Raw genomic sequence first — 288073 nt, 5'->3', positions numbered from 1 at the left:
GTATAGTAGAAAAAAATGCAGAAGCAGCACAGCATACAAACTGGGTGCAAAGCCAAACTAGAAGATGGCTAATCTTCAACTTTACATAAGAAGTGGAAAAAATGGCAGCACTCCAACATTTAGAAAAAGTGTGGGTTTATACCTGTATAGGTATCTGCAGAGTATCACTACTCTACCTGTATAGGTATTTGCAGAGTATCACTGCTCTACCTGTATAGGTATCTGCAGAATATCACTACTCTACCTGTATAGGTATCTGCGGAGTATCACTACTATACCTGTATAGATATCTGCAGAATATCACTGCTCTACCTGTATAGGTATCTGCAGAGTATCACTACTCTACCTATATAGATATCTGCATGGTATCATGTGACCTTTTTTCAGTGGCCACAATGAACGTGAAAAACGACATAGGGATGAAAGAGGAAACATGGAACGTGGATGAAACCGCACAGTAGTAAAATGGAGACGGGTGATTGACCGAGGCCCGGTATTGAGGTAGGGGATGTAGGCTCTGAGAGTGGTGGGTCCGGTTGCCCAGGTAATTGTACGATGACTATGTTTTGGAAAGGGAAATGATATGTGAGTGGCCATTGTCTGATTCCATCTTCCTGGACTGATACATGCAGAGTATCACTTCTTGGACAGGTACATGCAGAGTATCACCTCTTGGACAGGTACATGCAGAGTATCACTTCTTGGGCAGGTACATGCAGAGTATCACTTCTTGGACAGGTACATGCAGAGTATCACTTCTCTTCTTGGACAGGTACATGCAGAGTATCACTTCTCTTCTTGGACAGGTACATGCAGAGTATCACTTCTCTTCTTGGACAGGTACATGCAGAGTATCACTTCTCTTCTTGGGCAGGTACATGCAGAGTATCACTTCTCTTCTTGGACAGGTACATGCAGAGTATCACTTCTTGGACAGGTACATGCAGGGTATCACTTCTCTTCTTGGACAGGACCATGTTTTTAGCTCACCCTTCATCTGCCCTAATTCATATTTATTACATGTGGAGGAGTTTTCCAAAGAATTGTATTTCTATAGAACTTCTAGGCCGCCTCTGCTCTAGGAAGGGCCAGAGCTGAAATCTGACCTGGAGTTCCCAGAAGCCATAGAGTAAGAGTTTCAAGAATGATGTGACACCTGATGGTTCCTGTAGGACAGATTTGGGGTCAGCGCCTAATATTGTGGTCTGTTAAGGGTAGGAGATAAGAAGTGCTCGGCCATGTTCTGCGCCCCCCATAGTAATTGCATTGTTGGGGACCTTGAGAATAGTGGGGTCCCAGTGCCCATTTTCACATGCGTAGTCCTCTCTTGGTTTAATTTTTTAGAGTTTCAGAAGCCCCTCGAGTGAGAGGAAGAAACCCCCTTTAATATCCCTAATATCCCTTCTCCGCTGCAGTCCTGGTAGCTAGTGCTTGAGTGACATGTCAAGATAACATAGCCTGCAGTTTCGGCAGCTTGGCCTCTCCCCCTATAAGGTGTCAGTGCCCGAGGTGCAGATTCTTGAACTAAATAAACCCAGGTGTGTGCCAGAATCTCATCTGTGAACAGACTGAACGGGGTCATACCGTGTGATGTGCGGGAAACCCTACATCTCAATGCACAAACAAGTACCGTAACTGGGCATGACTGGCATATGAACCCTTTCCAGCCTGTTCGGGCAGGCGGTTTGGCATTCTTTGCCCACACACAACTGTAGGCTGTGGAAAAGCTCCAGAGACGGTGGCTCACTTCATTATTAGGGGGTGTTCACACATCGGAACCCTCCTGAAGGTATATTTACACGTTGCGGATTCTGTCCCTGATTCTGCAACAGATTCCGCCCCAAATCTGCTTCCCTTTATTTTCAATGGGAGGCAGAGATTGCAGGAGGATACAGAAAAAAATAAGCGTCCTGCTTCATCTTACCGCTGGCAGACGCAACCGGCTACGGCGCTGGAATTTGAGGGCAAGATAGGCAAAATACAGTGGCACGCTTCTCCAAATTCAGCGTCGAATTCTGCTTCAAATTCCGCATCAAAATCCTCGTCTGTTTTTGACAAGCACTAAAAATCTGCTTCAAGTTCCTAAAGCAGAAATTTTCTGCTTCTCAAATTCGATGTCAGATTCCTACATGTGAACATACCCTTAAAGGGATCAACCACTATTTGGACAAATTTCTGTATCTGTCCCAGCTGAGTATATACCTTTAACAGAGGGAGAATAGAGCGCAGCTATAAAGAGAGTTTATTGCACTGGAGGACCTGGACAACCCATTTGGGGAGATGGATGAACATTTCCTACAAAAGTTTTGGCATTTTGTGGCATAAAAGGATTACTAAATCTCCACCATTGATTTAAATAACTGTGTAATACTTTATTTCTCCTGTGGAGGTGCTGCAGGAAAACTGAGCAATGGCTGATAAACTTCCTTACAGGTAGCATTTGCTTATTGGCTCCCTTTTGGACAGTACCATGCCCCCTTTCTTGTGACTTCGCAATGAAATGTGCTCTTTTTTTGGACATGACTGGGATATAAAATGGCTGCTAGCCCGATACGTGGGGGAGTATACAGTTATGGTCAGGAAACTTACCTGCTTTTCCTAGAGTCTGGGAGGTCACCCCTTTTTTTGGGACATTAAGTAAGAGTTGGCAAACATAGAAAGGGAGCTAAGATGAAGCAACCTGGGTCCCAATACAGTGGCTGATAGGTCTGGGTGCTGGTTATCCCCTTTAAGCAGGGGTGGGACGAGGGGGTAGGCACGGTAGGCAATTGCCTATGGCTCTAGTAAGAGGGGTACCATTTTTTTTTTATTTCAAAATTTAAGAGTGGTGATGGATGGAGCTGGGATTCGGCCTCAGGCACATGACGGTGTGTGCAGGCCGAGGAAGGAGTTAAAACATAGCTGCTTACTTCCAGCAACAGCGCTACTTTTGTCCACAGGTGACGTCCGGTATTGCAGCTCAGCTCTATAGAAATGCATATGGCTCAGCTGTAATACCACACACGACCTGTAGACAGGAGTGGCACTATTCCTTGGAAGGAAGCAGGCCTGGTTTTCAGACGACTCACACCATATTGACAACCTCTTGCAATCCCGTAAATGGATCTTTGGTGATTTCATCATGGAATGGGTGTATCCTGATCATATGCCCTGTTCACACTGACAGGATTGTGACAGGACTGAGCATGTGATGATGATGATCAGGATTTGTAAATCCCCTGGGGGATGGTAGATCTCACATATACATTGCTCGGATTCAGACGCCGATACCTCCGGGGCAGGTAATATTAACCTCTGTTATCCAGGGCTGGCTGCGAATCAGTATTGTAAGCCGCCATTACGGAGTATTCACATGATTCTCTGACATACCGCACAGATCTGAAATCCGCAGCATGTCTATATATGTTGCAGGTTTTACCCTTTGCTCAGTAAGGTTACGTTCACACCTGCGACGGTATCTCCAGTGCCTCGTTCTTTTCCGCAGAATTTTTCGTCTGCGGCTCGCTACGTGGGGACTTATCATATCAAAGCATATCCGAAGGATATTGGATAAATAGCTGAACAGTTGGGTCTACCGGCTGAGTCCCCCACTGATCCCGTTGTGTGGGACCCCCACAGATAAGATACTGATGACCTATCCTGAGAACAGGTGATCGGTAGGAAAAATCAATTTGGGGCCGTAAAACCCCCTTTCCTGTCCCCCATTTTACCTACTATGATTGGTGTCTAGGGTTGAGCCGATCTTGACTTTTCAGGATCGATTTTGAAATTCGATCCCGATCTCGATCCCAATTCCGATCCAAATGCAAGTCAATGGAATTTTTTAGGATTGGATTTTAAAAACAATCCTATTCACTATACAGCATGGAATCTAAGAATTGAACGCTTTAATTGTTGTAATCCACGCTGTGTAGTGATTTTTTTTTTAATCCTCTGGCTACTTAGTCCCCCCCTGGTGTCCACTTACCTGCAGAGATGGCTGCTCCGGTGCCCGGTGTTCTCGTTCTTCTTCGCCTCGCTGCCCCCGCCTCCCAGGTTAGGAGACATCACATCTCCCTGCCCTGTACCCGCCCACACTCTCCTAAGCCACAAGCCCCGCCTTCTTCCTAGCTCTTTAACACTAACCTGGGAGGTGGGGGCAGCAAGGCAAAGAAGAACGAGAACACCGGGCACCGGACCAGCCATCTCTGCAGGTAAGTAGCTGCTAGAGATGTTAGCTAGTCTCCCCTGTGCAGCCGGCACACAGGGGGTTAAGGCTGTGTGCTGGCTGCTTCCATTCATTCCTATGGAACCGCAGCGGAGCCTTCACACTGAGTATACAGTCTGAGCGGGGCATATACTCAGTGTGAAGGCTAACATTGTTAGCTTTTCCTACAATGTTTGGCCAGCAAGTAGCAAAGCATTATGGGAAATAATCACCGATCTCGATCCCACCTAAAAAGATCGTGTTCGGAATTCCGATCGCGAAATATTCTCGATCGCCAATCGGAATCCGATCTTTTCCGAACACGATCGCTCAACCTTATTGGTGTCCCAACCCTCTCCAGCTCTGCTTTGCTTTTAGCTGGTGCGCACGATTGACTATCCTAGTTACATTAGTTTTCTGCCGTAGATGTCGCACATTTTTGGGACGAGGCCCTTTATTGGTTCTGCGCCCCACTGACCAGTTTTGATTAAAGTTAGCGGCGTCACCTCGGCTTGACAATTTATTATAACTCACGTCAAAAAAACCCTGTGCGTTATATCAAAAGCCTTTGCCAGCCCCTTACTGGCTTAAGTTTCAACTCGGGCACATATGGCTTCCCGTGGCTCGCCTGTATTATTAAGCCGCTATGTGCAGTCTGCCATGTGTAGAGGTAAAATCGTGTTCCCATCTTATCAGTCTAGACCCTTTGATGCTTCCCACAATTGTATTGGCCTTGGCAGCAGCTGCCTGGCGCTGAGTGCTAGATTCACTTTACCTTCTATTCTTTTCTATGCCCATTTTGCCCAGTGTTTCACCATTAAATCTACAGTAGGGAAATGTATTCGCTCTTACATTACGTTGCCGCTTCGCTGCCCAAGCTTTCAACTTTTCCAAGTCCCTCTGTAATATAATCTCTTCTGTGTCAGTTACCATACACAAGTTTCATTTGCAGATATGGAAAATTTACTGGACGAGACGCCACGGTTTTGTCAGCTGGCAGTGCATGCTGCTGGCACTAGAAGAGCTGGCAGGGATGTGACTATAGAAGGTGCAGAGGGTCGCCACTTATTATAGAGGGGCAGTGATATCTCTAAGGCTGCGGTCACATCTGCATTGGTGTTTCTGCGCCTAATCCGTCAAAAGATCCTAAAAACGGATTACAGCGGGTCATTTATAAAACCCATTGATTTCATCCCCCGTGCGCGTCTGGAGCATTTCCGCCACGTATCCGCTCTTTTGGATGGTGACTTGCAGCACTTTTGCTCCATCCAAAAAATACCCCCATTGCAGAGGTGAACATAGACTTCGTATATTCCCTAATGCTTATAGATCCTGGTATTGTCTCTGTATTTCATGCACATAGATGGGTACATTTTGGGGTGCAGCAGGGGCAAATTTTTTTTAAAGGGGTTTTCCAGCCCCTACGTGGTAATTCATATCCACAGGATAGATCATCAGTAAGTGATCGATGGAGATCCGATACCCAGGACCGGTACTGGTCAGCTGATCCGGGTGCCTGAAACTTCTGCACTGGTCTGACAAGCTGATCTGACTCCTTCCAGGGGCTGGAAACTTCTAGGGTCCATTCACGCTGAGTTTTCAGGCGAGGATTTTAGCGAGGAAAAAGTCCGCTTCAGGAATTAGGAAATTGTTTTTTGAAGCGTTTTTTTGAGCGTTTTTTGAGGCTTTTTTAGTTTGGATTTTTTTCCTCCAGCACAGTGTATGGACCTTGAAAAAACCGCTAGCGGTTTTTGCCAATTTCGCGCCCAAATCCACGACATGGATTTTCCGCCTCCATTGACTGTGTTGGTTTTTGCAGGTGGGATCCACCTGAAGGCCGGTGCCCCACGGGACAGAAATGCCGTGATCAGGGCAACATGGCGGCTCAGTGGTTAGTACTGTAGCCTTGCAGCGCTGGAGTCCTGGGTTCGAATCTAGCCAGGAACAACATCTGCAAGGAGTTTGTATGTTCTCCCCGTGTTTGCATGGATTTCCTCCCATTCTACAAAGACACTGATAGGGAAAAAAATGTACATTGTGATCCCAGCCGTGATTTGCCCGCGGCGGAAACACTGCGGGAAAGATTGCAGCGTTTTACGGTACTTGCAAAGTGGATGGGATTCTTTGCAGAAAAAATCGCAGCGTGGACAGGCTGCGATTTCCAAACCCGTCGCGGAAACATCAGCGGCTTCCCCATAGATATAATTGTAACAGAAAGTCTGCGGAGGAAAACTCAGTGAACTTTCTGTGTTTCCGGCCCGTGGGGCCTGAGCCCAAGGAAGCTTTTTTAGAGCGTGCAGAACCCATAGAACTCTATGGGAGGTGATTTTTCCACGTGGATTCCGACACGCATTCAGCGTCAAAATCAGCGGCAAAAAAACTCAGTGTGAATGGACCTCTACATTAGATGGAGCCAGAAACAAGTAGTAGGTGCAGAGCTGCAGCCCCTTTCACTGCATAGTGGCGGCGCCAGAGCATTGCATCTCTGCTCCTATTGCTCCTTCCAGCCCCATGCATTGGGGTAGCTTCCAGATGATTTGTGAAGAGTCCGGGTGTCGGACCCCCACCGATCATAAGTTCCCTATAAGTTGAAATTCCCGACTCTGTTTTCAACAAGTCATATATCAGGTTGTGTTATATCTTTTCAGCCTTCGCTTTCTTGTGATACCAGAACCATTTTTCTATGTGGCATACAACCGGAGATACAACCCTTCAAAGTGACCATTCCCCCATTTGGGTAAATGCATCAGCTCTGCCTATTTACATTACAAATATGCACTTTCCTAGTTAGACGGTGGCTAAGGAGAATATTACAGCCTGTTTTATAATAAGAAGAAAGTTAGATAGGTTAATAATAGATATAATAGCAAAAAATAAATAAAAATGGGCGTTACCTCTTAATTCAGCATGTGTATATATATTTCTATAAATGCGATATGTTCAGAGAAGCAACCTAAAGCTCCCGGACCCTGGTGGAGAACCTGGAACAGGACCCTCATCTATTACATGTCATTTATAACCCTAGTCTCCTTGTATAGGATGTATCGTCCTTGTGGGCCCCTTTAAGCTCCAGGGCCCAGTTGCAAACACAACCTCTGAATCCTTAAAGCTACGCCCCTGGATATCTCCATAGACATAACTAAACATTCCTCTCCCCCAAACACGGAGAGCTGCGGTCCTTGAGATCAAAGCCCAGGAACAAATTGTAAAACAGAGTATATTTGGACATTGAGGTTGTCTCGCTCTGTTATTTATGGCGAACTGTCCTAGGCCGGGGTACACGCAGACAATTCATAGGAGAATAGTCACCCAGTAGGCGCAGTCACCACAAATACGCTGACATGTCTATTCAGACACAATCACGACAAAGTATAATAAAAACCATGAAATTGCTATGAAAGCAGCTGCCAAATTCAACTTGTAGTTCCGTTCTTAAAGGGAAACCCTGACCATAGCGGATAACAATCCGAAACTAATCGAAAATTCTGTCCTCACAAAGTCTAAGCCTGGGTAATGTAGAAGTCATGATGTGACTGTATCCGCAGGCATCGAAATTTTCTACCCATAGAAAGATCTTAGATGTTGGAACTTGTGAAGAGGGCGACACCAAGTGGTCTTTCGCGGAAGTACATGGTCTCACATAAGGTATCTATTCTGGGGGTTTTGTAGGACTTACATATTGATCACTATGTGATCGTGGGGGTCAGAGCTGGTTGTAAAGGTTGCAGTGAGTTCTTCAGCCTCTTTACTGAATACCAAGCACAGTGCTGTACACATATGTCACAACCGTCCCAGATTCAGTGGAACAGTCCCCAATTCCAGGTCATGTCCCGCGGTCCTGGTCGGCAGGAGGTATGTCCCAGAAAACGCAGATGAGAGGAATACGGTGGTGAAGCAGGAGCGGACAGCCTCTGCCTCATCACTGTGCCCCCTATGTGCTCCGGCGCGATGTGATGACATCACTTACATCGCTCCTGTAGCTCCATCAACACTCCGGGACAACAGACTGTGACTGGGCAGCAGGGGAGCAAGAGAGGTGAGTATCAAATTTTTATGTTAAACTTTAGCAGATGGAGAGGGACATTAAACTGTGGGGGCAGATGGAGGGGGGACAATAAACTGGGGGGGCATATGAAGGGGACATTAAATTGGGGGGCATATGAAGAGGGATATCAAACTGGGGGACAAATGAGGGGGGGCGTTAAACTTCAGGGAAGATAGAGGAGGACATTAAACTCAAATAGAGGGGCATTAAAACTGTGGGGGCAGATGAAGAAGGAGATTAAATTGGGGGCAGATGGAGGGGGACACTAAACTGGGGGAAGGGTAGCTAGAGGGGCAACTAGAGGGGACATTAAACTGGGGGCAACTGTAGTAGGACATTAAACTGGGATCAGCAAAGTGGATGGGACTTTGTGTTAAAATATGTACCGCAGACACGTAGCGATTTACAAAACCGTCGCAGCATGTCAATTATACCTATGGAAACGCCAGCAGTTTCCCTTTAGGGTCAGTTCACATGTGAACCGTGCGCGTGGGTTTTGACACAGAGAGAGACGCGGCGGTCGTGGCTTTCCCCTCCAATGTCGGCTCAAATGAATGAGCCGACATAGGAGGGTGCTGCCGCTAGGCAGAAGCCGCGGCCCAGCGCGCTGCGGCTTCCGCCTTAAGAAAGGGCATGTCGCTTCTTTTCTCCGCTAGCAGCAGCCCACCGCTCGCGGAAAAAAGAAACCCAGCGGTCTGCATAGACCACCATTGTAAAGGGGCGGATTTTGAAGCGAAATTCGCTGTCAAAATCTGCCCCTTTGCCCATGTGTGAATGAGCCCTTAGATATAATTGAAGCAGAATGTCAGCAGAGGAAAACTTTCTGTCAGAAGCACTGTGGGAAGAACCACGATGCGTTGTCACCATATTTTTCCTGCTGTGGGACGCCACGTGGGGCCTAAGGCTGAGGCCCGATGTTGCAGAAATTCAGCCTTTTTTGTTGCAGATTTTGCTGCGGATTTTTTGAGCCAAAGCCAGTGTTGAGCAGAAGGGAGACGTATAAGAACTTCCTATATATTCTCCATTCCCTCCGTAGCCTTTCTTGGTTCTGGTTCAAAAAAATGTAGCAAAATCAGAAGCAAAAAAAGCTGCGTTTCTGCAACGTGGGGCCTCCTCCTAAAATAGTTCTGGGTGTCAAAATTTTTTGTATATTTGAAAGTTTTACATTTTGTAAAGGTGTTAACATATGAAAGAAAAGGATATAAGTCTCGTATGACTGTGAATATAGGATATGTCATTTGTACTGTACGAGACTGCAGGAGAACCTAAACCTATAAGACAGCGGCACAATCGCAGGCTCTTTCCATATGTTTTTCCAGCTTCTCAGTAGATTGTACAGAATAGTAAATTGTGCCAATATGAAGTTCTAGAATCTGATTTTACATAATTTTACTTGCTGCTATTATCGTCTGTGTGAATAGCGCCTAGACACCAATGTGCGAAAACATGATGGAGAAGACATCTGGTCTGATCTGAGGATGGATGAGCAGAAGATGATTCATGTACATTGTGTAATGAGGGTCTCTAGACCCCCAGCAGAGCCTGAGTCATGGCCAGAACACCATGGAAAGTATTTATGGCCAGCTATGGGAACAGATCGGTGACACATAACCACTTTTACACGTAAAACGTGAACTATATAGTTTATATGGTTCCTAGTATACGTGCTGGCGGAGCCTATAAAACGTATTCAGCTGCTACTCTGGACATTGTATTAGTAAAAATATTGAATGTACTGGAGGTGCAGAGTGTACTATAACTTTACCCCCTTGCCGAATGTCCCAAATTTTGTTTAGACTGATGCATATTTTCAGAGACTGTCCCAGCAAATATTTGTCCGGGGCCAATTAGATAATAATGAGGTTATTGCGGTCCCATTGGTGAGCATGGATATTGACGCCATCGATATACATGGCTGCTGCTGCTATTCTGTTTTATAATTTTTATTTTACACCCTTAGGCCCCATGTAGCGTCCCACAGCAAAAAAGAGCCCTACAGTAAAAACCATTGTGGCAACAGTTTCTTCTGCGGACTTTCTGCTTCCATTATACCTATAGGGAACCTGACAGTCTGTGAGGAACGCCCCTCCTGACAGTAGAGTCCATAGCGCTGTACTGTCAGAGGGGGCGTTCCTTACCGCCTAGCTATGACGCTGAGCAGTGAGAAACCAGCATTAGTCTATGGACCAGTACTATCAGAGGGGGTGTTCCTCACTGCTCAGCATCATCGCTGGCCGGTAAGGAATGCCCCCTCTGACAGTACAGCGCTATATACACTACTGTCAGGAGGGACGTTCCTAACAGACTGTCAGAAACGTCCTTCTGAAACTGAGGAACTACGGTAATGGCACCTGGGGCACATAACGTGAAAGCCAATAGTGCGCTGAATTCAGCGCACTGTCAGCTTTCTAGCGGTATATAGATGCCGAGGACCTGAAAGCATATAATATGCTGACATATAGAGACCTCTCTATATACCAATACATTGTGTAGGGCCAGTACCATACTATTACAGCTTGGTATTCCAAAAAATTCTCTATGAAAACTAATAGAGCTTGTGGCTTAGTCATGGGAATCTTGGGTTCAAATTCGGCCAAGGAAATCTGGAAGGAGTTTAAACGTTCTCCCCGTGCTTTCATGGGGTTTCCTCCCAGAATACAAAGACATACTGATAGGGAGTGTAGATTGTGACAGTGACTGACAATGTCTATGGAATAGTAGAGCAGACTACACTATTTCATATAGTATATTTCAAACCCTGCAGATAGGGACGAACACCTTGGAGGCCTCAAAAACACATTCTTGAGGCAGGGTTACCATCCAAGAACAATTGATAACCAAATCACCAGGGCCACCAGAATACCAAGATCTGATTTATTAAAATAAATTACCAAAAAGGAAAACAATCGAGTGCCCCTGGTTGTCACATATAACCCTCACCTGGAGACGCTGAGAGGAATCACACGCAAACTACATCCACTACTGCAAAAAGACAACCGTCTAACATCCATATTTCCGGACCCCCCTCTCCTGTGCTACAGACAGCCACCAAACCTCAGGAATATGATTATTAGCAGCTCACTATCACCTCCAACTAACACAGGAACATTTCCATGTGGACAGAAGAGGTGCAAAACATGCCCTCACATACTGACCACTGACAGGATAGAGATACCAAATTCTAACAGGAAATATCAAATCCGAGGTACGTTCACCTGTAACACACCCAATGTAGTGTATTTAATCATGTGCACCAAATGTCCCACTGAAAATCTGTATGTTGGAGAGACCGGACAGCAGCTTAGAATGCGGATGAATTCACATCGCCATACAATTAGAGAACGAAGAATGGACCTCCCCGTATCAAAACATTTCTTCAATGAGGATCATAATATCACCGATGACATGAAAATTTTGGTTTTAAGAGGGAATTTTAAATCAAAGAAAGAGCGACGGATTTATGAGTATAAACTTATGACCCTGCTTCAAACACTGGAGAAGGGGTTAAATCTGTCACATGGTTTTATGGCATCCTACAGAAATCACTGACCTGAGACCCTGAGAACTGATAAGAACCTGAGAACCTGGAAGTGTTTACATTGTTTCTACCAATAACTAATAACCCTCTACCCCCCTTCCTCCTGGAATTCTATCCCTATGTGTCCTTTTGTACATAAATATGCTCCTTCAGAAATGGTTTTTAAATTTACTTGAGAAAGGAGCCGAGAGTTCCGAAACGTTGTAATCTGTCTTCATTATTAGTTAGCCATTAAAAAGGTATCAACTACTGAAGACTATCAAGTTTTTTTTTTTTTTGCATTGAGATACACATTCTGCTTTATAATGGCGACAATGGCAGCCCCGGTACATTAAATATGTTTGCACAGATTGAACTTTGGATCCCTCTAAACAAAGCAAAAAAAACAAACAAAACCACAACACAATACCTATATACACAACACATAGAGTATTGGCTTAAAGAAGGGCAATTTCCTTTATAACTACAGTCCTATGAAAAAGTTTGGGCACCCCTATTAATCTTAATCATTTTTAGTTCTAAATATTTTGGTGTTTGCAACAGCCATTTCAGTTTGATATATCTAATAACTGATGGACACAGTAATATTTCAGGATTGAAATGAGGTTTATTGTACTAACAGAAAATGTGCAATATGCATTAAACCAAAATTTGACCGGTGCAAAAGTATGGGCACCTCAACAGAAAAGTGACATTAATATTTAGTAGATCCTCCTTTTGCAAAGATAACAGCCTCTAGTCGCTTCCTGTAGCTTTTAATCAGTTCCTGGATCCTGGATAAAGGTATTTTGGACAAACAATTCAAGTTCAGTTAAGTTAGATGGTCGCCGAGCATGGACAGCCCGCTTCAAATCATCCCACAGATGTTCAATGATATTCAGGTCTGGGGACTGGGATGGCCATTCCAGAACATTGTAATTGTTCCTCTGCATGAATGCCTGAGGATTTGGAGCAGTGTTTTGGATCATTGTCTTGCTGAAATATCCATCCCCGGCGTAACTTCAACTTCATCACCGATTCTTGAACATTATTCTCAAGAATCTGCTGATACTGAGTGGAATCCATGCGACTCTCAACTTTAACAAGATTCCCGATGCCGGCATTGGCCACACAGCCCCAAAGCATGATGGAACCTCCACCAAATTTTACAGTGGGTAGCATGTGTTTTTCTTGGAATGCTGTTTCTTTTTGGATGCCATGCATAACGCCTTTTTTTTATAACCAAACAACTCAATTTTTGTTTCCAAAATGAAGCTGCCTTGTCCAAATGTGCTTTTTCATACCTCAGGCAACTCTATTTGTGGCGTACGTGCAGAAACGGCTTCTTTCTCATCACTCTCCCATACAGCTTCTATTTGTGCAAAGTGCGCTGTATAGTTGACCGATGCACAGTGACACCATCTGCAGCAAGATGATGCTGCAGCTCTTTGGAGGTGGTCTGTGGATTGTCCTTGACTGTTCTCACCATTCTTCTTCTCTGCCTTTCTGATATTTTTCTTGGCCTGCCACTTCTGGGCTTAACAAGAACTGTCCCTGTGGTCTTCCATTTCCTTACTATGTTCCTCACAGTGGAAACTGACAGGTTAAATCTCTGAGACAACTTTTTGTATCCTTCCCCTGAACAACTATGTTGAACAATCTTTGTTTTCAGATCATTTGAGAGTTGTTTTGAGTAGCCCATGATGCCACTCTTCAGAGGAGATTCAAATAGGAGAACAACTTGCAATTGGCCACCTTAAATACCTTTTCTTATGATTGGATACATCTGGTTATGAAGGTCAAAGCTCACTGAGGTTACAAAACCAATTTTGTGCTTCAGTAAGTCAGTAAAAAGTAGTTAGGGGAATTCAAATCAATAAAATGATAAGGGTGCCCATACTTTTGCACCGGTCAAATTTTGGTTTAATGCATATTGCACATTTTCTGTTAGTACAATAAACCTCATTTCAATCCTGAAATATTACTTTGTCCATCAGTTATTAGATATATCAAACTGAAATGGCTGTTGCAAACACCAAAATATTTAGAACAAAAAATGATTAAGATTAATAGGGGTGCCCAAACTTTTTCATAGGACTGTATATGAATTCCATGGTGCTGGACATTATTATATGAATTCCATGGTGCTGGACATTATTATATTAATGCCATGGTGCTGTACATTATTATATTAATTCCATGGTGCTGTACATTATTATACTAATTCCATGGTGCTTTACATTATTATACTAATTCCATGGTGCTGTACATTATTATATTAATTCCATGGTGTTGTACATTATTATATTAATTCCATGGTGCTGTACATTATTATACTAATTCCATGGTGCTGTACATTATTATATTAATTTCATGGTGCTGTACATTATTATATTAATGTCTTTGTGCTTTACATTATTATATGAATTCCATGGTGCTGGACATTATTATATTACTTCCATGATGCTGTACATTATTATACTAATTCCATGGTGCTGTACATTATTATATTAATTCCATGGTGCTGTACATTATTATATTAACTCCATGATGCTGTACATTATTATATTAATTCCATGGTGCTGTACATTATTATATTAATTCCATGGTGCTGTACATTATTATATTAACTCCATGATGCTGTACATTATTATATTAATTCCATGGTGCTGTACATTATTATATTAATTCCATGATGCTGTACATTATTATACTAATTCCATGGTGCTGTACATTATTATATTGATTCCATGGTGCTGTACATTATTATATTAACTCCATGATGCTGTACATTATTATATTAATTCCATGGTGCTGTACATTATTATATTAATTCCATGGTGCTGTACATTATTATACTAATTCCATGGTGCTTTACATTATTATACTAATTCCATGGTGCTGTACATTATTATATTAATTCCATGGTGTTGTACATTATTATATTAATTCCATGGTGCTGTACATTATTATATTAATTCCATGGTGCTGTACATTATTATATTAATTCCATGGTGCTGTACATTATTATATTAACTCCATGATGCTGTACATTATTATATTAATTCCATGGTGTTGTACATTATTATATTAATTCCATGGTGCTGTACATTATTATATTAATTCCATGGTGCTGTACATTATTATATTAATTCCATGGTGCTGTACATTATTATATTAACTCCATGATGCTGTACATTATTATATTAATTCCATGGTGCTGTACATTATTATATTAATTCCATGGTGCTGTACATTATTATATTAACTCCATGATGCTGTACATTATTATATTAATTCCATGGTGCTGTACATTATTATATTAATTCCATGATGCTGTACATTATTATACTAATTCCATGGTGCTGTACATTATTATATTAATTCCATGGTGCTGTACATTATTATATTAACTCCATGATGCTGTACATTATTATATTAATTCCATGGTGCTGTACATTATTATATTAATTCCATGGTGATGTACATTATTATATTAACTCCATGATGCTGTACATTAGTATATTAATTCCATGGTGCTGTACATTATTATATTAATTCCATGGTGCTGGACATTATTATATAATTCCATGGTGCTGGACATTATTATATTAATGCCGTGGTGCTGTACATTATTATATTAATGCTAAGGTGCTGTACATTATTATATTAATTCCATGGTGCTGGACATTATTATATTAACTCCATGCCACTGTACATTATTATACTAATTCCATGGTGCTGTACATTATTATATTAATGCCATGGTGCTGTACATTATTATACTAATTCCATGGTGCTGTACATTATTATATTAAATCCATGGTGCTGTACATTATTATACTAATTCCATGCTGCTGTACATTATTATATTAATTCCATGGTGCTGTACATTATTATACTAATCCCATGGTGCTGTATATTATTATATTAATGCCAAGGTGCTGTACATTATTCTATTAATTCCATGGTGCTGGACATTATTATATTAACTCCATGCCGCTGTACATTATTAAATTAATTCCATGGTGCTGTACATTATAATATTAATTCCATGGTGCTGTACATTATTATATTAATTCCATGGTGCTGTACATTATTATATTAACTCCATGATGCTGTACATTATTATATTAATTCCATGGTGCTGTACATTATTATATTAATTCCATGGTGCTGTACATTATTATATTAACTCCATGATGCTGTACATTATTATATTAATTCCATGGTGCTGTACATTATTATATTAATTCCATGATGCTGTACATTATTATACTAATTCCATGGTGCTGTACATTATTATATTAATTCCATGGTGCTGTACATTATTATATTAACTCCATGATGCTGTACATTATTATATTAATTCCATGGTGCTGTACATTATTATATTAATTCCATGGTGATGTACATTATTATATTAACTCCATGATGCTGTACATTAGTATATTAATTCCATGGTGCTGTACATTATTATATTAATTCCATGGTGCTGGACATTATTATATAATTCCATGGTGCTGGACATTATTATATTAATGCCGTGGTGCTGTACATTATTATATTAATGCTAAGGTGCTGTACATTATTATATTAATTCCATGGTGCTGGACATTATTATATTAACTCCATGCCACTGTACATTATTATACTAATTCCATGGTGCTGTACATTATTATATTAATGCCATGGTGCTGTACATTATTATACTAATTCCATGGTGCTGTACATTATTATATTAATTCCATGGTGCTGTACATTATTATACTAATTCCATGCTGCTGTACATTATTATATTAATTCCATGGTGCTGTACATTATTATACTAATCCCATGGTGCTGTATATTATTATATTAATGCCAAGGTGCTGTACATTATTCTATTAATTCCATGGTGCTGGACATTATTATATTAACTCCATGCCGCTGTACATTATTAAATTAATTCCATGGTGCTGTACATTATAATATTAATTCCATGGTGCTGTACATTATTATATTAATACCACAGCGGGAAGTCACAAGACAATCTGAACAACCATTATGCCCCGGATCTACAAATAGCTAAATTGCTTTCTGAAGCTTTTGTTCTTCTTCTGTCTCTGAACCTGATGAAACTTCCTTATCATTAGTTGTTTAAAGAAGTACCGTAGTTGGTGAAAGTATGCCGTCTGCAAACACTTTTATACTCCACAGGGACGATCACTTCTCAGTCACTGCTGACAGCCATGTACATCTATGTATGTAATGAGATGCCGATATTGGCAAATGATACAAGTCTCCAACTACACAAGTGCTATGAGAAGAGAAGACCTGGAAATGATCATTTCACTTAGTTTTCCTAGTCACAGTTCGGTGTTGTTTGCACCGGTTACGAGCTCTTCGCTGATCCTCTCTCCAGATTCCTGGATGAATGAAGAGCTGACATATGTGAAGTACAATAGTAAGTGTCTTCCATCTTATACACTTTATTAATATAGAGCATTTACTTCTAGTAAGCGGCCATTTTCTTGTGGCCTGTGGGCATGCGCATTCGGCTCTGCCCGAGGCCTAGAAGTTTGACCACCAGCGCCAGAGGAAGACGCGTGAAGAGGCCATTCCTGAAGAAGATGAAGGCGGCGCTGGAGAGTTCTCTCGCAGCATTGGGGACACCTCCAGTGCTGTTTCAGTGCTGGGGCCCTGCATAACTTATTTGCATACCGACGAAAACCGAGATTTATAATGAATGGCGGCGCGGAGAGGAAATCTAAAGGTAGGAGAAGAATAGCCTTTCTTAAGGCTATTCCTATGTGTCAACCAGAAAAAATTAGATTTTAATGGTAGAATCATTTTAAGAAAGGCTATTCTTCCCCTACCTTTAGATGTCTTCTCCGCACCATGTTTTGGTAGAAGTCCCAGTTTTCTTCTGTATGCAAATGAGTTCTCTCGCAGCACTGGGGGCGGGCCCCTGCACTCAAACAGCACTGCGAGAGAAAGCTCCAGTGCCGCATCTATCTTTGCCTGAAATAGCCTCTCACCGCGACTTCTTCCGTCCTGGGTTTCAAACGTCTAGGCATGCGCAGTCAGCTCTTCCATCGGGCCTCGGGCAGAACCCTGCTGCAGGACAGTCTGTGTTCAGTTTATTGTCAAGATATTATCCAACTGTTGCCCATACTGTACACTACGATATTAGAATGGAGTCTGTGATAGCAGTGCTATGGAAACCTGATATTGTGACCCATTACCTTCACCATATCGCACTACATAATGTGGTGTGGAAGTCTGTGACAAGTGTGACATCTATAAATACACCACTGTTACCTGCCCTCGCCTACATGACTAGATTAGTATATGTCACACTTTAATATCCATTCTTAGTACTTTACAAGTGTTTTTTGTATGTTTTTTTCCATAGCTATTTCTCCTGCTGTCATGGAAACTGGATCGTTCTGCTCTGTGCATTAGCCCCGTCCTCCATTACTGGTAGCGACCACATATGTATACACTCAGTATCTAGTATAACATATGGCAAGAGAACCAGACGGGAAGGATGTTACATAAGAAGTGTTATACAATGTCACAGTCATCCATAATGGAGCTACTCGGGAAGAATTGTCAAGGATTTACAGTAACATTTCTACAATATTAAAGAATGAGTCTATCCATCCATCCAATATCTATCTATCTATCTATCTATCTATCTATCTATCTATCTATCTATCTATCCATCCATCCATCCAATATCTATCTATATCTATCTATCTCCTATCTATCTATCTATCTATCTATCTATCTATCTATCTATCTATCTATCTATCTATCTATCTATCTATCTATCTATCCATCCATCCATCCATCCATCCAATATCTATCTATATCTATCTATCTATCTATCTATCTATCTATCTATCTATCTATCTCCTATCTATCTATCTCCTATCTATCTATCTATCTATCTATCTATCTATCTATCTATCTATCTATCCATCCATCCATCCATCCATCCAATATCTATCTATATCTATCTATCTATATCTATCTATCTATCTATCTATCTATCTATCTATCTATCTATTATCTATCTATCTATCTCCTATCTATCTAAATATCTATCTATCTATCTATCTATCTATCTATCTATCTCCTATCTATCTATCTATCTATCTATTATCTATCTATCTATCTATCTATCTATCTCATATCTATCTATTTCATATTTTTATCTGCCCAGATTGTGGAGAGGTAAGTAACAGTGTTTTTTATGTTTCTTACCTCTCCCGGGCTGCTGATCATTATACTCAGGGGGCCCAAAAGACCCCCGTGTATAATGATAGCAGCGGTAGCGGCTGTGACCGGGCCCCTAATGTCCCGGGCCCTGTGGCAGCTGCCTCCGCTGCTATGACGGTAGTTACACCACTGTGTGGCAGATTCCAATGTGTGAACCTAGCCCAATAGCTCATTGATATGTGCAGGGTATTCTGCGGCCACATGTGTTGCCTCTCATGGCAGGGCTTCCAGCTGGCATGTTTCAGCAGGATAAGGGCCCCTTCACACGGCGTATACGCTCACTGCTTTGGAGCGTGTAAACGTTCCGTAGCAGCGGCGTCTAAAAGCAGATCGCATTGTTTTCTATGGGAGCCGGCAGACGCGCGCTCGCCATAGAAATGAATGGGCTGCTTTTTCCATTCATTTCTATGGGGAGCGCGCGTCTGCCGGCTCCCATAGAAAACAATAGGAACTGCTTTAGACGCCGCTGCTACGGAACGTTTACACGCTCCAAAGCAGTGAGCGTATACGCCGTGTGAAGGGGCCCTAATGCTCGCCCATAAGGGTTTCCCAGGAATGTGTCCGCCAGATTACATTTCCATGGCCTACCAAATTTATTGCCAAAGGAGTATTCAAGGATGAGATGGGCCGCAGCTTCACAATCTACAAGTGTGCAGAGTCTACAGGCCCGCTGTATCAACTGGGGCAAATATGTCACAAGACACCATATATACACCAGGTGTATATGTCATATGTCCATGCTCATATATATGGGATTTTGTTTCTAGTGCCAGACTCCCTTTTCCTCCTTGTAAAAATGGGACACCATTGCCAGCTAGCTGGTCCATGTGGTCACCTTGAGGCCACCAGAGGGTCCTCAATGTTACAGAAAGGGTTCCTGAGTGGAGAACACCTCTATGACGTCCATATGCCCTAATAGGTTATAAGCACATAGATTTTCCTTATAAGACAACCCCTTTAAGTGTTGTACAACTATTACCAGACTTTTGCTACTAGTGTCTCCTGGAATTTACAAGGCAGCAGGTTCACGGATCCAGTCTGCGGAGTGCAAAGTGTTTATACCCAGTGATGGGAACTTGGACCCCTCTTGATATAGGACAGATGTGAGATCAGCCTTCCCAGTAATACTATGCGCTGCTACTCATTGTCTCTGCCAAGCTTTGAAATGTTTTAACATTCGCCTCAAGCGCCCACCTTCTGGTGACTTCATCTTCTTGGCGTCCGCATGTCCTCATACAACTCCGGGATATTGCACAGACCTGGTTGTCTTCAATGGCTGGTGATGTGCAGGCAGCGCGCCGCTCCATGTCAAACAGACAACCCCTGTCTCCTATATACAAACACAATAGAGAAGGAACACGGCAAAATAAACTATTCTCAAATAAACACATGCAAATATGGACCATAAAAGTAGTCTGATGGCTTCTGTTGGGGCCTAAAAAGGGGAGCACCAGCTAACGTTGGCCTTGCATCCTTTTCATATAAAGGAACTCCCTTGCTGACTTAGACTTAGAAACTTAGAAAGGTGCAAACCGGGCACATAAGCCACTCCAGGGGTGCCAGCAATGGGACCTGTGACCACCATAGCTGTAATTGTACAGCAGTATTAGGGCGCGTTCTGGGCACATCCATCGGGGGTTAATTGCCAGGACAAGTCTTTACTAAATTAGATTGCCCTTAGACACCCTTGTCCTCTGCAATTACCTATAGGTGCTCTCGGCCAAGAAAATTGCCAAACTGCATCATGTGAGCGCCATGACAGCTTGAAGAATACGAAATGCCATTCAAAAGCCAAGTGCTGGACAAGGAGATGAAAGTCAATAGACTGGGCTCTGATGGGTGCAAATGGGTTTGGAATGGAAAAGGGGGCTAACGGATCGAGAAATTGAAGGAAATGTCAAGTTTGGTGGAGGAAGCCTGATGATATGGGGTTGTTTCACTGCAAAAGGTGTTAGATACTTGACCAGGATCGATGGTGGTCTCTATGCTGAGCTATACAAGATGAGTTACTTCGTACACTCAAGTACTATGGATATGAAAAGGACAACATAGTGTTCCAGCAGGGCAACGACCCAAAGCAGATGGGAAGATTATAATTTATCATATGCTAAATAGTTACAAGTCACATTTATGTATGAGATAGTCAACATGATTGTCTATAAGATGATGGTAGTCTCACGTTCTAAGCTGTAGTGGATGGTGAGATATGGAGCCTTAGTTTGCTTACCTGCTAAGCTTCCTTCCGCCTATCCCAGTCTCTAGCCACACCCTTCCTGAGCAATGTTCAGTTGTGTGTTTCATGATCTTCTGTTTGGATGCATGCTGTCCTTCTGTCTGATGCCCAAGTCAAGACTGTAATCCTTTTGACACATTTGTCCTTCTGTCTGGTATCCTGTGTGGATGACTATGTCTATCTACTACAGATGTTTGGCTTATGGGTTTATGCTATGTTTGTATCTCTGCTATCGGTGGGTTTTGGACCTTCTGCTATGAATGTTTGGCCTACGGACTTCTCCTATGTTTGTACAACTGTGGCTTCCAGACCTTCTGTTATATCCGCTACCTGTCCTGATATCCTGCTTTGGATTGTGTTAGACCCGGCCTCTCTTATCTGTATGTTCCATACGCCTTGCAGCGAAGTCCAGACCCCTATACAGGGTGTAACGTATTGTATGGTACTGTTACGTGGGCACCACTCTATAATATGCCTATGAGCACTGTATGGCAATTTGTATATTTTCCGATACCATTGAATGGTGCCCGGCTTGTTTTATGACACAGCTACCATATATAACCTCCTGTATATAGATTTCCCATCTGGACGCCCCAAGTCCACAGATCACAGTCAAAGTTGAATGCTGAATATTTTATTTTGCAAAAATTTCATTTGTTTCCATAATGGCAAGAGAAAAGGCACATTGAATGTACAAGTGTATACAGGGTCCAAGGTTGGAGCTTCACATAGAAGAAGGCAGGCACATGCAGGCACACAGTGTGTACAATATGGCGGTATTTTATGATGATGTTGCATCGGTCTGTGGCTATAGGTTACAATGTTGGCATTTTGAAAACATGGTCGTCTATACTTGGACAGTAAGGATGTATAAGTATAGCGGGACTATATGAACTATAGTCTGCAACATGCAGGTAGACGGCAGTACATGGACACGTGTGAACATTTGTACATGGACAAGGCAAACAGAGGTGTGTGGAGGACACAGGCGGTCACACAATGTTAGGTCCAGTAGACTGGCAGGTCTCCGCACAGCACTCGGATGGTCGTGCCCAGGATGGAAGGATCCGTCACCTGCTTAAGGGGGTCATTCAGCTTGACAGTCTCAGTGCCCATCTAAATGAAAAAATATATATATATACATATATATAGAATATATATAATGTTGAGGTTTAGTAATCAGATTTCTTCTAGAAAGTGATCCTTAGCTATAAAGTATAGAAGGTTAAGCATTGAACAACTGCGGAGGAGGGGGAGGGGGGGATCAGCAAAGTGACTACTGACAACCAGTTACTTCTCACATATCCAGACTTGAATGCAATTGTTTCCAGGAGCTCACCACCCACAGCCAGGACCCCTGCAGATCAGCTGTACCGAGACAAGTAATAACATGTTGGACGCCATGCTACTCTCCGGCCATACAATGTGCACTACATAAACCCACAACGACACACTGTATGGCAAGAGAGCAGCACAGCCCCTGGAATTGTTAGCATTACTTGTAGCCGCGCTATTCTGGAAAAGCTGATCTGCAGAGGTCCTGGCTGTCAGATCCCTGCAGATGTAATATTGATGGGTTATCCTAAGGGCAGGCCATTAATATTAGAAATTGTTTTAGGAATACTGCCCTTTGATTCCTATCATATAGGATTTTACCTTGCTCATGAATTTCTCGGCAATGCTCTGAAGAGTCTGTACGCGTTCTGACTCCATATGTGTAATGTAGCATGCGTTTCCAGGGTGGGGGCGAGTGCAGATCAACAGCTGGAAAAAGAGACACAGTTTATAAAATCTATCTAGATTACTGTCAGCTTTCCAGCAGTATATAGAACTGCCTGTGCCCAAATCGATGAAAGGTCCTCTTTAAGGTTCTGACTATAGTGCAAATGCTATACCTGGTCCCACCGCTGGGGACAAGTAACGTTGTTGTGTCCCATCATATTTATTATATCAATGTATATACAAGCTATATAGGAGAAAACACAGATTTTTCTGCCACAGAATCCGCCATAGAATCTTCCATGAAATTTGAAAATTCTGTATCGGTCAGGCGGTATTTTTTTATATTGCTTCTTTTCAATGGGAGTTCTCAGGCAGAATCCACCTAAAGATTGACCATGACGCTTATTGTATCTGCTCCATTACCTTGACCCCACTGGAGTAGGTGCCCAATTCTACGCCCTCTAGGGATACCCCAGTATTGAACCCGGTACCTTGCTGTAGTCATACACAACATTGGCAGAAGTGTTGATCCCGGGGTTAAGATGAAAGGTTGCCACTCCGGCACTTCTCAGCTTGGCATCCGCTCCATCATGGAGAGACATCTGGAAAATCTAAAATCATAGACAAACGGTTAGAAACATGTCGAAGAGTTTTCTCTGTATTGTCAATGGAGAAAAAAAAAGATGCAGCCCCTTGTCTGGGTTGGTCCCCCTCCTGGCACCCCTGACCCCTGGCACACAGCTGGTTTATGGCGCGGCTGCTGTAGATAGTAGGAGTATTACTCCGCTACAGTCAAAGGTCTCCATGTGATAGGAAAGTAATCCGGTAGTGAACACCTCAGATAAGGACACATTAGACCAGATTACATAGCGGATTAGCAATGGCTGGGAGGAGATAACACCACTGTAGTATCGCTGGATTATGTGGCGCTGACTGTATACAAGTTATTATAGGTCATTCACTAAGTCATTGAGTGATAATGTTATAAGTCATTGAGCTATTATATATACACTCAAACATGACCCATTCAGCTCTGCTACATCTATGGCGACTTGTTCCGTTCTTACCGTCTCTGTGTGTTTCTGGCTCATGTGCAGACCCATCAAGAGGACCCCAAGAAGAACCACAACCAGGACCACCACCACCAGGACCACACACAGGAGCTTCTTAAAACCACCGAGGCATGGGATACGGGGGAGCGGGAGCAGCTCTGAGTATACCTGGGGATGACAGATCAGCAACTGATTTTATAATCTTATACTGATATCTATAGATTATTCTCCGCTATGAGCTAAAATGAGCACTCGGAACCGTATTACTAGGTTATTATACACTGTATACTAATAGAGCATACTATATCATATTAGAAGATTACTATACAATGAGCGCTCTAAACCATATTACTAGGTTATTATACACTGTATACTAATAGAGTTATACTATATCATATTAGAAGATTACTATGAGCGCTGTAAACCATATTATTAGGTTATTATACACTATATACTAACACGAGCACTCTAACCATATTAGTGGAGTATATACTAGGTGCTAAGTGACCACTCTAAACCATGATATTAGTAGATAATACGCTATTTCCTACAATAATAATTTTAGAAGAGCCTTGTCTACTATGAGATTATTAGATTAGGACTGACCCATATCACATACACCCATAGAAGTTTTCCTCCTAATCTGGACATGACATAGTGACGGTCTCGCTGGCTCACTCACCGGTGGTGTGTCCAACAACACAGACTTGCTTTGCTCCATGGTTGCCTGTTTCTTCTGCTACCTGCAAGCTGAATGCTTTCTCCAGGTCTTGGTCCCGAATATATAGCTGGGCCCGTATTAGCGTCATGGCCATGAAGTGCTCCTCAGCCTCCTTTAAGGGTCCTTACTTCTACATGAAATATTTAAGGACAGACGCACTTCTAATATTTCAAGAGGTTTCTCTAAAACATTTTCTAGCAGATGCCGTTGGTTAATGGTTATCTTCCTGCGGCCAGTGCTCAATTCTTAACCCCATATTCTATTGTGCAATGGCAACCTGAGTTTTTGGCAGAGCAGTTACGGATGGTAGAATCCCGGTCACAGCAATTTATCTACAGGGCATGGGGCACAATTCGGGAATCATGTGGCGTGATACTCGGAGCTAGAGCTGGAACCTATATGTGTGTATGTATGTATGGCAGAGGAGGACACAGACAGCTGAGGGCCCCTGTGCAAGGACAGTTCTTGGCCCCCTGTTTTCCAATATTTCAGCATAGTCACCTCTATTTATCTTAATCTAATAGATGGTAGAAAGCAGCTGTCAAAGTAAAAGGGCCCCCTGACAATATGGGCCCCTGTGCAGCTGCACATGTCATATCAGTGTCATGTCCACCCCTGCTGTATGGTCCCTGATGTATGGTCGAATGGTCCCTGTATCTGGAGCTAAAGGGCCTCATAGCAAAACCTGTAATAAGGCCCCATTGTTCCTATATCTTAGAATATATTGTAAAACCTCATATGGTTATTATGGTCTCCCTAATTCAAAAGGATAAGGTAATATGTGATGTCACAGCAGAGGGATAATGCACACGGTGATGTCACAGTACAGAGATAATACACACAGTGATGTCACAGTACAAGTATAATACACACAGTGATGTCACAGTACAGGATAATACACACAGTGATGTCACAGTACAGGGATAATACACACAGTGATGTCACAGTACAGGGATGATGTCACAGTACAGGGATAATACACACAGTGATGTCACAGTACAGAGATAATACACACAGTGATGTCACAGTACAGGGATAATACACACAGTGATGTCACAGTACAGGGATGATGTCACAGTACAGGGATAATACACACAGTGATGTCACAGTACAGAGATAATACACACAGTGATGTCACAGTACAGGATAATACAGTGATGTCACAGTACAGGGATAATACACACAGTGATGTCACAGTACAGGGATAATACACACAGTGATGTCACAGTACAGGGATAATACACACAGTGATGTCACAGTACAGGGATAATACACACAGTGATGTCACAGTACAGAGATAATACACACAGTGATGTCACAGTACAGGGATAATACACACAGTGATGTCACAGTACAGGATAATACACACAGTGATGTCACAGTACAGAGATAATACACACAGTGATGTCACAGTACAGAGATAATACACACAGTGATGTCACAGTACAGGGATAATACACACAGTGATGTCACAGTACAGGATAATACACACAGTGATGTCACAGTACAGGGATAATATACACAGTGATGTCACAGTACAGGGACAATACACACAGTGATGTCACAGTACAGGATAATACAGTGATGTCACAGTACAGGGATAATACACACAGTGATGTCACAGTACAGGGATAATACACACAGTGATGTCACAGTACAGAGATAATACACACAGTGATGTCACAGTACAGGGATAATACACACAGTGATGTCACAGTACAGAGATAATACACACAGTGATGTCACAGTACAGGATAATACACACAGTGATGTCACAGTACAGAGATAATACACACAGTGATGTCACAGTACAGGATAATACACACAGTGATGTCACAGTACAGAGATAATACACACAGTGATGTCACAGTACAGAGATAATACACACAGTGATGTCACAGTACAGAGATAATACACACAGTGATGTCACAGTACAGGGATAATACACACAGTGATGTCACAGTACAGAGATAATACACACAGTGATGTCACAGTACAGGATAATACACACAGTGATGTCACAGTACAGAGATAATACACACAGTGATGTCACAGTACAGAGATAATACACACAGTGATGTCACAGTACAGGGATAATACACACAGTGATGTCACAGTACAGGGATGATGTCACAGTACAGGGATAATACACACAGTGATGTCACAGTACAGGGATAATACACACAGTGATGTCACAGTACAGGGATAATACACACAGTGATGTCACAGTACAGGGATAATACACACAGTGATGTCACAGTACAGGGATAATACACACAGTGATGTCACAGTACAGGGATAATACACACAGTGATGTCACAGTACAGGGATAATACACACAGTGATGTCACAGTACAGGGATAATACACACAGTGATGTCACAGTACAGAGATAATACACACAGTGATGTCACAGTACAGAGATAATACACACAGTGATGTCACAGTACAGAGATAATACACACAGTGATGTCACAGTACAGGGATAATACACACAGTGATGTCACAGTACAGGGATAATACACACAGTGATGTCACAGTACAGGGATAATACACACAGTGATGTCACAGTACAGGGATAATACACACAGTGATGTCACAGTACAGGGATAATACACACAGTGATGTCACAGTACAGAGATAATACACACAGTGATGTCACAGTACAGGATAATACACACAGTGATGTCACAGTACAGAGATAATACACACAGTGATGTCACAGTACAGAGATAATACACACAGTGATGTCACAGTACAGGGATAATACACACAGTGATGTCACAGTACAGGATAATACACACAGTGATGTCACAGTACAGGGATAATATACACAGTGATGTCACAGTACAGGGACAATACACACAGTGATGTCACAGTACAGGATAATACACACAGTGATGTCACAGTACAGGATAATACAGTGATGTCACAGTACAGGGATAATACACACAGTGATGTCACAGTACAGGGATAATACACACAGTGATGTCACAGTACAGGGATAATACACACAGTGATGTCACAGTACAGGGATAATACACACAGTGATGTCACAGTACAGGGATAATACACACAGTGATGTCACAGTACAGAGATAATACACACAGTGATGTCACAGTACAGGATAATACACACAGTGATGTCACAGTACAGAGATAATACACACAGTGATGTCACAGTACAGAGATAATACACACAGTGATGTCACAGTACAGGGATAATACAGTGATGTCACAGTACAGAGATAATACACACAGTGATGTCACAGTACAGGGATAATACACACAGTGATGTCACAGTACAGGGATAATACACACAGTGATGTCACAGTACAGAGATAATACACACAGTGATGTCACAGTACAGAGATAATACACACAGTGATGTCACAGTACAGGGATAATACAGTGATGTCACAGTACAGAGATAATACACACAGTGATGTCACAGTACAGGGATAATACACACAGTGATGTCACAGTACAGGGATAATACACACAGTGATGTCACAGTACAGGATAATACACAGTGATTTCACAGTACAGGGATAATACACACAGTGATGTCACAGTACATGGATAATACACACAGTGATGTCACAGTACAGGGATAATACACACAGTGATGTCACAGTACAGAGATAATACACACAGTGATGTCACAGTACAGGATAATACACACAGTGATGTCACAGTACAGAGATAATACACACAGTGATGTCACAGTACAGAGATAATACACACAGTGATGTCACAGTACAGGGATAATACAGTGATGTCACAGTACAGAGATAATACACACAGTGATGTCACAGTACAGGGATAATACACACAGTGATGTCATAGTACAGGGATAATACACACAGTGATGTCACAGTACAGAGATAATACACACAGTGATGTCACAGTACAGAGATAATACACACAGTGATGTCACAGTACAGGGATAATACAGTGATGTCACAGTACAGAGATAATACACACAGTGATGTCACAGTACAGGGATAATACACACAGTGATGTCACAGTACAGGGATAATACACACAGTGATGTCACAGTACAGGATAATACACAGTGATTTCACAGTACAGGGATAATACACACAGTGATGTCACAGTACATGGATAATACACACAGTGATGTCACAGTACAGGGATAATACACACAGTGATGTCACAGTACAGGGATAATACAGTGATGTCACAGTACAGAGATAATACACACAGTGATGTCACAGTACAGGGATAATACACACAGTGATGTCACAGTACAGGGATAATACACACAGTGATGTCACAGTACAGAGATAATACACACAGTGATGTCACAGTACAGAGATAATACACACAGTGATGTCACAGTACAGAGATAATACACATAGTGATGTCACAGTACAGGGATAATACACACAGTGATGTCACAGTACAGAGATAATACACACAGTGATGTCACAGTACAGTATAATACACACAGTGATGTCACAGTACAGAGATAATACACACAGTGATGTCATAGTACAGGGATAATACACACAGTGATGTCACAGTACAGAGATAATACACATAGTGATGTCACAGTACAGGGATAATACACACAGTGATGTCACAGTACAGGGATAATACACACAGTGATGTCACAGTACAGGATAATACACAGTGATTTCACAGTACAGGGATAATACACACAGTGATGTCACAGTACATGGATAATACACACAGTGATGTCACAGTACAGGATAATACACACAGTGATGTCACAGTACAGGATAATACACACAGTGATGTCACAGTACAGGGATAATACACACAGTGATGTCACAGTACAGGGATAATACACACAGTGATGTCACAGTACAGGGATAATACACACAGTGATGTCACAGTACAGGGATAATACACACAGTGATGTCACAGTACAGAGATAATTTTAGATTGCAGTCCAATAGGCCTAGGACTGGTGTGAGTGATTACAGTGTCTGTTCAGTTCTAGTTCTATGGACTTTGTTGGTGTTATGTGCCATAAGGGAGTACTCTCAGTAGATACCTCCTGGGTCCGAGGAACCAGATGACTAGTCCTGTCCGGCAGATCATGGTCATGTCCGTAGCCATTTTGATGGCTGAAGCTCTAGCATTCCTCTGATGATTTGGCCATGGTTGATGGAGATGGAGTGCAACCTGTTGCCTAAGCCTTCTGTAAAGTGTCAAACACTTTCACCATTGTTCCTCATTACAGAACACACAAGAGCTACACAAACAACACACAAGTGTTTAATGCACCTGAGAGCAGAGCAAACACACAAAAAGACCTGAGAGAGGTTTACTGACTTCTAGGACTCTTCACAGCGACAATTCCCCCTTCCCATTCTAGTCTGCTTCTTCTTACCTTGTATACCCCAGGATGCCAAAACCATCGCACACAATGACGACAATGCACTTACATTATATTTATATACATTTATTTTATACTCTTTACAGGAATGGCCTGTAGGATTAGCCAAATTGTGTGATCGGTGGGGGGTCCGAACATTGGGACCCCAATCAATCAGAAGTGAATAGCGATGAGCTGCAGTACCAGGAGCAGGCATATGCACAGATGTCCCACTGCTCATGCAAAGGTTGTTGCTTCCTCATTCTGTTAACCAGTGGGGATCCCTGGGACCCCCCAATCACACATTGATGGCCTAGCAGCCCAAGGATCAATATATATGCCTTAAAAATCCCTATCACATCAGTTGTTTAGCACTGCTTTCTCTAAGGACTGATGGTGCCAAATATCTGGACTTATGGGACTGGTGGCACCAAACAAATGTTCTTCAGGGACTGGTGGCATCAAACAACTGGTCTTTAGGGACTGGTGGCATCAAACAACTGGTGTTCAGGGACTGGCGGCATCAAACAACTGGACTTTAGGAACTGGTGGCATCAAACAACTGGTCTCAGGGACTGGTGAACAACTGGTCTTCAGGGGGTGGTGACACCAACCAGACCTCAGGGACTGATGGCACCAAACAGCTGGACTGCAAGGAATGGTGGTACCAAACAACTGGACTTCTAAAGCTGTTGGCACTGATCAACTGGACCATCTGATATAGCTGCCTATAGTGAAGGATGATTCACAGAGCTGCAGGTTTGGTCCACTGTATAGTGGTGGAGGTAGCAGGATCAGGTGGTCTGGGAGTCAGATCCTCAATGCTTAGGTCATCAGCATGAAAAACGACTGAGGGACTGGAAAACACCTTTAGGCTAAGGCTCCACGGAGCGCTCCACAGCAAAAAAGCACTGTGGGAAAAACTGCAATGACAACACATCAAAGTTCTTACTGCAGCACTTTAGACAGAAAGTTCACAGAGGTTGGAATGGCAAACATATAGGCGGTATATATACTGTATATATGTCTCCCTCCTGTGAAATCCCCTCAGGGATTTGGCTCTAAAAACAGCAGCAAAATCTGCAACAAAAAAAATCTGTGTTTTTGCACCCTAAGGCTAAAGCGCCACGGGATGCCCCCCAGCATAAAAAGCGCTGCAGGAGAAAAAACCTGTGGCAACACATTGCAGTTCTTCCCGCAGCATGTTGCTGTTTACAAAACCGCACCAGTTTTAGAAATTGTGGTGTGTCCGCAATGTTTTTACCGCAAATTGGGCATGGGATTCACTAGAATCCATCCACTTTGCCCTGAGTGTAAAAATGCCACAATTTTTCCCATAGCGTTTCCGCCCTGTGAGGCGCCACATTGCAGAAAAGCTGCTTTTTTGTTGCAGATTTTGCTGTGTTTTTTGACCCAAAGCCAAGAATGTCTACAGTAGGAATGGGAAATGTATAGTAAGCTCATAGGGCCACATGAGGATTTTTGCAGGTGAAAAATCTGCTTCAGGAATTAGGAAACAGTATTTTGACGCAGTTTTCGTCACGCTTTTTTTGCTCCAGCACACAGTATGGACCTGGAAACCTCTTTTTAAAAAATCACTAGTGTTTTTTAAGTGTTTTTTTTGTAAAACCGCGTTGTATTTTTTCCACCTCCCATTGACTTCAATGGGTTTTTCCACCTGAGGCTAAGGCCCCATGGGATGATCAGCAGCGCTAAAGCTCTGTGGGAAAAACCATGGTGGGAACGCATTGTGGTTCTTACTGCAGCACTTTAAACAGAAAGTATGTGGAGTTTTCCTCCACGGACTTTGTTTTACAATTATATCTACTCGGAAGCCGCTGGCGTTTCTGTAGATATAATTGACATGCTGCGATTTCCATAACCATGCCGGTTTAGGAAATCGCAGCGTGTCCGCGCTGCGGTTTTCACCGCAAAGTGGGCATGGGATTCACAAGAATCCCATCCACTTTGCAGTTACTGTATAATGCCGCAATTTTTCTTGTGAAATCGAGGGGTTTCTGGCCCATGGGTTCCCGGCCTGAAGATAGGTGATGTCGCTTTTTTTCCCTGCTAGCTGAAAAAATACGCTAATGGAAAAAACTGCTAGTGACCCCCATTGAAATGACTAGGAGGTGGTTTTTCAAGCAGATTTTGAGGCAGATTCTGCGTTAAAATCCACCTTCAAAAAACCCTGTATGAACTGATCCTTTGGGTAAGTTCACACTGGGTTTTTTGGTCAGGATTTTGAGGCCATTATTCGCCTCAAAATCCTGACCAAAAAGACGACTCCCGGAAAAAGAAGCGAGGTGCTCATTCTTCAGGCCGTTTCTCCTTGCGATTTGGCCTGAAGACACTCCCTCCTCCTAAGTAGGCCCATTCATTGGGCCTAATCCGTAGCGGAGCACGTGACTGGATACTGGTGCAGTGCATCGGCCTTCAGTCGCGGCTACCCATCTTTTTGGACCGGAACCTGAGGCGGCCTCCACCTCAGGTTCTGGTCCAAAAAAAACCCGTGTGAACTTACCCTTAGAGTTAGGCTAATTTCACATGATCAGTGTTTGGTCAGTAATATTGGTTAGTGATTGTGTGCCAAAATGGAGTGGAGACTACACAACAATTTGTGTTTTTAACCCACTCCTAGTTTAGGTACACAATCACTGACCAAACACTGACCGTGTGATAGCAGCCTAAGGCCCAAAATAGCAAAAGGTAGTTAAAAATACTGCGAAAACCCCCACAATGAAAACACGTATTTATTAAGTACATTACACAAGTATGCTATTACATAGCACCATCATATTCCGCAGCGCTTTACAGATATTGTGAGTCACTGTCCCATATAGGGCTCACAATCTACAGTCCCTATCAGTATGTCTTTGTAGCATGGGAGGATACTGGAGTCCCCGGAGGAAACTCACCAAATACGGGGAGAACATACAAACTCCTAACTGCTAACCACTGAGCCATAGTGTGGTTTATTTGCAATGCTTTTCAATGCGTTTTTGGTGTGTGGTTTTTTTCCGCCCATTAAATCTATTTTGAGATTTTGAGAGCGGTTACCCATAGCAGTTAGATTATAGTGGGGTCTGCTGGGTGTCCTCCATGCATTAGGTTGAGGCTCCACGTTGCGGAACAGCAGCTTTTTTTTGTTGCAGATTTTGGTACTTTTTTTTTTTTTCCTGTTTAGCCAAAGCCAACAGGAATAGGAAATATCTAGAGACCTTCTTATACATCTCCCTTCTGTTCAATCCACTCCTGGCCTTGGCTCAAAAAAAATGCAGCAAAATCTGTAACAAAAAAAGCTGCGTTTCTGCCAGGTGGGGTCTCAGCCTTAGGGCTAGTTCACACGGGGACAAGGAGGCGGTTTTTGACAGTGAATTTCGCCTGAAAATCCACCTCCATATTACGGTGGTCTATGTTTTTTTTTACTATAGTGTTTAGCAATAGAAGTGAATGGGAAGTGAAAAATGCGCATTTTTTGCGGCCCATTCACTTTACAGGAGGGGAAAACCGCATACCTCCCAACTTTTGAAGAACTGAAAGAGGGATAAAATGTGCAGCGCACATAGCGCGCCGCGGCAAATTTATCCCCGCCCACTTTTGTGTTGACTCCGCCCACTCGTTAATTTTCCATGTGCCCGCACACAGTATAATCCTCCTACAGTCACCCGTAAATTACATGTCCCCTCTCTATCTCTCCCCCAGTTTCATATACACCCTTCATCTGCCCCAGTTTCATGTCCCCCCTCCATCTCTGCCCCCAGATTCATGTCCCTCCATCTCTGCCCCCAGATTCATGTCCCCACATCTCTTCCCCCAGATTCATGTCCCCTCCATCTCTGCCCCCAGATTCATGTCCCCTCATATCTGCCCCCAGATTCATGTCCCCTCCATCTCTGCCCCCAGATTCATGTCCCCTCCATCTCTGCCCCCAGATTCATGTCCCCCCATCTCTGCCCCCAGATTCATGTCCCCCCATCTCTTCCCCCAGATTCATGTCCCCCCATCTCTTCCCCCAGATTCATGTCCCCCCATCTCTGCCCCCAGATTCATGTCCCCTCCATCTCTGCCCCCAGATTCATGTCCCTCCATCTCTGCCCCCAGATTCATGTCCTCTCCATCTCTGCCCCCATATTCATGTCCCCCCCATCTCTGCCCCCATATTCATGTCCCCCCCATCTCTGCCCCCAGATTCATGTCCCCCCATCTCTGCCCCCATATTCATGTCCCCTCCATCTCTGCCCCCAGATTAAGGTCCCCTCCATCTCTGCCCCCAGATTCATGTCCCCCCATCTCTTCCCCCAGATTCATGTCCCCCCATCTCTGCCCCCAGATTCATGTCCCCTCCATCTCTGCCCCCAGATTCCTCTGGACGCAGATCTGAGTTGAAATCGGGACATACCTCCCTCCAACCGGGACCACGGACATGTCACCCAAATCGTGAATGTCCTGCGGAAATCGGGACGGTTGGGAGGTATGAAACCGCCTGGCGTTTTTGGAAGCAGTTTTTTTCAGGACCAAAATAAGCCACACCCACACGTAAGTTACGTGTGAACTAGCCCTAGAGCCACACAACTTTTTAAGGTGGCCAAAGCCTGAGCGGACCAAATCAATGACTATCAGTGATGGGGGTGGGTATTTGACCAGTGCCAAGAGCAGGACTGAGGGGACGAAACCAATGAACCTCAAGATAGGGAGCAACAGTGTCAGATCAATATACGGTGGCAAAAATGAGGACGGAGTGGACGAAACCAAAACACTGTAAAATGTGGGGGAGGTCCAAACGCCCCGAACTACTTGTCCATGTGCCGGTGGTGCAGTCCCGTGTATAGACAGCTCTGCCAGACATAACCGACACTCTGTCAATCAGTAACCCACGATGCGTGTCCATGGCGACCCCAGTGTGGGCGGGACGGACACGCCCCCTCAGCTTCCTGATTGGCTAAGCCTTGTTTTCTTCCAAGTTTGAGTTGCCGAGGCCACACCTAGCGGAAGCGGAAGTGCCGGAGAGCTCCGGGGAGAGTGACAACGAGGAGGATGGTGTCCTGGATTATCTCCCGGGCTGTGGTGTGAGTATCACGGAGCTGCTGTGTCCGTACACCGCCATAGGCTGCTGTCACTCCCTACACTGCCCCCCTCCGCTCCATGGCCTACCTGTGGAACTACAAGTCCCTGTCTCCTGGGGCTTATAGCTGAGTGTCCGGTCAGATACGTGTCATGGACCCCCAGCCCTATACTTTACCCATAGGACATTAGTCCCGTAAACCTGAGGTGGGAAAGTTGGGTGCCAACGGGTAAGTCCCCCCTTTCTGTCTCTTATAGGGGTGACCACCCAGCTTTCCTGCCCATCTGAATGGCATATATGATGTCAGATGGGAGCAGAAGCTACGTATGCTGGCAGAGCTGTCATTCAGGAGTCTGGGAAAGCTGGGTGATCACTCCCCTAAGGCGGAGGAAAGGACTGCCCTCTGTAGGACTACCCTCTGTAGGACTGGGCGCACCTGCTAAGGACCCAATGCCTATATATATCTATATACATTACAGGATCACCTGGTGTCTTCACTCTGACTGATTCCTCAGTGTTAACAGCTGAGCAGCCAGACCCCAGGAGGAGACCGTCCCTTTAATGTCCTTACTGCCTGTAAGGAGATCTATGGCCATATACAGTGATCAGCCAGACCCCCAGGAGGAGACCGTCCCTTTAACGTCCTTACTGCCTGTAAGGAGATCTATGGCCATACACATAACAGTGATCAGCCAGACCCCCAGGAGGAGACCGTCCCTTTAATGTCCTTCTTACTGCCTGTAAGGAGATCTATGGCCATACACATAACAGTGATCAGCCAGACCCCCAGGAGGAGACCGTCCCTTTAATGTCCTTCTTACTGCCTGTAAGGAGATCTATGGCCATACGCAGTGATCAGCCTGACCCCAGGAGGAGACCGTCCCTTTAATGTCCTTCTTACCGCCTGTAAGGAGATCTATGGCCATACACATAACAGTGATCAGCCAGACCCCCAGGAGGAGACCGTCCCTTTAATGTCCTTCTTACTGGCCGTAAGGAGATCTATGGCCATACACAGTGATCAGCCAGACCACTGGGGGAGACCGTCCCTTTAATGTCCTTCTTACTGGCCGTAAGGAGATCTATGGCCATACACAGTGATCAGCCAGACCACTGGGGGAGACCGTCCCTTTAATGTCCTTCTTACTGCCTGTAAGGAGTTCAGTGACCATACATATAACAGTGATCAGTCAGATCCCCAGGAGGAGACCGTCCCTTTAATGTCCTTCTTACTGCCTGTAAGCAGATCTATGGCCATACACATAACAGTGATCAGACAGACCACTGGGGGAGACCGTCCCCTTAATGTTCCATAGACTTCCTGCAAGCAGGTCTATGGCCAAAGTCATCAGCCACAATGCAGCCCATCATTCGTCCACCACACCAGCAAAACTAGCATTCAGGTTTCCATTCTTTGGGTCCACTGAAAAACAGAAACCTATTCCACTTATAAAGTGGTTATCCACAGGATCCCATAGACTATAATGGAGTCCTACAGGTTTCCGCCTGCAAAATGTGGAGAAAAAAGTCCTGCTTGCAAAACTTTTTTCTTCACATCTTTAAAGTGGAATGGAGGACGGAAACCCCAAACTGAGACTGAGCGCCAGTGTGAACCTAGTGTGGAAATGGCCAAGGCTCAGGAACATGTGCATACTTGGTACTGCAGCTCGGTTGTACTTGTCCAGTGATGGGGGTCCGGCCCCAGGCTTCCCTGGATAGTCCACCAAGAAAACCCCCTCTTACTAAAATGATGCAGTGCCTGAGAGTTGACATGCTGAATGTATGTTCTAGGTAACCAGCACTGCCTAAAATGGTATTCCAGTAATTGTAAGTTATCCCCTATTCTACATAGTGGGACAACTACTAGAGTGTTGGGGTGCAGCTACTGGGGCACCCACTAATCATAAGGCCTGGGGTCCCTTGTACCCCTGTATGAATGGAGCAGCTGGTGCACATGCATTGCTCTGTCCTGTCCAGCACGTCACTGACTCCAGCGAGCATGCTTGACTTGTTGCTACGTTCCCACAAAGGGACGGGACCGCCAATCTCATGATCCATGGAGGTCCCCACAGTTGGACTCGCACGCACCCCCTAGTTATTCCCTATCCAGTATATAGAGGTTAACTTAAAAATAGTGGAATTCCCCTTTAAAGCAGAATAAAGCCAGTGATGGCGGAGGATCTGCACGCTGGACCCCCTCTACAGCCCAGAATGGGGGTCTTTGAGTTGAGGACTATATATAGGACTCCATTACAGCACCTTGTACAGTCATCTATTGTGTGTCTAGTAAATGCTTCGTTATGGCGGTAACTGGTTCCTAATGAAGGATAACCTTTCTAATTATACATTAAGGAATTTTAATTAACTTTGATGTCCTGATTGTTGCCTTGTAACCAACAGTGCCGTCGGTAGATAACCACCCAGGATCTCTTGGCGCTTATTGTTACGCCTCCTCCGCCATCATTTTGTCTCCTCTCCTCCCCCCCTGTTTTTTCTATCATTTCCCCCAAATAATTATTAGTATTATGACTTATCACAGCGTCTTATGATGCCAGCGAGGAGTGATTCATCTGAAAGGCGTGCACCCTGACGTGATGTTACCTGCGCTGTAAGCCGCGTCCAGAGCCTGTAAAGTCACATGGGCGCAGAGCCGTCTCACCACTAACAAAGTGTCTCGCTTTACTGCTTCAGCCCTGACTTTTCATCTTGTGTGCCTGGCCCGGTGTGTACACAGTCTGAGTAATGCTGGCACGTGGATAATGACTATTTTGGATCTTTCGCTGCGCGTTGTTCTGGGCGTGTGCGGTGGCTTGTAAACTGGTTCTGTTTGTACTATATACAGTGCGGTTTTAGTGTTGGCTCCGCCTCCCCACTGATGAGGTCATCTGTGTATTACATGTGGCCCCCTATTATTTATGGGACGTGCTAAGTTCTAGTTTTGCTTTCTTCTCCCCATAGGCTCACTTTTGGTTTGCTGTATCCTGCCTATTCGTCATATAAAGCAGTGAAAACCAAGAATGTTCGAGAATATGTGAGTATAACATTTTGGTGATCCTTGTGTCTCACCTCTCCCGTACACATTAGTTTCAATAGACTTCTGGCGGCCGCTGAGCGTCTTTCACTTCCCAATTAAAGGATTTGTCTCAGATTTAGCAGAAATGAGTACTGGTCAGGGCCCAACACCCGGACCAATGTTGATCAGCTCTGTTGTCCATAAGAAGCTGTATACTGGGTGTACAGCCGAAAGCAGCCCTGCTCCTATCCAAAGTAATGGGAGCGGGTTGCAGTTCAACAACGTCGCCACTATAGTGTATTAACCAGAGAAGCTGTATACCGTGTACATTATCGGAGAAAATGCTTCTTTCTCCACTTACCTGACTCTTCCTGCTTTCTTCTCCCTCCTAAACTGACACTCACTCTGCAATCTTTCATTTATCTGTCTTGCTAATGCACAAATCAAGCAGAGATTTCAGCTTACATTCAAGTCTATGGAAAGTAGAGACACAGACAAAGGTTTCTGGAGATAAATAATAAGTTTCTGTTCCACCCCAAGTGCTTTATTAACGGCAATACAGGTTGGTACTTCTCGGTAATAGCTGGTATGATCCTGAGAGAAACATTTATGGAGAAGATTCTTCTACCCTCACTATGTGGAAGACGTATCAGTCTGTCGCTGCAGCTGAAGAAAAGTAAACCCTTGTGAAAAAAAAGACACAAAACAAGAATATCTGGTCTGGCCTGGAATCCCTCATACACTAATAAGTGCTTAATTATTCCTGATCATTATCGGGGGATTGTCTAGGCTTGAATCCAAAAGCAGTCATCTAATTTTTCCCTTCCAGTTTTTGGTGGACGTGACGGTAGTCCACATATGGAGCCAGTGGCAGATATCTAATGTCCATAGTCAGGGCTGTGGAGTCGGTAGGACAAATCACCGACTCTGACTCTATTTTTTTTTTTTCCAAAGCCCAGCTCTGATTCCTTAAAGGGATCCTATCATTCAGGTGACATTTTTTTTTCTAAGTACCATGTCAGCATAGCCTTAAGAAAGGCTATCCTTCTCCTACCTTTCATTGTCTTCTCCGGGCCGCCGTTCGTCTACAATCCTGGTTCTTGTCGGTACGTAAATTAGCTCTCTTGCAGCACTGGGGGCGGGCCTCAGCGCTCAGACAGTACTGGGGGTGTCCCCAATGCTGCGAGAGAACTCTCTCCAGCACTGCCTCCATCTTCGTCAGGAACGACCTCTTCATTCTCTTCTTCCAGCCGTGTCTTCTTACTTCTAGGCCTCGGGCAGAGCAGACTGCCCACAGGCCCCGAGAAAATGGCCGTTTACAATACTGTGCAAGTGGCTATTTTCTCGTGGCCTATGGGCATGCGCAGTCTGCTCTGCCCAAGGCCGGAGGCCTTAGAAGTTACAAGCCACCACTGGAAGAAGAGACTGAAGATGGCACTGCTGAAGAAGAGGAGGTGGCGCTGGAGAGAGTTCTCTCGCAGCATTGGGGACGCCCCCAGTGCTGTCTGAGCACTGGGGCCCGCCCCCAGTGCTGTGAGAGAGCTAATTTACATACCGACAAGAACTGGGATTGTAGGCGAACGGCGGCGCGGAGAAGACAACGAAAGGTAGGAGAAGAATAGCCTTTCTTAAGGCTATTCTGAGAAAAAATGACGTCTGAATGATAGGATCCCTTTAATAAATGTCTGACAGTCATGGTCAGTGGCCCAGAGTCCCAGAACCTCCCATATATCTATCTTCCTTGGTATCTGACTGCCATATAGTGTTGTGACCGCCATTGCACATCTTCTTGTCTTCTCAGGTACGCTGGATGATGTACTGGATCGTCTTTGCCCTCTTCATGACAGTAGAAACGTTCACGGACATCTTCCTCTCCTGGTAAGATCCTTAGGCTTTAAAGGAAGTTTCCATCTGAAAGGGGTCTTTTGGGACTTGTATATTGATGATCTGTCCTTAAGTTAGGTCATTGATATGTGATTGGTGGGGGTCTGACTCCAAGGACCCTTACCAATCAGCGGTTTGATGAGACTGTGGCTTCTTCCCTGTGCGATGATGTCTTATTGTACAGTAGCATTAAAATGAATGGGCTGAACTGCAATACCAAACACATCGCCTACAATAGGTGCGGCACTGTACTAGACACTTCATGAAGAGGCTGCAGCACCCATCCAAAAGCAGAAGCTTCTTCAAAAAGCTGATTTGTGGGGGCCATATGTGTCAGACCCCCACACATCACTTGACTATCCTTAAGTGATTAGCATGAGTAGCACAGATAGAAGGAAGCTATGAGGAGCCCTCCCCACCACATATATAATAATCTATTTACCCCTCCCCCACTGTCCCTGAAATGTTTTGTCCTTTTCACTCATAGATTTCTTTTTCTGGACAGGTTCCCATTCTACTATGAGATTAAGATGGCCTTTGTGGTCTGGCTGCTGTCGCCGTACACACGAGGAGCCAGCTTACTGTACAGGAAGTGTGTGCATCCTGCCCTGTCCCTGCGCGAAAAGGTACTGTACTCCTTATCATTCCTGAGACAGCCTGGGTGGGCCAGGGGGGTCAGACTACATATCAGGAACATACAAGACATAAACCTATGATGTGATCTGTACAAGGGTGCAGTGTCTAGCGGTGAGGACTGGCCATTGGTACGGTCTGCTACATGGGCTTTACCTAGATTACCCAGACTGCAGCATTATGGGAGTGGGCTATATGTCACAGTGACCATTACCTAGATTTCTCTGAAGTGCTGGCTACATGGGGAGGAAACTGTGGAGAAGTAACGGGTACATGGGAGGAGATTGGGTGCAGTGCTGGTTACATGGGGGGAGTGCAAATGGATTGGTCACCAGTATGTGATCTGTGGGGTTTGACACCTAGATCCCACATTGATCATGTATTTTGGCCGCCTCTAGGTACTGTAATCTGGGTCATTGGACAGGGAGCACATGCAGGCTGCTTCTATACAAGTGAGGGCGGCTTTCAGGTTTCCGTCTTCTTCCTGAGAAACTGGACAGGAGACGGAAACCCGACGGTCAGTTTTCAACTCAATTCACTTGAATGGGTTTGCAAACTGACCACCCGTGAGCGTCTCTTGCCTCTCCATGGCGAATTTATTTTTTTAACCGGACACAAAGTCTTGTCCGGTTAAAGAAAAACAATTTGAACGCAGAGAGACAGAAGGCGCTCACGGGCGGTCACTTTGCAAACCCATTCAAGTGAATTAAGTTGAAAACTGACTGTCGGGTTTCCGTCTCCTGTCCAGTTTCTCGGGAAGAAGACGGAAACCTGAAAGCAGAGTCCGGGCGCAGGTGTGAACCCCCCCTAACAAGAGTGCCACGCAGTTCCCCATAATCACCAGCTTGCTTTGCCTAGAGGTTGCCAGAACAGCTGCTCTGTGTGGGGGATGGGTGTTGGGACCCCTACAGATCACATGTCTTGTCGGTAGGTCATCAGCATAAAAACTCCTTTGGGACTGGAAAATAGCTTTAAGGGGTTAAAAGACCTGTCTGGGGGAGCGTAGCTGTTATTTGGATGTTCCTCTGCATTCCATGCGGTGTATATTCTCGGTGTGTACGGGCTTCTTTCTCCTGTGTGACAGACATGGCCGTCATCAGTAGTAGCAGCAGCAGCGCCCCCAGGGTGCTCCTGGATTCCAGAGGCAGCGTCTGTCCTGACCTGTTCCTTACCTCACACAACAGCTGCAGGAAGAGTCTTAAGACTGGCGAATACCTTAGTATTAACCTCCTATCCTCTTCTTCCTCTATCTTGTGCACGTTTGACCTAGATTTTCTTTCTTTCCCCAGGAGATAGATTCCTATATTGTACAAGCAAAGGAGCGAAGCTACGAATCGGTTGTCACACTTGGACGGAAAGGTCTAAACATAGCGGCCACGGCGGCCGTGCAAGCGGCTACCAAGGTACTTCTTTGAGTGGAGTGCGTCTTCATTTAAAGGGCTTTTGCAAAATTTATATATTGGTGAAACATGGCACCACCACCGATCAGCTGATATCATGAGTTGCAGCCAGTTGAAGTAGCACAAAGCAGACAGCGCCATTCATGTGTAGTGGCCAAACCTGGTTACTGCAGCACAGCTTTCATTTAAGTGAACCTGACTGCAGAGAATTATTCCCCCGCCCCACATCCATAACTGGGACTCCTATTACACAGGAAATCTGAATAATAAATACATATATATATAAATTTCGACTTGCTTTTTCCAGGGACAAGGGGCTCTGGTTGGCCGTCTCCGAAGCTTCAGTATGCAGGATCTGAGGGAGCTCCCAGATGATACTCCCTTACACTACAATGATCCCCTGTATCCAGAGGCTGACCTCCATCGCCGCCCTATTGGTGAGCTTTTTTCTATGACATAAGGCTGTAGTAATATATTTTGTTAGCACAGACTTGCTCAGACACTCCAGCACTACACTGTGCCATATGGGGGGCAAACACCTAATATTCACCTTACACTTCTTGCTCAGGTTATTCTACTCAGTCCCAAGTCGACAGCGACTCCATGGATGAAAGGTGGTCAGACAATGAAAGCAAATCCTCAGCGAGGACAAGAGGTGGCCCTCCGCCAAAACCGCTACAGAGGAGCCAAAGTCTGAGGGTGTCAAAGAAGAAGGTGCTGACGAGAGAGGTGAGGAGTGGTCGGGACCTACAGATACACCATAATGAATGGACTTTATACACACTGCTGAGCACTACTATGCTGTACTATGTTATACACTCTGCCTAGTAGTACTACTGCACTGTATGTACTGCATTTATACACCCTGCCTAACATACTACTATACTGTATGTACTGCCTTTATACACCCTGCCTAACATACTACTATACTGTATGTGATATGTCATATACACTGCCTATTACTATCTAGTAAGTGCTGCATTTATACACACTACCTAACACTACTACCACTACTACTATATATTATACTGCATCATACACATTTTACTCCATTTTAGTGCTATGCATCTATACTCTAACCCTTACGGCTATGCTATGTACTTCACAAGGTAACTACTACTATATGTACTGTCATACACACTACCTATAACACGATTATATGTACTGTCATACACTCTACCGCTATACTATATACATCACATCCCAACTCCACCACTATTCTATATGTACTGTCATACACACTCCCGCTACCGCTATACTATATACATTCTATCCCAACTCTACCACTATTATATATGTACTGTCGTACACACTCCCTCTACCGCTATACTATATACATCCTATCCCAACTCTACCACTATTCTATATGTACTGTCGTACACACTCCCTCTACCGCTATACTATATACATCCTATCCCAACTCCACCTCTATTATATGTACTGTCATACACACTCCCTCTACCACTATTATATGCACTGTCATACACTCTACCGCTATACTATATACATCCTATCCCAACTCTACCACTATTCTATATGTACTGTCGTACACACTACCTCTACCGCTATACTATATACATCTCATCCCAACTCCACCAGCATTATATATGTACTGTCGTACACACTCCCTCTACCGCTATACTATATACATCCCATCCCAACTCCACCTCTATTATATGTACTGTCATACTCACTCCCTCTACCGCTATACTATATACATCACAACCTAACTCCTCCACTTCTGCTATCCTGGGTCTTAGCATGGCACACAGACCATCGCCCTTACCCCCTTGTCCTCTCTGATTTCAGGCGTCTCTCCGGAGCAGTAAACCTCGAGCAAAGAAGAAGGTGGTACAGCCTGACTCAGAGATGTGATTTCCACCAGGCTAGTGAGGAGCGAGGGTGTAATGGCCGCCCATCCTCACTGATACAAAGCTGAAAACACTGAATTTTAAACCTAACTTAATATTCACACTGGCTGTGCTGCGGTTTCACGGCGCGTGTATATCTGTGTAAATATGTCGGTGTGATGGGTAGGTCTGTCTGTCCACGGTGTATATGTATCTGTAGAGGGCTGCACTTTATATGGTCACTACACTCATTTTCTGTGGCCATCCTAGCAGTTAGCTGACCAATAAGAGTCCACGTGCCTAACTATCGCCATCTACCTGTCCCCAGAAGTATCACTTTGGGGTCCGGACTGTACCTTGTTACATAGGTATATGCCACAACTATCGGCACAGACTTACAGCCACGTTACTATGTGTTGCCTGTAATGTATGTACATTTATATATGTGTATATATGTATACTGCCCCTGTATGTCCAGCCATGTGACCTGATCACCGCTGTGGTGTCATGCAATCTCAGTATCACTTTATCATTGCCCTGGTTCACACCTTGCCTCAGTATGGGGGGCACTTACTTACTTGCTGCTGGGCACATGATAGTGAATAGTGCACATTTATAGATTCACACTTGGGGCGGTTTCTGCAGCAAGCACATGTATCCCTGCAGATGAATGCTATATTCTGCCGTGTGTGACTACGCCTTTACATTGATATACGCCTTATAGCCTTTCGTGCTGTCTGCTGTACCCGCCGGAGTGCCATAGGTTACAGACCGCGCACGCCATCGTGTCCGCCAGGTGAATGACCTCTACTCGTTGCCACACCTTTGCACGCACGGATGCACTAATTTATTTTAACCTCTTGAATTCTGTTATTTTTACTAGCATTATCTGATCGGAACGATTAAGGGTTAATATGTTTTATGGTTAATCTTTAGGGTCGGGGTTTATGGTATCTATGCAAATGGTAATCTTAAAGGGGTCGTCCAGGATTACAAAAATACAGCTGATTTCTTCTTGAAACAGCGCTTCGCCTGTCTACTGGTTGCATGAGGAATTGCAGCTCAGCCCCGTTTAATTTTAGTAGACAGGTGTGGTGCAGTTTGTGCAACAAGGCAGCCATGTTTTCTTCTCCTGCCCCTCCCCCTTAATTTTTTTTTTTTTTTCTTGTGAAATGTTATCGCCCTCCAGAAATCCTTTCACAGGGTCATTATGGAATTGGAAGAAAAACATGCTTGGGTTGTTTCAGGAACAGCGCCACCCTTATCAGTAGGCTGATAGAAGTATTACAACTTAACTACATTCACTCTATTTCATGCTTTAAAACTGATATTGTGTCTGGGGAGAAAAAAAAGAAGCTATGTTGTTTTTTAATCTCACATCACCTTTAAGGGTAGCTCTGGCTTAGAGGAATGCAGGCTAATATATCCATATATACGCCCAACAGTCCAAACTTATAGAAAGAAGGGCAAATGCAATGCAGTTTGTAGCAGTTGCCATCGCAGGCCATATGAAGGCTACAGGGCAAGCGTCTGTGCACCGTGTTGTCCATTTACTATAACAGGGAGGAACTACCAAGAGATTGGGTATCCGTGTTCTCAGGATCTATGTGGGTCTCTGCGGTCAGCCACGTATATGTGCACTATAGATGTCTGTACTGGAAACGCCCCTTCCACCCATTGACCTGTATGTCTGCCCTTATACAGCTTTTGCCAAATAAATTGGAGCAGGGAACAAGGGAGAGACTTGTCACGTGTCAGGACCTTTAGTATGTAGTGCCTTAGTGTGAGAACACGTATGCAACCAAGTTGTCCTTGTCTTATCCGAGCCATTGTCTTACACTGATGACCAAAGCCTCGTTGTTTTACCAAAAAAATGTCGTATTTTCAGTAGGTAAAAATCCTTGAGTCAATTGTGACCAAAGGGGTTCTCTAAGGATGTCTGTGAGTCCCTTTAGGGGACAGATCCAGGGACGTATGATCAGACCTAGCACGCGGCCCCCAGACCCTCTCCGCCTCCTCGCTCGTGGTTATAGGTAGTTACTTGCACTATATAATGCTCAAGTCTATCAGCCTCATGCTATAGGAACGGGAGGAGGCAGAGCGATTTGGGGTCCGGGTTCTGATCATGTGACCCAAGGTCAGAACCAGCCCTGAGCCCCTAGGAACTGCGTATAAGAACCCTGGAGGAAGTAAGTACTCATAGACTCCCCTGAACTGATATTGTATTCTGCCTGGTGCAGGGCGTAAGGGGACGGAGCATGATACAGGGATTTATAGAAAGCCAATGAGAATCCCAGTGTCATGTAGCGCCCCCCTCTGACTGTGCACTGGGCATAAGGTCAGTTTTACGTGGAGTATCTCTTTACATGTTCATGCAGGGGCGGCCATGATGGTTGTCGCCTAGTAATTCATGGGTTTCTAGTCACTGGTGGTTCCAGGGGGAGATGTTCTGGGAGCACATGGGTTAAATAGCTTGCACTTTGTCCTTTTGCGCTGTGGTGGTGTCTGGCTGACATTCTCATCCCACACCGTGCGGCAGACGGTTACAATGCTCTCTTGTCTTAGTATGTATATGTCAGACGTCCGCCCTATACACGGAGGACATGTCCCGGGGTCCAATAGCTGGTGTCATGCAGCCATTCCTACAAGTGCCATATTGAGCCGCTGTCGCTGTCCTCCATTGAACCAAGTGTCCTTATGTCAGATTACCCCGGTGTACGGGTCCAGGAGTCGTCGCCTCAAGTGCCTGACCTTTCTGACCTCTTTTGTATATTTCCTTGTCTGTCCTTACTTTTTTTTTTTTTTTTTTTTTTAATACCCCTGAAAATAAACTTTGTTGTTTTTGCTTAAATCGTGGCCTTTGTGTGATTCTGTTTCGGAAAGACCGACGCCTTGTGAAGCGTTGACAGTAGAGATGAGCGAACAGTGTTCGGATCAGCCGATCCGAACAGCACGCACCCATAGAAATTAATGGAAGCACCTGTGACGCCGGACGCCTGCAAAGTGTACGTGCCAGGTGCTTCCATTCATTTCTATGGGGGGGGGGGATCCGCAGGGTGCTTAGTTATTTCTACATCTCTTCATTGAGAAAGATGGGAGGTGAATGTGCTGTCTGAACACGCTCTTAGCCCTCTGCGCTCCCCACCATTGGTATATGTAGCTGTTGCCCAATGTCACTAAATGACCTGTAACAAAAGAGGTTCTGTAGCAGATCAGGTGTCTTCATACAATACTGTGCCCCAGCTGTTGTTACTGCTTACCATACCATGATGTCCATTATAGCATTGCCATACACGGCGCCCCCTAATGTCAATACTTGTCCTCCCTTTCTGCAGTCCTCCAGGGAATCCTATAGATCCTATAGGTCCCCTCTTTCCTTCTTGGGTTTAGCCATTATCCTTAGTCGCATTACAAGGTCAGACGTTGACTACATCGTCAGAGACCTCCACTAGGGGGCAGTACAGCTGGTGTAAAAAATGCAATTGTGCCAGTATTTTTGATCACTAATCTCATGAAATCCACCGCACCAGCCAGGATTGTATCGCTCCATTACTAGCCATGGACTGATATAATGGCCATTCGTGTTTTCACACAGCTTTCCCAGAAACAGAACTAGTTAGACGTTTTATAGGGACGACTCGCACAATGACTGGTGATTTGCTCTTATATTGGGTAGAATATGGGTGTAATTTTCTATAGACATAGGTACAAATACAGTTCGGGTATGTTCACACATTTATACAGTTTTCGAAGCAGAAACCATAAGTGATTTGACGAAATAATTGAAGTAATATCCGAGCTTTTCCATCCTGTCCGCACATTATTCTGGCTTCAAAAACTGCATTCGAAACCTGCAGATATGAAAGCTCCCTGATCCAGTGTCTACATTAGGATCCTGTCTCTTTAAATCAAGCCACACCGCTTTTTGAATAGACTCTTTCATTAGCCAATCAGAAGATAAGATGAGCTCAGTATTGACCAATGGGTGCAGGGAGCAGTCTGTCCAGAGGTTCCGGGTTTGCAGAGATGAGGTGAGACAGCCGAGCTGTGAATGAGAGACGGCCGGGTGTGCAGGATGAGACTGCTGACAGCTGTGCTAGACATCCCATGACTAGGGGAGAGACCGCTGCTGCTCGCCATCCGTCTATTACTGGCTGACTCCATTATAGGTTTGACCCAGCTTTCCCATTCCTGAATGGTAAATCTGCCTCATTTTCCAGCAAGGGATGTCGTCCGTCTGAGATGTGGCTAGCCCAAAATATGTCATGGGGCCCCCATGGACCTTGTAGAACAGCGTACTTCATGTGGCACAGGGTCCATTGGGGCCCCTCAGAGTCCAGGGCCAGGTACCTCTGCACCCCCTATAGCTTTGTCCCTGTTCATGCTTCTCGGGGAGCAGCGGCGCCAGGAGTGTTGGCAGCTGCTTATCCCTCCCTTCTTATTTGAGTGGGGGCTGCATTAGGCTGGGGGCCGACAAGGGTTTTGCCACCCAACATCCCAAAATAGTAAACTGTTGCAAAGAGCGGTCTCACACTTGGGGACCAATCACAGCCAGCCCCAAAACGGGAAGACCCCCACCATTGTAAGGGGCTCCCAATGGTGTGAGCCTAATTGTTGGGGGTCCTGAATCCCCTGTGGTCACCAATGTGCATTCAGATAGTCAAGCCCCGTCCTCGGCCTGTCTGCTATAGAGTTGGATGGCATGACCGCGCCTCTGATCACACAGAGGTCCCAGGACCCCCATTCTCATGGTGGGCGGGGGTCCCAGTGATCTGACTTCTCACCTACCCTGTACAGATAGATAAGCTGTCACGGCTCATTCTTCTTGTGTTTCAGACATGTCTTCTAAGATGGAGGAGGAGTTGGGAACTCTCTTAGATGGAGGGGCTGTCCCGCTACCAGACACATTCGATGTGGCCCCCCAGAGCCCACAGCCCCTGAAACTGAGGCACAACGTATGTTATATCGTCATGGGGATTCTGCTGAATGACCAGGTGAGGGCGCTGTGTTGGCACGCTTCATTAAAGGGATTGTCCAGTTTCTGAAAATCGATGCAAATGATAGAAATACAAGACGGACTCAACACGGACCACTACACCCCCCATAACTATGGCACCATACTGAGTAATAACCCCCCACCTACAATCATATGTGAATTGCTAGAGCGCCCCTTTAAACTTGTGACTTTTCCTACAGAATGAGGTGCTGATGATGCAGGAGGCCAAGCCGGAGTGTCGGGGGAGCTGGTACCTTCCGGCTGGGCGGCTGGAGAGAGGGGAGACCCTGGTGGACGGCCTGTGCCGGGAGGTCATAGAGGAGACCGGTCTTCTGTGCCAGCCCCGTACCCTGCTGGTTGTAGAAGAGAGGGGTGCCTACTGGGTGCGATTTGTATTCCTTGCGCAGGCGACAGGTATGTAGTCACAGGTTTCTTAAAGGGGGTTGTGCAGGGCTTCAAAAACATGGCTGCATGTTATTATTTTCAATAACGCATGTGTACCATTGTTAAGGAATTACTGGGTTATTCCTTTAAATGATAAAATTCCAGTTGCCAGCTGCTGCCAGTAGGGGGGGACATAGGAGCTTAGTGAAGACAGATTGATTATGGAAGTGGTATGGATCAGTATGGAGTAGGCTGCCCCTAGAGGCAGGAGAGTTCAGCTTAGGATCAGAATATGGTGGCGCTGTTTTGGGGAAATGAGACCTTTGATACTACTGATAACTTTCTCCGCAGGGGGTGTCCTAAAATCGTCCTCCTTGGCAGACAAGGAATCTCTCCAGGCGTTGTGGTGGGACACGGTGTCACCCCTGCCCTTGCGCTGTAGAGACGTCCTCCGTCTTATTAAGCTTGCCCTGGATTACCACCGCCTGCCCTCGCACCCGTCTATCCTCCCACTGCTATGCCCCTCACCCTTCCTGGTCCTGCGGCTGCTTCTGGTGTGTACGAGCTCCGGGGTGATGCAGATCCTACAGAGCTCCGCGGCCCCTGCCCACCTCCCCACCATTGTCTGCACCAGGTATGGCAGCAGTATCCTCGCCCCATTGGAAAGTCTGCTGCAGGATCCTCCTGACTCCTACGGGATCCTAGGAGTCCAGCACCAAGGTGGGGACAACGCAGATGGTGCGTGCTTTAATATCATGGGGGTGTTCAATGGTTCGGTCCCGCCTGTGGTCAGAACAGAGGGGCTCAGCTGGGCGCCGGTCGTGGATGAAGGACTGAAGGCCAGACTGGAGGAGACGCTGAAGAAGAACGTCCTGCTGCCATTATATAGCTGAGTCCGTGAGATCCTTCTACAGGCAGAGCAGGGTACAGAGTCCATATCAAGACCTATTGGGTGTCTGAGGAACATCCTAATATATTCCTCTTGTATAACTCAATTTCCCGTCCCTCTGTTGTTCCTCCTGGAAACGTATAAATCAATGGGTGTTAGTATTGCCCTTGTGTTCATACAAAGTCTGACACAGTCAGGTAGCGTCAGGGTCATAGTCCATACACAAGGCGATAGTGACACCCAGTGGTCAAATTATTTATACATTTTCAGGAGGAATAACAGAGGACGAAAGATGGAAATTTTATGTGGAATACAAGTCAGGAGCGGTGATGGGTCCTCTTTAATATTACTATATCTGATGGGCATTTTATTTATATCCTGCCATGTTCCTTGTAGGATTCTTAAAGGGATTACACACCTTTGTAATATGGATGTAATGTCATCCATATTATATCTGCAGAGGACCTCCACAGATCAGCTGTTCCAGCTCCCAGTAATCTTCACATGCCAGGTGCCGCACAAATGGCGGCTTGAGGTACTGCAGCGCTGTCGCATTGATATTTATGGGTACTCACTACCAGGAGGTGCGCTGTCCTGGAACAGCTGATCTGCACAGGTCCCATTTTTTCCTTTCCATCCCTTTAGGTGGCTAGTGCAAACCCTGACCATGTGAACATAGCCCAATACTGATGTAAGTGTTCCCTTGGCTTTTTCTTTGCGGTGGAGCTGCTGTGAGTCACAACGTGCCGTATTTCCTCTCAGTATTCTGAGTTGTATGCCTATGTTCACACACATGCAGAAAGTACGTCATGTTATATTTTATATAGAAGCATGTGAAACATATTGGAGTGTTGATGTAGATTTCTATTGTCTTGTATTTACAAAAGGCACTGTCAAAACATAGCTGCTTTCTTCCAGAAACAGCGCCTCTCCTGTCCACAGGTTGCACCCGGTATTGCAGCCCAGATCTATATGTTTAGCTGCAATACCACACACAACCTGTAGACAGGAGTGGCATTATTTCTGGTTTTCTTATGCTGGACTGATGCAATGATATGTCCCCACTCCCATACTGCAGGCTCAGGAGTCTGGGAAAGCTGGGTGGACACTGCCAAGAGTTATATTTATTGACTTTTCTGAAGCCATATAAGAGGTCAGTATACGAAATGATATATATATATATATTTATGTTTTATATATAACGTTCCCAGGAATGCCAGGGCTTGGCCCGAGAATCGCTGTGTTGTCTTATGGCAATTGTGCTATGACAAATATAAAATAAAGTGCCATGGTCATGTCCTGGTCAAGATGAAGGTGAGGTCTGTGTGAGTCCTTACACTGCGGATACAGATATAGCTTCACGTTACTGCTTTATAACCTGCACGTGGCAGAAATTTATGAAACCTGTTCCATACATCTGAGACTGCGCACGGGTTTCCATTCCGAATGGTAACCTAATCCACATAAAACAGCGGTTACCTTAGGAAACCCGCAGACCCCATAGACCAGGGGCGGGCAATTAATTTTCCCATGGGCCGCATAAGAAATTCAAACTATTCTAGAGGGCCGTGCTGTGGCAAATTTAGCTCCACTCACTTATACGTTGACTCCGCCCATTCTCAATCATCTTTTCATTTGCCCCCACAAAGTATAATCCTCCTACAGTCACCCGTACATTATATGTCCCCACATTATAATGTTCCCTTCCAACTGCCCCACAGTATTAGCTCCCTCTCCTGGTGCCCCAGTTTAAACTGGTGGAAACTAGAGGGGACATGAAACTGGGGCAGCTGGAAGCAGACATTAAACCGTAGGGGTAGCTGGAGGGAGACATTAAACTGGGGGCAACTAGAGGCGGACAGGTCCCCCTCCAGCTACCTGCACGGTTTATGCCTCCCTCCAGTTGTCCCCAGTTTAATGTCCCCCCAGTTTAAGTGCCCCCTCCATCTCCCCCTAGTTTCATGTTCCCCCTCCATCTCTGCCCTAGTATAACATTCCCCTTCCATCTCTGCCCCTAGGTTACTGAGACACAGACACACACAGACACTCTCCACCCTGCATCTCACATCTCCCCCTCCCCTCTCAGTACCTTAGGACACACACCACATGTCTCCATCTTCTTGCACTAAGAGGCCGGATATGGCCCGCAGGCCGTACATTGCCCAGGTCTGCCATAGACTATAATGGGGTCTGTGTAGTTTCCATTTGGTTTCCACCTGAAAAGGGTGACGATAGCCGTTCCTATTGTCATGTTCCTCTTGTCATTACCCTACGACAATGGAGAGTTTGAAAGAAAAAAAATCCACATAAACACATTTATTTACATGGAGGTGCTCATAGGAAGGACGGAAGGGGTTAAAAGAGCACTGCACCGCTATTTCAGAAGGAAGGGAACATATTAAAAGCAAACGTCCATACTGTCTGCCCACCCCCACCCCTCATAATATTAATGAATAAAATAAGATAAAATTCAGGGGAGAGGTAGCAGCACATATGAGAACCAAAGACTCTGCAGCACCTACCAAAGACAGCCACTAGGGGGCTGCAGGAGCTGGTGTGAACCGGAGCCCATAATGAAGGCTTATAACTGGAAGAGGCCCAGCTCCTCCAAGCTCTAGGGCGGAGCCAGGGATTTGGAAATAAGGCACGGAAAGGGTTAAAAGAGTCTCAGGCGTCTCCACTATGAAGACATTCGAGCTATTGCACTTGTAGTCATGGCTATCTCCAAGTCACATGATTAGATGGTGAGGGGATGGTGGGTGACACAGGCCGCCGCCCCCAGCTCCTTGCAGAACTCCTCCAGGACCACCACTCCTTTGCACAGGGTCTCATGCCCCAACCTGCAGGGAGAGATACTGATAAATACAAGGTGTATTTATATCCCCATATAGGGGTCACAATGGACATTGGTTTTCTCCTATCAGTATGTAAGATGGAGTAAGATGTACTCACGACTGAGCAGGAGTCTCTCCTATCAATTGTCTTCGGACCAGGAGCAGCATCTCCCGAAAATCTGATATCCGCTGAGTTCGCTGAGCGAGGTCGGCAACCACCTATAGGTAATAACAGGACATGAGTAAAAGGAGGAATCAGCAAATGGGTCATCTAAGGCCCCATGTGATGTCACGGTCATGAGTCACATGGCCTGCGAGTAGTTCAGTCCCATTCAAGTGAATGTGCTGAGCTGCAATACTATATACTGTATAGCGTTGTGTCAGACCCTTGCTAACGTTTCGTTGATATCCCATCCAAAGGATAGATCACTAGAGATGAGCGAACACTGTTCAGATCAGCCGTTCCGAACAGCACGCTCCCATAGAAATGAATGGAAGCAGCTGGCACAGCGACCGGCCGCCGGCAAAGTGTACGTGCCAGGTGCTTCCATTCATTTCTATAGGAGTGTGCTGTTCGGAACGGCTGATCCAAACAGTGTTCGCTCATCTCTATAGATCACCAATGTTGTAGGACCTTGAGAGACCTGATACGGTGCAGATATTAGCTGAGAAATTCAGTGCATAGAGACCCTGACCCTGGACACTCACCCGTACAAGCACGGAGAAAAGCGTACGTGCGCCCGGGGCCAGGTTGATGAACGGATTCAGAAGATACTCCTGGATATGTGGGTGAGGGTAGAGGGCTATACGGGTGAGCAGGGAGGTGACCTGCAGGTTCACTTCATACGGCTGAAAGCAGACATAGGAATACAGAATATCAGACCTTAGTATATAGCCGCAGCGTCTTGTCAAAATGACAGAATCCCCAAGAGAGAGGATTAGCATAGCGTGGGTTGTGTTTCTAGTGCCGGGACATCAAGCTGCTATTATCCACTCATGTATAAGTAATGAACTTGGTGCTGGAACATCCTTCTTAAAGGGGTTGTCCTATTCGGTAAAATGAATGTGCTCCCTTATGTATGGCGGAGAGACCGCCCCTCTCTATGGCTTGTGACCATGTAATATACGGTATACCTATAGCTCTCACTATTGTATTAGAAGCCATTCTGGCAGATGTAATACAGACTAAGCCTGTGACATAACTGGAACACAAAGCACAATATTGCAGTTTTTCCCGAGCCGTTATACGGTAGCACATAGGAACACTATACATAGAAAGTGCCCAGAGCATGTAATAAATATATCTCCCATCTCCCACCACTTCATCCCCTAATCTCCTCCTTCCCTTTAACCCTCTCCGCTCTCACATTACAATAACACTAAGCCCTGCCATGTCCTCTTTCTCTGCCTCACTGTGTGGTAAGACAGCTGGCTGCAGCAGGAGCCTCCCCCTTCCCTTTGCCTGCAGTAGGACAAAAATAGTTAAGCCCCAACCCCTTGGCTAAGCCTTGCACCCTGTTAAAATGGAAGGGATGAGCGTGAAATTAACCCCTTGGATCATTTCTAGAACATGCAGATAGGCAAACAGTAAAGGCGAGTTATCTACACAGACACATGGGCGAGACATTACCTGGTCCAGGATACTCCCCAAGCGATCAAGCAGAACCTGAAGGAAGCGACCCTCGTAGAATTCGTCTTGGTCATTGGAGTGACTTAGTGGTTGTGGTGAGAGCGGCCATCCCCACGATGACGCCTGTTGACAGCAGCTCCGGTACTGTGTAGAGATAAAGAAAGAGGTCACGGCCATAGACAACGCATGACGGTCACATGGAGATATTGGGGAGGGATGGTTTCTAGATACAGACACGCCTGAGGGAAGACATATAGACAGACAGGGCATCAATGGCTGCAGTAAGGGCGCTAGAAATTGTTCATATTGCCTGAAATATAACACGTTTATCTCACCTGTACCAGAGCGTCCTGCAGGTAGGAGTCAAACCCGGAGTCTGAAGATTTCATCTCTTCTGGGACAAGTGACAGGAAGCTGTAATACACAAGTGCCGGCCTAATGTCTACTAATACATGACAAGAAATGCCCGGCTATATCTTGTAGACGTTCCCCCTACTGGTTCCTTTCCATCACCCCCCCTATATTCTCACCTCCTGACACTTTGCTCCGTTCCTGCAGATTCTGTACCTCGGTTTTGGTTTCCATTATTGATCCTCAGGCCTGTATCTGGAAACCCGTCTGTGAAGTAGGGGTCTTCCTCAAGCTCACTGCTAGAGACAATACCACTAGAGATGAGCGAACACTGTTCGGATCAGCCGTTCCGAACAGCACGCTCCCATAGAAATGAATGGAAGCACCTGGCACGGCGACCGGCCGCTGGCAAAGTGTACGTGCCAGGTGCTTCCATTCATTTCTATGGGAGCGTGCTGTTCGGAACGGCTGATCCGAACAGTGTTCGCTCATCTCTAAATACCACCATTATGGGAATACAGGAGTGCATAGACCGTAATAGGGGGAGACGTCTTATCACGGCCCACCACTGCCTCAATGGCTACTTACTCTGTGCCTTCGAAAGCCTCGGAGTCTTGTGCTCTGCTCTCCTCATGGACGGCACACAGGTAGCCCCGTGACTCCAGGTTACGCAGCACCAGACTGTACATACACATCTCTGTAGGTAACTGGAGAATCTCCTCGAAGAGCCGTAACGTAGTCAGACTTATCTGAGCGAACATAAAATCAACAAATGTCCCATTCAGCCTCCATGCGAACCACATAGGCCTCAAGTACATGAAGACTAACTATGAATTATATAATGGCTATTCCTATGTTGTACAACGCTACGGCTAGAATACATCACCACCTTAGGGTGCATTCACACAGAGGAAAATGGCGCTGAATTTGGTGTACAATCCGCGTCAGATTCAGCACTGAGAAAAAGCCTCCCATTGACTTCAATGGGTTCCTAGCAGAAAAAGGAACCCATTGAAGTCAATGGAAGTCTTTTTTTTCAGCGCTGAATCTGACTAGATTCCACACCAAATTCAGCGCCATTTTCCTCCGTGCGAATGCACCCTTATTATTGGTGGGTCCAACCTCCGAGCACTCCATGGATCCTGAGAACGAACTGGAAACAGCCATATTTTATCGCTGCACCCCCTTCTAGGTTTTCCCCCTGTGCCAACGGTAAGAAAGCACTAAATCAGCACTGTGGCCTCTTCATTCTCAGAAGTGCTCGGGGTCTCAGAGGACCCCCACAGATTGTAACATGGTGTCATTACTTTATAGAATGGATTGGTCCATGTTTTAATGGTATCATAACAAAATGATGGGGGGGGGGGTGATTGCTGAGATCCCCAGCGATCCCAAGAATGGAGGTCCTGTTGTGTCATCCAAATGAAGCGACAGGCCAAGCAGGTGCACTACTGCTCCTTTCATTCTCTATGGCACTGCTGGAGATAGCTGAACACTGTGCTATATCTCTGATGGTCCTAAAGACAGTGAATTCAAAGGCAGTATCCATGTCTGATCTTTGGATGGGGACGGGGGTTAAGGAACCCCACTGATCAGCGTGTTATCCCCAACATTAACACTTGTGCCAAACCCTTTAACTCCAGGAAGCCAAGATATGAGTAACAAGTTAGTGGTGTCCAATTATATGAGGACTCCAGGGGTACGTACAGTAGAACAATGAATTGGCTTGGATGTCCTTAGGGCTGCCTGTGTCATCTAATATACGATATTGTCTTGTTTTATCTGTATAGCTGTTACCTCATCAGACAAGTGGTTACACCTCAGGATGAGCTGAGCCCGCAGCGGTGGCCCACTGTCGCTCCTCTTCTCGGGGCCTCTGTCTTCTCCCAGTAAGAAGCTGACAAGTCTATGGGTTAGTGGGGACGGGCTGAGGCGCTGGAGCACGGCGGAGAGCAGAGCGGTACTTCGGAGGATACGGAGCTCTGATCTGGTGAAGGGGATAATAGAAATCAGTCAATGACTCTGCTTGGTAATGGTCTGGTTAGTAGCACCTAGAGGTCCATCCATAGATACTAACACATGAAGAAGCTCCTCTTGTAGGATCCCTCTGAGGTAACGTTCTGTTATGGAGTCTGCTAGTGTTACAGCGACCATCTATGGATAGAAACAGGGGTCAGCATAAATTGGGAGATTACAAGAGCAGCGTGACGTCTGTACTATGGCCTCACCTCATGGGACTCCTTTAAGATACTATTACAGTACCCCACCCAGCACAAAAACCTCTGTACAGCTGACACTTCGGGCGGCATGGCATTGTACTGCTCATTGCTGACCTCAGTCCTGCAAACAAAGGTAGTATTAAGCTTGGAGACCATGGGACAACATGATGGGCATGCATTAACTCCATGTTAGCGCTCTGACCTCCAGTCTGTACCATCCGTGCCCATTATATCACATGGGTGAGTGCTCAGGGGAAGCTCGCTGTGTAGATCACACAGACGTTGCACCACTTGCTGGCTCAGGTCACTCTGTGCAATGAGACGTGCGGGAACCTCCTGCTGAGCTGCACGCAGGACGCCAAGGAGCGCCTCTCGGGCCCGCACCGCCAGCCGGCCTGTCTGCGACTGAGAGAAGGAACACAGGTTACTGCTAAAATCCTCACATTAGATACAGTACATTTCCATGGTCTGCTGCCCATAGCATGGTCAACTACGGCTGACGGCCAGATCCTTACGCCTGCACAATCTCGTATGGCAACTAACTCTGCAAGGGCTTAGCCGTACATCCTTGCAGAGTTAACTGCCACCTGGCTGGATGTAGTCAATGGGTGGTCTGCAAGTGGTTAAACATGAGAGCCTATGGGTGATGTATGTCAATATACGTCTTACACTGATGTAAGGTACACTGTAAATGCAAAGTGAATTCTCCTTTATTTGTTGCATGTGCATGTGTGGGCAAAGCAAATCAAAGCTTAAAGAGAGAAGCATGACAGACATTGCCAAGATGTGGTTTACTGAACACCCAGACCAGGACAAGTCGCTGCACATGAGTAGTGGGTAATAGGGCACATATGATGGTGGTAGCCAGTGGCAAGAAGCTCTAAGCAGTGGGGTGAGTACCGGGCTCTCATGTGTTACACTATTCCTACCTGGCACAGACACAGTCTCAGCACTGCTTTGAACAGGGACTGCTTAGGTTTCTGCTTGTTAGATGCTCCTGCTTCTTCTTCACTTGCACCAGAGGGGGCGTTCTTCAAAGTCTCACTCTGTAATACATAAAATAATTTAATGAAAAAGCAATGGATGTGCATAATTCAATGGCACAGTAATATGGCATGTAGAGGTAACACTAGGTATATGTCTGGGCAAGTATATACCTCCAGGATATGACAGAGGAGTGATGGGTCCTTCTCTAGTTTGCAGCAAACAGACATCAGGAACTGCAGCTCCTCCCGATGTGCGGTGACCCCGACTGTATCTCCCCCCAGAGCAATGAGCTTCTGTGAAGAGACAGACAGATATAATATAGACCTGCAGGAGAGCACTGTATAATCTGTACATTTATTATACCACAAAGTCATGAGAAGCCAACCATGAAGTAAATGCACCTAGGTGATCTGTATCATGATAGTCTCCGCACATAAGACAAGAGTGAATACAGTAAAGTAAAGCGTACTTGCACGGGTCGGTGAACATTGATATAGTGCAGCAGGGGGCGCTGCACCTTGGTCAGGAGGCGACTGAAGAAAACAAGAACTTGCTGTCTCATCCCAGGGGGGTACTGTTGGTAAGAAGGAGATAACAGAAACAAGCATAAAATGAGACAAGGTAGTAAAATGCAAATCTATGTCCTCAAATAATCCCGAAATGCACCACATGACCAGACTGTCTTGTATATAGAGCAGCCTGCAAAAGAAAATCACAGCAGACAGGCCAGGCTTTACACGGCTCCCGGCTGTCAGGCCAACATGATGTCAGCCCTGGTGATCACCGGGAAGATGGCGCCTCGGTCTGCTTTAACTGAGGCGCCAGAGGGGTTAATGCCCCTAATCGGTGCGGGTACCGGCCGGGGGCATTAGCACTGGGTGTCTACTGTATAAAACAGTAGGCACCCGGCGGTTATGGCGACCGCCCAGCTCCAGGGCGACCACCATAGTCAAACACCCGGCATGTGCCGTACTAGTATGGCGGCTATCGGGAAGGATTTAAACCCAATAATCTTGGATCCTGGATCTTGAGATATCACTGGTTACAGTGTTGGTGCATATAGACTTTTCCCTCTTGGGAATGAAAAAAATTACCACACAATTGGTATCTCCACATCCGTAAACAGCCAACCTAAAAAAACATTAGTACGTTATTCATCCTACATAGTAGACACCAGAAACCTTACAAATCAGACGGCAGAATTGATGCTTTCTGATCATCTCTCCTCACAAAAAGTGATAAAAACTGATCAAAAAGTCTTATATACCCATAAAGGTTTCATAAAGCGATGCTGAAATAAATGCAAAGAGTGATGATGGCAGGAATGCAGAGAGGGATAAAAGGTTACTATACTATCTGAGTACATACAGGCCCCTGGGCATTGTATACGTGGCAGTACCTCCGCTTTGGCCAGGGTGCAGAGCGTTTCTAGTATCTTGTGCTGTAGTAGATACTCCATGCAGGGTCCTGTATGGCCAACAGGTTCGCTGCTATTTCCATTGTCTGGGTCTTCTTTGGTTCCACATTCATTTTCCTCATACACCAGGATGTCCAGGAGCTGCCGGAGCCGCCATGGGATGTCTGTGTTACGTGCTGGACACGACTCATCTGCAGAATGAGACAAACGTGTAATCTATCTCCTAGGACGGTCATGATCTGGCGGCTGCTGAAGTATACAGTATATGTAAATGCTATTAAACCTCATTTTTAATCTGACAAGTCAGCAGCGTCTCAGGGAGTGTCCTCTAATACTGGTAGTAAGGTGTTGGCCTACTTGCTATAGAGATGGCAGAGATGTCACACTGGCCACCATGGCTCACATAACAGAGGCAGGGTTGCATGCTGACGCTCCATTTCATTCTATGGGTCTGGTAGATATAGTCGAGCGCGGTCATTTGCTATTTTGGTCAGTCCCATAGAGATGAATGAAGTGGCAGCGCACATGCGCGACCTCACACCCCGTTCAAAAAGGAAACACATGAACCCATTCTTGTGACTGCAGGGGGGCTCAGCAGTCGACAACCTACGTCGGATACTTATTCCCCTTCCTGTGGATGACTTTAATTCGTTGCGCAATCCCTTTAAAGAGGTTATATGGGATTGGTGCTTATTTACTTACCTGGTCCCAGGATTTGCAGATGATGGAGTCAGGGGTGGCAGCAGTCATGTGATCCGGGGCAGTGTTCAGCACCTCGGATCGCTCTACCCCATTGTTCCCCAATCTCACAGGTAACTAATTACTTGTTAATGGGGGAACAATCCTGATCACGATCCCGGGTCCATCATCTGCAAATCCCAGGACCAGGTAAGTAGATTGCTACTCCTCGGACTACCCCTTAAGTGACTGCAGATGAGAACTCCAGTCCTAATCCATTTCCCCACAGACGCTCACTTGTGCCTGAGGTCCCGGCCTCCGAATAGCACAGGCACCAGAAGGGAAATCTATTCAGTCAGGAACCAGTGGAGACTCATTATATAACTCACGACAATTTTCATGGCGTCAATTGCAGTAAATTTGTAAGTCGCAGGTATAACCGCCCCACCCTGGTCTCCACCCGCTGTCACAAAGAGTGGCAGGAAGGGTGCGGAGACAAAGAAGTGGGGCAACTTTCTTACAAAAACTAAAAAACCTGTAAGCCAAAGATGGCCGATCTAGTGTCTGACATACAGGGAATAGCAAATCCCCCCCCAGTGTTCCTACTAAGTAAGCATAGGGCGCCAGGACGTACGCAGACTTACCGGTGGTCTCCAGGTAGTACTGGGTCACCCCTTTCCAGTGCTGTACAAAGGACTGCAGCAGGTCCTGAGACGGCTCACGCTGGAGGACGACAAATGGAAAGGATTTAGTGGTGAACATTTATTGTAGTTTTATTTCCACGACTCATTTATGGGATTTATATATGACAAGCACCAAGATACCGAGAGGGGACATCAACATACACCTAAATAACACCCCCTAGATGTACAGATTCTGGGCGAGACGCATCATATGGTACATATACACTCACCGGCCACTTTATTAGGTACACCATGCTAGTAACGGGTTGGACCCCCTTTTGCCTTCAGAACTGCCTCAATTCTTCGTGGCATAGATACAACAAGGTGCTGGAAGCATTCCTCAGAGATTTTGGTCCATATTGACATGATGGCATCACACAGTTGCCGCAGATTTGTCGGCTGCACATCCATGATGCGAATCTCCCGTTCCACCACATCCCAAAGATGCTCTATTGGATTGAGATCTGGTGACTGTGGAGGCCATTGGAGTACAGTGAACTCATTGTCATGTTCAAGAAACCAGTCTGAGATGATTCCAGCTTTATGACATGGCGCATTATCCTGCTGAAAGTAGCCATCAGATGTTGGGTACATTGTGGTCATAAAGGGATGGACATGGTCAGCAACAATACTCAGGTAGGCTTTGGCGTTGCAACGATGCTCAATTGGTACCAAGGGGCCCAAAGAGTGCCAAGAAAATATTCCCCACACCATGACACCACCACCACCAGCCTGAACCGTTGATACAAGGCAGGATGGATCCATGCTTTCATGTTGTTGACGCCAAATTCTGACCCTACCATCCGAATGTCGCAGCAGAAATCGAGACTCATCAGACCAGGCAACGTTTTTCCAATCTTCAATTGTCCAATTTCGATGAGCTTGTGCAAATTGTAGCCTCAGTTTCCTGTTCTTAGCTGAAAGGAGTGGCCCCCGGTGTGGTCTTCTGCTGCTGTAGCCCATCTGCCTCAAAGTTCAATGTACTGTGCGGCGTTCAGAGATGCTCTTCTGGCTACCTTGGTTGTAACGGGTGGCTATTTGAGTCACTGTTGCCTTTCTATCAGCTCGAACCAGTCTGGCCATTCTCCTCTGACCTCTGGCATCAACAACGCATTTCCGCCCACAGAACTGCCGCTCACTGGATGTTTTTTCTTTTTCGGACCATTCTCTGTAAACCCTAGAGATGGTTGTGCATGAAAATCCCAGTAGATCAGCAGTTTCTGAAATACTCAGACCAGCCCTTCTGGCACCAACAACCATGCCACGTTCAAAGGCACTCAAATCATCTTTCTTCCCCATACTGATGCTCGGTTTGAACTGCAGGAGATTGTCTTGACCATGTCTACATGCCTAAATGCACTGAGTTGCCGCCATGTGATTGGCTGATTAGAAATTAAGTGTTAACGAGCAGTTGGACAGGTGTACCTAATAAAGTGGCCGGTGAGTGTAGGTCTGTATGGTGTGGAGACATAAGGGGGTACAGTATATATCTATGGGCACTCATAGGGTAAGGCTGTAATATGGCCATGTGCATCATTTATTATGTAGGATCAGTACAGGCGTGCACTCCTGTTATGGGGTCTGGTTTAGTGGAACCACGTGGGGTCGGAGTGTCGCGGGCATAATATAAGCCCTATGATACAACCATATTACAGCCCCCTGAAATGGGACTTAGGATAGATTTATGTTATTAGTAATCCTATCCCATCCCACTAATATTATAATCCCACTTCCCACTTGTGAGTTTGGATGTTTGTTCCTCAATCACGCAAAAACGGTTGAACGGATTTGCAGGAAATTTGCCACATACATAGATAGGAACCCCGATTAAAACATAGGCTACATTTTATCCCGGTAAAAGACGTCACTACACGACCGAAGTGAAGGAATTTAGGTTCACACAACACTAAAGGACCTTTGATGACGTCATCACAGGTCCTTGAGCCATTCTAGGATAGGATCATGCTAGGCAGTGGGCGGAGCTACACACTATTTTGTGGGCGGAGCTATATAGGATGAAGCTGGACAGTGTAAAAGCTGATGAAAATGGAGTCTCATGGAAGATCAGGAGACTACAGAACCTGCAGGCTGTGTGTGGACAAGAGGAGTATATCAGATGTAGAGTTTCAGTGAGTACGATGGGGAATGTGTTGTTCTGCCTCTGATGGGGGAGGGGGGAGAACTTTGGCACATTTCAGCAACATCCGTTCAGCCCTTTGTAACACAGAAGCTGCTCAGACAGTCACATAACAAAACCCCTGTAATCACAATTGCCCGATGTAGCAGAGCTTGCACAGCGCTGTAGCACAGCCCAGTAGGCTCTCCATATGCAAACATGTACATACAACTGAGTATGCTGCACATATGCTGTGATGTAGCAGAGGCGAGACGCGGGAACAGGCTGATCGAACTTTGGCACATTTCAGCAACATCCATTCAGCCCTTTGTAACACAGAAGCTGCTCACACACTGACATAAGGACACCCCTATAATCCAAATGGCCAGATGTAGCAGAGCTTAAGACGCACTGTAGCATAGCTAAGTACGCTCTCAACATGCAGAGATGTACATACAACTGAGTATGCAGCGCATATGCTGTGATGTAGCAGAGCTGAGACGTGGGAGCAGGCGGATCATCCACAACAGCAATTGGCTAAATATAAGCGGCTCAGCGCCAACACCAACTTGCAGACAAAGTCGCGGGCAGATGCTAGTTTCCTATAAATCAGAAAGACCCCCAGTATACGCAGGAGAGGACCAGGATGAGTGGCCATAATATTACAAGTAACCAAACATAGTGGGGTCGGTTTATTATGCCTTCTATGACAGATTTCTGGAGTACAAGGCAAAAAAATTGCTACTTTTGTTTTTTGCACCGCCCTTGCCACTTTCTAGTGGAAAGGGTGCAATGAGGGTGTCAACGGGGAAGGGCTCCACCAAATTTATCATCATTTACCCTAGAATTCTGGTGTATATGATGTGGGAAATGTATGCTGGTACAGACTATGAGGGCACACACTGTGGCTGGCGCTGTCTATGAGGGCACACACTGTGGTTGGCGCTGTCTATGAGGGCACACATTGTGGTTGGCGCTGTCTATGAGGGCACACACTGTGGTTGGTGCTGTCTATGAGGGCACACACTGTGGTTGGGGCTATCTATGAGGGCACACACTGTGGTTGGCGCTGTCTATGAGGGCACACACTGTGGCTGGCGCTGTCTATGAGGGCACACACTGTGGTTGGTGCTGTCTATGAGGGCACAAACTGTAGTTGGTGCTATGTATGAGGGCACACATTGTGGTTGGCGCTGTCTATGAGGGCATACACTGTGGTTGGCGCTGTCTATGAGGGCATACACTGTGGTTAGCGCTGTCTATGAGGGCACACACTGTAGTTGGTGCTATGTATGAGGGCACACACTGTGGTTGGTGCTGTCTATGAGGGCACACACTGTGGTTGGCGCTGTCTATGAGGGCACACTGTGGTTGGCGCTGTCTATGAGGGCACACTGTGGTTGGCGCTGTCTATGAGGGCACAAACTGTGGTTGGTACCGTCTATGAGGGCACACACTGTGGCTGGTGCCGTCTATGAGGGCACACACTGTGGCTGGCGCTGTCTATGAGGGCACACACTGTGGCTGGCGCTGTCTATGAGGGCACACACTGTGGCTGGCGCTGTCTATGAGGGCACACACTGTGGCTGGCGCTGTCTATGAGGGCACACACTGTGGTTGGCGCTGTCTATGAGGGCACACTGTGGTTGGCGCTGTCTATGAGGGCACAAACTGTGGTTGGTACCGTCTATGAGGGCACACACTGTGGCTGGTGCTGTCTATGAGGGCACACACTGTGGCTGGCGCTGTCTATGAGGGCACACACTGTGGCTGGCGCTGTCTATGAGGGCACACACTGTGGTTGGCGCTGTCTATGAGGGCACACACTGTGGCTGGCGCTGTCTATGAGGGCACACACTGTGGCTGGCGCTGTCTATGAGGGCACACACTGTGGTTGGTGAGGTCTATGATGGTACACACTGTGGCTGGCGCTGTCTATGATGGCACACACTGTGGTTGGCGCTGTCTATGAGGGCACACACTGTGGTTGGCGCTGTCTATGAGGGCACACAATGTATTTGGCGCTGTATATGAGGGCACACACTGTGGCTGGCACTGTCTTTGAGGGCACACACTGTGGCTGGTCCTGTCTATGAGGGCACACACTGTGGCTGGTCCTGTCTATGAGGGCACACACTGTGGCTGGTACTGTCTATGAGGGCACACACTGTGGCTGGTCCTGTCTATGAGGGCACACACTGTGGTTGGCGCTGTCTATGAGGGCACACAATGTATTTGGCGCTGTATATGAGGGCACACACTGTGGCTGGCACTGTCTTTGAGGGCACACACTGTGGTTGGCGCTGTCTATGAGGGCACACACTGTGGTTGGTGCTGTCTATGAGGGCACACAGTGTATTTGGCGCTGTATATGAGGGCAAACACTGTGGCTGGCGCTGTCTATGAGGGCACACACTGTGGTTGGCGCTGTCTATGAGGGCACACACTGTGGCTGGTGCTGTCTATGAGGGCACACACTGTGGCTGGCGCTGTCTATGAGGGCACACACTGTGGCTGGTGCTGTCTATGAGGGCACACACTGTGGTTGTTGCTGTCTATGAGGGCACACACTGAAATTGGCGCTGTCTATGAGGGCACACACTGTGGTTGGTGCTGTCTATGAGGGCACACACTGTGGCTGGTGCTGTCTATGATGGCACACACTGTGGTTGGCGCTGTCTATGAGGGCACACACTGTGGCTGGTCCTGTCTATGAGGGCACACACTGTGGCTGGTACTGTCTATGAGGGCACACACTGTGGCTGGTACTGTCTATGAGGGCACACACTGTGGTTGGCGCTGTCTATGAGGGCACACAATGTATTTGGCGCTGTATATGAGGGCACACACTGTGGTTGGCGCTGTCTTTGAGGGCACACACTGTGGTTGGCGCTGTCTATGAGGGCACACACTGTGGTTGGCGCTGTCTATGAGGGCACACACTGTGGCTGGTGATGTCTATGAGGGCACACACTGTGGCTGGCGCTGTCTATGAGGGCACACACTGTGGCTGGCGCTGTCTATGAGGGCACACACTGTGGCTGGCGCTGTCTATGAGGGCACACACTGTGGCTGGTGCTGTCTATGAGGGCACACACTGTGGTTGGTGCTGTCTATGAGGGCACACACTGTGGCTGGCGCTGTCTATGAGGGCACACACTGTGGCTGGCGCTGTCTATGAGGGCACACACTGTGGCTGGTGCTGTCTATGAGGGCACACACTGTGGTTGGCGCTGTCTATGAGGGCACACACTGTGGTTGTTGCTGTCTATGAGGGCACACACTGTAATTGGCGCTGTCTATGAGGGCACACACTGTAATTGGCGCTGTCTATGAGGGCACACACTGTAGTTGGCGCTGTCTATGAGGGCACACACTGTGGCTGGTGCTGTCTATGAGGGCACACACTGTGGCTGGTGCTGTCTATGATGGCACACACTGTGGTTGGCGCTGTCTATGAGGGCACACACTGTGGCTGGCGCTGTCTATGAGGGCACACACTGTGGCTGGCGCTGTCTATGAGGGCACACACTGTGGCTGGTGCTGTCTATGAGGGCACACACTGTGGTTGGCGCTGTCTATGAGGGCACACACTGTGGTTGTTGCTGTCTATGAGGGCACACACTGTAATTGGCGCTGTCTATGAGGGCACACACTGTAATTGGCGCTGTCTATGAGGGCACACACTGTAGTTGGCGCTGTCTATGAGGGCACACACTGTGGCTGGTGCTGTCTATGAGGGCACACACTGTGGCTGGTGCTGTCTATGATGGCACACACTGTGGCTGGTGCTGTCTATGATGGCACACACTGTGGTTGGCGCTGTCTATGAGGGCACACACTGTGGCTGGTCCTGTATATGAGGGCACACACTGTGGCTGGTCCTGTCTATGAGGGCACACACTGTGGCTGGTCATGTCTATGAGGGCACACACTGTGGCTGGTGCTGTCTATGAGGGCACACACTGTGGTTGGCGCTGTCTATGAGGGCACACACTGTGGCTGGTGCTGTCTATGAGGGCACACACTGTGGTTGGCGCTGTCTATGATGGCACACACTGTGGTTGGTGCTGTCTATGAGGGCACACACTGTGGTTGGTACTGTCTATGAGGGCACACACTGTAGTTGGCGCTGTCTATGAGGGCACACACTGTGGCTGGCGCTGTCTATGAGGGCACACAGTGTATTTGGCGCTGTCTATGATGGCACACACTGTGGTTGGTGCTGTCTATGAGGGCACACACTGTGGTTGGTACTGTCTATGAGGGCACACACTGTAGTTGGCGCTGTCTATGAGGGCACACACTGTGGTTGGCTCTGTCTATGAGGGCACACACTGTAGTTGGCGCTGTCTATGAGGGCACACACTGTGGCTGGCGCTGTCTATGAGGGCATACACTGTGGTTGGTGCTATGTATGAGGGCACACACTGTGGATGGTACTGTCTATGAGGGCACACACTGTAGTTGGTGCTGTCTATGAGGGCACACACTGTGGCTGGTACTGTCTATGAGGGCACACACTGTAGTTGGTGCTGTCTATGAGGGCACACACTGTGGTTGGTACTGTCTATGAGGGCACACACTGTAGTTGGTGCTGTCTATGAGGGCACACACTGTGGTTGGCGCTGTCTATGAGGGCACACACTGTGGCTGGTGCTGTCTATGAGGGCACACACTGTGGTTGGTGCTGTCTATGAGGGCACACACTGTGGTTGGTACTGTCTATGAGGGCACACACTGTAGTTGTCGCTGTCTATGAGGGCACACACTGTGGCTGGCGCTGTCTATGAGGGCACACAGTGTATTTGGCGCTGTATATGAGGGCACACACTGTAGTTGGCGCTGTCTATGAGGGCACACACTGTGGTTGGCGCTGTCTATGAGGGCATACACTGTGGTTGGTGCTATGTATGAGGGCACACACTGTGGCTGGTACTGTCTATGAGGGCACACACTGTGGTTGGCGCTGTCTATGAGGGCACACACTGTGGTTGGTGCTATGTATGAGGGCACACACTGTGGCTGGTACTGTCTATGAGGGCACACACTGTGGTTGGCGCTGTCTATGAGGGCACACATTGTAGCTGGCGCTGTCTATGATGGCACACACTGTGGTTGGCGCTGTGTATGAGGGCACACACTGTGGTTGGCTTTGTCTATGAGGGCACACACTGTGGCTGGTGCTGTCTATGAGGGCACACACTGTAGTTGGCGCTGTCTATGAGGGCACACACTGTAGTTGGCGCTGTCTATGAGGGCACACACTGTGGTTGTTACTGTCTATGAGGGCACACACTGTAGTTGGCGCTGTCTATGAGGGCACACACTGTGGTTGGCTCTGTCTATGAGGGCACACACTGTAGTTGGTGCTGTCTATGAAGGCACACACTGTGGTTGGCGCTGTGTATGAGGGCACACACTGTGGTTGGCGCTGTCTATGAGGGCACACACTGTGGTTGGCGCTGTCTATGAGGGCACACGCTGTGGTTGGCGCTGTCTGAGGGCACACACTGTAGTTGGCGCTGTCTATGAGGGCACACACTGTGGTTGTTACTGTCTATGAGGGCACACACTGTGGCTGGTGCTCTCTATGAGGGCACACACTGTGGTTGGTACTGTCTATGAGGGCACACACTGTAGTTGGCGCTGTCTATGAGGGCACACACTGTGGCTGGTGCTGTCTATGATGGCACACACTGTGGTTGCCGCTGTCTATGAGGGCACACACTGTGGCTGGCGCTGTCTATGAGGGCACACACTGTGGCTGGTGCTGTCTATGAGGGCACACACTGTGGTTAGCGCTGTCTATGAGGGCACACAATGTATTTGGCGCTGTATATGAGGGCACACACTGTAGTTGGTGCTGTCTATGAGGGCACACACTGTGGTTGGCGCTGTCTATGAGGGCACACACTGTGGTTGGCGCTGTCTATGAGGGCACACACTGTGGATGGTGCTGTCTATGAGGGCACACACTGTGGTTGGTACTGTCTATGAGGGCACACACTGTGGCTGGTACTGTCTATGAGGGCACACACTGTGGTTGGTGCTGTCTATGAGGGCACACACTGTGGTTGGTACTGTCTATGAGGGCACACACTGTAGTTGGCGCTGTCTATGAGGGCACACACTGTGGCTGGCGCTGTCTATGAGGGCACACAGTGTATTTGGCGCTGTCTATGATGGCACACACTGTGGTTGGTGCTGTCTATGAGGGCACACACTGTGGTTGGTACTGTCTATGAGGGCACACACTGTAGTTGGCGCTGTCTATGAGGGCACACACTGTGGTTGGCTCTGTCTATGAGGGCACACACTGTAGTTGGCGCTGTCTATGAGGGCACACACTGTGGCTGGCGCTGTCTATGAGGGCATACACTGTGGTTGGTGCTATGTATGAGGGCACACACTGTGGCTGGTACTGTCTATGAGGGCACACACTATAGTTGGTGCTGTCTATGAGGGCACACACTGTGGCTGGTACTGTCTATGAGGGCACACACTGTAGTTGGTGCTGTCTATGAGGGCACACACTGTGGTTGGTACTGTCTATGAGGGCACACACTGTAGTTGGTGCTGTCTATGAGGGCACACACTGTGGTTGGCGCTGTCTATGAGGGCACACACTGTGGCTGGTGCTGTCTATGAGGGCACACACTGTGGTTGGTGCTGTCTATGAGGGCACACACTGTGGTTGGTGCTGTCTATGAGGGCACACACTGTAGTTGGCGCTGTCTATGAGGGCACACACTGTGGCTGGCGCTGTCTATGAGGGCACACAGTGTATTTGGCGCTGTATATGAGGGCACACACTGTAGTTGGCGCTGTCTATGAGGGCACACACTGTGGTTGGCGCTGTCTATGAGGGCATACACTGTGGTTGGTGCTATGTATGAGGGCACACACTGTGGCTGGTACTGTCTATGAGGGCACACACTGTGGTTGGCGCTGTCTATGAGGGCACACACTGTGGTTGGTGCTATGTATGAGGGCACACACTGTGGCTGGTACTGTCTATGAGGGCACACACTGTGGTTGGCGCTGTCTATGAGGGCACACATTGTAGCTGGCGCTGTCTATGATGGCACACACTGTGGTTGGCGCTGTGTATGAGGGCACACACTGTGGTTGGCTTTGTCTATGAGGGCACACACTGTGGCTGGTGCTGTCTATGAGGGCACACACTGTAGTTGGCGCTGTCTATGAGGGCACACACTGTGGTTGTTACTGTCTATGAGGGCACACACTGTAGTTGGCGCTGTCTATGAGGGCACACACTGTGGTTGGCTCTGTCTATGAGGGCACACACTGTGGTTGGCTCTGTCTATGAGGGCACACACTGTAGTTGGTGCTGTCTATGAAGGCACACACTGTGGTTGGCGCTGTATATGAGGGCACACACTGTGGTTGGCGCTGTCTATGAGGGCACACACTGTGGTTGGCGCTGTCTATGAGGGCACACGCTGTGGTTGGCGCTGTCTGAGGGCACACGCTGTAGTTGGCGCTGTCTATGAGGGCACACGCTGTAGTTGGCGCTATCTATGAGGGCACACACTGTGGTTGGCGCTGTCTATGAGGGCACACACTGTGGTTGGTGCTGTCTATGAGGGCACACACTGTGGCTGGCGCTGTCTATGAGGGCACACACTGTGGCTGGCGCTGTCTATGAGGGCACACACTGTGGCTGGCGCTGTCTATGAGGGCACACACTGTAGTTGGCGCTGTCTATGAGGGCACACACTGTGGCTGGCGCTGTCTATGAGGGCACACACTGTGGCTGGCGCTGTCTATGAGGGCACACAGTGTATTTGGCGCTGTATATGAGGGCACACACTGTAGTTGGCGCTGTCTATGAGGGCACACACTGTGGTTGGCGCTGTCTATGAGGGCATACACTGTGGTTGGTGCTATGTATGAGGGCACACACTGTGGCTGGTACTGTCTATGAGGGCACACACTGTGGTTGGCGCTGTCTATGAGGGCACACACTGTGGTTGGTGCTATGTATGAGGGCACACACTGTGGCTGGTACTGTCTATGAGGGCACACACTGTGGTTGGCGCTGTCTATGAGGGCACACATTGTAGCTGGCGCTGTCTATGATGGCACACACTGTGGTTGGCGCTGTGTATGAGGGCACACACTGTGGTTGGCTTTGTCTATGAGGGCACACACTGTGGCTGGTGCTGTCTATGAGGGCACACACTGTAGTTGGCGCTGTCTATGAGGGCACACACTGTGGTTGTTACTGTCTATGAGGGCACACACTGTAGTTGGCGCTGTCTATGAGGGCACACACTGTGGTTGGCTCTGTCTATGAGGGCACACACTGTGGTTGGCTCTGTCTATGAGGGCACACACTGTAGTTGGTGCTGTCTATGAAGGCACACACTGTGGTTGGCGCTGTATATGAGGGCACACACTGTGGTTGGCGCTGTCTGAGGGCACACACTGTGGTTGGCGCTGTCTATGAGGGCACACGCTGTGGTTGGCGCTGTCTGAGGGCACACGCTGTAGTTGGCGCTGTCTATGAGGGCACACACTGTAGTTGGCGCTATCTATGAGGGCACACACTGTGGTTGGCGCTGTCTATGAGGGCACACACTGTGGTTGGTGCTGTCTATGAGGGCACACACTGTGGCTGGCGCTGTCTATGAGGGCACACACTGTGGCTGGCGCTGTCTATGAGGGCACACACTGTGGCTGGCGCTGTCTATGAGGGCACACACTGTAGTTGGCGCTGTCTATGAGGGCACACACTGTAGCTGGTGTTGTCTATGAGGGCACACACTGTGGCTGGCGCTGTATATGAGGGCACACAATGACTGGCACCCTCTATGGGCACTTTCTATGTGGGCACAGAGTTGTTGGAGGACTACAACCCCCAGCATGCCGGCTATGAGCCTCTCCTCAGGCTGTGCGCCCCCTCCAGCTGGCGGCTGACATGACGTCACGTGACCTGCAGTTACCGGGGCTATGACGTGTCACTTGTCCGCCTTACCGTCTCCACGGCCTGCTGCAGCAGAGCTCCGAGGCGGCCCCACATTGTCCTGTGTGCCCGGCTAGTCGTGTAGGTCACCGGCTGTGAGCGGCCTCCTCCATGGCTCCCGGTTAGACCCCGGTACAGACCATGGTGTCATTTCTCCCGGTCAGGCCTAGTCCGGTCACCGGTATTTCCTGAATACAAGTTCCCCGTCCCACCCTCTCCCGCTCCGCCCCCTGCACCTCCTGGCCCGCCCGGGGACCATGGCGGCCGCTCAGGCCTGGATACAAGATGTGACTGGGAGTAAAGACACTATGTGGTCTCCATGACTCCTATCTGTTACTGGGAAAGCTGGGTGACAACCAGTATGGCCGTGCTTGTATTATTACACATGGGTTGTCAATCAGCCTAGATCTACAGCGATCAGGAGCCTGGGAAAGCTGGGTGACCTAAGTTTATTCTTTGGCTCTATTCACACATGAGCTTTCTCAGTGTATAAGGCTGCAGTGGATTTTACTGTCTGCAATTTGCAAAAAAAACATGTCCACGTGTCGCCCGCAACCGCAGTGACCTGTATGATCCCCTACACTGGCCAAGAATAATAATAATAATAAATCATAATTCACCGCCCTGTTCTACGCCCGTAAACACTGCGCATGGGGCCACAGAAAGAAATATGTCCGTCCTCTTAACCACAATTGCGGTTGTGTGCGTGACGCCTAAGTATATATTCACATGCAGCAGATTTTGTTGCAGAACTTTCAACACCTGGAAATCTGCAAACCAATGGGACAGCAACATAAATCTCTGCAACAGAATCTGCCGTGTGTGAAGGGAAATTCAGACAACTGAAATTGTAGCTGATTTTGAGGAGGATTCCAGGACACGAGCCACTAGCTGAGGGGGTCCCATTGTATTATACTATTTCCATTAGCTTGTGCCCCCTTCACTTATACATACAGCGGTCCTCAGTCACAGTGGCCTCAGGTTACCACATCCTTAAGGGATTCTACCATTAAAACCTCTTTTTTTGTGGATAAGACGTCGGTATAGACTTTAGAAAGGCTATTCGTCTCTTACCTTTAGATGTGATCTCCGCCGCGCCGTTCTTTAGAAATACCGGTTTTTACCGGTATGCAAATTAGTTCTCTGGCAGCGATGGGGGCGGGCCCCAGCGCTGAAAATGCGATGGGGGCGTCCCCACTGCTGCTCGAGAACACGATCCTGCGACGCCTCTATCTTCGGCTGGATCCTCCCCCTCTCTGTCGTCTTCCTCCTGCGTCACCTCCAACGCCTGCGCAGTTGGCTCTGCCAGTGAGACACTAGTATAGCTGACTGCGCATGCCGGCCGGCGGCCATTTTTGGGAAGCCGCTCTTGCAGTTCAATGCAGTAGCGGCCTCCCAAAAATGGCCGCCGGCCGGCATTCACACTCGGCTCTGCTGGTGTCTCACTGGCAGAGCCAACTGCGCAGGCGTCGGAGGTGACGCAGGAGGAAGACGACAGAGAAGGGGGGGATCCAGCCGAAGATGGAGGTGTCGCAGGATCGTGTTCTTGAGCTGCAGTGGGCCCGCCCCCATCGCTGCCAGAGAACTCATTTGCATACCGGTAAAAACCGGTATTTCTAAGGAACGGCGCAGCGGAGATCACATCTAAAGGTAAGAGACGAATAGCCTTTCTAAAGGCTATTCTGACGTCTTATCCACAAAAAAGGAGGTTTTAGTGGTAGAATCCCTTTAACACACAGTACAATGGTCTTTTCTGGACCATAGTAACTAGAGCAATGCAAATTTTCCAAAAGTTTCATGTTCTCCCCAAACTCATAAGTTTTGGGGTTCGCCATCCACAAATCTCTGTTATACTCTGGAGTCTCGTCAGGCCCCAAGTGGAGGACCAGGGGAGGTGCAGACAAAATAAAAAACCCCGCTCCTCACCTCTCCTAGGTGTCCAGTCTTCTTCTTGGGGGGGCACTTGTGACTCTTCCGGTCTCTTCTTTGACAATCACAAGCTTCAGGGGTCCTGTGGGGCACACCCGCACCATGACTCTGGAGAAGATGCTGGAAGGGGTCACAAGCGCCCTCACGAAAAAGACAAATGAAGGAAGACCCAGGAGGGGTTAATATGTGTTTTTAGTTATCTATAATAATCTGATGATTTTTCTTTAATCCTTGATTTTCAGATTTTTTTGTGCCATTTTTGGGTCTTCGGCACCAATTCCTACTTCTCCCGTAGTTACAATGGTTCCATCTTACAGCGGTAACTTGTGGGCTCGCTGTACAAGTCTCTGGTTTCTGCAGCTCTCTCAGGTAGGTTTTTGGCATCTCATTCTTTGTGTTTTTCAGGTGGGTTCCCTCGGCCACAGATACATAGGTTGCTTTTAATGGAGTTGTAATAAGATTATGATAATCTCAGTGCCCTAGACAGCTCTACTTAAGTATCTTAGTGCAGGGCTTTGCGATCGACATGGACATGTTCTCACGTTGCAGAAATTTTTGAGACAAAAAAAATCAGTGCCATTCATGTGCCAGGATTTTTGCAATACAGTATATTAGAGAGAAATTTCTAGAAGTAATCTGACTGGTGTCCTTTTCTCTCCAGGTATGGTGCAGCGTATTTGGGATTACTTGCAGGACTATACAATACAGGACAGGTCATCGGTGTGTGATCGGTCGGGGGCCGACACCCGGATCAGATGTTGAAGCGGTGCTGTAATGGTCCCCGTCCACTAGCAGTTTCTGGTGGCCACTACAACAGCTGATCTGTGCAGGTCTGGGTGTCAGAACCCAACAGATCACAGTTTGATGACCTTATTCTTTGGGTAGGTCATCAGTATGAAAAAATGAATCGGGGCCTCCATGGATAGGACTTATTTTTCCAACACTTCCCACCTCAAACTCATTGTCATCTTCCTCATTCAGGAATCATTTTTGCAGTGTAGCCGGGGCTTTATCCTGCTGAAAGAGGTCACAGCCATTAGGGGGCGCCATAAAAGGGAGTTTTATGTCTGTACGATGTTTAGGTAGATGGGGTGTGTGACAGTAACATCCCCATCTTTACATAGTCTTCTCCTGGCACATCAGACCTTCTTCCATTGCTTTATGATCCAGTTCTGATGCTTATACACCCATCACATGTTTTGGCTTTTTTTGTGGAGAATCGTGGGTCAGCATGGGCACTCTGACAGGCCATCCACTATACTGACCCATATACGGGTGTACTGACCCCTTTCTATCATAATCTTCAATAGCGGGTTTGATCCCTGCTCTTCGGGACTGGACCAGACGGCGCTCCCTTGGTATCAATCATCCTTGGACACCCATGACCCTGTCGCCAGCTGGACCACAGTATACTGGGAACATATGTCCTGCCAGTTTGGAGACATTATGATGTAGTTGTGTAGCCATCACAATCTGGCCCTTGTCATAGTTGCTCAGATCGTAGCACTTGCCCTTTCCAACACATCAACTTCAAGAACCGCTCACATCTTGTATAACACACGGCATTGCCACCAGATAACCAATATGGTCCATGGTTATGGCTGATGGGCATACCTCACTATAAACTAGTTTTGAAGGTTACCATGTATATAGATAGGTGGGAAGAATATGCAAATCTGTCTTCCATGATGTAAATAGGAAGACAGTGCCTCAGTCATGCAGCCACTAGGGGGAGCTCTCTTTAACATCATGCCCGACCTTCCCAGAGGCCTTTGTTGCAATGATGTGGGATTTCACCAAGCCGAGGACAGCTGTTTCTATCTATTTGGATCTCTTCAGCCCGGCGCAGAGAATACTGACTTGGCAGAGGTGAGAGGCTTCTAGACAGGGTTAAGGGGAGATCGTCACTCCTTAGGCAGAGACCACCATGTAGGTGTGTGGAGTCTTACTATGGCGATCTGAACATCTCGAGATGTAGAATCATGCACGAGTCAGAATATTCAGTAACCTTTAATAATTATAATAATAATATTAATTGTACATCAGAAGCCAAAAATAATGAAAAGAAAAAAAGCTTCAACACCAAAGGTGGACACGGGACACGTATGTAGAAGATAGGCACGAGTGAAAGTAAGGGTTGGGGTGTCACAGAAGAGTCATGAGAAGCTAATAGTCATGAAGACGGGTAGAGAAGTAGATGAAACACGGGTGACGTGGGCGACACAGGATGAGGCTACGAGTGACGTGGTAGGTGGCGCTAATGGACATGGTATGGAAAAATGGAAGTGAGTGGTATGAGACACATAGGTGGGACATATATTGACTAGGAAAGAGCATGTACCAAAAATTTCAGCATATCACAAACCACACGCAGCAGAAGAGAGGGGTATAAAACTGCCATTTTATCGGAGATAAGTGCCAGGTTGTTCTTTGGGCGATGAAAGAAGACGGGGATGCGGTAAACTGAAGCACTCACCCATATAACACACACACACAGAGCGCTGGCAGCGTATCACAATGGGGTAGTAGCACCTCCGCCCCTACTCACTAATGGATTGGTAATAGTAATGCCTGCAGTCTACGGTCAGGTGGGGGGTAACGGTGGGGTGAATGCTGTAATAGGTGCATAAAAAGACCGTAGAAGCTATGTGCAATCTGATATGTCCACTGCCATAAGTAACGGTCACCTACAGGAGGGGTGTTCGGAATAGGTTTTGGGATCTGGTGGCTACATAGGGGTCTGTGGTGTATAGGTGATCTGTTGTAGATTATTGTGTGTTCGAGTGATCCATCACACGGAATAGTGTTCAGTATGATGGATAGATTGGCGTTGCATATTTAAGGGGCATCTAACGTATATATACTGTATATATGTATTAATTTGGTCCTATAGGAGTCTGAGGTGTCTTAAGTAATGGAGGGGGTCATTGGATGACTGATGTAAGTTTAGGTGGATTCTCTAGCCCCATGAGGTCACTCATATCAGACATGCTGGTCACACTCTGTAGAGTCCATCTCCTCCAGTCACCCCATTTACTCTGCTCTTCCCTAGTGCTGAGAGGGCACTCGTGTCCCTAGAAGAGGAGCAGTTTTCGTTTGAGCTCATTTCTTCGCCATAATGGCATCTTTACAAACTCATCCAGTGTCATGCAGAAGAGCCGCTGAAATTCCTCAGGGGAGAGATATTTCTGTGGGGGGGAGAAGTAAAAATAAAAAATTCTATTAACATCTTATGGGGAAATTTGCACCGTCGTATCCACCTTATGTTCACTGATCAGCCATAACGTTATAGTAAGACCCCCTGCCCAACATGGTGGAGGTCCCCTTGAGTCATCCAAACACCTGGGGAGAAATAGACAAGGTCTCTGTAGGCAGTGTCAGACTGGCCCACCACAGTACCAGAGGATCCTCCGCTGGGCCCATAACACCCAAATATGAAGGGTGCTATTTCCTAGGGATTACTGGAGTCATATTATCTGGTGGGCTCAATGAACCTGTGGTATCTGACACAAAATTTCATGAGCATATCCTATAACCCTCCCACAGTTCTGGGCGGACGCTGCTAAGGGTTCGAGCAAAGTGCATTACCGTTCACCCCAAGTGAGAGACATCCAGGGAGACTGCAGAGAGACCGGTCAGTATCCCTGGGGTTGCAGGGGCTATTGATGTGCTATCCTGGATAGCACACTGACCATTCATTCAGTCGTCCACAAGGGGGCTAAATGTGACTGTTAGGGGGTTGGGTCAAGTCAGTTTTGAGGTAGGACCAACCATGGAGCCAACTTAATTATTAAGCACCTCCTACAGATACTTAACTGTATTGAGAACAGAGGAATTTGGAGGTCACATCATCACCTTCAACCATTGTCATAATCCTGGATCATTTTTGGTTTTTGGCTTCATCCTGACAGGTGACTGTCATTAGGAATCAGCACTGACATGAGCTTACTGCAATGTATTGGTAGGTGGTACATGTGACAGGACACATGACGGCACCCACGGTCTAGTTCTGGTGTTTTGGGCAGTAGACAGGGGTCAGCATGGCCACTCTATTGTGTGGTTTTGGATGAGGTGGACTAGCCTTTGCTTCCAACACCTTGGATGTCCATTACCCTGTGCTTGTTTTTCTTCCTTATACCCCATCTGTAAAGGTCCAACCACTGTATGCAGGGAAAACATCCCACAAGACCTGCTGTTTTGGAGACACCCTAACCCAGCCAATTCGGCCCATGTCATAGCCGCTCTTATCCTCACACTTGCCCTTTTTTCATGTTTTCACCACATTAAATTGAGGAACTGACTGTTCACTTGCTACTTAAAGAGAACCTTTCACCACCTCTAACAGGTCAAGCTGTTCATATCATTTAATAGTCACTGTTCCACTGATTCTGTAAATTTTTCTCTAGCCCCCGCCAATCCTGAGCAATCAATGCTATTAGTTTTGGTGCCTGATATACTATTTAGGCCCTGTACTGTCAGGAGGGCGGGGTCAGGCAGGAGCAGACAAAGGGTGTTATTCTAAGCTCTGACCTTGGTTGCCTCTGATTGGAGCTCTGAATCACACCCCCTGCCTGACACCACCCACCTGACATTACAGAGTTTATATAGCACATCAGGAACCAAAACTACCTGCATTTGGTAGGGAATGGTGGGGACTAGAGAGAAAATTCCAACTGTGCTGGAGCAGCGCCTATTAACAGAGGCTAAGACTTGCAGGAGTTGGTGAAAGGTCCCCCTTAATATATCCCACCCGCTGGCGTCATTGTCACCTTATTCACTTCCTTACATGGTTATAATGTTATGGCTGGTCTGTGTATTGTATTAGTTAGAGAAGTATAGTTGTCTTTACCTCTAGCTGAGTCTTATCTACTCCAGGAGGTAGTTTCTGGCGCCCCCTGTTTGTCACCATTAGCATTTCATATGGAAAAACCTAAAAAAAAAAAAAATAGAAAATAAATATTGGGCAAAAATAATCACATTTTAATGTACTAAGCAACATGTGATATATCAGTGATACAGTATATAAGAAGAGCTGGTGGTGGAAAATGTCATATAATATACACCAGTAAGTGATGTCATGTGCTTACATGCTCCCCATACAACAGGAAGGATGTGGTGGGCATGGAGGGCCTTGAGGTGAAGCATCCAGTAGAATACGACACTATTTTTTCCCTTAGATTCATCCAAAATCCGTGATTGGACATAATACAGGAATGAATCCAGCTCAGTTCATATAATGTCAGGATTACTGTGACAGTACCTTGAAGACACTTTTCTTGTGGCTTCATTTACCCGTATATACTCGAGTATAAGCCGACCCGAATATAAGCCGAGGCCCCTAATTTCACCACAAAAAACTGGGAAAACTTATTGACTCGAGTGTAAGCCGAGGGGGGGGGGGAATGCAGCAGCTGCTGGAAATTTTAAAAAATTAAAATGGTTGGAGTTTTTGGGTGCAGTAGTTGCTGGGGAAGGGGAGGGGGTGTTTTGGTTGTCTGTCTGCCCCTTCCCTGAGCTTGAGGACTGTTTTTTTTTCCCCACCACTTGGAATTCAGTCTGGCTGGATATAGGGGATCTGCAGTGCTCCTATTAACCCCTTCCCGATGGAACAGGAGCACTGCAGATCCCCTATATTAGTTTCCCTCTCAGTTACGGTAATTTTTATGTAGTCTTGTGTCGGCTAGAACTTTTTTTTTATTATTTTACTTAATTTTTTTTTGCCTTTTTATTATTAATTAAATTTTTCGCCCCTTTAACTTCCATGGGGTTATGGACATCCCCTTTAACAAGCCTGATGAAGTTGCTATGACAATTCTGAAGGAAGTCATCCTTACGTACCTTCTGCTCCAGCATACTGGGGAGAGAATTCCCCCGATCCATCCGGGTCCTTTGCCCTTCACCATTCTGTAGGACACAGAAGACATTGCTGGTTGTACTGGGAGTCCTGAGGCCGTGAAGCCATCTTCCCCTTCCCTTCCCTATGCATGCTTACCTGAAACCCTGAAAGACAGAAGTAGTTAGATATTTCACAACTGCTGGTACCTGTGGTGTTATTTTGCAACTCATAATAATAAGGGTCCAAGCTAGCTAAGGCCCTCATCTGCAGGAGGGCCATGGGGAGATTTATCGTGCCAGTTTTCGGGAGTGCAATGCGTGAAAAAGTTGCAATTTTTCTGCACAAATTGTGATTTTGCACTAAACGTTCCTGAAAGAGAGTGCGGTAAGGGGCAAGGCATGGACAGTTTATGATCATTTATGTTAATTTATTGGTGTAAATTATGCCTAAGATCTACGCCAACTACGGGCTAGTATAGACGTCAGTGAAAGTGCATGTCCCAGCGGAGGGTGCGCCTGAGTTATGAGGAGGCATACACATTGTCATAAATGAGGTACAGCCTCTGCCAGCAAAGCTGAACATGCCAGTCTTCAGAAATCTCCCCCATGATGTATCTAATAGCACCCTAAACTGTATCCAGCCTCACACATAGAAGTCTATGGAGCAGACGGGGGGAGGAAGTTGTTGCCAGCTAGTATTTGATTTATTTGTCCACTATGGATGGTAATAGGGCATTATCTTATTAGATTTAGGGGTGTTAATGTCACTGTCAGATTACGGTACAATGACATAGACCATTTCTCCTCACCTGTACTTTCTCTCTGCCGATCTGGGTGATGGAACTCTGCAGACTGAAGCTAAAGACAAAAGACATCATTGGCATTGTTATCCTCAAGACCATGGTTCATAATAAGTCCATGAGTATATAGTATGCTTGCTCTATATAGTATATACATACCCTTGATAAGCTGCTCCTTCCATATCCAGAATGAATAGCTGTAGAGACAGACCAATGACATGTCATATATGGCACAATGGAGATGTTGCTTCTTAGGCTTTGTTTATTAGGTTGGGATTCATGTAAACAAGGACTAGGTTTAGGGGGTGTAAAGGTAGTAGTTGCAAGGCCCCTCTGTCTTTCCCCTGGCAACAGATAACTTGGTAAAGTAGGATTGGTCATGTTGGATTTCAACATGTCCAAAGCTATATTCTTGCAACTAAGTCCCCTTTTCTCTCTGACAGCATTCGCACACTTGGATGAGTGTGCATGTGTATAGGGGAGTTGGGAAGAATAGCTGTCATCCAAACAAGTGTTCGGCTAACAGTTACAGATTTATGGTCACTTCAAGTTAGGGTCATTCTATCTTCTCCTGTTGCCTCACATTGGTGGAACTATTACACCTGAATGGACTGAAGACCTGCATCATGTTAGTACAATATAGGGTCAATGACCTTTCACTTGTCTTAAAGGGTTCCTGAGTGTTCATTAAAATTTGAAATATCTGTAGGCTAGCTGGCCAGTCTGTTCTATGACTGTATAAGCCTTCATACATGATGTCCTATGCTGCTATGTATCCCATTGTGGCTGCAGTACAGTTTACATTTGTCTCTGTGGCCTGGGGAGCAAGCACAGTAAGGAGTAGACTGTCTACTGTTCTGCCATTCTGCCAGGAGTAACTGTACAATAGCAAACAAATAGCTGAGAAAAGCCCATGTAACCATATTATAGGAGATTCAGGAACACTGGAATACAAGGACACAGGGTCCACTCTGGGAACTGAAGGACTGAATCCCAATCTGCTTAAAAAGTGGTTAAATGTGAAAACCTGCGGCCCCATAGACTATAATGGGGTCCGGTCAGTTTTCTCTGATTTTATACTGAAATCGGTGGAGAGAAAAGTCAGCAGATTGTAAGTGGAATCTAGCACAGAGTGCCCGGGTGCTAGTGTGAACCTAGTGTAAGCTGTGAGATTTGCAGAATCTTCAGTCCTTTGCACACAGCAACAGATTGCAGACATTTGGGTGTGGTTACTGAGAAGAATCAACCCCTCCCCTCTGCATTCCCTGTGTGAAGACAGAACAAACCTCTCCCTCCACTCACTGTGAAGATGTCTTGCTTATCTATTATATCTATGGATGAACCTTGGCTAGCACCAGGGAGTGAACTTCAAATTAGCTAGAAGGGAGACACCTAGTGGTAGGAAATTTAGAGAGGTTTTTCTGGCGGAAAGCAACCACATTTTTAATGAAAATGCATTACATTTCGGTTCAGGATCACCTGCTCTATGAAATGAGACGAAGCTGTCTGAAAAGTTAGAGCCCATTTAAGGACTGTGTGTATTTCAGTCTACAATCCAGTGGTAAGTATGCTATAATATTCTATCTGGACAAAACCTATCCCTATGCCTTTATAAGTCATATAGACAAAGTACTGGGTGGAACTCGGACTATGAGCCGGAGTGCCACCAAAAAATAATGACCAGTCTGGCCAAATTATATTCACATGGATGGATGAAATCTTAATCTTCCTTGCGGTTGTCTTAAATAGAGGAATTGGAATAATACCAAGAAGTATAGTGCCACAAATCAATGGACCCAGACAGACTAAAAACACTAAAATACTTACGTGTGTAGATTGGAGTCCGGTCTGGCAGAGAACGAGTTTTCCTTCGCGGAGTTCCTCCCTTCTGCATTTCTTCTTTTAGGATGAGTTTACCTATATTAGACTGAATCTGTAAGTTGAGAGGTTCGTGGTTAGAAGAAGGAGACCATATCAGAGGGGAATGTGTTCTCGATGTTGTACAGTACTGTGCAAAAGTTTTAGGCAAGTGTGGGAAAAATCCTGCACAGTAAGAATGCTTTCAGAAATAGAAGGGTTAATGGATGAAGAAAAGAGAAATGTAAATCCCATAAATATTTGGTGTGACCTTTGCCTTTTGGAGGAGGAGTCCTGGAAGTGATGATATGGCCCCCACTGATCTCAACACCATTGAATCTGTCTGGGATTTCATGAAGAGACCGAAGGATTGGAGCAAGCTGATATCCACAGATCTGTGCTTAGTTTTCCAAGATGACAGGGACATCATCCCTGCTGAGGTCCTGCAAAAAATGTCTACAAGTACCGAGAAGAACTAATGGAAGGCAAAGGTCACACCAAATATTGAGATTTAGATTTCTCTTTTCTTCAAGCATTCCTATTTTGCAGCAGTGTTTCCACACCTGCCTAAAACCTCTGCACCGTATTGTATATATTAGCTGTATACCCTGATGGCCTTTACCTTGTTCAGTGTCACTATATGCATTTCGTTCAGTCCTTTTACATCCTCACTTTCTTCACTTTCTTCCTCACCTTTGGATTCTCTGCGATGGCGCCTTTCTGATTCTAAGGATAGAAATATACAATTGGACCATAATAATAATAATAATAAATTTTATTTATATAGCGCCAACATATTCCGCAGCGCTGTACAATTTGTAGGGTTCAGATACAGACAGATACAAAACAAAGAACGTCATTTCACACAATGGGGCTGAGGGCCCTGCTCACAAGAGCTTACAATCTATGAGGTAGAGGGGGTGACACAAGAGGTAGGATGTCCATGTCCATGTTCTGGACAAGTATCATGTCATGGGGTTAAGGATCTTCATGGGGCTGATGGACACGTATGGTGACTAGCCAGCTTGCACTTGTCACGGGAGAGGACAGTGAGCTGATATGTTGTGTAGCCACTTCTGGTTTAGAGCAAGAGAGCTTTAGTTGTGGTGGTTGATGGAAATTGTCTTCATGTAAATGGTGGTAGAGGCTTAGTGCATCATTAGGTTGAGAAGGAGTTATCGTGAAGAGCAGGGATACCATGTGGAAGGATGGAAGGCCTTGGTTATGGGGTTCTTAGGTTAAACCTTGGAAAGACTCTGTCAGGGCCAAGAAAAGGGTTGTCATGGAAGTTGGTTGTCCTGGGGCCTGAGGTTGATCCATGTCAGTGTGGGTCAAAGGGGCTGGTGAGGATGGGTAGTGTGTGCGATGTGCGTAATAGTGTTTGGAGGGGAAACCAAGGTGGGGTATTAACCCATAGAGCTGACCAGTAGAGTTGGTTGTAGCATGGCGATCTAAGGGAGTATAAAATTTTTTATACTTTTTGACTTTGTACAGTAATAGTGTTGTTTGCTACTTACCAATCATGGTTCTTCAAAGTTCTGTAATATTCAAGCCATGGTGCCAACCTAGTGTGTTGGAACCGCCAACCTTTGTACCCATTGAGTATATTGAAACCATTAAGTTTACTATAATTGTTCTATGGAGTGAACAAGTAAATCATTTTTGTTCTTCTCTACATCTACTTTTGTTTATGCCTTCATTTACAAGGAGTCTGTCACCATAATCCAGCATATTATCCCAGTCCCACAGATAGGTAGGTGATGGTCACCTTTGTGAATCAGCGCTGAGGTATCATTATTTGTGTCAACATGTAAATGAGATCTTTGCAACAACAGCACTGCCCCCATTGCTCCAAAAACCTAATTTGCATATTGGAAAAAACAGAGGTATCTGTTCAGTTCAGATGAGCCTAACCTATCTATATGCAAGGCTGGGTGATATGCTGGTTCTGGTGACAGTAACCTATCTATCTGCAGGGCTGGGGTGATATGCTGGTTCTGGTGACAGTAACCTATCTATCTGCAGGGCTGGGGTGATATGCTGGTTCTGGTGACAGTAACCTATCTATCTGCAGGACTGGGGTGATATGCTGGGGTCTGGTGACAGTAACCTATCTATCTGCAGGGCTGGGGTGATATGCTGGTTCTGGTGACCCTAACCTATCTATATGCAGGGCTGGGGTGATATGCTGGTTCTGGTGACACTAACCTATCTATATGCAGGGCTGGGGTGATATGCTGGGTCTGGTGACACTAACCTATCTATCTGCAGGGCTGGGTTGATATGCTGGTTCTGGTGACACTAACCTATCTATCTGCAGTGCTGGGGTGATATGCTGGTTCTGGTGACACTAACCTATCTATCTGCAGGGCTGGGGTGATATGCTGGGGTCTGGTGACAGTAACCTATCTATCTGCAGGGCTGGGGTGATATGCTGGTTCTGGTGACCCTAACCTATCTATATGCAGGGCTGGGGTGATATGCTGGGTCTGGTGACACTAACCTATCTATCTGCAGGGCTGGGTTGATATGCTGGTTCTGGTGACACTAACCTATCTATCTGCAGGGCTGGGGTGATATGCTGGTTCTGGTGACACTAACCTATCTATCTGCAGGGCTGGAGTGATATGCTGGTTCTGGTGACACTAACCTATCTATCTGCAGGGCTGGGGTGATATGCTGGTTCTGGTGACACTAACCTATCTATCTGCAGGGCTGGGGTGATATGCTGGTTCTGGTGACACTAACCTATCTATCTGCAGGGCTGGAGTGATATGCTGGTTCTGGTGACAGTAACCTATCTATCTGCAGGGCTGGGTTGATATACTGGTTCTGGTGACAGTAACCTATCTATCTGCAGGGCTGGGGTGATATGCTGGTTCTGGTGACACTAACCTATCTATCTGCAGGGCTGGAGTGATATGCTGGTTCTGGTGACAGTAACCTATCTATCTGCAGGGCTGGGTTGATATACTGGTTCTGGTGACAGTAACCTATCTATCTGCAGGGCTGGGGTGATATGCTGGGTCTGGTGACACTAACCTATCTATCTGCAGGGCTGGGTTGATATACTGGTTCTGGTGACAGTAACCTATCTATCTGCAGGGCTGGGGTGATATGCTGGGTCTGGTGACCCTATCTTATCTATCTGCAGGGCTGAGGTGATATGCTGGTTCTGGTGATCCTAACCTATGTATCTGCAGGGTTGGGGTGATATGCTGGTTCTGGTGACACTAACCTATATATCTGCAGGGCTGGGGTGATATGCTGGTTCTGGTGACACTAACCTATCTATCTGCAGGGCTGGGGTGATATACTGAGTTCTGATGACACTAACCTATCTATCTGCAGGGCTGGTCTGATATGCTGGTTCTGGTGATAGATTCCCTTTAAGTGGCAACTAGATATACATCCTTAAATGCCCATGCAGAATTTCTGATCATTCTTACCTACAACAGCCAAGGAAGGAGGACATGGCCAGTAATCTGTTTCGATCTTTGCTGGCTGATTTGGATCTGGAGGTTTCGCAGCTGGGAATTTAGAGGACTCAACTATGGGGTCATCAGCCAGGCGGTGGGAGAGTGCTGATTCTAAAGGAACGACATTCAAAGCATATGTAATACAACGCTGAGATAAGACGTAAGTGCCCGACAAGACTTAGATGGCCTTCTCACCTCTCTGTCTGTAGATTGGTGGCTTCTTGTAGAGATTTGGCTGAGTCTGAGAAATCTCTGAAGAAACAGAGTACAGTCTGAGTGACGTGAGGTTACATGATCTGCACAGTCCATGTGTCTACAATCTTACCTGGACAGTGGAAGTGCTGGACTCCTGCTCGAGGAGAGTTGGTTCCTCCACGGGAGCCTGGTAGAGTTGAACTACTGACTACAGACTTGTTGTCAGCCCAGAGTGCTGCGACCTGTAGTAGGAAATCATAAGTATGATCAGCCTAAGGAAAGTAACTACCTACACCGCTTATTGTGATCCCTCACTTGTTTACCTCTGGTGATGGAGGCGGAGATATTGACTTGGGTGACAATGATCGCTGTAAAACAAAAAGGTATATGGCATGAGTTTTTGTACATTGAATCTCCATGAACAAGTCTAGAAGACCTGAGACTGTACAGATAATTGTATCCCTCCTGTCCATAGGTTATGTCTGGTATTGCCACTTGGATCCCCTGAAGTGAAAGGGACGAAGTTGCAATACCACTCACAACCTGTCAATGGATGTGGCGCTGTTTTTGAAAGAAAGCACCCATGATTTTCTAATCCTTTAAAGGTACAGGATATATGAGTAAACAGGAGATAAACAGAGAAGTGACTAAGGGGGCAGGACTTAATCAAGTGGGTGGGGCCATAAGAAGGAGGGGCAAATAGTTTATGTCCTGGAACACATAAACTATTTGCATTGGAGCCCTGGAGCTTCATGGGGGCTTCAATGCAAATACCAGGCCCCTAAACTATAATGTATTGTAATGTACTGGTCTTCTCATATTGAAGCATGGGCTTCCAAAGGCTCCTGGGCCCAGGTGCTACCACACCCTCTGCAACCCCTCAAGTTACGCCCCTCAAGCAGAATCTGGATAAACATATAGCTGAGATGATTTAGGAAAACCTGCACTCGCAGGGGGTTGGACCCGATGGCCCTTGAGGTCCCTTCCAACTCTACCATAAAAATAAAAAAAAATAAAAAAAAATATGAGCCCAATTTTTTTTTTAAAGTATTTTTGTGTAGTGTAAAAAATGACTCTGCAAAAAGTCTCCAAATTTCCATAACAGCTGTATCAGGCTAGGTTCACTGGAGCGTTCAGTCCATTTTTTTGTTCCATCGCGAACAGAAAAATTGAATTGACTCCAAAGGACAGATCGGGTACATGACGGGCACCAACAGAGCCCAACAGTTCCCAATGATAATAATGGGGTCCGTTTAGTGTCAATTCCCCTGAACTAAAAAGTGGAGCTTGCATGACTTTTTGCTCTCAATTTTTGACGAAACCTCCAACGTAGATGCAAGCCTTGACTTAGTGTTGTAAAGTATATGAGTTGGTTTGTACTTGGCATTTCCAGACTTACCTCTCGGCTCCGAAGAGTCTCTGTATTCTCCAGAAGTGTATACGTGAAATGCGGCTCGTATATCATTAGGTCTGGACGCTCTATATCCAGAATAGCTTTATCACGTGGGAGAGCAGCGAGGTCCTTATAACCCAGGACGCGACTGTCCATCCGAGCCTGAAACCATGGAAAAGCAAAGGGCACAAAGAAGCCATTAAAGTGTCCCTGTCACCATATAATGAATGGCTATGAGCTCATTCAGTATCATTAAGGCTAGTTTCTATGCACCAGCCTTCTACCATTTATCTTCATGTCTACAGGCCATTAGGAAATTACAAAATATACATTTACATACATAGATGTCGTGCTCGGTTAGTACTTACAGTGATAGCAGAGGGGGAGCCTGGTACGCTGGACCCTCTGGACGAGGTGACACTGCCAGGAGACGTAAGAGGGACCTGTAAACAGACAGAAGATTGTCACACACCTGGATGATACATAGCCAAAAAGTAGGTACACCAGGATATCTGAACTGGTTTTTAGACAATAGAAGACTAACCCACTAACTGTGATGTGTAATAGGAGTCTAAAACCAGACATGGTTGCCCCTTTAGGGTTTGTCTGCTTCAGGCGTTCCCTACTTGTTATAAGGATCCAATACTTGAACTGCTATAACTGTAGGGAACCTTACAAGGGCTCTATCTTCATAAAGCGCCATCACAAGTAAAGCCTCGTTCACATCTGCGTTGGTATTCCGTCCAGGGGAGTCCGCATGAGGCGGTGTGCCAGTGAAAGCACACGGACCCCATAGACTATAATGGGGTCCGTGTGCTTGCTGCCGGATCTCTGCAGGGATCATGCGGACAGGAAAGTAGTTCACAATCTACTTTCCTGTCCACATGATTAGTGCGGTTAGCGCGCGGCAAGCACATGGACCCCATTATAGTCTATGGGGTCCGTGGGCTTTTACTGCACAGCGCTTGCAGTTGCGTTCAGTATTCCATTCGGGCGGTCCCCATGCGGACTCCCCTGGATGGAATACCAAACACAGATGTGAACGAAGGGTCAACTGACGCATTACACAGTGCTCATTCACATCAATGGGCTGTCTGTATAATCTAGGACAGGACAGGTCCTCCAGAGAGACAAAGATACTCTTTATAACTCCAGCAGATGAGGGACCTCAGCACTGGACCCCCCTCAAATAACTCGGTATTTGACTTTCTTCCTAACCTCGAAGTTTAAGCATTTGCACCACTACATACACTTATCGCCCTTTGCACAGGATAGAGGATAAGAATTAGATCATAGTACTTTATGCTGCTCCATCGTTCTGATCTCTGTCACTGACCAGGAGGGAATTGCATGGAGTAGTGAGGAGTAGAGATGAGCGAGTACTGTTCGGATCAGCCGATCCGAACAGCACGCTCGCATAGAAATGAATGGACGTAGCCGGGGAGGGGGTTAAGCGGCCGGCCGCCGTCAAAGCGGAAGTACCAGGTGCATCCATTCATTTCTATGGAGCGTGCTGTTCGGATCGGCTGATCCGAACAGTACTCGCTCATCTCTAGTGAGGAGCTTATCTAAAGGCTTTTCCCTGCTTCATGTTTGTATCAGAACATCTACTTTTTACTGTTATAAATGTTGCTCCACAAATGTATCTTTCTCTCTGAGAAGCAGAAGGAAAGCCTATGTCCAGCCTACATGATATCCCAGCTTCTTCAACTGGGGATACAGCAGAAGCTGTACTGTACTCTACTCGGCATATATGGCATTTTGAACATTTGAGAAAACAGGGTTTAGTTTTCGTACTTTACAAAACTACTCTGAACTGTATGTTCATTTTACAAAAATTATGTAACCACATTACACAGGGGGACAATTATACAACTTTCTCTTTTTCTTTCTGGCATTCTTGTTGTGTGAGTGTAGCACACACATGTAGATGTCCTTATCGATGTTACCTTTGAAAACTTTTCCATTCAGCTGTTGTGTCTCAGTGTTCTGTGGATATACCGAAGATCTGCAGGAGAGAAGGACAGGGTTATTTCCTTTTTTGTGTCTTTTATATGATCACCTAGAATTTAATTCTGCCTTGTCACTGGTTTTGTAGTATGCGGGGTTAGATGTATTTGGGACAACAGGGGGTCTGCACAGTGCAGGAGGAATTATTTGGAGGTTACTCTGGACTTACTAGTGATAATCTGCATTAATCCTTGGTTCTTAGAACAATAATTTCTAGAAATCCTTGGCAGGACTAATGATCTCTAGGATTGTCTTTGGGAATTGGGTCACATTGTGTTAGTGAATTAATAAGGACATTACAAATTGTGGTCAATGGAGGACCCATCCTCCTATCCATGAAGCTGTATCCAGTAGTACCCTCCAAAGCCAAATGTCATAGGTACACCTTATGTGAGTTATTATGGACTGCTTTGCTTGACGTGAAGAGCATCAGACTTTCGTTATGTTGGGAGAAAGTGAAGAGTGTGGCCAAGTAGCATCACTGAACCAGAAACGGCTTTGAGGAAGGTCTCTCTACCGCCAGCATGAAATAATGATGAGGTGGTTGTGAAATAGAGGAATTATCCACATCATTCCTGACTTGAGATGAGGACCAATCCGGATCATTTTAGGCTGGTTGTGAAGATCCATCCACATCATTCAAGGCTGGTGGTGAGGACCCATCCTCTTTCTTATAGGCTGGTGGTGAGGATCCATCCACATCATTCAAGACTGTCAGTGAGGACCTATCCTCATCCTTTTAGACTGGTAGTGTGGTCTGATCCTCGTTCTTATCAGGCTGGTGGTGAGGACCAATCTTCAATACTTAAGGCTGATGACATGGACTTATCTTCATTATTTCAGGCTAGTGGTGAGGACCCATCTTCATCATGTCTAGCTGGTGGATGGTTCCCATTCCGAAAATTTCAGACTAAGGGTCCATTCACACGGAGTAACGTGCCGCGTGACCTGGCACGTATACGGCGTGTGAGATTTTGAGCGCCGTAAAAGCTCCCATTGATTTCAATGGGAGCCTGGATCGTATACGCCGCATTATTTTGCAGCTGTGATTTTGCGGCCGCAAAATAATGCGGTGTATACGATCCAGGCTCCCATTGAAATCAATGGGAGCTTTTACGGCGCTCAAAATCTCACGCGCCGTATACGTGCCAGGTCACGCGGCACGTTACTCCGTGTGAATGGACCCTAATGTTGGGAAACCATCCTTATTAGTTCAAGGTGAAGGTGGTTGAGAAATTGAGAGGGTTTTATACAAAACAAATTCTCATCTCTCATTGATTATTGTTTTTCATGGTTCCTGTGGATACTTTCAGCAGATCTCACTTCCTTTATGATCTCACTGACTTTATGTGATATGTCATATGGGGTAATTTTCAATAAGATGAGATAATCCTTTAATAGCCCCACCATGGCAAATTCAGTGTGTTACAGCAGCATGGATAACACAGTAATATATTACAAGAAAAGAACACATACAAAGCTCATAGCAGATAGCAAAGATACTAGGAGTCATAGCAACTAGGAAGGAAAGAAGACTTGAGGATCATTTAGTTTTCTGTGCGGAGTGATCTTCACTTAGCCTGATGTTGGTTATACAGCCTGATCGCGGTTGGGAAGAAGGATCTCTGATAACGTTCCTTCTCAAACTTGGGGTGAAGCAGTCGATCACTGACAGTACTGCCCAGTGCTATTATAGTCTTCTACATGGGGTGGGATTTATTCTCCAGCATGGAGGTCACCACAGACAGTATCCTTCTGTCACCCACCACCTGTACTGGGTCCAGGGGGCTCCCCAGGACAGAGCTGGCCCTTCTGATCAGCCTGTCAGGTCTATTTCTGTCCCTGACTGGTTTGCTACTCCCCCAGCAGACCACTACCACAGAGTTGAAAAAGGACCCAAGAATTGCCCCCCTGGACTCCAAAGACCCTCCGCCTCCTGAGCAGGTAGAGCCTATTGTGACCCTGTGTCTTCTTATATGTATTATAAAATCTGAGAACAATTCCATATGTCAGCCTCCTCTTCCTAGCTCTTACCAGACTGTGTGTCGCTCTGCATCACGTGTCCTCCTAAGTTCTGTTCTGGTTCTGTTGGCAACAAAAGAACACATTGAAACAAATTTAGAAATTACGTAGCATGAAGTATTAATAAGAGTGAGTTAGATGAGAAAATATAGAGGAGCTATGGTGGCCATAAGAGGAAAGCTGTCTCATATACACAAGCATATAAGGCTCTGTTCACCTCTTCGTTGGAGGCTTTGGTTTGTTTTGGAGCTTTCGGTACACCATGACAATACCCTGACGTACCCATCATAGGAGCTGGCAGCCATTTTTGTTGTTCTGCTCCCATGATGGAAATGAACAATGCAGATGTGCACAGCGCAAAGCTCTGATATATAGCCATAATATGGCGCCCATGGGCCTGTAATTTTATACCATGGGATACCGAATTCTGCAACACGAGCTTGTACCATGTTCCTTCAGACTCTAAACTAAGCAGAAATTCTGGAGAAACTTTTCATCTTAGAAAGAATAACTCGAAATACAGAAACATAAAGTGCACCATATAGCGGCACACAGAGAGCCTATGTTTCTATAGTGAATAGCCACAAGGACTCTGTATACATCTATATACAGTCCTATGAAAAAGTTTGGGCACCCCTATTAATCTTAATCATTTTTAGTTCTAAATATTTTGGTATTTGCAACAGCCATTTCAGTTTGATATATCTAATAACTGATGGACACAGTAATATTTCAGGATTGAAATGAGGTTTATTGTACTAACAGAAAATGCGCAATATGCATTAAACCAAAATTTGACCGGTGCAAAAATATGGGCACCTCAACAGAAAAGTGACATTAATATTTAGTACATCCTCCTTTTGCAAAGATAACAGCCTCTAGTCGCTTCCTGTAGCTTTTAATCAGTTCCTGGATCCTGGATGAAGGGATTTTGGACCATTTCTTTCTACAAAACAATTCAAGTTCAGTTAAGTTTGATGGTCGCCGAACATGGACAGCCCGCTCTCAAATGATCTGAAAACAAAGATTGTTCAACATAGTTGTTCAGGGGAAGGATACAAAACGTTGTCTCAGAGATTTAACCTGTCAGTTTCCACTGTGAGGAGCATAGTAAGGAAATGGAAGACCACAGGGACAGTTCTTGTTAAGCCCAGAAGTGGCAGGCCAAGAAAAATATCAGAAAGGCAGAGAAGAAGAATGGTGAGAACAGTCAAGGACAATCCACAGACCACCTCCAAAGAGCTGCAGCATCATCTTGCTGCAGATGGTGTCACTGTGCATCGGTCAACTATACAGCGCACTTTGCACAAATAGAAGCTGTATGGGAGAGTGATGAGAAAGAAGCCGTTTCTGCACGTACGCCACAAATAGAGTTGCCTGAGGTATGAAAAAGCACATTTGGACAAGCCAGCTTCATTTTGGAAACAAAAATTGAGTTGTTTGGTTATAAAAAAAAGGCGTTATGCATGGCGTCCAAAAAGAAACAGCATTCCAAGAAAAACACATGCTACCCACTGTAAAATTTGGTGGAGGTTCCATCATGCTTTGGGGCTGTGTGGCCAATGCCGGCATCGGGAATCTTGTTAAAGTTGAGAGTCGCATGGATTCCACTCAGTATCAGCAGATTCTTGAGAATAATGTTCAAGAATCAGTGACGAAGTTGAAGTTACGCCGGGGATGGATATTTCAGCAAGATAATGATCCAAAACACCGCTCCAAATCCTCAGGCATTCATGCAGAGGAACAAGTACAATGTTCTGGAATGGCCATCCCAGTCCCCAGACCTGAATATCATTGAACATCTGTGGGATGATTTGAAGCGGGCTGTCCATGCTCGGCGACCATCTAACTTAACTGAACTTGAATTGTTTGTCCAAAATACCTTTATCCAGGATCCAGGAACTGATTAAAAGCTACAGGAAGCGACTAGAGGCTGTTATCTTTGCAAAAGGAGGATCTACTAAATATTAATGTCACTTTTCTGTTGAGGTGCCCATACTTTTGCACCGGTCAAATTTTGGTTTAATGCATATTGCACATTTTCTGTTAGTACAATAAACCTCATTTCAATCCTGAAATATTACTGTGTCCATCAGTTATTAGATATATCAAACTGAAATGGCTGTTGCAAATACCAAAATATTTAGAACTAAAAATGATTAAGATTAATAGGGGTGCCCAAACTTTTTCATAGGACTGTACATAGCACAACCAAGTGCTTTGGACCAAGTGGTTCTAGTGCATGACCCTGCAACCACTTTGGGCATAGTGAATGACATCCAAACCCAAGATGTCAAAAAATGTCTTAATACTGTTAGTATTTCTATTTGTGCTAGTTCTTGGTATGGTAACCTCAGTAAATATAGTCCTGTACAGGGGTGTAGCTATAGAGGGTGCAGATGTAGGAGTTGTTACTGGGCCCTGGACCATGAAGGGGCCCCAAAGGTCCTTCTACCACTATTCTAAATGGCACAAGGTAAGTAGGGGCCCCGTTACACATTATACATTGGGGCCAAAAAGGTTTCAGGTTAGGCCTCCAGCCCTGTATATACAAACCACCAGTATAGCAAGACATGGCAAGTATTCCATAATGGGATTGTTATAATGGAGTATATGAGAGAGTGAGAATGACCGGTTCCAGGAGGACAGTGACGCTCGGCAGTGCGTACGCAGCACCTGAGCATCTGTCTGACCTCTTGTCCTTTTTCCATGTCTCGGTCTCGCTCGGCTTCCCTATCCCATACACTCACTTCCCTTCCCAGGGCTCAGACCATACAGGACACTCCGCCACTTCCTCTCACAGTATATAGGACAATGAGGAGATAGCAGTGTAATGGGGGAAACGTGGAAAGTAAATCTGCAAACATACTGAAGAGGTGACATGAGATATTATGTGTTGTAACCATAGACACAAGCCCTATGTGTGAACAACAGCGTACTACATTATTATACGTATTATTATGGTGGTATGGCAAACACATCGCTATACAAGGAAGTCTACAGTTATACATACAAAACACTTATAGGTATGACGATAGTGTGCTGTTCTATGTTATTGGAAAAAGGAAAGGCAAACTGATGGCAGGATGGTCCAGCGACCAGTAGCAGCAAGTGTTCAATTCCCCTACAGCGCCTCCACAGGGGAAGATAGGTATTTCACATTATTAATTGATATATAAATAAATAAATATACATGTATACTGATGGAGACTGTGTCATATACACTGATGTACAGAGAACAGTCCTATAGTATAATCATATCCAGATAGACTGGATGATGTTGAGATCAGGGCTATATCTGTGGGGGCCGTATCATCACTTTCAGGGCTCCTCCTCCAAAGGGCAAAGGTCACTCCAAATATTCATGGGATTTACATTTCTCTTTTCTTAATGCATTTCATTTTTTTCATTTAATTGACCAAATAAACTATTAACCCTTCTATTTCAGAGAGCATTCTTACTCGGCAGTAATTTTTCCATACCTAACCAAAACTTTTGCACAATACTGCATATATATATATATATATATATATATATATATATTTATAGACACAAACAGTACAGACTGCATCCTATACACTGATATACAGACCAGAAAACAGACTTATTATATAATATATATACACCAGAGACTGTGTCCTATATACTGATATACAGACCAGAGAACAGTCCTATTATATCAAATCAAACAAGCTTTATTGGCACGTCCGAATAGATATTTGGCATTGCCAAAGCTAGTAAAGTGTGTGTGGGGGGGATTGGAGTTGGGGGGGGTGAGTGGTGGGTATGGGGGTTGGGGTGGTTGATTTGGGGTATAACAGTCCGTGGAGTCTCATCTTCCTCTTAGTTGGTGACCACTATATGGGGGTGGGGTGGCTGATTTGGGGTATAACAGTCCGTGGAGTATCATCTTTCTCTTAGTTGGTGACAGCTATACATAATATATATATATATACACCAGAGACTAAGTCCTATACACTGACATACAGACTGGAGAACAGACTTATTATATAATATACTGTATATACACTGGAGACTGCGTCCTATACACTGATATACAGACCTGAGAACAGACCTATTATATAATATATAAACACCGGAGACTGCATCCTATATACTGATATACAGACTGGAGAACAGACCTATTATATAATATATATATACACCGGAGACTGCATCCTATATACTGATATACAGACTGGAGAACAGTGGTATTATATAATATATATACACCAGAGACTGCGTCCTATGTACTGATATACAGACCGGAGAACCGTCCTATTATATAATATATATACTGTATACTGCAGAGAATGCATTTTAACAAAAAAAATTTGGTGCAATAATTATGTATAAAGCAAAAACTCCAATATCATGCATTAGAGTTTCAGTATTTTGCCAGTAGGAGGACACAATCAGTATGGTGAGGATGTGTACATGCATGCTGATGGTTACACGTGGTCATAACACATTCTGCCCCTTATCAATGCTCAGCACAGGCCGCCCCACCCAGCAGGTCTCATGTCCTCCATAACTATCAGCGCGACCCATCTGTGCAATTTTTAGTCACAAATAAATTAACAAAATGAAAAGTAAAATACAACAAACCAATCACTTGTAATATCAAAGATTTTGTGCATGGAACGGGACCATGAAAAGGGTTAAAATTGTCGGGTTATTGCACTAGATCTCCGGGTATTATGGCATATATTGCAACCTACATGACATATGGGCTGGGAACCTTGTTTTTTTATTTGTAATGCTGCAAACTCTGGTAATAGAAGGGTTAATGATATAGGCAGGAAATCAGAAATGAATAATTAATAGGGAATAAGGTCACAATTTCCAATCTCCAGTAAATAGAAGTCGTACATAATGTTTAGTAGAAACAGGACTAAAGGCATAAAAATAGCATTCTCATTGCTGGTAATGGCTCCGTTCTCGTAGATGTCGTCAATGTATCTCCCCCCCACTCTCATAGGGGTACATTAACCCCAAACACTCATACAGCACACAGCTCTGGCACCATACAGTTATATTACCACCCACATGCTTGTTGCATTAGTATTAACACCCTACGATCCACTCATCCTCAATATCCCACTCTCAATGATCCAGCATTATATCCTCCTATACACTCCCCATTGTATATATCTTCACACCCACCCCCAGTCCTGTCCCTGCTCCCTTGTGTCCTCCTTCCCCGGACTCCCACACATAGGACATGACAGTGCACCTTAGTCTAGCGGTCTGATGTCCCTTGCAGGTGCAGTCTCTTTCTAAGGTCTGGTCTGTATGTGCAGATATCCAGGCAGTCTCTCAGTGCCCCTCCCTGTACTCACAAGCTGTGAACTGTCTGCAAAAGAACTGTCCTGTCCAGGGAGGGGATTCGCAAGGAGCAAAAGGGTGTCTCTCCAGATTAAGGGGGAAAGAATGACAGGCTTCGAGGGTGTCAAGGAAATGGAGACGGAGAAAGTGCAACAGATGGAAGAGTGCGAGAAAGGAAGAGAGAAAGAGAAAGCGGAGAGGTCAGCGGAGAGATGGAGAAATGACAGATAACAGGAGGGAGGAGGAGAGGAAACAACCTTGAATGAGGAGAATGATGAAAGAGCTATAGACTAATGGGACGCATTGTATCTCTGGGGGCAGACATGGCCAATATAACGTATGAGCCTTATAACCCACAACATAACGCTTACTTATCGCTTCCACATACTTACCCTTTGGGTCTCATATGTTTATAAAAGTGGGCACGTCCCCATCTTTGTGCCAAATTCCAAGAATGGCTACAAAAGGAAAGAAATATATAGAAAGTTCTTATGCGTCTTCCTTCTGCTCAATCCACTCCTGGCTTTGGCTCAAAAAAACGCAACAAAATAAGCTGCATTTCCGTAATGCGGGGCCTTAGCCTAAAACAGTGATCCAAAGTTTTCAATCTCAGCAGTAGAGTAAGGTCCTGCATTCACAATAGGGGTGTATGTTTGGCAGGAGCGCTGGAGATACTGCTGAAGGGTCTATATGGTATCTAGTAGAGATGAGCGAACACTATTCGAAACAGCTGTTTCGAATAGCACGCTCCCATAGAAATGAATGGACATAGCCGGCACATGGGGGGGTTAAGCGGTTGTCCGCCGGCAAAGTCTGCGTGCCATTTATTCCTATGGGAGCGTGCTATTCGAAACGGCTGTTTCGAATAGTGTTTGCTCATCTCTAGTATCTACTTATTGACGACCATTATACACGACCATTGCCAACTATGCTTTATTAAATAGCTGGCCACCATGAAACATGTCTGTTCTTTTTAACACAGAAGTCTATGGATGGTTCACAACGACGGTGCACAAGGTGTCTTCCATTCTGCCAGGAATACACAATGGAATCTGCAAGCGAGCCTCTGACACAAATGAGAACAATATGGCGTCACTTCTTGTTGACGCTTCTGTAAAAAACTGGTCGCTGCAGAGAAAAATGTCAATGTCTTTACAAGTGAATGAAACACAATGATCACATTTTTGGGGCATCGAGAAGTGAATAAATATGACACAATATAATACAACCTCGCTCTATGATCTACTGTCCTGGTGGACTGGGGTATCCATGAACAATCATCTAAATTCAGCATTGGAGACAGCCAATGTACAAGGCTCAGGTATCTCCAGTGGTCCCACCAAAAAGGGTCAATCCATCCAGAATGGGGAACAACAGCCCCTCCCCGCCTCACTAATGTGATGACCCAACCCTTTAACCTGTAGTGATATGTCATGGCAAGTAATATTTTGACATTTTGCCATTACAGCACCCAAAATTGCCCCCATCTACATAACAGGGGACCCAAGAGACCTATGTGGCTCCAAAGCCATTGATTTACTAACATACCCAATATTCCATGTTGGGTAATAAAAATAATTTAAAAAAAAATGTATTGTCATTGAGAATTTTTTTTGTATTTTTTTTTTCTTCAGACAATATTTATACAAAAGCGGTGAATTGTAGACGTCGGCGATAATCTGTCAAACAGGATAAGGAAGTTGAGTGTTAGTGATATTTTTGCTGCTTTTCCCGAGTAGGATTTTTTACAATAATCTTGGGCAACAAAAACAAACTCATATTAACCCAGAGTTACAAAGTGACAGAGTAACAAAGAAACGGACGTGTGAATGTCTTCATTCACATCCATTGTTCCAAAAATGGAAGTGTGATGGAAATGATTAAAAAATAAAAAAAGTCATAAGTCAGTTTTTCACTCTTGTGTGCACAAGATCTTACTAAAGCTACTGGTATGGGCTGCTTATAAAAGAGCGTGCTGGCCCATGCCTGTAATATAATGACACATGATATTATATAGACTTCTGGAATCACGTGAACATCTCTATAGTAAATCTATCTGCAAAACTTTTTGGAATTTTTTTTATCTCTGTAAGAAGGAGCGTAACTTGAGGGGGTGCAGAGGGTGCAGTCGCACCAGGGCCCAGGAGTCTTAGGGGGCCCATAAGCACTGGTATCAGTATTGAGATTGCAGCTTCCATCTGGCCCATAATCCAAGGAGATCCACAGATTCCCCTAACCACACTAAGGTGGATTAACCTCCTTATAACATCACTATTGAGAATTCACTGTAGGGATGAGGTGGACAAAAGATTGCACCCAGGCCCACAAGACTTTAGTTACACCACTGTCTGTAAGTGCCTGACCTTCATTGGAGATCTACCTGACTTGTTTATTCTTATAGTCGGGGGTTGTAACATCCATATCCCCTAATAGGGCATCACTAGGTAACCCCATTGTCCAGCACATGACTTGCTGCATACATGTACTTTTCACTCATGAAGTCAGGCTATTTTCACATCTGTCCATCCGGCACAGAGTCCATCTGAAAAGCAAGACTTTATCGTCTGGCAATGCCAAGAAGAAAACAAGGGACACCCAGCCAATCCCCATTATAATCAATGGGTTCCCTTGGGATCTGTTGTTGTCCATCATTACAAGGACCGGTTTTACTGTTTAATCCATTCTTCTGTTCCTACAATGGATGGGGCATTTAATGGGGCTGTTGATATTGGTGGCCTCTCCATGGGATTACAGATTATCAGACAGACTGAAATGACCAAAAATAAAAAAAATATCTCTCCCCAGAATTTTACAGAAGGATGGGCCAGATTTTGGCCATTGATGTGTTCTATCTTCCCACAATTCCTAGATCTCCATACAAGTCTCCTTCCTGTCTATCTCTCTGCCAATGAATCTGTGCCTGGGGACGCATGTCCGCCTATGGGGAATTGTGGGCTACTAAGTGCCTGTCTAATGGAATTTAATGTACAGAGAACGGGTCAATTTTTACAGGTTGGGGGAGGAGGAGTGTAATGTCCATGAATGAGATTACTTAATAAAACCTTCACAGAGGTTTTCTGATAGTTTGAGGATCCTCTGGTACCTCCTCACCGCTACCAGCAAAATAGACATAAAAAATACAACAAAAAAATATACTCACCTTGTGAAATAAAAATAGAACAAATAAAATAAAACAAAAAAATTTATTCACTTTGTGAAATAAAAATGAAAAAAAATTATTTCTTTTTTGTACACTCCCCTTGTCTATTCCCTGCTCACCTTCTGTTTTGCGTCTCAGTCACATGACCTCCATAACCACATGACCATGGGAGATCAGACCAAGATTGGGACAGAATTAAAAATTTGCCCAATTATATTACAATTTTTTGTTTGCATAGACACCAGTTAAAGTAGATCAGTCTCCTCTCCTGACATTGTATTCCACATGAAATCTAAATTCTAGAGCATCTACATTGCTCCGCCTTGTTCCGTTCCTCTGTTACAGTCCTATGAAAAAGTTTGGGCACCCCTATTAATCTTAATCATTTTTAGTTCTAAATATTTTGGTGTTTGCAACAGCCATTTCAGTTTGATATATCTAATAACTGATGGACACAGTAATATTTCAGGATTGAAATGAGGTTTATTGTACTAACAGAAAATGTGCATTAAATATGCATTAAACCAAAATTTGACCGGTGCAAAAATATGGGCACCTCAACAGAAAAGTGACATTAATATTTCGTACATCCTCCTTTTGCCTCTAGTCACTTATATTGTATTGTATATCTAGTCGCTTGTATTCCTCCTGAATATTTAAGAATAAATTAACAACTGGATGTTACCAATTAAGGGCATGTCTCTACACAGCCTTAAACTATCCAATAAGTGTTGACAGTGTCAGACTATGGACAGTCCCTTTGGAAAAGCAAATGGTAACGCCAAGTAAATAGTTAACTCAATTCATACTTTTCCAGGAGGAATAATAGAGGATTATCACCAATCAGTGCTAACAGTGTCAGACCATGTAGAGTCCCTTTGAAAAGATTAATGGGATTGCCACATTATCGGTTTGCTCAAATGATTCATACGTTTCCAGGAGGAATAATAGAGGAACATCACAAAGGAATTGACACTACAAGTACAAGTATGCATTGAGTAAACATGTCAGGGGAGTTGACCAGTAATCACTAAACTTAGAAATTAATAAGAAAAGTAAACAAGAAATATACAGTAGTTGCCCACCTTGTATGTCAGTTCATAAAATTTTTTATTTTTTTTTGCATGTACATTTTTAAAAAAATTGCCATCTAATGTCCAAATTAGTCACTGGCCTTGGCGGTCATTGCTGTAGAGAAACTGGAACCTCTGCAGCAATGATATACCTGACCAGCAGCATGTGACCACTGAAGCCCGTGCAGCGACCATAGGGAGCGATGCGCACAATCTTAATTTGGAATTTCTATAATTGTAATGATCCTTTAAAAATAATGGATGATATTGCTTTTAGTACAATCTGAATGTCATGAAAATAGAATCCCACAAATAATGTCACAATTGCAGTTTATTAATCTGCAGTCCTCCTAAAAACATTCAAAAAGTAAAACATTACGTGTACCCTGAAATGGTGCCACCTAAAAATAGAACTCAACACACAAAAAAACACAGTTATGTTGCTGAAAAATTAAAAAAAAGTAAAACATTTTATAATATGAAGATGGAAAAACCAAAAAAATAATAATATTGTCGAGTCCTTAATGTCTGACCTTTACGATGATCTTGGAATGTTATTTCCACAGAGGAACTGAAATCTCAGCATAGATGACGCCCCCGTCTACCTGCATGTGACCAGCGGAGCCAGCGTGCAGTGTTCCCGTGAGGGCCGATGTATGTATCTCACAGATTGTATGTCCTTGTGGGCATTGCCCTCTATCCCACTGTACCAGCTGGTCCCTGTTAGTATTGTACTTGTTTTATGTACTGTATGTAAACTCTCAAATGTACAGCGCCATGGAATTAATATAATAATGTACAGCACCATGGAATTAATATAATAATGTACAGCGCCATGGAATGAATATAATAATGTACAGCGCCATGGAATTAAAATAATAATGTACAGCAACATGGAGTTAATATAATAATGTACAGCACCATGGAATGAATATAATAATGTACAGCACCATGGAATTAATATAATAATGTACAGCACCATGGAATTAATATAATAATGTACAGCACCATGGAATTAATATAATAATGTACAGAGCACCATGGAATTAATATAATAATGTACAGCGCCATGGAATTAATATAATAATGTACAGCACCATGGAGTTAATATAATAATGTACAGCACCATGGAATTAGTATAATAATGTACAGCACCATGGAGTTAATATAATAATGTACAGCACCATGGAATTAATATAATAATGTACAGCACCATGGAATTAATATAATAATGTACAGCACCATAGAATTAATATAATAATGTACAGCGCCATGGAATTAATATAATAATGTACAGCACCGTGGAATTAATATAATAATGTACAGCACCATGGAATTAGTATAATAATGTACAGCACCATGGAGTTAATATAATAATGTACAGCACCATGGAATTAATATAATAATGTACAGCACCATGGAATTAATATAATAATGTACAGCACCATGGAATTAATATAATAATGTACAGCGCCATGGAATTAATATAATAATGTACAGCACCGTGGAATTAATATAATAATGTACAGCACCATGGAATTAGTATAATAATGTACAGCACCATGGAGTTAATATAATAATGTACAGCACCATGGAATTAATATAATAATGTACAGCACCATGGAATTAATATAATAATGTACAGCACCATGGAATTAATATAATAATGTACAGCGCCATGGAATTAATATAATAATGTACAGCACCGTGGAATTAATATAATAATGTACAGCACCATGGAATTAGTATAATAATGTACAGCACCATGGAGTTAATATAATAATGTACAGCACCATGGAATTCATATAATAATGTAAAGCACCATGGAATTCATATAATAATGTACAGCGCCATGGAATTAATATAATAATGTACAGCACCATGGAATTAATATAATAATGTACAGCACCATGGCATTAGTATAATAATGTACAGCACCATGGAATTAGTATAATAATGTACAGCACCATGGAGTTAATATAATAATGTACAGCACCATGGAATTAGTATAATATAATAATAATAATAATAATACATTTTATTTATATAGCGCCAACATATTCCGCAGCGCTGTACAATTTATAGGGTTCAGATACAGACATACATAACAAAGAACGTCATTTCACACAATGGGACTGAGGGCCCTGCTCAAAAGAGCTTACAATCTATGAGGTAGAGAGGGTGACACAAGAGGTAGCAGGGGCGGCATTGCTTATACAGTGTTCAGACAATTTTGTGCATTAGGAATTGTGATAGGCTTGTCTGAAAAGATGCGTCTTTAGTTTGCGTTTGAAACTGTAGAAGTTGGGAGTTAATCTGATTGTCCGGGGTAGAGCATTCCAGAGAAGTGGTGCAGCTCGGGAGAAGTCTTGTATACGAGCATGGGAGGTTCTGATAATAGAGGATGTAAGTGTTAGGTCATTGAGTGAGCGGAGAGCACGGGTTGGGCGGTAGACAGAGATGAGGGAAGAAATGTAGGGAGGTGCGGCATTATGGAGAGCCTTGTGGATGAGAGTAATAACTTTATATTTTATTCTATAATGAATAGGCAGCCAATGTAGCGACTGGCACAGACCGGAGGCATCGCTGTAGCGTCTAGCCTGATAGATGAGCCTGGCCGCTGCATTCAGAATAGATTGTAGAGGAGAGAGTTTAGTGAGGGGAAGACCGATTAGTAAGGAATTACAGTAGTCAAGGCGAGAATGAATCAGAGAGACAATAAGTGTCTTTAGTGTATCTCTGGTAAGGAAAGGGCGTATTCTGGAGATGTTTTTGAGGTGGAGGTGACATGAACGTGCGAGTGATTCAATATGAGGGGTGAAGGAAAGGTCTGCGTCAAATATGACCCCAAGGCAGCGGGCATGCTGCCTAGGAGTTATAGTAAGGCCTGAGACTGCAATGGATATATCAGGGACAGATCTGTTAGATGGTGGAAACAGTAGTAGTTCAGTCTTAGAGAGATTTAGTTTCAGATAGAGCGAGGACATGATATTAGAGACAGCAGAGAGACAGTCACTGGTGTTCTGAATGAGTGCAGGGGTGATGTCACGGGAAGATGTGTATAATTGGGTGTCATCAGCATAAAGATGGTACCTGAAGCCAAGTATAATAATGTACAGCACCATGGAATTAATATAATAATGTACAGCGCCATGGAATTAATATAATAATGTACAGCACCGTGGAATTAATATAATAATGTACAGCACCATGGAATTAGTATAATAATGTACAGCACCATGGAGTTAATATAATAATGTACAGCACCATGGAATTAATATAATAATGTACAGCACCATGGAATTAATATAATAATGTACAGCACCGTGGAATTAATATAATAATGTACAGCACCATGGAATTAGTATAATAATGTACAGCACCATGGAGTTAATATAATAATGTACAGCACCATGGAATTCATATAATAATGTAAAGCACCATGGAATTCATATAATAATGTAAAGCACCATGGAATTAATATAATAATGTACAGCACCATGGAATTAGTATAATAATGTACAGCACCATTGAGTTAATATAATAATGTACAGCACCATGGAATTAGTATAATAATGTACAGCACCATGGAATTAATATAATAATGTACAGCGCCATGGAATTAATATAATAATGTACAGCACCGTGGAATTAATATAATAATGTACAGCACCATGGAATTAGTATAATAATGTATAGCACCATGGAGTTAATATAATAATGTACAGCACCATGGAATTCATATAATAATGTAAAGCACCATGGAATTCATATAATAATGTAAAGCACCATGGAATTCATATAATAATGTACAGCACCATGGAATTAATATAATAATGTACAGCACCATGGAATGCATATAATAATGTCCAGCACCATGGAATGAATATAATAATGTACAGCACCATGGAATGCATATAATAATGTAAAGCACCATGGAATTCATATAATAATGTACAGCACCATGGAATTAATATAATAATGTACAGCACCATGGAATTAGTATAATAATGTACAGCACCATGGAATGAATATAATAATGTACAGCACCATGGAATGCATATAATAATGTCCAGCACCATGGAATGAATATAATAATGTACAGCACCATGGAATGCATATAATAATGTAAAGCACCATGGAATTCATATAATAATGTACAGCACCATGGAATTAATATAATAATGTACAGCACCATGGAATTAGTATAATAATGTACAGCACCATGGAATGAATATAATAATGTACAGCACCATGGAATTAATATAATAATGTACAGCACCATGGAATTAATATAATAATGTACAGCACCATGGAATTAATATAATAATGTACAGCACCGTGGAATTAATATAATAATGTACAGCACCATGGAATTAATATAATAATGTACAGCACCATGGAATTAATATAATAATGTACAGCACCATGGAATTAATATAATAATGTACAGCACCGTGGAATTAATATAATAATGTACAGCACCATGGAATTAGTATAATAATGTACAGCACCATGGAGTTAATATAATAATGTACAGCACCATGGAATTCATATAATAATGTAAAGCACCATGGAATTCATATAATAATGTAAAGCACCATGGAATTAATATAATAATGTACAGCACCATGGAATTAGTATAATAATGTACAGCACCATGGAGTTAATATAATAATGTACAGCACCATGGAATTAGTATAATAATGTACAGCACCATGGAATTAATATAATAATGTACAGCACCGTGGAATTAATATAATAATGTACAGCACCATGGAATTAGTATAATAATGTATAGCACCATGGAGTTAATATAATAATGTACAGCACCATGGAATTAATATAATAATGTAAAGCACCATGGAATTCATATAATAATGTAAAGCACCATGGAATTCATATAATAATGTACAGCACCATGGAATTAATATAATAATGTACAGCACCATGGAATGCATATAATAATGTCCAGCACCATGGAATGAATATAATAATGTACAGCACCATGGAATGCATATAATAATGTAAAGCACCATGGAATTCATATAATAATGTACAGCACCATGGAATTAATATAATAATGTACAGCACCATGGAATTAGTATAATAATGTACAGCACCATGGAATGAATATAATAATGTACAGCACCATGGAATTAATATAATAATGTACAGCACCATGGAATGAATATAATAATGTACAGCACCATGGAATGCATATAATAATGTACAGCACCATGGAATGAATATAATTATGTACAGCACCATGGAATTAATATTGTTATACAAAAAACACACTACATTGCTCTTAAACCACACTAAAAATTATACATACTTTGAGCAGAGATCAGCTGCATGGAGAGGCTCCCGGACCATCAGACGGGGCTTGAATTGTATGCAAAAAGTGAAAAAACTCCAGCTTGCTGATATAAATAAAATATAACTTTTACTAGAAAATGATTAAAATCTTTTACATAAATATATATGGAACCATATTTATGTAAAAGATTTTAATCATTTTCTAGTAAAAGTTATATTTTATTTATATCAGCAAGCTGGAGTTTTTTCACTTTTTGCATGGAATTAATATAATAATGTACACCATCATGGATTAATATAATAATATACAGCACCATGGAATTAATATAATAGTGTCCAGCACCATGGAGTTAATAGTGCTTGAAAAATAAATATTCATTTGGAATTTTTATAATCGTAATGATCCTTTGGAACAATTTATGATGTGTCTTTTACCACTGTCTAAATGTCATAAAAACGGAATCCAAAATATAATGTTGGAATTGCAGTTTCTTTTTCTGCAGTGCTCAAATTTTTTTTTTAAAAAAAGCTAAACAAAACATAATATTTACATAATAATCTTGCCATCTAAAATTAGAGCTCGTCACACAAAAAACAAGCCCTCATATGAGTATATCAATGGAAAAAGAAAGTAAAAATTGAGTGCATCCTTAAAGCCCAAACCAGACTTAAGGGCTAAGAGATATTTCGGAATCGGAACCATTCTGACTCTTTTTAGCTCACTAATGGTACCTAATGAAGATGGGAATTATTACTGTCGTGTAAGTCAAACAGGCCTGAGCCTGTGGGAGAAGAATAATGGGGGTCTCAGCTTACTGTACCTACCTCATTTATCAATGTTAATCTTGACTTGTCACAATGGTATATCAGAATATAATGGTGATCGTACCCTTTAAAAAATATGGAGAATTTTTGTCACTGGGCACCAGTTCAGTTCTAAGGATGTTTTTCTCGTGTCTTGTTCAATGCAGTCTGGAATGATGAGCAGTGAATTCCAGCAAAGGGCGAGGAACCTCCTGCCCTACCCAGGATACAAAGAGTCAGCTCAGTGGGTCAGGACCTTCCACACTGCTGAGACTGGATTACGCGAGTAGGTGTTAAATATCTTTATTATGGACACCGCCGGAATATGCCTATTCTGAGCAATGCAAGTTTTTGTGAAGTTACAGGGGGCCCGCCTGATACTGGCACCATCAGACATTGATTATTATTCTTTATTTCTAACGGTGAATTATTAGACTTTCATGGGGCCTCTGTTGTTATTACTGGCAATGTAAAATGTGTAATCTGAAATACAATCTCACTTTACATAAAAAATGGAACATTCCAGCTCCTAGGGACTTAGAATAGGACATCAATATCAGGTGGAGATCCAACACCCGAAACCCCTACCACTGAGCTGTTTGATGAGGCTGCAGCACTCGCGACATTCATTTGAGTGGGATTGAGCTGGAACATGGCTATGTGATATATGAATGTGATGACACCGGCCTGGAGGAGAAAGCAGTGCTCACCCAATCACTATGACCACTTCGGGCTGTTGATCAGAGGGGATGTAAGATCTGATCAGTGGCGTAACTAGGAATGGCTGGGCCCCAAGGTGGACATTTGACATGGAGCCTCACCCTGACCCCAACAAACTCAAATCCCCTGTTCCCCCCCACACACACACGCACAAACCGCATTCCTGCACACATTAGTGGCCCCGCATTTCTGCCCCATAGTGCCCCCTGCACACAGTATTATGCCCCATAGTGGCCCGTGCACACAGTATTATGCCCCATAGTGGCCCCTGCACACAGTATTATGCCCCATAGTGGCCCCTGCACACAGTATTATGCCCCATAGTGGCCCCTGCACACAGTATTATGCCCCATAGTGGCCCCTGCACACAGTATTGTGCCCCATAGTGGCCCTTGCACACAGTATTATGTCCCATAGTGGCCCCTGCACACAGTATTATTCCCCATAGTGGCCCCTGCACACAGTATTATTCCCCATAGTGGCCCCTGCACACAGTATTATGTCCCATCGTGGCCCCTGCACACAGTATTATGCCCCATAGTGGCCCGTGCACACAGTATTATGCCCCATAGTGGCCCCTGCACACAGTATTATGCCCCATAGTGGCCCCTGCACACAGTATTGTGCCCCATAGTGGCCCTTGCACACAGTATTATGTCCCATAGTGGCCCCTGCACACAGTATTATGTCCCATAGTGGCCCCTGCACACAGTATTATGCCCCATAGTGGCCCCTGCACACAGTATTGTGCCCCATAGTGGCCCCTGCACACAGTATTATGTCCATTAGTGGCCCCTGCACACAATATTATGTCCATTAGTGGCCCCTGCACACAGTATTATGCCCCATAGTGACCCCTGCACACAGTATTATGCCCCATAGTGGCCCCTGCACACAGTATTATGCCCCATAGTGGCCCCTGCACACAGTATTATGCCCCATAGTGGCCCCTGCACACAGTATTATGCCCCATAGTGGCCCCTGCACACAGTATTGTGCCCCATAGTGGCCCTTGCACACAGTATTATTCCCCATAGTGGCCCCTACACACAGTATTATGTCCCATAGTGGCCCCTGCACACAGTATTATGCCCCATAGTGGCCCCTGCACACAGTATTATGCCCCATAGTGGCCCCTGCACACAGTATTATGCCCCATAGTGGCCCCTGCACACAGTATTATGCCCCATAGTGGCCCCTGCACACAGTATTATGCCCCATAGTGGCCTCTGCACACAGTATTATGCCCCATAGTGGCCCCTGCACACAGTATTGTGCCCCATAGTGGCCCTTGCACATAGTATTATGTCCCATAGTGGCCCCTGCACACAGTATTATTCCCCATAGTGGCCCCTGCACACAGTATTATGTCCCATAGTGGCCCCTGCACACAGTATTATGCCCCATAGTGGCCCCTGCACACAGTATTATGCCCCATAGTGGCCCCTGCACACAGTATTATGCCCCATAGTGGCCCCTGCACACAGTATTATGCCCCATAGTGGCCCCTGCACACAGTATTGTGCCCCATAGTGGCCCTTGCACACAGTATTATTCCCCATAGTGGCCCCTGCACACAGTATTATGTCCCATAGTGGCCCCTGCACACAGTATTATGCCCCATAGTGGCCCCTGCACACAGTATTATGCCCCATAGTGGCCCCTGCACACAGTATTGTGCCCCATAGTGGCCCCTGCACACAGTATTGTGCCCCATAGTGGCCCCTGCACACAGTATTATCCCCCATAGTGGCCCCTGCACACAGTATTATCCCACATAGTGGCCCCTGCACACAGTATTATCCCACATAGTGGCCCCTGCACACAGTATTATGTCCCTTAGTGGCCCCTACACACAATATTATGTCCATTAGTGGCCCCTGCACACAGTATTATGCCCCATAGTGACCCCTGCACACAGTATTATGCCCCATAGTGGCCCCTGCACACAGTATTATGCCCCATAGTGGCCCCTGCACACAGTATTATGCCCCATTGTGGACCACTCATTAACAATTATTATATTCTGGGGTCTCTTCAGACCCCAGAGTATAATGATCAGAGACCCAGGGGGGAATACAAACACAAAAAAACCCACTGTTACTTACCTCTCTTGGGCTCCGGCGCACTCACTGCTAATGTCAGCTATCTTCAATGATGGACCTGACGTAACATGATCTGGGCCTGCGTTGCATTGCATAATGGCACAGGCCCGACCCATATGACGTCACCAAAGAGACCTGAAGCCTTCCGGAGCTCAGAAGACGTAAGTAACAGTGTTTTTTATGTTTCCTCACCTCTCCTAGCCCGACAATCATTATATTCTCCTGATCACAGCCTCCGCAAAAGGGGAAACTCCCCATGACCACAGCTCTTGTATGGATATCATCTATATACAAGGTGGAGAAACTTCCCATAACTTATCTTGCACGGAGTCACAGTCTTTACTGGAGCTAACATCACGATTCTTTTGGTTGCCATTGGAGAGAGTTGACAAGCGGTTGATATGTACACTCCTATAACGCAGTGGTACAGCTGCTTACAAGACCCTAAGTCTGACTAATTTCACAATATATGGGTCATTTCCTTGCCTTGGTATCTGCAGTTGCAGTACAAAAAAAAAAAAGTCAAATGGAAGGCTGAACGGATTTGAATGAGATTTGGCACATAGATAGACTGTAACCTCGATTAACACACAGGCTACTTTTTAACCTAGCAAATGACATGGCTTCACAACTGTTATGAATTTATGTTCACATACTATATTACACTGCTCTTATCTCAGCTTTTGATAAAGCCAGGGTTATCTCTCTATGTAAACACTCAGCTAACCCTCAGTGGATTGTGTACTTCATCTGCATATTATCTGATCTGCTTTAGGCAGTGCTGACACACTGGATGGGAAAACACCTTTAATCCAAATTGGCAGTCTGTTACTTTTAAACATGCCGGGAAAAAGAAAATGTAATTTGTTGCAAAATTCTAAAAAAAACGAGAGCTATGAAGGAAGCCAGAAGTCACAGAGCTCTCCTCAAGCAGAGCTGAGGGGGATCATCGGCACCAACAACCCACTCATTACGTGGCGTCCCAGTGAGTTGCTGAGATGCTGGAACAATCACGGGCACACCGCGAGGAACAAGTTCAACTACAGGTCAGCTTCACAGCTGCCGAAATGCCGGAGCAGGTGGATCATCGATGCCAATAACACGCTCATTATATGTTATCCCAGCGAGCTGCTAAGATGCTGGAACAATCACAGGCACGGTGTGAGGAACAAGTTCAGCAGCACTACATCTTAAGAGCTGCCGAAATGCCAGAGCAGGCAAACCATCGATGGCAGCAATTTGCTTAATATAAACGGATCATCGACGCCAACAACATGCAGACGAAGTCACGGGCAGAGACTAGTGTATAATAATGTTGTCGGGTATATATATATTTCCTGAGCAAAAAATTTGGCAAATTTAGCAAAATAATGCATGATGTGTGATAAACTTGGTAGAACATGCTAGCCATGTAAGCCTCATGCCATCTTGTACATACTAATATCATGAAACACGACAATGTCACACATCTTTGATAAAATTTTATTACTCTCCCTTTGCTAATGCGGGAGGTCAGAATTGATATAAAACAATTATATTCATGATGCAAATTCAGGTCTACTAGTTAAGTGGAGGGGGGTAACACTGTGGTTCCTCTGGGGCGGGGTCTCTGTGTGCTGTAGTGTTACTGCCCACTTGGCTAGTATACACTAATATGTATCAACACTAAAAGGACTTATATCTTTGGAATAGCTAAACAGATTTGGACAAACAAAACAGCGCTGATCAGTTCACGCATGTCATTGGGCTTTTCAGACCTAGTGTCCTCTTTAAGTTAGTGTTTGATTTACATGATACAAAATGTATATATGTTATTGTGGTTTTTATTTAACATACATATACTCCAGTGTGTGTCCCAGTGCATTATTGCCTGTACATATAATATGCAGAGGCAGTTCTAGCTAGGATATGACTAGAAGGCATTATGACAAGTTACACCTCCCTCCCTTTGTTTACATTACATATAAGGTACAATCAGTATTGACCGTGGCATCTAAGTGGTTAAATGACCAGCAAAGGAATTTTCATTTTCCTTTGCAGGAAGGTGGCTGTCAATCATACGTGACCCCAGAGGGTAATTGGGAATGACTCGGTGTGGGTATTTGATGGCAGCTTACAGGAAATACTTCCAAACCACACAGTAAATATACAGCAGGGCAAGAAGAGGTCGGGGGAGGGGAAATAGCCCAGGACTCCAGTGGTTAATAAATATACAATAAAGTTACAGGCTATAACACAGAATCAGTACAAGACAAGTAATGTATGTACATAGTGACTGTACCAGCAGAATAGTGAGCGCAGCTCTGGGGTATAATACAGGATGTAACTCAGGATCAGTACAGGATAAGTAATGTAATGTATGTACATAGTGACTGTACCAGCAGAATAGTGAGCGCAGCTCTGGAGTATAATACAGGATGTAACTCATGATCAGTAATGTAATGTATGTACACAGTGACTGTACCACCAGAATAGTGAACGCAGCTCTGGAGTATAATACAGGATATAACTCAGGGTCAGTACAGGATAAGTAATGTAATTTATGTACACAGTGACTGTACCAGCAGAATAGTGAGCGCAGCTCTGGAGTATAATACAGGATGTAACTCAGGATCAGTACAGGATAAGTAATGTAATGTATGTACACAGTGACTGTACCAGCAGAATAGTGAGTGCAGCTCTGGAGTATAATATAGGATATAACTCAGGATCAGTACAGGATAAGTAATGTAATGTATGTACACAGTGACTGTACCACCAGAATAGTGAACGCAGCTCTGGAGTATAATACAGGATATAACTCAGGGTCAGTACAGGATAAGTAATGTAATTTATGTACACAGTGACTGTACCACCAGAATAGTGAGTGCAGCTCTGGAGTATAATACAGGATGTAACTCAGGATCAGTACAGGATAAGTAATGTAATGTATGTACACAGTGACTGTACTAGCAGAATAGTGAGTGCAGCTCTGGAGTATAATACAGGATATAACTCAGGATAAGTAATGTAATGTATGTACATAGTGACTGTACCAGCAGAATAGTGAGGGCAGCTCTGGAGTATAATACAGGATGTAACTCAGGGTCAGTACAGGATAAGTAATGTAATTTATGTACACAGTGACTGCACCAGCAGAATAGTGAGCGCAGCTCTGGAGTATAATACAGGATGTAACTCAGGATCAGTACAGGATAAGTAATGTAATGTATGTACACAGTGACTGTACCAGCAGAATAGTGAGTGCAGCTCTGGAGTATAATACAGGATATAACTCAGGATCAGTACAGGATAAGTAATGTAATGTATGTACACAGTGACTGCACCAGCAGAATAGTGAGCGCAGCTCTGGAGTATAATACAGGATATAACTCAGGGGCAGTACAGGATAAGTAATGTAATTTATGTACACAGTGACTGTACCACCAGAATAGTGAGTGCAGCTCTGGAGTATAATACAGGATGTAACTCAGGATCAGTACAGGATAAGTAATGTAATGTATGTACACAGTGACTGTACTAGCAGAATAGTGAGTGCAGCTCTGGAGTATAATACAGGATATAACTCAGGATAAGTAATGTAATGTATGTACATAGTGACTGTACCAGCAGAATAGTGAGGGCAGCTCTGGAGTATAATACAGGATGTAACTCAGGGTCAGTACAGGATAAGTAATGTAATTTATGTACACAGTGACTGCACCAGCAGAATAGTGAGCGCAGCTCTGGAGTATAATACAGGATGTAACTCAGGATCAGTACAGGATAAGTAATGTAATGTATGTACACAGTGACTGTACCAGCAGAATAGTGAGTGCAGCTCTGGAGTATAATACAGGATATAACTCAGGATCAGTACAGGATAAGTAATGTAATGTATGTACACAGTGACTGCACCAGCAGAATAGTGAGCGCAGCTCTGGAGTATAATACAGGATATAACTCAGGGGCAGTACAGGATAAGTAATGTAATTTATGTACACAGTGACTGCACCAGCGGAATAGTGAGCACAGCTCTGGAGTATAATACAGGATATAACTCAGGATAAGTAATGTAATGTATGTACATAGTGACTGTACCAGCGGAATAGTGAGTGCAGCTCGGGAGTATAATACAGGATAAGTAATGTAATGTATGTACACAGTGACTGCACCAGCAGAATAGTGAGTGCAGCTCTGGAGTATATCACAAGTTATTTGGACTAATAAGCCTGGTGCATTGGACACCGGCGAAGGACAACGATGATGATGGGGATCAGACTTTACTTTTACTGGGATTTAGTTTTCTTGAATAAGGGCTTATTACTTTTGCATTATTTATATGTTTTTGATATATATAGATGTGTCAGGTGCGAATGGCTGGAGCAGCTGTTTATATGCTCATGGTGGTGTTTTATTTATTATTTATGAGCTTGTTATGACTGTACATTGGCTTTATACATATATTTATATATATTGTTGTTATATTGCTGTCTGTGTTTTTATTGTTGTTTATATATATTATATATTCTTATGTTTCATTTTTATCATAAAAGAGAGACATTGTACATTAACTACAATAAAAAATAAATAACGCAATAAGTGCTATATATTTGCAAAGTGACAACTTTTTATGTAAACATTCTACGCATGCGCAATGTCTAGTATAGTTATACACATACAGTATATAGAATGTACAGTATCTTATACAAGGCATTGCTATACACATGATATATGACTGTACAAGAATACCAACAACAGCAGTCTCCTGTATACAAGGGCCACCGTATACCTCTGCATGTCCCCTCTACCCCCTCGTGTGCCGCCAGAATGTAAACAAATTAAACATTAGCCATCTTTCCGTAGCCATTAGTCCGCCTTCTGTGCCACTTTGTCTTTCCAGTAAGACGCTTGAAAGTTACAAGGCGTCCCTCATGCTCTGGCATGCATGTGCCATTCCTGCACGGGCGCTCCTTGCTGACCCTCTACCCTTTGTCTCCATCACACAGGACACATAAAGACATTTCTGTTCAGCACCAGAGAATGACTAATCTGTCCTCTGAGGCAAATACCCAGCGACACAGACGGCTATAACCAGCAGCGACGGCAAATCCCTGAATGACAGGGCAGACGGGATCAGTCCCATAGCATGACATAGGATGAATAAGAGCTCCAGCTGTACACATGTGTCCTCCGCTGCACAGACAAGTGCGTGGACACGGTGCACAGGCACATGGATATAGCACAGACATATAATAAATACAGTGGTGATGATAAAATATGGTGTAATATAGATATAAGCATGCATTATGTGCTATAGGTACGGTATAAAGACACCAGCGTGCAGTTCTATACACACCTATAAATACGTACACAATGACCAGGCCCAGCTCCCTGTTACGCAGTCACAAGATGCACAGTCACAATTCCTCCTCCTCCCCCATATTACCCCTTCTACACACCCTGACTCCTCTCGCACTTTGCATGCACCCATCCTCATTGCCCTCCTCCCTCCCCAGGGCCTGTCAAACACCCCCTCCCTCCCTCTCCACCACCTCCCATCGTGTTACCGTAGGTTCCCGGGCCGTATAGACAGTGTCAGCATCATCTGCTGTTCCTGACTCCCGTAACGATGGTGACGGCTAATCCTCAGCATCACCAGGGAGATAACTGGTCCCCTCCCCGCCTGCAGAGCAGCATCCGCCCCTCCCTGCAGCACATCGCCACCCCTTCCTCCCAGGCAGCCAGCATGAGAACATCTGCAGCACCACAATTGCTTCACCTTGTCTGCTGTCATCCCCGACACCATGCTGAGACTAAAGGAACATGTGTTTAGTAGCTGGCGCACCTGCCATGTCCGTGCCTACCTGCACCGCACTATGTAATAAAATACTAGCCCACTCCTCAATCTGACATCACATGGCACGCACATCTCTGGCCGTAGACCGAAAAAGAACACTAAAATATAGAATGTAACCACCTACAAAAACATAAAACCGCCCAATTACCCCCATTCATTTAGGCCATTAGGCCCCCCCTAGTCTGGCCAACTATCTCACGGGTATAGCGGCGTCCCAACTCTCCCCTGGTGGCAAATGTAAGGGGAAGGAAGGATTGGCCATATTGATTATAACATGCCCAATACTTTTATTCTTAGGGGAGAAAAGCCGCCTCAAGAGGTGTCTGCAGCGACGTGTTCCCCTCTCCCCATTGAGAACACACGAGTGCAGGCCAAAACTTTTACGTGTATATGGAGGAGTCGGGGGTAGTAGCTATAGGCTGAATGATCAGACAGTAGGCAACTATGGAGGGAGTATATCCAGCTTAAAGGGGGTTTCCAGATCCCAGATGTTTTTTTACACTGATGATTTATCCACAGGATAGGTCCTAAGTATTCAATCGGTGGGGAACCAACACCTGAACCCACCCCAATTGGCTGGAATGGTTGTCTCCCAGTGCCAGAAGCAAATCTGCTTCTATTTCAGTAATAGGCCCAGAATTATTAGCTCCACTATAGAGTGGATGGCTGCCCATTACTGGAATAGGAGAAGAGCTGTCTCCAGCATTGGTTTCTGATTCTGGGACATGTCCAGATCAGCTGGGACTCCTGCCTGTGCTGGGACTCCTGCAGCCTTTGCTGGGACTCCTGCAGCCTGTGCTGGGACTCCTCTGCCCGTGCTGGGACTCCTCTGCCCGTGCTGGGACTCCTCTGCCCGTGCTGGGACTCCTCTGCCTGTGCTGGGACACCTGCCTGTGCTGGGACTCCTCTGCCCGTGCTGGGACTCCTCTGCCTGTGCTGGGACTCCTGTCTGTGCTGGGACTCCTGCCTGTGCTGGGACTCCTCTGCCCGTGCTGGGACTCCTCTGCCCGTGCTGGGACTCCTGTCTGTGCTGGGACTCCTGTCTGTGCTGGGACTCCTGCCTGTGCTGGGACTCCTCTGCCTGTGCTGGGACTCCTCTGCCCGTGCTGGGACTCCTGCCTGTGCTGGGACTCCTCTGCCTGTGCTGGGACTCCTGTCAATAAAATATTAGTCACCTATCTTATGGATGGGTCATTAGTATGGAAAAAAACTTCTGTGGGTTGAAAAATCACAAAAATCAATGCTCGCAAGGCTTCAAGGACCCTAAGAATACTTTGTAGGGAATAAGTAGGGACTTTTGCTGTAGTCAGTCTGTGAATAAGTATATGTGCTGGGCTATGATCACATCGCACTGTGTGGTTGAAGGTAAAGCCTGCAATGAGAGCCCTGTAAGCTCTTGGTAGTTTCTGTAGCTTCTGTTTCAGCAGGCAGAGACCAGGAATATATGGACTGCTGTTCTCTGGCCTGTTCTTGGTATTAGTGAGGGTCCCTAATGAACACAAGCCAGTGGATACTGCAAAACTTCTTGATATGATGTTTATATTATAATATAATATAATATTTATGCTATATATGTGCCGTTATGAATCCATTTGTATATAGATTAATATATGTACTTGCTATTATCCCTTTAAGGGCTGTTCCACTGGGGATAGGGGAGTATTTGAGCAAATGATTGAGTCTTATGGGAGGAGAATGAGAGTCTTCCCTGAGCTTCCATAGTGGGAGGTTGAGGTTGTGTGGGAGCAGAGCCAGCGAGAGATCCCCATGCTATGCTGCAGCCATGAGACTGGGAAGAATCAGCTGTTGATATCCAGAGAAGAGACTCAAGTCAAGTTGTGCCATTTTGGAGAAGAATCTAAAGTCAGCTGTTGTGTTAAGCTGGGTTCACATAAGCGTCGGTGTCCGACAGCTAGTGTCCGATGCTAATGTCCGCGTAAGATTTTAGCATCAGACACTAGCTGTGTCCATTTACAATTTGCATTATTTTAAATGGAACATCATGTAGTGTCCATTTACAGTCCGTGTGTATTCTTAAGTGTCCATTTACAAAGATGGCCGATTTTTCTAGCGGACCGGAAAATCGTACATGTAGGATTTTGCTGTCCGCTTGAAAAATCGGATGTCCCATCCTAGCGTCCGATGCTAAAAACTTGCACGGACATTAGCATCGGACACCGACGCTAGTGTGAACCCAGCCTTACAGGACTACCTTGGGCATACAGAGAGTCAGAGAGAGAGAGACTAGAAAATTTATATTATACTAGCTTTTACCCGCGACTTCGTCTGCGGTGATTTGAGAATTGGGCGGACACAGACGTGTGAAACTGTAAAAGTGCTTTAAAAAGTTTGGTGGGCTAGCAAATGTGATGTGTTATATTGTGTATGTAGTGATACAGACAATGTGATGCGTTGTATTGTGTATGTAGTGATACAGACAATGTGATGTGTTGTATTGTGTATGTAGTGATACAGACAATGTGATGTGTTGTATTGTGTATGTAGTGATACAGACAATGTGATGTGTTGTATTGTGTATGTAGTGATACAGACAATGTGATGTGGTGTATTGTGTATGTAGTGATACAGACAATGTGATGTGTTGTATTGTGTATGTAGTGATCCAGACAATGTGATGTGTTATATAGTGGAAAGCTATATGTAAATGTGAGTGAGTAGAGTGAGGGCTACTCCTGAGGTGACAGTAAGGAGTGTGCAGGCAGGTTGAGGCGGGAAATGCCAGGCAGTGTGTGTGAGTCTATAGCTGGGGCTAGGAGTCCTGCTTTTGTGAGTCTCCTGCTAGGAAGCCATGTTGTTTAGTGGCACCAAAAGTAGCCTGTGACTCAATCCTAAGGGAAAACTATGTTTGTGGAAAATTGCACGCAAATCTGTCCAGGCGTTTTAGCGTGATTGAGTAACAAACATACAAACTCACAAACATCCAAACACACAAACTTTTTTTATTTATAATATTAGTAGGATTTTGTGCATAGGCTTCTGGTTAAACCATTACCAGGTTCACTTCATGTATTCAATGGCTTTGCTGCAACAAACTTTTATACCTCCACAATAATAATAATAATAAATTTTATTTATATAGCGCCAACATATTCCGCAGCGCTGTACAATTAGTAGAGTTCAAGTACAGACAACAAAATACATTACAAAGAAATAGTTAGAGATGAGCGAACACTATTCAAAACTGCTGTTTCGAATAGCACGCTCCCATAGAAATGAATGAAAGCGGCCAGCACGCAGTGTTCGCTCATCTCTAGAAATAGTCAATTCACACAATGGGACTGAGGGCCCGGCTCGCAAGAGCTTACAATCTATTGGGTAGAGGCAGTGACACAAGAGGTAGCAGGGGTGACCTAGGAGGTAGCATTGCTTATACAGTAGACTAGCTATTTTTGTGATAGAGGTTACTTTCATTACACATGAATTACGCTGTATGAGCCATCACCAGCCATGTCCTTTACTGTGCAGATCCAAGGTGCCTGGACATATAAAGTTACAGTGTGATACGGGATCATATCCTGTAGGGTAATGCGGGAACGTGACTATAGGAGGGTTTGTTTTAGGGATTCTAACTGTGAAAGGGTTTACATTAGGATTTGTGACAGGCCTGTCTGAAAACATGCGTTTTTAGGATTCATTTGAAGCTGTAGAAATTGGGAATTAATCTTATTGTCCAGGGTAGAGCATTCCAGAGAAGTGGTGCAACTCGGGAGAAGTCTTGAATATGGGAGTGGGAGGTCCTGATAATAGAGGATGTAAGTGTTAGGTCATTGAGTGAGCGGAGAGCACGGGTTGGATAATAGACAGAAATAAGGAGGAAGTTTAGGGAGGTGCATCCTTGTGGATGAGGGTGATAAGTTTATATTGTATTCTATAATGAATAATGCAGTGACTGGCACAGACCGGAGATGTAATGTTTAAACTGATAGATGAGCCTCATTGGTTGACCTTTGAACTGACTTACAGCAAAGTTCTAACCTATTTCACATACAACCCTGTGTCTTTACCTGCAACTAACATCAAGGGTCCTCCCATATTCCACCTGGCTACGGAAAGCAGAAGACTATTAGGAAAAGCCCTAGGGAAAGACTACCACCACCATCAGGAACTTTACAGGCCCCCCTTAGCTCTGCACCAGCCCAGAGGGTGAATAGAGAAAGTGATCGAGTCTACTAGTCACTGAGACAACTCATATCATTGCTACTACTACTCGCAGCCTCCGTGTTCCCTGCAACGGGTTACTGCACTTCTTATACCCTTTGTGGACTTCCATTCACGATGCACATGTAATCCACAAGCCCTTCTTACCCATTTGGTAAACCATGAACTAAGTTTACAACTCGAAAGATAGGAGAGCCACATTACTGAATTTCCTGAACAGGTATACAGAAGACCCCAGCAACAAGGACATGAATGTAAATATGGATCTGATGCGGATGCTGGGTTCACACCAGCGTCTAGACTCCGTTATCAGGTTTCCGACTGCTGCATGCAGAAGACGGAAACCTGTTATGCCGAGTCCGGCCGTGAGCGCCGGTGAGCGTTTTATGCTCTCCGCAGCAAAACCGTTTTATTTTAACCCGGACACAGAGTACTGTATGTCCGACTGTGTCCGGTTTTAAAAAAAAAACGGTTTCGCCGCAGAGCGCATAAAACGCTCACTGGCGCTCACAGGCGGAAACTTTTCATACCCATTCAAATGAATGAGATTGAAACATGCCATCAGGTTTCCGTATCCTGCCCCCTGTTTTGTGCAGGAAATGGAAACCTGCAGAACGGAGACCAGGCGCAGATGTGAACGAGCCCTGAGCCACTATCTGTACCCTGGAATTAGTAGGGCATCTGCCAATATGGTGCTCATCCTGCAATACAACTATTTCTATCCGACGCCTGGATAAACAATGTTTTATTGGGCTGATGAAGTGCGACTGTGCCCTCTGAGTACTGTGGAAGGAGAAAATAATGGGGTATTTGTATGTGACTTGGAATACAATGCAGAATCCATTCTCTTATGTACAAAGAAGCCCCTATTCATCTGACTAGTGAATAGAACAGAGAAGATATACATGTGGTCCCAGCTATACAAGAGAGCACTCGAGCGTCCATACTAGGTACTCAAGGTAATAAAGACAAGCACTCCAAACTGAAATGTAAAGGACCAACGGACCGGGTTTGAACGTAAATCCGGTAATGAGGAACTGCGCTCTTCTCAATGATTGGATAATACGGTTTTATTACTCAACGAACTCACATCCAACGCGTTTCGGGCGCCAAACCACGCCCTTCCTCAGGTGCAATAGTTACTCGAGTTCTTCTTGTAGACTTGTACACATAGCAGTGATTTTATTCACTTCCTTTAATGTACCATCTTCATTAAAAAACTCTGACCTATGATTTGCAACTGCACGATTAAATCCAGTAGACACACAGGATCCAAATAAAGTGCTGTATCCCTGTTGATCTGACAGTCCCAAGTTGGCAATTATTAGAGGCACTTTTTGTCTCGGGCTTTATGCAAAGCATATTCCATGAGATGCTTAGATTTGGTTTCTGTTATAGAGTGCAATGTGACCAATAGGAAAACAAGCTCTGGATTAGATAAAAGGAAGTGAATAAAATCACTGCTATGTGTACAAGTCTACAAGAAGAACTCGAGTAACTATTGCACCTGAGGAAGGGCGTGGTTTGACGCCCGAAACGCGTTGTGTGTGAGTTCGTTGAGTAATAAAACCGTATTATCCAATCATTGAGAAGAGCGCAGTTCCTCATTACCGGATTTACGTTCAAATCCGGTCCGTTGGTCCTTTACATTTCATAATTCGACGCCCGTGTGGTGTTAGGAACATTGCTGCCCCAGTTGAAGAGAAGCCTTGTGGTTGTCTCATATTGTTATTTTGGAGTTGTGACTTGGGCTCACAACCTTTTAAGGTGAGCGTTATTCCTCTGTCACGTAATCCAATTTCTGAGAGAATTACTGCACTACGGTTTGCTCGGTGTCTATATTCCCTTTTGTTTTCGAGAAGCACTCCAAACTGAGACTCAACCTATAGATGGAACACCCAGTATTAGGGGCATGCAGAAACCATAGCTTATTAAAGAATAGGTCTGACCCCCAACTGAGATCTCCAAATACAATGTACTATACCGTTATCCAGGTTAGAGAACTTTTCCAGCCCCAAATTGATTTTTTATACTGATAACCTAGCCACAGGATAGGTCATCAGTATGTTATCTGTGGGGACTGACACCCGGACCCTGCACTGATCAGCCATTGCAACAGCCTCCGGATCCTTAAACTACTAGTGGACAGGCAACACCACTCTTATTCAAGTAATAGAAGCGGAACAGCAGCCCCATCTACTGCATAGTGGTGGTTCCTGGGAATTGCAGCGCCCTCTGTCCACTAGAAGCTCCTGACACCTGGAGGCTGCTGCATCAACTGATCTGTGCGGGGTCCAGGTACCGGATCCCCACAGATTACATACTGGTGACGTCCCCTGTGGATAGGTCTTCTGCATGATGAACGGACTTGGGTCCATGTTCTCAATTTATGCCAATGTAAGAGTATGCAGATGACATGGTGCAGTATAAAGTAATCACAGTCTACGCAGCACACAAAAACTTTTACAGTACACTATATACTAGTTTCACTCCCTGGGAGAACACAATAATGTTAATGGTGCGTAAACTGTTTTTTTTACAACGGTAAACAGTCTCTAGCACCAAAGGACATTTGTTAACACATTTACCCTGACAACTCTATGTGTTGATCTGGGGCCTGGTCTACAGCTACAAACTGATTTTCGCTGTTTTGCAACCAATACATCTCAACGATTATCACAAGTCTGTAGATTGGAAGACTCCTTCTCCTCCCATGCTCACCAGTCTGTTACTGTGACTGCCTTTCCTCCAATAACTCTCCTATGACTTGCCTGTCCCCTAGCATATAAGCGGGTTCCACAGGACGACCCTGCTGCATCAACCACCATAGCTGCCCAGTCAGGAGATCAATGCAATCTATGCAGTGTACACTAACTTAAAATGGCTCCAGACTAGTGCTTTACATCCTAGTCCCTCTCTTCAATACCACTGGACAATTCATGTTCTCTGACAATGGCGGTATTATATACTGCTGGACAGCTGACACTGTGCTGAATACATTCAGCTTTGCCGCTATGTGCCCGGGTCCTGGAGATATCGGTGCAGCTGTCAGAATGGTGGGACTTGCACCCTAGTGTCATCGCTGTGCTGTAAGGAACGTCCCCCACCTTCCCCGGCAGTACTCTTCCATTGACTTGTACTGTCAGGAGGACGTTCCTCATATCGCAGCGGTGACGCCGAGCAGGCCCACCTTTCTGACAGTGGTCTAATATCATTGTCAAAACTAACTGCACTGATATCTCCAGAATGGGGGCGCTTACTGGCCAAACTGACAGCTTTATAGCCGGTGTCAGAGGACGTGAAAGGTCCTCTTTAAGCTTGGGAGCCCACGTGGTGTGAACACTATCAAGCCTATTGACTTTTATTTTTATTGGATCGCACACATGGACAGTTAAAGAAAAACAGTCCTGTGAATAGATCCATTAAATTTTAATAGGATTGTGTGCTGTCCATTAAAAAAAAAAAGTGGATAGCATCTGACCGTGAAGCCCTGTCATGTGAATAGACACTTACTGTGACAAGAGGAAAAGGACTATTGATCTGCTGTCCTGCACCTGTGAGATGAAGCTATTGTGTACACCGTACCTCCGAAGGGGTCCCCATCAATATATAAATGTGAGAGTTCCCTTTTAGAGGAAATGTTAACTCACCCCCCGATCCTGCTTACATAGAAAGAAACCTGACATAATACAGGCAAAAACAGTATTTGGAGCTGTTAAAAGGAAAATTTAGGATGCACAACGTCAGCAAATACCAGCGAGACAACGAGAAAGCAAAGGGAGGGGGCGAGAGAACACTGACACACTACACCAGAACAATCCTATTATATAAATATAGTAATGGACATGAATATACTGAATTACCTGCTCAGGATATCCGCATGTGCCTGTGTAGTGTAGACCGGTCTGAGCCCACCATGGTAGTGAGAGTGACCGCAAGCAAGGAGACTTAAACATTAACCAGGACTTGTCGTAAAATCTCATTACGGGTATGCAGGCGTCTCCATTGTGGCTGTATAAAATGAAAAAAATAAAACCTTAGCTCTGATTGGTTGCTGCGGATAACAAAAAGTCTTAGGCCAACTTTATATGGGTGTTTCGGTTCATGACATACAGACGTCAGGTTGGCTGCATTTCTTAGAATGACCTGAACTCCCAGCATCGAAGTCAGGAGTCCCATACTGAAATCATGACTGTAGTACAGGATAGTAGTCCTGGTGGGTGGTGGGAACTCCGAGTATTACAGATCCTTGAATTATAGGTCCCTGCTTAGCGTTCAGTCCAGGAAATATACACTCACCGGCCACTTTATTAGGTACACCTGTCCAACTGCTCGTTAACACTTAATTTCTAATCAGCCAATCACATGGCGGCAACTCAGTGCATTTAGGCATGTAGACATGGTCAAGACAATCTCCTGCAGTTCAAACCGAGCATCAGTATGGGGAAGAAAGGTGATTTGAGTGCCTTTGAACGTGGCATGGTTGTTGGTGCCAGAAGGGCTGGTCTGAGTATTTCAGAAACTGCTGATCTACTGGGATTTTCACGCACAACCATCTCTAGGGTTTACAGAGAATGGTCCGAAAAAGAAAAAACATCCAGTGAGCGGCAGTTCTGTGGGCGTAAATGCGTTGTTGATGCCAGAGGTCAGAGGAGAATGGCCAGACTGGTTCGAGCTGATAGAAAGGCAACAGTGACTCAAATAGCCACCCGTTACAAGCAAGGTAGCCAGAAGAGCATCTCTGAACGCACAGTACGTCGAACTTTGAGGCAGATGGGCTACAGCAGCAGAAGACCACACCGGGTGCCACTCCTTTCAGCTAAGAACAGGAAACTGAGGCTACAATTTGCACAAGCTCATCGAAATTGGACAATTGAAGATTGGAAAAACGTTGCCTGGTCTGATGAGTCTCGATTTCTGCTGCGACATTCGGATGGTAGGGTCAGAATTTGGCGTCAACAACATGAAAGCATGGATCCATCCTGCCTTGTATCAACGGTTCAGGCTGGTGGTGGTGGTGTCATGGTGTGGGGAATATTTTCTTGGCACTCTTTGGGCCCCTTGGTACCAATTGAGCATCGTTGCAACGCCAAAGCCTACCTGAGTATTGTTGCTGACCATGTCCATCCCTTTATGACCACAATGTACCCAACATCTGATGGCTACTTTCAGCAGGATAATGCAATGCCATGTCATAAAGCTGGAATCATCTCAGACTGGTTTCTTGAACATGACAATGAGTTCACTGTACTCCAATGGCCTCCACAGTCACCAGATCTCAATCCAATAGAGCATCTTTGGGATGTGGTGGAACGGGAGATTCGCATCATGGATGTGCAGCCGACAAATCTGCGGCAACTGTGTGATGCCATCATGTCAATATGGACCAAAATCTCTGAGGAATGCTTCCAGCACCTTGTTGAATCTATGCCACGAAGAATTGAGGCAGTTCTGAAGGCAAAAGGGGGTCCAACCCGTTACTAGCGTGGTGTACCTAATAAAGTGGCCAGTGAGTGTATATGATCCATATGTCACAGACTGAATACGCCTTTGTAAAGCTAACCTTAGGCTACATTCACACAATCGAGATTCACAGTCATGTAAATGTAGCCTTAGTGACCGTTTTGGTTACTGAGGCCCTACAGTGAAGGAAATAAGTATTTGATCCCTTGCCGATTTTGTGGATTTGCCCACTGACAAAGACATGAACAGTCTATCATCACATTGTATACATTTTATACATTTATTTGCATTTTGCAGAGAAATAAGTATTTACAAGACTTAAAGGGGCTCTATCAGCAAAATCATGCTGCTAGAGCCCCACATATGCGTGCATAGCCTTTAAAAAGGCTATTCAGGCACCGTAAAAGTTATATTAAACCACCCCCCAGTTTTAAAATAATGACCTAAAAAAGAATGTGCTCTATTTACCGAACATTCACGCTGGGCGGGCATTCAGGGTGTGTCTTCATCTTCCTCCACGCCTCTTCTTCCTCCGATGTCCTCTGGTCCCGTCCTCCCCCGGCGCTCACGAACGGACAGTGATAGCCTGGGCGTATGTGCAGTAGCTGTAGTAGAAGCCGCATGCTACTGCGCATGCACCCAGGCCGGTTTTTTATATCAGTGTCCGCGAGCGAGCGCCGGAGGAGGACGGGACCGGAGGACATCGGAGGAAGAAGAGGCGGGGATGAAGACACACCCTGAATGCCCGCCCAGGGTGCACGTTCGGTAAGTTGATCACATTCTTTTTTAGGTTATTATTTTAAAACGGGGGGGGGGGGGGGGGGTAGTTTAATATAACTTTTACGGTGCCTGAATAGCCTTTTTAAAGGCTATGCACGCATATGTGGGGCTCTATCAGCATGATTTTGCTGATAGGACCCCTTTAATACTTGGTGGTGAAACCCTTGTTGGCGCGCAGCAGTCAGACATTTTTGTAGTTGATGATGAGGTTTGCGCACGTCAGGAGGAATTTTGGTCCACTCCTCTTTGCAGATCATCTCTAAATCATTAAGATCTTGAGGCTGTCACTTGGCAACTCAGAGCTTCAGCTCCCTCCATAAGTTTTCTATGGGATTAAGGACTGGAGTTTGGCTAGAGCACCCCATGACCTTAATGTGCTTCTTTTTGAGCCGCACCTTTGTTGCCTTGGCTGTATGTTTTGGGTCATTATCCTGATTTTACAGTACATGGCTCCATCCATTCTCCCATGGATGCCGTGAAGTAGTCCTCTGCTCTTAGAAGAAAAACACCCCCCAAAACATAATGTTTCCACCTCCATGCTTGATAGTGGAGACAATATGCTTTGGGCTATAGGCAACATTTCTCTTCCTCCAAACGGCGAGTTGAGTTAATACCAAAGAGCGCAATGTTTGTCTCATCTGACCTTCTCCCAATCACTCGCAGAATCATCCAGATAAGACAAAAACCATGATACTTTATATACAGGTATATTTATTTAGGGCGGGTTTACACCTGCACCCGTGTGAGCTTTAAGCAATCCTGCTGGGTTTCCGTCTTCTGCCCCAAAAAACTGGACAGGGGACGGAAACCCGCCAGTCAGTTTTCCAACCCATTCAAGAGAATGGGTTTGAAAAGTGTCCGCCCATGAGTGTTTTGTACATGTCCACGGCAAAACAGTTTTTTTTTTGTTTTTTTTGTTATTTGCAGCAGCTACTGGAAAATTTCAAAAATGGTTGGCGTTTTTGGGTGCAGTAGATGCTGGGGAAGGGGAGGGGGTGTTTTGGTTGTCTGTCTGCCCCTTCCCTGAGCTTGAGGACTGGGGTTTTTTCTTCCCCCACTTGGAATTCAGTCTGGCTAAATATAGGGGATCTGCAGTGCTCCTATTAACCCCTTCCTGACAGAACAGGCGCACTGCAGATCCCCTATATTCAGTAGACTGGGCACTGTCAGACAGGGATACCTAATGTGTATGTGTGTCACACATTTTCTACTTTTGTATGTATTCTAGGGAAAGGAGGGATTAATAACTTATTTTTTTGCACTATTTTATGGGAGATTCTATACATTGATGTTGTGGCTGGTCATAGACCCCCCTCCTAAAAAAAAAATAATTTTTTTTTTGCTGACTCGAGTATAAGCCGAGGGGGGGGGGGGGGGGGGGCTTTCACAGCACAAAAACTGGGCTGAAAAGTTCGGCTTATACTCGAGTATATACAGTACTTACCAAGCACAGCGCTGTACATTGTATAGTGGCTCTGTATGGTAGTCCAGTGCCATTCATTTGAATGGGACTGAGCTACAGTATGGACATGTGACCAGAGGACAAATCATTGGCCTGGAAAGAGAAGTTAGACCTCATCCAAGTGCTGCCAGCTCTCTGAAAATGAACTGGAGCCAAATTTCAGGGCAGATTGAGGCAGAATGTGTTTCAAAATCAGCTCCAGATTCCTGTGTGACTATACCCCAACCCAAATAAGGCCATATTTTAGGCACCCAGGCCACTTAACTGTCTGCATTTATTATAGGAGCCCCAAAAATGTATTCACATTCTAAACTATTATCCTCACATTAAACCACAACCAGAGATTCTCAAGCCCAGGAGAACACTCTTTGGAGAAGTACAGTGAGTACAGTGAGCAGGAAGAGAATATTTCTACTCTACCACCATGTGGTTATTATTGGTACTACACCAAGTATAAAGGTATACTGTACTTTGCATACAATACTGGACTGCGGTAAAATGGTCAGGCATGTTCTCCCCACAATCTAAGGCTCCGGTACATGTGCTGGGTCTGTGGGTGAAACAGCACATGGACCCATTCCTTTAGTGAGCCCCGGCCACAAAACAGACAAGTATAGGATCTGTCCTGAGTTTTGCCCCTGGGTTACAGCTCCATGGCAATACCTGGACATGTGAATGGAGTCACAGAAAAAGGGTCAGTGTTGTAGCTGTAAGATACACTAGACCTCTAAGGCTACCTTCACATGACTAGTTTGTCAGTATGCCATTTATTTATACATAGAAAAGTAGTCTGTGTGCTGTGGCCCTATCACATGGATTGTTCACTGGTCGTGTAGAAAGCGACAACTCTGGACAGATTTTATTCTTGGTTTTAGTGGTCTGGGCCCTTTTACTGAAGTGAATGTGTTTTGACAAGCGGTACAGAAGACACACAACATGCACATAGCCCTACACTAAACTCAGTGTACAGCCAGACACCATTGTGGAGAGAGCATTTCCTAGAGTCAGGAGAAAGCCCCCCTCCCCCCATATATTTTCTACATATATATCAATTTTTTTTATTGAGTGGGGGGTCCTATGACCTGCAATGGGTTATGATCTATAATGTTTTTATGATTGTTAGGCTACATGTATGTAAAGTGTTTTGTCGTACTGTGTGGTTCATATTGGTGTTATTTAGGTTATAAGGCTACACAACTGTAATTAAAGCTCTGTCAGATTCTACATCTAGAACTTTCCTGCATCAAAAAACAATTTCCAATACCGAGACGTCCCACTCTAGTAGGCCCATACTCAGTCACTACCATATGCCTTAGACCCAAGTATGGGAGATGCTTGTAAGATATGACAATATTCCAAGCCCAGTAGTCAGGTGGGAAAGCGCAGTGTAGTGCAAGCACCAAACCCACAGCCATCATTCTTCCTTTAGAAAAGGGACTTTATTTTACAGCTTACAAGACGCAGCAAGTAGGTTACGTTACATAGACTGTATCCAGACTGCCATTGTTACAGGTGTAATTTATTGAAGGACAGGTTACCCCCATTGGTTATTAGTCCAAAAACATTGACATTTGCACAGGATGGTGGTCTGGATATTGAATGGATAAGACAAATCATCCAGCACCTGCCAAGACAAGGGGTTGTTTGCCTTTGTGGTGGATAAATTCTTGATCTTAATGGAGGTCGTGTTAGAGATTACTCAGCGTCTCATTTCTTAGAAGCTGACTTCTTGCCTCGTCCTGCTCCTTTGCCCTGAGAGATACAGACAGTCATTCAAGAGGAAAACAAAACTTCTCTTTGCACTTTGAGTGACGTTCATGCAGTGGTCACTTCATGTAAGGGCATTTGGGACAGTTTAAATCCCCCCACACACACGCGCTGACATTTGCCTGGTGCAGGCACGAGCAGAATATTGGAGACCTACCTTTTTTACTGGACTTTCTTCAGAACTTCTGCAGGTGACCAAAAAGAATATAAGTTAGGCGCTGTTCACACCAACAGGTGTTATAAATTGTTGTGTATATGTACATGTCAAATGTAAGCCATAAAAAAAAAATATATATAAAGCCTTGCCAACTAGTGCAGACCTACACTTCAGATCTGAGCAGTAACATCACAGTACTATACTTACTCCTCTTCATCTTTGTCCATTTTCTTCTTCTAGGACAAAAAAAAATTAAAGTTACCAATAGAAGCCTTTGCACAAGAGTGACAAGTAATGACTGCAGAACTACAAGGTTGTGTTTCTAGGTTTAGGTTTGTACAAGCCAAAGAGACATTAGACCAAAGGATTGCATGCATATTCATCTACATCCCATAACTATATTGTTTGCCATGAAATATGGCATTGTGATGTAACATTGTGAAAATGACACCTTGAAAGATGAACAATAAAGACTCAGAAAGACCAAAGTGTGTGCTGTGGTCTGTACATACTGTGGGTTGGGGTCCCTTCCAGAAGTACCACTACCACATGTGCAGTGTCAGCATAGATTTATAGTTTAGACCAGACCAGGGGGTCAGCAACCACAATTCCCAACCTGCATATGTGCTCTGCTTATAACTCACACAGAAGAGGATTATGGGAGTAGTTTCACAACCACTGAAGTGTCAAAGGTTGCGACCCCTGGTTTAGACATTCTCCTGGGAGTGTACATAGTCAAGGTAAGTTACGTACCTTAGCCTGGTTTGCCTTTTTGGAGGCTGCTGGTCTTTTTACTTGTTTGGGGGGAGATTCAGGATCTTCTTCCTCCTCCTCTTCTTCTTCTTCTTCCGCCTCCTCCCCCAAGTCTTCCTCCTCTCCTTCCCATGCAAATTCGTCTTCCACTAGGAAAACGTTTGACAGTAATGAAATCCATTGAAACCATGATAATGACCTGCACATGACATGCCTACTCATGCTACAGCAAGGTGACCACTTTGAACCAGCACATCATTTTGCTTACGGGAGTATACCAGCACCAAAATGGCTTCTAAACCACTTCTATATGGGTACTAGCATAGGGAACTTTTTTAGCGTCCAAGTACAATCTTGCTGCAACTTCAAGTGCTTATGAGCTTATAGATGTACTTGGGGCATGACATCTGCCAGAGCTCCAGTAGTCACCACCCATGTCCTCCAAACAAAGATTGACAGGTCCCAATAAACAGCAGCAGCATTTGCTGTACATCTCTGCAGCACACGTGACTTCTAGTCATGTTCTCCCAGCAGAATACAGTACAGCTTCTGCTGTATCCTCAGGGAAGGAAGCAGGATATCAAGAATTGTCACTACCGCAGCCACTCTTTCTAGTTCTGGAAAATGTGCTGCCATAATATTAATATGTGCCTACAGGGTCCCATCAGCCACATTATATACAGTAACCTACCCATAGCAATAGTGCAAGTTACTATACAGTACACAGACCTCAGTTATTGATGGCAGAATGACTCTGCATTGACACAATACTTACATGCAACATGTTGACCACTAATATATACAGGTCCAGAGCCAATTTTCAGTCGGAAAGTGATTGGAGGAGTTAACTCAATGCCCATCATAGTAGCCTAGGGCAGAAATATACACTTAATAGCGTGAATGATCAAAACGCTTACTGCAAGGATTCTGCAGTAGCAACTTACCATAGGCAGAATAGACGGCTTTAGGGTGGCGATGGGAACGGGTTTGGAATCACCATCTTCTACCGCTGGAGGAACTATTTCTATTATATGAAACTCATCTTTAGCCTTCTCTCCCAGGCATACCTTAAAGAAATTGTCAAGCAACATGAGCATGACCCCACATCGCAAATATAACCCACATCCCAGGCTCCTGTAAGATGGCTCGGGTTAGCAGACCACCACCAGCGTACTCACAGTTCTTAGGGCCAGCTGGTGCTCACACTTGTCGTCATCTGACACTTTAAACACAAAACTCTTGTTCTGCTCATTCAGCTCACACCCTGCGGAGGAATCAGAAGACAGAATGATGCCCAAAGTGAAATGCCAAGCCTTCTAGTCCAGCCAGAAGTTTCCATGCAGGGCCAGAGCTCAATTGCAAGGGAATACAGGTTTACTCTGTCACCATTTGCCAATGCAAAGTTACTGTTATAGCTCTGTCCCTTTTAAGAATGGTCCAGCATGTGACATTAGGGTAAGTTCACACGGTGTTTTTTTGGTCAGAATTTTGAGGCCACAGCCACCTCAAAAGCCTGATCAAAAAGATTTCAATGGGAGCCGGTCAGGAGGAGAGACATGTTCATTCTTCAGGCAGATTCGGCCTGAAGACACTCCCTCCTCCCGACTAGGCCAGTCATTGAGCCTAATCCAGAGTGGAGTGCGCTGACGGATGCTGGTGCTGTGCACCGGCATTCAGTTGCAGCTATCAGGGTTTTTTTGGTACAGAACCAGAGGAAGCCTTCACCTCAGGTTCTGGACCAAAAAACTCCCATGTGAACGCAGCCTTAGACTGGTTTCCTCTTAAAAGGGGTTTTCCACCCATCAAATTTTTCTTACTGTTCCCTTTATATATATAAAAAAAACCAACAACTTACATTGCTATAAAGCAGATTACATCGATCCCCTGCCAAGCTATGATCTCCATATTCACAGAATGCTAGAGGTCACCACTATGACTAGTTATGTAGGTCCATGACTGCTAGAACCTGGTGAACAAAGAGCAGTGGGATACCTGGATAACATCAGAACCTGAGCAGCAGGGTATTGCTAAGAAAATACATGGTGGGAACCATGCAGCAAATATCAACAGTAACGTACCTTGTGTTTAAGCTAATTTTCAAGATTTCAAGTTCACATCAATAAGTGGAAATATAAGTGATCATGTACAACAGCATCAATGTAATAAGCCCTGCATTGAAGTCACTTGGACAAGATCAGTATAGAGTTCCAGCCAGTGAAGGTTATCCGTGTGGAACAGGCGGTCCCCAAATCTGCTGACTATCATGTACAAGACTATAGCGGTTTCATGGTTTGCAAATACTGATCTGCAAAAATACAGGTTCAGTCATCTGCAAAGTGGCTTGTCTGATCCAGTAGACTTCTCTGTGCCACAAATGCAGACAAGTATTGGACATGCTTCCTAATTGCAAACTTCTATAAATCGGACACAGCCAAACCCCCCCCCCCTTCCTGACAACGCACACACTTCTTGAGTATATAATAGAAACAAATGGGTCCAAACGGGCCTAAGGATCACTCACACAACAAATTTAACCGACGAACAAATTTGACACTACAAGTTTTAGTTCACACGTGACTGGGGGGGGAGGGGGGGGGGGTAGCAGAATTTGGTACTGGAAAAAAAAAAAAACCACGCTTCAGGAATTAGGAAGCGGTTTTTAGGACATGAGGCAGTTTTTGGCAAAGACCGCCTCAAAAAACGGATGTTTTCTCCCTCCAGCACAGGAATGGACTTGATAAAACGCCTGGCGGTTTTTTGAGGTGGTTTCTGGCAAAAAAAAACGTGACGCGGTTTTCTGCCTCGCATTGGTTTCCTTAGGTGGAATATGCCTCAAGAAAGGTCATGTCGCTTCTTTTTTCCGCTAGCAGCAAAAAAAAAACACTATTGGAAAAACGAACGCTAGCCCTCTACATAGACCACTATTGTAGGGAGGCGGATTTGGAAATTGATTCTGCCCCACGTGAACAAGCCCTTACATGCAGATTGTTCAGCAAGTTTGTATGCAGTATAAAATGTATAAGAAAAAAAATATCCTTGTACAGTGTTAGCCAGTGGACATGAAATTTTTTTTGGGAGAGAAGTCCTCAGTAGTTGATACCTTTCCCTGTGCCAAAACACTTCTGCAATGAAAATCATAATATCACCAAGGATATGAAGATCCTGATACTAAGAGGAAATTTCAGAAACAGAAAGGATCACTGCATATGGAAGATTAAACTCATGATGACCTTCAACACTCTCCAAAAGGGGTTAAATCAGGCACAGTGTTTTATGACGTTTAACAACAACTAGACACCAGGGGTGAACCATGGCTTTCTGCCGCCTGAGGCGGACGTCAGAAAGCTGCCCCCCCCCCCCCCGATGGGTGGAGGGGCGGGGCCACGCAGAGGGGGCAGGGCCGGGGCCACACAGAGCAGGCGTCTTTAGCAGGCAGGGAGAGGATCTCCCCAATCCACCGCTCAGTGATGGTGACACTAAGCCAGTCCAGGACAGCTTGTCCTGGACTGGCTTTGATCAGCAAAAATGCCGCCCTCCCCGTGGCCCTGGCATAGCGCTGCCTGAAGCAGTTGCTTCAGGTCGCCTCATGGGAGGGGCGGCGCTGCTAAACACTGATCAAAGAAGTCATAAACCCAGAGAACTTTTCCTGTGAACTGATATGTTTTTTTAAACTGTGTATTTACATGCTCTGTTTTCCATCTAACACGCCATTACTGTATATATACGCCTAACTTCAGAAATGGTGTTATACCATCCTGATGAAGGGACCTAGTAGTCCCAAAAGCTCAAAATATCTCAATTTTTTTTTTTAAGTTAGCCATTAAAAAAACCAAAAACTGAGGACTTCTCTCAATTTTTTTTCCATATAAAATGATATATATATTTTTTTCTTATATAATCTGTATTGCAGCTAGTACAAAGAATCCTAGTATAATCCTATAGAAAAAAAAAAAAAAAAAAAAAGTGACAGACAACACTTGAAATATCTGAAGAATGATACCAGTCCTTACACTTACCCCATATAAGAGACACTGGCTTCTCAACCTTGCTGGTGTTACTAACAGAAGAGGCCATGTTTCTGTAGAAGACACACACATTATATGTACTTTGTATGATACACACTATTCGTTATAACACTGTACAAAGCACCAGCCACCCCTCCAGAAATCAGGCCTAATAAGAGCATATTATACTACTTTTCTCCCTTCACTCAGCCCCCAGTACAACCAACAGACCTGCAAGTCTATAGCAGTCAGACCAGAGACCTCTCAGGTAGCACCTGCAGGTTTATATGGCTGATGGCAGCCACCTGACACTGATCACACATTACTTCTAGACAATTTGTTAACCCCGTCCGTGTAAAAGTTGCCAAAGCGGCTTTCTCACTATATTAAATACAAAGTGTATACATCACACTGCTCAGTGGTGATAACGTGTTGTGTCCAAAGTCTTGTGTATACTCGTGGTGATCTTATATGAAGTTTTATCCTTAAATCAGCCATACATATTAGATACAAAAAATTGTCCGTTATGTTTTTTTTTCTTTTACATGATCATTGACCTGAGTGTTAGTGTCTAGAGTTGAGTGAGTACTGTTCGGATCAGCCGATCCGAACAGCACACACGCATTGAAATGAATGGATGCACCTGGTGCTTCCGGTTTGACGGCAGCCGGCCGCTTAACCCCCCGCGGGCCGGCTGTGTGCATTGATTTCAATGCGTGCGTGCTGTTCGGATCGGCTGATCCGAACAGTACTCGCTCAACTCTATTAGTGTCTGTCAATAAAGTGCGATGACCGCTAGCGTAATTTCATAGCAGAAAAATCCGTTACAGAAATTTCCATCTCATGTCCCACAACCCCTAGATTCACATTAGCTTTTCTTACCCACGAAAAGTTACAGCCCCAGGGGGCGTCCTGCAGCAAAAAAAAGATACGTGAAAAACAGCAGCGGCAACGCATCGCGGTTCCTCCTGCAGCGCTCTGAACAGAAAGTTTGCAGAGGTTTCCTCTGTGGAATTTCTGCTTCGATTATACCTATAGGGAAACCGCCGGCGTTTACATAGGTATAATTAACAGTTTTAGAAATTGTCACATTTCCGTATCGCATTTTTCACAGCAAAGTGGGGTGGGATTCACTATGGAATGTTTTCCTTTCTACAGAAAGCATTGGAGGCAGCAGACAACATTTACACTATGTGATCAAAAGTATCTGGACACCCGGCTGAAAATGACTTACAACTTTGTGGCGCCCTCCATTGGTAATGCTGGAATTCAATATGGTGTCGGCCTACCCTTACCCTTGATGACAGCTTCCTCTCTGGCAGGCATACGTTCAATCAGGTGCTGGAAGGTTTCTTGGGGAATGGCAGCCCATTCTTCACGGAGTGCTGCACTGAGGAGAGGTATCGATGTAGGTCGGTGAGGCCTGGCACGAAGTCGGCGTTCCAAAACATCCCAAAGGTGTTCTATAGGATTCAAGTCAGGACTCTGTAGGCCAGTCCATTACAGAGATGTTATTGTCGTGTCACCACTCCGCCACAGGCTGTGCAGTATGAACAGGTGCTCGATCGTGTTGAAAGATACAATCGCCATCCTCGAATTGCTCATTAACAGTGGGAAGCAAGAAGGTGTTTAAAACATCAATGTAGGCCTGTGATGTGATAGTGCCACGCAAAACAACTCCATGAAAAACACGACCACACCATAATGCCACCGCCTCCGAATTTTACTGTTGGCACTACACACGCTAGCAGATGACGTTCACCGGGCATTCGCCATACCCACACCCTGCCATCGGATCGCCACACTGTGTACCATGATTCGTCAGTCTGCACGTTTTTCCACTGTTCAATCATCCAATGTTTACGTTCCTTACACCAAGCGAGACGTTGTTTGGCATTGACCTGCGTGATGTGCGGCACCCAATCACCTGACCACGTTCGAAGTCCGTGAGTTCCGCAGAGCGCTCCATTCTGCTCTCTCATGATGTCTAATGTCTACTGAGGTCGCTGATATGGAGTACCTGGCAGTAGGGGGCAGCACAATGCACCTAATATGAAAAACGTATGTTTTTGGGGGTGTCTGGATACTTTTGATCACATAGTGTATTGTCAATGTTAAAGACGTTGTCCATTTTTTTTAATTCCTGAACAATTGGGAGAGGTTAAAAAAAAAAAAATCATACTCACCTGTCCTCGATGTCCTCTTGGAGGTCTCTTCCAGAGCTCCGCTGAAGTCTCTGATTGGCTTCAGCAAGTCACGTGACCTCAGCAGCCTCAGGAAAAGACCCATAATGTCACAGGTAGCGACATCGCAAGCCCCTCTCTGAGGCCACTGATTGGTTTTACAACCCCCATTTCCCTCCAAGACTATCCCCATGAGGTGTTAAGGTAAGTTCACATAGAGTTTTTTGGTCAGGATTTTGAGGCCGTATCCGCCTCAAAATCCTGACCAAAAAGACGGCTCCCATTGAAATCAATGGGAGGCGCTCAGGAGTTTTTTTTCAGGAAGCCGTTTCTTCCGGCTCCCGGAAAAAAGAATCGAGATGCTCATTCTTCAGGCCAAGTCATCTCGCGATTGAGCCTGAAGACACTCCCTCCTCTGACTAGGCTCATTCATTGGGCATAATCCGGAGCGGAGAGTGTGGCTGGATGCCGCTGCAGTGCCCGGCTTTCAGTCACAGCTACCCGGTTTTTGGATCGGAACCTGAGGTGGCTTCTGCCTCCATTTTCTTCGTTCTCTTACCCCATCTAATACAGAGATTTCCCCTTCTGACTTTGTGAGACCATGCCTATATTGAGCTGCAGACACAGGCTCTCCCTTCTTTATATATAGCTTGTTGAACCTTGTGATATTAAGCTTGACTATAAGCGACTGGGAGTGAGACCTTGATTCTACCTTGACCTCAGCCCAATGGATTGACTGTTGTACAAAAGCAGTTGGCAGGTCACACCTTATGGAATCCTCTTTAAAGATCCTCCATAGAATTTACTTAGTCCCAAAGCTTACATAGCATTTATCCTACAGTCTCCCCCTCTGTTTCAGGGGTTGCAATACTTTAGGCACTACCTTCCATGTTTGATGATCCTGTTCACATGCGTGTTGCTTTTGATGGCTATGTATAGAATGACCTGGCAACTCTTCGGACAGTCAGTCCCATTGTTGGCACCCATTTTGCTTCTTAATCTGAAGCCTTTTTGTCCTCAAATATGCCCAATTCAATTTACTTTCATATATCCTGATGGCTGCCCGAATCCATGTCGCTTTCAACTGGATAGTCTTTCCTCTTGTCGTGGGACATAAAACTGTAGAACATAATACCGTGTGCAGCGGCCGCTATGGGACATAATACCGTGTGCAGCGGCCGCTATAGGACATAATACCGTGTGCAACAGCCGCTATGGGACATAATACTGTGTGCAGGGGCCTCTATGGGACATAATACTGTGTGCAGGGGCCTCTATGGGACATAATACTGTGTGCAGGGGCCTCTATGGGACATAATACTGTGTGCAGGGGCCACTATGGGACATTATACTGTGTGCAGGGGCCTCTATAGGACATAATACTGTGTGCAGGGGCCACTATGGGACATTATACTGTGTGCAGGGGCCACTATGGGACATAATACTGTGTGCAGGGGCCACTATGGGGGATAATACTGTGTGCAGGGGCCGCTATGGGACATAATACCGTGTGCAGCGGCTGCTATGGGACATAATACTGTGTGCAGGGGCCTCTATGGGACATAATACTGTGTGCAGCAGCCGCTATGGGACATAATACCATGTGCAGCGGCTGCTATGGGACATAATACCGTGTGCAGGGGCCACTATGGGGGATAATACTGTGTGCAGGGGCCACTATGGGATATAATACTGTGTGCAGGGGCCGCTATGGGACATAATACTGTGTGCAGGGGCCACTATGGGGCATAATACTGTGTGCAGGGGCCGCTATGGTACATAATACTGTGTGTAGGGGTCACTATGGGGCATAATACTGTGTGCATGGCCGCTATGGGGCATAATACTGTGTGCAGCGGCCGCTATGGGACATAATACTGTGTGCAGGGGCCACTATAGGGGATAATACTGTGTGCAGCGGCCGCTATGGGACATAATACTGTGTGCAGGGGCCACTATAGGGGATAATACTGTGTGCAGGGGCCACTATGGGACATAATACAGTTGCAGGGGCTGCTATGGAACATTATTCTTTATAACGGTGTGTTTTTGCATTCAGATACATAGTCTGTTTCCACCATAAGGGTGCATGCACACTACGTAACGCCGGGCGTGTATGAGAGCCGTACACGCCGGCATTACAGCAGACTGCCGAACACTTCCCATTCACTTCAATGGGAGCGCTCGTAACAGCGGCGTTTACGAGCGCTCCCATTGAAGTGAATGGGAAGTGTTCGGCAGCCCTGCTGTAACGCCGGCGTGTACGGCTCTCATACACGCCCGGCGTTACGTAGTGTGCATGCACCCTAAGAATACCGCCATTCAGTGCTCCTGGACACATCCATTTACCACTAGTTGCAGGCTGCACATGGACTTTCATTACTTCTAATGGAAAAGTACAGCTGCGTCCCAGGAAATAGCAGTAACCACATGTGTCCTGAAGCATCTGGTGGCAGCACTTCTGTGCTATGGTTTGTGGTATATGACTTTATTATAGGGGTCGTCAGCCTTACAATTATTGACCGGAACTCCAAGGACCTCATCTGTGATTTTTTTCATTTAAATCGGTACGCCGAACAAAAAAGGTTGCCTACCCCTGGTCTATGGCGTCCATGGGGTTTTGCTTTTTAATCGGACAGGGTTTCGGTTTTTTGGGTCCCCTTGCTGATCCGAAGAACAGAAGCCCAAACGCTCGTGTGAACTTAGTGTAAGGCGCCACGTAGCAGGCGGCAGCCAAAAAGCATTACAGAATAGACCCTGGCAGAAACGCGTTGTGGTTATTTCTACAGCGCTTTTCACAGAAAGTCCAGTTTTCCTCTGCGCAATGGGTTTTAAAATCGTAACGTTTACGCTGCGGATTTTTTTCTGCAATTCGCCAGAATCCCATTCACTCTGCAGGGACTGTAGAACGCCACAGACAAATCTTAGCGTTTTCACAATGTGGGGCCCCTGTCTCAAATTGTAAAAGAACACCTGTGGCGCTCCCATTAATTCCGGTGGCACGGTTGGCACAGTTTGGCTTGCTATTGAGGTTTTGATAACTGTGTTTGTGAAATACTTCTCCTCCTGCAGCCGAACGTTTTTCACCTCATCTTCTCCTCAGAAACCGAGCGAGCGTCAAGCACAGCGCAGCCACACAAATAAGGCGGGAAAAAGCGCTACTCGTCACGTGACCCCCCGCCGTATTACATGTACAAAAAAACTGCCCGGCTTCCATAGCAACCGCCCTCCTCCTGCCCTATCATTGGCTGGAGTGTTTGTCGCTTGAGGTTGCGCTGTCAACCAATCAGCCGTCACAATCTCTGCGCACGCGCAGAACGCGCGGCATACTTACAATGGCTGAAAGCGCTTCATAGTTCTGGGGGGGGGGTGTTTGTGGGAGGACAAGAATTTCCGGGTGAGAGGGAAAAGAGCAGAGGTTATCAACATGGAGGCTCCGGGAGATTTGGGTGGTTTAGGTTCGTTGGTAAGTATTTATAACGCTTTCGTAGTAATTTGGCATGACTATAGAGGGCGTTGTAATCTCTTTATTATAGACAGGGGGGCATCTGAACCCCCCCCTCCCGTCACTGTAATGGTACTGGCCGAAACACGTGGTCTATCATCCAGTGCCTACAAGCCCTTTGGATAGAGCAGACGTTCTGAGACTTGTTGTTCCCCACCACGGGATTAACATGAGTGACTGGGGCCAGATTATTGTGCCCTCTGCTCCATACATGTCCTGTAGTGAAGCCTCCTAGTCTCTATTTATACCTATGTGCTACTGCATTAGATTGGTAAACCCACCCTCACCAAAAATGACATGCACCCTTATACTTAAAGCTGTATTCACACGGTGCAGCTCTTTCCACTCCGCTAAGGATGGCCACATTGCATGTTTGCAGCTTTACCATAAATTGGTGCGGTTTTGCTCCATTCTGGTAGACACTGAACAGCAATTTACGGTAAAAGTGTTGTTTTACCGTGTAAGGCAATGTGCACGCGACTGCGTCATGGGAAACCAGAACAGATGGCATCTGTGTGCTGTCTATACAATAAACACACCGGGATATTACATATATCATGTTCATGGGCACTTCAAACGGAATATAACCTAAAAAAAAACACGCTTTTTTTTGTACATATCATAATAATTGGATAGGCCTAATATAAAATGAGTGCATGAGATTAAATTTAAAAAAAAAAATATATATATAATAAAAAATCAAAAACAAAATATATATATATATATATATATATATATATATATATACAGGATATGCAATAATGTCACTTTTCTGTTCATTTTCCAGGGAGCAGCAGAAGCACTGTCAGTGGCAGAGGCGTTGTCTCTTCCTGCAGAGTCTTATGGCAATGATGTAAGTGTGTATACTGGTATATATTTGCTTATAATCAGGATACTGTTGTTTATTATGCAGTGGATCTGACTTTTCTGCATGCAAGGACGCTGTGGATAAACCTGTGCAGGAACCATCAGGGTCCGTTCACACGATGTAATGGGGCGTTGGTTCTGACACGTAAACTGGTGTCATAGTCAGCGCTGCAAAACAGAATCCAATTGACTTCAATGGGTTCCGTTTAGCGCGCGTAACACATTGAAACCAACGGGAGGCTCTTTAACCCATTGATTTCAATGTGTTACTCGCACTAAACGGAACCTATTGAAGTCAATGGGATTCTGTTTTGCAGCGCTGACTCTGACACGAGTTAACGTGTCAGAATCAGCGCCGTGTTACATGGTGTGCACGGACCCTCACATTACTGTAATATATCGTTTATACTAGTCGATATGAGATTTAGTTCCCTAAGCAACCACAATTTGTGTTCCTTTAAAGCCGTTCTTTGGACATTTCTTAGAACGGCTGCTTTAAGGCCCAGATGCTGTTTTGTAACTTTGAGCTTCACCAGCTCACCATCCATGAAACTGTATCACTGAAAGTTCCCCATTGTGGGACTATTAAAGGATTATCTTATCCGAATGAACTGCTGTCTTTTTTTTTTTGGAATACATATCTAGTTGTCAATTAGACGACGACTCCCAGGGAAGGTGGGAGGGGCATCAAATTTTTACTGCGTGTACCACGTGGTATGCGACCGATTACACCAATAACTATACAGGGAAGGTATTTGAATGAATACTACTCGCTCCTCTCTAGTAAGGATTGCATTCATACAAACAGTTTCAGCCATGCAATGCAGTCTGTGTGTTGGCTGGATTTACAGGCCTGAACAGTCTGCCAGGAGAGGGGCAGTACAGAGTCCCTGTCTTCTGGTGACATACTGCCCCCTACTGCTATAGCCTGTACAGGACAGTAGGTCATTAGGAGGCAGGAACCCCTAGTAGCATACTTAACTATACTGCTTAGGAGTTCCTCTCCCGGCATAAGTTGCAGGCTGGTAAATCTGGCCAACATATGGACAGAGTTTCATGGCTAAAATTCAGTTGTGTGAATGTGCCCTAAGCTTGGAGTTCACATCACTTTGAGATCACAGCTGGTCCTGCTCTGCATGATGCCTTTTAGGGTAAGTTCACACGGGGTTTTTTGAACTGGAACCTGAGGCGGAGGTCCAAAATACAGGTAGCTATGACTGGATGCCGGTACAGTGCACCAGCATCCAGTCGCGCACTCCGCTCCGGGTTAGGCCCAAATGAATGGGCCTAGTCGGGAGGGAGTGTCTTCAGGTGGATGTTACGAAACGAATCTGCCTGAAGAATGAGCATCTCACTTCTTTTTCCGGGAGCCAGAACAAACGTCTCCCAGAAAAAAGAACTGACCGGCTCCCATTGATTTCAATTGGAGCCGTCTTTTTGGTCAGGATTTTGAGGCGGATACGACCCCGTGTGAACGTACCCTCAGGGTGACTATACTGCACCAACAGTAAACTTGCATAAACTGGGATGAATATGATTTCTTCCCCAAGTTGCACAGTATAAATTGTAATTGGTCAATATCTTCTATTTTGCAGCCCAATGTGGAGATGGTGTGGGCCATGAAGGCGTATCAGCACGCGGAGGTGTACTTTAATGTAAGTTTGGACACTGGATGTAGATTTTGTGTAGTCTTATCTGGCCCACGTGACCATGTGGTTTTGGGCAATGGGTATTGATTTGATAATCACATTGGATTAACCTCAGAAATAATGGCGATATTTGGCTGTAGTCTGTGCTGCTAAATCTACAGCAGGAAACTTCAATTTTTCGGCGCCTAGATTAAAGATGGACTTTGGAGCCAATTTTTGAGGCCGAACCCGCCTCAACAAGTACCTCCAAATTCTAACGTTTGACCATGCCTTAAGGACTTCATACACAGTTCCAACCTGTCTAGCAGCCATGTATCCTGCCAAAATTCAGAACCTTTCCCTTATGGAATCAAGTTCCTGCTTGTGCCAAGACCTATGCCGAGAGAATTCTAGCCAAAATCCGAGCTGAGTGAACACTCCTCTAGTCCTGCTTATGCTCCTTTTCTACATTGTCTCCTCCAGCTTATATCCTCGGTTGACCCTCGCCTCCTGAAACTGACCCGATTAGACGATAAGATCTACACAATTTTTCGATCAGAATTTCCAGACCTTCGTATTGATGTTATCGACCCTGAAGATCTCAAGTCCCCGGCAGCCAAAGAGGTAAAGACATACCTGAGGAACTTCTACTTACCTAATGATATGTGCGTCATCCTGACAAGCGTTTTATAACCCCTCAGAAATGGAGGCCTTTCTGCATGCAGTTCGAGAAAGAGGTGGAAGACTTTAACTACGGGACCTTGTTAAGACTGGACAGCAGCAAGGAGTATACGGAGGAGAATACCATCTTCTGTGAGTGTATAGAAATGGAGAATGCTGACAAGGCCTCATGCAAGTTAGTTGGTTGCATAGTAAAACCAGATGGACACCACTGTAAGGGTGAGTTCACACTGAGTATACGCCAGCTTATTCTGAACGTAAAACATGTTCAGAATAAGCGGCGTATAAAGCAGTTCCCATTCATTTCTATGGGAAGCCGAAGTGAATGGGAAGCGCTCGCGTGTATGGCTCGCTGTGTGAAGAGGCCCGGCGCTTGGCTCATTCCGAGCCGTACACGCGAGCACATCCCATTCACTTCAATGGGACTGCTCGTAGTGAAAAAAGCAGCCCATTAATTTCAATGGGGAGCGCTCGTATGCCGGCTCCCATTGAAATGAATGGGAACTGCTTTATACGCCGCTGATTCTGAACGTGTTTTACGTTCAGAATAAGCTGGTGTATACTCAGTGTGAACTCGCCCTTAGTCAGTTGAACTCCATTGGCGTCCATTGTGCAGTAGTGGGTGGAGCACTACTGTAAACAGGAAACAGTGCGGCAACACCTTCATTTTAAGGATTGGAGGGGTCTCCTAGATTATAGGGAAACTCAGATGTCCTCACAGTGACATTGAGACTTAGCACCCTCATTAGGCTGGGTTCACACAGGGTTTTTTGGTCCGGAACCTGAAGTGGAGCCCGGCTCAAGTTCCAGACCAAAATATGGGTAGGTGCAACTGGATGCCGATGCAGTACACCGGCATCCAGTCGTGCACTCCGTTCCGGATTAGGCCCAAATGAATGGGCCTAGTCTGGAGGAGGCAGTGTCTTCAGGCCGAATCGTGAGGTGATTCCGCCTGAAGAATGACCATCTTACTTTTTTTTTTTTTTTTTTGGGGGGGGGGGGCTGGAACAAACGGCTCCCATTGATTTCAGTGGGAGCCATCTTATTGGCCAGGATTTTGAGGCGGGTACGGCCTCAACATCCTGACCAAAATACCCCATGTGAACTCAGCCTCACATTTCTATATTGTTCTGTATGACTTACCAGCTGTCTTTGAATATAATGATTTCCCCTTCTGCCTTTCAGCTACCAGAATTCAATTCTTTGCCGTAGAAATAGCACGGAACAGAGAAGGCTGTAATGACGCCGTTTACAATCACAGAGCGAAAGAAGCTGCAAAGTGACGAGCACTAGGGGCAGAGTCTGAACAGCGTCAGACAGGCGCTGGGACGTCTACAGCTAACGTTGCACTACTAGACCTAGTGGGGTGGGGGTCCTTGGATAACCCTTGCCCTACATGACAATACCAGTTACCAAACAACTCATACTTTATTTTCTGCAGTTTCCACTATACACTCATTTGGCAAACAATAAAATACCCAAAATTCATTGCTGCCGCCACAGACTTTACAACCGCTTCAGACAAAGTGCCATTTAAGTATTTGGACACCTGGGGTTTTTTTTTTCTAATTTTAATAAATTGTCTGTATATTTCCCATTGATTTGTTTGTCGTAATAGTTGTCTTAGTCCTGGACACATCTCCGCCACTGTACTGGGAAAACCTTCTAGGAATTCTCCTAAATGATGGCTTCCACACATCCAGCCCTAAAAACAGGACAGGATGATAATGTCACTTCCCCTGCCCTGCGTAGACTGGAAGGAGAGGGAAGTCGTCATAGCTCCGGGCTAGGAGTTGTGTGGATACAGTGTTAGGCCGGGACCATGTGTTGTGGGTTTTTTTTTGTGCCAAAGTAAAGGGTGGCATGAAAAGGAATGGGAAATTTAAAGGGGTTTATTCACAAATGTAACGTGTGGATGCAAAATAACCGTCCGATTGGCAGGGATATCACTGTTACACTCCACCATTCATGAGCATGGTCGGGTACGTATGCTACCTCTCTATTCAATTCAGTGTTCAGCTATAGTGAAAGGCGTGTCAGTATGATGAGGTGCAAGGGCCCTTGTTCTCGTTATTGCTGGGGGTCTTGCTGGCCATACTGGTGTAACTTCCACCTTGACTGTGGGATCTATTAGGCCAAGTTCACACAGAGTTTTGGTCAGGATTTCGAGGCCGTATCTGCCTCAAAATCTTGACCAAAAAGACGGCTCCCACTGAAATCAATGGGAGCCGGTCAGTTCTTTTTTCCGGGATCCGGTTTGTTCTGGCTCCTGGAAAAAGAAGCAACGTGCTCATTCTTCTGGCCGATTCGCCTTGTGACATCCTCCTGAAGACACTCCTGACTGGGCCCATTCATCTGGGCCTAATCCGGAGCAGAGTGCACCGGCATTCAGTCATGGCTACCTGTATTTTGGACCGGAACCTGAGGCAGCCCTTAGGGTAAGTTCACATGAGGTTTTGTGGTATGGACTCCGCCTCAGGTTCTGGACCATAATACAGGTAGCCACGACTGGATGCAGTGCACCAGTAGCGCACTCCGCTCCAGATTAGGCCCAAATGGATGGGCCTAGTCGGGAGGTAGAGTCTTCACGTGGATGTTGCGAGGTGAATCCGCCTGAATGAGCACCTCGCTTCTTTTTTTTTGGGAGCCGGACCAAACGGCTCCCAGATAAAAGAACTGACCGGCTCCCATTGATTTCAATGGGAGCCGTGCTTTTGGTCAGGATTTTGAGGCGGATACGGCCTCAAAATCCTGACCAAAATACCCCATGTGAACTTACCCTTATGCAACTAGTTTAGGTCATTAGACCCTTAGTCCGGATGGGATTTTCAGCTACAGTATGGCCATCTGAACAAGACCTAAATATATTTAACCATACTTTTTTTATGCAGATATAGGCAATGTATAGCACTTTATGTATATACAGTAACGTACACTGGAGACTTCTGTCATTGGTATATGTTGGAATCGGTGTCCAAGACATAGGCCTTATACATAGCCATTCATGGGCCATTTGTCCTCTTATTTCAATACCCTTATCACCCACAAACCCAGCAAGACCTGTTCAGCTCATGCAGTCAGTACACAATGGATGTTAATAGCTCAGTCACTATATATTGTTTCCTTTACACCTATAATGAACTCCTAGAAGTTCTAAGGCTGGGTTCACATGGCAGAAAATTTCCTCCTCGCCTTCACTTCAATAGGAGGTTTGAATGACAGGAAATAAAATGGCTGCCTCCCATTGAAATGAATGGGGAAAATGGAATTTTAGCAGCAGATTCTTCTATTACAATTCATATAACTCCAGCATCTAACAAGATTGGTTTCCTTATTTCCCATAAAGGGACTTGTTCCTGGATTTGACGCCAAATCTATAGCCAGAACTGCAGCGGGTTCACTGATCCCCCCCTAAAAAAATGGAGGTTGAAGACAGCCTGAGAAGAGAACGTGTCCTTTAACCACTTCAGTACCGGGCCAGTTTGTGGTCCGGGACCAGACACATTTTAGTTTTTTTTTGTATGTGCGGTTTTGAGGGCTGTAACATTTTTCTCGTATGTCTCATTCAACAAATTTTTGCGTCTTTTTTCGGGGACACATAGGGCTTTATTTTTATGTTTTGTTTTTATTTTCGAATGTGTTTTAATTTTTTTTATATCCGGGAAAATATAGACATAATAGGAGGGAAATTATGTCTGGTTTTCACTTTATTTTTTTTAAATTTAACATAAAGCACTACTAAAAAAAACTTTATAATATAGTTTTTCCTCTCCGTTACGGTAATTTTTATTTTGTATGGTGTCGTCGGGAGTGGGGCTGTAACCTTTAATAACGTCGTTTTATTAGCGGATTATTTTATTTATTTTTATATTTTATTTTCAGATTGTGTCCCCATAAGGGCACCCCCATACCTTTGGGGACATCTGATCACATTTTTTTTTTTTGTTAGGGAGGCTGATTTCCCCTATAACTGAGGCTGCTACATTTAGCCTCAGATGCAGGAGGAATACAGCCTCCTACACACTGTATATACAGCTTACAGGACCCAGCAGCTCTTGCAAGACGCTGCTCCTGGCGGATCATGTGACCGCTGGGTCAGATGGCGGCGCCCATAGCTGTGTATACAGCGCTCATTGAGCGCTGTATACACCGCGATCGAGAAGGCAGGGAAAGGAATAAACCTTCCCTGCCTTCTCTCTGGGAGCTTCAGCTGAAGTTACAGCCGGCTCCCAGCTTCAGCAGCTGCACGATCTCCATGCAGCTGCTGTGTTCTGACTGGATGCACCGGTAAGTCCTGTCAGAACTAGGCAACCACTATCTGGACGTATATAGTCTACGGGCAGTCCGGAAGTGGTTAAGGCAGTGATCAGACATGTTGTGCCTGGATATCACTGTATGATGAAGCTGGAACTAATACAGAATGTGGAACTATTCTCTACACTATGGGGTTCCCCTGTTATTGTTCCTGGAACTATGAATATATTGACAACTGGGTGTTGACATCTAATCTTGTCAAAGAGGTGTGGCCCTATTCTAACAGGGATTGTCAGCACCGATTGAACAATATCAATGTGTAAGGACACACCTCTCACTTTTCAATTTATTCATACATTTTCAGGAGGAATAACAGAGGAATAGTACAATGCATATTACTATGTTATGGGGAATGCCATGTTGGGTAAACGAGGCCTGGGCAGGAGAACGGATATAACAGAAACAGAATAAGCCAAGGTGGACGTCTGCCTCATATTCCTCTTCATTTTCTGCCATGTGAACGTTGTTGAGGATTTGCATGAGAATAATCCTCACAAACTGCCTTGTATTTTCATAAATGTATATGAAGCAACGTTTCTGCAATGTAGAGCCTTGGCCTAAAGGGGTTTTCTGACCCCCAAACCGATATTTCATGCTGAATACCTGGCCACAGGACAGGCCGCACACTCCTCTATTAGGGTCCATTTACACGAAGGAAGTAGGCGCTGACTCTGGCATGGAATCCGCGTCAGAATCAATGCTGGAAAAAAAAAATCCTCCCATTGATTTCAATGTGTTCCACGGAATCCATTGAAGTCAATGGGAGTCTTTTTTTTTTTTTTTTAAGCGCGGATTCCGCACCAGAATCAGTGAGAACGGTCCCTCACAGCACATGGTCCCTCAACACTATCACATGGGAAGGGTCGACACCCTGCGATCCCTATAAAATAATCAGCCAAAAAATATTCTACATCCGGCTTGTATGTCACATACGGTAAGAGATTCAGAAGTTGGTGTGTGCATGGCGATATTCAATAACGTTTCGGCAAGGCTTTATTGAAGGGATAGGAATGTTGCGCAGTATTGATTATGGTCATGCACGCCCCAACTTCCGAATTGGATGTTGTATATCTGAATCTATTACCGCATGTGATATACAAGCCGGACGTGCAATATTTTTGGACTGATTATTTTATACAGATTTCAGTATTATTGCATATAAATAAAATAACTAGCAAGCTCATTAGAAAAGCAACAACTTTTGGAGTGTTGTCCCTTCCCATGTGATGCTATCCACAGGACAGGGCATGGAAACTACTAGTGGACGGGCGCTGCATGCTCCTATACAAGTAATAGGGGTGACACAGCAGACCTGGCCCCCTCATAGGTGCGCCACTCCTACGGTATTACTGGGATAGAAGCCATGCTGCACATGCTCCCCATTCACTAGCCGCTTCTGACACAACAGATGAGCCTGTGGATAGTAAGAAAATACAATTTAGGGTTAGAAAATTTGGGCAAAAATTGATACCTTATGGGAGGTGTAAGAAGAATGGCTGCAAAAGATGATGTAAAGGATTCGTCCATGGGAATTAAGAGGGGCGAGACCGGATTGGTTACTATGGACCACTACTCCGTACTCCCTTGGTACCAGTTTGGATATATTGTCCCCCATCTATTATGTCTAGGGGTAAGCCGCATGATGCAGGAGTTCTCCTTTGACGTCTCCTGCGCCTCGGGCCCTGCACTATACAGAACGGCTTTAACCGTGGTTTCTTACTTTTGCTCCCAGGCTCTAAGGGTAAGTTCACACGGGGTTTTTTGGACGGGGACCCTGATGTGGAGGCCGCCTCAGGTTCCGATCCAAAAGACGGGTAGCAGCGACTGAATGCCGGTGCGCTGCACCGACATCCAGTCGCGCACTCCGCTCCGGATTAGGCCCAATGAATGGGCCTAGTCTGGAGGAGGGAATATCTTCAGGCCAAATCGCGAGGTGAAACGGCCTGAAGAATGAGCACCTCGCTTCCATTGATTTCAATGGGAGCTGTCTTTTTGGTCAGGATTTTGAGGCGAATACGGCCTCAAAATCCTGACCAAAAAACCCTGTGTGAACTTATCCTAAATGTGTTTTGTAACCCAAAAAACGCAGCCAGGATATCAGTTCGGAGACGATCTTGTTGTCTTTGCAGCGCTAATGTATTACACAGTTCTTCAAGATCCATCCAGGGCTAGTAAGGCAACTATTGATACATTGCAGGTTATAATAAAGCACTTTGTTCTAAACTACAGGTCTCCCAATACTTCCGTGTAGGTGCGGAATGGTGGAGTGCATTCTCTCTGGTTGCATCCAGGTGGCGCCAAAGAGCCAACAAGAGAGACAGAAAGAGAGATGGTTCTGCTGCAAATCATTCACCCCACAGTCAAAATAAGAGCAGTGAGAGGGCTGCATCCCTCAGTATACAGGATTGTTTATTACAAAATGTCCTTGCAAAACCTGTTCACCCTTTCAGTGCAGTCTCTGCAGAGCTTCACTCTAACAACGCAATGCTCTGCCACTCCTCTGTTCATCCACGCTGAGGAAGGGGGGGGAAGGGAGTCTGTGGGGAGGGCAGGGGGTTGATTTTACTTGTCACTCCAAATGACACATACATACATATATATATATATATATTTATATATTTGTAATTTATCAATAGGGGCTCAGTCCAGGTGAACAGGCGTGACTCTAACATTCGCTCATCAGCACCCCAACCGCCTCCACTCTGTGGAAAGAGGGGGGAGGAGGCAGAGATCCACTCGCCATATATTTCCCCTGTCCGTAGAAAGAATTCAAAACATTACCAAAAAATGTGCAGGGTTTTTTACAAGGGGAGGAAGATGGTGGGGGAGAGGATGGCTGGAGGTGTGGGGAGAGGTCAGCTCATCATTTCATTACTGTTGGGGCCGCAGGTTGAGTTTTTCATTGAGTCGTTGACTTCTCGTCGGAAGGCTGAGAGATTTTGTGTAAACCTGTGAAAAAGAAAAGCGGCAGGAACAAGTCAGGGCTGGGATTATAGGTCATAGAGGTAAGTGCTGCCTACTGAGTACACCGTGCTGTGTAAAGGGAGTAGAAAAACATGGCTGCATTTACCCAGAAACAGAACCATCCCTGTCCATGAGAGCAGGCTGCAAACCCTTCCCCATCCATTGTACTAGCTTCTGCACCTAGAGGCTGCCTCAAAAGCTAATCAGCACAGGGTCTGGGTGTCAGACCCCCACAGATCACGTCCTGATAACATTGCCATTTGAGGCTAGAAAAGTCCTTTAGGCTAAGTCCCCACGGGCCCGAAAACGTTGTGGGATCAACCAACGCGTGAACACATTGCGGTTCTTCCCGCAGTTTTTTGAACAGAAAGTTCACAGTTTTCCTCCGCGGACTTTCTGTTCCAATTATATCTATGGGAAAGCCGCCAGCGTTTCCATAGATATAATTGACATGCTGCGAGTTTTAGAAACCACAGTGTGTCCGCGCTGCGATTTTTTTCCGCAAAGTGGGCATGGGATTCACATGAATCCCATCCACTTTGCAAGTAGTGTAAAACGCTGCGATTTTTCCCACAGCGTTTCCGGCCCGTGGGGCCCCGGCCTTAGGCTGTGTTCACACAGAGGAATTTGCCGCAGAATGGATTTCGCCCTGGAATCTACCTCCATTTGTTTTCAAAGGGAAGTAGAGATCTCAGCAGGATGCGGAAAAATTAAGCATCCTGCTTGATCTTGCTGCAGACTTGAGACTTGCTGCAGATTAGCCACATTCATCCGATCCTAACCAGCAGCAGGATGCCGCAACGGAAAATGACTGCGGCACAAAATGAAGAGGAATTACTCTTAATTTTCCCCTGTGTGAACATCCTTTTAAGGGTAAGTTCACACTGAGTTTTTTGGTCAGGATTTTGAGGCAGTATTCGCCTCAAAATCTTGATCAAAAAGATGGCTCCCATTGAAATCAATGGGAGCCGGTCAGTTCTTTTTTCTGGGAGCCGCTTGTTCTGGCTCCCGGAAAAAGAAGCGAGGTGCTCATTCTTCAGGCGGAGTCGCCTCACGAATATATCTGAAGACACTCCCTCCTCCTGACTAGGCCCATTCATTTGGGCCTAATCCGGAGCGGAGTGCGCGACTGGATGCTGCTGCAGTGCACCAGCATTCAGTCGCAGGTACCTGTATTTTGGACCGGAACCTGAGGCGGCCTCTGCCTCAGGTTCCGGTGCATAAAACCCTGTATGAACCTACCCCTTAAGGGTCAGTTCACAAGGAGCTTTTTTGCAAGCTGACAAAAATCTGCTTCAGGAATTAGGAAACGCTTTTTTGACACAGTTTTTGACATTTTTTTTTTTTTGCTCCAACAAACTGAATGGACCTGGAAAGTTCTCTAAAAAAAATAAAAAATAAATCTGTTTTTGAAGCACTGTTTGCAAAAACCGCGTTGTTTTTTTCCGCCTCCCATTGACTTCAATGGATTTTTCCAGGCAGAATCTGCCTGAAGATAGGTCATGTCACTTATTTTCCCCACTAGCGGAAAAAAAACTGCAAGTGACGCCCATTAAAATGAATGGGAGGCTTTTTTTTCAGGTGGATTCTGCATCAAAATCCGCCTGAAAAAAACTCTGTGTGAACTGACCCTAAAGTGCTGTTTCACAGTTTTTGTTTTTTTTTCACTATTTTGTAGAAAGTTTTTTGTCATCTACTTTATTCACCTATTGTACACCCCACCCCTTATAATAGTCAGGCACAAGATGATGACCACTTTCACACTAACCTGTCTCTGTTTTTCGTGAGTAGGTTTCCCTCAATTCCTTCCATTAAATTCTCAAAGCAAAGATGCATGGCTTGCTGCTTCTCGGGAGGCTGACTACTGACGATGCTTCTCCGGAGGTCCGAAAAATACTAGCAGACAAATAAAAAAAAGGGTTAAAGAAGTCAGGCTATGGATCTAAGAATCGTATATTGGATTAAACAGACTGCTTACCTTCTCATTGAGGAGTATCAGGCCTAACAATGGCCGGCTCATTGACCACTGATTTCGACAGTCTTCAAATATAATGATATTGAGAACCGTGGAAAGCATCTGGGGGTGTAGGAAAGGATATAAAGAAATAAAATATCGGTGGTAATACATACATATATACAGGTATACAGACCTGGGCTGATAGCTGATGTAGCAGGAGCGGACACAACCTCATAATAACCTACAACACCCATAGATGTACTGTCCTGCTGAAAAGGACCATTATATACAGTCCATTCATAATAATGTGACCACATCAACGTTAAATAACCAAAGGCAGAAGTCACGTGTCATCAGCCATCTGGGTGCACTCATCATTGTGGAAGGCACGATGGATCAACACAAGTATGCATCTATCCTTGCGGACCATGTTTATCCCTACATGCAAAATGTTTTTCCTCAGGATGATGGCATCTACCAGCAGGACAATGCGACGTGTCATAAAGCTCGCAGTGTATATGCGTGGTTCGAGGAGCACCAGGATGAGTTTACCGTACTCCCTTGGCCAGCAAATTCCCCGGACTTGAACCCAATCGAGAATCTGTGGGACCACTTTGATTGGGTTGTTCGCGCCATGGATGCTCAACAGCGTAACCTACCGCAGCTGGCCACGGTACTGGAGTCGGCATGGCTCAACATCCCAGTGATCATCATCACAACATCCCCTCTCTTCCTGCACGTCTCACAGCGGTCCGCTCTGCCAAAGGTGGTTATTCTGGATTCTGACAGGTGGTCATATTAATGTGACTGGACTGTGTACCTGAACATACTGCTTATTATCAGCTCCTTAGTTTCATCTTAGGGACTTGCATAATCCACGTCCAATCTCCAGGCCTATCAGTGACCTGGTTATGACAATAAACCAGACCTTGACCAAAGACAGGAGCGCAGGAGGCAATGAGGGCACTCATGATACCACTTATCATCTGCAAAAACTGAACCCTGCATTTTATCTTATCTGTCATATGACGGCAACGTGTGGTTACTGTATGTAAGGTTCTGTTCACATCTGCATTGTAACTGTAGATTCCATTGTGCATGCAATGATATTTAACTAGTAGAACCCAGCAGACCCCATGAATAGTCAACTGTATCCATCAGGTGCTGCAGGGATCTGTCAAGTCAAGGATCTGGTGCTGGGTCACCGCTCCGAGTGCGAAGCCCCCTAAAATCTCTGAAACAGAACAGTGCTGTGCCCCAGCTGTAATCAATTTTTCTAGGCACAGTTTTCTATGTAGAAAGTATGTGAACCCATGCACTGAAAACTGTACCCCTGAGAGCTGAAGAGGTGTTTGAACCTTTACTGTTTGTCAGACAGTGGGAGGAACCCCGATTAAAATGGTGGTTAGGGTCTTGCCCATTAGGATACACTATAAAACAGAGCGGTCACCTGTTGGATCATCTCCGGGTGCTGCTGCATGATGTGTAAGAAGCGTTCACTTTCCTGCGGCGGCGGAGCGCCCCTTTTCTTACCACTGCGAGATAGCTGTTTAAAGAGGTATGTGACTATGTGGTCCAGGCAGGAGCAGCACCCTGTGCACACCATGGTGTCTGTGGACAGAAAACACACCAGGATTAGAAAATCACAGAGCATGAAGTAACTATAAGGAAACGTAAGCAAGTCCCCGCTTACCCAGAGCCGTGAGCCCCTCGGAGATAGAGGAGAGGATGTACATGATGACATGGGGCTCCAGGCTGGCGATGAAAGACATATGATCCTGAGTCAGAACTTCCAGGAGCGAATAATAGGACTGGCTGAGTTTAGGATAATCCTACAAAACAAGAGGTCAAAACTTTTGAAACAGAACATCTTATGTTCAGACTCTGCATTCTGATGTTCCTCTGTTAGTCCTCCTGGATGACTACATTGCCAAATGGATGTTATAATTCCCCTTGTTAATGCGGCATACTCAGAAACACTCACATTGGATTATCAGGTCCCATATATTCTGCATTGAAGTGGTTTTCCCATGAAACATAAGTTAGTGGATAACGTGCAGATCAACGGGGGTCCGACCGCCCAGACCTTCACTGATCAGTAGAACTGAAATTTTCATCCTCAATTCTGAGTAGAGAAGTATACAGCTAGTGTACACACCGCTCCATTCAGCTCAATGGGAGAGCCAGAGATAGCCGGACTGCTGCCGGACCACCACTCCATTCAGAACGGGCATATAAAAGTCCCTTGTTCTGCTCATCACTTGGGTCTGGGTGGTCGGACCCCACTGATCTGCAAGTTTTGTAGGAAAAACCCATTTAAAGGGATCGTATCATTGGATATCCTTTTTTCTGACTAACATGTAGGAATAGCCTTAAGAACGGCTATTCTTCTCCTACCTTTAGATGTCTTTTCTGCGCCGCCGTTTGGTAGAAATCTCGGTTTTCTTCTGTGTGCAAATCAGTTCTGTCTCATTTCGCAGCACTGGGGGCGGTCCTCAGCGATCAAACAGCATTGGGGACGTCCCCAATGCTGCGAGAGAAATCTCCAGCGCCGCCTCTATCTTCTTCAGGAATGGGCTCTTCACGCGTCTACTTCCATCCTGGGTTTCAATCTTGTCGGCCTTGGGCAGAGCACAGTGCGTATGCCAGCGGCCACAAGAAAATGACCGCTTACTCAGTAAGCTATGTAAGTGGCCACAAGAAAATGGCCGCTTACACAGCTTGCTGAGTTAGCGGCCATTTTCTTGTGGCCGCTGGCATGTGCAGTCGGCTCTGCCCGAGGCCTAGAGGATTGAAACCCAGAGGTAAAGGTCCAGAGGATTTTCCAGCTCCCAATGACAAAGTTTTAGCCCCCAATGGGTGAACAGAGACCTATGGATACATTGGACATGTACGGTGGGAATGTAGCCTAATGCAAGAACTGGCAGTAGTCACTCACCAGCAGATCACTATGTGGCACGGACAGCAGTAGTTTCACAAAGGTCTGAAGGGCATTATCCAGAGCTTCATCACCGTACAGGCGGAAGACCCCGAAATTGACATAGCTACCGCTGAGAGCAGCTTTTAGCACCGAGAAACATATGGAGATTCCTTTCAACTTCAGAACGTAGAGCTGCTCCTTAGGAAGCTCGCCCAGAGTCAGGATCCTGTTACCTGATGGTGAACACAATGATATGAGACCATTAACACCTGCATACATAAAGAATATATACAGAAGGTTACCAAAAAGAGAGCGGGTTCCTTACCATAAGTTGTGATCATTTTGCTGGTCTCTCGGAACAGAAGGATGCCATTTGGAGATGAGACGTCAAATTGTAACCTCTGTGACCTGCAGGGGAAGACAAGTCATAGGTAGCAATAATGGATATGACGATTGACCTTGGAAAGAAACATTCAACATCTTCTCCATTAGGAAGTCCCTCTGGTGACGCCTCCAATGGCTCTTTAACCCCGTAACAGCCATCATGCAGTGTTTTTAGCGCACCCCCTTATGTCTCTCTAACAAACCCCTAGTAATAGTTACATTATCTTTGAAATTTACCTGTAATGTAATAGAGAGTAAAAAGCTGCTGTTAAGGTGTTATAGCCCCCCTGACCTTGTGCAAGTGTACATGTTACACCAATGGTATTTCTACCCGATAGTTATGGAGGCATCTTAGCGGTTTGGCAGAAGGCAGGGACTTCCTCTACGATGCCAAAATTGCAGACCATGCTTTACTAAGGCAGCCAGGTACCTAACAAAGTCCCCCAGGTCTGCTATAGTCATCTGCCATATAGTGCAAAGCATTGCAGAAGAAAATCAAGTCTTTTAGGAGGTACAAAATATCTAAAAAGGTGCAATAAAGTCTTATAAAGAATAAAAGTCCCCCTGCAATACCAATGCTTTAGTTCTCAGCACCATAGGTAGCAGCAGCTTTGTCCCCTCTACCTATTCAGCACACCCCCTGGGCTAAGCTAAGTGTACGAGGGAACTTGGCAAGATATCGGGTTTCTAAGGGCTAGTTCACACGGGGGCAGGTGGGGCGGATTTTGGCATCGGGAGTGACGCAGGGAGCTGCGGGACAAAACCTCTCGGGACAAAAACTCTCGGGACAAAAACTCTCGGGACAAAACCTGCCTGCCACGACCGTCGCGGCATCCGTCGCGGCAACCGTCGCGGCCTTCAGAGTCGGCTCAAATGAATGAGCTGACACCAGAGGTTGCTGCCGTCAGGTGGAAGCCGGGGCTTAGCAGGAAGCGGCTTCCTCCTGAAGAAAGGGCAGCTCGCTTCTTTTTTCCGCTATCGGAACTCTAGTGGCCTCTATAGACCACCACTGTATGGAGGCGGATTTTGAGGCGAAACGCTGTCAAAATCCGCCTCCTTGCCCCCGTGTGAACTAGCACTAAAGTTTCTAAATGATCAGGAGCGTTATCTTGCATACTGTTTCTCAGTGGGCATTGCTTTAAAGACTAAATCTACATGTACACGACTGAGTGTGCAGGTCAAGGGGGGACCAATTTTAAGGCAGAATACACTTGAGTGACATCAGAGAGTCATCCACCCCCCCAATGATCCGTTCCTATGCCATGTAGCAGGGTAGGACCTGCTGTATAATCATCGGACCCCCAATCGGCCTGCGCACTTGGTTGTGTACATGAGGCCGAACTTCTATGAGAATAAGGCAAAATGGATATGTAGTACCTAGCATCAAATAAAAAATACAAGTGAATACATTTAATTGTAAAGAATGTAAAAAAGTAAAAGTAGAAAACACAAACCTGTTGTGTACCAGTTCTGCCATGAGCTTGAGGATGGGTGTGGTGCAGGCTGGATCGTGGAACCAGAGCTCTAGCGCTCTCTGCAGGATGGGCATATATGCTGGGTATCTGAGGAGGGCTAAGGAATAACACAGTCATCTCTTACCACAATAACACTGGTTTGGCCCAAATTCTCCCGGACTGGACCCCTATTGGATTGCGGTAGATTCTGGTTTTAGTTTACATCATCCGTTTCTATACGGGGGCCCTATTCTAGCATGTGATGGTGAAGTAAATCATGTGTCCACTAGGCGGATGCAGTCTAGCGCCCCCCACCAGGGTCTCAGTGATTGACAGGGCTATGTCATGCACTAAAACACTCCATTAGACTCATAGGACCCTGCCCCTAAGTCTCTGACAATGAGCTCTACTCTGCGAATCCCGAGGCAATAGGGTCCAATGATAATAGAGTATTGTATAGGGAATATACTGTATATATGTACGTCCTAACATTCAGGATACATCCAGTCAAACAGCATCATGAAGCTGCTTTTAGCATTGAATGCAAAGGCGATCCCTCTCAGGTCTCTCACCAGTCCAACCAGACTCCTCTAAAAACCAAAAAAGAGAAAATCAGTGGTTAGAGGTCATGTCCACCCATGAACACCGAATATACCACTAGAGGACATTTACTGCAGACTGTATATACTTTCAACTCAGCAATGTCATAGTATGAAGGAAGCTCCCTCTAGTGGTGGCTCCAGGCAGCCAGCATGTTATCTATGAAGCCTATATAATGGATTCAGATAGGTGTAAGGCTGTATCGCCGTACGTGGCAGAAAATCCTGGCGTGTATATACCAAACATATCCATGAGCTCCTGTCAGAAGTCTGAAGTGCCCAAACATATCAATCCCATGTCTGTATTACCTTGGCTTCTTGTTCATTGAAGCTGTTGCTGTTGAACATTTGGGCCATTGACTCGAAGGCAGCGGTGAGAGGCATCATGAACTGAGAGAACTGCTCCTCATCCTCCCCTATAGACGAAGCAAAACATGGCAAATGCTGGGTCTGATCACAACTAGGTTTTACCTTTCGGTTTCTTTACAAGGCAGTACCTAAATCCACCATGAGGAGGCGGCCCAGCGCAGTGTAGAAGGTTGTCCGGCAGCGCATGTCTGACAAGTTGGACTGGCTATTGATCCCCAAGAAGGAAAAGTGCTCGCTCTGTAACATAATGCAGACATCTTGGTGTTATATAATGTGCTGATGTACACCGCAGCCCTGCAATCGTCTGAGGACAAGGATGGCATCTACGGAAATATCCAGATTTGGGAAGCCCATAGTATTACTCGTCCTGCCTCTATGACTAGATACCTACAGTGTTGGCCAAAAGTATTGGCACCCCTGCAATTCTGTCAGATAATACTCAGTTTCTTCCAGAAAATGATTGCAATCACAAATTCTTTGATTTTATTATCTTCATTGAATTTGTCTTCAATGGAAAACCACAAAAAGAACTGTCAAAAAGCCAAATTGGATATAATTCCACACCAAACATAAAAAAGGGGGTGGACAAAAGTATTGGCACTGTTTGAAAAATCATGTGATGCTTCGCTAATTTGTGTGATTAACAGCACCTGTTACTTGCCTGAAGTACCTAACAGGTGGTGGCAATAACAATCACACTTGCAGCTAGCTGAAATGGATTAAAGTTGACTCAACCTCTGTCCTGTGTCCTTGTGTGTACCACATTGAGCATGGAGAAAAGAAAGAAGACCAAAGAACTGTCTGAGGACTTGAGAAACAAAATTGTGAGGAAGCATGAGCAATCTCAAGGCTACAAGTCATCTCCAAAGGCCTGAATGTTCCTGTGTCTACCGTGCGTAGTGTCATGAAGAAGTGTAAAGCCCATGGCACTGTGGCTAACCTCCCTAGATGTGGACAGAAAAGAAAATTGGCGAGAGATTTCAACGCAAGATTGTGTGGATGGTGGATAAAGAACCTCGACTAACATCCAAACAAGTTCAAGCTGCCCTGCAGTCCGAGGGTACAACAGTGTCAACCCGTACTGTCCGTCAGCATCTGAATGAGAAGGGACTGTACGGTAGGAGACCCAGGAAGACCCCACTTCTTACCCAGAGACATAAAGCCAGGCTGGAGTTTGCCAAAACTTACCTGAGAAAGCCAAAAACGTTCTGGAAGAATGTTCTCTGGTCAGATGAGACAAAAGTAGGAAAAGGCATCAACATAGAGTTTACAGGAAAAAAAAGAGGCCTTCAAAGAAAAGAACACGGTCCCTACAGTCAGACATGGCGGAGGGTCCCTGATGTTTTGGGGTTGCTTTGCTGCCTCTGCCACTGGACTGCTTGACCGTGTGCATGGCATTATGAAGTCTGAAGACGACCAACACATTGTGCAGTATAATGTAGGGCCCAGTGTGAGAAAGCCGGGTCTCCCTCAGAGGTCAGGGGTCTTCCAGCAGGACAATGACCCAAAACACACTTCAGGTCAGCACTAGAAAATGGTTTGAGAGAAAGCCCTGGAGACTTGTAAAATGGCAGCAATGAGTCCAGCCCTGAATCCCATAGAACACCTGTGGGGGAGGGGGAGAGATCTCTTGATGGAAGTTTGGAGAAGGCCCCCTTCACATCTCAGGGGGGACCTGGAGCAGTTTGCCAAAGAAGAAGGGTCTAAGATTCCAGCAGAGCCTTGTAAGAAACTCATTGATGGTTACCGGAAGCGGTTGTGCACAGTTATTGTGTCTAAAGGTTGTGCGACCAAGTATTAGGCTGAGGGCGCCAATACTTCTGTCCGGCCCATTGTTGGAGTTTTGTGTAAAATGATCAATGATTTGACTTTTTTTTTCTCATGCTCTTTTGTGTTTTTTCATTGCAAGTAAAATAAATGAAGATATTACCAAAGAGTTTGTGATTGCAATCATTATCTGGAAGAAAACGAGTATTATCTGACAGAATTGCAGGGGGGCCAATACTTTTGGCCAACACTGTACACAGCAAGAAGAGGGTCATTTATAACTTCTGGAGTCTCTTTATTAAACCCCTAGACACCAGGGATGATATGACATAAACCCCTAGACACCAGGGATGTCATTTAATTACTTGATAGACACTGTTATTTATCAGTCTATGGGACACCAGGAATGTCATTTGTTACATTATTAGACTCAGGGATGCTATGTGTAAGCCTCTAGACCAGGGCTCAGCAACCTACTGTCAAACTACAACTCCCAACATGCCCCATTCACTTCCATGGGAGTTTCAAGAACAGCAGAACCAGTATGCATGCTGGGAGTTGTAGTTTGACCACAGCTGGAGTGCTAAAGGTTCCCTACCGATGCGCTAGACACTGTAAAGGTTAATTATTAACCCATTGACCACCAGGCATGAGGTTATTACCCACCAAGACATAAAGTAGCTATTCAGCCATGAGCCGGTCTGCTGTATAATGTACTTACCGTATGGTTGTTTAACATGAACTGAACAGCGCTGAGCTTCACCAGCTTCCTTACACTGCTGTATGTGCAAGGGGTTAAGGAGGAATAAACATGATGTCACACGGCCCTTAAAGCCGAAGCCGTACTCGGCGACTATCCGCAGGGGTTTCAGCTGCTGGACTCTTGGCAGGTCTATGAAGAGACTCTCACTTTATACAGCTGATCGGCAGGGATACCAGGTGACCTAAAGATTAGTCTGCGATATCTTAGTCCCGGGAAACCCCTTTGTATATAACAAGTCTAGTCTATACTTATCCAGCACAGTGTAAAGGATATCCTATAGACAGGTCATTCAGCAGCTGTAAGGTCTTTGATGTGATGGGCTCACAGCGACCCCAGTACTTCAGATTGGTGATACTGTGGGAAACACAAGGCAACAGGTTACTATTCTCTTCTTATGCACTATAACAGAAAGTCATTCTAAAATAGGATAGTCCCATAAACCTCACATTTTGCCAATGAAAATGCTCAGCACCATAGTTTCATCATTCAGACCCAAAACGTCTGAAAGACGACGATAAAGCTGGAAAAGAGAAAAGAATACTGGATTAAAAAGCAGGCAGTGGAAAAGAAACTGTAACCTACCAGTCTATATACAACCATTAGGATCCATGGCACATGCTAGGGCAGGGGTCAGCAACCTTCAGCTACTGTAAAACTACAACTCCCAGCATGCTCCATTCACTTCTATGGGAGTTCCAAGAACAGCAGAGCCAGTATGCATGCTGGGATTTGTAGTTTTACACCAACTGGAGTGCAAAAGTGGCCGAGCCCTGTGCTAGAGTACAGCCATGTTCCTCATTTTACTGATGTGTACTGCGCGTGACAATCAGGGACGGTACACAATGCTTATTTATATTATGTATTTTTTATCATTTATTTTTGTTAGTGAAAAACAGGTTAGAATGTTTTTATTGCTACACCTGTCAATGTCGTAGATGCCATCTATTTTTTTTTTTCCATAGATTTGCACTGTTGTGATACATCGACATCAGGAAAAAAAATTTCAGGCGTAATTTATTTATCAATTATCATTTATCCGAGGTTTTAAAAAACCTGACGTATGAATGAATGCAGTGAAATGAAATGAATGGTTCCATAGGCTGTCCTTGCAAGAGGCGGACACCATATATATGTGAAATGGAGACGTATAAATAAGTCCTCGTGACAGCAGGAAAATCCATAATGGCTGATATAGTCAGTAATAATTTAACTCATTAAAGGGATCCTATCATTGGATACCCTTTTTTTCTGACTAACACGTAGGAATAACCATAAGAAAGGCTATCCTTATCCTACCTTTAGATGTCTTCTCCGCGCCGCTGTTCAGTAGAAATCCCGGTTTTCTTTGGTATGCAAATGAGTTCTCTCACAGCACTGGGGGCGTCTTCAATGCTGCGAGAGAACTCTTCAGCGATGCTTCCATCTTCTTCTGGAACGGCCTCTCCCTGAGTCTTCTTCCGTCCTGGGTTTCAATCTTCTAGGCATGCGCAGTCGGCCTTGGGCAGAGCTGACCGCGTATGCCCACGGCCACAAGAAAAATGGCCGTTTACACAGTAAGCTGGTGTAAGCAGCCATTTTCTTGTGGCCTGTGGGCATGCGCAGTTGGCTCTGCTATAGGCCTTGGGCAGAGCCAACTGTGCATGTCTGCGGCCACAAGAAAAATGGCCGCTTACATAGTAAACTGTGTAAACGGCCACTTTCTTGTGGCCCATGGGCACGCGCAGTCGGCTCTGCCCGAGGCCGATAGAGCCGACTGCGCATACCTAGAAGATTGAAACCCAGGACGGAAGAAGATACAGGGAGAGGGCGTTCCAGAAGAAGATGGAGGCAGCGCTGGAGATTTCTCTTGCAGCATTGGGGATGCCAGTGCTGTTTGAGCGCTGAGGACCGCCCCCAGTGCTGCGAGATAACTCATTTGCATACCGAAGAACACCAGGATTTCTACCGAACGTCGGCACAGAGAAAATATCGAAAGGTAGTAGAAGAATAGCCTTTCTTAAGGTTATTCCTACGTGATAAGTCAGAAAAAAAGGGTATCCGATGATAGGATCCCTTTAAAGAGGACCTTTCACCATATCCGGGCACAGGCAGTGTTATATACTGCCAGAAAGCTGACAGTGCGCTGAATTCAGCGCACTGTCGGCTTTCCCGATCTGTGCCCGGTGTGAAGAGCTTACGGCCCGGTACCGTAGCTCTTCTATGGTCAGAAGGGCGTTTCTGACCATTAGCCAGAGACGCCCTTCTGCCTCGCGGCGCCAATCGCGCTGTACTGTGGAGCCGGGAGGAACGCCCCCTCCCTCTGCTCACACAGCTTGTCCGTAGACTAGCATTATCAGGAGCGGGAGGGGGCGTTCCTCCCCGCTCCACAGTACAGCGCGATTGGCGCCGCGAGGCAGAAGGACGTCTCTGGCTAATGGTCAGAAACGCCCTTCTGACTGTAAAGCGCTACGGTACCGGGACCGATAGCGCTTTACACCGGGCACGGATCGGGAAAGCCGACAGTGCGCTGAATTCAGCGCACTGTCAGCTTTCTGGCAATATATAACACTGCCTGTGCCCAGATATGGTGAAAGGTCCTCTTTAAGCACATGTAAAGGGTTGGATATGATAAGAATAAACTCAGCTTCTGTATTTCTGTCCACAGATCACGTGTGGTACTGCTGCTCTCGCCCACTCACATCACTATTGCTGAGCTGTAATACCACACACAACCCAAAAATGAGTATGGCGTGGCTTGTGGAAGACAGCAGCCATTTCCAGTCCAGGAGTTTGTCTATATGAACCAGGGGATATTCGCTGTCCATCACTGTCACTGATCCGTACGTTAGGGGATGAACCATAGAGTGGTACTGAGCATGCTCAGGTATTTCTTCTTTCATCCCACAGTTTACCACTTACCTTAGATGACTTTTGCACTTGATCCCCAATGTATATTTTTCTAAACTGCTCAAAGAAGCTCAACATGGACAGCTCCAGCTTCTCATTGCCAGCCTGGGCCAGACGTGAGTCTGTGAGGTTCATCAGTTGCAGCACACTATGGAGGAGAATAGATTAGTTTACATTAAACGGGTTGGCCAGGAAGATTGTTTTTTTTATGGCCCATCCTTAGGATCCCTTTTAGTAACTCAGTGATCTGTAGCAGTTCTTAAAATATCAAAATCCTGTTAGGTTGGAATCGCATTTACACCGCAAACAAAACTGCTGCAAAATCTGAGTCTTACATACAGATGATGAATTCCATTTGACAGGCGATTGCTGCGGATTTTGCAGTAGGATTGCATCACTTTGCAATGGGTGAAATCCACAACAAATCTACAGCAGGATCCCCAAGAAAGACATGGAAATTCTGCAGCGAATTTGTCCATAGCGTAAAATTAGGGTAAGTGCAAATCCACCGCAATGAAATATAAGACGCAACTACAGGGTGCAGGTTTACTGTTAAGTTCATCTAATCCATTCTACCTTGGACAGCCAAAATTCAAGCAGCTTCAATACAGTTCTGGCTGATGAAATCTCTTGTTACAAGCTTTCATGGCTGCTACTGTGGAAATGAATGGGCAAGCTGGTCTAGTCAGGTCCGAGTATCCCTAGCTCAGAGCACTGACGCACTACAAATACCATTCACTCCATACATACCGACACACTAACTCTCCATCCATGGCATCCTGTTCATCAGTACTGGCAAAAGACACCCTGCCTCCGATCACCGCACCGATAATGTAAACTAACCAAGTGAGCCGACCTGCAAGAAAAATAGGGATCAGTTTAGACTGAAAAAAGAAAAAGTGATTCCAGAAGAACCAAAAACACACCTGAGAAGCGAGAGATAGAGAGACAACACAAAAGGTGGCAACAGTGGCCATTGCCATAGGATAGGGCATAACCTGCAAATCAGTGGGGGTCCCATTAATCAGGAGGCATTTTTGTCCCCCCTTCTGATAGAAGCCGTGGCGGACAGCACGTGCACCGCTCCATTCATTCCAATGGGAGCACCGCAGATTGCTAAAGTACAGGGCCGACATTCTCACTGAAATGAACAGAGTGGTGCAAGGACTATAAGACCACCAATCCATTCACACCAGGTACGATAGTCCTTCGTTCTCTTGATCAGTTAGGACCCCCTATTAATCTGCAAGGTTTCTTCTGCGGACTTTCTGCTTCCATTATACCTATAAGAAAACCGCCAACGTTTCTGACATGTTGTGATTTCCAAAAATGCAACGATTTTGGAAATTGCAGCATTTCTGCTGCACGTATTTTTCTGCAATATGTGAATTGGATTCGCTAGAGATTTTACCATGTCCAAACTGTGGCGTCACAGCCTCAAGGTGTTCTCTTAGCAAAATGAATGGATGACTTCTTAGGATGAGTCACTAATATTAAAGGGATCCTATCATTGGATACCCTTTTTTTCTGACTAACACATAGGAATAGCCTTAAGACTATTCTTCTCCTAACTTTAGATGTCTTCTCCGCGCCACCGTTTGGTAGAAACCCAGGTTTTCTTCGGTATGTAAACGAGTTCTCTCACAGCACTAGGGGCGAGCCTCAGCTCTCAAACAGCATTGGGGACGTCCCCAATGCTGCGAGAGAACTCTCCAGCACCGCCTCCATCTTCTTCTGGTCCCTGTGACTTCTTCAACAAAGGGGCCGCTTACACAGTAAGCTGGTGTAAACGGCCAAACCCAGGACAGAAGACGACACAGGGTGTTCCAGAAGAAGATGGAGATTTTTCTCGCAGCACTGGGGACACCCCCAGTGCTGCGAGAGAACTCATTTGCATACCGAAGAAAATCCGGATTTCTACTGAACGGCGGTGCAGAGAAGACATCTAAAGGTAGGAGAAGAATAGAGATGACGGCTTGCAACTTCATCGCATTTGGATTATTCACCTCCTGGGTCTGGAGGTTTGGTTTGGCACCTCTGAAACATCAACATTGAAGGGGTAAGCTACAGCCCATTTTCTTTTTTTCTTACTTTTTCTTAGGAGAAGAATAGCCTTTCTTAAGGCTATTCCGACGTGTTAGTCAGAAAATGATCCAATGATAAGATCCCTTTAAATCGATGGCAGTGATCAGGTGACCTCAGCTTCACAGCATACAGAGCCAGAAAAGACCGCTCCATCTTACTGTGTAGTGGCCAGGTTGGCTTACTGCAGCTCAGCTCCCATTCACTTGAATAAGACAGGTCATCAACATCTTCTGCTCAGAAAACCCCTAATAAAATGCATCAAGTGACCTGATCTCTCAAAGTAGAAGCCATTCTTACAGAGCGAGAGACTTCCAGTAGGGTGAAATGTCACGACTAGGAGCGGCTTACCTTCCTGCACAGTCAGCTCCATGCTGGGGGCAGATCCACTCTGCAGGAGTTCCTGATACGTCTGGGCTGACTGGTCAAACAGCTGCACCAACAGAGCACATGTCTTATCGTACTCGCATCTCCCAATGGTGGAAAGCTGATCCAACTGCTGCTGTACCAGCCCCGCATCATCAAGCGGGTCTTCTAGGCCATCCCTGCAGAAAGCAAGCAGCTAGATTCTAGTGTTGTGGCTTATATATGTTACAGTAAAAATCATATTCACAGTGCGGCAGCTGCATGGAGCCGAAACCCCACCTGCATGGACACCCAATTATACAGTACAACCATGCCCTCACAGGCAGCCATGTATGCATCTGCCACACCATGACATGAACCAGTATGTGGAGCAAATATGGAGATCCAGATCAGAAATACATGCAATTCTGTGATGTATCCCATTCAATATCATTTCTCTTGTACCTGAGGATAATGTGTACAGACTCCAGACGTGATGTGACGTAGGCTTTGGTCACCTCTGGCGTGTAGGTTTCCAAGAGATGAGGCTCTGTTGCTTTGACGTAGGGAACGGATGCAGCAAGACGCTGCCATAAGCTCAAGAGATAATGGACTGAATTGGGGGCAAATTCCCAGTGCTGGAAGAAAAAAAACACCAGTGCAGAGGATCATAAATGACTTTTTTTGTGCAACCATGACAAACAAATGCAATATGGACTTTTTGCAGAATTTTGATCCATTTTGCAAACAGTAAAATCTGCATTATGATTATACCAGATTACACCATATGCCATTACTTTGCAGCCTGCGACATAGAGCAACATAAGGGGGATACTAAATTCATGATTTATCTTTACCAGAGGTCATGAATTTAAGATCAGCCATTTGAAGTGGCAGCGGCATTCCCTGAGCATCGAGCGATGTCACGTTCATTGCTCACAGACCCTGATCACAACTCGGTCCCATTAAAGTGAACAGGCTGAGCAAACCCGCTGCACAAATGTATTGCACAGTGCTTGCTAAGAACTAAAGAGCGCTCACCCGAACACAGCAGCCTCTTCAAACAGCTGAATTGGTGGGGGTACTATCCTGAGCATAGGTCATCGATTAATAAGTCTTGGAAAAACCCCTTTAATATGGCCACAAACAAAGGGGGTAGAATTTACCAAGCCCTACACTCCCGAATTCTGCTAATGGAGACTTTTCATTACATTTTTACTAAGATGTACCTGTAGACTAGTGACTGTGAAGTTTGCGATGAGTCTGATGACTTCAGGGTAGTTCTCCACCTTCACCAGCTCCCCTAGCTGGTAATTGCTCTTCAGGCGGGCCAGCAAGCGGCAAAATTCATGGTAGTTATTGGGGTCAGACAGGCTCTGGAAGGAAAATCACAGTGAATGATGTTGTATGTACACACATGACAAATACAGAAAGCATAGCGGTGGGGTATCTGGGAAAAAAGACTGTCCACCAGGAAAACCAGGCCTTAGTGTAAACAACGCTTAAGAAGTGCCAAAATCATAAGTGTTTTTCCTTTGGATGGCTGCGTCACCTTCTCACCTTATAGCAACAATTGAACACATCTTCCCCATTGTGCTGCTGTCTATTCCCCTCCTCAGGGTGTGTCTGCTCCCACGCAGACTCTGGTGCTCTGCCCAATCATAAAGAGAACTATGCAGCTGAACAGTTACAGCTGCACAGTTCTCTGTATCCACTTCCTACATTTACCTCTATGATCAGCGCACAAGGAGATCAGGGACCTGAACCATCAGTAGTTACAGCCAGGACAATGCTGAAATGCGGAGAGGTGAGTAACAGCAGGACCCCAAGTACACTGCCATGGACTTCAAGGGATTAGGACAGTAACCTTTTATCTATATCGGGACTAAAGATAGTAATCCATATATGATGATCACCAACTATATAATGTGTGTGGATGCTTGGCAAAGATGGACATGTACGTGCATGAGAGATATTGGGAAGATGGCTCAAAGTTATCTTCTGTATGGCCAAACACCTAAACCATAGACCACCAAGGATAATAACATGTACAGCTCAGCCCTAGACCTCTGAACATTAAACCCTTAACTTACCAGCTTGTTCCCTATTAAATAAGTTCCATAATTTACTTGCTTCTTTACCCAATCCCTTGACATACTTACTTGCGGATTTTCTAAAATCCTCTTCACTCCGTCCACCAGGTGGGAGAGGAACTTGGCTCTTTCTGCATTATTAAATAAAGAGCGACGGACAGAGGCAATTTGTACCAGACACGAGAGGACCTGCGGAGGTGACAATGTCCCACAAGTCAGAGCTGCGATCAATACGGTATATATAACAGAATCAGCCTCGCCTCATCTACCAGCCATGGACTCACCAGTGGGGAGAAGTTTGGGGGGATGGAATGATACAGGTCAAAGAAGAGTTGTAGTGTGGAAGAGTCCAGAAAAGCTGCGGAGACAATGGACGTCATATGAGAATGTGCTGCTTTTTAGTATGATCTCCCACCGTTCCTGCCTCATCTTATCTCTCACCTGAACGCCAGCTTGTGGGGATCTGTACTGTGCAGAGGTCATCGGACGACTCGTCTGTGGAGGTGCCAATGAAGTCAAAATTTAGGCAGCTGTGGGTGAGTTTGAGAAGCTGCATGAGAAGGTCTTGTTGAGACCCGTCAGAGAGAAGCAATGACTTTCCAGATGCCTTAAAACAGAAAGGAAAAAATGTAGAAGTGAGTCAATTTTAGGTTAAGAAAAATCACCATTAAATGTTAGAACTAGAGGCAATAAAAGTTCTCTTAGGCCTCATGCACATGGCTGTGTGTATTGTCAGCGTGCTAGCTGTGTTTTTCACAGGCAGCACACTGACCCATTCATTTCTATGGCCCCATACACACTGCCATGTATTATCACAGTCCCATGTGTGGGGCCGTGAGCAAAACTCCGGACAGTTCCTATTCCTGTCCATTTTGCGGCCCGGGCTCACGGAAAACAGTGAATGGGGGCCATTTAGACACAGACAGTACACAGATGTCATCCATGTGCTGTTTAGCCATGGTCAGACTACATGCAGACAGTTAGGTGCATGTTACCTAAAGGGATTGTCCAGGATCAGCATAATGGGAGCCTTTCCTTATGATAGGCTATCAGTATCAGATTAGTGGGGAGCCCAAATGTTGTCACCCCTACCAAAAAACTGAAGGGAGCATGATGTATTCATAGTGCAGTCCTCAGTGTTTACCACGATCCATCTACCTGCACGCCACTTGCTCTGTAGTGGTGGTGCCAGGTACTGCAGCTTAGTTCCATTTGCTTGATCTATACATATCGCATGCAGGTAAACACTGAAAAGGCGGCCACACCTTGCACAAGCAAAGAGTCCCCTTCAAATATCTAAGTGCCAGGAAAATGGAGAGTCAGACCCCCCACCAAACTGATACTGATGATCTATCCTAATGATAGGTCTTCACTGTCCTAATCCTGGACAAACCTTTTAAGAATAAAAGCGTTGCCTCACAAAGAGTTCTGCCCACATGCCACAGTCTCACTTGTAAGGGCCTAGCTACAGGGGGTGCAGAATAGAGATGAGCAAACACTATTCAAAATAGCTGTTTCAAATAGCACGCTCCCATAGAAATGAATGGAAACGGCTGGCATGCAGACTTTGCCGGCGGCCGGCCGCTTAACCCCCCGCGTGCCGGCTACATCCATTCATTTCTATGGGAGAGTGCTATTCGAAACGGCTGTTTTGAATAGTGTTCGCTCATCTCTAGTGCGGAAGTATAAACCACATCCGGGCCTTGGTACGAAAAAGCCCCTCAGCCCAGACATGAGTACTATAGATGGCCAAGGAACTTGACGTTACCCTCTGCCCACTTGGCATCCCCCTTTATTAGCCACTCTCTGCAATGACCCAATCTGAATGGCTGGCATGTACGACTACATTTCCCTTGCAGGAGTGTATGCATGGGACTATGATAATAACATTTGTAATCAATACCCAGTGTTGAAAATATCCCATTTCTTGGCTTCTCCGTCCATACCTGTTTTAGGAGGTTACACGACAGTGTGAAGATATCGAACAAGGAGGAGTCTCGGAAGGAGGAAGCGATTTTGCGGTGCTTGGTCAGAGGGTGTGTGGCATCTGCCTGCAAAAGACAACCATCCCAATATAGTCATTCACCTACCTTCTCATTATCCCGGTCATCATAAATGACTGCCATCTTCATGTATGTGTCTGTATAGTATGAGTGTGTATATATGGACACGTGTCTTATTTTATGTGTATTTTTACACTTGGGCTTTTATTATATGGCACTATGTAAAGTCTAGTGTCCCTTGTCGCATATATCCCGCCACTGTCAGAAAGCCAGACCTTGCTGAGATGAGAGTATAGCCCCCCCCCAAGTCAGTACCATTAGGGGAGCAATGACGCTAGGCTGTAAGACCCACCCTTGTGACAGTGGAGGGATATTGGTGCCGAAATTAACAGCACCGATATCTCTGGGAGCTGAACCAATAAATTCAGTGCACTGTCAGCTTTCTAGTGGTATATACATGAAAGGTCCTCTTTAAAGGCATCCAAGCTCATGCTTTAATGGCTGGGAGCAGAGGGAACCTTTGATCATGGCTATTTAACCCTTTGTTATAGGGATAGAGGGCAGAGTCCCTCTGGCAAAGTCTTGATGGCGCAAACCAGTGACAGACAGAAGGTTATAGCATTGTGATTGGATGTTATAACCTTCTATTACTGGATTGATCCTTTGTCTTGAAGACGAGAGGATTTCTGCCCTCTATCCCTATAACATTGCATGTACCCGAGGAGTGATCTGACACACAACCCACAGATGCGGGCAGCATCCATATTTGCATTCTAGTTCATCTGATAAGGATTTTAATAGCATAACCCTATGTGCACCTCCATTATTCTTTGGCCTATTTGTATTTAACCCTTTCTAAGTGATCAAGCTACGATCAAAAAGGTTTCCCTGGGGAGTCAGGGTTGGAGACCTGGTGCTCTGATATTAGGGTATACCTCTCAAAAAATTGCCTAGATCATAACATATGAACCTGTGAATAAAATAACCATGTCAACCTAATGACATAAACCAAATCACTATAGGTACCTGTACTATACATCCTCTTGAAGACCTCTGACATGGCTGAGCCGCTCATCAGAGGTTATAGGCATTAAAGCCTTCACGGTAACGTGAAAAAATGCAAGGACGGCTTTGCTCTGGGCACTGACTTGGAGGAGATTGGGGAAGCCGTGGTCAGTATTAGAGACACTCTGAGCCAATCGACGTGTCTTCACAGGAACTATTACATGCCAGAGAGATTGTGCAAAAGCGGATACATGCCGGATGATTTAGGTTTTACACACCGCACAAAAACTTTTTCATTCCAGGGAAGTGGAGTACAAGGGTCGAGGGTATACCTAGAAATCTGATAACGTAAAGGGCTGGTGGATAAGTTATAATCACATGGCTTAGCTCGCTATGTACTATGTTAGAACGTACATGGAGTGAAGGGGGAGACAGTGGTGGTGTGGGCATGAATGGGCCTGGACATTAAGAGGTTAAAACAATGATCAGCTGACTTTCATCTTATGTGTATGGCCATCTTAGCTGCCATGTCAGTCAGAAGACAGGATTACTTATCCTCTCCTCTCCGTACACATTAGAGATCGCCAGCGATAAAATCTGGCACAAGTTCAGGAAGGTGTCGCTTACCTGGTTGATTTCATTGGTCAACTGTGATAAAATACTGACTCCGATGACACAATAGTCCACGCTGTCCTGTGGAGTGTACACAAGAGCAGCTCATTACATGCTTAGAGACAATGGGAAAGAAGCACAGACACGTGAATAAATCCCTGTTCACACTTGTGTTGTTATCCAGGCTTTTCGGCGGCCAGAATAACTGACCTATTGTAAGACAATAGTTAAAACCTGACCATAATCGATCAGGAGGCATCACGACTGGCCCAAAAGACGAGATCTAATTCACGAGGCCGAATGGGTTAAATAACTTGTGAGGGGAGGGGGGAGAGATGGGTTCTGCAGCCATATTCAAAGTATATGGGGACTAGTTGAATTTAGCTATGTCAGTCCCTACTGTATTGAACGGTACTGTAAATTCTTCACTGCTACTCCATTAACTCTCCACCTCACTGCAGTCATACAGAGACGAGTAAATCAGTGATTGTGATGGCGGGGGGAACCTGGCGATCAGATATTTATCCCCTACTCTGTGAATATGTGAGACAATGGGCTCCTAGGAGGTTCTAACACTGCACGGATCCAGTAGGAGGCGCTGCCTCAGCAATGGGGGAGTTAGCTGTACAATCTGGTGGGCCGGTCACAACTAATACACCCTCAGCCTCGGCACTTGTTGTAGTGAAGTGCAGGTCACCGAGAGTAAATACACCTCTCCTAAATATAACCCTAACCCTACTGTTGTGATGTGGACACAGAGGGTGACGCCTCGAAGTCATGTGACCAAAGGGGGGGGTTATTTCTAAACCTCCTAGGAGCCCATATAGTCTAATAAGCAGTAAGTGGGGTACACTCTTTGGTGATATAGGTTTGGTTCAGAAGAACTGCAGCTTAAAGAGGACCTTTCATGTTCTCTGACGTTGTCGATATTATATACCGCTAGAAAGCTTTGCTACTATACACCCCAGTGCCAGAGATATTGGTACCATTAGTATTAGTGCCCCCCAGATGGTATTCTCCCATAGCTACATACCATCAGGAGGGGGTGTTCCTCACAGCCAGCCCTTCTGACTGTGCTGTGTCTATCTCTGGCACTAGGGGGCATACAAAGCTAACTGTGCACCGAATTCAGCGCCCTGTCTTCTTTCTAGCGTTATATAACCCCGCTAATGTTATAGAACAAGAAAGGTCCTCTTTAATAGGAAAGCAAAACCGCAGTCCTATTAATGTATTGTGTAAGTGTCTCCTGTAGTGTGAACCCTACTGATCGGTACGACACGCTGTATAACGGCAAATAGAGGTTTCTCAATATTGGTTTCCTCTTTCCGATTCCCTAGTTATACTGTAAGGTCGGGCCCTTGAATCATATGATCATACTCGAAGCATGGGACAAACCCAAACAAAGCTGCAGGCGGGCACTGCCCATCTACACGCTGTATACACATTACATAAACACACAATACACTTCCCGCATACAGATTAAAGAGGAGCCGCCATCTCTCCTGACATGAATGTTTTAGTAAATACTTCTAAATTAAACGACAATGACGAACATATGATACGCGTCTCCCACAGGGAGTGGCGGCCGTACAGGCGCTCATCCCCAACACCCACAGGGGTCAGTTGCTTTGCAGGAAGCCATTTTACTTATCAGTATATTTTTATTACGTGGGAGAAAACCAGAGTACTCAGAGGAAGCCCACGTGGGAAAAGGGAGAACGTAAACTCCATGCGAACCCAGGACCCCAGTACTGCAAGGCAACAGTAGTCAGGTAGTGACCTGTGGTCAATTTATTGATCTATGTTCAGAAGGAATAAAAGAGGAATGGCGCACACAAGTATTCGCCAAGGTGATTGTTGTTTCAAGGAATTTCTAATGTCAGGAAAGGTGATCGCTCCTCTTCTAAGTAAGGTGAGGTAATAAGTAAGTGACCTAGGTGCACTATATGTTCATCTTCATTGGATATGGTACATGGCTAGAGATAAGCGAATACTATTTGAATCAGTAGTTTCGAATAGCACACTCCCATAGGAATGAATGGACGCAGCCGGGGCCAGCCTGCGCGCCAGCCGCTCCCATTCATTCCTATGAGAGCGTGCTATTCGAGACTACAGTTTCAAATAGTACTCGCTCATCTCTATACATGGCATTAGTCCAGCAGACCCGTTATGACTGATGAGTTTTCTCAGTGACCACTAACCTGCAGGAAGCGTGTAACATCCACAATGACGCTACGGAACACATACTCGTCCTTCTGAGTGTCAAACCAGCCCAGTTTGGTGATACGGGCATACAGCTGAATCAGGGCTTGGGTAACAAAAGAAGCAAGTTTGGGGCGGGTGGCCAAATAGGTCAGTACATAGTTCCCTGTAACGAAAGTAAAACATGTGAAACAGAAAATTCCACAGCTTCGGCATATAGAACTTTTCTCCATCTCGCTTGTACTATGATGAATGTATGTTCATGTTTTATAACAGATAATATTTATTTTGCTTACTTATATAGCGCCATCATGTTCTGCACAGATATTGTCAGTCACTGTCCCATATAGGGCTCACAATCTATATTCCCTATCAGTATGTCTGTGGAGTATGGGAGGAAACAGCAGTACCCGGAAGAAAACCACACAAACTACAGGAGACTATGTCCACTTGGCTTTCTCAATAGGCTCTTGATTTTAGCATTTGTTAATAGGCACTGTTCCATTGATTCTGGCACCTATGGTCTAGGTGGTGCAAGGTCTTCTTTAAAGGCGTTGGGCGGTAGTATGATATTAAAGGGGTTGTCCCATCACAAGGATCCTATCTATACTGCTTGTTAATGTGGATGTAAGACTTTTCCTAAATACACTGCTTCAGCAAAGCTGCTTTGTTTGTCCACTATCTTAATTTATTCAATTCACTGTTGACACAGCCCTTGACTTATCTGCTCAAAATTCAAGTGAGGTAGCTGCCCGCTCTCAGGAGGGGGGTGAGGAGGGAGGGGCTAAGTGCACGGGAGTGAGCCTGTGTTTCTAGCTATTCCTGTGTCTGCACCACATGTGACCTAGCTTCCTGCTCTCAGATAGAGGAGAGGAGCTGCTTTCATTTCTGAACTCGTCTTCTGTTCTCCCAGTTATCAGGCTAGCTAATTCAATTGTGTTCATTATGGCAGAGACAGGCAGTCTCTGTATGTAACACAGAATGGAGTTGCTTCTGCCTGTACTTCATAGTCCAATATTGTGCATATAGTGTTGTTTGAGGACCTTTGATGAGATCACAGGCTCTTCAGCCGCCCCATAAGATCACGCTATGCGGTGGGCGGAGCTACACTCTAATTTGGGGGCGGAGCTAAACGGCAGGTTGCATGAAACCCTTCCCACCAAATGACGCAAGAAACCAGGAAGTAAGAAGATTTTACAGCAGCAAAGACTGGTGAGTATGCGACGTGGGAATACCCCTTTAAGCTTCATAGCCTCTTCTCAGGCCAGTGACAACATGACCATTAGTCAGATGGCCACATTGCAGATAAGTCTTATTCAAATGAATACCAAGCACAGCCAATATACAATGTATGGCGCTGTGCTTGGTAAGCTCTCTACCCCATCCAAGTCATGAAGATGTGTACTTACGTATGTCAATTCTTTGCTCCAATGGCAGGGGATTACTGGTCCGGGACACCAGCTTAGTGAGACATGTGGCAGCAAGTAGCTGAGAATATGAAGACTGTGGACACAGAAAAAAAAAAAAAAAAAGGAAAAAAATGTGTTACGTTGTTATTACAAAAGAAAAAAATCTTACAGGAGGTGTCCACTTTGGACGTATTAGAAGGGTCCCTTGATGATAATCTGCTCATAATTAGTCCCCACAGGAATAAGGTGTCATCGGTGGGTAAATCTGGCAGTAAGTGATCAATTTCCCTGCAGTGCCTCCACAGGGGAGATTAAGAATTACACAGTGACCATACAAAACAATGTCATGATGGACAGGACTGGTCGTTGTAAGCACTCTGGCCAATGAGATTAGTGAACTGAGGACGCCCCTTTACTGACCCAGAATTCAATAGGGTATATGAAAATGTATTGCAGCATATATGGCAGAATTAAGACTATTATAGAGAAAACAAACAAACAAAAAAAAAACAATGGCAAAGCTTTTGGGGGTTTCACCCATTGCCTCGCCCTCAATTTTAGGTTTTTATAACAGTTATTCAATACCCTAAATGTACACCAAAATGACACCATTGAAAAATATAAGTTATCCTGCTAAACACAAGCCCTCTTATGGCTAGGTTGATGAAAAAAATTTAAAGATATGATTTTTGAGATTAAAAACCCCCCATAAATGGAGTTAAAGTGGTTTTCAGGTCTAAAAATATTGATAACCTATACTAAGGATAGGTCATCAATATCTAATGGTGGGGAAAATTATACCCAGTTGACAGTATGACAGTTGTTCTGGGCAGCTGATATTGGAGCAGGAAGCAGACAGCTCTGTTTAATGGCTCCCATTCAAGTGAGGTCATGTCTAACAGTTACACAGAGAACACAGCTGTCTGCTTCCTGCTCTATTCTCTGCGCTCCATCTATTTCTGAGAAGAGCTGACTGATGGAGGTGCCGGGGTTCCCTTCCCCACCAATCCTTAAGACTAAGGAATATCGCTCAAATTTTGGCGTGAAGGTGCATTAGATCTATATTGGCACCCACAGACCACTCCATCGCTACTTCTATCTTCCATATTCCCTCCATACTTACACTGCCCCTTTCAAGCAGTAGCTGGCACTTGCTCAGACACTCGGGGCTGTTGGTAAACTCCACCAGGGCTTTCTCCGCCTGTAGTCGGGTGCTGGTGTCGGTGGTCTCATACAGTTGCTTGCACAGGATCTCTAGCTGGGCTAGACTCTGAAAAATAGAGCAATGAGATGAATTGTATGAAACCAAAGCATGGCAAGCAGGACAAGCCGTATTCTATTACCAAACCAAACATGGCACCGTCCATCTGTGCCAAAAACGATCCGTACAGACTCAACACATCATCTTTTATAGGTAAGCATTAACTTTACATAGTCTAAGCAGTGTTTGCTTCATCGCTTGTTGTGTATAATGTACAGTACAAACTGCTTACAATGTTGTGAACACAGCCCTAGGGTCCCCATGCCATGTGCCGGCGGGCACCACTCACCGCAGTATATCCTGGCACCCCATTTATATCTGCTGTCCACTGTGTGATATGTAAATGCCCATTACAGATAGTGTATACTTACCTACCGGCCCATGACTGACTACCACAGTCGTGTCGAGGACCAGTGGTAGGGGGAAGGATGGCGGGTTTTGTTCAAAAACAGCACCAGACCTGTCCATGGGTTGTGTTTGGAATAGTAGCTCAATCCCACTGAAGCGAATGGGTCCGAGCTGCAATACCAGACACAACCTGGTGTCCTTTATGGCGTGCTATTTCTCGTAGTAATAGACTATCCTATAAATAGGTATACAGTATAAAAAGTATATATATACCACACACTCAAAAGGTATATACTGGGAGATCCTACCATGTATGGAAAGCTTAAAGGGGTTTTACAAATGTTTTAAAAAATAATGTCACTTTAATCACAAAAAGAAAATTGACACAATACGCCATATTCCATAATGGTTGACACGAGTCAACACACACACAGTGCCCAGGACCCTCAACAACCAGCGTACAATCATTCCAACCAATCGCTGACCACAGAGGAGATGAAACTAAGGCACATGACTGCTCCAACCAATCACTGGCCACAGAAGTGATGTAAGTAAGGCACATGACTGCTCCAACCAATCACTGACCACAGTGGTGACATAACTAAGGCACATGACTGCTCCAACCAATCACTGGCCACAGAAGTGATGTAAGTAAGGCATGTGACTACCACAACCAATCACAGAGATGTAAGTGATTGTACTTACAGGTTTAGGTTCAGCGATATGTTCACCCTCTCCGAACTCATTTCTGGTTCTCGTTTCAAAACAGCATCAAAAAAACCTGACCAAAGCCTGAATGTGTGAATATACCCCAGAGGCACCTGACGACTCCAGCCAATCTCTGGCAGCATAGGCGATATACGACCATAACAGTCCGAGATGGGTTAGTGAGGACATGGGACCATGGGCAAGCAATGAATGTATGAACACAGCCTTACAGGGTTTACAGGGCGGGGTCATCAATATGCAAGTCCTGGAAAAACCCCTTTAAACCAGTATATAGCTAAAGGTGACTTTCAATCCTGTTGTGACTGTAGGTTCCCTGTACATAGAGGTCACATTGCCCTGTAACATAATGTGTGCTCTGAAAGCAGCCGACACTAGACTGAATGGAAAAGGATGACGCTGTTTTGTTGGTTTGCTTTGTTGTTTTTTCTAGCCATCATTGACTGCGCCAAGAACAGGTTAAGATGGTTTGTCTAGGGCTAAGTTCACACCTGCACTGGGTATCCATCAGGCACGGATTTGTCATGGGTCGCCATGTGCAAAAATTACAGTCAACGGGGTCCCTCGAGCCCTGGTCGTGTCCATGATGGGACGGTTCCATTTTTGTGGAGGGCAACACACTCAAATGTGAACGTAGCGGAAGTGCGCATGGTTAAAGTTTAGATGGGATTACCAAATCTGCCCCCTAGTGGTTTTGCGGCATGTTTGTACGTCAGTGACTATTTTTCGGTTTTTTTCCAGCTACAGATTTCAAAACATGGAATAAATATTTTTATATTTTAATAGTACAGACATTTTTGGACATGGGGATACCAAAAGGGGTTGTCTAGGAATGTAATTTATAGCCTATCCTTATGGGAGGCCATACATATCTTATCAGTCGCCAGCCAACCCCCGCACAGATCAGCTGTTTGGAGGTCCATCTGATCTGTGTACTGTACAGTGCACGGAGCTGGAAGCAGATAGCGCTGTGTCCTGAATAGTGGCCATTGCCGGTATTACAGCTTAGCATTTTTCCTTCAACCTTTTTTTTTTTTTGTTTTGTTAAGCCCATCTAGGGGCTTGAACATGTTAACAGGGCAAGAGGGGGCGGATTTTGGTGCTGAATCCACATAAGAATCCGCCCCCTCACAATAGAGGTCTATGCAGACCGCTACCTTCCTTTTTTCCGCTAGCGGCATGTTCCCTCTCACGGAAAAAAGAAGCGAGCTGCCCTTTCTTCAGGCGGATTCCGCCTCGTGGCAGCACCCTCCGTACTAGGCACATTCATTTGAACTTACTTCAGAGCGGGAAGCCGCGACTGTCGCATTTTGGTCCTATTTGGACACGGCTTCCCGCATCAAAATCAGGACCAAAATACGCCCGTTTCCGATTCAGATATTTCTGTAACTCCCATAACAAGTGAAAGGAGAGACTAGTGGATGTGTGCCCTTCTCTGATTTACTAGGGGGAACAGATGAGACCCCATTCTCAAGAATGAGTTCTGTATCTATCAGGTATTCATGGTACGGATGGGGGGACCACTTTAATCATCATTTTTCTCCTGGAAAGATGGATGGCAAACAACACACATCTTGTAACCCAGCTTTCCCAGACTCCTAGTGATGCAGATATATTACCCCTGCTCCCATATCACTGCCTACCTAGGTCTATCTGTCCAACGCACACAATAGTCTTACAGATCTGTACAATTACACCCACAGTCTATAGATCCATAACACACCTCCATTCCTCTGGCATTATATAAAACACTATTAAATAAGTAATTCTCAGCTTTCATAGGACACCAAGACTATAATTCTGCCTGTGCTATTCCTGGAGATGTCACTAGCTAAATAAACAGTCAGGATTGGGATATTCATATGCAGCTGCTATAGATCCTGACTCCATTGTGAATGGTGATATCTCTGGAAAGAACACGGATAGAACGGTGATCCCGGTATCTTATGAAAGCTGCGAGTCTTATCCTATGGTATGACGAGATACGACACCAGAACTACTATAGTTTTATAATAACCAAGATAGAATTCCCTAACCACAACTTTCCTGGATTAAACAAGAGCCCACCTACTCACCCACCCGTACTCCAGTGAAAATGACAGAGCAAGCTAGATTTACTTTGATAACCCCTTTAACCCCCCTACAGTTTTGGATGAGCCAGACTCAGGGCTTGAGCTAAATGCATTACAACTCACTCCGAGCAGGGACGGTTCTAACTCCACAGCCATGATCTTGGTGCTGTAATAAAGCTTCATACAAGATCACGTCTGTAACACCCCATAGATTTAGAGATATTACTGGTTAAAGCGAAGTTGCCTATACATGCACTCTCACTTTAACCCTTGTGCAGGCAAACATGAACATCTGATTTTATTATTCTCCGGTCACTGTCACTTTAGATGTCTCCAGGAGAAGGGGTCCAATTGACTTTTGTTTATAATATCACTTTCCATCACACAACCGTATCACCACATCTATAACAACCCCTAAAATACACTCACCGGCCACTTTATTAGGTACACCATGCTAGTAACGGGTTGGACCCCCTTTTGCCTTCAGAACTGCCTCAATTCTTCATGGCATAGATACAACAAGGTGCTGGAAGCATTCCTCAGAGATTTTGGTCCATATTGACATGATGGCATCACACAGTTGCCGCAGATTTGTCGGCTGCACATCCATGATGCGAATCTCCCGTTCCACCACATCCCAAAGATGCTCTATTGGATTGAGATCTGGTGACTGTGGAGGCCATTGGAGTACAGTGAACTCATTGTCATGTTCAAGAAACCAGTCTGAGATGATTCCAGCTTTATGACATGGCGCATTATCCTGCTGAAAGTAGCCATCAGATGTTGGGTACATTGTGGTCATAAAAGGATGGACATGGTCAGCAACAATACTCAGGTAGGCTTTGGCGTTGCAACGATGCTCAATTGGTACCAAGGGGCCCAAAGAGTGCCAAGAAAATATTCCCCACACCATGACACCACCACCACCAGCCTGAACCGTTGATACAAGGCAGGATGGATCCATGCTTTCATGTTGTTGACGCCAAATTCTGACCCTACCATCCGAATGTCGCAGCAGAAATCGAGACTCATCAGACCAGGCAACGTTTTTCCAATCTTCAATTGTCCAATTTCGATGAGCTTGTGCAAATTGTAGCCTCAGTTTCCTGTTCTTAGCTGAAAGGAGTGGCACCCGGTGTGGTCTTCTGCTGCTGTAGCCCATCTGCCTCAAAGTTCGACGTACAGTGCGTTCAGAGATGCTTTTCTGGCTACCTTGGTTGTAACGGGTGGCTATTTGAGTCACTGTTGCCTTTCTATCAGCTCGAACCAGTCTGGCCATTCTCCTCTGACCTCTGGCATCAACAATGCATTTCCTCCCACAGAACTGCCGCTCACTGGATGTTTTTTCTTTTTCGGACCATTCTCTGTAAACCCTAGAGATGGTTGTGCGTGAAAATCCCAGTAGATCAGCAGTTTCGGAAATACTCAGACCAGCCCTTCTGGCACCAACAACCATGCCACGTTCAAAGGCACTCAAATCACCTTTCTTCCCCATACTGATGCTCGGTTTGAACTGCAGGAGATTGTCTTGACCATGTCTACATGCCTAAATGCACTGAGTTGCCACCATGTGATTGGCTGATTAGAAATTAAGTGTTAACGAGCAGTTGGACAGGTGTACCTAATAAAGTGGCCGGTGAGTGTACATGTACGTTATTTATTCTACAGGATAAAAATTAAAGGGATCCTATCATTGGATACCCTTTTTTACCCCCTAACATGTAGGAATAGCCTTAAGAAAGGCGATTCTTCTCCTACCTTTAGATGGCTTCTCCACGCCACTGTTCAGTAGAAATCACGGTTTTCTTCAGTATGTAAATGAGTTCTCTCGCAGCACTGGGGGCGGTCCCTGGCGCTCAAACAGCATTGGGGGTGTCCCCAATGCTGCAAGAGAACTCTCCAGCGCCGCCTCCATCTTCTTCTGGAACGTTTTCTCACTGCGTCTTCTTCTGTCCTAGATTTCAATCTTTTAGGCCTCGGGCAGAGCTGACTGCGCATACCTGGGCCACAAGAAAATGGCTGCTTACACAGTAAGCTGGTGTAAGAGGCCATTTTCTTGTGGCCCAGGCATGCGCAGTCGGCTCTGCCCGGAGCCAAGAAAATTGAAATCCAGGACAGAAGAAGACCCAGGGAGAGGGCGTTCCAGAAGAAGATGGAGGCGGTGCTGGAGACTTCTCTTGCCACATTGGGGACGCCCCCAGTGCTGTTTGAGCGCTGGGGACCGCCCCCAGTGCTGCAAGAGAACTCATTTGCATACAGAAGAAAAAACGGATGTAAAACCCAACGGCGGTGCGGAGAAGACATCTAAAGGTAGAAGAAGGATAGCCTTTCTTAAGGCTAATTCCTACGTGTTAGGAAAGGGGTAGAGAACCTTCGGGTCTCCAGCTGCTGTGAAACTACAACTCCCAACATGCTCCATTCACTTCCATGGGAGTTCCAAGAAAAGCAGAGCAAGTATGCATGCTGGGAGTTGTAGTTTTGCAACAGCTGGAGAGCCGTACGTTCCCTACCCCTGTGTTAGGAGGAAACAAAAAGTCTTATGTACCCCCCAAAACACAAGGTCTTGTAAAGCTCCATTCAGTAGAATGTAAAAAGTTATGAAATCAGGAATGGAGAGAGGGATAAAATGTGTTCGATCACTAAAGGGTTAAAATTGAAATAAGTAAATGTACAAGTCGCCTTTACATAATACTAACACGTCATTTACATTAAACCACACAACTGTACAGTCAGCTGGATATGGCGTGTCCATGTTATCAGTGGTGAGCTGGCGGAGCGCGCCGGGGATGACAGTCACATGCCGGCCTCACGCATTCTTCAAACAGGAGGTTTGTAAATACGTGTGACGTCATCGTGGACTGACCAGGCAGAATTTGTGAACTGGGAAGCCTGGAGGGCGTGCGGGCTGTGATAAGGGGACGGGAGGGGAATAGGTATATATAAGAGGCTGATCTGTCTCATTGAGATAATGCAGCGCCGGGACATGGTGACACAGCATTGTTGGCACCGCTATACTGTGCCACACGCTACTAATATATATAACGGACACAATACTGGGGTGTTACAATATGGGGCCGCTCAACTACACTGCCTGATGTAAGGCTTGTGCTCTCCCTAGATAGGGGTCCTGTCCCTCAATGAAGGTGACATCAGTGCCCCGAAACAACAACAGGGGACAGATCGTGACAATAGTGGTGCCTCGTCTGAATAAAGAGGCTCCGACTCTATTCGGCTCTATGAGTCTGCTGTGTCGTCTTCGCTTTGGCAGTACCCTAGAGACAAGTGGAGTAGTAGTGCAACCTCGGGGACCTGAGACCCCCAATGACCAGACACTTAGGGTATAGGTTTTGCTCAAGGAACAACGATCTTCAAACAGCACCATGACCCTGGTCAATAACACCTTCCACCTGTCTGCTGTATACCCTTCTTTACTATTGTATGGCTATACAGTACACAGCGTTGTAGGTATACACCAGGGAATAGTCCCGACACAGATGTGAAGACCGATAAGGGCTGGTTGGCAGTGGATTTTGATGCAGAATCTGCCTCTCCCATTGACTTCAATGGGAGCCGCTCGCTTTCTTTTTCCGCTAGCTAGGAGCGGAATAAAGAGGCGAACTGCCCTAATCTTGCTGTGGATTCCTGCGTCCGCGGATTAACGCACCGGCCCATTCATTTGGCCCTAATCCATCGCGGAATGCCGTGTGAACTAGCCCTTAAGAATCTACTCTACATACCAAGTCACATTTAGACTGAGGCTACACATTGTGGAAAAGCTGTTTTTTTTTTTTTGTTTTTTTTTTAATATTTGGTGATTTTGTTATGGCAAACATATAGGCAGTGTGTGTATATTGGATTTAGCTCCAGAAACAGCAACAAAATCTGCAACAAAATTTTAAAAAAATAAATAAATTAAAAATCAGCGTTTTCGCAGCACACAGGGAGCTGTAAGGCAGATTATGGCACAGAGAGTTACGCGGGGTCAAAACCCGCCAGTGACGACTGTTGTGGGTTCCGACAGTCGCGGCTTCTCCCTCCGGAGTAGGCTCAAATGAACGAGCTGAATCCAGAGGTTGCTGCCGCGAGGAGGGCGCGCCGCGGAATCCACCTGAAGAAACGGCAGCATGCTTCTTTTTTCGCTTAAAAAAGAAAAAAGTAGCCTGGCGGTCTACATAGACTACCATTGTGAGGGGGCGGATTATGGCGTGGATCATACGCCATAATCCGCCCCCTCTATGCCTGTGTAAATTAGCCATAAGGATAAAGCCCCATGGAACGTCCCCCAGCAAAAAAAAAAAAAAAGCACAGTGGCAACGCATCGTGGTCCTTCCTGCAGAGTTTTCCTCCGCGGACCTTCTGTTGCAATTATATCTACAGGGAAGCTGCCGGCCTTTCCATGGGTATAATTCACATGCTGCGATTTTCAAAACCACACTGGTTTTGGATATCGTGGCATGTCCGCACCGCGTTTTTTCCAGAAAGTGGGCATGGGATTCTCTCTGATTATAAAACGCAGCGATTTTTCCTGTGGCGTTTTCGCTGCGGGCAAATCACGGCATTTATGTCCCATGGGGCCACGACCTAAAGGAGTTTTCTGGTACTTCTATACTGATGACTTATCCTTAGGTTATCCATAGATGATTTGGTAGGGGGTCATGACTCCAGGACCCCCTTCCCCCCAGATTGGAGGATCCAAGAAGCCGCAGTGTTTAGGTGAGTGCTGCGGTCTTTTCAGTGAATACCAGGCACGATGCCGTATGTATCATAGGCTTGGTTTTCACTTGAATGGGGCTGAGCTGCTGCTGTGCCATGTGACCAATAAATACGACGTCATCAGCAAAGGGAAGAGGCCACAGAACTTGTAAACGAGCTGATCGTTGGCTGTCCCAGGTGTCGGACACATACTGATTAGAGATGAGCGAACACTGTTCGGATCAGCCGTTCCGAACAGCACACACCCATAGAAATGAACGGAAGCAGCTGGCACGTACACTTTGCCGGCGGCCGGTCACTTAACCCCCCGCGTGCCAGCTACGTCCATTCATTTCTATGGGAGTGTGCTGTTCGGAACAGCTGATCCGAACAGCGTTCGCTCATCTCTAATACTGATGAACGTATTTGCAGGTATAATTGACATGCCGCATTATTCAAAAGAGTTTTTGAAATCGCAGCTTTTCCGGTTAGTTTTTTTCTGCAACGTGTGGATGGGATTAGCCCGAATCTTATTCACTTTGCTGGTACTAGAATACGCAACGTGGGGCTAGACAGGCCGCCATGATTTCCCCCAAACACACTGATAGATACATTTAATTTTGACATTAAACAAAACAGCAGCTCATTATTACAGGTGTGACCTGGTGCCAGTGAGCATACATATAAGATGTAATCTCCCTCTACTCCATGAGGCTACAACTCCGTCATAGAGCTAGGTCTTCATGGCGCCTCTGTGGTGAACCGAAACCCATCCTTGTACTATGTAGACAGGCAGTCGGGAAATGTTTTTTGGTCCGGAGGCCGCCTCAGGTTCCGGCCTAAAATATGGGTAGCTGTGACTGGATGCCGGTGCAGTGCACTCTGCTCCGGATTAGGCCCCAATGAATTGTCTTAGTCGGGAGGAGGGAGCGTCTTCAGGTTGGATTCGTGAGGCAACTCCGCCTGAAGAATGAGCACCTCACTTCTTTTTCCAGGAGCCGGAACAAACGGCACCCAGAGAAAAGAACTGACTGTTTCCCATTGATTTCAATGGGAGCCATCTTTTTGGTCAGGATTTTGAGGCGGATACAGCCTCAAAATCCTGACCAAAATACCCCTTAGGGAGAGGACAACTTCTGTCCATACTGATGTCTCTGCTCAGCCGAGGACCCCTTTATACACTATAGAGCGTATACCATGTGATTCTGTAAAGTTATTACTCCAGAATTAGACAGTACAAGGTGTATTTCAGCAGTGCAATAAGATAAGCGGCTGCCAGATCAGCTGAGGAAGGGAGATAAGCGGCTGCCACACATCTGACAGGCTTATCACAGGAGACACAAAAACTGAACCCTGTTTTTGCAGGGGGACAGTCTGAGCATATAGACAGATATAGGACTGTCACTACAGTGTGTGAATAATCTCATACCTAGGGTCAATTTAAAGGACTTGTCAAGGACTAAGATACTGACAAGCTGCCTTAATAAGAGACAGTGTGCTTTATTTTTCTTTAAACGATTGCTCTCAATGTACAATGTCAGAACTGTCCATCAGAGGTATACGTCAGGAATAATTCCTGTATACATGTGAGGATAGTCACACAGAGCCCATGACTTGTGCCGAGACACGCGCCTCCACCCTCACTATCTCACCCCCGTCACTTTGGTTTATGCTACGTCTTCAAAGTCGAATTCGCCTCCTCCCTCCTCTCTGTGCGCCAATAAGATACCACACGGTGCTCTTTAAAAGTATACAAGGACCGGTGAGGAAGCGCAAGGTGGAAATACGCAAATATCCAAGGCTCGGGTACAGCTCCCAAAATGGTGACCGGAGATCGCAACACTGATGTCTAAAGAAGGGTTAATCTCCACAGCAATGAGAGGCTGTGTATAGTTCAGGTCAGGATTTTGGTCAGGAATACGCCTCAAAATCAGCCTTCTAAGGGTGCATTCACACGGAGTAATGTGCCGCGTGATCTGGCACGTATACGCCATGTGAGATTTTGAGCACCGTAAATGCTCCCATTGATTTCAATGGGAGCCTGGATCATACATGCCACATTATTCTGCGGCCCGCAAAATCACGGCCGCAAAATAACGCGCCGTATACGAGACTAACTCCCATTGAAATCAATGGGAGTGTTTACGGCGCTCAAAATCTCACACGGCGTATACGTGCCAGGTCACGCGGCACGTTACTCCGTGTGAATGCACCCTTATAGAGTTCTATTGGAAGGCTTTTTTTTGGAGGCCGATTTTGAGGCGGATTCCTGACCAAATAACTCCATGTGAACTCAGCCTTTGTAAACTCTGCACCGCAGGTCAATTTCCGATTTTCCCCGTAGCTTGTGAATGAGACTTGTTTAGATCTCATCCACTGTATCAAGCTGTGGATTTTCCACCCACAAGTCCTGCAACAAAGCTTTTGCAGCTTTTACATCCGTGTAGATCAGATTAAAACCTCATTCACATACTGCAAAAAAAAAAAACCTGCAGCAAAAACTGAATTTAAATGTGCCCACTTAGGCCATGTTCACACGTCGTGATTAAAAACTGTGTCCACATAGAGAATGGTGCGAATTTAACACTCGGTTCACGCTAGTATCGCTTCTCCGTTGTTCAGGTCCATCAATGGAGAGGTGGTCCGCTAATACAGCCCAGCAGACCACACGGACTATAATGGGGGCCATCTAGTCATACAGGACTTTTTCCGCCACCGATTTTCATCAGACTCTGCGACGGAGATGTGACCATAGCCGTAAGGATTATAATACTGGTGACTTATCCTTAGGTCATCAATATGTGATCGTCCGAAACCTAGCACCCAAGATCAGATGTGTGAAGAGACCACAGGAAACGAGTCCATTGTGCTGAATGAACACCTGAGCACCACCATCACCTCAACTAGCTGGTGTGTGGCTATCCCAGGTGTCCGACTCTCACCGATCAAATGCTGCTGACCTGTTGTAAAGGCAGGCCATCAATATCCATCCCTTTAGGGTCCATTCACACGGAGGAAAATGGTAAGGAATTTTCCGCTAGCGGAACCCATTGAAATCAATGGGAGGCTTAATTTTCAGCGTGGAAAATTCCACACCAAATTCCTCACCAATTATTAGGCTGATTTATTAGACCCTTTTTAGGCTGGGTTCACAGAGTTTTTTGGTCAGGAATCCGCCTCAAAATCAGCCTCCAAATAGAACTCTATTGGGAGGTTTTTTTCTCGAGGCAGAATCCTGACCAAAAAACTCCATGTGAACCCACCGCCCCAAATGTGTTATGCTCAGGTGATGGAGGTTTTCCCCTATGGCTACTCAACAGAACTTTAAACATTTTCGGCATTTCTAAATTTCAATAGAGTAGCCAAGGGGAAAACCTCAAAAAGAAAACAAGTTAAAAAAAAAAATCACTTATTTTATTTAAAAAAACACACAGGTTCCTAAACACTACCATCATTGCCACCGATCACAGACCACCAAAAATGAAAGCTGAGCTCTGATTGGTTAGCATAAGCAGCAAGGCCATTAGGCGTTGCGTCCGTCGTGTTCACTTACTGATGGGAAAGAAACGGTCACATACATAAAGGGGCTTCCGTATTATAGACACTTATCCTGTAAATCACTGGGGTACAATCACTGGGACCCCCAGCGATCAGGAGAATGGGGTCCTGAGAGTCCCCCTGAACCAAGCACCAGTGCTCTATTCACTTGTATGGGACTTCCAGGACTGCAAACATGGCGGCAGCTGCTTCATTTTACATGGAAGATGTTTGGGGGACCCTTCTCCTGTTTAGACCCCCAGTGATGGGACACTTATCCTCTATATAACTGTGCGTACCCCTGTAAACGCACGCCTGTCCTCCATAGGGATGCATGTTACTTTTTTTTACGGAGAGCCTGGAATTGCATCGTCTGTTGTCCTATTTAATAAACTTAATAAATTAACCCTCCCCCTTCCCAAAACAAACCCCCCACGGAATACGCCAAATACTCTTTTGGCCTCTGTCCATATACTGAGGGCCCATGGGTCCGTTTAACTGACGTACCAGTGACCGTATACAACAAATACTATGAATACTGAAAAAACGTGCGTGAAAAAAACCCTAAAAAGGTGTTAAAGGGGGGCAATTTAAGTGATAACACCCACCCCAATGGCGGCCACCCCAGTCACACTGCTGCGTTTCCTAACCGTGCGATGCCCTTGGGGCGAGTCTTCTGTAGTGAACGTTGCGATGAGTAACGATGATCAATGCTCATTTCATGATGAGTTGTCGTTACGGTACTAAAAATGACAGTTTGTGCCAATGGAAACCTGCACCAGCAGTCAGGTGAGTGCCCAGTAGGGGGCGCTGTAGCCAGGCATGTCACATATCGGTTTCCCAGGTCATAGGTAGCCATGTAGGTAGGTAACCCTGCAGGTAAGTGTCATGGCAGTGCTGACAGTGAGCGGTGCACTTCACCTGCAGCTCCATGTCATTCCCAAGTGCACACACCTCATCCAGTGCCATGAGGAGGACATGGTGCCAGTGTGTGCCCAGTGCAGCCCTGCAGTGCTCTGCCCATAGACACCCCCTATGTTTATATACACAGTGCACTGTCTGCAGGCCTCAGGCTCCTGTCACCCTGTGCTGACACACTGTCACCCAGCAGCTTCCCACACAGGGCCCAGCGCCAGCTCCCCAGGCCCCCAGCAGTGCCCATCTGCCGCCTCTCTCCCTCCTCCTGCAGCACATCCCTGCACAGCAACAGGATCCCCCCTCACCTGCACAGGATCCGCCATCTTGCTCCATTCATGCTCCTCTGTCCCCCCGAGGAACAATCTACGCCTGCGCAACACCTCACACGGCGTACTGCGCAGGCGCCATCAGGGATCCCCGCAACCATAGACAACAGAGGCGGGGCTGAAGTCGCAGCGCCGCCACATTGGTTAGGGGTGAAGGTCCCGAGCGGCCATCTTGGTAGAGGGCGCGTGAGGGAAAGCCGACATCTTTGTCGAGGGAAGTGAGTAGCGATAGCGGCGGGGGAGAAGCGAAAACCCACACTCGCGGTTATGACTGAAGTTGCCGAGGCAGGTAAAAAGCGCCATGTTGGTTGAGGAAATAAAAATAGGATCCATCTTGCAGGGAGCGGGCGCCATCTTGGAAAATGAGAGAGATGACAGCAAAGAGCAGCAATGTCTATTTATTACAAGTTATAACAATTTTCACAGATTTTTTTTTGCAGTATGGTTTGACACACAGCCATGATACCAGTCTTTATAAGTTTACGCAATTTGACGTATAGTTGCGATGTGGCGGGCAGTGGGCGGTGTGGAATTTTTTTGGTACATAAACCCCGCCCACAGGTTTAAGCCACGCCTTTATAGTGACACCACCGAGCACTGAGAGAGTCGCCCCCTAGCTTTGTGAATTTACGTAAGGCTAGGGCTAAACCGCCATCTTGGCAGCGACTCCCGTCACGTAATCAAATACCGTTGGGTCGCCATTTAACGCCGTTGCTAATGTTAGCAAGTGGAATCATATTGTGATCCCCAAGGGTGCTGAAACGTGACTTTAAGTCGGGCATTTTTCATACCTCCCAACTTTTGAAGAACCGAAAGAGGGACAAAATGTGTGGCACGGCAAATTTAGCCCCGCCCACTTTTGTGTTGACTCCGCCCATTCTCATTCATGTGCCCGCACACAGTATAATTCTCCTACAGTCACCCATAAATTATATGTCCTCCCTCTATCTCTCCCCCAGTTTCATATACACCCTTCATCTCTGCCCCCAGATTCATGTCCCTCCATCTCTGCCCCCAGATTCATGTCCCCCAATCTCTGCCCCCAGATTCATGTCCCCCACATCTCTGCCCCCAGATTCATGTCCCCTCCATCTCTGCCCCTAGTTCCCCCAATCTCTGCCCCCAGATTCATGTCCCCCAATCTCTGCCCCCAGATTCATGTCCCCCACATCTCTGCCCCCAGATTCATGTCCCCTCCATCTCTGCCCCTAGTTCCCCCAATCTCTGCCCCCAGATTCATGTCCCCCAATCTCTGCCCCCAGATTCATGTCCCCACATCTCTGCCCCCAGATTCATGTCCCCCAATCTCTGCCCCCAGATTCATGTCCCCACATCTCTGCCCCCAGATTCATGTCCCCACATCTCTGCCCCCAGATTCATGTCCCCACATCTCTGCCCCCAGATTCATGTCCCCCCATCTCTGCCCCAGATTCATGTCCCCACATCTCTGCCCCCAGATTCATGTCCCTCCATCTCTGCCCCCAGATTCATGTCCCCACATCTCTGCCCCCAGATTCATGTCCCCCCATCTCTGCCCCAGATTCATGTCCCCCCATCTCTGCCCCCAGATTCATGTCCCCTCCATCTCTGCCCCCAGATTCATGTCCCCTCCATCTCTGCCCCCAGATTCATGTCCCCCCCATCTCTGCCCACAGATTCATGGCCCTCCATCTCTGCCCCAAGATTCATGCCCCCCCATCTCTGCCCCCAGATTCATGTCCCCCAATCTCTGCCCCCAGATTCATGTCCCTCCATCTCTGCCCCCAGATTCATGTCCCCCCCATCTCTTCCCCCAGATTCATGTTCCCTCCATCTCTGCCCCCAGATTCATGTCCCCTCCATCTCTACCCCCAGATTCATGTCCCCCCATCTCTGCCCACAGATTCATGGCCCTCCATCTCTGCCCCAAGATTCATGCCCCCCCATCTCTGCCCCCAGATTCATGTCCTATCCATCTCTGCCCCCAGATTCATGTCCCCTCCATCTTTGCCCCCAGATTCATGTCCCCCATCTCTGCCCCCAGATTCATGTCCCCTCCATCTCTACCCCCAGATTCATGTCCCCCCCATCTCTGCCCACAGATTCATGTCCCCTCCATCTCTGCCCCCAGATTCATGCCCCCCCATCTCTGCCCCCAGATTCATGTCCCCCCATCTCTGCCCCCAGATTCATGTCCCCTCCATCTCTGCCCCCAGTGTCATGCCGTCCTCTCCTTTATCTGCCCCCAGTTTCACGTTCCACCTCAGTGTACACATTACACTTACCTTCTCCTCGTTCCCTCGCTGCTCTCTCACTCGCACACAGTTGTAGATGCGATGTGACGTCATCACATCACGTCTACACAGCCAGTAGGCAGCATGCAGCGGCGATGCAAGGAGCTGAACTGTGTCAGCTCCTTGCTTAAGCTGCGTATGTGTTCAACTCAGATCTGCGTCCTCTGGACGCAGATCTGAGTTGAAATCGGGACATACCTCCCTCCAACCGGGACCGCGGGACACGTCACCGGAATCGTGAATGTCACGCGGAAATCGGGACGGTTGGGAGGTAGGCATTTTTTGCGACTTGAAGTTACGGCACCCACTTTTGCAAAGGAGTCGCAGGGCAACACAGCGATCTTTGGTATAGTCGTCGCGGTAACCTCGATTAAGAAGGGATATTTGGTAGTCACGGTCAAAATCACCATGTAGCCCTAGCCTAAAGGGGTTGTGCCGGCTACTCGTCCACCAACGTGGCAAATGGAAAGACACAACTGCACACGGGACCAAGGCAACCATCCAACACCAACTTGTATCATACCTGAAACCCAATAAAATGGTTATGCCCCGTGCATGATATTCGATGGCATTAGACGGTTGCCTCCGTAACTGTCCGGTCCAGCGTGCAGGAGCCGATCTCTACCCTTAATATCATATGCCTACACCACTTTTTTAAAGGGGCATTCTAGGAAACCTTTATCTCCTACATCACCTGTAAATGTACTTCCGAACCCCTGTTTTGGAGGTGTTTGCCTGCACCATTGGCTATTCATTCTCCCTGACGCTCCATTCAGACCGATGGAGATAGCTGTCTATATCGATGGACCACCAAAGCTTCATCAGTGAGAGTTTGACCTCGAGGACCCCCGACGATCAGCAGAATAAAGAGGGTACACCGTTCTGTGTATGTGTCTACGCATGAGACCATCACATAGCCCCGTTTACCACAACCTGTTCATTTGGCCAAATAAATGCTGATACCTATGCTAAGGGCCCCTTCACACGGAGTTTATGCTCCGCTCATTCAGACACGTATACACGAGCGCTTTAATACACATCCCATTCACTTCAATGGGAGCGCCATATTAGAGTTGCCATATTCTGACATCTGGAACTTTTTTATATGTTCTGTGAATAAGGATGCATAGCTTGTCTAGGTGTATTTTTTATACCATTTTGGGGAATATCTATCACTTTGATCACTTTTTATTCAAATTTTTATCCGAGATGAAATAGTCAATAAAATTTTTTTACTTTGATTTGACTTTTTTGATTTTTTTTTTTTCTCACTACAGCATTCACCGTATGGGAAGAACATGTTTTCAGACACAGGGATACCTCATGTGTTTCACAGTGTGTTTTTCACTTTTATATGTTTTCTATGGAAAGGGGAGTGATTAAATTTTGTTTATTCTTTTTATTTATATATTGTGAGAAGGTGACAGGCAGAGTGCTGGAGTCCAGATATATCAGCCCCAGGTTTCTGACCTATGTGTGGTCCAGGGCGGGTCTGGAGTAGGCCTCAGTCCGGGTGTAGATCCTTCGCTCATTACTAGGCCAGAAAAGGCTGCAGCTCTTGCATTGTGTGCAGATCCATGGGGTGACAGGAGGTGGATGGATCTGTCCTATAACCCTGAGTCCGGTGAGACTATATTGCTCCAGTTTTGTTTGTGTGGCTGGTAGTAAGCCACACGTATAGTTAGATTATCAGTTTCTGTTTAGTTAGTTGCTCAGATGAGCAGATTTTCATTTTGTTTTTGCCTGAAGTTAAGACTGTATTGTGTTTTGCTTATTTGTGACTGAAGTCAAGGCTTATTTATTTTCCTGTTTGTTGTTGTTTTTTAATAAACCAGTTTGCTGCACATTTTGTGTCCCTGTCTTGACTGTTTTGGTCCGCACCACTGCTTCTACTGAGCTAACTTCCCCACTATATACAGTGTACATACATACATATATATGTTACTGTAGATCCTGTAGGGTCTTGAATCCCAGGAGGTCTGATCACTAATGCATTGCAAAATACTGGCACTCCTGTTACAGGCTGCATAGGGAACATGGCGCCTCAGTCAGATTTACCTGAGGCGTCAAGTGTATTATAAAGCAAAGACCCGGCCACTATGGAGCCACTCAGCTCCTGAGTGGCTACCAACTTTAAATACCCTACATCCACTGTAATAGTAAGGCAGATGTCAGAAAGGGGTTAACTTTGATAAGTTGTAGATAAGAGGCTGCTATTACACAGAATGAGGCAATAAATCAATTAACCAGGTGCAAGAGAATTACAGCTCTCTTCCATAGAGTTGTATGTGTGCGGCTGAATATGGACATAATTTAAACACAACAGTTAGTTTGAAAATAAGACCCCACGTAGCGGGCCGCAACAAAAAGCGATGTGGGAAAAACAGCGGCAGCAACACATCAGTTTTTCCCGCAGAATCCTTAACAGAAAGAATGCAGAGGTTTCCTCTATGGACTTTCTGCTTCCATTAGACCTATAGGGAAACCGCCAGTGTTTCTGTAGGTATAATTGACATGCTGTGATTTCCAAAACCTGAACGGTTTGGGAAATCGCAGTGTGCCCTCTGCACATATTTTTCTGCAAAGTATGGATGGGATTCACTAGAGTCCCACCTCAGTTTCCGGACCTAAAAACGGGTAGCTGTGACTGGATGCCGCTGCAGTGCACCGGCATCCAGTCGCGTGCTCCGCTCCGGATTAGGCCCAAAGTATGGGTCTAGTATGGAGTAGGGTGTGTCTTCAGGCGGATTCACGAGGTGACTCCGCCTGAAGAATGAGCGTGCCGCTTCTTCTTTCTGGGAGCCGGAACCAACTGCTCCCGGAAAAAAAGAACTGATCGGCTCCCAACATGTCGGGTTTTGCTGTCCCCTTGAAAAGTCAGACATCTTTGGGAACGGACAGTTAAGGACACCCACGGACAGTAAAAGAATGCACCTGATGTCCAATTAAATCAATGCAAAATGTCACGGACACAGCTAGTGTCTGATGCTAATGTCTGCACGAGATTTTGCACGGACATTAGCAGCGGACACTAGCTGTCGGACACCGACGGTAGTGTGAACGCCCCCTACATAAAAATGATGACATATTGCAAGCTTTCGGGACAACTAAAAAAGGTCCCTTGATACCATGCCGAAAGCTCGCAATATGTCATCCTTTTTATTTAGCCATTAAAAAAGGTATCAACTACTGAAGACTCCTCAAGATATACTGTATACTATTCACCTTTACTACTCATGTATGACACGTTCTTTATAACTGGAGGTACGCGGTGAAGAAGACCTGTCACAGTACATTGTGCTTCAACTTGTGAGATGATAAAGGTTCACGTTTCCGTCGGAGTCTCCGTCCATCGAAATGTGTGCTGAAATCAGTGGACAATAAAAGTCCGGCACACACGGCTTCTTCATCTACTGCTTCAGTTTAGAAATGGGGTCTGTTGGATTCCATACGTAAACACTATTTTGAGATCTGCCTGTCCGTTGTTCTGGTTCTCCAACAGACCAGAACAAGGGACAGCCAACGTTAGTGTGAACGTAGAGTCAATTGGAAAAACATAAATGCTCACAGTATGCAGAAAGCACCCTCTAGTGTCAGCTGTCAAAAACTGCCAGGAGACCTCTCTTCCCCTATCAGGAGAGACTCTCAGGCTGTAGGTTGATACTGTATTGGATTCTATTAGCAGTGCATCATCATATTATTTTTGTAAGGTTGGGGGGGAGATAGGCCATGCAAATTTTCAGTTTTGTCTCTACTACTATGACACCCACCTAGGACTTACGACCTATTCACACATCCTCATTTAGTGGACATGTGATGTCTGTGTTACTCATGGCCTGCCTATGAACCCACTGACTTGAGGTGCGTGCAGAAGGAGACAGGATCTATTTCGGTCTGTTTTATAGACACGGACACCAATTAATGTCTATAGGATAGTAAAAATCCCAGACCACATCTGTTTCTCCAAATCTTTTTAGTTTTTTTAGAAAATACTAATTAAAAAATTCAAAAAGTTTTAACGAGCTTGTTTTGCGTTACCTTATTCTAATACACATAACATGTTTAAATTTCTATCTACGGGCTCTTTTTTGCAGCGAGTTGCATCATTTTGTGCCATTATGGTCTTTTCTAATCACTTTCTGTTAATTGGGGAGGAAACCGAATAATGGCTTTTTTTTTTTTTTTTTTTTTTCATTCTGGAATTTACTGTATGGGATACATTTTTAGGTGTGTGATTTCATTTTTTTTGTATATTTTTATATGTCAATTGGGAAAGAGAAATTTGACTTTTTATTTTTTTTAATATTTGTAATGTAATTGCTCATACCAATATACTACAAATTTATAGATGAGTGAACACTATTCGAAACAGCGGTTTGGAATAGCACGCTCCCATAGAAATGAATGGAAGTGGCCGGCACACGGGGGGTTAAGCGGCCGGCTGCCGGCAAAGCTACATCCATTCATTTCTATGGGAGCGTGCTATTCGAAACGTCTGTTTCGAGTAGTGTTCGCTCATCTCTAACTACAATGCTTCTGCATTGCAGTATATTGTTCATTTACCTAGCTTCTATGATGACAAACCAGGGAGCCGTCAATCAACTCAAATGTGTGTATAATACAGCTGTCACCTGCCGCATATGGTGCAGCCTAAGCTCCAGAGCCCATGCCATATTGCTTCAGTGCACATCCACTATACTTGGATGTCGCCAAAGGGTTAAGTTGGTTGTACCACAAACACAACCTATCCCATACCCTGTGGATAAAGACTGGTGAAAGGACCTCCATTGATCATGGTATCTTAGGGTCCATTCACACGAAGGAAAATGGTGAGGAATTTGGTGTGCAATTTCAGCGCTGAAAAAAAAAGCCTCCCATTAATTTCAATGGGTTCCTTTTTCTGAAAAAGGAACCCATTGAAGTCAATGGGAGGCTTTGTTTTCAACGCTGAAATCCCACACCAAATTCCTCACCATTTTCCTTCGTGTGAATGGACCCATAAGGGATAAGTTGTATTTGTGATACAACCCCTTTAACTGTAGTATTGTCAGAATGCTCTCAGGATGAGTAAGATCATGGGGTGCATCGAAAAAACATCAAGAACAAAGTTTTGCCATTTTACAAATCCCTTTTCAGGGCCCCTTCACACGGCGTAAGCGCTCGGCTCATTCCGAGCCGTACACGCGAGCGCTTCTAAACACTTCCCAGTCACTTCAATGGGAGCGCTCGTAAAGCCAGCTTTACGCGCGCTCCCATTGAAGTGAATAGGAAGTGTTTAGTAGCGCTCGCGTGTACGGCTCGAAATGAGCCGAGTGCTTACGCCGTGTGAAGGGGCCCTGAGACTGTATATGGAATATTGTACACTAGTGCACAAGGAAGACATAGTATAAGGCAAGGCAGGCATCCAGACTAATAAATAGTGAATTATATTACCCAGAAAAGTTCTGAAAATTAGGGGGTTTTAGCTTAGAAAAAGTGAAGTGGAACCTATTATTTACCTATTACCTGTTACTTACAGTTCCGGGCTAGAGTTTGGACACCCCTTTTCATTGCATGGTTTTTCTTGTCATTGTAAAAAAAGATAATGTTTATGTTTTCAGTTTTTTGGCCCTTTTTGTGTACTACTTCACCAGTTGATTGCACTGGTTGAGATTCACCAAATGATTTGCCAAAGACCATTTCGCTTTAAAGAGGACCTTTCACCTCCTGGGTCACATGCGGTTTTATATACCACTAGAAAGCCGACAGTGCGCTGAATTCAGCCAACAGTTGGCTTTCTAGTGGTGTATTACACTGCATGTGCCCCAAATAGTGAAAGGTCCTCTTTAAAAGGTCTGTCAGGAACGCCCTTCCTCACAGTAGCGTCTATAGCACTGTACTGGGAGAGGGGTGAGGAACGACCCCTCCCCTCCTGATAGTACTCGTCCATAGACGAGTCCTGGGGGGTGGCGTTCCTCAGCGTCATCGCTAGGCGGTTAGCAACGCCCCCTCTCACAGTAAAGACGCTGCTGTTAGGAGGGGCGTTCCTGACTGACTGACTGTCAGCAACACCCTTCTGACAGTGAAGAGCTACGGTACTGGCACCAATAGCTCTTCACCGGGGACACAGAATAGGAAAACCAATAGTGCTCTGAATTCAGTGCACTGTCGGCTTTCTAGTGCTATATTACACTGCATGTGCCCCAAATAGTGAAAGGTCTTCTTTAAAACGTCGGGGACAGACACAAAGAAAGATGAACACGTAATAATGCAAAATTTTTACACCTTCTGTGTTGACACCAGTAAGAGAGAAGTGAAGACAAAACTGTGTCCACTAACCACGTCATTATTTCCATACCGTATGTGTAAGTTTTTTTTTTCTTTTGTAACAAATAATACTTGTGAAAATTGTGTGTGTGACAGTACACCTTCAATAAGTGACTGTCTCAACACATAAAAGTGACAGTCTCATTGTGTGCTAATCCAGTTAGTAACATATAGTGAAGGACAGCTCTGGAGAACAACCTGCTGTTCTATAAAGTGTAATAGTGACATTTTAGAATAAGCTTCCCTTCATGTGTATGTGTGGAGTAACACTGTTTACGTGATTTTTATCCTACACTAGCCCCTGCCCGCGACTTCATCTGCGTGTTGTTGGCGTCAATGATCTGCCTATATTCAACAAATTGCTGCAGTCGATGGTTTGCCTGCTGCGGTGTTTCGTCAGCTCTCAAGCTGTCCTGCTGCTGAACTTGTTCCTCACTCTGTGCCTGTGATTGTTCCGGTATCTCAGCAGCTCGCTGGGACGCCATATAATGAGCGTGTTGTTGGTGTTGATGCTCTTCCTGCTCCGGCGTTTTGGCAGCTCTCAAGCTGGCCTGCTGCTGAACTCATTCCTCGTGCTGTGCCCGTGATTGTTCTGGCATCTCAGCAGCTCGCTAGGAAGCCATAAAATGAGCGTGTTGTTGGTGTTGATAATCTACCTGCTCCAGCATTTCGCCAGCTGTCAATCTGGCCTGCCGCTAAACTCATTCCTTGTTCCATAGAACTACAGGAGCGTACTGCACACGCGTGCATAAGCGGCCTCCAAAAGATGGCTGCCAGCCGGCCTGTGCACTTGGCTCTGCCTGGGTCCTGATGGCAGAGACGACTGCACAGGCGCACAAGTCTGACCCCAGAAGAAGATGAAGAGGCTGTTGCTGAAGACGATGGAGGTTTCGCTGGAGAGAGTTCTCTCCCAGCATTGGGGACGCCCCCAGTGCTGTTTGAGCGCTGAGGCTCACCCACAGTGCTGCAAGAGAACTCATTTGCATACCGACAAAAAACGGATTTTTCACTGAACGGTGGACTGGAGACGACTTCTAAAGGTAGGAGACGAATAGCCTTTCTTAAGGCTATTCCGACGTGTCAACTAGAAAAAAAAAAGAGGTTAAATGGTAGAATCCCTTTAAAGGTATTTTCCCATCCAGTGTGTCAGCATGTTGCCTGTAGCAGATCAGATAATATGCAAATGCCATGGAGGGCCAAAGATTGCCACATCTTTGGCCCACCATGGCAAGATTGATTTGCACTTGAGAAAGGGCTATATGGACCGGAACGCGTTGTGCTAAATAAAGTCGTCTTCTATATTTATTTGGGGAAAGCGCTGTTCATTGCCTGTTTCCCTGGAGGCTGGTCCTTTCCTTTTACCTATCTCTCTGTAGCACACTCTCAGAAGAAGCAGCATGAATATAGTACAGTAGTAATAAACAATGCTGCTGTGAATCCAACGATGAGGTAAGATAGAACTTACTTGCCTTGAGACATGGCTGCGGCTTCTAGTATCTGTTTTATCCCTTCTTTTTCTTCTCTCCATAGACTTCTATGATGTATTATTAAAAAAAATAATATTTTTGGGAAAAAAATGTGAAATGACAGGTGCTTTCTGACTACTATTTATATTTAGACCTAAGAAACAACTAGCACCCAACCATTACAATAAAATATAATGACTTTTGTTTATATCCACTAAAATTGATGACATGACAAAACAATAAATAATATAACAATACAAATGGGGGAATAAATATCAGTGTACCAGAATAGCAGAACAGTCTACAGGTAGGTACAGAGTTGTAAAAAATATATCAAAAGTATATCAATTCATAAATGAAAGTGCAAGTGCAGTGTTATTAATGAAAAATACGCACATATGTACACAATGTACTTTAAAAACATCAGTATATATGATATGGTGAAAAAATAAGATGAATATCCTCCATAAATCTGGGTATATGAGGTGAACATCGAAAAGAGTCATATTCTTTCACATCTATAAAGATGATGTAGCCTGCAAACGCTATCAATTTATAAATCATGGAGATATTCTGTAACGTTCACGCAATGAGGCTCATGTCAAACAGTTATATCTCTGACATTATAAAATGTAAAAACTTTTGGTGTCATATGGAGGAGGAGATTCTCTTCTTTCATAAGACACTAAGATTGTAGTGCTACCTATAGTATTTCCAGAGATATCACTGGTTGGAAACACAGTCGGGTTTAGGATTTTTATATTATGCAGCTGTATATAAATCTAATCCTGAATGTGTTTTCAATCATATAAATAGAAAGCTTAGTGACATATGAAAGAAGGGAATCTCCTCTTTCATAGGACACCAAAAGCAAGTTTCTATGTTTTATAATACCGGAGATATAACTGTTTGAAGTGACCCTCCCCTCATTTTCTCTACATTTTACACAGCCCCGTACTCCAAGCCCGTACTTCATACATAGTGAGAGGAAGGAATAGTTTTCAATACAGAACAAGGGCAAGAGTAAAGAAGTGCAGGATTTCGCACAAAGGAGACAAAATGTGTTAATAAAGTCTATTACATAATTTATTCATGACATAAATACTGCAAGAAAATGAAAGTTTACTTGCACTTTAAGTTGTTATATCTAGAAGGAGTAAACTAGGGAACAAAGAGAAACTACTAACACAAAGTTCACAATATCAAAGTCTAATTGGGTGAACCTCTCAAGTTTCGTTTCAGGTTCAGGTGGTTCAGGACCAAGATTTGTTTCAGGTCAAACAATTGGCTTAAAATATAGTGTATAACAATCTAAGGACTCCTACAAGCTCCTAGGAACCTATCTATAAAACATATTGTAGAATACTGTCAGGGTTCCTAGGAACCTATCTATAAAACATAGTGTAGAATACTGTCAGGGCTCCTAGGGACCTATCTATAAAACATAGTGTAGAACACTGTCAGGACTCCTAGGAACCTATCTATAAAACATAGTGTAGAACACTGTCAGGGCTCCTAGGAACCTATCTATAAAACATAGTGTAGAACACTGTCAAGACTCCTAGGAACCTATCTATAAAACATAGTGTAGAACACTGTCAGGGCTCCTAGGAACCTATCTATAAAACATAGTGTATAACACTGTCAGGACTCCTAGGAACCTATCTATAAAACATAGTGTAGAACACTGTCAAGACTCCTAGGAACCTATCTATAAAACATAGTGTAGAACACTGTCAGGGCTCCTAGGAACCTATCTATAAAACATAGTGTAGAACACTGTCAGGGCTCCTAGGAACCTATCTATAAAACATAGTGTAGAACACTGTCAGGGCTCCTAGGAACCTATCTATAAAACATAGTGTAGAACACTGTCAGGGCTCCTAGGAACCTATCTATAAAACATAGTGTAGACCACTGTCAGGGCTCCTAGGAACCTATCTATAAAACATAGTGTATAACACTGTCAGGGCTCCTAGGAACCTATCTATAAAACATAGTGTATAACACTGTCAGGGCTCCTGGGAACCTATCTATAAAACATAGTGTAGACCACTGTCAGGGCTCCTAGGAACCTATCTATAAAACATAGTGTAGAACACTGTCAGGGCTCCTAGGAACCTATCTATAAAACATAGTGTAGAACACTGTCAGGGCTCCTAGGAACCTATCTATAAAACATAGTGTAGAATACTGTCAGGACTCCTAGGAACCTATCTATAAAACATAGTGTATGACACTGTCAGGTCTCCTAGGAACCTATCTATAAAACATAGTGTATGACAGTGTCAGGGCTCCTAGGAACCTATCTATAAAACATAGTGTAGAACACTGTCAGGGCTCCTAGGAACCTATCTATAAAACATAGTGTAGAATACTGTCAGGACTCCTATGAACCTATCTATAAAACATAGTGTATGACACTGTCAGGTCTCCTAGGAACCTATCTATAATACATAGTGTAGAACACTGTCAGGGCTCCTAGGAACCTATCTATAAAACATAGTGTAGAATACTGTCAGGACTCCTAGGAACCTATCTATAAAACATAGTGTAGAACACTGTCAGGGCTCCTAGGAACCTATCTATAAAACATAGTGTAGAACACGGTCAGGGCTCCTAGGAACCTATCTATAAAACATAGTGTAGAATACTGTCAGGACTCCTAGGAACCTATCTATAAAACATAGTGTAGAACACTGTCAGGGCTCCTAGGAACCTATCTATAAAACATAGTGTAGAACACTGTCAGGGCTCCTAGGAACCTATCTATATAACATAGTGTATAATACTGTCAGGGCGCCTAGGAACCTATCTATAATACATAGTGTAGAACACTGTCAGGGCTCCTAGGAACCTATCTATATAACATAGTGTATAACACTGTCAGGACTCCTAGGAACCTATCTATAAAACATAGTGTATGACACTGTCAGGGCTCCTAGGAACCTATCTATAAAACATAGTGTAGAACACTGTCAGGGCTCCTAGGAACCTATCTATAAAACATAGTGTAGAATACTGTCAGGACTCCTAGGAACCTATCTATAAAACATAGTGTATGACACTGTCAGGGCTCCTAGGAACCTATCTATAAAACATAGTGTAGAACACTGTCAGGGCTCCTAGGAACCTATCTATATAACATAGTGTAGAACACTGTCAGGGCTCCTAGAAACCTATCTATAATACATAGTGTAGAACACTGTCAGGGCTCCTAGGAACCTATCTATAAAACATAGTGTAGAACACTGTCAGGGCTCCTAGGAACCTATCTATAAAACATAGTGTAGAACACTGTCAGGGCTCCTAGGAACCTATCTATAAAACATAGTGTAGACCACTGTCAGGGCTCCTAGGAACCTATCTATAAAACATAGTGTATAACACTGTCAGGGCTCCTAGGAACCTATCTATAAAACATAGTGTATAACACTGTCAGGGCTCCTGGGAACCTATCTATAAAACATAGTGTAGACCACTGTCAGGGCTCCTAGGAACCTATCTATAAAACATAGTGTAGAACACTGTCAGGGCTCCTAGGAACCTATCTATAAAACATAGTGTAGAACACTGTCAGGGCTCCTAGGAACCTATCTATAAAACATAGTGTAGAATACTGTCAGGACTCCTAGGAACCTATCTATAAAACATAGTGTATGACACTGTCAGGTCTCCTAGGAACCTATCTATAAAACATAGTGTATGACAGTGTCAGGGCTCCTAGGAACCTATCTATAAAACATAGTGTAGAACACTGTCAGGGCTCCTAGGAACCTATCTATAAAACATAGTGTAGAATACTGTCAGGACTCCTATGAACCTATCTATAAAACATAGTGTATGACACTGTCAGGTCTCCTAGGAACCTATCTATAATACATAGTGTAGAACACTGTCAGGGCTCCTAGGAACCTATCTATAAAACATAGTGTAGAATACTGTCAGGACTCCTAGGAACCTATCTATAAAACATAGTGTAGAACACTGTCAGGGCTCCTAGGAACCTATCTATAAAACATAGTGTAGAACACGGTCAGGGCTCCTAGGAACCTATCTATAAAACATAGTGTAGAATACTGTCAGGACTCCTAGGAACCTATCTATAAAACATAGTGTAGAACACTGTCAGGGCTCCTAGGAACCTATCTATAAAACATAGTGTAGAACACTGTCAGGGCTCCTAGGAACCTATCTATATAACATAGTGTATAATACTGTCAGGGCGCCTAGGAACCTATCTATAATACATAGTGTAGAACACTGTCAGGGCTCCTAGGAACCTATCTATATAACATAGTGTATAACACTGTCAGGACTCCTAGGAACCTATCTATAAAACATAGTGTATGACACTGTCAGGGCTCCTAGGAACCTATCTATAAAACATAGTGTAGAACACTGTCAGGGCTCCTAGGAACCTATCTATAAAACATAGTGTAGAATACTGTCAGGACTCCTAGGAACCTATCTATAAAACATAGTGTATGACACTGTCAGGGCTCCTAGGAACCTATCTATAAAACATAGTGTAGAACACTGTCAGGGCTCCTAGGAACCTATCTATATAACATAGTGTAGAACACTGTCAGGGCTCCTAGAAACCTATCTATAATACATAGTGTAGAACACTGTCAGGGCTCCTAGGAACCTATCTATATAACATAGTGTATAACACTGTCAGGGCTCCTAGGAACCTATCTATATAACATAGTGTAGAACACTGTCAGGGCTCCTAGGAACCTATCTATATAACATAGTGTATAACACTGTCAGGACTCCTAGGAACCTATCTATATAACATAGTGTATAACACTGTCAGGACTCCTAGGAACCTATCTATAAAACATAGTGTAGAACACTGTCAGGACTCCTAGGAACCTATCTATAAAACATAGTGTAGAATAGTCAGGCCTCTTAGGAACCTATCTATAAAACATAGTGTTGAATATGTGGATGAAGCAAAATGGTGAGACCATTTTGTGCTTGTTTTTTTGTGTGGCTGGTAGTAAGCCACACTTATACTTAGGTTATTACTCCTGTTTAGTTAGTCGCTCAGACGAGCAGGAATATTTTTTATTTTTGTCTGAAGTTAAGGCTGTGTTTTGTTTTTGCTCATATGTGCCAGAAGTGAAGGTTTGTTTATTTTCCCGTTTTTCGAAATAAACCTGTTTGCTGCATATTTTATGTCCCTGTCTTGACCATTTGGGTCCTCGCCACTACTTCTTCCGAGCTACCTTCCCCACAGTATTTAGCTGGAAATGATTACATCTGACTAAACTGTGTTCTAATTCTGCAACTCCTAACTGTATTTCAATCTTTGCAGCACTCAATGCTCTGTTTAATGCAGTGATGAATAACACATCCATCCCATACTTCCACCATCACTGATATGCCTCGTGTTCCACTTCTTTGTATACTGTATATGTCATCAGCATTGCAAGAATGGGGGACCCTTGATTCAGAAGGGAGCAACAGTCCAATCCAGGATATACATGTTTCTGAAAAAAAAAAAAAACAATTAATGACCAATCCCGTTTTGACCATAACCCCATAGCAACATGTGCAGTACTATTATGGCCAATATCGGGGGTATAAATATATACATGCACACATGCTGACCAGGTGCCATAGTTGCAGTATTTACACGGTTCACTAGCATTTAACTACTCAGATGCTGTTGTCAAATGCGACTGCAGCATGTGGGTGGTTATTTTTATTTACTGTTACATCTTCGGTATCAGAACGTCTCTCTCACGGGAAGATTGTAGGAGCCGTTCTATTGCCATGGCAGCCGTGAGCCTTCTGAAAGCTACCAAGCCTACGATAGTACTATTATACTGTATAATACATAGTACATAGTATAAAGGCGTATTGCCAAATCTAATAGAGTCAGTCAGGTTGCAGACAATGTGTGGGATCCTACAGGAGCCATTCGTCATATGGCTGTCCAGTATGAGATGTGCCAAGTCTCTGGGGCACTGTAGACGTTCTTCTTTCCTCCATTAATCATCTGCGTATATAACTAAGTTTCTATCCTTGTGCCTATTTCTGAGTGTTCTCTTTTTCTGCCTATATATAGCCCTTGTACATATCTTTATGTGTAACGGAAATAGGCTCTCTGCGAGATAATGGGGAAATCGGCCCTCCTCTCGCCCTGCCTGTTCTACATCTGACACTCATAGTGTGAACATAAGAGCGGTGTGTGAGATGGCTACTACATACTGTGTCAGAACATACATCTAATACTCTGCAGGATACCTTGTGGTCAACCAGTCAGTTCCTGTATAACCGTAGTATAACTATAAATAGTGTCCCCGAGGTATATAAATCCTATACTGAATGGTTATATTATACAACCCCTGGCAAAAATTATGGAATCATCAGTCCCTAAGGAAGTTCCTTCAGTTGTTTAATTTTTTAGAAAAAAAGCAGATCACAGCCATGAAAAAATACTAAAGGCATTTCATATGGCAACTTTCTGGCTTTAAGAACCACTAAAAGAAATCAAGAAAATCAATTGTGGTAGCCAGTAACAGTTAGATTTTTAGAACAAGCGCAGGGAATAAATTATGGAATCACTTAATTCTGAGGAAAAAATTATGGAATCATGAAAAACAAACAAAATAAGACTCCAAGACATCACTAAGACTTTGTTGCACCACCTCTGGCTTTTATAACTGCTTGCAGTCTTTGAGGCATTGACTTCATGAGTGATAAACAGGACTCTTCATCAATCTGGCTCTAACCTTCTCTCATTGCTGTTGCCAGATCAGCTTTGCAGGTTGGAGCCTTGTCATGGACCATTTTCTTTCACTTCCACCACAGATTTTCAATTGGATTGTGATCCGGACTGTTTGCAGGCCATGACATTGACCATATGTGTCTTTCTTCAAGGAATGTTTTCACATTTTTTGCTCTATGGCAAGATGCATTATCATTTTGAAAAACGATTTAATCATCCCAAACATCCTTTTGATAGATGGGATAAGAAAAGTGGCCACAATTTCAATGTAAACCTGTGGATTTATTGAAGATTTAGTGACAGCCATCTCCCCAGTGCCTTTACCTGACATGCAGCCCCATATCATCAATAACTGTGGACATTTGCGTGTTCTCTTCAGACAGTCGTCTGCATAAATCATATTGGAAGACACCAAACAAAAGTTCCAGCATCATCACCTTGCCCAATGCAGATTGGAGGTTCATCACTGAATATGACTTTCATCCAGTCATCCACAGTCCACAATTGCCTTTCCTTAGCCCAATGTAACCTTGTTTTTTTCTGTTTAGGTGTTAGTGATGGCTTTCTCTTAGCTTTTCTGTATGTAAATACCATTGATGAAGAGTCCTGTTTATCACTCATGAAGTCAATGCCTCAGAGACTGAAAGCAGTTATAAAAGCCAGAGGTGGTGCAACAAAGTACTAGTGATTATTTTTATGGATTTCTTTTAGTGTTTCTTAACCGGTTAAGGACCAGGCCTAGAAGTACATTAAGGACCGGGCCTCTTTTTTCAAAACTGACATGTGTCACTTTAAATGGCAATAACTTTGAGACGCTTTAACTTACACAAGTGATTTTGAGATTGTTTTTTCGTAACACATTATACTTCATGTTAGTGGTAAACACTAATCAATATTTTTGTATTTATTTATAAAAAAAACTAGCAAATTTGATGGAAATTTGGAAAAAATTGCAATTTTCAAAATGTGAAATTCTCTGCTTTTCAGGCAGATAGTCATACCATTCAAATACATGAATAAATATTATCTCCCATATCTCTGCTTTATATTGGCATCATCTTTTGATTGTCTTTTAATTCATTTTGGATGTTACAAGGCTTACAAGTGTAACAGCGATTTTTCAGATTTACAAGAAAATTCCTCAAACTAATTTTTTAGGGAACACTTCAGTTCTGAAAGGAATTATAAAGGCCTATATAATAGAAACCCCCATAAATCACCCCATTTTCAAAACTGCACCCCTCAAATTATTCAAAACAGCATTTGGGATGTTTGTTAACCCTTTAAGCATTTCATAAGAATAAAAATAATATGGAGGTCAAATTTAGACATTTCATTTTTTTTCACTAATACATTCATTTAGACCTAAAATTATCACATTCACAAAGGGTTAAAGGAGAAAATGCATCTCATATTTTGTTATGCAATTTCTCCCATGCACAGAAATACCCCACATGTGGGTGTAAACTTATTTTTGGGCACACGGCAGTGCACGAAAGGGAAGGAGCGACACTGGGTGTTTGAACAGCATATTTTGCTGGAATAATTTTCAGGCACCATGTCGCATTTGCAGAGCCCTTAGCGTACCAAAACAATGGAAACCCCCCAAAAGTGACCCCATTTTAGAATCTACACCCCTCACAGAATTCATCAAGGGGTATAGTGAGTATTTAGACCCTACAGTTGTTTCACAGATTTTACTAACATTGGGATGTGTAAAAGAAAAATTACTAAAATGTCACTTTATCCCCAAAGTTTTCATTTTCACAAGGGGTTAAAGGAGTAAAAGCCCCCCAAAGTTTGTTAAACAATTTATCCTGAATACGGCAATACCCCATATGTGGCCATAATCTGCTGTATGGGTACATGGCGGGGCTCAGAATGGAAGGAGCGCTATTTTGCTTTTGGATGGCAGATTTTGCTGGAATAATTTTTAGGTGCCATGTCGCATTAGCAGAGCCCCTACAGAACCAATACAGTGGAAACCCCCTAAAAGTGACCCCATTTTGGAAACTACACCCCCCACAGAACATATCAAAGGGTAGAGTGAGCATTTCAACCCTACTGCTGTTTCACAGATTTTATTAACATTGGGACATGAAAATGAAAATTTACTTTTTTTCCAACAAACTGTCAATTTAGCCCCAAATTTTTCATTTTCACAAGAGGATAAAGGAGAAAAAGCTTACTACAGTTCGTTACACAATTTCTCCTGAACACAGAAATGCCCCATATGTGGCCATAATCTACTGTATGGGAACATGGCGGGGCTCAGAATGGAAAGAGCGCTGTTCGGCTTTTGAAGGGCAGATTTTGCTGGAATATTTTTCAGGTGCCATGTCGCATTTGCAGAGCCCCTAGTGTACCAATAAAGTGGAAACCCCCTAAAAGTGACCCCATTTTGGAAACTACACCCCTCATAGAATTTATCTAGGGGTTTGGTGAGCATTTTGGCCTCACAGCTGATTCACAGATTTTATTAACAATGGGACGTAAAAATGAAAAATTACTTTTTTTTCCAATTAATCGTCCATTTAGCGCCATATTTTTAATTTTGCAAGTAGCTGAAGAAATAAAAAAAAACCAGAGTTTGTTACACAATTTCTTCTTAACACGGCAATACCCCATATGTGGCCATAATCTGCTGTATGGGTACATGGTGGGGCTCAGAATGGAAAGAGCGCTATTTGGCTTTTAGAAAGCAGATGTGGCTGGAATAGTTCTCAGGTGCCATGTCGCATTAGCTGAGCCCCTAAAGTATCAATACAATGGAAACCCCCCATTGTGACCCCATTTTAGAAACTACACAGGTGACAGTAAACTGGAATTCACCAAGAAGTGACCCCATTTTGTAGGGACAATTTTAGGGCCTCTGCAAATGTGACGTGGTGTCCAAAAACAAAGAATCTAAATCTGCACTCCAAAAGCACATATCGCTCCTTCACATCTCCGTCCTGCTGGGTACCCAAATAGCGGTGTATACCCACATGTATGACACTGGTGTACCCCGGATAACGTACTTAATGCCATATGTGGGTATAAATGGCTGTTTGGGCACAGCCGGGCACAGAAGGGAAGGAGCGCTTTTGGTTTTTGGAGCATAGTTTGGTTTTTGGACGTCATGCCACTTTTGCAAAGCCCCTGAATTGCCAATAAAGTGGAATCTGCAGACATGTCACCCCATTTTGGACACTACCCCACTCATGGGATTTATCAAGTGGTGTAGCGAGCACTTTTAACCCGAGTGTTGCATTTATTTAGTTTCCAGAAATGAAATCACAGCTGATAATGAGAAGTTAAAAATGAAAATTTTCCAGAGATTCGCCATTTTAGTGCCCGATATGTTGTGCCCAACTTATGTCAGCAGAGACACTCCAAAAACTGGTAAGCGGGTATCCTGGGCACAACAGCTTTTAGAGCGTTCATCTCTGATACAAGATGGGCACAACATGTTACGCACTGAAATGACGGATTCCTGGAAAAATTGTCATTTTTCACCTCTCACAATCAGCTTCGTATTCATTTATGGATAATAAGTTATAGCAACACCTGGGGGTTAAAAATGCTGTCTGTACCCCTGGATAAATCCTTCAGGGGTGTAGTTTCCAAAATAAGGTCTCATATCAGGGGATTCCACTTTACTGGCGTTTCAGCTCTGCAAAAGTGTCATGGCATCCACAAACCAAACCGTCTGTGCTCCAAAAACCCAATAACCCTTCTTCCCTTTTGCGTCCAGCTGTGCCCTAATATCAGTTTATACCCACATATGACATTACGTCCGTTATCCTGGGTACACCAGTGTCATACATGTGTCATACATGTGGCATAAACTGCAGTTTGGGCGCACAGCAGGGCGCAGAAGCGAAGGAGCGCTATGCGGCTTTTGGAGCACAGATTTGGATGTTTGGTATTTGAACGCCATGTCATGTTTGTAGAGCTTGTAAGGTACCAGGAAAGCGGATTCCCCAAAGGAGTGACCCCATTTTGAAAACTGCACCCCTCAAAGAATTTATCAGGGGGTGTAGTGAGTATTAGTATTGCAGGCGTGACTGCACAGCGGATGGCGAAGAGGGAATATATAAGCTGTGCGGAGAACATTGCAAACACCAAATTCCCTACTATGTCCCAGTAGCTCCTATGATTGGGGGAGTCACTCTGGGGGTCACTTTGGGGGTCACTTCTGGTGTCTGTTCCCTCATAAGCTGTAAATCTTGGGTGTCCCCTGATATCCGCTCGCACAGCTTATATATTCCCTACCTGCCGCAGCCAGTTGTGTTCTAATAATTTGGCGATTTTTGGGGGGTTTTGCCTTGACATTGCTAGATGCTATAATTTCTTTATTTTTCTGGTGACGCGGCCATATAAGGGCTTGTTGTTTGCGGGATGAAATGCATTTTGTAATGACACCATTTTTGGGTGCCTACAACTTATAGAATACATTTTATTAACTCTTTCTTCCTGGATTAAAAAAAAAAAAAAATCAATCCTGCATTGAGTTTTACATTTTAAATTTTTCACCATGCAGCGTACAGTATAAGTGACATGTGTCCTTTATTCTGCGGGTCGGTACGGTTACGGCGATACCTCATTTATGTTATTTTTTTATGCAATACTAAGTCTGCTGAACAAAAACACATATGGGGACATAAATCAATGTTTTTTGCATCGCCATCTTCTGAGAGGCGTAACATTTTTATTTTTCGGTTGACAGTGTTGGTTGAGGGCTTATTTTTTGCGGGAAAATGTGCGCTTTTTATTGGCACTGTTGTGGGGTGAATATGACTTTTTGATCACTTTTTATAGCATATTTTGTAGGATGAGATGACAAAAAATCATTACTTCCGGCGAGTTTTTTCCGTTTTTTTTTTCCGACGTTCACCGTGTACATTAAATATTATTTCAGTTTTATTGTACAGGTTGTTACGGATGCGGCGGTACCAAATATGCATTGCTTTTTTTAATTGTTAGTGCTTTTTTTTATATAATTCATTTTGTATAGAAAAAAGGGATTTTTGGACTTTAGAACTTTATTACTTTTTTCATACACTTTATTATTTTTTTTTAACTTTTTTTTTAACTTTTTCATCTGTCCCTTTAGGACACTTGAATCAGTTGATGCTTTGATGAAAGCATCAGCTGATTCTACACAGTAGCAGACAGGACACGAGCAGGACATGAACCTGCTCGTGTCCTGTAAGCTGCAGAGGAAGTGAGCTGCATCGCTCACTTCCTCCACCGCCTGGCAGGATCACCAGGTATGTGGGGGCTCCGGTAGTCTGGGGTCACTGGCCAGACCCCAGACTACCTTTTACTGACATCGGCACCCCCCGATCTCGCCGCGGGGGGTGCCGATCCCTTTCAATTGTCGGCGGATCCCTTTCGATCGCGCCGTGATGTTTGACGGCGCGATCGAAAGGGTTAACACGTCCAGTCGGACTCAGTTCCGACTGGACGTTATGGAGGAATGGGTTAGGTGTTAGTAACACCTAACCCCTGTCCCCCCCGCACCCCTCCCCCCGCCAGAAAGGTACCTAAAGGCCGGACGTATTTCGGCAATAGTCCGGTCTTTAGGTACCAGCACATGAGGCCGTAAATTTACGTACGGCGGTCCTCATGTGGTTAAAGCCAGAAAGTTGCCATATGAAATGTCTGTAGTTTTTTTTTTCAAGGCTGTGATCTGCTTTTTTTTCTACAAAATTAAACAACTGAAGAAACATCCTCAGGGACTGGTGATTCCATCATTTTTGCCAGGGGTTGTAGAATGTGATTGAGATGTAGCACATAGAAAGGGGCCCCATAGTGAGATTATAAATGACCTTCATTTTTACCCCAGAATCTGCAGTTTCCTATATCTGTACTATACAGTCTGTATGGCACCACCAGTGTTTGGACTGTAATAGCATTTGATTTGGTGGGGTCTAGGTGTAAGGACCAGACACAACTATACATGTCCCTTCGGTCATGATTGGTTTTGCTCACCTGGTCCACGGAGAGGCATGGTTAGGGTTTAGGATAGATTGGTGGTCAACCACCTCTAGGCAGCCCCGCCAATGAGCTATGTGAAGGAGGCCAGGGCAATTGTGAGAAGGATGCTGGTTCTTAAAGGGTTTATTTGGGGAATAATAAAGCTTATTAGGGCATTCCCTGCACTGGTTAAAGGGGATGTCCCGCTTATAAAAATGATCTGTAAATAATCTGTATCAGTACTAAGTCCTTGGCTTTATTTTACTTGCTGCTCCTTCAATCCCTGTTATTTGCATGCACTGAATCTGTGGACAAACTACATTTCCCATGATTCATCTGCCTCCTCTCATTCTTTGTGTACTCCTCCCTTCTCCATTCTCCCCTGTAAGGTAATATATCACTCCCACACCGGAGATCACATGATGCTGTGATGTTTTGTTTGCAAGCCCACTCCCCCCTTTGAGCGGCAAACAAAACATCACAGCAGCATGTGATATCATTACTGACTCTGCTTTGCTCTGGCCACAGGCCCATGGAGTACAGTGGAGTCAGTCATGTGACCAAGACTTAGAAGATGAGCGATGGAGCCAGCTGTCCTCCTCGGGGACCAAGGAACTTGGAGGTGATTTTGATCCAGATTCTTTGAGAAGGAGACAGAACCTTAAAAAATAAGTGTCCTGTTCGATCCTCTGGTGGATTCCGCAACTGATTCAGCCAAATAACCCACGACACGAGACACTCCTCTGAAGCTGATCACCGAGTGTGGGCCATAAAAAGTGGGCGTTTATACCATGTGGGGGCCAAAAAAATGTGGTCATATACTGTGTAGGGTCCAAAATAAGGGAATTGTTTAAATCTCCAAATAGGGGTTTTGTCCTACTATTTTGATTAGGGGGCCTCAACACGCAATCAAAGATAGCCTTGCCATGGTTCGCCTCAGGCAGCAGAGAGGCTAGGTTCACCCCTGGCCATATCCCCTTTCACAGCTGATCAGTGGAGGTCCAGGGTTTTGCTTCCTCATCTTGAGTCTATCCTGAGGATAGGTCTTCAATAACAAGGAACTGGACAACCCCTTTATAATATGGCCGATAGGTGTGCATATATAGATAGACACTTGTCCCTAAATAATAGATTTTAAAGCGGAAGTGTGTTCAAGAGAGGGAGGAACTGAGAGACTACAAAAAGTTCGAGACAAAGCTTGCACAAGAGACACTGCAACCGAGAGGAAGGGCAACGTGTAGCGAATGCAGAAAGCCTGCAAGATCAAGGGAAAGAGACAGGCAAGAATGAGACATCAGAAAGGGATGCAAAGCAGAAGAGACAGCACAAACTATGGGTTTAGTCACTTGTGAGACAGATGCTCAGAGAAAGGAGTGAGTTATAATGTGGGAAGACAGTCTGAGATGGTGAAGAAGCCTCGACTGCTACTCTAAGAAAGAGACTCCGAGGAGTAGAGGGAGTGTAGAGACTGCATTTAGTGGTGCTGACATTACAAGACTGTAGGTTAGGGAGAAACTGCACTGCTGAGGTGAGAGTCGTACCTGAAATTGGTGTAGGTGATGGATGGGGGATTGGTGAAACAGGGGGCTCTGTATGTGCAGCATCAGCAGCGGTTTGGAAAGGTGAGTGTAAAACTATGTACTTTATATAAACTAATTCCATTCTTGTATATCTATGTATTAGGGTACGTGGACATCACAGAGGGGTATCCCCCAGTCCAGGACCCCATTCTATTACAGTATAGAGTCACTGCACAAAGGCGCCCTATTTCGCAGCCCTTGGCACAATAATGTATGGCATACTAGTCAATAATGTTAATCGAAACTGTGGGATATTTAATGTATCTACAAATTATAATGGAGGAAGAGCTCCCGCCTTGGGCAATTGCTTAGATAGCAATTCCTTGGAGGGAAACACTTCTTCAAGCCATGGAGAGCCACTCATAATAACATATATAGCATCCTACAAGCTGCATGGCTGACAAGGGAACTTGAGAATCTCTGCTGATCTGCGTATTATACAATGTACTGAGATCATATTTAAGGTGGTTTCAAAGCTAGAATATCCCTTTAAAGGGGTTCTCCAATTTGGGCAATCCCGACTTGTTAGATGGATCCCTTGACAATAACTTGATCTCAAGGTGTAATCTGTGGCAAATCCAGACAAGAAGTGTTTGAATTCCCTACAGCACCCCGCAGGGAAAATGAAGCATTACATAGTGTCTATTGAAATCAATGGGGCAGTCTGTGTAATGCAGGACAGGTTCCCCTGAGCAAGAGAAACTTTTTTAATAACCCTCTACTAATGGATTAAAGATCCTGAGCCCCCCATTTACTTAGAAGTGGATGTAGTACAATGGGTTTTCTAACGTGAACAAGCCCTTTAAGCGTCGGCTGTAGGATGTGTTACATGGTCTTTACATGGTAAAATAGCAGCCTAGCGCTGACAGCAAAGATTTACCCTGTCAATAACTAGACGCTATAGCTCTTCATAGGGGGTTCTGTCTGCACTGCTTTTGCCCAATTTCTCAATGGCCACTTTGAGTTTCTTTTCCACTGGGGCAACTGGGAAACCATCAGTACTAAGTGGAAACTACAAGGCCTAGGATATTCCATCAATGTGCAATCGATGACTGCTGTTACCCTCATCACAAGGACATGCCATAGTTTTACCAGACACAGCACCACTGTAAGAAAACAGGCCCGAGAGTGCAATACGTGAAAATGTAGCGCATGCGCTGTTATCTGCATAGCTAGCTGCGCTGCCTTCGCATTGTAAAGGGGAAACTTAGACGAGAACACACCTAACTCTGTGTCATTATCAGGATTAGGGTTGAGCGATCGGGATTGGAAAAGATCAGACCCCGATCGTCGATCGAGCAACTTTCACGAGTGCAATCGGGATTGGCTGTTAAATGATCGGAAATCAGATTTTAAAATCGATCCTAAAATCTCAAGACTGGCTCAACCCTAATCAGGATCAGTAGGGGTCAATTATAAAGTTTTGGTGTATATTCTGCCAACATGCCATCATGTTACAACCTATTGGGTCAGTGTGCTGTCTAAGAGTCCAGTGTAATGCTGCTGCTCTATTTTGGTTTCTCACCATGTAGCCCATGCTTGTCACCATCCACCTGCGGCTAACACCCCTGGGCCTGCCCATAGGATGGGTGAGCAACTTGAGGATTGACATGTACACCTCTGTACCTCGTAGTCAATCCCAAAATACTTTGGTCTTCTTATACCTGCTTAGTCCTCTGCACCGCACCTGAGCAACATAAGTTCTTAGTTATCCAGTTCCTGTGAAGTTTTCGTCATTGTGTCCGTGTATTGACCTTCGCCGGTTACTTGAGTCTGAGTCACAACCCCTAAACCTGAGCAGACATCTATCTGTCCTAATTTTTCTTATTGTTGACCTTGACATACAACACGAGGATCGACTCGGTATTCCCTTTTGTCTTGGTGGGGTGGGTGGCAGTATGGGATCTTAGGTGACATTTATAATACAGGTAACTAGAGGCAATGTACTGTAAATGGAAGCATTGTTAACTTTAATGGCAGTATTAATGGTGGCGTTGTTCATGGGGACACTTTGGTTGAAGTGAGAGCTTTATTAATGGCCAATAAGGCCTTACATCTCCTTGACTGTAAGGTTCCTACCCCTGCTTTATAAAATGAGACTATCCCTTTAATAACTAGTGACCGCCATGGGCCCATGGCCAATGTAACATGCAGAAAATAGAAATATGATATATCACATAATCCCTTCACATTATTCTGTCAATTCCTGTTTATATTGTGATCACTGACGTGTCATTTTTCACTTCCTCTGTCTACAATGTGAATACACCCTAATGGCGACCGCTACAACGTTCTGATCTGTGGCTGATGCCTCGACAATGACTAAAGTTTTGTTCTTGCCGACCTGTGGAGGATTATTATTATAGATTTTCCATGCAATACAATGTTATAATCTGTGACTGATGCAGAAGACGCACATGGGGGGTCACTTTGCAATCCCATTCAAGTGAAAGGGTTTGAAAACTGACCGCCGGGTTTCCGTCCCCTCTCCAGTTTCTCAGGGCAGAAGATGAAAACAAAGTGCAGACCGGGCGCAGGTGTGAACCCGCCCTTACTGTGTCACAACTTTTCCAGCCACATGCCATGCCTTGATCCCTCATATGATGTTAGCCATGGCTGAGGCCACTTATTGGGTCTCGGCAGTCATGTTGGACGCAAGGCTTCCATAAACCAAGGCACGGGGAGACCTAATGGACTGCGGCAGCAAACAATGGAGCACCAGGGAAAGGTGAGTGTGTTTTTTTATGGCCTGGGCACCTCTGTAGTTTGTCCAATTCCTGCACAACCCCTTTAAGGCTTGGAGGATAATGATAACAAACCTGTTGTGGTGATGGTGGCTGCACACTAGACGCTTTGTCACATCACAGAGGATGGGGCAGTGGTCTCTCAGTTGCCCAGTCCCTTGCAGTGCTCACTTTCTAGCCTGTCCTGCTCTCCGTCGGTCCCTGCAGCAGGTTCTTCTTCCTCTTTAGCTTCCGCCATACTTGCACTCTCATGTTCTCACCAGCTTGGACCCTGCTTGAGTTCTGCTGTCTTTCCATGACCCCTGAATACACTCTTCCCTCATAACCCCAACCAGGGGACTTGCTTGCCATGTGGCTAAGGCTAGGATAACATCTGTGTTGGAGTCTCCATATGAGACTCTGTCGTGACTCCGATTAAAATTGGCAGAGAGAGAAGTCCTGCAAGGAATACAATGGACAATTCCTCTTTACCTTGTCTACTTATATACTGTTTAGAAGTAAAATCTCAAAAATTACCCCTCCACTTATGGGAAAGAGAGTTGAAGCCGATTACTGATAGCGCTGTTTTCTGTGCAGTGGTGGAACGGAGTCACTGCAGCTTAGCTCCTACGCAAGTGAAGTGCAGTACCTGATCTGGCCACTAAAGAGAGAACAGCACTGTCTGCTTCCTGCTCCATTCTTTGCATATCAGATGCTGGGAACAGCTAATCCATGGGGGCAATAGGTGGGCACAGAAACCGGGGGCCTATGCTGTTTGATATAGGTGCCCAAATCCTTGGTACGTTGCAAAGAAGTGGAAAAGAGATGGAAAGTAATATGAGCTTAGCATCAGACTTCTCAGAGATTGTTTGCAGTCTGTTACCATGGAGACACGTGGGTTTTCATAGGAGCTGTAGACACAAAACGATAGGCTATTTTCAAACCTAATTGCAAAATTAGATGTTAGAATTTTTTCTTTTCATTTAGATGTTAAAATCCATATTCTGTAGTTACCTAAGATTCACCCTGATGGTTTCGGTGTTACTGATATTCTATTTTTAGCGCCATAAGATTTTTCGGTACAATAAGAAAGCAGAGCTAAAAATATAAAGTAGTAGTGTCGATGGGCAGTGACTTACAGCGAAGGGTTTGAGGCCTGAGCTAAACTTCCCCTTTAAGCGCTAGTCAGTGCAAACAACTTGGTCAAAGCCAAAGTGAACATGAAATTGGTGCGGACTGTGTCGGTGGTTTGCTGAGTAGAGAGATGTGGGATTGAGAGCGTGAATTATGCAAGTGCTACTTCCCCAACACTGTCAGCTACTTGTATTCGTGCAAGAGCTTCACTTCCTCAGTGACAGAATTTCATTACAATCTTCAAGATTACTAATGTATGTGGTCAGGACAGTTAGATCCATTATAAATAGCTTATAGGGAGCCTATCAGCACATGTCTGCTAACCATATACGTCAGATCGCTTAGTAGGTGGCGTGTGGCATTCTAGAGTGAGTAAAAGAAGTTTAATCAGATATGCTAATGAGTTCTAAAGTGTCCTGGGTGCCGTCCTAAACCTTGCAAGTGCTCCAGGTCTCAGAGCTTAAAGAGGACCTTTCATATCCTTATAGAAGTACGGAATTATATACCGCAAGAAAGCTTTCCCGGTATGCTCCCCGGTGCTGGAGATGTTGGTGGCATTAATTTCAGCACTGACATCTCTCCACTGTCAGAATGGCGGGCTTTACAACCTAGTGTCATTGCTGGGCTTTGAGGAACACCCCCTTCCCGACAGTACTTTTCCATAGACCAGGGGTGCCCAATACGTCGATCGCGATCGACCGGTCGATCGCAAAGGACGTATGGGTAGATCGCGGGATGCAGCCAGGGATCCCCTGTGTCTGCTTGTTCACAGAGCAGGCTGAAAGTCGACTCTCAGCCTGCGCTGTGAACAAGCACTACGGACACTTGGAGGACGGGCAGCAGCAGCTCTGGGGGATGACGCGCTCCACGCTCTTAGGGATGGAGGGAGCAGCCGGGGTACTGTTTGTTCACAGTGCAGGCGGCGTTCTGTGGCCGCCCAGGGATCCCCGGTGTCTGCTTGATCACAGCGCAGGCTGAAAGTCATCTCTGGACACTGGCAGGCCAGGGCCGCCGCAGCCCTGACTGCAAACGAGTGCAAGGCCCTTACAGTCGTTCGCAGTCAGGGCTGCGGCGGCCCCGGCCTGCCAGTGTCCAGAGATGACTTTCAGCCTGCGCTGTGATCAAGCAGACACCGGGGATCCCTGGGCGGCCACAGAACGCCGCTGTCTCCTGAAGACAAGAAGTGGGTAGTAGATCTTTTGCCTTGGTCAGTTTATAAAGTAGCTCACATGCTGAAAAAGTGTGAGCACCCCTGCCAAAAACTATCAGAGGCGCGTTTCTCACAGCCCAGTGGTGATGTTAGGCTGTAAGACCCGCTATTATGACATTGGGGAGATATTAGTGCTGAAACTAATGGCACCGATGTCTCCAGCACTGGAGCTCATACCGGGAAAGCCAACAGTGCGCTGAATTCAGCACACTGTCAGCTCTCTAGCTGTATATAATACCGTACATCTATGAAAATGTGAAGGGTCCTCTTTAACTCTGCAAAGCACCTGTTTATACAACTGACTTCCTCGCCATGTGTTGTCCTTGATCCGTGAAAAATAATGCATTCTCTATTTTTGTTCTAATGTATTGGACTATGTATTGGGCCCACTGAGGTCCGTGAAAAAAAAGGATCACTCATGTATATTAATTCCCATGCACATGTCCTTGTGCCAGGTCAGCGTGCTATCCGGATTTTTCCATATAGTACAATGACCCGTTCATCTCTATCAGCCCTTGTATATGACCGTGATTTCCACGATTCCATGTGCGAGCCAACATAAAACTCAGGACAGGTCTTATTCCAGTGAATCGCACCGCAGAAGATGTCATCCATGTTCAGTGACAGACGGCGTTACACATATGGTCATGTGCATGATGTCTTAGGGGGAGTTCACATGGAGGAAAGTGGAGCGCAATCTGGCACGTATACACGTGCCGGCAGATGACGCGCTCAAAATGCTCCCATTCATTTCAATGGGAGTTAGGAGCGTATACGCCGCGTTATTTTGCATCCGCAAAATCACGGCCGCAAAATAACACAGCGTATTCACTCCTAACTCCCATTGAAATGAATGGGAGCATTTTGAGCGCGTCATCTGCCGGCACGTGTATACATGCCAGATTGCTCTCCACTTTCCTCCGTGTGAACTCCCCCTTAGGCTGAGCCTATTGCATCAATAGAGCGAGTTTCACGGGTGAAACTCGGTCATGTGAACGCAGGGTTAGTCCTCTGCTAGGACGTAATTGACATTGCCAGTCCTGCCTGACATCATAGACTTTCCCCTGGGAATCTTGGAGGATTTTTCTAAGAGGATTAAAGGGACCCTATCATTTAGAAGGTATTTTTTCTCCCTAATACGTCGGAATAGCCTTAAGAAAGTCTATTCGTCTTCTACCTTTAGATGTCTTCAGTAGAAATCCCGGTTTTTACCAGTATGCAAATGAGTTCTCTCGCAGCAATGATTAGCATTGATTGGTAAAGAGAATATCACGGGATTTTGGAGAAATATTGCTGTAGCGTCTCCTTTTTTTGCCAAAATATATGATATAGTCATCATACTAAAAAATTTTGATGATATTTTTTATTTTTCTATCACAGAAGTGGAAGAAAGTATGGGCACAGTTGTATGAAGCTACCTCCTTCGGCCTGGCGCGCTTGGAGATGTATGAGGGCTCCCAGCCCCCTGAAACGGGCCGTAAGCAAGAGTGCTGGAAACTTCTACAGCTTAGTGAATGTGTAAGCTTATCAGATCGGGGTACAGAAAGCTGCCCAAAAGATACCAGGGCATTCAGCATCGAGACGGCACAGCGGGTTTACCTGATAGCTTGTGAAATCCCCGATCAACCAAACTGGGTCAGAGTGCTCTGCAGTTTGGCATTTCCTCAGGTGAGTTTCCGGAGTTTACCTGTTGTTATAAAAATGTGAAAAATATAAATATGTCGAAAAAAATTACATAAAATAGATATAATAATACCACAGAATGCTGAAATAGACCCCACAGTGCACAGAACAATGGTATAGCATCTAGATACGTCCAAACAGTGCTTGGGTTGCCACCAGGCCAAAGGTCCTCCGATATGTACTACAATGCAATGACACAGTGCTTGGATTGCCACCATTTTGGTAACACACCGTCCCATCCCAACCATCAAAGTCTATAAAACAATGTGATCTTTACAGCAATGCAACACACTTTTACTTCATGCTGTGCGACCCAAGGGTTCTACTACATGTACTACAATGCAATAACACAGTGCTTGGATTGCCACCATCCTAGTAAAACACCATACCATTCCAGCCATCAAAGTCCTTTACAATAATGTGAATGTCCAGGCCATAAACCTACATACAGTATACCACACTGCAGGATGGGGGCATTCATTTTTTTTTACAAAAGTGTGACCCACGATTTCAGTAATTTTAATCTTGATGGGTCATGAGACCATATTGGACTCCATATGGCAGTTTAGAGTGGACATATACAGCAGATTCTGAACTGTTGGGATCACAATGTACATTTTTCCCTATCAGTATGTCTTTGTAGAACGGGAGGAAATCCACACAAACACGGGGAGAACATACAAACTCCTTGTAGATGTTGTTCCTGGCAGGATCTGAACCCAGGACTCCAGCGCTGCAGTGCTAAGCACTGAGCCACCGTGTTGCCCCATATATTGCTGTATTGAACAGACTGTGACCAACAGTTGGACAAACTGTATAGGCAGCTGTATATTTAGCTCCCATGAAATCCTTCATATCCGTCATATTTTGATCAATAGCTAAATTGCATTTTGCTGTCATTTTCATAAATGGCCCACTATGAGTATGGCTGCCGTATGTCGATGGAATCAATATGCTCTTTTTTTCTGTAGGCTTGTTGCTTCCCATAACCATAAAACAACAAAGTAAAGTAAAAACAACATCACTCAGAATATAGTGGATCCATAAGCAAAACCAATTTACTATAATAGTCCTTTTATTTGCATTGGCATAGCCTAAAGGGATTCCTGAGGATGGGTCATGAATATCAAATCAGTGAGGGTCCATCTCCCAGCATTCCAAGTGCAACAGAACTCCAGAACAGGCACAGCGCCACCCATTGTGTAGTGGCTGAGAATGGTACTGCAACACTTCCCCCCTTAACTTAATAGGATAGGTCATCAACAATAAAACCTTAAAAAAGTTCTCTAATCTATCATGTGGCTAGTATGTTACCTTGCTATAGCCATCCCATCAGTACTCCTGGCTATGTAATTTGATGTAACTTTTATAGTACTGCGTTCTGTCAGTAATACATTAGTAATATAGGGGAAATCAATGGTCTTAGGGTACGTTCACACATTGTAATTTGGCACTGATTATAAGGCAGGTTGCGCCTCAAATGCCAGCCTGGATCTTCCTCCCATTAAGGTCTGTCTTAATATAGTAGGGGTCCAAGTCAAAATTTTTGTAAGTGACCCCCAACACCCAAATAATTTAATGTCCCCATAACTAGCCCCCTGATAAGAACCCCTGCCCTCTCGCCCACCACACAGAAAAAAGCCAAAAAAAAACCCCAAAACCAAGAATACTCCCCTAACCACGTTCCCATGGACCTGCAGGCTCTGGATGTAATGATGTTGATAGAGTTGTAATCACTGCCCGCCGCCCGGAACATTGGGACAGCACCCAAAATAAGGGCTTGTCCTGCTCGAGGGTGGCCACGGCCACCATAGGGCCCGATCGGCTGCACCATTGGCGCTATGCTTAAAGCCATTGTCCATATAACAAACACAACCAGCGGCACCACTTTTAACGGAACATATTCATTGGGAGTATGCGGCAAATCTCAGCGGTAAAACTGCGCCTGTTTTAACCCACACATACTATGGGGTGTAACACTGGATATAAAAGACGCCTTCCAGTGGATACATGGCTGGGTGCTCTCTGTATTTATAATAGAAGAAAGTCCACCGATATATAGCACCATAGAAGAAAAGAAGGGCACTCGCCAGCCAGTAATTAAAACTTGACAAAACTTTAATTCATTCCGTTAAAAAACACACATTGTGTCACTCACATACGGAATTGGAAATAGATGAAACAAGGTATGACAGAAGCGACGATCGTTTCGTGCATGTTGCACTTCATCAGGCTCCCTCCAACCAGGCGTTTCCGCTCGCTATTTAACAGGATATGCAATTTTGCCACTCCCACATCAATCACGTTCGTATGACACTTCAAAATAAACATAACATTAAAAATCATTTAAAACTGCTATAAGCAAGTCAAACCAAATACTTATTACATCATACCACCTTAACTTTATTACTTTATAAACTTTCTTGTGACCTTTATTCTCTGATAATGTATCTATCTTCTGAAAGGCTTAAAAATCGCTTAAGCCCCGCCTCCCATCGGCGGACTTGAAGGAAAACTACTTCTCCTAACTCCTGTCTAAATTACAGACACGCCCCTCCTCTTACTCTAACCAATCCAAGGCAGGGCTACTTAGTTCCATCTCGAACAGCGGGATAAGCCCCGCCCATCATCAGCGGACTTGAAGGAGAACTACTCGTCACAGATGCTAGCCAATCAGCACTTGAGCTACATTCGCTGCTGGCTCTATACTACCGGTACATACCTATTGAACATAGAACCGCCCACTTTTTATTGTCAACCAATCAGAATTAGAGCTACTCCGCTTCAGGATAGGCACCGCCTATCATCAGCGGACCTGAAGGAAAACTGCTTATCACAGATACCAGCCAATCAGCGCTTGAGCTACATTCACTGTTAGCTCTATACTGTCGGTGCACACCTATTAAACATAGAGCCGCCTCTTTTCTAATGTCAACCAATCAAAGTTAGAGCTACTCCGCTTCTGAATAAGCACCGCCCATCATCAGCGGACCTGAAAGAAAACTGTCTATCACAGATACCAGCCAATCAGCGCTTGAGCTACATTCGCTGCTGACTCTACACTCTCGGTATACACCTATTTAACATAGAACCGCCTATTTTCTAATACCAGCCAATCGGAGTTAGAGCTACTCCGCTTTATAGAAAGGTAACCCTGACTAATACAGCTATCTCTAAGTTAAATCACACCCATCTATATACGTAACTAGAGGATGAGCGGGCAGGCAAAAACGCACTCCACCTCATCCTATGTTCTGAATAGTGCCTAATCCACACCTTACCCCTAATACCCTTCTAACTAATCCTCAGTTGTAATTATTGATTTGTATTCCCCTATATAGATGGTTTAGCTTAAACTATACTTAACATAGCTCCTATGCAGACAAATAGAATGTAAAACTTGTAAAACTAGGATTATATTACAGACTGGTGCAACTGGCCCCCTGGGTTTAAATGACAGGCTCGACATGAGCGTGTTTTTGTAGGAAGATACGTGTAATCTAGTCCCCAATGTCCGGAAAAAGTATGTTAACCAGCTTTTGCAGTAATATAAATAAGGTTTAGAGGGTAATAGTGATCTAGGGTGAGTGTTACCTGGTTACCCTTAAGACGTATCGGCTTAGTGAGTTTTACATTCTATTTGTCTGCATAGGAGCTATGTTAAGTATAGTTTAAGCTAAACCATCTATATAGGGGAATACAAATCAATAATTACAACTGAGGATTAGTTAGAAGGGTATTAGGGGTAAGGTGTGGATTAGGCACTATTCAGAACATAGGATGAGGTGGAGTGCGTTTTTGCCTGCCCGCTCATCCTCTAGTTACGTATATAGATGGGTGTGATTTAACTTAGAGATAGCTGTATTAGTCAGGGTTACCTTTCTATAAAGCGGAGTAGCTCTAACTCCGATTGGCTGGTATTAGAAAATAGGCGGTTCTATGTTAAATAGGTGTATACCGAGAGTGTAGAGTCAGCAGCGAATGTAGCTCAAGCGCTGATTGGCTGGTATCTGTGATAGACAGTTTTCTTTCAGGTCCGCTGATGATGGGCGGTGCTTATTCAGAGGCGGAGTAGCTCTAACTTTGATTGGTTGACATTAGAAAAGAGGCGGCTCTATGTTTAATAGGTGTGCACCGACAGTATAGAGCTAACAGTGAATGTAGCTCAAGCGCTGATTGGCTGGTATCTGTGATAAGCAGTTTTCCTTCAGGTCCGCTGATGATAGGCGGTGCCTATCCTGAAGCGGAGTAGCTCTAATTCTGATTGGTTGACAATAAAAAGTGGGCGGTTCTATGTTCAATAGGTATGTACCGGTAGTATAGAGCCAGCAGCGAATGTAGCTCAAGTGCTGATTGGCTAGCATCTGTGACGAGTAGTTCTCCTTCAAGTCCGCTGATGATGGGCGGGGCTTATCCTGCTGTTCGAGATGGAACTAAGTAGCCCTGCCTTGGATTGGTTAGAGTAAGAGGAGGGGCGTGTCTGTAATTTAGACAGGAGTTAGGAGAAGTAGTTTTCCTTCAAGTCCGCCGATGGGAGGCGGGGCTTAAGCGATTTTTAAGCCTTTCAGAAGATAGATACATTATCAGAGAATAAAGGTCACAAGAAAGTTTATAAAGTAATAAAGTTAAGGTGGTATGATGTAATAAGTATTTGGTTTGACTTGCTTATAGCAGTTTTAAATGATTTTTAATGTTATGTTCATTTTGAAGTGTCATACGAACGTGATTGATGTGGGAGTGGCAAAATTGCATATCCTGTTAAATAGCGGGCGGAAACGCCTGGTTGGAGGGAGCCTGATGAAGTGCAACATGCACAAAACGATTGTCGCTTCTGTCATACCTTGTTTCATCTATTTCCAATCCCGTATGTGAGTGACACAATGTGTGTTTTTTAACGGAATGAATTAAAGTTTTGTCAAGTTTTAATTACTGGCTGGCGAGTGCCCTGCTTTTCTTCTATGGTGCTTAAAGCCATTGTATTGAAAGGGAGACAGAGATCCAAGCAGGACGCTGAAAAAAAAAAGGTTGTGGATCCCACGGCTGAGTCCACCTCAAATTCCTCCTACATTTCCACCATTCCTATAAGACCCATCACATGAGAATAGAGTGGGTGGGCACACTCCTAGCATTTGCCTACATGCTCCATTCTAACGTTAGGAGCGAGACAAGAAGTCCACTGAGGAATGGAGACGGGATAAATAGAGATTTTTTTGGCCTCTCGTAAACTCCTGATCTCAACGTGTCCTCCTGCTGGATTTTCAGCATTGGTGAGCCTGGAAGTACGTGCTCAATTTTTCTGCAGCACCCCTATAGGAAAGGCTGAGTATTACACTGTGTACATTCAAATAAATGGATAATCTGTGTAATATAGGATTAGATGGGTCCCCACCTTCAGACAGTGGCCACACTCTTTGTGACCCTTTCCCACTCTGGCCAAGAGATAAGGATCCCTTCTATTTCTTAATCTTAAAAATAAGTTATATGAAAAACATTTTTTTTTAAATTGGACAGACCCAAGAAGTGACATGAAGTCGTAGTCATGGAGGAGGTTTTTTGTGTGTGTTTTTATAAATGGATATTCTGTGTAATATAGGATTAGATAGGTCCCCTTCCAGAGAGAGCGGACACTCTTTGTAACTGCTCTTCACTCTCTAAGGCCTCACATCTGAGTCCACATGAAGACCCCCCCGAACGGAATACCGAATGCAACTGCAAGTGGTGTGCAGTGAAAGCACACAGACCCCATAGACTATAATGGGGTCCGTGTGCTTGCTGCCAGATCTCTGCACAGAACATGCGGACAGGAAAGTAGTTCACAATCTACTTTCCTGTCTGCATGATTCGTGCAGGCAGCACATGGCAAGCACACGGACCCCATTATAGTCTATGGGGTCCGTGTGCTTTCACTGCACAGCGCTTGCAGTTGCGTTCAGTATTCCGTTCGGGCTACTCATGCAGACTCCCCGATGTGAACGAAGGGTAAGAGATGAAGATCCTGAAAAAAGACCCCCTTCCCTCTATTTCTTAAGTTTAAAAATAGGGTATAGAAAAAAGGATTTTCTTAATTGGATATACCCAAGAAGTGGATGTCGTAGTCGTAGTCATGGCGGAGGAGGGGTTTATGGATTTCTATTTATCCCTAGGAATAATCCTGAAATGGCTGATAACAGAAAACAATAGATTTGTTCTCCCTCCCAGTAAATGGTAATACAACGGTCTGTAACTGCGTACCCCTATGTGTGTCTTTTTCGTGATCAGGAACGGCGAACTTTAGAGAGGACGAGCAGCCAGCCGCTAATTTCATGTCTGCAGCTACAAGAGAACTCTCTGTACAGCACCAGCCAGGAGGCCGCAGCAGGTGAGGAAGGAAAGCGGGTGACGTGCTCACAATATCTTATGAAATGGAAACAGGTCAAGAAGACAGTACAAGGTGCATTTATTTGCATATAGAGGAAAGTAATGAGTAAGAATTCTTTGATGTGGTAGAGAAGAGTCTTTGAGCCGAAGATGAGAACGTGGCGTTCAGCAGGTGCGGAGGAAAACGCTGTGCTGGGAAGTGATAATAAGCAGGAGGCAAAGACAAAGCATCTGCAGAAGATGGCACAGCAGGGCGCACCAAGGACGAGATAATAATGGGGCAGGTGATGGGGGGTTTAGCATAGGATGAACATATTATAAATCTCCAGGGACAATGGCCAGATTTAAAGAGGGCCTCTAACCAAGTTTGATGACTATGGTGAAGTCCTGTTTCTGCTCTAATGTCTGCCATGAGATTAGCAGGGGCAAAACCATACGGCCATCTTTTCAGCAATGACATCCCTGGAGGGGAAAAGTCTATAGGGTCTGTACGCCCCACCCAGGCCCCTATGGCATTTATATCACAGTAGTATGCTCCAAAATAAATACAGACCATATGGAATACCTAAGGACCTCAAAAAGACCCTCCTTTATACAGACTTGACAGCATAAAAAATAAAAATAAATTCTCATAGACCCATTAACTAATATGGAACCTAGTCTCCCTATAGATCCATTCTCCTAAGAAATATGGACCCCAGACCAGACCGTCTACAAAATTACAGACCCAACACCCCCTAATAAATATAGACGACAAATTCTCTATTACAGACTCCAGACCCTATACGTTTTTAGAGCTCCAACCAAACCCACCTATATATACAGACCATAGACCAGGGCTCAACAACCTTCAACTCTCCATCTGCTGTGAAACTGCAACTCCCAACATGCTCCATTCACTTCCATTGGAGTTCCAAGAACAGCAGCGCAACTATACATGTTGGGAGTTGTAGTTTTAACAACGACTGGAGTGTCGAAGGTTTCCCTACTTCTTCCCTAGACCTGGAGGGGAAAGGTCTATAGGGTCTGTATATACAATTGGATCTGTTGGGAGCTCTAAAAACCTAGAAGGTCCGGTCTGGAGTTTGTAACAGGGAAAATTGTGTCTGTATTTGTTAGGGGGTGTGGGATCCTTTCTATACAGACCCCAGAACAGACCCTCTCTCTACAGAAATCAGACACCCCTGTTTACAGATTACAAACCTGACCTCCTATCAGACCTACCTGTCTATAAAGATCCCAGACCAATCCCATATCTATATAGATCCCCTGTATATGTAACTCAGAACTCCTGTACATACACCAGACCCCCATATATAACACTTTTTACCAGACCCCCATGTTTATAGACGTCTTACCAGATGCTCCTGTATATACAGATTCCCCTCTCTATACAGATCCCCCTCTATACAGAATCTCCTGTTTACAGGCACCAGGCTAGATCCACTAAAAAATACAGGCCCTAGGCAAAAACTGTCTTACTTACAGAATAGACCCATTGTACCTCTGAAGTTTGCAGACTAGACCCCCTGTTTGCAGGGCGTAGACCAGACATTCAGATTCTCGATCTCCCCATTTCTACAATGTCGGCAATGGCTTCTTAGAACAAAGGGAAGCACAGGAATGAGTAGAGTTGAATATGTGGGGGCACTTAGGACACTTGCTGGGTTTTCTGGGAGTCCAGGAGATCTCCCCTTTTTTCCAGGAGTCTCTCGGACATAGCTATAGGGGGTGCAGAAGTTGCAGACACACCAGGGCTTTGTTGCTTAATGGGGCCCAATACTGTTTAGAGGGGTTCAATACTGCAAATGACATATAATAAGGAACACAATATAATATAATCCAGTATAATATGCTGTAATAATATATTCAGCAGCCATAAAGATTATCACTATGTGCAGAGCAGAAAGTAACCCAGCCGCGGTCACGCTGTGTCATTCCCTATGTTATCATGCATTATTAATCAGATTTTTCTAAAATAAGTTCAGGCGGTGAATAGCGCAGACCCCGGAAAATTGTCATGCTGGAAATTTGCCTGTTTCCTAATATTCATTGAAGCACAACATTTTTGTGATGGTTTTAGCACAGATTTCTGGTCTCTGGGCTCCTGGCATAGTGTTTAGTACTGCTCGAGATAGAATATGAACAGGCCATCTTCTAAAAAGATACCTGAGCTCTTAGGTCCCTGATGAAAATGGAGGCCCCGTTGCATCTTTCAAACAACATTGTCCCTAAAATGTTCATGAAGCTATTTCTTGTCTATAGGTGGTCAGTTCGTAGTGCGGGTGAGGCAGACGGATGCTTCGTCTCGCTGTGGTCTTTCGGGAACATACACACTTGCCGCAGAAGGTAAATGTCTTTCTCTGAGAGATCGCCAAACGGGAAATGTGATCTTCAGCTGGCCTTACCCATACCTACGGCGGTTTGGAAGGGACAAGGTGAGAAGATATCTTCTGTGCTTTTCTTAAAGGGATACTGAAGTGTCCTTTAAGTATGAAAAATGTGTTCCTCATGATTGCATTGGGTCATTGTTACAAATTCCTTGCAACAACATATAGTTAAATGACCAAATTTTAGCTTATTGCAGTCACCACTAGTAGGAGCTCATGAGCTTACTGTATACAGTAAAGCTGTGTACATATGGAGACTTAGAGCCTGCGAGCTTCTATTGGCTGATGAGGGACTTGTGACTGTGTGTATGGAAGTTGGAATATGAGTGAAACACTTGTAGGCTTCTAATGGCTGCTATATCTCAGGAATGGTATGTCCTAGAGAGCTGAGACCCAGTCTAAAACCTTCCCGAACACCTGATGCACCTGTGTGCCAAATTTGGTGAAGATCTGTCCAGCCGTTTGGTTGCGCATAGAGAACAGATAGAGACAGAACCTAATTTTTATATATATGAGACAAGATATATATACAGAAATAATATAATATATATTACAACAGAATTATTATAAGGTAATGATACTTGTCCAGTCAATGGGGCATATCTCATATTTATTTTTTAATTTACGCCACAGATATTTGGTGTAAAAAGGTCACAAATCTCAGAATACAACAGTTCTTCCTCCTCCTTAATCACTTTCCATTCCTTCCTCTCCATCAACAGACCATGTTTTCCTTCGAGGCTGGCCGGCGTTGTGCTTCAGGAGAAGGCAACTTTGAGTTTGAGACAGCCCATGGAAGTCACATTTTCCAGTCCATTGAATCCGCCATCAAAGCAAGTCAAAATGATTCCCCAACCGGCCATGAACAATATCACGAGGAGGGCACCAGCTTACCCCGTCAGCCGGTTCGTTCTACTTCCTTAGCTGTGCCCCCTGTACACTCAACTATGCCTTCCAAGAACAATGTGCCTGCTAAGCAACCCATTCCCGAGAGTGAATATGCTGTGCCTTTTGATAAAGTGGCACAAAATCTAATGGCGACAGGCTTCGGAGGTCTTCTAGGGCCTAATGTTCCCCCACAGGCAAAATCAAGAAAGGCTCGCAAACCTGAACATATTTACGATGAGCCAGAACTTCCTCCGGTGTATGATGAGCCTGAAGGAATCAGGGTGGATGCTTGGAAAAGTCAAGCCACAGATGCCCATGAGATTGGCTATGAATATCCGTATTTACCAGGATGGGATGACTATGCCGTCCCCAGAGGAGGGGCAAAGACTTGTCAAAGAGGAGCGCATGAACAGGAGGATGAGTGGGGGACACAGGGTACAAATGACAGGGAATATGACAATATTACATTAAGGGGGGCAAAGGAGAGCTGAAGAATGGTTTTCAAATATTCTACAAAACTTAAAGGGGTTGTCCATGCCTTTCTTTTTATGGCCTATCCTCAGGATAGGCCTCATCTGTAGGGGGCTGACACTCCACCAGACCAATCTCCTGTACGGAGCTGCTACGAGTGGCCGTGCAATAAACATTATAGGGCCAGAAGCAGAAAGCTCTGTCCACTGTATACCAGAAGGGCACCTTCACTGCAGCTCAGCTCCCATTGACAGTGAAGGTGCCCGGCCCCATATTGTTTACAGGACTGGTGTCAGGAGCAGTCCCATACAGAAAACTGGTTCGGGGTTCAGGTGTCACCCCTATACCAATCCTCAAGATAGGCCATAAAAAAAAGTAGAACAGACAACCCCTTTAAGTTTTTCACCCTAAGGCCGCACGGAATCAGCTGTAATATGTCCGTATTATAGAATCCATATATGACCCCAATATCAATCCCAACTGCCGGTCTATTTACCTGCACAAGCACCATTATAGGGTCCATGTTGCTGTAAGTTCAGGGATCAGGACAAGATTTGTGGCCGTGATATGGAACCTTTAGTACAGACATATCATGGCCGCTTATAATCGACCTAATTCTTAAAATTCTAATTTAAACAATTGTTAAGTAGAAAAACTTATGTCCAGTTTACTTCATGTTCTTATAGGGATTTTCCTAGATCGGGGTAGGCAGTAGAGATGAGCGAGTAGTATTCGAAACGGCAATCATAGCACGCACTCATAGCAATGAATGGACGCAGCCGGCACACAGGGGGTTAAGCGGCCGGCCGCTGACAAAGTCTGCATACCGGCCGCTTCTATTCATTCCTATGGGAGCGTGCTATTCTAATCAGCAGTTTCGAATAGTGTTTGCTCAACTCTAGTCATTAATATTATATTAGTTTGACACCTGGCACCCCTGCTGATCAGCTGTTTGCAGAGACTATAGTGTTTCAAAAAGTGCTCGGGCCACTTCGCTACTTAACAAACACAGCGCCATACATTGTATAGTGGCTGCTCTTGGTATTGCAGCTCAGTCACGTTCATTTGAACTGTAAACAGGCCACATGACGCCACTGGCTTGCGACATGGAAGGGGTCACTACAAAAATTGGTCTTTAATATGAAAACCTGGAAAATCCCTTTAATTGGTAATTGTAGGTATACTGTTTATCTGGAGTCTGAACTTGTTAGGTGGTTTCTTCTGTCCTGTCTGAGTGTAGGATATCATAAAGGGTGACAAGCTGGGATATATAGGTTTATATGATAGATATGATCATATATTATATAATAGACATATTATGGAGTAGGATATATGAGAAAAAGACTCTAATGACAAGTGAATTGCTTCAAAGTCACCTGCAAGTTGGGTTGTTGTCTGCTGGACATTTGGGCCTATATTCTGTTACAGCCTGGGCCCAGCAGATACTCGGTGCTCAGGGGGGCCAGTCCAACCCTGGCTATGCTATGGCCAATAGTGTTTCATGGTCACGTTGGTTAGGGTATTCATTATATGGACTAATTGTATAGTATTTTTACTTGGTGGGGTCTGGGGGTTGGAGCTACCCCATAAAAGCCCATCCATATGATACAAAAATTGACAAATAGACCACCGTACCTGGAATATCGATGACTTTAAGAGATTGTAAAGAAGAGATTTTTAAGGGAATACATCCTTTATGGATGTCTTCACTGGAGATGGATGATCAGCTTGTTCAATGGGACAACCAATATGGCCGCACTTCCAAAATGGCCAAAAAGACAAGGCAGAAAAATGCAAAGTTTTTTATTAAAATAAATATCCTTATCAAGATGCGGATTTACTATAATATGGGTAGTTTTTACATTTTGATGAAGATGCCTTTTAAGATTGACCAATTCTCCCACACCACATAGCCTTCGCCTTTGGTCTCCACTATAAATAGGGTGGTGAGCCGCCTAAGCTCCTCCTCTTTCCTTAACTTCCTGTTTAACACAGGAAATGGAAAAAAAAGGCGAAGAAAAATGGATGCCTCCCGATACAGATGTAGATGGCTTCTTTTGGTCAACCATTTAGGTTACCATATGGGATAAAACATTAAGAAAAGAGAATGATATCAGTGTAAGTATTGCCGGCATTACATTTGTGTTTTCTGATATCCCTTTAAATTGCTCCTTCACATAATAAAAAAATTCTTGCACAACTTTTTTTCATCCGGCAGTTTCAGTTTTAAAGTATGGGCACCCGATGAATCCAATTATAGTTACTGGGGGCTCTGTGACCTCCTTAGTAGCGGTTTGCCTATCCATTGTTGTGCTTTTCTGACGGACAAGAACAACAGACTGCTGATGTTAATGTGAATCTACTGCTCGCGGAAAAAGGAAATGACCCGCTCCCATTGAATTCAATGGGAGGCGTTTTTTTCACCTGGATTTTGATGCGGATACCTCGCCAAAAAACTATGTGTGAACTTACCCTTTGGACTTGACTGGAACCTAAACACGAGGGGAAATATAAGAGAAAGATTCTTTCCCACGTCAATTTTCTGCTTCCATTTCAGCTGCAAAACCTGTGACCAAAATTTCAATGTGTGCACAACACCTTAACCCCCAAATTCAAAGCATGTTACATGTTTTTGACGTGTTTGACCTTTATTAAAGTGTGTCTTGCTCTACCCCTGACATCCAGCAGATGGTGCTATGCATATATGGCATTTTGTCACTGCGTCCTGTTATTTAGGTTACTGGACAGAGACGTGAGGCGTCCGACTAGTCCGAATCCACATTGAGGGGGATTTATTAATTTAAATGTGCCAGAATCGAACAAACTGCGTGGCGAATTTATTACGTACCTTATACATTTTACGCACCTTGTTCAATGCTTTTAGAAAGTGTCTACATAAGGTTAAGCAAATTCATAAAATGTGCCAGATTTGTTATTGGCAGGTGCCATTTTTTTTGGTGCAAAGTAATGAGGTCATGTAAGCATGCCTTGAGCTGGTGTAAGGAATAGAAAAGTATCCTAGCACTATAAGGGCTCGTTCACACGGAGTAAACGTGGCGCGCAATGCGCCGCTCTTACGGGACGTTTGCGCCGCGATATTGACGGTGCATGTTTGTGGTCGCGTTAATGCGCGTTTACGCGGCGCTAACGCGACCGCAAACATGCACGAGTATTTCGAATACGCGCCACGTTTACTCCATGTGAACGAGTCCTAAGATGTATTACTGGAGCTCTGTCATCCATATTTAAACTGCTCCTGCCCTCACAACCCAAGTAGTCCGTCCCCTATGACCGAATGCAATCACAACAGGCTTATTTCCTACCTTTGGTCAAGTTCTACATTGCGGCCTAGTCAGAACCTCAAGCCATGGCCTTGATTTTTGGGCCCTGGGAGCACTGCTGTGAATTACTACTGCCTACTGATAGCTACTACATCCTCCAGCCTTGTTGAATCCAGTCCTGCAGACCCTCAAAAATTAGAGATGAGCGAACACTAAAATGTTCGAGGTTCGAAATCCGATTTGAACAGCCGTACACTGTTTGAACGGGTTTCGAGCCCCATTATAGTCTATGGGGGGAAATGCTTGTTTCAGGGGTAGGCAACATTCGATCAAATTCTACTTACTAAGTCCATGAGTGAGGGTTGGGCTGGATTCTTCTCCCTGCACAGCGTCCCCGCGTCCTCTTCCGGCCTTGAATTCACTTTGCTAGGCATCGGGCCTAGGCAGAGCAGACTGCGCATGCGCGGGCATGCGTACGAGTATTTCGAATACCGTACTATTCGATCAAATACCTACTCGATCGAATACTACTCGCTAATCTCTATCAAAAATAACCCACCATGACACATACATACACGGCCTGCACTTAAAGGGATACAATCCCTTTAAACCCACTTCCAAAGGCTCTGTCTACCTCAAGATCGCTCGGAAGTCTCCAAAGACAAGTCAGTCTTTATATTAGATCCTTATCCCCCCCATGCACACTTTCTAAAGTGCGCCCCCTCCACCTACAAAGCTCCTACTGTATATACTGCCTAGCCTCTCTGCTGCCTGAGGCAAATTATAGAAAGGCGCCCCCCCCCCAAAAAAAAAAGATACCAATCTGGATATCTTTGGTTGCGTGATAGAGCCCCCCTAATTAGGACACACTCCCCCATTGGCAGATCGAAAAATACCCTTATTCGGACCCCTCATAGTATAACAGAACCTTCTTCATGGCCCCCACATAGTGTAACACCCTCCTTTTTTACCCCCCACATGATATACAACCCCCCTTTTTTGGCCCAGTGGACAATACATTACCCCCCCTTTTTTTGGCACACAACACAATATATGACCCCTTTTTCTATTCCCGCACACAATATATGACCCCTTTTTCTATTCCCGCACACAATATATGACCCCTTTTTCTAGTCCCCCACACAGTATATAACCCCCTTTTTCTGGCCTTCCATACAGTATATGACCCCCTTTTTATGGTTCCCTCACACTGTATATGGTGCGCTTTTCCTGGCCCCCCCACACAGTATATGACTGCTTTTTCAGGCCCACCATACAATATTTAACCCCCTTTTTCGGGCCCACCATACAATATATGACCCCCTTTTTGTGGTCCCCCTCACACGATATATGGTGCCCTTTTCCTGGCCCCCCACACAGTATATGACCCTTTTTTTTAAAGCCCACTCACAGTATATGACCCAATTTTCCCCCTCCACCCCCACACAGAGTAGCAGCGGATATTTTTTCACCCTTCATACTCCTGTACAGGCCGCCTTACGCTGCCGCCACCAGGGTGTGCTGTAGTCGACACTGAAGAAAGCTGGGAACGCTGTACGTAGCATCCCGGCATACCTAGAGGAGGCAGCGGAGGGCGGCCAGGACAGGATCATGGACAAAGTGAGTAAAAATTATTGACCGTTGCTTATTGCAATAATACATTAAGTAGTTGTCGATAAAAAAAATGCCACTCCCCCAATTTATTCCATAAGGACTAAGGTCGCTTTATAGAAGATGTGCCCCTGATTTGGTGAATTTTCTGACTCTCATGCCAACATCTACGCCGTCTAAATTTGATGTTTTTCTAAGAATATTAAAAAGTTCCTCTGCATCTTAATTTTTTTTTCTGTCCGCCTTGTAAATCTTTCAGGTCAAGTTTCTAAAGCTGACACTAGAGGGCAGCAGTTTCCTAGCAGCAATCCGCACGCTTTCATTACCAATGTCATTTTCTAAAAGCGAGGTATGGCGGGTGACAGCTACTTCAAGGGCTTCTCCAGGAGTTAGAAATTGCTATAATTTATTTTCAGCACTAAATTACTGAAACTCTCCACTTTGCTTTTCGCCGCAATTCAGGCTCTGACTTTAAAACTGCTCATCTCTAAAACAAAGCTCAAAAACACAAATTACACCGCCAAACTGTGTGCAAATTACAGAGACTTACAGGCTCTCAGGCTCTCCTCCAGACGTCAATGGCCAAAAGCATAGTCCCTTCTTTGTCCAGGAAGCCAGCGTGCTTATATGTATATAGGTTATGTAGGGTTATGTCGCAATACAGTCAGTGCAAATAACAATACTCATCTGTATATTCTCTGCACCATATCAGTATATACAGTGCCTTGCGAAAATATTCGGCTCCCTTGAACTTTTCAACCTTTTGCCACATTTCAGGCTTCAAACATAAAGATATCAAATTTTAAATTTGGGGGGAAGAATCAACAACAAGTGGGACACAATTGTGAAGTGGAACGAAATTTAATGGATATTTTAAACTTTTTTAAACAAATAAGAAACTGAAAAGTGAAAAATTATTCGGCCCCTTTACTTTCAGTGCAGCAAACTCACTCGGTCCAGTTCAGTTCAGATCTCTGAATGATCCAATCTTGTCCTAAATGACTGATGATGATAAATAGAATCCACCGGTGTGTAACCAAGTCTCCGTATAAATGCAGCTGCTCTGTGATAGGCTCAGGGTTCTGTTTAAAGCGCAGAGAGAATCATAAAGACAAAGGAACACACCAGGCAGGTCCGAGATACTGTTGTGGAGAAGTTTAAAGCCAGATTTGGATACAAAAAGATTTCCCAAGCTCTAAACATCCCAAGGAGAACTATGCAAGCAATCATATTGTAATGGAAGGAGTATCAGACCACTGCAAATCTACCAAGACCCGGCCGTCCCTCTAAACTTTCTTCTCAAACAAGGAGAAGACTGATCAGAGATGCAGCCAAGAGGTCCATGATCACTCTGGATGACCTGCAGAGATCTACAGGTGAGGTGGGAGAGTCTGTCCATAGGACAACAATCAGTCGTACACTGCACAAATCTGGCCTTTATGGAAGAGTGGCAAGAAGAAAGCCATTTCTCAAAGATATCCATAAAAAGTCTTGTTTAAAGTTTGTCACAAGCGACCTGGGAGACACCAAACATGTGGAAGAAGGTGCTCTGGTCAGATGAAACCAAAAGCCAACTTTTTGGCCACAATGCAAAACTATATGTTTGGCATAAAAGCAACACAGCTCATCACCATGAACATACCCTGATCCCCACTGTCACACATGGTGGTGGCAGCATCATGGTTTGGGCCTGAAGATGGACGGAGCCAAATACAGGACCATTCTGGAAGAAAATCTGTTGGAGTCTACAAAAGATCTGAGACCGGGACGCAGATTTATCTTCCAACAAGACAATGATCTAAAACATAAAGCAAAATCTACAATGGAATGGTTCACACATAAATGTATCCAGGTGTTAGAATGGCCAAGTCACAGTCCAGTCCTGAATCCAATCGAGAATCTGTGGAAAGAGCTGAAAACTGCTGCTCACAAATGTCTCCATCCAACCTCACTGAGCTCCAGCTGTTTTAGAAGGAAGAATGGGCAAGAATTTCAGTCTCTCAATGTGCAAAACTGATAGAAACAAACCCCGAGTGACTTGTAATCGCAGCAAAAGGTGGCGCTACAAAGTATTAACGCAAGGGGGCCGAATAATTTTGCACGCTCCACTTTTCAGTTTTTTATTTGTTTAAAATATCCAATCAAATTCCACTTCACAATTGTGTCCTACTTGTTGTTGATTCTCCCCCCCAAAATTTAAATTTGATATCTTTATGTTTGAAGCCTGAAATGTGGCAAAAGATTGAAAAGTTCAAGGGGACCGAATACTTTCACAAGGCACTGTATAGAGATAGTCCTCATCATTATACACCATGTACATTATCAGTATATAGAGATAGTCCTCATCATTATACACCATGTACATTATCAGTATATAGAGATAGTCCTCATCATTATACACCCTGTACATTATCAGTATATATAGAGACAGTCTTCATCATTATACACCATGTACATTATCAGTGTATATATAGAGATAGTCCTCATCATTATACACCATGTTACTTATCAGTGTATATAGAGATAGTCCTCATCATTATACACCATGTACATTATCAGTATATATAGAGATAGTCCTCATCATTATACACCATGTACATTATCAGTGTATATAGAGATAGTCCTCATCATTATACACCCTGTACATTATCAGTATATATAGAGATAGTCCTCATCATTATACACCATGTACATTATCAGTATATAGAGATAGTCCTCATCATTATACACCCTGTACATTATCAGTATATATAGAGACAGTCTTCATCATTATACACCATGTACATTATCAGTGTATATATAGAGATAGTCCTCATCATTATACACCATGTTACTTATCAGTGTATATAGAGATAGTCCTCATCATTATACACCATGTACATTATCAGTATATATAGAGATAGTCCTCATCATTATACACCATGTACATTATCAGTGTATATAGAGATAGTCCTCATCATTATACACCCTGTACATTATCAGTATATATAGAGATAGTCCTCATCATTATACACCATGTACATTATCAGTATATATAGAGATAGTCCTCATCATTATATACCATGTACATTATCAGTATATATAGAGATAGTCCTCATCATTATACATCATGTACATTATCAGTATATAGAGATAGTCCTCATCATTATACACCATGTACATTATCAGTGTATATAGAGATAGTCCTCATCATTATACACCATGTACATTATCAGTGTATATAGAGATAGTCCTCATCATTATACACCATGTACATTATCAGTATATAGAGATAGTCCTCATCATTATACACCATGTACATTATCAGTGTATATAGAGATAGTCCTCATCATTATACACCATGTACATTATCAGTATATAGAGATAGTCCTCATCATTATACACCATGTACATTATCAGTGTATATAGAGATAGTCCTCATCATTATACACCATGTACATTATCAGTATATAGAGATAGTCCTCATCATTATACACCATGTACATTATCAGTGTATATAGAGATAGTCCTCATCATTATACACCCTGTACATTATCAGTATATATAGAGATAGTCCTCATCATTATACACCATGTACATTATCAGTATATATAGAGATAGTCCTCATCATTATATACCATGTACATTATCAGTATATATAGAGATAGTCCTCATCATTATACACCATGTACATTATCAGTATATAGAGATAGTCCTCATCATTATACACCATGTACATTATCAGTGTATATAGAGATAGTCCTCATCATTATACACCATGTACATTATCAGTATATAGAGATAGTCCTCATCATTATACACCATGTACATTATCAGTGTATATAGAGATAGTCCTCATCATTATACACCATGTACATTATCAGTATATAGAGATAGTCCTCATCATTATACACCATGTACATTATCAGTGTATATAGAGATAGTCCTCATCATTATACACCCTGTACATTATCAGTATATATAGAGATAGTCCTCATCATTATACACCATGTACATTATCAGTATATATAGAGATAGTCCTCATCATTATATACCATGTACATTATCAGTATATATAGAGATAGTCCTCATCATTATACACCATGTACATTATCAGTATATAGAGATAGTCCTCATCATTATACACCATGTACATTATCAGTATATAGAGATAGTCCTCATCATTATACACCATGTACATTATCAGTGTATATAGAGATAGTCCTCATCATTATGCACCGGGTACGTTATCAGTATATAGAGATAGTCCTCATCATTATGCACCATGTACATTATCAGTGTATATAGAGATAGTCCTCATCATTATACACCATGTACATTATCAGTGTATATAGAGATAGTCCTCATCATTATACACCATGTACATTATCAGTATATAGAGATAGTCCTCATCATTATGCACCATGTACATTATCAGTATATATAGAGATAGTCATCATCATTATACACCCTGTACATTATCAGTATGTATAGAGACAGTCTTCATCATTATACACCATGTACATTATCAGTATATATAGAGATAGTCCTCATCATTATACACCATGTACATTATCAGTATATATAGAGATAGTCCTCATCATTATATACCATGTACATTATCAGTATATATAGAGATAGTCCTCATCATTATACACCATGTACATTATCAGTGTATATAGAGATAGTCCTCATCATTATACACCCTGTACATTATCAGTATATAGAGATAGTCCTCATCATTATACACCATGTACATTATCAGTATATATAGAGATAGTCCTCATCATTATACACCATGTACATTATCAGTATATATAGAGATAGTCCTCATCATTATACACCCTGTACATTATCAGTATATATAGAGATAGTCCTCATCATTATATACCATGTACATTATCAGTATATATAGAGATAGTCCTCATCATTATACACCATGTACATTATCAGTGTATATAGAGATAGTCCTCATCATTATACACCATGTACATTATCAGTATATATAGAGATAGTCCTCATCATTATACACCATGTACATTATCAGTGTATATAGAGACAGTCTTCATCATTATACACCATGTACATTATCAGTGTATATAGAGATAGTCCTCATCATTATACACCATGTACATTATCAGTATATATAGAGATAGTCCTCATCATTATACACCGTGTACATTATCAGTGTATATAGAGATAGTCCTCATCATTATACACCCTGTACATTATCAGTATATATAGAGATAGTCCTCATCATTATACACCATGTACATTATCAGTGTATATAGAGATAGTCCTCATCATTATACACCATGTACATTATCAGTATATAGAGATAGTCCTCATCATTATACACCGTGTACATTATCAGTATATAGAGAGATAGTCCTCATCATTATACACCAGGTACATTATCAGTATATATAGAGATAGTCCTCATCATTATACACCATGTACATTATCAGTGTATATAGAGATAGTCCTCATCATTATACACCATGTACATTATCAGTGTATATAGAGATAGTCCTCATCATTATACACCATGTACATTATCAGTGTATATAGAGATAGTCCTCATCATTATACACCCTGTACATTATCAGTATATATAGACAGTCTTCATCATTATACACCATGTACATTATCAGTATATATAGAGATAGTCCTCATCATTATACACCATGTACATTATCAGTATATATAGAGACAGTCTTCATCATTATACACCATGTACATTATCAGTATATATAGAGATAGTCCTCATCATTATACACCATGTACATTATCAGTATATAGAGAGATAGTCCTCATCATTATACACCATGTACATTATCAGTATATATAGAGATAGTCCTCATCATTATACACCCTGTACATTATCAGTATATATAGAGATAGTCCTCATCATTATACACCATGTACATTATCAGTATATATAGAGATAGTCCTCATCATTATACACCATGTACATTATCAGTATATAGAGAGATAGTCCTCATCATTATACACCATGTACATTATCAGTATATATAGAGATAGTCCTCATCATTATACACCATGTTCATTATCAGTGTATATAGAGATAGTCCTCATCATTATACACCCTGTACATTATCAGTATATATAGAGATAGTCCTCATCATTATACACCATGTTCATTATCAGTGTATAGAGAGATAGTCCTCATCATCATACACCCTGTACATTATCAGTTGGTATACAGGCAGAGCTCCTCAGTATACAGCACACTATATAATCTGTGGTATACATAGGGTCTATTCATCGGCCGGCAGCTCTCCTTCCTCCCGGTTTCAGGCAGTCTTACTATAAGCTCCTGGAGTTATTCGGCATCACTATACAGCCCCGGGGAGCGGATAAGACGTTGTCCTCAGGAATGGGAGCAGAACAGACTGGAGGATGGTGAATTTTTTACGCTGTGTGAATATTTCAAATGATTTTTCATCGTACTTCTGAATTATTGAAATTCGGGGGCTCGGGGCCCAAGCAGACTGAAACCCTTGGGGCCCAATCTTACGTGCTCTGCATTGCGTTATAAAGAGAGCAGTGCGTCACTCCTGAGATAAAAGTGTTTTGGGATCTTGTGTAAATCAAACTAGGGGGATGCTAATATAGAGCAACGCTCTGCAGTCAGCAAAGGTGAAGGGGGATGATCTGCAGATCTCTTCTGTCACCTTATTTTGTACTGCCTGAGGATGTTACACCGCAGAGGGTGTTGTCACATTGAATTACCCGTATCTATGATGTCATTATATGTATGCGCAGACTATTGCAGCATTACATACAGATATGATATCACAGATGATTGTATTACGGTATATAATAAAGCCATATTGATTACTTATCTGAAGTGCTAGCTCTGTGGCCTACACTAAGCCGCTCTGCCAACATGTTTTTCCTTGTTCAGCATTAAGTCCATTAAATAAGAATAACACATAAATAATAATACACTGGTCCACTCAACCCTCCCCGGGGACCACTCAGCAAAATGCGATGAGGCCGTGGTACTGCGACGTCGGCTGATTGATAGGTGGAACCGGCCATTAATCCAGGCATCAGCTCTTCGGAAATCAATTAGGAGCAGAGTGACCGGGGAGGGATGGAAAGACTGCTGAGAGTCTGCAGATCATCACTCCCTCAGCTTACCATCTCACTCCACAGGTCTCACTAGGATAAGGACCGGTGGCAGGGAAGTGGTTAATTAAAATAAGACTCCCCTATCGTAAAGACTTATGTTACTGCTGTGTTAAAGAGTGGCGCTGTAAGGAAATACATCTATAAAAGTGCAGCAGTCAAGACGGACTTATGCATCTATCATAGATCCCAGATCAGACCCTCTAAACAAATACAGTCCCAAGGCCAGACCCCCATATTAGACTAACCAACATAATCCCAGATCAAACACAATAAACAAGTTCATACCCAAAACCAGACGTCTTAAGAAAACACAGACCCCCAAATCAGAACCATTAAACAAATAAGGTCCCAAGACCAGACCTCCTAAACAAATACAGACCTCAAATTACACCATCTAACACGATAGGGACCCAATAAGCAAGTTCGAACCCCAAACCAGACCTCATAAGCAAACCCAATAAACAAATGCAGATCTAAGTCCAACCTGCCTAAACAAATACAGACCCCACCCGAGATCATACAGATCCCCAATCAGACCCAATAAACAAGTGCAAACCCCCTAATAAGTAAAGACCCTACACTAGCCCTCCTAACATAATACAGATCCCAGATCAGACCCAATAAACAAGTACAAACCCCCTAATAAGTAAAGACCCTACGCTATCCCTCCTGACATAATACAGATCCCAGATCAGACCCAATAAACAAATCCAGACTTCAGACCAGCCCCCCAAACAAACACAGACCCCAGATCAGACCCAACAAATAAATATGTATGCTGGATATACAAAAAGAAGGAACGGCATCTCTCCGATATATAATATATCTTTTAATCCATAGAAATAATACAAATTTACAAAAAGTGAAAACCGATTAAAAAAAATACAAAGTGAAAAGTTAAAAAACTCCAACGCATTTTGGAACTACATGTTCCTTATTCATAGCGTGAGAATAAGGAACATGTAGTTCCGAAACGCGTTGGCGTTTTTTAAGTTTTTTTCTTTGTATTTTTTTTTAAATTTTTTTTGTAAATTTTTATTATTAAAATTAAAAGTTAAAAGTTGGATTAAAAGTTCTATTTTATATTTGTATCGGAGAGATGCCGGTCCTTCTTTTTGTATATCCAGCATCCAACACATCCCTTTGAGTCCGAGGGTTATGGATCGTGCTCCCCGAAGAAAAACGGTCTATTCACGCTGAGCGCCAGCTTTTTTCTTGTTATTTATTCGTTAAGTAAATACATACCCAAGAGTAAATACATACTCTGAATAAAGGCTCCAATAAAAAAGTTATCAAAAAATCATTTGTTCCAAAAAAATGGTACTAATAAAAACTACAGCCTGTCCGCAAAAAATGAGTCCTACACAGCTTAGGTCATGTGCATGAGGCCTAACATGGGCAGCATCGTAACATAACAGGCCCAACAATGGCCCTTGGCAACAGTCCAAAATTATTCTTGCCAGTCTTTGGAGGTGTGGATCCAGGCCACCCCCCTTCCTTTGGAACGTGATAGCCCCCTTTTTATTAGGTGGACATGCCATTTGTTGTTCATGCCCCTTTTTGGTGGCTGGGAGGTAAGGTGCCTACATCATGCACAAAATGGCAGTGCAGGAGCTTCCCACTAGGCTCGGGACATTTGAGGCCTAGCTGAGATATGACTGATCCCCTTTTTTGGGGGTCTCCTGGAATCTCTAAAAGACTTGCCAAGTATTGACCCCCTAGAAACTCCAGGAGACAAATATACGGGGAACGCAGACAGTTTACGTTGACCTTCTTACAGGTTGTTAGCGCCCTGGCTGACTACGATAGACACGACCTGCGGCCTCCTCCGCAGAATTTATAGAGTTATAATCTGCAGGCTTTTTATTACAGACTCTCCCAGAGTGTTAATGAAGTAATAAACTGATAATGGAGTAATAATCTGCAGCTCGTAGGCAAGTTAAATGTAGCAACGTCCATTGCCAGCGCGGTAATGCGGCAGGCAATACTCTAAGGACGCAGCGCCAGCAGGGGTTAAGTGAGTGGTCTCTGCTGGGACAGGGGTAATGGAGCGATGTTCCACAGACCTCTGACAGGGGACATGGTTAATGTAGAGACACTGTGCAGGTCTCTATGTCTGTCCTGTGATTTCTTGATGACAGTCGATCCCTGGGGACAAACACTCATTTCCAGATGAGGTTCCTGTCAGCGCTCTGCACATCTCCACAGCCATGTTGGTTTTATTGCTGGTGCATGGAGGTTTATATGTTTAACTTGCAGCCTGGCGTCCGTGTTCGCCTTAAACAAATGTCCGCAACTGTCCGGGTAAATAAAGCGTGACGAGGCAGCGGCGTATGACAGCCTCAAGTACCGCTAATATATGCAGAAAATCCACTTTTCTGGGAACTCTCATGGTGGACGTCAGATATGTTGCAATGATATAAACTATTTATACGGTTCTTAAAGGGAACTTGTTACTAGTACAGGCTCCTTTATGGTATGGGGTCATAAAGCACCCCATATCACATCTCCCAAGGGTGCCATTACAAATACAGCACCATCTATCTTCTTCAGGATCCCTATCGGTCAGTCAGTATCGGGCTCGCTGACATCAATGTCTTATCAAGGCTGGTCATGTACATAAAAGTTGCCAAATTTTGGTGGGATTAACTGGAGATCTCAAGTATATGACAAGTCCCTAACTTACCATGTGCTATGGACATAGCTCCCAGCCGTCGCTGATTCAGCCGATTTTGGGTACTGTCCCACTGTCCGGTAGCAGGAGGTTTGTCCTAGCATCAACTTATGGAGATGTCTACCGTAGTGAAGCAGGGAGCCGGTCACTCACTGCTTCATTATTCAACCCCTGTCCTGGTGATGACATCAGATCTGCTCATCCCAAGCCACCAGCAGCAGAGACAATAGTGGATGGTCGGGGAATGGGGTGAGATAAGTATTAGGTTTTTTTTTCTGTCTGTACCACAAGACCACCCATAGTTTGGAGGATAATGAGTGGGCCATTATAGTGTGGAGGCTACAATCAGGGGGCCATTATAGTATAGAGGCCACAATGAGGGGGCCATTATAGTATGGAGGCCACAATGAGGGGGCCATTATAGTATGGAGGCCACAATGAGGGGTCATTATAGTATGGAGGCTACAATGAGGGGGCCATTATAGTGTGGAGGCTACAATCAGGGGGCCATTATAGTATAGAGGCCACAATGAGGGGGCCATTATAGTATGGAGGCTACAATGAGGGGGTCATTATAGTATGGAGGCCACAATGAGGGGTCATTATAGTATGGAGGCTACAATGAGGGGGCCATTATAGTATGAAGGCCACAATGAGGGGGCCATTATAGTATGGAGGCTACAATGAGGGGGCCATTATAGTATGGAGGCTGCAATCAGGGGGCCATTATAGTATGGAGGCTACAATGAGAGGGCCATTATAGTGTGGAGGCTACAATCAGGGGGCCATTATAGTATAGAGGCCACAATGAGGGGGCCATTATAGTATGGAGGCTACAATGAGGGGGTCATTATAGTATGGAGGCTACAATGAGGGGGCCATTATAGTATGGAGGCTACAATGAGGGGGCCATTATAGTATGGAGGCTGCAATCAGGGGGCCATTATAGTATGGAGGCTACAATGAGAGGGCCATTATAGTATGGAGGCTACAATCAGGGGGCCATTATAGTATGAAGGCCACAATGAGGGGGCCATTATAGTATGAAGGCCACAATGAGGAGGACTTTATACCATGTTTGGGGATATAATAGGGGGGACATTTTATTGTGAGGGGGCATGATACTGTGTCAAGGCCACTAAAGTGGCATTATACTGTGTAGGGGCAGGTTTAGGAATGGATGGGGCCATGGGCATAGTTGGTGGCATAAGATACCTGAATTTACCGCAGCACACTACACGCACCACAGGTTTTGTCCATCTTTTGGTGTTTCAAAAGTTGGAAGCTTTATAATACTGGTATCTGTGATATTGGTATATGATGAAACCTTTAGGCCCGCTCAACCTCCATTGCCGTCTAGTGATGCTATCTCTGCACCCCCTATAGCTATGCCCCTATATATTGGGGTTAAGAGTTGTGCATTTTGGATTCCTACATGGCTGATCCTTTGGGGTCTATTAGTGTCTTGTTCCCCATTTAAAAACATATGGGGTCTTGGCCGAGGATTTGTGTTTTCATTGACATTGGGATAAATACTCTGCTGACAGCTTTGGTTGAAACCCCCATGCACAAGGCCAGAAATTTAGCACATGGCATCCATTGAAGTTTTATATTACATACCAGGGGTGTACCTTGACGGGGTGCATAGAATGCGGTTGCATCTGCACCATGAGCCTTAGGGTGCCCATAAGGTATCCTAATATATGGAGACCATAGTACTGTAAACAGTATATTATAGTTGGGGGGGCCTGGTACACATTTTGTATTGGGGTCCGTGAGTGTCATGTGACATCTTTTTTAACTCTTTGCATAGCATAGGGTGAAATAAGCAATTTTTTGTTAGAATTTATGTCCCATATAGAAGTGCCCCTATGGTTGGGCAAGACAGGTATCATGATTATAATGTACATAGACATTTGGTTATTGAAAAATATCCCTGATGTTCGGAGGGATCTGAAGGCATCAATTCTGGATGAACATGCAGTTATCTCCAGGGAGACCAGATACTTTAATATGACGGGTCAAGAGGACCTTTACCGTGTCACACAGGAGGTATTCAGTGGCGTGATGAAAGTCCTTCCTCCGATAGTTTTATGGATAAATGGACGAACATTTATGAGCAGCTTGACCATAGTTCCTTTGCAAATGGAATAAAGACCTTAATATGTACCTGCTAATTCTTCCCAATTTTCTGGCAGGTGGCTGAAAAATGGGGAGACTTCCCAGACTACTGGAAGACTAGACAAATATCTTGGTTGCCCAAATATCACGAACAGTGTCCTGACACCTAGTCCTACCTGGCTTTCTCTCTGCAGCAGTTTTTGAAATATATAGTTTTTGGCAAATATGTAAATGAAGCTGAGGGAGCACAGGGGTCCGTTCCCCCTGTGCTCCGAGCACCACAGCTTCATACTGTTGATGTTGCCTCTTGGGTCGTTCCTTCATGCGGATTAGCTCTTCTCATCATCCTCTTCCCTTCTTAGCAGCCGCCTCTATCCTCAGTAGGATCCAAATCCTGCGCATTCGCTGTATGTGTAGCCGCTTCAGGTTTGGGCCGAGCGTATAGTGCATGCTCCGCTGGTCATCCTTATTATATTCCTACAGCAATGAAACAGCGCATTCCCCGAGGAATGAGACATCCTCCAAGAGACCAGAACAGGCAATGCCCAAGAGAGGTGAGTATAATTGTTTATTATGTTCCTAGACTACCCCATGGCCTCCACTTATTATCTCCTCAGGGTTCTGAAGAGACCCCAGAGTAACAGTTTCACTTCTGGTTTGTGGGTGACATACCTGAAAAATTTGGGTGAAATCCAGTTCATTTTGAACTGGTTCCCTAATCTCCAGTCCCAAATCTCTTTATCATACCACCACTCACCATCTTTATCAATCAAAGCTTGAAGATGCCTAGTGTCCACTGATGTCCGCTAAGGCCCTACAGCATACGTGCATTACATACAATGAAACTGGGACAGTATACCTAGCTTCACTACGCATGCGCCAGAAGTGCAACGCAACCTGTACTGACATGGGCTTCACTAGGCACAACGCGCATGCGCCAAAGTCCCCTAGAGGTTCCATGGACCCTTCAAGCTTGGATTCATAAGGATACCAGCAGTAAGCACCAGTATGATGGTATGATACAAATGTTTAGGACCCTGAACCCCAACTTCTTAATGGCACGCTGGTGGTTTAGTGGTCCCAATAACTCTGTGCTTATAGTCGATTGGGGTCCTATTGGTGCTATCAGACCAGGTTGAGCTCGTGGGACGACCCATTCCAAATACGTCAGAAAAAAAAAAAACGAAAATCATCAGTCGATCCTAAAATTCATGCAGAGTTTTTTTTGGATTGGATTTTTTTATTTATTTAAATAAAATAAAATAATAAATAAAAATTAAAACTACCCCGCTCTCAAACATAATCCTATTAGACATCCCCATATCTAAAAATGCTTGAACTAAAAAAATTATTCAAAAATTTATCTAAACATTTTTTAATAAAGGGCAATCGAAATGTTGCACTTTCCCTTAAATATTATAATTAACACATCTCGTGCCACAGAAAAAGACACCTTCCACCCTTCCATAAACATTCAAAAGTTCTAGGTGTCAAAATATATAATTTAACTTAAAATTTTTTAAATAAAATATTGAATTTTAGAATTTGTAAAAGTTTGGATTTTTGTAAAGATGGTAAAACATGACAAAAATGATATAAATGTGGTATTGCTGTGACCGAAGAGTATAATATAGGTCATGTATAGTGTGGTAAAAATTTAACTTGCAAAAAAAAAATAAAAAAAAATTGCAGTTTTTCTTTATTTCCACCCCATCCTGATTTTTTTTTTTCCAGAATGGGGTACATTGGACAGAAACTTAAAAAACGTGTCCCATACAAAATAAACCCTCATACAGCTTTGAACACAAAAATAGAAAAAATATGGCTTTTGGAAGACGTTAAATAGTATCATTACAAAGTATAACCTGTCCTGCAAAAATCAAGCCCTTTGATGGCTAAGTCAATGGGAGGATAAAAAAAAATAATGGAAAGTCAAAGTGTAACACATTAAAATACAAATACAGAAGTCCAAGTTGGGAAGATGTTAAAGGGTATTTGCTTGTTTTCTTTAATACAGCGCCACTCTTGCCCATAGGCGGTATTCGGTATTGCAGTTCAGTTCCAGTCACACACCTATTAATTACCAGGCTGCTTTCGCACTCTTATAATAACATACTTGGCATACCAGACAGCAGGGAGAAGAGCCGCTGGGCATCTTGGCATACTCCGAACAACAATTAAGCAGTAGCCTGGCTTTCTTGGCAGTTTAAGTAAAGCAGAGCTCAAGGCGCACGACATACTTGTCACAACACAGGAGATGCTTGGCCCATGCAGAGGATTGCACACACACGCTGCTAGGCTGACTGTATACCCGCCACTCTGACAAGGCCCCCATGAGACGCTGACCACCCACCTGTCCTATTAGCATTGAGCATCAGCTGTGGAGAATATAGTCACCGACAGAGTCTAGGAAGACAGCGGCAGAGTATACGGGAACTGTATATAGTCATAGGTTTTACATCACATTTCCATATAAAAATAGCTCTGGTTACCATGCAAGAAAGCTAAGGATTCCAGAAACTTCCATCTACTTCTGTGAAGTTTTAGAAACTTGCCTGCAGCCCAGAGATAACTTGTCCCCGATGCCATGCGGGACCCCCACTTACCATGGGCAACTTATAATACTGGGTCTTCCTATGTGAACAAGGGGCTTTTTGGATTTATTTAATAAAAAACATGAATTTTTATGAATGGGGGTCTCCACATTGGACAGCCCCTACTTGTTAAGTGGATAACAATAGGTCCCCTGGCCATGACCCTCAGTAACCGGCGGGAAACTATAAAGAAGCCTCATAGTAAGTGATCTGGTTTCCAGCAGCGCCATCACAGGTGTAATGAAGCATTACACAGCACCCTTTCAAATCAATGGGCTGCTCATATAATGGAGGACAGGAAAGGTCCTCCAAGGTGAGAGACCCTCTTAGTAATGGTTCTCCACAGGGCAAATAGATTTAAAGCCTGAACATAGGGCCTCTCCCTCTATTAAAGGGGGTGCTGTCCTGGCGGCCCTATAGAAGTGAATGGAGCAGTGGCCAGGCTTGAAGGCACCGGACAGTTGTAGGAGGATGCCAGGGACTGCGATGGTGGGGGGTGTTCAATTATTGGTCCTTCCCTCCCCTTTCCCTTTAGTCATATTCCAAGTTCCCTTTATATTATATTTCTCTTTGTTAATTAACTGTACTCTTTATTCTTAGTTTCTTCCTTTTTCTCTGCCTGTGTTTAGCCTGTCTGTCCTCTCTCCTCTCTCTCTCCCCCCCCCCCCCCAGCTTCTGGGCGGGGCTTCTATTGGTATGCCCCGTCCTTCTATAATGCAGCTCAGCTTGCCGGACTTCCTTTCCGGCTGCCTGAACAACTGCAAGAGCTTCCCACCCTCCCTCCCCTTGTTGGTTCAAAAAAAAAAATTAAAAAAAAAAATGGGAAGTTGGTCGAAGATGTCGGGTTATTTTTTTTTAAAAAAAAAAAAAAAAAAGGAAAGAGAAAAGTGGGAGTGCCCTGATGCCGTTGGTTTTGTTGTACATGTGTTAATTTTGGTTTCTCTTTTAGTTAATCCCAGGGTTTTGTTGCAAAGTCACAGCTGGCGTGCGGTTTTCCAGAGGAAATAGTCGGTCGGACGGGAAGTGGGAGTGGCCTCCCTGAAGTGAAGGGGTCGGGCGTCCGCCTTTCCGTCCCACGTTGGTTAATTTTGTTATGGTTATGCAAATACAAGTTCAAAGGTTAACCGGAAATAAATGCTGTGGCCGACCTCCAGCCCAACAAAGGTTTATCTGTTGTCCTGTGTCTTTATTTATTGGGGTATAGTTGGTAATGGGAAAGGGACGGTAATATGGTTATATCCATCCTCGCAGTCATGTGCACCAATGCTCCGTGTATATGTACACACCAGATATATCAACACAATACATAGAGAAGAGGAAACTCTACATCCTACTGGGAGAAGAGGAGTTAACTGTGGAGATCTCCGCCCAATACGTGTCCACCTGCCACCAACTCAGGGGAAGATGAGGCCCCATGGACTGTAATACCCAAAATTCCCCACTCACTCACCCACCTCACTCCACCCAAACCCACCATGTGTCCACTGTCCACCTGCCACCAAACAAGGAGAGCAACGAGACCCCAAAGACTAATATACCCCAAACCACTCATCTATCATCTTCTATCTATCTATCTATCTATCTATCTATCTATCTATCTATCTATCTATCTCCTATCTATCTATCTGTCTATCTATCTATCTATCTATCTATCTATCTATCTATCTATCTATCTATCATCTATCTATCTATCTATCTATCTATCTATCTCCTATCTATCTATCTATCTATCTATCTATCTATCTATCTATCTATCTATCTCCTATTTATCTATCTATCTCCTATCTATCTCCTATTTATCTATCTATCTATCTATCTATCTATCTATCTAACTATCTATCTCCTATCTATCTATCTATCTATCTATCTCATATCTATCTATCTATCTATCTATCTAACTATCTATCTATCTATCTATCTATCTATCTATCTATCTAACTATCTATCTCATATCTATCTATCTATCTATCTATCTATCTATCATCTATCTATCTATCTATCTATCTATCTATCTATCTATCTATCTATCCATCTATCTTATACATGTTGATATACCTGCAGTGTACATACATGGTATATATATATATATATATATATATATATATATATATATATATATTTATGTATATATATCTTATGCCATCTATTTATACAATGTTCCTCCTTTGCTTTCTTCCGTCTCCTGCTTTCCTCAGCGTGTTTATGTCCCTCGCCGCCTTCCCTCTCTCTCCTTATAATAACCTCATGATTGCCTCAGCACTTCAGTATATTACTAGAGGGGGGGTTATAATTTGATGGCCTCAGCAATGGTCATTTTAATCACTGCTGACCCCGCGCCCACAGTCTCTGCCCTCCTCCCTGTCCATTAATTGATGATCCAAAAATTGCTGGTAATGTCGCAGTCAGCATGAGTCTGAGGGGCCATTGCTCTTATACGGTGACCAGTGGGGGGTGGGGAATAGGACAATTATGACATAAAGGGAGCCTGGGATATGGAATATATGGGGCGTCTGTGATGGGGGCACCACTGATTGTAAACCCTATAGTAAAAGGCTTATGATAGCTCAGGGATGGCATGGCATGAATATGGGAAGAGCGACCGTGTACATTGTATTTATGGTACGGCTGCCGAGAGTCTCTTAGGGTTATGTTTATACTGTGTAAACCATCCCCTCCTCAAAAACAAAGATGGAGACTCTTACTGCAAAGTCATCTCCAAATATTCAGTTATCTATCTATCTATCTATCTATCTAACTATCTATCTCATATCTATCTATCTATCTAACTATCTATTATCTATCTAACTATCTATCTATCTCCTATCTATCTATCTATCTATCTATCTATCTATCTATTATCTATCTAACTATCTATCTCATATCTATCTCTCTATCTATCTATCTATCTATCATCTATCTATCTATCTATCTATCTATCTATCTCCTATCTATCTATCTATCTATCTATCTATCTCCTATCTATCTATCTATCTATCTATCTATCTCCTATCTATCTATCTATCTATCTATCTATCTCCTATCTATCTATCTATCTATCTATCTCCTATCTATCTATCTATCTATCTATCTATCTATCTATCTATCTCCTATCTATCTATCTATCTATCTATCTATCTCCTATCTATCTATCTATCTATCTATCTCCTATCTATCTATCTATCTATCTATCTATCTATCTATCTATCTATCATCTATCTATCTATCTATCTATCTATCTATCTCCTATCTATCTATCTATCTATCTATCTCCTATCTATCTATCTATCTATCTCCTATCTATCTATCTATCTATCTATCTATCTATCTATCTATCTATCTATCTCCTTGTCACGGAGCGAAGGTATACGTCCTTCCTCCGGAGGATATCCTGAATCAACAGGGACGCAAGAGGTCGGGAGACAACAGCAATTTATTGTAATCCACAAAGTTAGTAGCCGGCGGCGGTCACATCAACCGTAATAACAATAAGTCCACAGAAGTCACAATCCAATGATAGCTTTGGCTCCTTGGTCCTGTAACTAAATCCTGGCTCTCTACAGAGCTGTGCACAGGCCGGCTAACACATACTAACTGCTAGCTATATACTATATACTAAGACTGTTACACCTATATCTGTGGGTGGGAAGGGCTGAGTCACAGATCCTTCCCCCCTCACCTATACCAAGGAGAGCAGACTCCCTGTCTACTATGGACAATGCACCATCCAACATCTTCTTGGAGACATTGATCAGATTATCTCCACCCATTGTCCTCACTAGTTAGAGGTATTTGCATACAATGTGCTAACACACTAGACCCGAATCAGCCAACTACACATTGATGTATATAACAGGTTAGAGAATACATTCCACATGAAATATATATTACACATGGCCTATAGTATGGACTCTAACCATCCCGTGACACTCCTATCTATCTATCTATCTATCTATCTATCTATCTATCTCCTATCTATCTATCTATCTATCTATCTATCTATCTCCTATCTATCTATCTATCTATCTATCTATCTATCTCATATCTATCTATCTATCTATCTATCTATCTATCTCCTATCTATCTATCTATCTATCTCCTATCTATCTATCTATCTATCTATCTATCTATCTCATATCTATCTATCTATCTATCTATCTATCTATCTCCTATCTATCTATCTATCTATCTATCTATCTATCTCATATCTATCTATCTATCTATCTATCTATCTATCTATCTATCTATCTCCTATCTATCTATCTACAGTGTTGGCCAAAGGTATTGGCACCCCTGCAATTCTCTCAAATAATACTCAGTTTCTTCCAGAAAATGATTGCAATCACAAATTCTTTGGTATTATTATCTTCATTTAATTTGTCTTCAATGGAAAACTACAAAAAGAATTGAAATGGATGCCAGTTGAAATGGATTAAAGTTGACTCAACCTCTGTCCTGTGTCCTTGTGTGACCACATTGAGCATGGAGAAAAGAAAGAAGACCAAATAACTGTCTGAGGACTTGAGAAGCAAAGAATGAAAATTGTGAGGACGCATGAGCAATCTCAAGGCTACAAGTCCATCTCCAAAGACCTGAATGTTCCTGTGTCTACCGTGCGCAGTGTCAGTAAGAAGTGTAAAGCCCATGGCACTGTGGCTAACCTCCCTAGATGTGGATGGAAAAGAAAAAATGACGAGAGATTTCAACACCAGATTGTGCGGATGGTGGATAAAGAACCTCGACTAACATCCAAACAAGTCCAAGCTGCCCTGCAGTCCGAGGGTACAACAGTGTCAACCCGTACTGTCCGTCGGCGTCTGAATGAGAAGGGACTGTATGGTAGGAGACCCAGGAAGACCCCACTTCTTACCCAGAGACAGAAAAAAGCGAGGCTGGAGTTTGCCAAAACTTACCTGAGAAAGCCAAAAACATTTTGCAAGAATGTTCTCTGGTCAGATGAGACAAAAGTAGGAAAAGGCATCAACATAGAGTTTACAGGGAAAAAAGAGGCCTTCAAAGAAAAGAACACGGTCCCTACAGTCAGACATGGCGGAGGTTCCCTGATGTTTTGGGGTTGCTTTGCTGCCTCTGGCACTGGACTGCTTGGCCATGTGCATGGCATTATGAAGCCTGAAGACGACCAACACATTGTGCAGCATAATGTAGGGCCCAGTGTGAGAAAGCTGGGTCTCCCTCAGAGGTCAGGGGTCTTCCAGCAGGACAATGACCCAAAACACACTTCAGGTCAGCACTAGAAAATGGTGGTGAGAGAAAGCCCTGGAGACTTGTAAAGTGGCAGCAATGAGTCCAGCCCTGAATCCCATAGAACACTTGTGGGGGAGGAGAGATCTCTTGATGGCAGTTTGGAGAAGGCCCCCTTCACATCTCAGGGGGGACCTGGAGCAGTTTGCCAAAGAAGAATGGTCTAAAATTCCAGCAGAGCCTTGTAAGAAACTCATTGCTGGTTACCGGAAGCGGTTGTGCGCAGTTATTGTGTCTAAAGGTTGTGCTACCAAGTATTAGGCTGAGGGGGCCAATACTTTTGTCCGCCCCATTGTTGGAGTTTTGTGTAAAATGATCAATGATTTGACTTTTTTTCATTCTCTTTTGTGTTTTTTTCATTGCAAGCAAAATAAATGAAAATATTACCAAAGAGTTTGTGCTTGTAATCATTTTCTGGAAGACACTGAGTATTATCTGACAGAATTGCAGGGGGGCCAATACTTTTGGCCAACACTGTAATGAGCGTGTTGTTGGCGTTGAATATCTGCATGCTCCGGCGTTTCGGCAACTCTTAAGTTGGCGTGCCGCTGAATTCGTTACTTGCGCTGTTTCCGTGATTGTTGCGGCATCTTAGCTACTCATTGGGACACCATATAATGAGCGTGTTGTTGGCATTGATGATCCTCCTGCTCTGACGTTTCAGCAGCTCTCAAGTTGGCCTGGCACTCACACCATGCCTGTAATTGTTCCGGCATCTCATCAGCTCACTGCAACGCCATATAATGCATGTTTTGTTGGCGTTGATGATCCCCCTCAGATTCACTTGTGGAGAGTTCTATGACTTCTGGCTACCTTCATAGATTTTCTTTTTCCCCAACATGTTTAAAACTGACAAACTACCAATTTGGTATTTGCCCATGTCAGTGTGTCAGCACGGCCTGGAGCAGAACAGATAATATGCAAATGTATGAACACAAACCATTGAGGGTTAGCGTGCGTTTACACAGAGACATAACAGACTTGGCTGAGATAAACTGCTATAGGAACAATGTAATATATAAATTCATAACAGTTGAGAAACTGTGTCATTTACCGGGATAAAAAGTAGCCTATCTATGTGCCAAATTTCATTCAAATCCGTTCAGCCGTTTTTGCGTGATTGAGTAACAAACATCCAAACTTTCAAATTTATAATATTAGTAGGATAGGAAGGATAGGATAGGATTAATTCCATGGTGCTGTACATTATTATATGAATTCCATGGTGCTGTACATTATTATATTAGTTCCATGGTGCTGTACCTTATTATATTAATTCCATGGTGCTGTACATTATTATATTAATTCCATGGTGCTGTACCTTATTATACTAATTCCATGGTGCTGTACCTTATTATATTAGTTCCATGGTGCTGTACATTATTATATGAATCCCATGGTGCTGTACATTATTATATGAATTCCATGGTGCTGTACATTATTATATTAGTTCCATGGTGCTGTACATTATTATACTAATTCCATGGTGCTGTACCTTATTATATTAATTCCATGGTGCTGTACATTATTATATGAATCCCATGGTGCTGTACATTATTATATGAATTCCATGGTGCTGTACATTATTATATGAATTCCATGGTGCTGTACATTATTATATTAGTTCCATGGTGCTGTACATTATTATACTAATTCCATGGTGCTGTACCTTATTATATTAATTCCATGGTGCTGTACATTATTATATGAATCCCATGGTGCTGTACATTATTATATGAATTCCATGGTGTTGTACATTATTATATGAATCCCATGGTGCTGTACATTATTATATGAATTTCATGGTGCTGTACATTATTATATTAGTTCCATGGGGCTGTACATTATTATATTAGTTCCATGGTGCTGTACATTATTATATTAGTTCCATGGGGCTGTACATTATTATATTAGTTCCATGGTGCTGTACATTATTATATTAGTTCCATGGGGCTGTACATTATTATATTAGTTCCATGGTGCTGTACATTATTATATTAGTTCCATGGTGCTGTACATTATTATATGAATCCCATGGTGCTGTACATTATTATATGAATTCCATGGTGCTGTACATTATTATACTAATTCCATGGTGCTGTACATTATTATATTAGTTCCATGGGGCTGTACATTATTATATTAGTTCCATGGTGCTGTACATTATTATATGAATCCCATGGTGCTGTACATTATTATATGTATTTTATGGTGCTGTACATTATTATACTAATTCCATGGTGCTGTACATTATTATATTAGTTCCATGGGGCTGTACATTATTATATTAGTTCCATGGTGCTGTACATTATTATATTAGTTCCATGGTGCTGTACATTATTATATGAATTCCATGGTGCTGTACATTATTATACTAATTCCATGGTGCTGTACATTATTATATTAGTTCCATGGGGCTGTACATTATTATATTAGTTCCATGGTGCTGTACATTATTATATGAATCCCATGGTGCTGTACATTATTATATGAATTTTATGGTGCTGTACATTATTATACTAATTCCATGGTGCTGTACATTATTATATTAGTTCCATGGGGCTGTACATTATTATATTAGTTCCATGGTGCTGTACATTATTATATTAGTTCCATGGTGCTTTACATTTGGGTATTTACAGACGGTACACAAAATATACAGACAAATCTAATACTAACAGTGACCGACTGGCACAGTGGGATAGAGGGCCCTGCCCGCAATGGCTAGGGGCTAGTTTAGACGAGACTAGAGACCACGTATTTTGGTCCTGATTTTGACGCGGGAAGCCATGTCAGAATAGGACCAAAATGCGCCTGCTGTGACTGTCACGGCTTCCAACAGTCTTGGCTTCCCACTCCGGAGTAGGCCCAAATGAATGGGCCTAGTCCGGAAGGTACTGACGCGAGGCGGACGCTGCGGCTCGATCAGCCACGGAATACGCCTGAAGAAAGGGCGGCTCGCTTCTTTTTTCTGTGAGCGCGAACAAACCGCTCACAGAAAAAAGGATGCTAGCGGTCTACATAGACCTCTATTGTGGGGGGGGGGGAGGATTTTGAGTTGGATTCGGCGTCAAAATTTACCCCCTCTTGCCCCGTATGAACGAGCCCTTACATTATAGTAATCTGCCCATCTGTACATTTCTTATTTCTCCATACATACATATACACACATACTTTCTTTAGCCTATAGATCATACAGTGTGTTGGCAGTCAATGCATTTCGTTTATACCTAAAATAGAAATAGTAAGTATGTTTAAAGAAGCGGAGTGTACGGTGCAGTGCGCGTGTCCGTGTATATACAGCGCTCATCAATATTTATACACATTGTTAGAAAGTCATTTCAGCGTATTCCCTGCAGGAGACTCAGACCAAGTGATAACCGTAACAGCTGTAACATGTGTGCGGATAGCGGCATACATAGGCATGAGATGATAGATTACAGAGGTATGACATCCATATGAGACAGATGGATAAATAGATAGATATGGGATAACTAGATAGATACGCTGATACTTATGGGGATAGATATATAGATACTGGCTAGTAATGCATATATAGGAGCTAAGAAAATAGATCAAGCATATTATTAGGATTTCTACAGTCTCCGCACAGCAGTCAGGACTCCGGGAGGTCTCGCTCTATAGAGCTGTAAAAATCATCTTCAAACAGTATATTCTAGAAGAAATGCAAGTCCAGAATAATTGTGTAAATGTCTTCAAACCCAAGAGGAGTCTGAGACTGTCTCACTTGTAAATGTATGCTTTATGTATCTTATTATACAGTATGTGTTATACATGGTATACATAGATATCCATTTCACACAGATATCTATCATCTATCTATCTATCTATCTATCTATCTATCTATCTATCTATCTATCTACCTATCATCTAATCTATCTATCTATCTATCTATCTATCTATCTATCTATCTCCTATCTATCTATCTATCTATCTATCTATCTATCTCCTATCTATCTATCTATCTATCTATCTATCTATCTATCTATCTATCATCTATCTATCTATCTCCTATCTATCTATCTATCTATCATCTATCTATCTATCTATCTATCTATCTATCTATCTTCTATCTATCTATCTATCTATCTATCTATCTATCTATCTATCTATCTATCTATCATCTCCTATCTAATCTACAGTGGGGCAAAAAAGTATTTAGTCAGTCACCAATAGTGCAAGTTCCACCACTTAAAAAGATGAGAGGCGTCTGTAATTTACATCATAGGTAGACCTCAACTATGAGAGACAAAATGAGAAAAAAAATCCAGAAAATCACATTGTCTCATTTTGTAAGAATTCATTTGCAAATTATGGTGGAAAATAAGTATTTGGTCACCTACAAACAATCAAGATTTCTGGCTCTCACAGACCTGTAACGTCTTCTTTAGAGTCTCCTCTTTCCTCCACTCATTACCTGTAGTAATGGCACCTGTTTAAACTTGTTATCAGTATAAAAAGACACCTGTGCACACCCTCAAACAGTCAGACTCCAAACTCCGCTATGGTGAAGACCAAAGAGCTGTCCAAGGACACCAGAAACAAAATTGTAGCCCTGCACCAGGCTGGGAAGACTGAATCTGTAATAGGCAACCAGCTTGGATTGAAGAAATCAACTGAGGGAGCAATAATTAGAAAATGGAAGACATACAAGACCACTGATAATCTCCCTCGATCTGGGGCTCCACGCAAAATCTCACCCCGTGGGGTCAAAATGATCACAAGAACGGTGAGCAAAAATCCCAGAACCACGCGGGGGAACCTAGTGAATGAACTGCAGAGAGCTGGGACCAATGTAACAAAGGCTACCATCAGTAACACACTACGCCGCCAGGGACTCAGATCCTGCAGTGCCAGACGTGTCCCACTGCTTAAGCCAGTACATGTCCGGGCCCGTCTGAAGTTTGCTAGAGAGCATTTGGATGATCCAGAAGAGTATTGGGAGAATGTCCTATGGTCTGATGAAACCAAACTGGAACTGTTTGGTAGAAACACAACTTTTCGTGTTTGGAGGAAAAAGAATACTGAGTTGCATCCATCAAACACCATACCTACTGTAAAGCATGGGGGTGGAAACATCATGCTTTGGGGCTGTTTCTCTGCAAAGGGGCCAGGACGACTGATCCGGGTACATGAAAGAATGAATGGGGCCATGTATCGTGAGATTTGGAGTGCAAACCTCCTTCCATCAGCAAGGGCATTGAAGATGAAACGTGGCTGGGTCTTTCAACATGACAATGATCCAAAGCACACCGCCAGGGCAACGAAGGAGTGGCTTTGTAAGAAGCATTTCAAGGTCCTGGAGTGGCCGAGCCAGTCTCCAGATCTCAACCCCATAGAAAACCTTTGGAGGGAGTTGAAAGTCCGTGTTGCCAAGTGACAGCCCCAAAACATCACTGCTCTAGAGGAGATCTGCATGGAGGAATGGGCCAACATACCAACAACAGTGTGTGCCAACCTTGTGAAGACTTACAGAAAACGTTTGACCTCTGTCATTGCCAACAAAGGATATATAACAAAGTATTGAGATGAAATTTTGTTACTGACCAAATACTTATTTTCCACCATAATTTGCAAAAAAAATCTTACAAAATCAGACAATGTGATTTTCTGGATTTGTTTTCTCATTTTGTCTCTCATAGTTGAGGTCTACCTATGATGTAAATTACAGACGCCTCTCAGCTTTTTAAGTGGTGGAACTTGCATTATTGGTGACTGACTAAATACTTTTTTGCCCCACTGTATCTATCTATCTATCTATCTATCTATCTATCTATCTGTCTGTCTGTCTGTCTGTCTGTCTGTCTGTCTGTCTGTCTGTCTGTCTGTCTGTCTGTATCTATCTATCTATTATCTATCTATATTATCTGTATCTTATCTACCTATCTAATATCTATCTATCTATCTATCTATCTATCTGTCTATCTATCTAATATCTATCTATCTATCTATCTATCTGTCTCATATCTATCTATCTAATGTCTATCTATCTATCTATCTATCTATCTATCTATCTCCTATCTATCTATCTATCTATCTATCTATCTATCTATCTATCATCTATCTATCTATCTATCTATCTATCTATCTCATATCTATCTATCTATCTATCTATTTCATATCTATCTATCTATCTATCTATCTATCCATCTATCTATCTCATATCTATTCATCTATCTATCTATCTATCTATCTATCTATCTATCTATCCATCTATTTATTTATCTATCTATCTCTCTCTCTCATATCTATTCATCTATCTATCTATCTATCTATCTATCTATCTATCTATCTATCTATCTATCTATCTATCTATCTATCTATCCATCCATCCATCCATCCATCCATCCATCCATCCATCCATCCATCCATCCATCTATCTATCTATCTATCTATCTATCTATCCATCTATATTTCTATTGTTCTATTTTTCTATCTATCTATACATTTGTTTGGCCATATTTCAGTCCTCACGTGCCCCTTTGACCCCACTCCCTCTTCTCTTCTCACATGTCTATATTATGGACTCTTGTCAGGACTGGATAAAACACAATAACACAACAATTTTCACAAACACCAGGTGGATCATGGACGCGGTATGCTGGCCATGACTCTAGATGTGAAATAACCGTGTACTGCGGCTCATTTTATTAGGTTTTCTATAGACACTTGTGCGAGACGTAATTGGCCAATAAGAGGAACGTCCTGTCTCTAGGACTTACAAATGGCGACACATGAAATGTCTGAGTGATTCTATCCTGAAACACTCTGATTGGAAATATGGAAAAAAAATGTATTTTTTATGTTCTTTTTTGGCAATTGTCGTCCTATTTCTGATCCTGCGGAGCGCAGACACAAGCTTGAAATTCTGGATACATAAAAGGGTTTTGGGGAACGTTAACACCTCGTGTGACTATATATCTGGCTGTAAGTGACCTTTACCCTTACAGATCTTTCTGCCAATAACTCTGATTTTTACGGCAACCAAATCGACAAGGTTGAGTGGAATCCATTGTTCTATCGTAGATCTTCTCCTTCGACCACAATGTCCTCTCCTCCTCGTAGATCAGATTCTTCTCTCCCCATGTAAACATACAAGCTTTCCTTCATGGGATACTGGTAATGTTACCAGAATGTTTTGGAACGGGAAGATGAAACCAAATCCAAAAATTTAAGAAACAGACAAACTCCATCCAGATGGGTCCGTGGTCACAATGGGACCCACGGTGGTGTCGGATTGATTTTTGGAGCAGGTATAAGATGCTTTGACGTTAATCTGAGTACAAGCTCCAGGGAGAAGGAAAATAAAATTTGCAAAATGTTGTACATTTTTAGACAGCCGCAAATCTATCAAACATCTCCGAGGTCTCGAGCGTGTAATGAGAACCAGAAGTTTGGAGCTACGGGGGTGAAAGGAGTGCGGCGTCTTTTTAACCGGTTAGTAGACTTAGAAGTATGTTTTTGGAGGATGGAAAGGGATCAGAATATTTACATGGGCACTGTTATCTTAGATACAGATGGGACCTGCCTCGCTCTCGAAAATGGCGATCCCTTAACCCCCCTATTGCGGCCACAATGAATGGGGAAATGGCCAAGGATGTGCGGCCCATGAGACGAGGGCTAGTATAATATGGCCAGTTTTTGAGATAGATGCAGATTCACGAGGTGGATCCATTACTCTAGAGATGCGTATACATCTTTACCCTCTTCTGGACGGACCATTGACCCTGGTTCAGCACCAGACACATTTTCAGTAGCGTTCAGCCGATCTTGAGATTTTAGGATTGATTTTAAAATCAGATTTCCAGCCGATCCCGATCGTGAAATTTGCTCGATCACCGATCAGAATCTGATCTTTTCCGATTCTGATCGCTCAACCCTAGTCAATGCTTCTCTATACTAAAAGTCACTTTTAGGGTTGAGCCGATCTTGAGATTTCAAAATCCAATTTCCGATCATTTTCCAACCGATCTTGATCGTGAAATTTGCTTGGGCGCCGATCAGAATCCGATCTTTTCCAATCCTGATTGCTCAACCCTAATTTTCAGGTTACTTTTTGTACATGCGGTTTTTAGGCCTAGCATTTCTTTTTTTGGCAGAGGTGAGAGAGTTCTAGACCAGATTATGGGATATTGTCACTCCTTAGGGAGAGACCACCATGTAGGTGTGTGGAGTCTTACAAAGCCCTTTTCGCTCCACTGTGGGAGATTATGGGAAGAATATGCAAATATGTATTTCAAGATGTAAATAGGGAAAGAGTGTCTCTCACCTCTGCCAAGTCAGTTCTCCCTAGGCTGTGCTGATGAGATCCAATCAGATCGAAACGGCCGTCCACAGTTGGGATGATACTGACTTGGCAAAATCCTGCATCATTTGCAATAAAGGCTTGTTGGAAAGTTGGACATGATGTTCAAGGGAGCTTCCCATAGAGTGTAGCATACAGAGGCACTGTGTCCCTATTTACATTTTGGGAAACATATATGCATAGTCTTCCCATAATCCCCCGCAGTGGAGCGAAAAGGGCTTTGTAAGACTCCACACACCTACAAGGTGGTCTCTCCCTAAAGAGCGACAATATCCCCATAACAGTCTATTGATTTAAATAAGAAAGATGTAATGCTAGAGAGGAATCAAATACTTACTTTGAACAGGACCACAGCTGGTTTGTAGACATCCTTGTCATCAGCTTATCATTAAAGGACCTTTATTTTTTTTTATTTTTTTTTTTTTGGCGCTGCCCCCTGAGAGGCTGGCTGCCTTTGATGCAGTGCTCCAAGCTGGGAGCAAACTTTTTCTTTCCTTTTCACTCTTTTTCTCTATATCTTCAAGAATCCGGTAACCAAGCAATCTAGCACTATGAATTTAGCAACTATAAATCGAATGGAAGACCCTGTGGAGTTTTTTGTTCCTTTTGTTTCCATTGTAAAGCATGGACTCAAGACCTGGTTCAGCTGGTTTCCACATGTGCCTGTTACCATCCCCCCAGCTAGGACAGCATGGCTCAACATGCGGCATGGAAGAGAAACCTACATGGAAATGCGGACTTCTTCGTTCAAGGAGATGATTTCTGGCGTCAATTGCTGATGTGTGAAGATGCTACAGCTGACTGGTATTTCTTTCTATTACTGTGGACACGTGGGACACTGTTACAACCTGGGAACCTACCATCACCCACCTACCCCAGGAGTTATGGAAGCTTAGCAAGAGAGCAGCACCATGTATACCTGGATGGTCTCTGACTTCCTTGGGGCAGTAGAACACTGTGGTAAGGAGGAGGAGGAGGAGGAGGGCTTGTGATGAAGGACATTTGGGGCATTTTTTGTGGTTAAAAGGACAATAGTGCTGATGCAAGATACCGAACTATCAGCTGTGAGCAGGAGATCTCACCACCTACCAAAGGAACTGCCACATGTTATCATGATAGCTGCATATGTCCCCCACCTCTGCAAAAATTTCTGCTTGTTATATCCACATGCTGTGACCCCCCTCCTCGTGTCCTACAACCAAGTCGGCTGTATTATTATTATTATTATTATAATTATTATTATTAACATCAATCTGCACAGAGAACTAAATGATCCTGCAGTATGTCTGTGTTTCTTTCTTTTTTAGTTGCTATGATTCCTAGGATTTCTCTATCTGCCATGAGCTTCTATGTGTTTCTCTCTTGTTATATACTACTGTACCATCTATGAAACTGTATCACTGAAATTTCCCCATTGTGGGACTATTAAAGGAATATCTTATCTTATCTTATCTTATTTGGGTCAGCATGCTTGGAGAATAGGGAAAGCCTTGTATGCTCAGCCAGCTCTCCTCTTGATGTGAAACCCGTCTTCTTGAGTCTTAAAGTTGAGACCCACATCATTAGACTTATACGGCATATGTTGTATCTAAGATGGTAATCTTCCTTTAACTGGCAATTCCATGTATACACTTACCTAGACCTGCCATCTCTCTCCCACCAGTGACCCGTCCACCAGGTCGTTCTCGGTTTGCAGGCCTTGGTGCCAGGGTCACATCTATTGTCCTTAAATATTGTTTTGAGGAAACAGCATTTATGTGACTGTAGTCAGTCCAGTCTGATGTTACATTGATAGTAACAGTAATATCTTCCCTAGTGGCCGCAGGATGATGATGATGATGATCACCGCCATATGTTTTCCATAATTCAGACCAGATGTATTGCGGATATAATCTGATAGTAGAAAGTTCAAGCCTGAGAACAAGGTGTGAGATGTAATCTTCATTCTGAGTATGAGAGGGGAACCATGCCGGCCATGAATCCATACCGCATATAGATAGCGCATATAATCCGCCATATACCTGCACCTAGTGTGCTGTACATATAATGGATACAGCAAAGAACACAAACAGAAACTATGGAGGAACTGTATAAGCAGGCACATTTATTCGGCAACATATTCGGAAGCGCTGTTTGGAGAACACCATCACTCACCTTACCCCAATCCCTATTGGGATTCCAAATGAAGGGGGGTATTCCAGAATTCCTTAGGATGGGTCATCAATTAAAGATCTAAAGGGGTATCCCTGTGTCTGAAAACGCCCAGTCTACATACCGCAAAATCACGGCTGCAAAATAACGCGGCGTATACGAGACTAACTCCCATTGAAATCAATGGGAGCGTATACGGCGCTCAAAATCTCACACGGCGTATACGTGCCAGGTCACGCGGCACGTTACTCCGTGTGAATGCACCCTTACTCCAATTCCTCCCCGTTCTGATTTTTTTTTACCAGCTTCCCAGTACATCGTACAGAATAATAAATGGTTCCATTCTGAAGAACAATTTGTCCCGCAAACATTAAAGGGGTTGTCCCATCTCAAGGATCCTATCTATACTGCTAGTTTATGTGGATTTAAGACTTTTCCTAAATACACTGCTTCAGTAAAACTGCTTTGTTTGGCTGCTATCTGAGAATATTCACTTCATTGTTTACACAGCGTTTCCATAACCACGGACCTGGGGATGATCTTATCTCTCCGCCCAGGACAAGTGATGTAGCTCCCTGCTCTCAGGAGGGGAGGGGGAGCTGAGTGCTCGGTGCAGCTTGTATTTCTGAGCTGTTTATTTACCAGTTATCAGGTCTGTTAATTGTATTTTGCTGATTAAAGGGATTCTACTAGAGATGAGCGAGTACTGTTCAGATCAGCCGATCCGAACAGCACGCTCACATAGAAATTGTTAGGAGTATTTAGGTTCTTTACTTTCTATTTTTCTTACCTGGGGAGTTTTTGGCTGCGCAGTGTCTGGGGTGGCATCCTGGCGCTGCGGGGTTGTCCTGTCGTGGGTATTGGTGCACACCTTCTGACTTGCACGTGCGCACTGATGGTAGGCAGCTTTATCTCCTGGTTGATTAGTCTGTCCTCCCATTTGCACCTGGGAGGAGTGGTCTCTACTCTGTATTTAAACCCATGCCTCCCATGGTTCTGTGATGAGTGTCGCTTTTACAGAGCTAGGCCTTAGCAGGAGGAGTAGGTGGTTATCTGGGATAGAGGAAGTTCCGTGGTTGGTTTTTTGGGAGGTTTGGGTGAACGAGTTGGTTTGTGTGTTTTCCCTTCTGTGTTCACCAATCCTCCCTCTGTGTATAATTGACTGTGTGAGTGAATTGCCTTATCCTTTGATTTCTACTCAGTTTCCCTGTGTTTGTTTCCTAGTGTAAGGTTCCTTCCCATATTGGTTTGGGGGAATCCTTTCCCACATTTTTCCTGTGTGCTGCTTGTGTTGTTAGTCAGCGCACACCCTTGTCAGTCCCTGTCAGTAGCAGCTTCACTTGTTCGTTAGGGGTGACCCCCTTTAGTCTCCAGTCCCTAGAGGTCTTATAGGGCATTCCTTCTCCCACTTCCCTCTAGGCCTACGGAATCAGTGAGAGAGGAGCTGTCGGGGTCAGGCTTAGCCTGAGTACAGCCGACCCACACCCGTGAGGCAGGGACCGGGATAGCTAGTGGGAGTAGTGCAGGGCGAGATTCCCTACTGCTATCCCTTAGCCCCGTTGCAGCTACCTGGACTGACATAACAGTACACTCAGCCGGTAAAAAAAAAAAAAAAAAAAAAAGGTTCGTTTGCATTATGACGGACCTGAAACAGTTGTACCAGGCGGTGCAGCAGATTTCCACTGAGATGGAGGGGATCAAGCTACGAATGGATGCCATCCAAGCTTCTGGCGTATCTCAGTTACAGCAGTTGGCTCAACACACAGCCTCTCAGGTGGAGGGCATACAGAGGCAGGTGAGTAGCGCCCCTGTGGGTCGGCCTCTGGAGCCAAAAGTCAGCTTACCTGAACCCTTCCGAGGTAAGAGGTCAGATTTTTTCCGATTTCAAAAGGACTGTCTTTTGTATTTCCGGCTACGGCCGTTTTCCTCCGGTTCTGAGGTACAGAGAGTTGGGATTATTATTACTTTATTGAGAGATGATCGCCTCATCTGGGCACATTCGTTACCAGGCGACTTAGCTTGCTTACTAACTGTAGAGGCGTTTTTCTCCACAATGGGGTTACTGTATGACGACCCAGACAGGGTACGCACGGCTGAGTATAACCTACGACGTGTGGTGCAAGGGGATCACGCTATAGAGAAATATTGCATAGAGTTTCGTAGGTGGGCAGCAGAAGTACACTGGAATGACCCCGCTCTACTTAGTCAGTTTGAGACAGGGCTCTCGGACCAGGTTAAAGACCATCTAGTTTCTCACCCTGTTCCGGGAGATCTAGATGAGGCCATGCAGCTGGCAATTAGAGTTGGACGGCGCCTCCGGGAGCGTGGAGACAAGAGTCCTGGGGGGCTTAGCCCTCCTCAATTCTCTGTTTTTAGAGAGGACCCGGGGGACCAACCCATGCAGATTGGGGCCACTGTGCGAAGTGCTAGACCCAAGAGTGAAGGGTCCCGCACAGTACGCTGTTTTGTGTGTGGAGGGATGGGACATGTAGCAAGGGTATGCCCCTCCAGAGAATGGTTCGCCAAGGAGAGTAATAACCCCAGGTCTATTGAGGGTAAAGGGAGAAAACCTACTAAGGAGGGAGGTGTGTATGTTTCCTGTACTCAGACTGCCGGGTTGACCCTTGAAGGAAGGGTAAATGGGCAGAAGTGCCGGATTTTGGTTGATTGTGGTTCGGCAGTCAACCTTATTGACTCAGAGTTTTGTGAGCAATTAAGGGTGAGTCCTTTGGTCTTGAAGTCTCAGATACCGGTGTGGGCTATTGATAAGACCCCTCTACAGCAAGCTGTCATCTCCAAACAGGTGGAGGGTCTGGAGTTTATTGTGGGTGGCCACAGGGAAGAGATTGACTTGTTCTTGTTGTCTAAATTACCAGCACAAGTAGTTTTGGGGTGGCCCTGGCTGAAGCAGCATAACCCTATTATCAACTGGGAGACCGAGTCAGTAGTTTCTTGGGGGCAGGGGTGTAATGGTCGATGTCTGCCCATATCCGTTATGTCTTTGTCTATAGACAATTTGCCTCAAGAAATATGTGAGTTCAGGGAGGTCTTTGAGGAAAGGGCAGCCAAGACATTACCACCACATCGCACCTATGATTGCTCGATTAAATTTATACCAAATGCAGTGTTACCCAAGACACGGTTGTACAATCTCACTATTCCGGAGAGGGAGGCGCTCAAAGAGTATATTGAGGGGAGTCTAGAGGTGGGGCATATTCGCCCATCTAAGTCCCCAGTAGCAGTGGGGTTTTTCTTTGTAAAGAAGAAAGATGGAGGGTTGCGCCCTTGTTTGGATTTTAGGGAGATTAACAAAATCACGGTGCGGAATCCCTATCCCATCCCGTTGATCTCGGATCTATTCAGCCAGATTACGGGAGCTCGCTGGTTTAGTAAAATAGATTTACGTGGGGCGTATAACTTGCTGAGAATCAAGAAGGGGGATGAGTGGAAAACAGCGTTTAACACACCCCTAGGACACTTTGAGAATCTTGTGATGCCTTTCGGTCTAACCAATGCGCCTGCGTTTTTTCAGAATTTTATTAATGATGTACTAAGTGCCGTCATAGGGAGCGGGGTTGTGGTCTATCTGGACGATATACTCATTTACACCCCGGATTTGGAGACTCATTGGGAGAGAGTGAGAGAGGTTTTAGATCTCCTGAGGGTTAACCAATTAAGTGCTAAGCTGGAGAAATGTGTGTTCGCGGTCAATAAATTATGTTTCCTTGGCTATATCCTATCGGAAAAGGGATTCGAGATGGACCCTGAGAAGGTCAGGGCAGTCTTGGAGTGGCTGCGACCCGAGAACCTAAAGGCGGTCCAACGGTTCTTGGGGTTCTCCAACTATTATCGCCAGTTTATCAAGGGATTTTCTGAGGTTGTGAAACCTATCTCGGACTTGACTAAGAAGGGGGCTGACTGTGCTAAGTGGTCGCCAGAGGCGCTAGCTGCGTTTGAAGAACTGAAGAAGCGATTCTCGTCCGCTCCCATTTTGAGACAGCCGGATGAGAGGTTGGCCTTCCGAGTGGAGGTGGATGCCTCCTCGGTGGGGGTGGGAGCAGTACTTTCTCAGGAGTTCGAGGAGGGTACACATCCCTGTGCCTTCTTTTCTAAGAAATTCTCTGCCTCTGAACGGAATTATGACATCGGAGATAGGGAACTACTGGCAATAAAACTAGCGTTCGAACATTGGCGTCATTTCCTGGAGGGGGCTAGAAGGCCAGTCCAGGTATTTACTGACCACAAGAATTTGGTTTATCTTGGGTCGGCGAAGAGATTAAATGCACGGCAGGCCAGATGGGCTCTATTTTTTGCGCGGTTCCATTTTACCGTGACTTATGTGCCGGGTTCAAAGAATGTTAAGGCTGATGCTTTATCCCGGTATATGTCGACTGAGGAGGAACGAGAGGCGCCTGCCACTATTCTTGGGGATGGAGTGGTGGTAGCAGTATTGGGCGCGAAATTGGAGAAGGCCTTGATCGAAGCGCAACACGCTGCACCTTCCAAGATACCTAGAAACAAGCTTTTTGTCCCAACTACTCTCCGACAAAGTCTCCTGAGGGAGTGTCACGAGTCGGTTCTTGCTGGTCACCCGGGGGTTTCAGAGACCATGAGATTGGTGTCTAGGAATTTTTGGTGGCCAGGGTGGAGTAAGGATGTCTTGCAGTTTGTTCAAAATTGTTCGGTCTGTGCAAGAGCCAAGGCGTCGCATACCCGTCCCCACGGTCTTCTACATCCATTGGAACCTCCTAAGGCACCTTGGACTCATTTGTCTATGGATTTCATCACGGGCCTTCCGGTGTCTAAGGGTTTCACAGTCATTTGGGTAGTCGTTGACCGCTTCACGAAAATGTGCCATTTGATCCCGTTTTCCAGGCTGCCATGTGCCAAGACACTATCAGAGGCGTTTATTAAAGAAATTGTAAGGTTGCATGGTCTTCCTGAGGATATCGTTTCGGACAGGGGACCGCAATTTGTGGCTAAATTCTGGCGGGCTTTTTGCAGCAGGTTGGGAGTTACACTGTCGTTTTCCTCCGGGTTTCACCCAGAGTCTAACGGACAAACAGAGAGGAAGAATCAGGATGTGGAACAGTTTTTGAGGTGTTTTGTTCGAGAGAACCAGAATAATTGGGCTGCCTTTCTCCCCCTGGCAGAATTTTCCCTAAACAACCATGATTCCAATGCCACAGGTACCACACCTTTTTTTTTGCTCCGGTGGTAGACATCCTGTTTTCGGAGTATTTTCTTCCATTTCTTCCCCAGTTCCGGAGGAGGAGCTATTTTCTAAAAAGCTGCAAGGGGTATGGTCCCGTATCCGAGAGAATCTGGTGCGGGCGTCGCACCAGGCTAAGGTCCAGGCGGATCGGAAGAGAGGAGAGTTGGGGGGGCGTGGCTTAACCGTTGAGGCGACCAGACGTTCTCCTCAGGAGCTCCGCCAAAACTGGCGAGAAATCTACATCCATCTGCCTCTCTGGTGCCACTTTTCATTAGACCTACTAGAAGGGATTTCCCCCCAACCCCTGTTGGCTCACTCTGGAGTGATTTTGAGAGATCCATCCCCAAGAAGTGGTAACTCCGTTGTGCGGCCTACCACGCTTCTCGGAGCCGCCCGCCATCTTACAGACTGAGCTGCACTACCCACATCCGCTCCCGTGCTCACTCGCCTGCTGAGAGAGACTTACCTTTCCTGCGGCACATACGCTGGTTTCTCACGACTGCACCCGGCTTGACATTGCGGTCTGTGGAGTCTCGCTACCCGACCCGCCTCGGACGCCTTGCCGCGGACACTTACTTCCGGCGAGGCCTTATCGCTGCTACGGGTGTTGGATCCTTACAAGCGCCGGACCCTTCCTGCCTTCCTGCTTCTCCTACGGTAGAGCTCTCCACCACCGCATCTCGGCAGCCTGCCTCAACAGGGTGGATCTTTCTCCTCAGTGCACCGGGATACTCCGGAGGGAACATCATCACCTGCCTGCAGCTAAGTGTACCAGCCCTCTCTCTCCCTCTCTCCGTGTGCCGTCTTTCCCACCCCTCCCCCTTACTCCGCCATTTCCCTCCATCTAAGAAGTGACTAGTAGGGCCCAGGTAGTAGAGTGCTGAGCATCTACACAAACATCAGGGAAGCTCCTCATACTACCTGGTCTCACCCTCTGGACACCCTTCCTTCCCTCATCCTCCCTCCAGCACCTACGTTGTCTCCCCTCCAACTCTGGTGTACTTCTTCAGGGACAGTGCCTTTCTTTTTGGACATTAACCCTTAAGTTGACTGCACTCCACTGCTGCATAACATGTGCTTCTAACTCTACACTGGGACACTACTCCACGGTTTATTAGTCTACTGCATTTTGACATGGTTAAGATTGGGAAGGACAGGCCCCCTGACCCTTCATCACAACTGAAGTCCCCTGTTCCTACGGCTGACATGCAGAAGTTTTTGAAAAAACAGAACGCTGCGCGCGCTATTCTACCCCACAAGGCGCAGCCCTCACAAAGCACCACCTCAGAGGCATATGCTCCTGACTCGGAGGATGAGACCCTAGACCAGAATAGTGATTCCACAGTTATAACTCAGGGATTTTTGAAGGAAGCCCTATTTCACGCGCTAGTCCCTGTACTCTCAGAAATCGCAGAACTTCGCGCTGACATGAAAGCTCTGGGTAAAAGAGTTGACACCCTGGAGGTGAAACAGACGAAGTCGCAGAAAGCCGCCTCCGCCTTAACTCATAAAGTAGATGCTCATTCTGAACACTTTAATAAAACATATTTACTTCTGGAGGATCTTGAAAACAGGAATAGACGAAGGAATGTTCGTATTAGGGGGATCCCTGAAAAATACCCTCCTGAGTCTCTACAGGAGATAGTCAGCTCTGTTTTCAAATCACTTCTTGACGAGGAGAGGGCTGGGAAGATAGATATCGAGAGAGTACATAGAGCAATCAGACCTCGACCTGATGATAGAGATCCTCCTAGGGATGTAATTTGTGGTCTCACCTCCTCAGCTCACACCTCAGAAATACTGAAGTCAGCCAGGGATAAGAAAGACTTGTCATATGATGGAGCACAATTGCAAATCTTTCAGGACCTTTCGCCTGTCACGTTGCAAAAAAGGCGAATGCTACGTCCTCTACTAGACGTTCTGAAAGCACGTAACATCCAATATGCATGGTTGTTCCCGTTTGGCCTATCTATCCTAAAGAATGGCAGGAGATATAATGTTTTTACACCCAAGGACTTGGATCCTATCTGGGCAGTGCTAGGCGTACCACCTATACAAGTCCCCTCCTGGTTGCCATTTCCGGGGGACCAAGATCCTGACCAGATGTTTACTGCTGGTGACCCGCCTCACACCCCTGGTCGTTATAAGTCTCCAAGAGCTAAAAAACAGCATGCACGCTTGCAGGACTCTGAACAGTGAGAGGGGCTGCAATGACACTGGTTTATTGTATTATCTTTCTGTCTTACAGGATACTTGTTGCTGCTTAAATGCTGTTTTATTGTTATTTCACTGCACTCCGAGCTAGACGGTAACCTCCGGGGTACCCGCACGATTGTAATATCCTGATCCTGACTTAGTTTGCTACAGTTAAATGTTTGTTCGAACTCCCCTTACTTCAGCTCCACATTGATTTGGATCCATGTGCGGGGTCCCCTGAGCGTTGCCTCACGCTCTCAATACTCTTACGCATACCTTGACCATGTTCTTCATGTAGCTGTCTTTAGTTTACCATAAGGGCGTGGACATTTAGTGTCCCTTACGTACACGTATTTATTTATATCGTATTACTGCTATTAATCAACCTATATTGTAAGAGACTACGTAGTTTGTTGTTAATATATATTGCATTTTCTCTTGCATTTCCTTCCCCCTCTCACTTCCACTTCAGTCACTTCCCAAGCCTCTTCTATTGTATCTCAGGTTCCGTTTATCATTTTATAGTGACGATGGCTATACCTACCTCACAGATTGATGCTCTTTTACGCTGTGTCACACTCAACGTAAACGGTTTCAACTCCCCGAACAAGCGACATTCGGTGCTGAGTCTGCTCCGTAAATGGAAAACGGACGTAGCGTTCCTCCAAGAAACTCACTTCAAGGGGACCAAGATCCCCTACCTACCGGTGAAGTCCTTCTCCCAATGTTTCCACAGCACCCACCCCACCTCAGCCTCGAAGGGAGTCTCTATTTTATTTTACACGAATGTGCCATTTATATGTAAGACACAATATGCAGACCCGGATGGCAGGGCGCTCTTTGTAAAAGGCTCGATAGCAACGATCCCGTACACATTTGCCTCTCTATATGCACCTAACAAGAACCAGACATCCTGGTTAGTGGCCACGCTGCAATCCCTTAGCCTTTTCACAGAAGGACACTTGATCCTTGGCGGAGACTTCAATGTAGCCCTGAACTGCCTCTTAGATTCTTCCACCTCTAAAGCTCTTCTCTCCCAGAGATCGATTGGTGCAATACATAGAGCTCTTCAAGATCTGAATCTGATAGACACCTGGCGCTCGCATCATCCAAAAGACCGAGACTATACCTTCTATTCTCCAACAGCAAAAACCTATCACCGCATCGATTATTTATTCGTCTCCAAAGAGTTATTTCCCCTCACCTCAGAGGCAAAGATTGGCTCCATCACGGTATCCGACCATTCGCCTGTGTCACTGTCCCTCTGCCTTAAACGAGTTCCGAAAGGACAATGGACGTGGCGTCTCAACGAATCGCTCCTTGACTCGCCAGAGAATCTCGATTCACTTGAACGGCATCTGAAGGACTACTTTACTTCTAACACCACACCTGATGTTGCCCCTCCAATGATATGGGAGGCACACAAGGCGTATATTAGAGGTGTCCTTATCTCCATTGCGGCGAAAGCGAAGAAAACCGAACAACAAGCGCTAGATTCCGTGTTGAATAATATTGCACGCTTGGAACGGCAACATAAACGAACCTCGGCCACTGCTTCTATGGAAGAGCTCACAGCATACAGAGAAGCATTACTGGATCTACTGAACAAGAAGGCCGCTAAACATCATCTGCATTCTCGTAAGCTGATTTATGCCCACGGAAACAAGGGTAGTCGACTTATGTCCTCACTCATTCACAAAGCTAAACAAAAATCGTATATAGCGAATATTCGTGTTGGGAATAACACCTCCACATCTATCACTTCAGAGATTGCGAATGAATTTGTGAAGTTTTATTCGACTTTGTACAACCTTGACGCTCAGACCGATCCTTGCCTACGTTCAGATAGGAATACTTTAGTAACTGCTTTCCTAGACAACTTAGCCTTACCGGAATTATCACCTGAACAAACAGACTCACTGATGGACCCTATCTCTCATGAGGAATTAGTAGAAGTCCTTGACAGTTTTCCTGCGGGAAAGAGCCCAGGACCGGATGGTCTGCCATTAATCTACTATGTCAAGTTCAAATCCATTCTGATCCCTCATTTGGCAAGGATGTGCAACACTCTCCTGACTGGAGCCTCCTTGCCATCCCAAACTCTTGAGGCACACATAGCGTTAATTCCTAAAGAGGGACGAGACCTCACCTCTTGTGGCAATTATAGACCCATCTCCTTGCTGAATCTAGATCTAAAAATATGGGCCAAGGTCCTTGCATTGAGAATGAAACCACTGATACCTGAACTGGTAGACCCGGAACAGTCGGGCTTTATTATTGGTCGTGAAGGAAAGGATAACACCGCACGCCTTCTCCCACTGATATATAAGGCAAGGAAAGAGAATGTGCCGTTACTCCTTTTGGGAGTGGATGCGGAAAAGGCGTTCGACAGGGTCTCTTGGGATTTCATGAGAGCAACTCTACTGAAGTTCAAGTTTCCCTCTTCGTTTGTGGATGCCATCTTCACCTTATACAACAATCCTTATGCCAGGCTTAAGGTGAACGGGACCCTGTCGGACGCCTTCCAGATACGGAATGGAACCAGACAGGGATGCCCATTGTCCCCAACATTATTTGTTCTTGTTCTGGAGACACTCCTATCGAGGATCAGGAAGGATTCGAATATTCAAGGGATGCAGTCTGGAAGCACTTACACGTCAGCTACGGCTTTCGCGGATGACGTTCTTTTTGTGGTCACAAACCCTGAGGTTGCCCTTCCCCGGATTGCAGTGGTGTTGTCGGAATATGGGAATCTATCCGGATATAAGGCGAATTTGGAGAAGTCAGAAATCCTGAACGTTTCTTTGCCTCAAAAAAGAGCAGAAGCCTTGAAGGCTAGTACTCCGTTCCAATGGGCGACCTCTTCTATCAAGTACCTGGGGGTTCACCTTACTCCCAGACTTGAAGATCTCTATATGAAGAACTTTCACCCCTTGCTGGCCCAATTTAAGAAGGACTTAGATTCCTACCAACATCTACCTCTGTCCTGGTTTGGGAGAAAAACGCTTATCCAAACTTACTTGTTTCCTAAACTTACATATAAACTCAGCATGCTCCCCATCTACCTGCCCAAAGACTTCTTCAAGACCCTACGCTGTATATTCACCAAATTCATATGGAGTCATAAACCTCCCAGACTAGCTTGGTCTCTTTTAGTCAAACCTAGATCTCAAGGTGGGATTGGGCTGCCGGACGCCCAGCTGTATTATCGAACGACTCAACTTCGTTGGTGGGCCCATCTACTCTTTCCAATCACAGTCTCTACGATTACTCTCTCCCCCACTCAACTTAACGATTTGTGGCTCCCCAGGAAGACGCCCTCTCACCCAGACACCAAAAATCCGATGTTCAGGGGTGCCTTTGAAATCTGGAAGATGTTGGGTCCGACTCTGGCCCCGGAACCGTCCCCCCTTTTACCAGTAGCACTGTTGCCTTCTTATTTGGGGGATCAGCATCGCCAATACGCATCAGTATGGAATTCACTCCGCGCACTTAGCTTGAGAGATCTGTGGGATGAAGACCTGAAACAGATCACGACAGACCCGACATCCATACCTCAGCTCCCACGGTGCTCTTTCCTTCATAAAGAACACGTCAGATTTATTCTCAACAAATTGAATGATTCCCCAAACTTAAGAGTTCAACTGACTCCCTTTGAGAAGCTGCTAACATCTCAGACAAAGATGTTACGGAAAGTCTCCTCGCTCCTGCACAGGTTTATATCTCCTCCTTCCAGCTATAAACCGGCCTATATGACCACCTGGGAGAAAGACCTGAATATAATGTTGTCTCAAGAGGAAGTTGATCGTGCTTTACGCAACTCTCAAGGCTTCTCCACCTGTGTTCGGCTAAAAGAAAATTCCTTTAAGATCCTGTCGAGGTGGTACAGATCCCCAGAGGGACTGGTCAGACGTGGACTTAGTGACAATCCATTATGTTGGAGGTGCCTAAAACATGTAGGTTCCTACCTACACATTTGGTGGGACTGTCCGATAATAGCAGAATTCTGGGAGGCTATCGCTGAGAAAATTGAAAGGATTACCGGCACACCCATCGATTTAACGCCGGAAGCGTTGTTTCTTTACCAACCGAATGCGACATACAATCCGACAATAGACTTGCTAGTCACACATCTTCTGGCAGCGGCCAAACTCCTGGTGCCGCGGTACTGGTTACAAACCCTTGCTCCTCCGCTTGCATTGTGGGAGAACACAATTCACGAGATTGCCAGATTGGAAGAGCTGTTAAGTTGGTCCGCACGAACACATGACAAATATGTTAAGATCTGGGACCCTTGGCATGCACATTGGGAAGAGAGGAGAGTTGCAGTTCTTCCCTGGTGAGATGGTTTGGTTGTCCACCAAGAATATCAGGTTGAAGGTTCCTAGCAAGAAGCTGGGTCCCAGGTTTGTGGGTCCTTTTAAGATCATCAAGATGGTAAATGAAGTGGCGGCGCAGCTGCAACTACCTAAAAGGTGGAAGATAAACCGGGTGTTCCATGTCTCCTTGTTAAAGAAGGCCAAGAAGGGAACGTCTCCAGTTAAGGTTCCACCAGTTTCTGAGTCCGGGGAGTATGAGATATCCCGAGTTCTGGATAGCAAATATGTTCGGGGGAAGCTACGGTATCTGGTGGCATGGAAGGGATACGGTCCTGAGGATAATTCTTGGGTTCTGGAGTCAGATATGTCAGCCCCCAGACTCGTGGAGAAATTCCACAAGGAGTTCCCGAAGAAGGATGCTCCTAGAGAATCCGGAGTCTTCTCCTTGAGGGGAGGATCCTGTTAGGAGTATTTAGGTTCATTACTTTCTATTTTTCTTACCTGGGGAGTTTTTGGCTGCGCAGTGTCTGGGGTGGCATCCTGGCGCTGCGGGGTTGTCCTGTCGTGGGTATTGGTGCACACCTTCTGACTTGCACGTGCGCACTGATGGTAGGCAGCTTTATTTCCTGGTTGATTAGTCTGTCTTCCCATTTGCACCTGGGAGGAGTGGTCTCTACTCTGTATTTAAACCCATGCCTCCCATGGTTCTGTGCTGAGTGTCGCTTTTACAGAGCTAGGCCTTAGCAGGAGGAGTAGGTGGTTATCTTGGATAGAGGAAGTTCCGTGGTTGGTTTTTGGGAGGTTTGGGTGAACGAGTTGGTTTGTGTGTTTTCCCTTCTGTGTTCACCAATCCTCCCTCAGTGTATAATTGACTGTGTGAGTGAATTGCCTTATCCTTTGATTTCTACTCAGTTTCCCTGTGTTTGTTTCCTAGTGTAAGGTTCCTTCCCATATTGGTTTGGGGGAATCCTTTCCCACATTTTTCCTGTGTGCTGCTTGTGTTGTTAGTCAGCGCACACCCTTGTCAGTCCCTGTCAGTAGCAGCTTCACTTGTTCGTTAGGGGAGACCCCCTTTAGTCTCCAGTCCCTAGAGATCTTATAGGGCATTCCTTCTCCCATTTCCCTCTAGGCCTACGGTATCAGTGAGAGAGGAGCTGTCGGGGTCAGGCTTAGCCTGAGTACAGCCGACCCACATCCGTGAGGCAGGGACCGGGATAGCTAGTGGGAGTAGTGCAGGGCGAGATTCCCTACTGCTATCCCTTAGCCCCGTTGCAGCTACCTGGACTGACATAACAGAAATGAATTGACGTAGCCGGCACGCAGGGGGTTAAGCGGCTGGCCGGCGTCAAAGCGGAAGTACCAGGTGCATCCAATCATTTCTATGGAGCGTGCTGTTCGGATCGGCTGATCCGAACAGTACTCGCTCATCTCTAGATTCTACCATTAAAACCTCTTTTTTTGTGGATAAGACGTTGAAATAGCCTTTAGAAAGGCTATTCGTCTCTTACCTTTAGATGTGATCTCCACCGCACCGTTCCTTAGAAATACCATTTTTTACCGGTATGTAAATTAGTTCTCTGGCAGTGATGGGGGCATCCCCACTGCAGCTCGAGAACACGATCCTGCGACGCCTCTATCTTCGGCTGGATCCTCCACTTCTCTGTCGTCTTCCTCCTGTGTCACCTCCGACGCGTGCGCAGTTGGCTCTGCCAGAGAGACACTAGTAGAGCCGACTGCACATCTTGGTCCTGTAGCATGTAAATTTGGGATTCTCAACACCTATCAAATCCAGCTCTGCTACATCGGCCTCATATTGTGCATCTTCCAGTGATACTGTGCTGATTTATTTAGAACCATCCCTCATTACTGATTGCAAACATGTACTGCTATGAAGAGAGATAGCAGAGCTGGCTTTGTCTGGGAGACAGCAAGTGAAACCCCGCCCACCAATGTACCGAAAAAACCAGGAAGTGAGCACAGCACACAGCATGCAGGTTGGTGAACAGTTGAGTTAGGAATACCCCTTTAAGCCATCATATGGCTCTGCCACAGAAAATTGAAAAAATTATGGGGTTTGGTAGGCGTGGAGATGAAAATGAAAAGGAAGGAGTTAACAATAAATGACCTCCAAAAGCTAGAAGACATTTAAGATCTAAAAAATCTAAGATATTTAAAAATGGTGACAAAAACAGTAAAAAGCACATTATAAAATAGAGTACAAATAAAAGAGCAAAAAAAAAAAAAACCCCACACTACCCATGTTATGCTAAACTGTTGTAATAGCCACCCAGTCTAGCCAAAATTATAAGTCACAATGACCCAAAGAATATAGGGAACCCATTCTAATAAGTTATTTTAGAGTCAAATTGCAGGAATGATGAACAATAAGCTGAAAAAAATGATTTATTTTTTTTTTAATTTTTTGAACTTTTTAATAATGTACCAAATAAAAAATTTAGGCTGCATGAAAAACAGCACAAAAATTATTTTGTCTGGCCATGTAAGATTAAAATACTTGGCTTATTAAGGGGTTAAAACAAGGGAACACTTATCTTTGGCTGGGCCCTCTCTTTCTGGGGGCCAAAGACCATCTACATGACCTGCCTCTACCTGATGTGTAGCTCCAGGCTAGGCCTATAGATTAGGGAGAGGCTTATATGAAGGGATCTTCACTGATACGTGTAACAGGCCAGGAGTGAGCGGCCAATATCCCATGTGGTTACAATTACTGCCATTGTTATTGTTGCCTTTGTTGCTCCAGTGCGGCCTCTGCACCAGAATTTCAGATGCGTATCAATGTTACGATGGCTGTTCTGGTATAATAAGCCCTTAGAGAGGTATTAGGAGCCAAGCACTTCTACGGTAATCATTTACATGTCTCTACCCACAATGCCTTGCTGCCCGCCCTTCATCCTGTTTCGTGTGGACGGACTGATGTTGGCGCTGTCTGTACTTGTGAAGAATCTATAAACAGAACTGCAATACTTTAGAAAACGCAGAATTTGGCAACAACTAATGGACTTCCAGTAATTGGAAACTATAACAAAGTCTGTGGGTGGGAAAATAGAAATGGGGGGAATTGTCAGGGACATGGGATGGAAAATGAAAAGCAAACATGGAAGAACGTTTCACATCGTTATCTGAGACTAATGAGCGTAATTGGATTAGTAAAAAAGTCAATGTCTGGAAGTCTTGTCACATATAAAAAAATTGCACATATGGTAAGACGTTGGGCATCATGGCAGCTCTGTGGTTCGATTCCGACTAAGGAGTTTGCATGTTCTCCCATGTTTGCGTGTTTATTGGTAGAAAATTTAGATTGTGCGTCCGTAAAAGTTTAGCCGAAGTTTCCAATGTATCAAGTTTGACTGTGAATCAGACTACACATTGTTTGTAGTCTGTAACCATGGAGACATATACATCTGAATAGCAGCTGTAGACACAAAACGGTAGGAGGTACTTAAAGGGATTATATCATTAGAATCCCTTTTTTAACTAATACCATGTAGGAATAGCCTTAAGAAAGGCTATTCTTCCCCTACCTTTAGAATTCTTGTCTGCACCGCCGTTCCGTAGATATCCCGGTTTTTCTCAGTATGCTAATGAGTCTCAAGACAGCACAGGGGGCGTTCCTCTGCACTCAAAAAGCACTGGGGGAGTCCCCTGTGCTGCGTGAAAACTCTCCACCGCCGCCTCCATCTTCTATAGCCGCGCCTCTCTGCCTTGCCTTCTTCGGGATCCAAATACAGTGCATGCGCAGTCGGCTCCGCCTTCAACTGCGCACGTCTGTTTGGCCATTTTCTAGTGTGCACATATGTGGTAACCAGGGGCAACGGGCAATGTAGTGTTGTCACGTTTGGGCAGAGTGGTGTCCCGGTGTATCCCTGATTATCCACAACCCTTTCCACTCTTCCATTCACCCAGGTGCGATGTGCAGGATAACAGTCGACCACACAGGGTTAAGGTGAACAGGTTAACTTTACTGAAGACACCGACAGTCTTACAGTGCTTTGCAGCAGCAGGTTCACAGTGCAATGTGACAAAGTCCAGTACAGGCACTGAAGAGTTAAGTGAGGCACCGATCACCAATCCTTATGTCCCTTAGCAGTAGTTGGAAGGACGGTTGCTATTAGCAATGTGAAGGTGTACAAATACAGTAGGAAGGTAGATGATAGGACAGGCCAGCCCTTGTGGGAGACAACGATAACTGCGCCTTCATAACTTGGCTCGTTACGGATAAAGACTCATGTTTGGTGATGTCGGGGTGCAGTGGCTCGGGGACCGATGAAAGGCCACTAGCAAGGCAGGAGGGTCCTTGAAGTAGTTGCCCCTCCTGGCAAACAGTATGCACAATACTTTAGGGAGGTAGGAGACCTTGTAGAGTTTCCGCAGCTCGCGGGGCTCTGTCCAGAGAGGTAGAAGGTGCAGGAGTTGATTTCAGGGGTGCAGGCACTTCAGCCCAGCTGTACCGGCGGGCTATATCTTCCAGACCCGGATTTCAGCTTGTCAGGGGTCTCGGCTGAGACCTGCAGTCTCACTGCAACTTCAGAGAAAACAAGTGTGTATAGACCTCAGGCTTGAGGCCTACACAGGAGCTAAGAGCTGCTGGCAAGGATGTCTGCCTTCCCTAGACTCTAGGTCTAGACTGCAGGCCTGAGAGGAAGGAAGCTCCTCCCAGGGAGAGGACTGGATAGGGATTGGTGCTCACAACTCACATGTTTAGCAGACACAGGAAACTTAAAGTGACAGTACATAACAATACATTTATAATGCAAAGTACATCAGAACCTATATAAAAGAGAGATACATCTGCCTAAATACTGACAGGGGTGCCACAGAGGTGCTGGGGAGCAGTGCCCAGGAGTAAGCTACTGGCCACAGGCGCACAAGGGCCCTAACTCACTATCAGTGGCCGCTCTGGGTCACTGCACACCCCCGGGCTTTGACAAAAGCCGGCCTCGGCGCAGGGCTCGAGGGCGACTGGTGGACAGTCTAGTCCCCAAACTAGAAGGCAGGGGTTCTGGGTCACCTCGGCTCAGGATTTACTGCAACCATCAGGCCCCTAGGGGTCCTGCAGGCTAGGCCTAAGAGAACCTGAGGAAGGAAGAAGTTAGGCACTCCAATACATGTAAACAGTTGTAGTGCAAACAAGGTATACATCTTTAAATATCAAAAATATACCTATTGGCATAGATGTGTAAACAATAGAAAAATACATAAAAGCATAAAAATCAAAGTGCCGATCCAAGGGGGCTCATAGTCTTTAGAGTCCATGTAAAAGGGGCAAGGTCAGTAGATGTATAACGTTCATGGCAGAGCCAGGCACACAGCTTAAACGTTGCATAACAAAGAAACAGTCCATAACAAGGGCAAGTCTTTGCAGGCTCAGATGCATTAGAGTCCATGCAGGAGATAAAGAATTTAATCCTTGTAGCGGGCAGGAGGCACACCTCTTGTGCTTCTCTCAGACCTCCTGAGAGCAATCTCCGCAGCAGGGGGAAGTCCGTGAGGTTCTGCAGCAGGCAGAAGTGGCTGTGTAGCCGGCAAGGTTGGTGCAGCCGGAGGCATGGCTGCAGGCTGTAGAGCAGATGGGTAGTACCCTGTCAGGAGAAAAGGGGTTTCCTGACACAGTTCACTGATGGGAATGATAGTTCTGAAGGCGGTAGAAGGAGGATGAGGATGAGGTACCTCTGGAGCAGGAAGAGGGTACCTGATAGGAGCTTCACTCGGTGGCAGCACCGGTGCAATGTACAGTTCTTCCCTGTGACAGGGCTTTAGCCGGTTTCGGTGAACGACTTGGGGAGCTCTTCCTTCTTTAAAGATCTCACATACATCAGGGTAAGGCACAGCTGTGAGGATATATGGTTCTGGTTCCCACAGAGGTTCTAGCTTGTGGCTACGGTGCTCCTTCTTCAGCCAGACCTTGTCTCCAATCTGGAGGGGAACAGCATGCGCTCGCTGGTTGAAATCTTCCTCCTGACGTCGGCGAGCTTCTTCCGTTCGGAGATTAACAATTTCTTGTGCCTCTGTTATTCTCCTCTGATGTTCCGTAACCCAGTCATCCCTTGGCAGGGGATTTGTAGAGTCGGGTATCTGTATCCCAAGAGCTCGGTCTTTTGGGAGTTGTCCTTGTCGCCCGAACATCAGGTAGAAGGGCGTGAAGCCAGTGGAACAGTGGACGGTGTTGTTATAGATTTCCACCAGCTCAGCAAGGAGATTAGGCCACTCTTGTTGTTTTGCCACTGAGGCTGTGCGCAGCATGTTGATGAACACCTGGTTAACCTTTTCGCACAACCCATTGCCTTGGGGATGGTAGGCAGTTGTTCGTAACTTCTTGCACTCATGGTACTGGCATAACTCCTGGAACAGCTGGGATTCGAAGGCAGAACCACGATCTGTCAGGACTTTCTCCGGGCAGCCATAGTGCTTCACGTACTCATGGTAGAAGACAGCAGCTGTTGTGCGGGCGGTAAGGTCTTTGACAGGGACAACTGCAGTCCATTTGGAGAAGTGGTCTACCATTGTGAGAGCATAGGAGTAGCCAGCCCTAGTAGGGGCCAATTTTACATGGTCCAGGGCAACGAGTTCGTTAGGCCTTTGAGTCTGGATGGGGTGAAGTGGTGCACGCTGGTCTCTTCTTCCTGCCTTGGTCAAGTTGCAGGCGGTGCACTCCTGGCACCACTTCTCAATGTCGAATCTCATCCCAATCCAATAGAATCGGCGGCGGATTGTAGCTTCGGTCTTATAGACCCCGAAGTGACCAGACTGGTCATGGTAGGCGTCCAGCACCATGTTGGCATCTCTCCTGGGGATAATAATTTGATGCAGTCGTTGGTTGGACACTGGATCTAGGGTGTTTCGGAGGATCAGCCCCTTTTGGAGGAAGAGACGCTTTCTTTGCCGCCACAAACGAAGGAGTTCGAGGTCTGGACAAGATTGACGTAGGCGGACAGGAGTTCTTCCGGTGAGCAGGTAGTCGTGTATCTCACCTAGGCTGCGGCTCTCTTGCTGCAACAGCAGCCACTTGGAAGGTTCCTGTAGAGGATCAATTGAGTTAGATGGTGACGCTTCTGCTTCTACAGCAGCGGTAATGACATTTTGCTGGGCGAATCTGTTATAGAAAGGTGGCATCTCGACTTCTTCCCATTCATCTGGGACAGCAGACTCTTCTCCATTTTGGAGTCGTGACAGGGCATCTGCGTTTGTGTTCGTCTTTCCGCTTCTATATTTTATAGTGAAGGAGTAGTTTGCCAGCCTAGAAGCCCATCTTTGTTCAAGTGCACCAAGCCGTGCGGTGTTCAGGTGCGCCAGGGGATTGTTGTCAGTGTAGACTACAAAGGACGATGCAGCAAGATAGTCCTTAAATTTTTCAGTGATAGCCCACACAAGAGCCAGGAGTTCGAGCTTGAAGGAGCTATAATTGTTATCGTTTTTCTCAGCTCCTCGGAGACTTCGACTGGCATAGCCGATCACCCTTTCACGGTTGTCTTGCACCTGAGACAGCACAGCACCAAGTCCTTGGAAACTAGCATCAGTATACAGCCGGAAGGGTTGACTGTAGTCTGGGTAAGCTAGGATAGGAGGCTGGGTGAGCAAGGCCTTCAGCGCCTGGAAGGCGGTTTCTTGTCTCTGGGACCACTCTACTGGCAGCTTTCTGTTGTAACTTTCTTTGGGGCACCCCCGAAGCAGCTCTGTCAGAGGCTCGGCAATCTGTGCGAAGTGGGGGATGAAGCGGCGATAATAGCCAGCGAAACCCAGAAAACTTCTGACTTCTTTGACAGTAGAGGGTGTCTTCCAATCCGTGACAGCGGAGACTTTGTCCGGGTCAGGTGATACGCCTTCTGCGCTGACGATATGGCCTAGGTAGTTGACACGAGGTTTCAGGAGGTGACACTTGGAGGGTTTAATCTTGAGACCGTGCTCTGTGAGCACCTGGAACACTTCAGCAAGGTGATGTAGATGGTCTTTGTAAGACTTGGAATAGATGATGACGTCATCCAAGTAGAGCAACACATGTTGGAAGTTCACATGCCCTAAGCATCTCTCCATCAGTCTCTGGAAGGTGGCTGGTGCGTTGCAAAGCCCAAATGGCATGCTATTGAATTCATACAGGCCCATGGGAGTAGTAAAGGCAGTCTTTTCGCGGTCCTCCGGAGCCATGGGGACCTGCCAGTAGCCACTTGTCAAGTCCAGAGTGGAAAAGTAAGCAGCAGAGCCCAGTGCAGTCAAGGACTCCTCTATACGTGGCAGAGGGTACGCATCTTTGTGGGTCACATTATTCAATTTTCTATAGTCCACACAAAATCGGATAGTCCCATCCTTCTTTTTGACTAGCACAAGAGGAGCGGCCCAGGGGCTCTGACTTTCTCGGATGACATTGGCCTCTTTCATTTCCCGCAACAGCTGCTTGACAGGTTGGTACATTGCAGGAGGAACAGGCCGGTGCCTCTCTTTGATGGGAGGATGATCGCCAGTGATGATGCGATGCTGAATTAAGGAGGTCTTTCCATAATCAGAGGGGTGTTTGCTGAAAGCGTGGTGATGACGTTTGGCCAGGTTGATGACACCGTTGATGTATTCTGGAGGTGTGTTAGCGTCCCCCACGTTAAGCTCCATCCACCAGGGTGAAGGGCTGGTCCTATCTGTGTAAGGTGTGGTGGTAGCAGCCCGTTGTTTTGCCGTAGCTGTGTCAGCAAGGATATCTGCAGGGCACAGCTGGTGCAATTGGCCAACCGGTGTGAATTTGTAAAGGCTCACAGGTGTGTCACTCATGTTGATGAGGCGTACTGGAATCTTACCGTTGGTGACAGTCACAAGACTGCGTGCAGCTTTAACCAGAGGTTGAGTCTCCAGCTGGATGGGTTCCAGAAGAGCCTGATAATCTTCGTTCTTTACACCAGGGCGTGCGTGGCACCAGACGATCGTCTCAGAGTTGGCAGACAGAGTCACAGGGTGAGTGTCCCGGATCCGGACACGGCAGATCTCTCCGTTGCGGTTAGCGAACCGTTGATGTGCCACCAGCACCTTGACATGGTGTTGTATGGCTTTCCTGTGGGAAGAAGAAGCAGTGGAGAGAGACACGTGCAAGGCACTGATTATTTCATCAAAACAGTTCTTAAGGACATTCATGCCTAGCACTAAAGCAGCGGAGCCCTCTTCTTCTACCCCTGTGACAATGACACCTTGTTGAGGGAGACGGCAGTCGCCAATCTGGATGGTGGGTTCCCAATAACCCACTTGAGGAATAGGCTGACCGTTACTTGCTAAGAGATCAAATCCTTGGCTGCCAATGTCTTTGGATAGGTCTCTGAGGTCCCAGTGTTGAACATAAGCAAACTTCTTTAGGGTAGTGACTTGAGAGCCAGTGTCTATAAGGGCCTCGAATGGGACTCCATTGATTCGGACAGTGATGTACGGACAGGGCGCAATGAATTTGGGCGCCTTGGAGGGACCTCTGTATATTCCTCCCGAGGGTTGGTCCTCTGCCTCGGGGGCATCCCGTTTAACTGAAAGCATTGGTTGCGATGGTGGCCAAATTTCTTACAATAAGAGCAAACAGTTCTATTAGCAGGTGGTGGCCTGTCAGGTGGAGGACGCCTGGGACGTGGATAGTACTGTCGTGGCTCAGGTGAGGAAGAGCGGGACAGGGAAGGCTCCCTAGAGGGAGGCACGGCTTGCACTGTCAGTCCCTCTAATTTTTTAACAGCACTTTCAACTATTCTGTCCATGCAATCTTTCAGACAGGCCACCAGATCAGGTGTAGAAACTTGGGCAGCCTGAGTAACAGCAGGAACAGCTGGAGCGGCAGGTAACAGAGGTGTAGGTGCGACAACCGGTCCACTTTCTAAGTTGGAAGGGTGAGAGTACAGGAGGGGGCTGTAAGGTGACTCGGTCCCTAAGACTTGGATGGCTAGCGACTTGAAATCTGCAAATGAAACGTCCTGATTCTGCGCCGCTAGCATGCGGAGTTGGCTTTGCACTAGCCGGGAGTCTACGCCTTCAATAAATCTGTCCTTGAGCATCTTATCAGCTTCAACCGCACTAATGGAATCAATTTGCTGTACAGCCCGGAAAGCAGTTTGCAGGGCTAAGGCATAGTCTCTCAATGTCTCACCTGGTTGTTGTCTTCTATTGAAGAATCCCAGTCTCACCTCTGTAGAAGATTTTGGTTCAAATTCCCGCTTGAGCCGGGTGAAGATCTTTTCAACAGAGTCTTTATCAGCTGTGGGCCAGGAGCGAGCTTCTTGGAAGGCGACTCCTTCCAGCTGGCCCAGCAGTACGTTCACCTGCTGCACTGGGGATAAAGGTAACAAGTGAAAAGCCCGGAGTATTTGTTCCTTAAAGTCTGTTAAAGTGTGGGGGTCCCCCCGATAACTGGGTAGGTGCGGAGCCCCCAGAAGAATGTTCACTCTGGTAGCTGCAGCAGCTGGTCCATCATCAGGAATAACATTTAATTGAGCATTGTCCGCGTCAGACATGATAGTAGGATAATGTGGTACTGTCTCTTTAAATTTTTCTCGTGCTTGCGGCACTGCGCCGGGTGGTCAACCAAT

General features: G+C 44.7%; 9 protein-coding genes across 13 annotated transcripts; 4 read left to right on the top strand and 5 right to left on the bottom strand.

The window, feature by feature from the left end:
• Nucleotides 1-22205: 22205 nt before the first annotated feature.
• SFTPC (surfactant protein C) lies at nt 22206-24745 on the bottom strand. The gene is made up of 5 exons (XM_075276110.1): nt 24707-24745; nt 24040-24192; nt 23464-23583; nt 22907-23014; nt 22206-22366 (listed from the first exon to the last, which is right to left on the bottom strand). Exons 1-5 carry the CDS (start codon nt 24743-24745, stop codon nt 22253-22255), a joined length of 534 nt encoding a protein of 177 aa, XP_075132211.1. The 3' UTR covers nt 22206-22252.
• Nucleotides 24746-35123: 10378 nt separating this feature from the next.
• REEP4 (receptor accessory protein 4) lies at nt 35124-46810 on the top strand. Its single transcript, XM_075272695.1, has 8 exons — nt 35124-35183; nt 38138-38210; nt 39994-40070; nt 40582-40702; nt 41999-42112; nt 42417-42546; nt 42678-42838; nt 43919-46810. The coding sequence occupies exons 1-8, from the start codon at nt 35152-35154 to the stop codon at nt 43982-43984; spliced, it is 774 nt and encodes a 257-aa protein (XP_075128796.1). The 5' UTR covers nt 35124-35151; the 3' UTR covers nt 43985-46810.
• Nucleotides 46811-47948: 1138 nt separating this feature from the next.
• On the top strand, nt 47949-51509 carry NUDT18 (nudix hydrolase 18). 2 transcript variants are annotated; one of them, XM_075272693.1, is made up of 4 exons: nt 47949-47990; nt 48796-48953; nt 49156-49369; nt 49691-51509. In XM_075272693.1, the coding sequence occupies exons 2-4, from the start codon at nt 48798-48800 to the stop codon at nt 50230-50232; spliced, it is 912 nt and encodes a 303-aa protein (XP_075128794.1). In that variant the 5' UTR covers nt 47949-47990; nt 48796-48797; the 3' UTR covers nt 50233-51509. The 2 variants fall into 2 exon arrangements, with proteins under 2 accessions (XP_075128794.1, XP_075128795.1); XM_075272694.1 differs by lacking the exon at nt 47949-47990 and adding an exon at nt 48079-48128.
• Nucleotides 51510-52529: 1020 nt separating this feature from the next.
• FHIP2B (FHF complex subunit HOOK interacting protein 2B) lies at nt 52530-72334 on the bottom strand. 3 transcript variants are annotated; one of them, XM_075272690.1, is made up of 17 exons: nt 72148-72334; nt 60989-61067; nt 59649-59857; nt 58719-58823; nt 58420-58542; nt 58192-58308; nt 57465-57667; nt 57272-57383; nt 57121-57197; nt 56841-57030; nt 55632-55792; nt 55223-55342; nt 55028-55106; nt 54693-54836; nt 53771-53911; nt 53181-53281; nt 52530-53068 (listed from the first exon to the last, which is right to left on the bottom strand). In XM_075272690.1, exons 1-17 carry the CDS (start codon nt 72190-72192, stop codon nt 52966-52968), a joined length of 2109 nt encoding a protein of 702 aa, XP_075128791.1. In that variant the 5' UTR covers nt 72193-72334; the 3' UTR covers nt 52530-52965. The 3 variants fall into 3 exon arrangements, with proteins under 3 accessions (XP_075128791.1, XP_075128792.1, XP_075128793.1); XM_075272691.1 differs by having other exon boundaries at nt 55223-55339; XM_075272692.1 differs by lacking the exon at nt 55223-55342.
• Nucleotides 72335-76058: 3724 nt separating this feature from the next.
• Nucleotides 76059-115831, bottom strand: DMTN (dematin actin binding protein). The gene is made up of 17 exons (XM_075272688.1): nt 115717-115831; nt 91668-91718; nt 89573-89631; nt 87992-88066; nt 87630-87785; nt 86554-86598; nt 86361-86472; nt 86231-86287; nt 86006-86146; nt 83179-83282; nt 82527-82632; nt 80859-80896; nt 80709-80757; nt 80057-80064; nt 79903-79968; nt 78914-78994; nt 76059-77252 (listed from the first exon to the last, which is right to left on the bottom strand). Exons 3-17 carry the CDS (start codon nt 89588-89590, stop codon nt 77139-77141), a joined length of 1170 nt encoding a protein of 389 aa, XP_075128789.1. The 5' UTR covers nt 89591-89631; nt 91668-91718; nt 115717-115831; the 3' UTR covers nt 76059-77138.
• Nucleotides 115832-129597: 13766 nt separating this feature from the next.
• On the bottom strand, nt 129598-134644 carry NPM2 (nucleophosmin/nucleoplasmin 2). The gene is made up of 8 exons (XM_075276109.1): nt 134584-134644; nt 131746-131831; nt 131512-131634; nt 131343-131436; nt 130568-130716; nt 130022-130050; nt 129815-129842; nt 129598-129642 (listed from the first exon to the last, which is right to left on the bottom strand). The coding sequence occupies exons 1-8, from the start codon at nt 134639-134641 to the stop codon at nt 129598-129600; spliced, it is 612 nt and encodes a 203-aa protein (XP_075132210.1). The 5' UTR covers nt 134642-134644.
• Nucleotides 134645-140154: 5510 nt separating this feature from the next.
• Nucleotides 140155-145027, top strand: PBDC1 (polysaccharide biosynthesis domain containing 1). Its single transcript, XM_075276108.1, has 6 exons — nt 140155-140220; nt 141047-141112; nt 142722-142781; nt 143238-143378; nt 143456-143567; nt 144621-145027. Exons 1-6 carry the CDS (start codon nt 140182-140184, stop codon nt 144716-144718), a joined length of 516 nt encoding a protein of 171 aa, XP_075132209.1. The 5' UTR covers nt 140155-140181; the 3' UTR covers nt 144719-145027.
• Nucleotides 145028-150115: 5088 nt separating this feature from the next.
• Nucleotides 150116-189517, bottom strand: XPO7 (exportin 7). The gene is made up of 28 exons (XM_075272709.1): nt 189423-189517; nt 176687-176833; nt 175564-175657; nt 174154-174320; nt 171968-172033; nt 170279-170383; nt 168774-168939; nt 168617-168690; nt 168402-168521; nt 167469-167615; nt 166705-166877; nt 166246-166439; nt 164563-164668; nt 163825-163960; nt 161373-161446; nt 161200-161280; nt 160885-160948; nt 158525-158633; nt 158337-158443; nt 157930-158018; nt 157429-157536; nt 155916-155998; nt 155609-155823; nt 154364-154502; nt 154121-154281; nt 152692-152790; nt 152482-152609; nt 150116-150698 (listed from the first exon to the last, which is right to left on the bottom strand). The coding sequence occupies exons 1-28, from the start codon at nt 189438-189440 to the stop codon at nt 150605-150607; spliced, it is 3264 nt and encodes a 1087-aa protein (XP_075128810.1). The 5' UTR covers nt 189441-189517; the 3' UTR covers nt 150116-150604.
• A 129-nt stretch (nt 189518-189646) lies between these two features.
• DOK2 (docking protein 2) lies at nt 189647-230654 on the top strand. Of its 2 annotated transcripts, none has more exons than XM_075272723.1 (5): nt 189647-189732; nt 220225-220512; nt 226786-226885; nt 229150-229322; nt 229997-230654. In XM_075272723.1, exons 2-5 carry the CDS (start codon nt 220288-220290, stop codon nt 230651-230653), a joined length of 1155 nt encoding a protein of 384 aa, XP_075128824.1. In that variant the 5' UTR covers nt 189647-189732; nt 220225-220287; the 3' UTR covers nt 230654. The 2 variants fall into 2 exon arrangements, with proteins under 2 accessions (XP_075128824.1, XP_075128823.1); XM_075272722.1 differs by lacking the exon at nt 189647-189732 and adding an exon at nt 213431-213819.
• The last annotated feature ends 57419 nt before the right edge of the window (nt 230655-288073 follow it).

This window comes from Leptodactylus fuscus, chromosome 5, assembly GCF_031893055.1.
Source record: "Leptodactylus fuscus isolate aLepFus1 chromosome 5, aLepFus1.hap2, whole genome shotgun sequence".
NCBI classification, from domain to species: domain Eukaryota; kingdom Metazoa; phylum Chordata; class Amphibia; order Anura; family Leptodactylidae; genus Leptodactylus; species Leptodactylus fuscus.
This window is presented reverse-complemented; position numbering and strand designations above follow the sequence as displayed.

What these genes read in the sequence shown, in the direction of transcription:
- SFTPC (XM_075276110.1), bottom strand. Translation starts at nt 24,745, where the DNA reads ATGGAGCAAAGCAAGTCTGTGTTGTTGGACACACCACCG. An exon ending in TTGTGTATGACTACAGCAAG is followed by an intron (nt 23,015 to 23,463) that starts GTACCGGGTTCA and finishes CTCTTTTTCCAG; the next exon opens with CTGTTGATCTGCACTCGCCC. An exon ending in CCGAGAAATTCATGAGCAAG is followed by an intron (nt 22,367 to 22,906) that starts GTAAAATCCTAT and finishes TTTTTCATTTAG; the next exon opens with ATGGGCACTGAGACTGTCAA.
- REEP4 (XM_075272695.1), top strand. Translation starts at nt 35,152, where the DNA reads ATGGTGTCCTGGATTATCTCCCGGGCTGTGGT. An exon ending in ACGGACATCTTCCTCTCCTG is followed by an intron (nt 40,071 to 40,581) that starts GTAAGATCCTTA and finishes TTTTCTGGACAG; the next exon opens with GTTCCCATTCTACTATGAGA. An exon ending in CCGTGCAAGCGGCTACCAAG is followed by an intron (nt 42,113 to 42,416) that starts GTACTTCTTTGA and finishes TGCTTTTTCCAG; the next exon opens with GGACAAGGGGCTCTGGTTGG.
- NUDT18 (XM_075272693.1), top strand. Translation starts at nt 48,798, where the DNA reads ATGTCTTCTAAGATGGAGGAGGAGTTGGGAACTCTCTTAGATGGAGGG. An exon ending in GGATTCTGCTGAATGACCAG is followed by an intron (nt 48,954 to 49,155) that starts GTGAGGGCGCTG and finishes CTTTTCCTACAG; the next exon opens with AATGAGGTGCTGATGATGCA. An exon ending in ATTCCTTGCGCAGGCGACAG is followed by an intron (nt 49,370 to 49,690) that starts GTATGTAGTCAC and finishes CTTTCTCCGCAG; the next exon opens with GGGGTGTCCTAAAATCGTCC.
- FHIP2B (XM_075272690.1), bottom strand. Translation starts at nt 72,192, where the DNA reads ATGTGGGGCCGCCTCGGAGCTCTGCTGCAGCAGGCCGTGGAGACG. An exon ending in GAGGCTTTCGAAGGCACAGA is followed by an intron (nt 55,343 to 55,631) that starts GTAAGTAGCCAT and finishes TATTGTCTCTAG; the next exon opens with CAGTGAGCTTGAGGAAGACC. An exon ending in TTTTCTCCGTGCTTGTACGG is followed by an intron (nt 53,282 to 53,770) that starts GTGAGTGTCCAG and finishes TATTACCTATAG; the next exon opens with GTGGTTGCCGACCTCGCTCA.
- DMTN (XM_075272688.1), bottom strand. An exon ending in GCTCCCCCTCTGCTATCACT is followed by an intron (nt 87,786 to 87,991) that starts GTAAGTACTAAC and finishes CCATGGTTTCAG; the next exon opens with GCTCGGATGGACAGTCGCGT. An exon ending in CCAGCACTTCCACTGTCCAG is followed by an intron (nt 86,288 to 86,360) that starts GTAAGATTGTAG and finishes CTGTTTCTTCAG; the next exon opens with AGATTTCTCAGACTCAGCCA.
- NPM2 (XM_075276109.1), bottom strand. Translation starts at nt 134,641, where the DNA reads ATGGCCTCTTCTGTTAGTAACACCAGCAAGGTTGAGAAGCCAGTGTCT. An exon ending in GCCAGTGTCTCTTATATGGG is followed by an intron (nt 131,832 to 134,583) that starts GTAAGTGTAAGG and finishes ATTCCTCCGCAG; the next exon opens with GGTGTGAGCTGAATGAGCAG. An exon ending in AAAAGGCAAACCAGGCTAAG is followed by an intron (nt 130,051 to 130,567) that starts GTACGTAACTTA and finishes TTTTTGTCCTAG; the next exon opens with AAGAAGAAAATGGACAAAGA.
- PBDC1 (XM_075276108.1), top strand. Translation starts at nt 140,182, where the DNA reads ATGGAGGCTCCGGGAGATTTGGGTGGTTTAGGTTCGTTG. An exon ending in CAGAGTCTTATGGCAATGAT is followed by an intron (nt 141,113 to 142,721) that starts GTAAGTGTGTAT and finishes TCTATTTTGCAG; the next exon opens with CCCAATGTGGAGATGGTGTG. An exon ending in GGAGGAGAATACCATCTTCT is followed by an intron (nt 143,568 to 144,620) that starts GTGAGTGTATAG and finishes TCTGCCTTTCAG; the next exon opens with CTACCAGAATTCAATTCTTT.
- XPO7 (XM_075272709.1), bottom strand. An exon ending in TCAATGAACAAGAAGCCAAG is followed by an intron (nt 158,019 to 158,336) that starts GTAATACAGACA and finishes TTTGGTTTTTAG; the next exon opens with AGGAGTCTGGTTGGACTGGT. An exon ending in TGCCACATAGTGATCTGCTG is followed by an intron (nt 154,503 to 155,608) that starts GTGAGTGACTAC and finishes CTTGTTTTGTAG; the next exon opens with GATTATCCTAAACTCAGCCA.
- DOK2 (XM_075272722.1), top strand. Translation starts at nt 213,757, where the DNA reads ATGGATGGGGGATTGGTGAAACAGGGGGCTCTGTATGTGCAGCATCAG. An exon ending in ATCAGCAGCGGTTTGGAAAG is followed by an intron (nt 213,820 to 220,224) that starts GTGAGTGTAAAA and finishes TTTCTATCACAG; the next exon opens with AAGTGGAAGAAAGTATGGGC. An exon ending in GGCGGTTTGGAAGGGACAAG is followed by an intron (nt 229,323 to 229,996) that starts GTGAGAAGATAT and finishes CTCCATCAACAG; the next exon opens with ACCATGTTTTCCTTCGAGGC.